The 259234-nt window shown below is 41.2% G+C and overlaps 18 protein-coding genes across 18 annotated transcripts; 8 read left to right on the top strand and 10 right to left on the bottom strand.

The window, feature by feature from the left end:
• The first annotated feature begins 5378 nt into the window (after positions 1–5378).
• Positions 5379–15326, top strand: LOC128715376 (uncharacterized). The gene has a single exon (XM_053810262.1). The coding sequence runs from the start codon at positions 5379–5381 to the stop codon at positions 15324–15326; it is 9948 nt and encodes a 3315-aa protein (XP_053666237.1).
• Positions 15327–21420: 6094 nt separating this feature from the next.
• Positions 21421–31545, bottom strand: LOC128714092 (uncharacterized). The gene has a single exon (XM_053808968.1). The coding sequence runs from the start codon at positions 31543–31545 to the stop codon at positions 21421–21423; it is 10125 nt and encodes a 3374-aa protein (XP_053664943.1).
• A 664-nt stretch (positions 31546–32209) lies between these two features.
• Positions 32210–42319, top strand: LOC128715282 (uncharacterized). The gene has a single exon (XM_053810164.1). It carries the CDS (start codon positions 32210–32212, stop codon positions 42317–42319), a length of 10110 nt encoding a protein of 3369 aa, XP_053666139.1.
• Positions 42320–43808: 1489 nt separating this feature from the next.
• On the bottom strand, positions 43809–46055 carry LOC128714300 (transmembrane 9 superfamily member 2). The gene is made up of 4 exons (XM_053809175.1): positions 45894–46055; positions 44621–45810; positions 44386–44545; positions 43809–44312 (listed from the first exon to the last, which is right to left on the bottom strand). The coding sequence occupies exons 1-4, from the start codon at positions 46053–46055 to the stop codon at positions 43809–43811; spliced, it is 2016 nt and encodes a 671-aa protein (XP_053665150.1).
• A 1341-nt stretch (positions 46056–47396) lies between these two features.
• LOC128712549 (60S ribosomal protein L37a) lies at positions 47397–47978 on the top strand. The gene is made up of 3 exons (XM_053807441.1): positions 47397–47474; positions 47652–47780; positions 47841–47978. Exons 1-3 carry the CDS (start codon positions 47397–47399, stop codon positions 47976–47978), a joined length of 345 nt encoding a protein of 114 aa, XP_053663416.1.
• A 9234-nt stretch (positions 47979–57212) lies between these two features.
• On the bottom strand, positions 57213–62164 carry LOC128715731 (importin subunit beta). The gene is made up of 4 exons (XM_053810643.1): positions 62122–62164; positions 60977–61218; positions 58541–60894; positions 57213–57285 (listed from the first exon to the last, which is right to left on the bottom strand). The coding sequence occupies exons 1-4, from the start codon at positions 62162–62164 to the stop codon at positions 57213–57215; spliced, it is 2712 nt and encodes a 903-aa protein (XP_053666618.1).
• Positions 62165–63403: 1239 nt separating this feature from the next.
• LOC128715734 (uncharacterized) lies at positions 63404–64543 on the bottom strand. Its single transcript, XM_053810646.1, has 3 exons — positions 64474–64543; positions 64047–64408; positions 63404–63988 (listed from the first exon to the last, which is right to left on the bottom strand). The coding sequence occupies exons 1-3, from the start codon at positions 64541–64543 to the stop codon at positions 63404–63406; spliced, it is 1017 nt and encodes a 338-aa protein (XP_053666621.1).
• A 391-nt stretch (positions 64544–64934) lies between these two features.
• LOC128715732 (integrator complex subunit 11) lies at positions 64935–66823 on the bottom strand. Its single transcript, XM_053810644.1, has 2 exons — positions 65289–66823; positions 64935–65220 (listed from the first exon to the last, which is right to left on the bottom strand). Exons 1-2 carry the CDS (start codon positions 66821–66823, stop codon positions 64935–64937), a joined length of 1821 nt encoding a protein of 606 aa, XP_053666619.1.
• Positions 66824–68488: 1665 nt separating this feature from the next.
• LOC128715733 (leucine-rich repeat-containing G-protein coupled receptor 4) lies at positions 68489–70758 on the bottom strand. Its single transcript, XM_053810645.1, has 6 exons — positions 70574–70758; positions 70290–70392; positions 69987–70220; positions 69664–69913; positions 69087–69593; positions 68489–69018 (listed from the first exon to the last, which is right to left on the bottom strand). The coding sequence occupies exons 1-6, from the start codon at positions 70756–70758 to the stop codon at positions 68489–68491; spliced, it is 1809 nt and encodes a 602-aa protein (XP_053666620.1).
• A 13609-nt stretch (positions 70759–84367) lies between these two features.
• LOC128713619 (protein naked cuticle homolog) lies at positions 84368–129453 on the top strand. The gene is made up of 6 exons (XM_053808481.1): positions 84368–84431; positions 120853–121271; positions 126674–126778; positions 126852–127978; positions 128073–128483; positions 128577–129453. The coding sequence occupies exons 1-6, from the start codon at positions 84368–84370 to the stop codon at positions 129451–129453; spliced, it is 3003 nt and encodes a 1000-aa protein (XP_053664456.1).
• Positions 129454–133245: 3792 nt separating this feature from the next.
• On the top strand, positions 133246–134448 carry LOC128712550 (acyl-coenzyme A diphosphatase NUDT19-like). The gene is made up of 3 exons (XM_053807442.1): positions 133246–133344; positions 133408–133965; positions 134035–134448. Exons 1-3 carry the CDS (start codon positions 133246–133248, stop codon positions 134446–134448), a joined length of 1071 nt encoding a protein of 356 aa, XP_053663417.1.
• A 171-nt stretch (positions 134449–134619) lies between these two features.
• On the bottom strand, positions 134620–135818 carry LOC128715059 (acyl-coenzyme A diphosphatase NUDT19-like). Its single transcript, XM_053809942.1, has 3 exons — positions 135720–135818; positions 135117–135665; positions 134620–135048 (listed from the first exon to the last, which is right to left on the bottom strand). Exons 1-3 carry the CDS (start codon positions 135816–135818, stop codon positions 134620–134622), a joined length of 1077 nt encoding a protein of 358 aa, XP_053665917.1.
• A 360-nt stretch (positions 135819–136178) lies between these two features.
• Positions 136179–137461, top strand: LOC128712551 (acyl-coenzyme A diphosphatase NUDT19-like). Its single transcript, XM_053807444.1, has 4 exons — positions 136179–136286; positions 136349–136891; positions 136967–137386; positions 137456–137461. Exons 1-4 carry the CDS (start codon positions 136179–136181, stop codon positions 137459–137461), a joined length of 1077 nt encoding a protein of 358 aa, XP_053663419.1.
• A 2219-nt stretch (positions 137462–139680) lies between these two features.
• LOC128713829 (protein ref(2)P) lies at positions 139681–144087 on the top strand. Its single transcript, XM_053808697.1, has 3 exons — positions 139681–139843; positions 140276–140837; positions 142368–144087. The coding sequence occupies exons 1-3, from the start codon at positions 139681–139683 to the stop codon at positions 144085–144087; spliced, it is 2445 nt and encodes an 814-aa protein (XP_053664672.1).
• A 4169-nt stretch (positions 144088–148256) lies between these two features.
• LOC128711145 (exportin-1) lies at positions 148257–151889 on the bottom strand. Its single transcript, XM_053806010.1, has 7 exons — positions 150347–151889; positions 149984–150273; positions 149798–149899; positions 149334–149711; positions 148915–149247; positions 148486–148851; positions 148257–148406 (listed from the first exon to the last, which is right to left on the bottom strand). Exons 1-7 carry the CDS (start codon positions 151887–151889, stop codon positions 148257–148259), a joined length of 3162 nt encoding a protein of 1053 aa, XP_053661985.1.
• A 10148-nt stretch (positions 151890–162037) lies between these two features.
• LOC128713960 (homeobox protein 5) lies at positions 162038–164275 on the bottom strand. Its single transcript, XM_053808834.1, has one exon. The coding sequence runs from the start codon at positions 164273–164275 to the stop codon at positions 162038–162040; it is 2238 nt and encodes a 745-aa protein (XP_053664809.1).
• A 2137-nt stretch (positions 164276–166412) lies between these two features.
• On the top strand, positions 166413–168329 carry LOC128713594 (vacuolar fusion protein MON1 homolog A). The gene is made up of 4 exons (XM_053808453.1): positions 166413–167104; positions 167180–167744; positions 167823–168104; positions 168189–168329. Exons 1-4 carry the CDS (start codon positions 166413–166415, stop codon positions 168327–168329), a joined length of 1680 nt encoding a protein of 559 aa, XP_053664428.1.
• Positions 168330–173797: 5468 nt separating this feature from the next.
• Positions 173798–199556, bottom strand: LOC128710737 (probable G-protein coupled receptor 158). Its single transcript, XM_053805593.1, has 10 exons — positions 198805–199556; positions 196471–196710; positions 196218–196392; positions 196067–196135; positions 188375–188803; positions 188001–188195; positions 180020–180204; positions 179734–179845; positions 177046–177066; positions 173798–173962 (listed from the first exon to the last, which is right to left on the bottom strand). Exons 1-10 carry the CDS (start codon positions 199539–199541, stop codon positions 173798–173800), a joined length of 2328 nt encoding a protein of 775 aa, XP_053661568.1. The 5' UTR covers positions 199542–199556.
• Between the last annotated feature and the right edge of the window lie 59678 nt (positions 199557–259234).

Raw genomic sequence — 259234 nt, forward strand, 5'->3', positions numbered from 1 at the left:
TTCATTGCGTTCGTACCTTCGAACCCCACCACTTCGCATCAACGTTTGGACCAAATGCACGGTTGCTACATACAGCAAACGCAAAACATCTCACCAACACATACACGCAACGCAATCATTTCTGTTGGCACTGTGTGCGTTTAATCCACACAAAACCTCCTCTGCCGTGGTGTGCGTGATATTTTTAATTGATCATACCAAAGTTCATAAATAAAGGAAAGAAGGTTTATATTTTCATTAGAATCTCAACGGATAGATGACATAGAAAAGATTCCTTTCGATAAATTTCGACGACAACCACACGCAATGAACACCAAAATGGATCACTTTAATCAGACGATTATGTCGGTATTCCCCCAAAAACCTCTTACCTTGTTGAAGTAGATTCGAAGAAACTCGATAGCACGAAGATAATGTTATATAAACCCGTTTTTCAGACACGGAAAGTCTTCCTTCACCAGTTTAATCAGCATATTGTCTCACGTTGGGGATTTTTTCCCTATCGCGACCCCTTTCTGTATGACGGTGGACGAATTTCCACACCTTCGTCCGGTAACAGCAAGACAGGCGGACCACCTCCTTCGTTTAGTCCGTAGTTCGATTTTCTTTTGCATGCACGACACGGGGAAATAATTTTTAACACTCAGCCACTCAGCCTGCCGTACGTATGTTGGCGCAAGTGGTTGGCGAATTATTGTTTTTGTTTTAATTTCCGCGATAAAAAATGTTCTCGATAACAAAGCGATAAAAAAGTCTCACAAACTTAACGAGGTTGCTTCAAGGATTGCAGCAGCAAATCGCGAATAGAAACGGCTTGCATAAAAAATACACACGGTTTTGTGGTAATTCACTTCACAACTTACACGCACACACAAAACCACAGCTATCGTACGCACGCAATTACAAAAATCGAATTTCCTCACAAATAAGCACTTGCGACCCCCCCAGCGGACAGATGCAGCCTCGAGAACGTAGTTCACAGCACCCTTTTCCGATGGTGGTCAGCAATGAAATAACGACGACGAAGCAGGAAAACCACGCACTACTTGGATCCTATGGAAAAATTTTATTTGCCCCTGCGTTGCGACCAGCCCTCTCTAGCTCTACCGCTGCCTTATCCGATAACGTTTGCGTTAGTGTCCTGGGTATGAATTTTCCAAACACCAAACTCACGCACACTGTCTCACAAACTCAATATTCACCGTGCTGTGCTCTTCAGTTCAGCCTTTCACATTCACTCTACTATAGCGCTTACAGCTCCCCTTTTTGCTTATCTTTCTCACTCACTCTGTATGCGTTGCCCTTTGTTTCTTTATTTTCGCTCTCTATTGTGCTGACGTTCACGCAGCTACCGTAGCCTTTCTTTCTCGCGACGTCCCGTTGCCAATGTCTGTGCACAGTATCAGGGTCAGTGAAAGAAAAATCAGACTTCACTTTTTGTCTTTTGGGGTCGATTTTGCCACTGATTTTCGCAAACTTTGAGCACCAATTTGAACTTGGGAATATTGCTTTAACCGTGTACAATATTTTTTTGTTTGTCCAAATTGTTAAATCGACGTTTATTCACCCTTCTTCACGATTGTTTCCACCTCATTAGCATCACCGTTTGCATTCATTTAGCTCCGCAATAACACTTTTGCCATTTGCCTGTACACACTGCTGCTGACTTAGCCCAGAGTTTTTAATCCAAAGGTTCGAGTTGAGCGATAGTGCTCGTCGGAGCATCGATTTCCAAGCAGATGAAAACTTACTGACTTGTTTCGTGGCCTTGGACAACGGCGAATGATTCTCTGACTGAACTGAAAAATGTATGTACTTTGCCTGAACGCTCGATTCGGCCCGTATGCGAACGGGACTAATTTGCCATAGAATCTGGGGAGCCCCTTGTCACACACACACTCACACTGCTGGGAGTTAACAGTGATACAGGCGACGTGTGTTGGTAGGTCTGGTATCCTTTTTTACACTTGCCCAACGATTCGAAACGAAGGAAAAGTTGGTCTGTGGACACGTTTCAAAATTCACACTTCCCTACACTGTAGACGGTTGAAACACCCGAATGAAAACTGTTCAAACACGGGATATTCTTTGCCAAAATATGAACACAGTGGGTTTCGAAAGTGGAGGAAGAAACGATGGCTCCCTTCGATGCAAGTAGTCTCGATCGAACAGCTCGAACGTCCAAGCGCACAGCATCCACAGTGAACAACGAAAACTGAATGGCTAATGGTACGCACGTTCCCGTGCTCCGAAACCATTTTTTCCTACCATTCGTGTGAAGACGAATGTGGCAATGCCATCCATCAGGTAAGTGCGAACGATGTAGCACGTCTACCCTGATGCTCTGTACGCTTTACTCTTATACAACCTAAGCCTAGGTTTTAATACGTACACAGCACTTGCCATACGTAAACCCCTAGCGCTACCGATTTGTAAACACAGTACATATTTATTAGTTACGAATACGAAGGTATAAAATAATTTAAAACTTCAAAAATAAATACCGTACATTTATACATGAATATGAGACACCTCATTGTAAGAGTTTTGCATAATTATTACATTGAGAACATTTTACGAGAACATTTTATGTTGGTTAAAATCATACATTGATTTGCACACATTTTTTCTACAAACTCTAAATTACGAATGTGGAATCTGTTTTATTAAATCGGTATTGAGCACTGTTTCGAGGATTGAAACATTTGTTTTAAATTATATTTGTACGCTAGTGGAATCTTCGTTACATTCTAGTTAAATTAGTTGAACCTTCTGGGACCACGTTTTATAAGTCAATTCCAATCTTGGAATATGCTGATGGCAAAGACTTCATTGGTTTACTGTTCTCCTACGCAGCGAATGCTTACCAAAGGATTGGGCAAGTGGAGGAAATTCTCAGGTTGGAGATTAACGAGGCAAAAACCAAGTTGATGGTAGCAACACTAGCGACCCTACTAACAAATCCTGACCTAACTTATTTAAAATTTCACCTATTTTGGGTCAAAAGTCAGCACCTACAACAACATTGATGTTGTGAAACGCACTAAGGTGCTGGCTGCCAACCAGGATGTCTACAGCCTGAGTAATCTTCTCTACTTAAACCCTGTAGCGACGAATGAAGCTGGTACTATATAGAACCTATATAGTTTCAGTACTCACACTCACATAGACTTTTGCGCAAAACTGACGAAAATCGCTTAGCCGCGTTCGAGGGAAAGATCCTCAGAAGAATATAAGACCCCGTTTGTGTGACAGGACAATGAAGGAACCGTTACAAAGACTAGCTGTATGAGCTGAAGGGCGTACTTAAAAACCTAAAGCGAATTAGACTCGCCAGGTTAAGGTGGGCTGACTAACGTCATGACAATGACACCGGACAACCCAGTCCATAAAGTTCTTTTAGGTTGTCCACATGGACAGAGGAAGGGTAGGTTCAAGTTGAGATGAAGTGAAATCATGGCGTTACTGCGTCGGCCAGAAACCCAGATGATAAGTCACCCATACGAAAGATAACTCATGGATCTGTCAATATATCTTCAAATAGTTAATAATCGGCAATGGAAAAAAATCTATTATTTTAAGTTCCTGTCGCACAATTAAAACTACATAACACGGAATGACACAGTGTCTTATCAAATAATGAAAGATAAGTACTGTAAACTATCAAATTACAATTCACAATGTTTGCTTCCAATAATGTTTTTGACCAAATTTATACCCCCGTTAACCCATAGTCCAATGGCACTTCGGGAGGGTGAAAGAGAAAGAACGATGCGGGACCACTTTTACTTCCCCTCATATTCGATGAAGGAGTGTTAGTGAAAACAATATTCGAGCACATACATTCGAGCACCCATGCGACACGAAAGGAAGACTAACAGGTTGGTCATTGTGCAGATTGCAAATTTACAAATTTGTTGTTTTATGCCATCCGATCCGAACTTTGCTCAATAATTACTACTTACAATTATTGCTACTTGAAAGATGCTTGTACAAGCATATAATACTTTGTTCATAAAATACCCACCGTTAAACGACAAATATCAAGCTTGGTGTTAGAGTAAATAAGCTGGAAATCGCAAGAAATTAACCCATTTCATAGATCTATTTCTACTTCGTATACGTTTAAAATACATTGTTTTTGCGACTGCGATCGTAGAACCGTGCGACCCAAGTCATTTACCAGGGAAGTAAACGTACGATTAGAGGAACTATATACCGACGAGAACCGTGGAAGCAGGAAACACCACATAATATTCTAAATTCGCTAGACCCTTGGAAGGATAGAAGGATAATGAGAAAAACATGAAGACGAAACCATTGGGCACATTAAAGTATGTACATGTATACTATTTATCACATACCCGAAGCCGGATAGTTTGCCCTGCGTACGGAGGGTTGGTCCGGATGGGATTTTGGACCGCTTCTGTCGTGTGAAGACCGGTGCCGCTACCAACACACCACCGGCCATGAAACGTAAAAAAAAAAAAACATTGAAATTGTGGGCTGCGATCGACGATGATGCAAAAAAGATAAGGAAACTGTGTGGCTCGCAGAAGTTGCCACCATAACCTTCAAAAGATGTGATAACGCCACTTTCTACCGAAAATGATCTCTGAAGGATACGAAAGTAAACTTTGTATCGTGGATCGCAAATCAGCTTATGACAAAATTTAGGCGAACCTCAAAAGAAGCATCTACTCCAATAATACTTGATCCAAATGCAGGGTCAACTTATCGATGTTTTTTTTTGCTAACTTTTTTCATATTTGACGAATGTTCGCCGTTGTTCAGAGAATATTGGTGAAACATTCTTTTTCTTGTTAAGCTCTAAATCCGTTGTCCGTCTTGATGAGCAACTTTAGATATATTGAAATCGAAATACTTAAGTCGCTAAAACAATTAGTAATCAATTACAGTATTTAAAATGTCTATTTTTTTGTTACCTCGAACAAAACGCTACGCTTTTGCTACGGGTAACAGCAAGCATTTTATTTAAACAAGACACCGAAAGAAGTCATATACAACATACTGTCTGTACTGTTTGCTGAATACCACACCAATTTTGCAATCATTTGACATAAAAAAATAATATAAATTCAACCTATGACGATGACCTTTATGGGTTTGTTTTGATTCAAACATAAATTATACACAGACAGGTATAGTTCACAACGTAGAAATGGGTTCAAGAGTTTACAACCAAACCAATGACGACCAGCTCGTTTGCACAACAGATAATCGCATCCAGGGAGTCCCCGAAAAATTGATAACACGGAATCATCCGCCAGTCTACATGGAATAACATCGCCAACGCAAGATTAGTTTCAAGTAAGCATCTGTGGAAGAAAGTTCGTTTGTAACAAGTGCAACAAGCCATGGGGAGCAACGGAAATCCCCAGCCGTATCAGCAACTGTTTAATGTGTCAATTAGTGATGAAATCGATTCGTTTCAAGCTAAAGTATACAACCAGCAAGTCCTTCTGGTAAGACAACAGCGATCGTTACATTGTTTCCGGCTGGAACCGAACACGAACGAATGGAAGCTGTTATGGTCTCGTGAAAAGTTTTTTGACGGAAAGCAGCGCGCGTTCTTTGTGGATGAATCAGGTTGGATGTTGGTGAAAAATCGTGATGGATTGCAGTTTTACCGCATGGCAGGCAACGATCTTACATTGCATCACTACTGTTCTGACGGAAGGTATCGCGATATGTACGGGTGGAATGATTCCAGCACAGTTTTTCTGATGGGTCACATTTATGCGGATGTTACTGCCATCGGAATACTAACGCGAAACAAACGTGGAGCTATAAAATTCGAGCAGATGGTGGAAAGTGTTGTGCTTAAAGGTGGAGCTCAACCATTGTGGCAGCTGTATGATTCGAGTCTACCGGATACATGGAAACTCAATGCAACATGGCTAGGTTTGGCAAGTACTCGCGGCACCCGTCAGGTCGCCATCGTTGAACGATCATCAAGCGCGATAATTGTGTATAAGCTGGACAAAAACTATCTTCCGCAAACTGTGGGCCGTGCCGAAAATGTGCCATTCACATCTGATAGTGACGAACGCATCTTGTTTGGAAATATTCTCAACAACAACGACTTCAGTGACATGTTACATCTTAACGCGAGTGGAATGTTTCTGTACATGCAAAAAAATGCAATCTACCAGCTAGTGACGCAAAGTACGCCAATGCTCACTAATGGCTGGGAAAAGAAACATTGGAACGGTGCCAGCCTGATCGATGCTGATGGTGATGGGAGGGATGAACTTTGGCTGTCTGGTCCGCAAGGTATCGTAAGCTTCAAAATATCAAAAGCAGGATTTGAATGTATCTCCTCCGGTTCTGAATACCATGAAGACGTACGTTATGCAAGAATGGTCCAAATAATTCCTAGCGCAGATAAAGCCAGAGCAATTGCCATCAGTGGAAGGCAAATTATTTCGTTTCCCCTTGCCATATCAAAAACTTCCACATGTGCAATTAAAGAAAACGATATAAATGTTCAACCTGCACCAACCAGTACGCATCCTCAATCCATTTTTGCGCTCAACACACAGAACGGACCACTAGCGCATGCCGCGCTTGGAGAGCAAATCGACACATCCTTGCTGTTCGAACCGATTAATCCAATGAACGGTAACCTAGCATTCGGCATACCTTTGCTCGTAGTTGGCAGATTGTTCACCCTGTCCACTGTTAAGTTTATCACCTATCAAGAATCTTCCAACATATCGGGTACGATGGGCATTGGCTGGTCGCTTCAAATAGATTGTGTGTTTATCGATCGGAGGGACAGTATTTTTCCGGAAGAGCATCGCTACTATTTGATCAAGGACGGGTCATCCTTTTTACTGAAGCATAACAAAACTGCGGATAATTCTGCAAACGATCAAATTGCAACTTTTACCATTGAATCTAACGACAGGATGACCGTCACATTTAACCGTGCCCTAAACCAATGGTTAATTGAAGATGGTAATGGAGAAAGCTTCATCTACGGAACATATGGCGAGAAGAGCTTCGTGAAAATGGATGCTGGAGCTGAAGATTGGCCTTTTGCGATCCAACGTAGTGATATGCGTACACAATATCCATCAGTGTGGTACCTGATAAGACACTTCGATCGTGCCGATCAGTGGCTGGAATATTCTTACGTAAAGGAACCCAAAGCGGAGGATTATCAGCTGGATTCGATTAAAACCAGCAACGGGGCTTCGTTGATACTCTCCTATTCTAATCTGTTCAATAAGATGCTTCTGACGGGCTTCACTATCCGCACCTTGAGCTACGTGCAATCGGCAACTCTGCATTACATAGAGCAGTATGACAATGCACTTTTAAAGCGTATATCCCAGCAAAACAACGACGTACTAGAATTTAGCTACGACGGACCGGGTGGTGCGATGAGTGAAATTATTTACCCCAATGGTTTGATTGCTAAGTTTGACTACACTTTGCTGGAAATTGGTCGTGATGTGCTAATGAACCACTTCGCCACATACTCTCATCCTCGTACAGCTTATGGCCCTGGGTATCTTTTGATTGCGGACATCACTAACCAAGCCCAGGTACGCTTACGCATAACCGATGCTCTCGGTTCGGACACCGTTGCGTTGGCAGGTTCATCTCTTCCTATGCTGGGCAAACTTCCAGTTGTCGACTACGAGATATTCACTGGGGAGTCTTTCTTCGCCGTACTGCTTCACCATGAAGAAGCGCAATCTGAGCTATGTTTATTTCAAACACGAGCGGACATATGGCAAGCCATTCCTACATATATAAAGCTGCCGAAGAACACATCTATTTACAGTGGCCACAACTTTCTTCTTGCTGTACAACAGCACCGCGTAACAGTTATCGATCAGCAAAATGGCAAATGGAAATCATTGAAACCGTTCGTCTTTGAGCAATCTGCACTAAAGCATTACTTTTCACACGGTTTCCTCGCCTACGATGATCGACAGCTTCAGATATTTGTACGCCGTGATGGCCAATGGGCATCGAGCGTGCTATCATTTCCTGCGGATTTGCTAGCAAACAGTACCGGCGTGTTTGATCGTTTTGACCATCCAGAGGAAGTAATGCGTAACTTGCAGCAAGGTATAAAGCTCGATGCACTGAGAATGTTCCATAACGTACTGGTTTTTCGTTCGCTACATCTCGACGGTTTTAAGCTTTACGCCAGACTGCATCTTTTACACATGAATTGGAAACATGAAATAAGCCGTCAGACGGTTGTTAACATACTCATTGAAGATCTTGCCACGTACACCTTTAACCCGCCCGAGGCAGATGGCAATGTGTTCGTGTTTGGTTATCGTTTGGAGAATGGCAAATTCCGACTCAAAGTGGTTAACCATCGGGGGAAAATCATTGACGAAGTGGAAAAGATTAAGGAGCAAATTGAACAGGACATCCGCGAGCATCCTAACGCACCGGAAGCGGAGAAACAACGCTATAGGCAAGAATCGCACACCAAAATCAACGATGAGCTGGAGGATTTGTATCGCAACATCACTGCGCAAATTCCGTTCGCCATCGATCCCTCGAAATTCGGTGTGATTGTGAACGATGCACACATCATTGCTGCCAGCCACAAGGTGTTGTTCGATGGTATCGATTGGACTACACAAAGAATTCCTCAGGAAGAGTTGACGCTAGACAGAATGACGATCAACTTAGGCCCATTGTACCAGTTAGTGAAGGCGCATCGTAATGCAACGTTTGATTTGATCGGTCCAAACAATGCTACCGTGTTCAACACTGATACCAACAATGCCACGGAGTTGCACATCAGATATCCTGCCTTTATGGCGGTGCAAACGAATGACTCTGCCGTGCAGTTGTTTAATTTCCACCGAAGCGAGTTAACGAGTCTTCCTGCGGGCGAACTGCTCGACACAAACAGCAATTCAATGGCCATCATCAGCACCACCAGTGACGGGAAGAATGTGTATGTACGGTCGATGGATTCGTTTGGAATCACGCGGAAAAATGTGGTCTGGCGTCACGAGTTTGTTGACAGCAGGAAGCGGAAACTAACCAACTACTACGAATTCAACGCACAAACTGCGAAACCTTACGAGGGCCAATTTCTGATGTGCGATGTAAAAATTATTCCCGCCAGCATGGAAGGACGTTATGGATGGTACAAGGTGCATTATAACTTTGCCAACAGTACGCTGAGCACGAAATCGGTTTACAATGCCGCTGGTGAGTTTGTCAAACTAGTCGATCCGGCGGACGGAAATGCCGCCAAAACGTTCGATCCCGACGGTGTGTTAACGGCACGCGATGGAAAAACAATTGTGGCCGATTTCCGCCCATTTCGTATGTCAGAGCAAATGGTGTCCTATTACGGGTTTGAGCCTTACGAGCAGAACTTAGTCGGGAATGGAGGGCGTTGGAACTGGACGGGCGGTGTGATACGCCAGGAAAATGGAAACCATTTTTTGCACCTCACCCAGATGAAGTTCGTCAGTGCCACGTTTGAACCGAAGACATCGTTCGATTCGTTGATCATTTCATGCTGGCTAAGGGGACCTATAGGTCAGCAAGACATCGGAAGCACACTTACAGTTCAGTACAATGGAAAAATAGTAAACGGATCGGCTGCATTTTCCACCAATGGCTGGACGTACGTTGAAGTTGTGGTTGAGAATTCCAATCGATTTGACGTGAAAATTTCACCCAAAACCAATTCCTTCTTAGACGTTGATCATTTGAGAGTTTTCCCAGCCCAGCTGGAACTGAATGTTCACATTTACGACACAACGTTAGCAAAGGAACGATCGACGCTGCACGCCTCTGGACTGTTATCACATCGACTTTACGACACCTTGGGCAATGAAATGGGCCGCATTAATGAACATGGTTCGATCGAGCATTTATCTATTTTCTCAAGAGGCAAAAATTCACGAATCGAAATGCTGCCTGCGGTGGGAGAAATCCTGGAACCAGCAGAGCAGAACACTTACTACGGTCACTTCCGACACGTTCCCGATACAGCTGTCCTACGATTTCGATATGCAGGAACTTCGCAACCTGGTGACATACGCATAGAAATGTGTGCTCTGCCATTTCGTATCGAGCTATTCGATGATCAGGCAACGTTGATAGAACGCTCTCAAAGGACCGTCATACCTCGCGAGGGCGATATGGTGATCTTTTGTAGCAACACACATTACACCATTTGGGTCGATGGTCAGATGAAGATGGAGAATTTTGCCAATCGGGCACGTTTTGAGCAATACGAACTCAGAGGCAAAAATACACACATTTGGGATGCAATGTTGCTTTACGATGTAAGTGTGAAGGTAATCTATTTGACTGATTTTGGCATGCCGAAGCAAATACTGGAGCTGAAGGAATCCAACTCCATTGCCTTGCAGGAAATCGTGTACGATGAGCTAAATCGACCCGCCATCAAAACTAAGTGGTCCGAAATGGATAGTACTACGTCAGCAACGTTGTTTGGCTATCGACACAATTTCATCGAGAACGAAGAACGGTTTTGGAAAACGGGCCAAATGGAGGGCACAATAATACGGCTGAACAAAGATTGCGAAGGGTTCCCGTACAGCCGAACAGTTTACGCAGATAATCCACTGGAAGAAAAAATTGTTCAATCCGTCCCTGGAAAACCCTTTGCTGTAAATAGTGCTTTTGCGAAACATTTCAACAGCAAACAGCAAATCGATTTTCTCGAAAACCTTTTTCCTTCCACGCACGGTTTTCACTACAAGAACGAACGCTATCCCGATCAATCGATCTACTTAACGGTGTACGATCGACGCAATCTGAAGGTGGCAGATTATGTGCGAACGTATAATGGCGATCATCACCTAACCACGTACAAGTATGATGCAAATGATCGATTAGTTCTGCAGCTACCTCCTGCGTACCACGAGCAGGCGAATACCTTTTCCAGTACAAGCCCCTTTTTTGTAGAAACGTACTCGTCCGAACAGAACGAATTGCAACGTTCCTGGGGCACATGGTACGAATACGATCGTCAAAGTGGATTGATGACGGTCAAAAAAACGCCTGATGCGGGAACCACCAAGTACCTGTACACACCGGAGGGCATGCTGCGATTCGTCGTGCAACAGAACAGTAGTAACGTCATGTACTACACCTACAGCTCCGTGGGAAAATTAAACCAAAGAGGAATTGTCGAACTAGACGTGAAAGATCTTACGACATATCTGTCGAACGATTCGCCATTGCCTGTTTCTTCCAATTTCTTTCTTCTCAATCACGGGCACAAGGACGTGGCTCCGCTACATCGGCACAGGGTGGAAAGTGTCAGAAAGATATCCGACAGCCATATACTCTCCGATTTGTTGTTCTTTGATCATCAAGGGCAGCTTACCACAAGCGCATTATATTCGACCGGTAATGTCTCGCTGACCATTAATTACAAGTACAGGAAAAATCTTTTACACGAGATTGAATATCCGGCTACAGTAAAGGGGAAACATTTTCGTCTACAATACGACTATGATCACCGTGGAAAATTGACCGGCATCTCGAACGCTGCCACTGGAGAAAAGTTCGTTACGATTGAAAATAATAGCATGGGCCAGCCCAGACGAATGCTCATTCAACCTAAATCTCCACATGCATATCAACGTACTTTTCAATACAATCAGCCAGGGTACTTGACGAAGATAGAAGACCCGTATCTGTCTGAAATGATTGACTACATCGGTTCAGGGTATAGTGGACGTCCGATCGGTGATGGTACAGTGCAGGCAACTCGTTTCAATGCAACGTGGCAGGCAAATAGTGCATCAACACACCTCAAACTGAAACCTTCACACCTAGGGAAAGGACGCAGGTCAAAGCTTTGCTACGACGCACTAGTATCTGCAGGATATCTAGATTCACAAGGAAGACCATTGAAAAGTTTCTACCCCTTGCTTGAGCTCCAGCTACCCATTGTGTGCCGATTAGGGACGTACGGTAATCAGATTGCTGCAATTTTAACTGATCGAGGATTCCCACAAATTTACGGCCACCGATACGATTACGGAAACCATCGGCAGCTGATTCGTGCCAAATACTTTCAAAGCAGTGCCGAAGAGAAGTTCAACCCATTACGAAAAGAAACATTTGCCGAAATTGAAGGTATAACTGTGGACAGTTCAGAAGACATTTGGGAGAAGCTCAGGGAATCTGGATACTTGCACAGTGACTGTAGTACTAGCAGTGAAATGGATTGCCATGGTTTACCAGGAAAGTCCCTCTTCCAGCCGGTTATTGCTAATCACCCGAACGCGATAACACTAAGCAGCTTACTGGTACGGGTCATCACACAGCGTAAGAACCTTACCAAGGCCCTATTTGATCAACTGTGTGCCGGGTGGTATAAGGACGATACTTCGGAAGCTATTACCAACATATGCAACTCAACCTGGACGATGCTTTCTGACGCAGGTTTCATTGGACCAAAGTCAAACTTTGGCATGGCTGCAGTGAGTCAAGAATTGCGTGAAATGTTAAGCGAATATGCGCCACATTTGCCAGCAATTATCGGTGTACTGTACGACAAGTTTGCCACCGCATTGGGCTACAGCTCGGCTGATGTTCAGTCATATGCGATCGATGCGAATGGAAATCATCGACATTTTTATACCGGGTTTCGGCGATACCGACTGCAATATGTGAAAAATACGAACAAAATAGCTTTCGTCTATCGGACCAACTTTACTGCTCAGTCGGGTCTCGAAGAAGTACGCTTTCCAGTAGAGCACAACGAGGATGGCAGTGTCACTCGTGCCTTGCACAAAGGAATCGAACGTATCGTGTACGATCCACTCTCTAATCGGGCAACGGAAATTACGCTAAACGATGGAAGGCAGCTAAAATTTGATTACAACGTTCGAGGGCATCGTCTGTACAAGCATGTGTACGACCGTAGTGGAAAGTTGATCAGAAAGAAGTACTACATCCGTGATCTTCACGGGAAACCACTGGTCGAATACGATGCGGTCTATAGAGGTAACGAAGCCGAAAGCGACACACCGTCCAACGTGCGATCAACGGTGTTCCTTTACGCCGGCGATCGATTGATAGGATTTATGCGGAATAATCAATTCTATAGCGTTGCACTTGATCACGAAGGATCGGTGAGGTTGGTTGTAAAAAATGGCGAAATTGTAGCCGGATACGACTATCTACCGTATGGAGAGTTGCTGCGATCGTACGGCGTGGATCCCGACGGTGGCCTCGACTATCGCTTTACAGGCAAGGAATGGGATGAAGAAACGAATCTATACGATTTCCACGCACGATTATATGATCCCGAACTTGGACGGTTTCTACAGATGGATCCAAAGGAGCAGTACGCTAGTCCATACCTGTACGCCGGCAACTCTCCCGTGTCTTTGGTTGATCCCGATGGTCAGTTCGCTTTCCTGGTTGTGGCCTTGGTAGCAGTGGGAGCATACGTTGGAGCGTCGGCAGCAAACAACTCTTGGAACCCTGCCAAATGGGAGCTGAAGAAGGCATTACTTGGTGGACTGATCGGTGGTGTGATCGGCGGCTTTGCACCTGTAGGTATCACTGGATCGGTTGCCTTTCTTTCCGGCTACATCGGAACTGCAGCGGCAATCGGTGTAGTAGCAACGACCTCCGTCGGCTTTGCCTACGTTAGTTTAGCATCCGCGAACAAAAGTTGGGACCCGAGCAAGTGGGACTGGACCCAACCGGGCACATGGAATGCTCTGTTCATCGGTGCACTTTCTGGAGCCACGCTTTTCAATGCTATCGGAGGTATCCATAAAGCGTTCATTGGATACACTGGCCTATCGCGCACTGCGTTCGTTATCGTGACCAGCGGAACGACTGGTGGATTTCTGCTTTACTCCGGTAGCAAAGCTAACGATGGAAGCTTCCGATTTTGGGAATGGGACTGGAGCAACCCTGCAACAGTGTGGGGTGCAATCGAGGGCGCCGCCTTCGGTTTATCACTATCGCCAAAGCTTAACTCAGTTACCCAGCAAGTGGCTGGTCGTATGGAAAAATTTAAAGAGATTGGAAAGGCTATGAAAGTGAACGACTTTAAAGCAGTCGGCACACTGCTGAAGGAGGAACTGAAGGCCTGGCAGCAGGTGTACAAGAATGCTATCAACAGCGACACGATACAAGACGCAATTGCGGCCGGGAAAGCAGCGGGACGACCAGGTGGCACCATTTTGTTGGATCATATTCCCCAGGGGCCAATGAAGTTGATCGATGAAATTTTAACTATAGAAAAGCTGTTTTTAAATTTACAGAAGAAAAAGGAAAAACGAGCCATTGCTTATAATAATTCTACACTTTCTTTACTCCGATTGGAAACGATGAAGAATCAGACAAGTTTGAGACAGCTAGAATATTTAAACGATTACCCACAAGATAAGCTTTTCGTAGTGTCAAGCACAAACAAAATCTCCCATTGGATAAACAGAATCATTGAACGCATTTTCAATAACATTACCGAAGACGGAACCAAGCAAGACGATGCTCAAAGCACGATCACTCCATTTACAGCTCGTGGAAAGATACCTCGAAAAAGCTTCCAAGTATCCAACTGTTTCCATACATTCTCTGAAGATAAGCTAAACGGAATCATATGCTACGAGAAGTTCGGACTTTCCTACGTGTTCCCTCATGACATTAACAATGTTATTAGTACGACCGAGGATAACTACTCTTTATGCCAACCGATAGAATATGAGGGACTGCCTTCAACCACCTGTGCAGGTAGTCAAAGTTCTTACGTTTTTATACCATACAGTCGATCTATAAACTATCTCGACCTTCTGAACGGATCTCTTACGTTGCTTCTCGTAGCCCCAGCTATTACGAAACAAGTCACTTCGTTTATCGGCAAAATATTATTTAAGAAGCCAATCCAGCGTCAGCAACTGGTTTCAAAACGAGAGCAGCAGAGTATAAGTAGAATGTTGAATGAGTTGCATCAAACAGTGAAAGAATACAGGCAATTTGCTGACGATCTAAATTGTTGCAATTGGTTGGAAAATGTGTTTCAAGATATCGAAGATGATGCTAAAATGTTTCTATCCGTCGCAAACCCGACGAGTAACATGTATTACCAGTTAATTGATCGTATCCAAGCTCTTAATGATGAAATAGAAGAAAGCACCCAAATTATGAGCTATCACGGCTCCACTAACAAGTCGAGTTTATGGAATATTGTAGATTTGAAAAATGAAGGATTTCAATTGCATTCATCAGAAACTTTACCTGAGCATTTCATTAGTTTGGCTTCCGCAAGTGTAAATACTGCAGATAAAAGAATCATTTAATCATGAGTTAAGGTTTTGGAACCACAGCTGTATTGTCGAGGTTATTCTCGGGTGGGTGCTGATACCGATCTAATTTCGTTTGCGAGCCCGATTACAGATCAGGCCGTCGTGTCAGCATCCATCGCACGCACACCAGTGTAACGCAGGGTTCGGCAAGACGTACAGGACATAACTTCTCGGGGGGGTATAAAAGTGTCGTCCTCGGCACTTTCGTTTTCGCCTTTGCAATCGATCCAGCATGTCCGCGTCATGATCGTATGATGAATGTGCATGTGTATGATGTTGTTTCGTCTTTCAAAGTTCAGCTCGTGGTTCTTTACGCCTTACATATTTTCTTAAAACGTTATAATCAATTTCTTAAGAATATTACAATTAGGTTAATTTTTTTTTAAATCTATCTAACCCTAGCTACACTGCCGCGCAATGGTAATGATTATGGTATTTTTAGTGCATAGTTCTTCTTTTCAGTTTTTCTTTATGGTACTTTCTACCACAAATATCTATGAAATTCACATCTTTATCTTCAAATATTTCAATTTCCTTGTATCGCTCTTGATGTTTTAAATTATTCCTTTTTCGTAGAAACATGATTTCTCCTTCTGAGAGGCCAATTGGTTCTTCTCGCTTTTCGTTCATCTTTGTAATTTTCTTAACTTTATAGTCGTGCATCTTGTTATGAACTTCTGCATACATTTTCTCCTTTAGTTTGATACGTTCGTCTAAATTCGATGGCATTGTTTGGTCGTTTCTAATCCCATGGAATAATTCATTTGGTGTAAGTTTTGTTTCAGAATGGATAGAATCATTATACGTAGCGATTGCTAGATTTATTTTTGTTGATTCTGATAAATCCCTTGTATTTTCCTTCTGAGATAGAATATTATGAATTTCCCTTATTGTTCTGTGGACAATTTCAACTGTGCCATTAGACGATGACTGCGCTACAGAGGTGTAGTGATATTTTATCAAATTGTCGTTCAAAAACGATTGAACGGCAATTGATTTGAAGCTACATTCCTGGTCCATTATTAGAAGTATAGGCTTGCCTACGGTAGCGATAAATGTGGATATACCATTCAAGATATGCACAGTATTGCGTGTTCTTATAGGTACTGCAAATGCTAATCTTGAGAATCTGTCACAAAAAGTGAGGTAATATTTATCCTTCATGATGAATATATCGGTATGAACAATTTCAAGTGGTCTTTTGGGTGTTTCTGTTAGTTTGAATTTTATCTTATACGGGTGTCTTTCATACTTCGATTTTTTACATAGAGCGCACAAGTTTATGTACTTGGCTACTTTTGACTTTATGTTCGGGAAAAAATATTTTCTCTGAAGATGTTTTGTACTCTCTGTTATACCTCTATGGTTGGCATCATGATACGTTTGAATAATTTGGTCTTGTTCTAATTCTTCGAGTACATCTATCAGCATTTGTTGAGTCCAACGGAATTTCAATGATTTGGCCCTTGAATAATATTGTTTGTATACTTCGTGCAATAACTTCAAAATCTTTGTATCACAATATACTCCATTTATACAATTAGATGCGGCATATTTTCGTATAATTTGAACTAAACTATCTTTTGAGAAAAATGGTTTTTTGATTATTATTCTGGAATATTTGGGAAATTGTTTTAAAGTTTCAAAACTGTTTTCGTTAGATTGTTCCAAAATAATTTGATTTCTGAATTCGTTAATTGGTCTTTCGGTACTTGGAATATAATCGTTATCGTCGGTGTCAGATGAATGTTGTGTCATTAAGCTCTCAGATAGATTTATATTTATTGCTGGCTCTATTCGCGAAAGTGAGTCAGCATTACTATTTGTAGTTCCTTTTTTGTACTTTATTTCGAATTCAAATTCTTCAAGCTCTAGCTTCCATCTTAATAATTTTCTATTCAAATCATTTTTCTGTCTTAGCCACAATAAAGGTTTATGGTCCGTACGTATTTCGAACTTATTACCATAAATGTACGGCCTGAAATGTTTTATAGCGTAAATTATAGCGAGTAGTTCTTTCTCTGTGGCAGAATATCTACACTCTGTTTCATTAAGAGTTCTAGAAGCATAAGCTATGGGGTGCTCTTTTAGATCTTCGAATCGTTGAGAAAGAACGGCTCCCAATGCAAAATCACTTGCATCTGTTTCGAGAATAAATTTTTTAGAAAAATCAGGATATTTGAGGAGAGGGTCCATAACTAGCAGTTGTTTACAGTCCTTAAAGCAATTTATGAATGTTTCATCGTGTATAATTTTTGAATCTTTTTTTAGACATTTTGTCAATGGCTTGGTTAATTTAGCAAAATCCTTAATAAATTTACGATAATATCCTAAGATTCCAAGAAATGCTTTAATTTGTGAAACTGTTTTTGGCAGAGGCCAAGAAAGAATTTTTTCAATTTTATTCGGGTTTGGCTTGATACCCTCTTGTGTTACAATATGCCCTAGAAACTCGCATTCTTTCTGGAGAAATTCGCATTTATCAATTTTAATTTGTAAATTTGCCTGTTTCAATTTGTAAAGAACCTTTTGTAAATTTTCAATGTGCTGTTGTAGTGAACTTCCGAACACGATGATATCATCCAAATAAACTAAGCAACATGTACCGATTAATTCGTTAAGGATGTTATTCATTGCTCTCTGAAACGTAGATGGAGCGTTCTTCAAGCCAAAAGGCATACGAATAAATTCGAAATGTCCTTTTTCGGTACTAAAAGCCGTTTTTGTCCTGTCCCTAGGTTCTACCTCTATTTGGTGAAAACCTGATTTAAGGTCCAATGTAGTGAAGTACATACTTCGACCAAGCTTATCTAATATTTCTTCTATATTAGGGTTCGGGTATTTATCGTCAATAGTCTTCTCATTCAGTTTGCGATAATCAACGACGATTCGCCATTGTTTTGTACCGTTTGAATTAGGCTTCTTCGGCACGATCCAAATTGGTGAAGTCCAAGGAGATATCGAGTGTTGGATAATGCCATCAGCAAGCATTTCATTGATTTGTTTTTGTATTTCGTCTTTGTGTGTATACGGGTATCTGTAAGTTTTGCTGTGGACTGGTATCTCATCTACTGTGTTAATACTATGTTTAACCGATGTAACACAAGAAAGTTTTTCGTTGTCCCTGGGAATGATTGATATGTTTTCGTAAAGCACTTTTAAGAGATATTCTTTTTCTTCCTGGTTTAAATGATCTGTTTTGATAATTTTATCAATTTCAATTTTAGAGTCAAAACAAGGCTCTTGTATCGTATTATTTACTTCGGCAATTTCATCAACTTTGTACGTTGCTACTGGTTTGGTCCAAAAGAAAACCATCTTTCTTCCGAAATTACTTGCAAGAGCGTTAATATGTCCATTTTTTGCAACGTAAAGACCAGATGGAATAACGATATCGTTAACGCGAACATCATTGTCTAAAAACACATTGCCATGATCGTGTGAAACGGGTACCTTGATTCGTGTTACAGAATTTGCTTCCACTGTATGCGTTTCTGGATCGAGTTTTCGTATACTCAAGTCTATGCTTGTATAGGGAAAAATTAGTTTATTTTTACCCATATCCAATACAGCTTGAAGTTCAGAAAGGCTTTCGTATCCTAGAATGCCGTCGAAATAATTGTGAAATTTGAACAGAAAAAATGTAACATTCAAATTCCAAAGTTGTGTAACGACCTTTTTATTCGTGTAGTGTTTACCGTTAGTATTTGCTATCGATATTGGTTTACAGTTTATTTCCATTGATTTGGGAAAAACATTAGGCGAGATGAAGTTTTTGTTCGATCCGCTATCGATTAAAATTTTTGCGCATCTTTTATCGATGTGTAACAATATGTATGGCATACCATTTACTGCGTTCAACTCTGCGGCAGGGGTGCAAAGACCTCTTGAAAATTTGATGGATTGTCATAGTGCTGTTCGTTGTCTTTGCTAGTATGCGAGTACACTTTCAAGCCTGTTCTTGTCGTATCATCGACTTCCATCGGTGCGTACTTTAACCTGTTACTGTTAAGTTTCTGAGTACTATTTGGATTTCTATTGGTGTTAGTAAATGAGTGCGTATTTCGATTTTTTGATGAGGGGTCAAACTCTCTCTGATATAAGCCTTTTGTATTGCCACGAGGTGATAGAATCTTGTTTGTATGTTCCAGGTTTTGGAATTTGCAAAGGAAGGAATATGCAGCTTCTAAATCTTCGGGCTTAGCAGCTTGTACATATCCAAAATATTCTTTGTTTAGTCCTTTTACAAATGCAGCTAAACATTCTTGATCTATAAAATCATTTATAGCTCGCCAATGGTTACAATATAATTCTTTTTTTCTTGCCAAACATTTCATGTTATGGGCGATTTCTTTTGTGCGCTTATAGTACAAATGGATTGACTCATCCATTTTCATGGACCATAACATCGTTTGGTACGTAGCCATGTCTTTTTTGTCACCAAACGTAGCTTGTAATACTTCAATAGCCTCAACAAATGACGTGGGATTTCCGTTCGTACACAAACTATCACGAGCTTTACCTTCCACTTTGTTAATAACTACTTGTTCGTACATAGCGTACACTGCGCTAGAGACAATTGGCTGATACATGTGCAATGTTTTCTGTGCTGTGGCAATCCATGATGCCAAATGAGTTTTATTTCCATCGAATGATGGTATACTTTTCAAAGGATCTGGGATCTTGAAAAGATCGTTTTGGTAACCACTCGATGGTCCGGGAGAAGCCAAAACGTTTTGTTGTTCAAGTTGTCGCAGTAATTCGCCATTTTGTAATTGGAGAGCATTCATACGCTGCTCCATGACAGAAAAATTTGCCATGAACGTTTGGAGATCGGCTGGTTCCATTTCTTTCACAAATGATAATGCTTTCACTTTTGGAAAGGGTCGAAATCTAGGCATAAGCTTTAAACACAATGCTTACCTCAGTGGGAGTAGGTACGGTACCTATTCTCTGGATTGAAATCCTCTAAGGTGCTTTAATTTACCTGGATATCACCGCAAATCGTCCACGGATCGGGAGATGGTTAACACCGGATGATACCACAAATAAAACGCAGGTCACTGCACTTATCACATGGGATATTAAAACACTCTTAGGAAAGGCCCGAACGGCTGCGCCAGTTAAGGTTTTGGAACCACAGCTGTATTGTCGAGGTTATTCTCGGGTGGGTGCTGATACCGATCTAATTTCGTTTGCGAGCCCGATTACAGATCAGGCCGTCGTGTCAGCATCCATCGCACGCACACCAGTGTAACGCAGGGTTCGGCAAGACGTACAGGACATAACTCATGTTTTATAATTATATATCTTAAAGTTTTAACACAATTTTTTAAACTATAGTCATATATAGAAAAGGACAATTACAACAAATTTTACATTTAACCCATTACATCCCGGGGGTACGAAATCTTAATACATATGGCATGAAATTTTGTAGTCCATTCTAGAAATGACCCAAATAAGGGTCAAGAACATTATTTTCATTAGGCCATCTTGAAAACTCGAGATATCAGTGGAACAAATATTCAACTTTTTTAATTTTTTTTTACTAATATTTAATTGTTAATTAAAGAAAAAACTTTATTTTCTTTAAATTTGGTTCAAAAATATAAAGCACAGCTTATCTACTATCGTTTTATACCAAATTTCATAAATTTTGAATAAGTTAAATAACATTTTTTTAATTTAAAATGATAATTTTTTCGACTATATTTTTCCCAACATTTTAGACATTTTACAACACGACATAAATGATCAAAATAATGTACGAAGTGTTCCTGGCACTAAAGGCACTCTTAAAATATCATCTGATACCATTAAAAACAAGTTGGGCCTTTTAGTTGAATAAATACAGCTTTTTTAAAAAAGAGTAATTTTGCGTATGGTATTTCATACGCTGGGATATAATGGGATAATACTCTTTCCTTTCCTTACTGGACCTAAATATGATTCATATGTAGTACTACAAAAAATAATTAAAGATTTAAGACAAGTTGTCAATGTTCATTAGAATGACATACAATTTGTTTATTCAATAATGTAAAGTTTAATAAAGGTTTGATAACGCTTGGTGAATTTCAGAAGTTTAATTTAATGCACCGTACATCATATCACTCAACTGATTCAAATTGCTTAAGGGGAGTTGCGCATAACGATCTAAACATTGGCCTATTTGTAGATTACCCATTTTAACGTCCAAGTTTTTATCATAGGGAAACGAATTTTCGTTTGCTTCGCGTAACTTAAATGTGCTTTGCAGCTTTTCTATTATGACATCCTCTTTAATTTCTGCCGCTAGAGTGTTGATTCTGTCCTCCAAATTGTTGAACGCGCCTTGTCCTTTTGTCAAATATGAATCCACATCGTCGATAAGATCTTCGATCATCCATTGAGCCCAATGCTGTGACCGCTTGGTGGGATGAATCTGAGATTTTAAACCATTCAACTTAGTTAGAAGTATTTTCCGTTCATTTTCCACACGTTCCTTATTCAAATGTTGTGTGCTGCGTTTAGGGCGTGAAAACAGATATTTTATGCCACGCCTAATTTCCCTGAACGCTGAAGGAGCAACCTGCAACAGTAATACCCATCCATCGACAAAATCAAACACCCTTGCAGAGTCCTTTGCTGTATAGACCAACGATGACCACTCGCCCTGGCACGACACCGAAGGGTGGCCATCATATGTCAGTGGCATGCAGTGGTTGTAATGATCCTGTTCCGCAATATTGGCATCATGAAATTTCGGAACTATTGTCAAAATGCTACTATGCCCGTAACAAGATATCATACCACCGGGATGCTGTTCACTTCCCATTTTATAACAATTTCGCAAGATGTGACCAGCGCGTGGCATCCGCTTCGGTGTAAATGTAACCATAGTGGTGATCGTATTTGTACTAGTGTGTTCTTCAGTCATTTTTCCACTAAACAACCATTCGAATGGCAGATTGACCAAAGTGTTAAATGTGTTTTGCAGTAATGATGCGGAGGAACGTTGCATATGTTGCATATGAAGGTACGAATCATTACCAATGCTTATTGCTTCCGATCGAATGCGAAAGCGCATGAATCGTGATAGTTTGGGTAGTTTCAACCGCTGTGGTAAAGGCTTTATCACAAATTCAGAAAATTGTTCAGCATTAAAAAGCACATTAACGGTTGCTTCCGCTGCCGTAAACTCAGGAATGGCGCTGTTAGGTACCTCTGACAGGCGTAACGACACAATCAATGCGTAGAATCCAACAGTTAAAAACCCCTTCTGCAGGCTCTGCATGCTACGGAAATTTACGGACATGAATTTTGTAGAGTGCATAATCATTCTGGACCAATCACGCCCCAGTGTTAGGTGGGCGCGGAAGGTAATTAGATTACCAACTAAAACATCGAACGTCCGTGTAACCTTTCCAGACCACTTGCTTATCTGGTTGGGCACATTACGAAGAAATAAAACACCCACCGTAGCTGTGGTAAACCCATCGACGATGCTCATGTACAATTGTGGATCTGAAAAGTCCCATTTCGTTACATCAAACTCGCCACCTTGCCCAAGCGCCGCAAACAGATACGTGAAACCGAGGCTCATCGTAAGTTTGACTACAAAAAAAAGTGCCTTCGCTGCGACCGAGGTGAGCGATACGAAGGAACTGATGAGCGAGGAAGGATTCATCAAAATCCAAGAGGACGTTGCAACTCCATTCATTAGCGCATTCCAGGTGCCAGGGCTGGAGTAATCGAACTTGGTAGGATCCCAGGTGCCACTGCTAGCCGCCATCATAAAGTATGCAAAAGTTATTCCCGTACCCACCATGATAGCGATTGAGGTGCTTAATGACAACCCCATACCAACGAAAAACGCCACCGAACTGGCCATGTTGAAGGGTATGGAAGCTCCTGTTACCGCTCCCGTTAAAAGCCCTATCCAGGTTGATGAAGATCTCCAATCCCACTTCAGAGGATTCCAGCAATTGTTTGCAGATGCAGCACCCAGGTAAGCACCTACCAAGGCTAAAATAAGTACGGCCAATGCAAAAGCAAATTCACCATCGGGATCTACCAGGGATACAGGAGAATTCCCGGCATACACGTACGGACTCGGATACTGCTCCTTCGGATCCATCTGATAGAACCTACCAATGTCGGGATCGTACAGTCGAGCGCGATAGTTGTACAGACCCGTCTCCGGTTCCCACTCCTGTCCCGTGTACAGATACGAGAGCTGCCCATCGAGATCGGTGCCGAAGCGTCGGAATATCTGTCCATAGGGAAGGTAATCGTAGGCCGCAACAACTTCGCCACCGGTCACCACCACCCGGACCGATCCTTCGTGATCCGTGATCACTCCGTACAGCTTATCATTGCGCAAGAACCCAATCAGCTGCTGGTCCTTGTAAATGTAACTGGTCACCCGAACGTCCGGTGGTTGATCCTTCGCCAGATACACCATATCCATGTCCATCAGCACCAATCCATTCGCATCACGTATGTAATACTTTTCACTCATAACCTTTCCATCTTTATCCAGCACCTGCTTGAAGGTCCGTTCGCCGCGCACATCGTACTGGTACAACAACTTCCGTTCGTCCATCATCTCTATTTTACTGACACGTTGCAACAGCTTGTCGTACTCCATGTGCTTAATACCTTTGTGCTCCGCCTTGATGACAGCGCCATCACCGTCGTGCTCCATGGGGAACTGCTCTTCAGTGCGCTGCACCCGATCAAACCGTTGTCGGTATACTTTGGTGATCTTGTTCGTTCCTGGGCGGTACTCCAAGCGATACCGAGCGAATCCCGTATAAAACTTCCGATGATTCCCGTTGGCATCAATTTCGTACGATTGCACGTCTGCAGCCGAACGTCCCAGGGCAGTCGCGAAATGATGATGGAGCACACCAACAATGTCTGGGATATGGTTCTTGTATTGTATCAAGGCATCTTGGAACTCAGCATGCAGTGCCTCTAGAGGGTGTTGATCGCCATCTCCTATGATCTTTTCGTTGGCTAATGACTGCTGGAGTTTTGTGCACACCTGCGTTATCATGTTCGATCCCTCAATCCACCGATTACATTTCTGTTCGAACTCGCTCTTATTGAGTCCTTTCCTTGCCGCTATCGCCTTCGATAGCATGGTCTTCAAATGCTGGCTGTAGCGATGCTGCCGAATGAAATCGCTGAAAATGGACTTGGTCCCTTCGCGTCCGTGACACAGATTGGGATTGGTACAGTCCATCGTGAGGTACGATTTCGTGCGCAATATATCCCAAATCTTGTTCGATGTCGCTTCATCAACTCCCTTTATCGCTTTCGAGAAGGAGCGATGTGTCAGCGGAGACAGTGCCAACTCCTCCAGCCCGTGGAAATATTTACCCTTAATCAACTGATCATGATCGTCATAGTCATACCGATGACCATATTGGTAGGGGAAGCTTTTGCTGCTCAGCACCGCTGATAAATGTCGCGTCGCGATTCGTTTTCCACACTCAAACGGTAAATCGTCATCCTGCTCACCATAGAACGTCCTGTTCACAAGGCTGTTTTCGTCGATGTATCCTGCACGCCGTAACACTTCAGTGCAGAATGCTGCTCGTTTGCGGTCCATGGTAGACGAGATGAAGTACTCCGGATAGATACCGTTGCGTAGCGGACTGGCCGACTTTTGCCAGTGAGCAGTAAACATTGTCTTCGATATGAGACCCTCATAGATGGGAGTGTAGGAATCCTGCCCGTACGAATCAGTTTCCAGATAGCTAACGCTTTCCGACAAATAATCATCCTCGAGCCTCACTAAAAAGCCTGGCTCGTTGTAGGTGAAGTTCCTCTGGAACATATGCTTCGCGTCTGTGCGTACCTTCATCGTCTCTACCATGCCATCCGCGTTGTACGTAAATTCGAAAATTGGATCCCGTTTTGTTAATTCGCGGATAGACTTTACCTCACCATTTCCGTTATAATCGTATATCAACGTAAAGGCCGATGTCGTTGAATTCATCGGATATTGTAAGGAATGCAATTGCTCATTCACATACTCGTAGTCGATCGAGTACGTACTGTTGATCGTTGGAACAACAAACACTTTTTTGACGACCTTCTCATTCTCATTGAAAATTAAACTTTCCATCATCTGATTGTTGCCAATCTTTCGGGTAGATTGTTGTGATCTATAGCGCACATCTGGATTGGTTTCTATTTCACCATAGAAAGATTCTATCCAATTCTCTGAAACAGGAGCTTCGTTCGTTTTGACCGACTCGTAACATTGCGCGCGTGTCAAATTCACTAACGCTTCTCGCAATACCTTGCCGTGCGACGAGTACGTAAAATGAACTACACGGTCCAAGTTCTCCCTTTCCGGCGAGTTGTAATGTATTGAAAAGCGCAAAATTCCCGACTCCGTGTAAACATATTCAAAGGTGCCACCGTCGGGGGTACGTTTGTGTATGATGTTCCCGTCATCGTAAGAGTATGACACCAACCACTGGTTTTTAAGTTGAATTTCTTCCATGGTGTTTCCCCCAGTCAAGAATGGTCTCGTCCTGGAGGTCGTCTTGGCAAGCGCATGATATTGCGGCGGAAGCATTTCAACCAAATGCCCGTAAGTATCGGAATATACGTAAGTTGTTAGCCGATTTTCGTAGTTACCCACCTGCCAGTACTTGGCCACTTTGTTTCCTCGATCATCTTCAACCGTGGCACGAATGGCACCACCAGGACGTTCCACAATCTTTTGTCGATAGCCTTGCGCTTCGGGAAATATGTTCCTCAGTAGCGCTATCTCCGAGCGCATTGCATATCGACGTTTGTACTTGCTCAATACATTGTAATCCTTGCCGGGTAGACCCTGGAACTGTTTGTTTTCCGTTGGATCGTTAGCGTATATCGTGCGAGAATAAGGAAAACCTTCACAGGATGGATTCGCGTTTGCAACCATACCGGTCATCACGTGACTTGTATCGTGAACTTGAGTGATGAAATTTTCATAGAATGCAAAGTAATCCTTATTCTGGCATGTCAGCTTGGTCCACTTGGTTTGCATGATCGGACGATCGATTTCATCGTACCTCAGCTCGCGAACTCGCACCGTACTGGGATCATCATATACGATCAACTGCACGGGCCGACCCATTCGATTGTAGTAGGTAACTTTTACGCGTGGATCGTACATCACCAGGAACTCGGAGATCACAAACGATCCCGTTGGAAGTAAACGAAATTCTTTCGGTTTCGCGGCACTCGGATTCGACGTTAAGTGAATTTCTCTTTGTAAATGGCCTTCCAACCACACCGAGATGCGCAGCTCGGTAATAAATATAAGTACTTCTCCTACCGTTGGTGGTCGATTGCAAGGAGACTCCCCAGAGCATATAATGACATACTCCTGTCCGTTCCAGCTAAAGTCAAGTTTAGCATCGTTAGACGCATAGTTATAAAGAAAACGCAACGCTAGTGAATCGAATGGTTGATCGAACGTTTTGGTTATTTCGCCTCGTCTTCCGGTATTGTCTGGATTGTGTTCTAGCTCACCATATTTGATTGACCATTGCGCACCGCTCGGTTTCCAATCTTTGTTGTCGAATGTTTCATAAACACCTCGATTAGGCTTCATTTCCACCAGACATTGTCGTGCATTAACGGACGTAACATACGCCGTTTTCGAATGCATCGCAAAATCAATCACCTGACCGGCCTCCGAGAGTAAGGCAACTCTCCTTCCATTGGGACTATAAAGACTTTGTTTCAGTTTACCATTGTTACGGAGTGTCGCTCGCACTTCCGCATTAACAGGAGTGTAAATGGTGGCGAGAAAATTCAGATCCAATGGCGAAAACCGTACATGATCAACGTCGATGCCGGACACGGAAGGTTCGATGCTAACGTCGAATTGAAGTTTCGTTGCGTTTGGGTTGTTCATGGTATCGACAGTCATTTCCACATAGCACCAGTTTGACGTTACATGCTGTACTGTAGCACCCCGCAATGTTTGTCGGCTGTTGTTTGCGAGATTAAGCAACGTAACCTGCACTATGTTCAGTTGATCGTCCACTTTGGGCACTGGATTAGCTCGCACCCAAAATGAAACAATCCACATATTGTTAGGCTGGACGGGTGTGAATGATGCTTTCAAAGCAGCGCCCATTGGAAGTCTAAGGTAGTGGTTGTCCCGTTCATTCTGTACGTTCTTCTCCTCAAATGTCCACTTTTTATCGACTCCGTAGCGATTCAGCTCGTACGGTTCAAATCCGTAGTATGACGCTACTTCATCCGCCAACCTCATCGCACCTAAATCCACCACTTTGAGCTGTTTACTTCTGTCCCATATCGTGCATTCGACGTCTTTGGCCTCCGACCTGTCACGTTTGCGTTTCTCCCGCACGGTAACGTCCGTTCCGTCAGATGCGTAGGTTTTTTTCGTTGTTATTCCGGTGCTTGAATTGGTAGCCTGTTCGTACCATCCGTACTGATGTGTGTTACCGCCGGGGGCAACCTTCACCCGATAAAACATGGCACCTTCGCTGGAAAGGTGTGCATCCTGTGCGTCGTAAATGTGGGTGGAGGTCCGCGTCTCGTTCTGATTGAGCCGTACATTCTGCCTGGTGAACAGGGTTGTCTTTTTCAGCAGGAACGAATCCACTGGCCGGAAGATCACAAACTTACTCGTCTCATTCACATGACGCACTGTCACCAACGCGATAGTGTTGCTAGCCCGGACCATCGTTTCGTTCGCTGGCAGCTGTACGGTTTCGTTCGTGTGAAAGACAAACATTCTCAATCGTTTGCCGGCCGGTTGGGACTGAATGTAACGCGGCGCGACAATCTGTATCTCCTGCGGATTGTTCGTCTGGGTGTTGTAAACCATCACGTTCCTTGGCATTTCGTACACCTTGAACGTGTCCTCGTGATTGTTCTTGGCGAGCTTGAACCCTTCGCCAAGCCACTGGTTAACCGTCTCCATGTGCATCGTTTCCGGACTGATGGATTGCTGTTGCCAAGTTTGCCCATCGAAGGATAGTTGCGTGTTCGCTGTCACGATTCCGTGCTGATTGGTAAGCACACCGAACTGCGATAGATCCATTGCAAACTGCACCTTACTAACAACAGTGCGATTTATGTTGTCCAACTCCTCGGCGATTTTATCGTCCACCTCTTTTTTGTATTGGGTTTTCTTCGTTTCGTTCTCTTTGCTATCGTCAATCTGTTTATATGACTTTTCTTTTTGATCCATGAGCGACTTGTACAATGGTCCCTTTAAACTTTTCATCTTCAAGAGCAGTTTGTTGTTCTTCTGCTCATAGATTAGTTTGAAGACATCACCATCTTTGGTAGGTAGGTCGTACTCGTACGTTGCAAAATTCGCTACAGGTATCTGCACAGAGTGACCCGCTATGCGTTTAGCTCCTTTATCAAAGTTCATGACCAAAAAATATACCTTCAAGTCCAGTTTTTTATCAACCAGCACCGGCACACGTATAACGATCGCATTCTGGTACATCGTGACGGCATCAGCCAGAAACCCTCTCCGCAGAGCGGAGCGAAACTCAGTATCCAACTCAAACATATCCAGTACCTTCGTGATGTCGGCAAAGACGTCCGTAGGCGTGGACGTGTACCCAGTTTGCCACTGATTCTTGATCCCCATCGTCCAAACATTAATATACGTATCGTACATTACGAAACCATTCGCAAACGTGTGTATCAAAAAGTTTGAGGGAACTGTTTTTTTCACCACCGTGCTGGTTAGCTTTCCATCCAGGCTAATGGTTAACACGCGAACGCTTTTCAGATCGTACATAACAACAAACTTTTTTCCCGCACTTATGACAGCGTCCAGCGGCAAGTCGGGATGGTATTCCTTTTCCGCCCATGCGTTGTTGGTAAACTGCAGTATCGTTACTTCCTTCCGGGAGCCGTAGATCAGCACTACCGCCAGCATATCTTCTAACGCGTGTATCGTGTGGCTTTTTATGCCGGGTTGGCCAAAGTGCAGCTTCCCTTTCATGACTTTTGTTCCTTCCGATCCGCCGAGCAGGTTCCGAATGCTGACCACCACACGATCGTCCTCGTACTCCTTGTCCAAAATGACGGTGTAGTCCGGTCCGTAGTACATTGTCGGGCTTAAGTCGACCGGTACCTCCTCTTCAAAGCGTGTGCGATCGATCTCCATATCGCTGTACTCCAATGACGACTCGAGTTGGTTCGGGTAAACGATCTTAGACATACGCTTATCTTTGTATTCAAACCGGAACAACGTTCGTTCCTCCTGCTTGATGTGCGTGAGCGAATTGCCCGTATACTCGAACGATACGTTCTGCTCGTAACACGTCGTATTTACTGTGAAGCTTGACAACTGATTCATTTTAGTATACTTCAAGCTTACGCTAGATCCACTGTCCAACTCAATGCGTGCCAAACGATCACCTTTTCCTTGCACGAAAGTGTCGTAGTAGTAATTAGCATAAGGGCCATATTCACTCTCCTCGTGCACCAAATACCAACGCGTTGGCAAATTTTGGGTATTTTTCGACTTACCACTGCACAGTGGCCAGCTTGAGCAGACGCTCTCCTCACGCTTTTTGTTCAATTTGTCCCATGTGCCGTAGACGAAGGTGCGATCTTCCATTGTCAGTTCCCAGCGTTCCACGTCCGGATAGTACTTCACCCTAGCCTGCTTGTATCCTTCGATAATGAAAGCCCAATGTTTAATAGAGTCCCATGCCGGTTGTCGTTTCAGGATGATTCGATTGTTGTTTTTCAGTATCGCATAGTCATGATCTTGCAGGAAGCCACTGTTCTTTCGTTCCACACTGATGTAATCCAGCGGGAGGGACCATCCATGTCCGAAAAAGCTTTCAAATGGTATGTTTTTGTACTGCAAGTACTTGCGCACGCTCACCCCGAATGCGTTGGGCAACTCGATTAACGGAATGCTCAGTTCCACTGTACCCGCGTGTGGGTTTAAAGGTTGCAACATGCTGTTTAGATCGAGCTGATCGTGCAGCCAAACGATGTACTTCTTCTGCGGGACCAGCAAAGGCACATTGGGTTTCGGTTGTGGACTACTCGGCTGGACAGACGGAATATCGAACGATTCTGGTGTAAACTGTTTCGTACGCACTTCGAGTAGATTCTCTCCAGTAAGCAGTAGCATATTATAGGCAACGTTATCTGCTGTCTTCGTCGCCAACACCGGATGCCCGTAACGCACTACACGATCCACGATCGCATCATCGAAAATGTTGACCAGATCGAACTGACCTTCTTCGGTAAAGACCGGACGATATACGCACAATCCCTTTGGACCAGAGGCAATCAGCTCGTCAAAAGTGTCACCATCGATGTCTATCGTCGCGAACGTGTCAATAGTGCGCTTGTTCCAGCCACGGAATTTGGAGAACGCTGTCGAATAGTAGACCTTCTGGAAGCGGCCGGTTTCTTCAATCATACGATACATGGTCAACCCTCGGGATGAAAAGTGCAGCAGATCATGTATACCCCCATTGTCAAACTTGGCGAACATGATCCGATCATACTCGTTGTCCGGCAGGAAATTATTCACAGTTGCCAGTTCCTTCAATTCATATTTCGGGTCAAAACGGAACAACTTCAGCTCTGAGATGGTTCGCAATGCTATCGATAACTGTGTGTTGTTGTCATATCTTTCCACCAACGATATCTTGCTAGTTGGAATCTTCCATGTTTCATCCAGATTGAGATGTTTTTTGAGCGAACGAACAGCTTTACTCGATTCACTCGGATTGATGGAACCAAACTCGACGGTTGAGCCCAAACGCGAAACAACACCAATGTACTTCTCAGATGGATATATCTTTCCGAAAGCGATCGTATTATTCTGCAAAGCGTAGCCATACTCGTCGTGATACTTTGGGGCCGCAAGCAACTGGTTCAGTTTAGATTTGTTCCAATTATACACAACGATCCCTTCAGTTTTGCGTACTACCAACAAATTTCCTTTATACACCGCCCAAGGATAAGTGACTTCGTCGGCTGACACAGAAAAGAAATCCTCATCCTTGTACACCTCCGACCAACTTCCGTTTGTCTGTTCGTAGATCACCAGCACACGATTGTTACGCACGAAGATAGTTCTCCCAGCATCAGGGGCTTGCTTCGCTTCCACAGTATTGCCGAGAGGAACCTTTGTCAAGGATTTTCCCGGCAGCTGCAAGGTATAGAATTTGGCTGAAGCATCCATGATGGATACTTTCAGTATCTCTGCGGTTTTAATTTGTAAATTTCACCAACTTGTTTCCTTTAGCCAATACTTATATTTGATTTCGACGAGGAAAACGATTGTCTTCAAGGTTTGTCACTGTCCAGCGACAGGTAACGTACAACGTCTACAACTTGTTCCCTCACAAACAACGCAAATTCAATCAAAACTGCACGATAGAACATTTGTTGTTCACTGAATTACAGCATTATGCTTTGAGCCTTTTATACTTAAAGATCGAGAAAACTATCATGGCCCATGTTGATTCAATTGGCTATTATTAGTTCATTCCATCATCTGTTTGTCTCTACTATTTAATCGCGATATCAACAGTCAACAGTTTTGCAACATGGATTCAATAGATGACAACATGGAACCATAATCTAATCATGAAACGTAATATTACTTTAGTATTGTGCAATTATTGTCTCGTAGAATAAATATTCTCAGGCTCAGTGCAAGTAAACATACATTTCAGAGTCCCATACAAGTCAACATGAGTGCGATCTGGAACACTATAAAAGTAGCGAAAACACGCGATTACAGTTCAGTGCTTCTTTGGCATGGTTTTTCTCTGTTCCTTCCACCCATAAACGCTGAAATTGAGTGCAATTCCACTAAAAACGCGAAATTTTATTCAGCGGCAATGGCAACATCTAATACACAACCAGAGCATTACGCGCTGCAATTACCCGCGACCCTAGTGACCAACGCTCATATGCATGATGTAATCGAAGTGAAAAAAGTGGCCAATACCACTCTGTTTGTGCGAGTAAACCGTGCTTTACTGATTTGTGAGCTATCCCGAGGCAGTTACGAGGAAGTGCGTCGCAGAGATAATTTCTTCGGTTTGACCAATAAGCATGTCAACTACCCTTGGGATGTATATGAGCCATCGTCGCTTATCATACGAAACCCCACGGGAGTTGAGGTGTATAAGTGGGATGATCGCAATCTAACGCTGCAGTACAGGATATCGAAATATCATGATCACTCGGGTTATGGTTTGCCCGAAAACACGTTTCTCTTCGGCAAGATCTTTCCCTCCGAAGAACACATTGGTATTGTATCGCGCCTCGACACAGACGTACAATTTCGTTCGATTGCCCTGAACGAGTCTAAGTCTACCATCAAAGCGTTAAAAAAATCACCCGTTTTGGACGACGAATGGGCGACACCTACCAGTGCATTATGTTTGGTAGAACATTTGGACAACAGCACACAGCAGACGATCGCTCTACGCACCAAATCAGAACTGAAATTGTTTCGTTTCGATAATCAGTATGAGTTGCAGCAACTAGCGGCTGTGCAGGAATTCCCTCCATTGGATAGTGAATATGATCGAATAATGTTTGCGAAGTTCGATCAAACACGGTTTAACGATCTGCTGCATTTCTCAACTGACGGTCTAAAGATATATCGTTACAATACGACTGCATCAGCGTACGAGAAGATATTCTACACAACGGCTTTTTCGAAATTACGTGGCTGGAATAGCCGTAGTGTGGAGGCTATTACATCAGTGGACATTGATGGTGACGGATACGATGTGCTGGTATGTAGCGGCCCCAAAGGATTGGACATTCTACGGCCTCATTCTACATCCGCCGGATTTGATTTCGATAATGTGTTCCACGAAACAGTGGCAAACCAAACGGTACGCTATTCGTACCTGAAGCTGGTTCAAAACCAAGAATATTCCAAAAATCTAGAAATGCTCCTACATACATCGAATGGTTTAACAAAGGTGAACACAGAACGGCTAGACATCGGTGAAGCAACTAAACCTATAGATGCATCGAAATCGATAACACCCAAGAAGGAAGAAGAACCAGTGATCATCCCGGAAATTGTTACCAACCATTACCATGCTGGATGGTTGCACGATCAACTTGATTTGAGCTCCGTACTGCAACCAATCAACCCTTATAATGGGGAGGTCGAGTTGATGCTGCCGATAGTCGACATTCCCGCACCATTTCAAATACCGATACGGAAAATTATCCAATATAAAAACATAGACTACAACAACGAGCTCGGACGCGGTTGGTCATTTCCTCTGGACTATATAGCACTGGATCGACAATCTAGCGCCTTCGTGCAAGATCACGTCTATTCGCTGCTTAAGGAAAACCAACGGATCATACTAGTGCATCAACCCAAACTCGAGCAGGACGTATCTTCGGAACACATGTCCTTCACCATTGACGGCTATCCCGACATTCAGATCGTTTTCCATGCCACGCGCAACTTCTGGAAGGTGACGATCGACAACCGGACGATGACGTACATCGCGCTGAGGCAGTTTCAAACGACGATCGCATGCCCAATGTGGCCGTTGTGTGGTAGTGAATCACGTCAAACCCAATCATACGCTACAAGGTGGTATCTGAGCGTGGAAGAAATTACCGGCACTGAAGTGAAAACGCTTTATTTCTATGACATAGTTAAGAACAAAACCGACATACGTCTCACATCCATTGAGCTGTTCAACGGTGCACTAGTAGAGTTAAGCTACACCGATGATCGCATCACACAACTCTCTGTGCTAGTGCAACAGTTTGCACAGCACTTAACCTTTCACTACAGCGACAACAAACAGTTGCTGCGGGCGATTAAACAAAGCAACTACAACGTCTTCGAGTTTGAATACGACCCGCAGATGCGACTGTCGACAATTATCTACCCAAACGGTGCCAAATGGACGCCGGTATACACACCAATTCCAATCAATGCCACATCGCTCAAGAAAACCATACCGATCGACTTCGATGGCTCCATATACTACGGGCCGGACTACGTCATTATTGTCGATGCAAATCTCACCGACGGGCGGCTTGTTCTGCACTTCCGCGATCCGCTCGGTGCGAGCGGTTCAGGCAAAACGGATAGCACCAAAACAATTTACGCTTTAAGCGACATCAAACGGTACGTCGTGCATGCGATAGAAAATTTGATCGCAGTGGTCATTATCTACGATTCGTCCAAAGATGTTGCTATTCTGCACTTCGCAAACGGTATGTGGCAGCACAAAAAATATTACGAACAGTTCCCGCTTGACGGTGTTGTTACCGCCGCCAACACGTTTATCCTGGTGTCCGATCTGAAATCATTACGATTGGTGACGACCACAAGCGATCATAAGTATAGTGAAGAAGTGCTGCGCGAGGAACTGCCAGCAAACTTTGCGGTAAAAGCGTTCCCCCACGGATATGCAACGTACGAGCAAGAGCTTCAAATATCGTTGCTTCAAGCAAATGGCAAATGGCTACACATTAAAGCAGACCCGGAGAAGGTGAACTTTTTCGACGAGATTGATAATTTTGTAACTTCCTTTGCCATTAGCAGCGAGCTGGGCCAGACCATCCGAAAGGGTCTTGTTGCGGACATGCTAGGGGACTACAAGCAAGCAATCATACTAAAAGCTCCCGTGCTGCGGAACGATGTGCTCGAGATTCATGTACGCTTTTTCATGCTCAATCTCAACGAAAAGCCGAAAATATTTGACTACTACACCGCGAAAGTTCCACACGCCGTTATGAGCGCTTTTAACTACACGGTGAGTACGGAGCAGAACGATAAATTCGTGCTAGGATACCGGTTGGAGAACAAGAAGTACCAGCTGATGGTGAAAAAATCCAGCGGTCCGCATGCAGTTGAGCTTAATAAGTATCTGAACGAGGCGAAAAAGAGAATGGCACAGCATTATCAAGGCAGCCGAGAGTACAACAATATTTGGAAAGAGGCCAAAAAAACAACCCGCGAAGAAAGTCTGCGCATATATCAAAAGGTGAAGGATGCGGTCGTTTTCGCGATCGATCTCTCGCAGTTTGGACTGCTCACCAACCGGGACGGTGTCGTTACCGGTAGTCATCAGATCACGTACGATGGATTGCACTGGAACCGAACGTACCTAGACGAGGATACGATACGCCTGCGTAAGGTGAACCAGAGTTTGACTGCTGATTATCGATTAGTAAAAGCGCATGCACAAGACACGTTCAAGATTGTTTCCGCGACAAATGGAGCGACGGTTTTCGACACGAATTCCACCAAATCGGAAGAGATCCAGCTGATCACGCCGTACTATGTCCAGACACAGCCGAAGAACAGTCCACTGAGGGTGTACTTTTTTGCTAGCAACGAAACGGTTACCTTCCCAGTGGAGGAAACGCTTAACCGTGCGAGTAATCAGATTGCACTCATCACCACTAGCCATGTGAAACAAACCGCACAAGCGTTGTTGTTCCGATGCGCCAAATATTTCCTCAACTCGAACATAACCGTGCTGGGAAGTCAAACGATAACATCCGCCGACGAAACGGTCCATACAACAGAGTACGTCTATGACGCACAGGACTTGCAGCTGTCCGTGGATGGAGTGATGTTTCGTAAAATTAAAATAGCTCCCGGTGCTGACCGTGCCCGTTACGGTTGGTACGAGCAGAGCGTTGATCTTGCGACGGGCAACACGGTTAGGAAAGCGTACACGGCTGATGGTCAAGAGGTGCTGGATAGAAAGTTGCGCGACCAGGAAGCAAAACGTCGTCAATCCGAAGAACAGAGCTCGCCCAGCCGGAGTGTTCTCGAGAGGATGATTATGGATGTGAACGAGCGTGTTACTGTTGTTGATTTGGCGCCGTACCGCTTGCTGGACGAGATGGTATCCTACTATGGCTTTGAGTCCTACGAGAAAAACCTCTTCGGTAAAGAGAAACAGTGGAGTTTTGATCAAAAGTGGCTCAAAACGGAACATCAAAACCGTTTTCTGTCGTTGAAAGGACGAGAGCATAACCTAACAGCGGAATTTGAGCCACTCGAGCCCCATATCATGTTTGTGGTGTCCTGCTGGTTACGATCTTCGAAACCTGGGAAGCTCGGTGACACGGTCGACGTGCTAAATGTGGACGTAACCTACGCGCCGGAAGGCAGGAAAGTGATGACTTCTAACAAGGCAGAGATAAAACAACGCATCGGAACATGGAACTACGTGGAAGCGATAGTCGACACGACACATTTTCCCACGGAAAAGAAACTTCGGTTTGTAATCGTGCTGGCCCCGACTACCACACATCCGTCCATCGATATCGATCATATCCGATTTTCACCCCTTGGCATGGCATTCGAGGCTAAAATTTACGAGTCTGGCAGAGGAGAAGTAAGCGCAGTACTTGGTACGTCCGGATTGATGAAGCAATACTTCTTCAATGGAAAAGGCATGAAAACGGTCACCTTTTCCGAGCACGGTATGGTGGAGCGGTTTGTAACAGATTCGAAAGTTTTGTACACTCGCCAGTCGAACCGTAGACCGTGTGTTATAGAGATGAAGCCGAAAAGATCCGGTTGGTTTGGGAAAAACGATTTCTTCGGTATTTCCCATCCGGGTAGTAGTGTTTTCAAAACATTCAACGGAACGTGGAGTACACTGGCACTGCGCTTCCTGTACACTCTTTCCCCGCACGATGCAGGTTTACGATTCGTTTGGCAGAATAAAGAGTTCCATCTGCCGTGTGCATCCGGTGCGTCTTGCCCACCGATGCCACAGCGTGGTGAAATTTTAATATTTTTCACACCCGTGCGGGTTTCCACCTGGGTCGATGGAGTCCTGACGCAAGAGACGCTTCTCGAGCAAGGCGCAGTTGAGGTGGCGCGGATTTTTGAACTACACCTTTCGAAAGCAACTCAAATTCGAGAATTTATTGAAATGTATGATCCAACTGTTAAAGTTACTTACCGCAGTCTGTCGGGCCAACCAACACAGATGCTCGTGTATGAGGACCACAATACGATGCGCGTACGGGAGATCCTTTACGATGAAATCGAACGGCCAATTCTGCAAACAAAATGGACAAAAGTGCGCAATGAAACCGATGCTCACATGTTTGGTTATTATGAAAATTTCATTCAAGAATTCCACAACACGACGCGCCAGCTGACTGGCCTGGTGGCAACGCTTAATCCAACCTGTGGAGGGTTCCCTTACACACACACCGTTTACGACAAAAATCCTACGGAAAACAAACTGAAGCAAGGATTGCCCGGCAAGGATTACACCATCAATGGGAAGTACATGCGAGGCTACACGAACGTACCGTACAATTTCTTTCTGAGCAGCCTTTTCCCGGAGCAGAAAGGCTTCCATCATAAAGCTGTACATTTCCCGGGTGGAGCCGTTCGGGTGACCATCGAAAATGAAGAAGGCACCAAAGTGGCAAAATATTCTAAGGTGGGTAATTACGAGCATAGGCTAAATACCTGGCGGTATGGGAAGAACAACCAACTGCAACAGGAACTACCACCCATGTATCACTACATGGCACAAACCTCAACAATGAATAGTCGTGATGCGTTCTTCGGTGCCAACTACACGGCTGAACAAACGGCATTACAGCAACAGTGGGAGGATCGTTACGATTACGATGATGCAAACAGACTGGTCCGGAAACGTACACCCGATGGAGGTATCTTTCAATACCTTTACGATAAGCAAGGCATCCTTCGATTCAGCCTGCACAAAGATCACAACGAAACGCTTGATCGCGTAATACACTTTACGTACGTTGCGGATGATAAAGTGACGCGTGAAGCGCTGGTGCAGCTCAACGAAACCGAATGTGTGGCGCTGACCAACAGTGGAATACCACCCAATTCTACCAACTTCATCGATTCGTTGTACGGAGAGCATGACAAAGATCCGAACATGCGCTATCGATCGAAATTTTCTTCCCGACGCATCGACAACGATCAAATGACCGAGTTTATGGTGTTTGATGAAAGCAAAAAACTGCTGAAAAAAGTGTTCGTCATCAACACGATCAACACATCGTACTCGATCGACTACCAGTATGAGAATGATAAGCTACGATCGATCAAGTATCCGATCGGCGCTGGAGATGAACCGTTCACGTTTATCTACGATCGCAACGGTTACGGGGAAGTTACTTCCATTCGCGAATCAACCATGGATGCACCGATGTTCGAATTTACGTACAACGCGGATGGCATGGTAGAGACGATGAAGGTACGCACAGACGCGAAGCATATGTTCCAGAGGAACTTCACCTACAACGAGCCAGGCTTTTTAGTGAGGCTCGAGGATGATTATTTGTCGGAAAGCGTTAGCTATCTGGAAACTGATTCGTACGGGCAGGATTCCTACACTCCCATCTATGAGGGTCTCATATCGAAGACAATGTTTACTGCTCACTGGCAAAAGTCGGCCAGTCCGCTACGCAACGGTATCTACCCGGAGTACTTCATCTCGTCTACCATGGACCGCAAACGAGCAGCATTCTGCACTGAAGTGTTACGGCGTGCAGGCTACATCGACGAAAACAGCCTTGTGAACAGGACGTTCTATGGTGAGCAGGATGACGATTTACCGTTTGAGTGTGGAAAACGAATCGTGACGCGACATTTATCAGCGGTGCTGAGTAGCAAAAGCATCCCCTACCAATATGGCCATCGATATGACTATGACGATCATGATCAGTTGATTAAGGGCAAATATTTCCACGGGCTGGAGGAGTTGGCACTGTCTCCGCTGACACACCGCTCATTCTCGAAAGCGATAAAGGGAGTTGATGAAGAGACATCGAAAAAGATTTGGGATATATTGCGCACGAAATCGTACCTCACGATGGACTGTACCAATCCCAATCTGTGTCACGGACGCGAAGGGTCCAAGTCCATTTTCAGCGATTTCATTCGGCAGCATCGCTACAGCCAGCATTTGAAGACCATGCTATCGAAGGCGATAGCGGCAAGGAAAGGACTCAATAAGAGCGAGTTCGAACAGAAATGTAATCGGTGGATTGAGGGATCGAACATGATAACGCAGGTGTGCACAAAACTCCAGCAGTCATTAGCCAACGAAAAGATCATAGGAGATGGCGATCAACACCCTCTAGAGGCACTGCATGCTGAGTTCCAAGATGCCTTGATACAATACAAGAACCATATCCCAGACATTGTTGGTGTGCTCCATCATCATTTCGCGACTGCCCTGGGACGTTCGGCCGCAGACGTGCAATCGTACGAAATTGATGCCAACGGGAATCATCGGAAGTTTTATACGGGATTCGCTCGGTATCGCTTGGAGTACCGCCCAGGAACGAACAAGATCACCAAAGTATACCGACAACGGTTTGATCGGGTGCAGCGCACTGAAGAGCAGTTCCCCATGGAGCACGACGGTGATGGCGCTGTCATCAAGGCGGAGCACAAAGGTATTAAGCACATGGAGTACGACAAGCTGTTGCAACGTGTCAGTAAAATAGAGATGATGGACGAACGGAAGTTGTTGTACCAGTACGATGTGCGCGGCGAACGGACCTTCAAGCAGGTGCTGGATAAAGATGGAAAGGTTATGAGTGAAAAGTATTACATACGTGATGCGAATGGATTGGTGCTGATGGACATGGATATGGTGTATCTGGCGAAGGATCAACCACCGGACGTTCGGGTGACCAGTTACATTTACAAGGACCAGCAGCTGATTGGGTTCTTGCGCAATGATAAGCTGTACGGAGTGATCACGGATCACGAAGGATCGGTCCGGGTGGTGGTGACCGGTGGCGAAGTTGTTGCGGCCTACGATTACCTTCCCTATGGACAGATATTCCGACGCTTCGGCACCGATCTCGATGGGCAGCTCTCGTATCTGTACACGGGACAGGAGTGGGAACCGGAGACGGGTCTGTACAACTATCGCGCTCGACTGTACGATCCCGACATTGGTAGGTTCTATCAGATGGATCCGAAGGAGCAGTATCCGAGTCCGTACGTGTATGCCGGGAATTCACCAGTTGCTCTCATCGATCCGGACGGTGAGCTTGCTTTTGCGATTAGTTGTATTGTAATGGCCATAATTGGTGCTTACATCGGTGCTGCATCGGCAGGCAAATCTTGGAATCCTTTGGAATGGAACTGGAAGTCCAAATCTCTCTGGCTAGGAATGATTGGAGGGGCTTTAACCGGACTTTCCATTCCGTACAACTTGACCGCATCGATAGCGTACTTCGTCGGCATGGGTCTATCACTGTCTGCCTCGATCGGTATCATGATCGGTTCAGGTATAACGTTCGGATACTTTGCTATGGCTGCAGCGAGCGGTTCCTGGGATCCACGAAACTTTGATTTATCTAGCCCCGGCACTTGGAACGCACTGTTGGGAGGTATTGCAACGTCAGCTTTCATCGTAACCAATCCAAACACGTTGATAAGCACCTTCCGTTCGATCAGCAGCACTCTAGGTAGAGCTCTCTTCGTCGTTTCGCATGTGGCAATGACTGTGACCTTCGCCTATTTGTTTGGTGCACTAAAGATGGGCGGCGAATTCGACGTACGAAAGTGGGATTTTACCAACCCAGCAATATACTTCGGCATGCTTGAGGGGTACATTTCGGCCTCCTTCGCAACAACGATCGTTCGCAACATTCCGCGTTTAATAAAGAAGTACGGCAAGAAGATAGAAACCGGGCTCGATCGGTTCGCCGAAACGGAGGTCTACTTTCGAGCGAAGCGGCTCATGCAAGGCGATTGGTCAACGAAGCTTGCCAACGCAAGGCACTTCATGGCGGCGAATGCGCAAGCGATTGGCAATCTGCAGCGCGGTGTAATACCAATCGCATTTTACACCTTCTTTGTGACGTTGCGTATGGCGGACAGTTACGAGAACAGTGCCATTCCGGGATTTTCGGTGTTTCTGCAAATTCTTCAAACCGCGGTTATGACGAAAGGATTTACCAATCGCGTAGTGAAGCCACTTATGCCGAATAGAGTTAACGCACCGCTAGCGCTACGCCTAGAGGCTGTACCCTTGCACGATAACTTCTCCACGAGATACAGCTCCTCAGGGGCTGACTCTTTGGGAAGCTTCTTCCAACGCTATCTTCACGTTCCTTTTGAATGGTTCTTCCTGCACACGGAAAACGCACACCGCCAGGAACATTCTTTCGCAGGCACAATAGACAACTACAAAAAACACTACCGGCACACGTCGAAACACAGCACGATCGAAAACTGTCATCCAATGGCAGATGAAAGCGGAAACGGAAAGATTTACGCTTCCTGCTATTCCCATCGCTCGGTCATAACTATTTATCCTAAGGATGATTCTATGCTGGACAAGTCCGACACCTATCGAAACTGTGTTCCGTTGACATTCAATAGCATCCCAGCCATTTCATGTGATGGTGAACGTTCAACACTGCTTGCTATTCAGCTGGAACCTGCTAAAATGTTCGACTACGTGGATGGTTGGCTGTTGCTAGCACGTGTGGCACCAGCCGCGGTTCGAGAAATGAAGCGAATCTTTCAAAACCTGTTTGCACTGGGAATTAATTCGAAGTGTAAAACAAAGGATCCACTGGAAAAGCGTGTCAGCGTAGGGGAATCAATGAAGAAAACAATACACGAATTGCAACTTCTGTACAACAAGTCTGTAACCAACGGTTGGAAAATGGATTGGTTCTGTGCCATGCTGAAGGACCTAGACGAAGATGTGCAAGAATACTTGCAGCACGGACACGGAAATGGCAATATGTTGTTGGAACGTTTGGCCGCGTTGCACAGTGATGCACAGGAAGAAATCGAGATGCACGAAGCAAGGATGACGGTGGGACAGGTTGCTCAATTTACTAAATTCCTCGGAGTTCATGCTGGATCTACCGTATCCTTCGAAGAATTTGTTCCTATAAACGATACTGCCAGCTACTGTTCTCGTTCGACAGACCTTTATCTACGATCGATTTAAACTAGCAGGGTCCAAAACGGTCACATGGCCATGATTGGAACACACGTGGCATTAACCTAATAACAAATTGTTCATACCAACATCGTTACTGTTTCTCGCTTATGGTATACCGCAAAATGAAAGAAGGTTGTAGGTTTTATTGATTTTTACGATATAGTATTCATTATAATTATTGTTTTTATTACTCATGCTCTTCATTTTAAGTTTACTTGTTCATCACATCGTCCGGTTTACGATCAGTTGAGGTGCGAAAGTTCCATCATCCACTCACACACACAAACACACGCACAAGCAGTGATTCTAGCGTACCACGTGTCCTTTCAACCCATATGCCCCCAACCATCACGTTTTTCTTCGTCCCCATTCTTTCCAACTGGCTTTTTGACTGGGTTATCTCTCCTTGCTTTCGTACGGTTGTAGTGAGAAAAAGGGTACAATAATGCTAATAAATAATTTACACCATCGACAAACAAAAGTGGGTTGGACAGCGAAATCATTCATGCGCGTGGCTCGTCTTGTTTGGTAAACGATAGCCAATCATTTTTGCTATTCACTTTACTGAATAATACTCATCACGCGTAGTGTTTTCTAACCTAGTATTTGGAAAAGAGGATCAAGTTGTACAGAAGAATTTGCGTGTGCTGTGTGTTGTGGGACAAAATTACTGCACTTACAGTACTCGGCGCACCGGTATTTGTTTTTCCTGATGGTTTGTCCACCGACCACCACATGTTTTTGTTCCACGGTATGCGAAAGTGTGTTTTTTTCTGTTCCTTTCGCTCACCAGAATTCTCACCGGAAATATATCACCGGTAAGCGTATTGAAGGGGGAGGGAGGAAGGTTGGGGTCGCTGGATGAGACACGACGCTAATCTAATGCAGCTGTGCCACGCTATCATTAGTTCCGTTGATTATTACTAAGCTAAGAACAGAAATCTGCCCACGATACGATTAAACAATAAATTGGAATTCTAATAAACAAAATACAGAGTGCGCTCTCACTTCCTGTTTCCCGCTTTCCGATACGAAACCGACACACAAGTATGTTTGCAAAAACATAATACCCTATCATCATCAACCGCGTGCTGTATCATTTTACACACTTTCCTGAAACTGTCAGGATGAATTTGCGCGAATACAACTTCTCGACGTCACAAACGGTAAAATAGGGCGGTTAGGTTATTTGTTGTTCATTAGTATGCAGTGTATTGTCGGTATTGCCTTTAGTTCCAATTGGACGTAGGCTGGCAACATGTTGATCGAAAATAGAACATTTTACGTGTTTGTTACAGGCCATGTGTTGTAACTACCTTCGCTACTACCTACACACGATCGAATCGGAGGGGAATAAATGGTTAAAATTAAATAAAGACACAACAAAGCACAGACCTAACAAACAAAGCCACAAGTGTATCGAATGATTAGGCAATGTTGTACCGGTAAAAGGAAAGAAAACAGCGCTCAAATTCCATACAGCAAGAGCGAACTTTTAATCCACCTTCACTACGCTGTAGATTTTGCGAATAAACCAGAAACAGGCAAAGAAACCTATCGAACCGGTTAGCAAAAAGAACAGAAAAACCATTATCAGCGTGTAACCAAAGTACAGGAAAGTCGAGGCAGCATCTTCGATCTGCAGCTTCGTGGCAAAATAGTGACAGCAGTACACGAACAGATACACCGCGGTAAAGCCAGACGTTAGAAACGATCGCCACCACCAGTGATAGTCTTCGGCGCACAGATGGAAATAGCACAGCAGAATCGTCGTCTCGGAGCAAGTGATCACGAGGATCAAAAACACGAGAAACAGAAAACCAAACATGTAGTACATCTGGCTTGACCACAACGAGTTAAGAATGAAGAATAGCTGTATAAAAATGCACCCGAACGGTAGCACGCCGCCCATAATAATGCCAGGAATAGGTTGCGTGTAGATGGATTGATCCGGTATCTGGCGTGGAATCTGGTTTGTTCGCACCGGATGCTCCAAAGACTAGAAAAGAAGGAAATAAACAAAATTAAACCATCAAAAGCATGACTAGTGATCACCATGACATTGTACTCACCCGCTTCCGGAAACCAAAATAAGCTCCAACGAAAGTAAGCGGAACGGAGACACCAAACCAAAGGGCCAGTAGCGCTATCAGGGTGGAAAACGGCACTGCACCCGAACTTCCTTTGCTCCAAAGTATTAAATTCATTACGAAAAACAATCCAAACACGACGCTAAACAAAAAACCGAAAACCAAATTATTAACTTCGTCTTTACAGAGTACAACGTGGAGGCTGATGCTAACTTACCCAGGGCACAACATAGACGTCAACAGAACGTTGCTCTTCCACTTGATACCACCGAAGCTCTTGTAGATACGGGCCGAAACATACCCGGCCGGTGTACCAAGCAGTACAAACAATACCATGGCACACGTCATCAAGGCGCCCCGATTAGCCGGCGATAGGAATCCGAGACACGCGAATGCTAGGGTAACGAGCGTCATGCAGAACACCTGTATACCCGAGCCCAGAAACACGGACAGCAGCATGCCTTTGCGCGGTGGTCGGAAAACATCGCCGTGCACCAGCTTCCAGCCGAATTCTTCCTGCGCATCCTCGCCGGAATCCATCTGGTTGTACCGCGCAATGTCCTTGTGAAGCGTGCGAAGCATAATCATTGCCACCATGCCCGAAAGGAACAGCACGATGACGAGTGAGTTCAAAATGCTGAACCACTGGATGTTGGTGTGCGGCATCGACTCGAGAATGTAATCCCAGCGGGAAGACCACTTGATCTTGTTGTTCTGTGTGAAGTGTACCGAATACGTGTACACGATATCCAGAGTCTGGCCATTCGGCAGCGCGCTGGATTGAATTTCGATCGGTTCCTTACTCTCACAGTTCAGCTCATTCGGGTCCTTATGGTTAATGGACGACGGTACCACCTTCACCGAGATGATGCGTCCACCGTTCTGTTTGAATGCCACTCCCCATTCCTCGGTAGCTCCGCTGTGGTACGTAATGGTCAAATCGACGTGATTGAACGGATAATAATAACCGGCCCGATTGTAATTGGGATTTGTAATGCAACCTTCCTCTCCATCTGGATGGCGACGTACCAGGCAGCCCATCGGGAAACCGGTGCTGCAGTACTGGCGCTCGTTTTCCAGCGGATAGCACCAAGTGACCGGCATGTTGTCCACTATCCAATGGTGTTGATAATTTAAACTCATACCCTTCTTCAACACCATCAACCGATGGTCACTATCCGGATCGCCACCCTTGTAATGTTTCACGCAAGCCTTCGCACACTTGACATCCTCCAGGAATTGAATTTTGTACGGTCCCGGACGGATGCGTTCGCCAAATACTACCTGCCCGAGGTTTTCTACCGGCGAGTTTGCTTCATCGATGGGACAGAAATCGAAGTGATGGTACTCGTACGGAATCACCGATTCCTCCGTGTTTAGTCGATTCACATAAAGCGTTACCTCGGACTGCAAAAGAAACATATGAGAACATTAGCAAACAGAAAAATGATCCCGTTTAATGATTCATGACTGTGTCATGACTAACATACCTTGCATGATTTTTGCATTTCAGATTTGCGACAATAGTTTACCGGAGCCAACCCGGGAAGGTAGAACGCTTCCACCAATCCCACTGTCAGTAGGCAAACAATTGGAAGTAAGCCGATGGTAAGATTGCCCATTCCGCTCTTGACAGAACTGTGTCTCGTCATAATGTTTTACGGTGTTACTTCGATATCGCTGCACCGGATGTAGCGCACACAACGAACCAAGCGCACACACACCCACACAAACACTTCCAGTTTTACACACCGCTTACTTGATTCTAGGAATGTCTTCCCTGGAGATGGATTGTTTTTTCGCTATTTTTCTTCTCTTCCCTAGAACGAATCACTTTCGTACCGGTTTCAAGAGACACTTACACCAACTCAATAAAAAGCGAACTGCTACACTGCAAACAATTGTTCTCACAATTGTCAACAGCCCGTTTAGAGTCCGGGGATACCGATAACCTGTTCCAGAAAACAAGTGAATAAATAGAAAATTACTCAAAATTTCATTCTTTGCAGTTTTTTTTCTTTACGATGACGACAACTTCGTCTCTACCGCTGTTTGCAGTAGTAGTAGTAGTAATAGAAGGTGCCAACTAGAAAAGCGCAGAAACTGAAACGTAGCACCCAACAAAGTGCTTTTGCGTCTACTTTTGGTGTACATTTTCAACAATTTACCTTTCGTTCGTCACACTTTTAGCTGCATTATGTTTTGTTTAATCGTTTTTCGTATTAGAACTTTGGAGAAAAACGTAAACGAAAAAGATAAACTTCTGCTGACCCGATGTATTGTTGGCCAAACTGTGCAAAGTGTGTGTAACGCAGGTTGGCCCATAGCACACTGTCTCTATCAGCTTCTGACACAACGCACCCATAAAAACATATCAGCGATATCTTTTCACAATATTTTTTTTTCAGCATTGTAGCAATAATTTAAACAATAGTAATGGTTTACTTATTCTTCGTCAAATCACCCAAATTATTCAATGGATTTAACATACATTATTGAAGTTGTCACCCTGCATTACATGGACCAGCCTTGCGGTTCTTGCATTGTTGATCGTCAAATATTTTGGAGCACGTTCGCAGAATTTGTGTTGCCGGTTGGAGATATTCAAATAAAATGAAACTTTTAAGCTTTTGTCTCAAGTTAATACACCGATAGCTGTAATGATGCAACCATATAGCAATTGTGCTGGATTTTCTCAAAAGTCGTGAACACATTAATGAATTTAAAAATTAAAGTTATTGGCACCGTCATCAGGAGCACGTACACACTTGATTTCCGTGGCAGACAGTACGCAGCCAAACTGTCAGTGACGAAATAGCAACTTCCGCTTGTTGACATTTTTCCTATCTCTTTCTTTTCGTCCCTATCCGATTGCGGAGAGTGCACACATTTTGTGCCTGGTTTTTTAAACAGCAAAAACTCGGATAACTTACATCTAAAATGGTTAGTTTATTGTACAAAGTGTTATTTATAGTTCGTTGCACCTGTGCACCATGAATTCATCCCTACACGCACAGCATTTTCGACGTGGTGGCAATGTGTTGACTAGGCGCGGTACTGGCTCATCGAGAGTTCCAAGCGGCGGGATTCTTCTGTAGTTTTGCTGAACGTTAGTGGTCATGTTTGCGTGTTTGGATTTGTCGAGAGATAGAGCTGCTGCAACCACCTAGTTAACATTCTAAGCTGCGTGATTTTGGTTTCATCTAACATTGATTACTCTAATATTGCTTTATTCGCTTTTTTTTTAGGCCAAGCGCACCAGGAAGGTTGGAATCGTCGGAAAGTACGGTACCCGATATGGTGCTTCGCTGCGTAAGATGGTGAAGAAGATGGAAATCACCCAGCACGCCAAGTACACTTGCACGTTCTGCGGCAAGGTAAGTCCATGAACTGCTTTTCCAATTATGAAGCACTTTAAACGGTCCATTCTTTTGTAGGATGCTATGAAGCGGTCGTGCGTAGGTATCTGGTCGTGCAAGCGATGCAACCGTGTCGTTGCAGGTGGTGCCTGGGTGTATTCAACCACAGCAGCTGCCTCGGTACGATCAGCTGTCCGTCGTCTGCGTGAATTGTAAAAGATGCTGCTTGGTACAGTAACAGAAAGCGAAATGATGCATTCGGGACTACGCTTGGGGGAGATTAAAGCAGTGAAACTCGGGATTCCAGCAAAGCGATGTGGTGTTTGCCAATATCGCTTTATTATTTCGGAAACCCACCATCATAGCTTTCTACAACTGGCAGGGCCTGTCATGTGAGTCAGATCGTCTTGTTAATAAAAAGGGAATGGTTCTATAAAGAACGAATGGAATCGAATCAGGAGCGGAAGGAAACAGTGAGTGTTGCAATCTGTGTTTTATTTGCTAGTATCCGAGGCAAAATAAAATCCGAATCGCCAAAGTCCTATATTTTATTGAGCGTAGTGCTGTGTAAGTGGACGATGAATCCTGTTGGTCTCAGTCTTATAAGGCGAAGTGGGCCCTTATTTCTTGTGCATTATCATCGTTTCATATCAGCTTGGGAATTATCAAGTTATCCAAGCAAATGGATTTTTTAATACCCGGGATGTAACAGAAGCTGATATCTTCGATAATGAGAATTTAGACCTTAAAGATGTACCTGATGTGAATCTTGGTTTCATCTTTGGCGAAGCAACAGAATTTTATCTTTTCCATGATGATTAATTAAATTTGTACGGTTTGATTTGTGTGAACAAAGTTCTTTCAAAAATTAATTTTCTTTGTTTTGTGCTAAAAATGGTTATGATATGGAAGTGTGCACATACGACAAAACATACGGTACTTACAGTGCCAGATGTCGTTTAAGTTTAAGATGCACAATACGTACTAAAAGCTTACCAAAACCAAAACTGTGATTATCATTTCATCTTTCGAACGCAAATCTTGCGCTTCCCCCGTAATACCATATTTTAAGTATCTTTTTTGTAATTGAAATATTTATTTCACTGCAGGCCACTAGCACAGATGCTTGCTGATATTTCAGTTTTCTCACGGCCAATATTTAGTTCGTTCGTAACAAAATGCTTTTATGGATAACAACCTTTAAACGGAAGTGGTTAAAAGGGGAGAACTGAAAATTAAATAATAATAAACTATAAAAATGCAGGAAGCATGAAAAAACATCTTACTGCATCCATTGCGTAGCGCATTACGCATATAATCTTCTTACAATTACATCTATCAAGCACAGCCTTTGGTATGTTGGTTTTTCGTTACCCTTATTTGTTTAGTTGTTTTTGTTTTATTTTCTTTCGGTTGAAATATTCAACTTATTAAAAATAATATTACCACTCGACAGTTCGATTCAATCTACCGCTTCCGAACACGGTTGATCAAATGATCCATAATAAGCTAGAATCGATGTTGGTATTTAAACACAGTATGACTACGATAAAAACAATTAATAAATAATTTCTGTTCGAATTTTGTGTGTGTGTGTGTTTTTTTTGCTTTTGGCAGTCATGTATTTTTTTTTTATTCAGTCATCATCACCATCAACATACGTTTCGCTTTCTCTCGATATTCACATTCTCGATTATCGCACATATACCTCATACAAATCCGCACAAATATATCTCACTTCCAAACTGTACAATCTGTCCCGGGTCTTGCAAAATACACGCAACGTATCCTTACGTATTTCTTACGCACATAAAATACATTAACGCACCCGCGCACGCACAACTCTTACGCATTATATTCACAGATTTGTCACGCATACGCATCGCTTCAGACTTTCAACCGACTTTAGCAATATCTTCTAACTACCCACCCCCACACTCATTCCCGCTCGCAGCACTCGCTCACAGCACAATGTTGTGTGTAATGATAGTAAAATAGTAATGATTAGTACACGTAGTTGCAGTAGTAGTGTCTTTGTGTGTGTTTACTGTTGTGTAGTAATAGTCCTAACACGTCCTAGTAGTAGTAGTAGTTCGAGCTTTTTCCGAGCTTCCGATCGTAACGATAAAATCGTCCTTTTTGAAAGTCGATGATCGTGTGGCTTAAAGATAATGATTGAAAGCTTTTCATACCTTGTAACCCCCCCGTGGTAATCGTAAGTTCGTCTTCGTTCTTCGTATCATTCCACTAGTCTTTGGTCGTACTAGGACATTGCATTAACCTAGTGTTTGTCCTTTAATGTATGTTTTGCAAGCCGCGTAGGATTGCGCTAGTGTGCTTTTAATGTTTGTTTTAATTCCCCTGTCGCTCACGCCCGGACGCTTTTTAGTCTCCATTTCTTTTATTTGGTCAGTCTCAAACTCGATCATACATATTATATGATACCCAGAATGCTGATCGCGCCGCACCTCCCACACGCATTAGAACTCCCTTCGCGGTACTTTGTGCCAGTGTTCTCCCAGTATCAGTTATCAGGAGCATTCACAAGTAGGGATGGTTATCAGCGCCTTTGGCTGCATTTGTTCTGTCCTAGTCAGTTCCAGTTGTTATGTTATGTTTTATGTATAGAAAATATTGTTGTTTTTATTCCGCAGTAAAGGAACTCCTCCTTGGAGTTCGCATTTACACTCGCGCTCATTTCGCACAATCATATCGCACAACGTCACTTACATACACATTTATCTCTCTATACACATATCACACACCCGTATTCGATCGCGATCATACATTAAACTAACTTCGTTACGGTAGATGAAACACATACAAAATATATTATATCTTAAGCACATTCATTCAATTCCACGACTAGTCTCATTCAAATCATTACAAGTTACAACAAAAAGTATCTGCATAATTTGGCCTGATGTTTTCCCATATTGACTACTACTCTGACTTAAATGTTGAGAAAAATATTTTGTCGACCAAAAAAAAAAACACTCAGACGAAATTGAAGAGTTTTTTGTTAGAGTTTCCATAACTACATTTATGTAATAGCATGCTCAAGAATGAAATATCATCATCAACTAATGACATGGTCAATTCAGTGATGGTTAATAGAATATCAGAAAAAAAAACTAAATTCATTTTTAGATGATTGAAGTATCGGTAAAACTTACAAATCCCCTTGTTGAATTAAATCGTGATAAAAGATTTCAATTTTACTAGTTATTTTGTCTTGCTATCAACCTGTGACTGAGAAAAAATAAGAAAGTGAATCGATGGGCATAGTAGTTTTGATACATCAATTTACTTAACGTCTCTACATACAGGCCTGGTTGTGTTATGTAATTTAACCCCTGACTTGAATAAACTTATTTTACAATGTACACACTTACACCTGAATCATACAAATGTTCGAAGACCCGATCATACACGCTACCGAAAACAGACCAAAAACATACTTCCGTATTCACGCATTATTTGTATTATCCTCGCGATCACATTGACCCATTCACGAAAATTTCGTTCATTACGCAAGTTTATAATATATTTGGTCACATATACATCATAGTCTCGCTCATCCCTTCTCTCAAGCATTCGGCTCACAATTCGATACAACAATATTAGCAAGAATGAAAAATTTACATCTTTTAGATACACCGTCATCGGGTATTACCTCAAACATGGCTTTAACTATTTTATCGAACTTTCGTTTCACTCTGTGTGTTTGTGGTACCGCGTAGTGTTTGAATTTGCTTTCTTTGTTTGTTTCGTTTTGTTTTGTAGTAATTTATTTTGGTTTCCTAATTTCATTACTTTCTCTCTTTCTTTTTCCCCGTATGTTTTGCCTGTGTCAATAACGGTCAGCAGAGTCCTTGTCCCTAGTTTAATTTTTTTCGTTTTTCTGTAATTTCTCACTTTTCTCAGTTTTCTCACCGTTTCTAGCACACCAATGGCGGTCAGTCAGTTGGAAGAATTCATGATTAAGTCCATATCGATGATAGAAATTCCTCACACCTACGTTTTTTTTGCTTTTTTTGCAGATTCTTTTATCTCCTTTTTGTCGATAATGACTAATCAAACTCCTACCCATACGTTTTCTACTCGATGCTTTACTATATAACTTTGTAAAATGTGTTTTTAGTAAAGTAATAGAAAATAAAACGAGATAAAGGAAATTTCCTTCCAAATTTGTATTTTCTACGTTTAAACTTCCCAATTTGCCCCGAATTGCATTATCTTATTAATAGTAAAGTCCGTCCCACACTATTATAGTCGTCTTTTTATCGTTGATTTGGGATGATATTTGTTATGTTTGCTGTATACGGGGGTTTTGTTTCGTTAAATTTGTTTACCTAGCACCCGTTACTATCTTCATTTCTTTGTTGTGTTTTGGAGTGTGATTTTTTCAGGGTATAGTAAAAATGTTTTGTTTATCTCTCTGTATGGTTGAGTGCAGTATTGCATTGTTGTGTATTGTTTCTCTTACAATAGTATAAATGTTGGTACGGTATCAATGTATGTAACACCTTTATCCTTCTTCAATTTTTTTGTAGTTAGTTTTATGTTACACACTCACTTCCCTGCCCTTAGACTTTCTGTTTGTGTCCGTATTTGGTACCTGAGTAAATTGTCGCAGTAAAGTGTAATGATTATACGCGTCTGTTATTCTTTGTGTGCTCTTTCTTTTTCTTACTTTACGTTTAACGTCGCCTAACACAGTGGGCTGACTATTGCTGTTTGTTTTTGTTTGTTCTTGTAACTCCACTTGATCATCACAATTCATCAAAAAAGAATTGATCAGCTCTGGTCTGCAAAAATCGACACCGGATAGAGCAGGACAGAGAGTTAAGTTTTGATTTTGCTTGGTTTGTTCCATTTTATACACAACATCACAGTAATAACGTTGCATTAGCATTTGTGCTAAAACACAAGTAAAATACTTTACATTTAAAAACAACCGCCTTCCACATTTCCGGATAAACGGTCAATCGTTGGTTCAAAACGTAGTGTTCACGGTTGCCAACGGCGTTACGGTTCAACAGTTTGGCTGAATTATCAACAATTAGTTGCGCACAATGGTAATTGAATATGCAGAAAAAAAACAAAATTTCCCAAAACATTGTCCCTGTGTAAAACTTACACTACCTTGTTCATCGACATGATAATGGGATCAGTGTTGGAGTAATGTGTTAGTCTGCATCATATTTGTGTACCGTCTGTTGCGTTTCGCATTCCTATTTTGTGTGCATTTAACGTATCGTTTTCGTACATGTAAACTAGTATATTCAGTCGTTTGTGTGTTCTGTATTTTGGTTACCTCCTGGCACGTATTCATTATGCTTTCCTGACAGTAGCGTTTCTCTCATCCTTTAGTTTTCATCTTGTTCTGATTAAAGAGATTTGATTCTCTTCCATATTCTGCCAACATCCACAAGCTCCGTGGGTGGCAATGAATTAAATTATTTTTCGTTCTTGCGTTATTATTGTATCGTTTCACATTATACATGACACTATCTACTAATGATATAGTTGTTTTGTTATTTCATACACGCAAACATTTTCTACCACTCAAACACACACTTGTTGTCACACATGGGCGTAGGCTGTCTCATTCATTCACACGCTTCGTCGCTCAGGCCCGTAAATGCCAATCAAGGAAATCGTTTTGTAAAGCTCATTTAAATTTATATGTTCAGTTGATCTTCATGAACACCCTTTCGATAGTAATCCACCACGTTTTGCTAATGCTTATCGTGATGTTAAATTTCTTTCATACTCTTATTGCTTTTCTATGAATTGGATGCCTAATAACGAACCCAAAACAAATCAAGTCTATCAACACTGTCCCAGTATTTGCAAAAAAAGGGATTCCATACATCCCCTGCCTATGCAATAGTCCATGCTAACGCATTATATAAAATAAAGTTCAATTCCCCGAAAACGATGAAATGTTACAACATTTCCTTGTACCTTTCTGCATAATTCTGAACATTGGGCGAGAAAAATTTGCATTAAATATCTCTATTTAAAATGCGTAGAAGTCATTGTTTGTTGTTTCTACGCTCAAATACTCGCCATTATATTAATCATTTTGCCTTGATACGATTATTTATTCCACTCCATGAACTAGAAAACATCGTTGAGAACTAACTACGTCAAATTGCATGGATTTTATTTTATTTCGTTTCGTTTCGAACATTTGCCAAGTAATTTTTTTACTTAAATTACATAGCGTGCTTTTGCAAGTTTTTATGGTTCTACGAAATAAATAAATCAGCCAATTATTTGTCAAGCACCTAATGGTGGTTCATGGTATAAACTTAATTATTTACCAATTGCAAAATCCTTCCGGTAAGCATTGCTCACCACTTGCAAATAATCTCGCTGGGCAGTATCTAAGAATTTATAGCAGGGTGAAATAATTCAAACAATTTAAGTTAATAAAACCCCATCACAATTTACAGTACCATAGAAGGAAACATTCACTAGCCAATTGCACATACACACCATCCACGCACACTCACATCGTCTACCCATTCACACATTTGATTGAGAAGATGATGGGTGTACTGTAGCTTTATTTATTAATCAGTATTGATTAAAGTTACCTCCTCAGGCATACATGGCTGCATACAAAAGTTTAACTTACGCACTCATACATACAATAATAACAGTCACACTCTCTCGCAAAACTCTCGATAGTAAAACATACTAAATATCACGTTCATTCGTTTTCACGATCTCAATGGTTTTTACGTTCCAATATATCGCACGATTATCGCTCTGAAATACACCCAATCCCGTGAACATTCCACTATTGGGATAGCTCTCTTACAATGAATCACCCCAGTTTGCCATTCAAATTTGTTGTTTAGTGTTATCGAAATGCACAGTGGTAAAAGTTTCTCTAACGCATTGTTTGTTTTAATTGAAAAGATTAATTAATAATTTTAATTCAATTTTTTGAATAAAGATAAACCAACACAAGGTAGAAAAAATATCCGAAATATTGATAGAGTATTGCGTGTTATTGTGAAAGTCGGTTACAGTTGCAAGTTTTCGATGCACGATGATGTCCATTAGAATAAACATCAAAATTTCCCAGTTGTTTTGGTAAAGTAATATAACAAATAATGGTTTAATGTGAATACTTCGAGGCTCGACGCAATTAAAATTTGGGGCTATATTGCGAACCCATAATTGAGGGTGCGATTACTAAAAAAAATTCACCAACTGTACATCTGGATTGATTCATAAGTAGATTTAGATTGCTGATCGCTTTGCTAAACACAACGACGCGACATTTTAGATTCCCGATATCAACCATCTTCACACCAACTTATATTTCTTCTACGACTCATCCATTCATTCATACTCAGAAACTCCCGAATCACATACTGTGTACTCATACGCAAGATCAGCAAATGGTACAAACTCATATACCTCACCATCATACCGTAGGAATCGATCATTCGGACCTCACGTTTGCTTCTATCTCAATCAAGACTCTCTTTCCCTCGCTTTTCACGTGTCACACACTCAATCTTATACGCACGCTCATCATACAAACTGTTCCGTACACAGCAGAAATCACACACCATCACTAAACTTGCATGACTTTACCTTTACCTTGCATGACTTTACCGTATTTTTTTTTGTTTTTTTTTCTCGTGTTTTTTCTTGAACTACATACTACGAGTGTAATGGTATCTGATAATTGGTTTTCTCTTTTCCTATAGTGTTGTTACTATGACACACATATAGCTTAGCATTCCGTTTGGAGTTCCAGTTTCCATATACCAACATTTCAACTAAAATGTAAATAATTTTAATAGTTATAAATGAATGATAAATTAATGAAACAAGAGCTTATTCAAAAAAGGGATTAGTCAAACATAGTATGACGTAAGTATGCAGTATCTGTTATCAAACACATCGAAACCCTAAAAATTAAATTGTTCTACGGATAGACTATATCCAATTATTCAACCTCACGGAAAAAGGAACCTTCACGGAGCTTTAGCTATAATAATGCCTGTATAGATGATGGTCAAAGAAAAAAAAAGAAAAAATAACTTATAGAAAACGAAACGGGTGCGTGCCACGGTGAAAGTTGCCTCCCTTTTTAGCTGATATATTCCTCTCGCTCCATTGTTCCTTTTACGATTCCGTCATATAATCCTATCTTTCACTATGGCACACACGTTGTCTTGTGTAACATTTCTTCGCTATACGCCTATACTTTATGTACTACCGTCTCAACCCAACATAGCAGGACCCTACATGATCTCAGATCTGTGTGTGTTGTTCTTGTTGTGTTGTGTGCTGCCGAAAACTTACTTGCCTTATTAAATTTGCAATTATTTTTTCCAACCGATTTTATCCGGTCCGAATTTACTGCAATCAAACTGTTTATGGAAAAAATAACCGTCACTCTTCTATTTATCATCTACATCTCTACATAGGTGCCGTACGAATAAGCTTTAGTTTGTCCTCAATATCCTAAGATCCATAAACTCATAGCGTCCGACAAGTGACAAAGGGTGGATGTGTATTACAGAATCTATGTTTTGTTGCTCGCTAAGCTCTAAAAGTGTTATTGCGTATTTGCTCGCAGCAGACAAGCTCTGCCGGCTGTTTTCCCCAAAACCCTGTCGCTGTTTCTTGTTCAAATCATTTTGCTAATAAAAATTGCCATGCTACTCCATTTGCTGGAAGATCTTAACAACACATCGAGCAAAGTGTGTTTAGCAGGTATTGTGGATTAAGACCGAAATTAGAATTGTGTCTCGGGATCAATATTTGAATGGTTTAATTGTGTTCAATAATAGTAAAATAACAACACATGTTCATTGACGTATTATAACAAATAAAGTTGTGTGGCATGTTTAGTTTGTAAGTGTGTGTTTATATAACTTTCTAATGTTAAATTATCTATTAGAATTCCTGCACTAAGAGGTATCTAAAATTTGTAATGTTTTTCTCCCATTATAGAATAAAGGACTTACTTGTTGTGTTCGAAAGCAGCCGGCGTACGCTATTGTGGATGAAATTGATGTTTAATCCGATGGAAACATGATGACGGGGGTATCAATAATAGTGAAGTTTGCTCCAATCACTTCAGAAGATACGCCTTGCCCTGGCCAGCAGAATGTGCACGCGTCTAGGCGAAATAATGCAGCTTTACTCCAACGGGAATCATGAAATTGAATTTCCAGTTCTCTTATCGCCATTAAAAAGGATGTGGAGGATGAATTCATGGCGTATCGCAATGTCCTTCATTCAGTTGTGTCCTCCTTCATAGCGCATCAGATCAGACGACGCACATCAATCAAGTTGAATAATAAACGATAATTAACATCCAACTTTGATTTTTTTATGTTCAGGAAGGAAATAAGAGTGCTGGTGACGGTAGTAAAAGTATTTACAGGATGCAAGCGAGTACATTTAAGTTGCTGGAACGGTGGTCGTAGGTGTAGTGCCGCTACTGTTGGCGTAGTTAATTGTGTTGCCATTAATGCTGAGTCCGAATCTGCAATGAGCGACGAGAATCAATTTACGGATTGGTTGGGGTTGCAACACGAGCAACGGCCGAGGCAATAAAGCAGGAAAATTACAGTACCCACACATACACCAGAGCGGCAACACACACATAAATGAATGCTCGATGCGTATGTAATGTATGAAAATGATTTGTTAATACGGATAAATTACAGCACCCAGCATGCCATTTGAACATGCTTTTGACATGTTCATGACATTTTGTAGCAATTTTCCCGGCTTATCAAACATCAAAAAACCGAAGAAAAATTTTATCGATGTGTATATAGCATAGCACCTCCCAAATTCTATTTTCCAACTCCCCACAATGAAAAGAACTTGTATGAAAACTATTACCCAAACAATAACAAAAAGATAAGTAATCAAGCCTGGTGCATGATAAGCGATAAGAAAAAAGGACGAAATTTAAAAATTAATTTCTATTCTTTCACACAAACGTTAGTACAAATAACAATCACGATAATAACCATTCAAAAACAACGAGCTGAAAATTTTCACAACTGGTTCACGACCACGTATGAAAACGATAGGTATTAGAAACAAACAAATACATAAATAAAACAACAGAAGCACATTGAAACAAAAAGCGATAACCTTATTTATGATGAAAGAATAAAAAAAAAAGCAATAAAATCCTTAATGAAGTGTATAAGTAAAGTATTGGAACATTCGCTGATTTTGGTCCTCACCTTGCTAATTATTTCTAATGTGATCCGTATGGACCGGATCGAAGAGACTTCCATGATCGATGAAGTGACTATGCCGTCAGTATTAAAACTCAATCGATCAATACACATTTATATCTTGTAAAAAAAATGTATACATAACATCCTGGCACGATAGAGACTACTTTCTTCGCACCTGAACGAAGCAAAAGGATGTACTTTTGGCATCCGCATCGAAATGGCATCACATATTATCTGGAACATCTGTATTACTATTTCCTGTGGAAAATAGTGTGTGAAGTGGAGGAAAACAATCGTATATCAGGGTGTGATTTACGAATTCATGGAACAATGGGAAACTTGATTCTTCTAGCTTATCTGCGGAATTTGACCGTATAGAAAAATGAAACTAACGAAAAATGTATGACAACTGTGCTGAGTGTGGTGCTATATAGAAATTGTTCAGAAAAAAATGTAATTTTCATGCTTTTCTTGCCTTCGACGATCGTGGATCGTGCGGCAGACATTGGCCAACGTCGAATCACTTACCAACTCGTGTTCACGGGTAGATTCTTCAACCGCTTGATCTCCTTTAGTGCCCATGTTGCAAGTGTTTTCGTCCGTGCTGTGCGTGAGTTTTTGCCATCATTCAACAGCTCCGTAATGCTTGAATCTTCCACAAACTGTAACATCATCGGTCCGAACGCTCCACACATATCACCGATGAGTCCTGCTGCGATCGCAATGTTACCATCCGATAGTTCCGAGTCCTTTGCGATCGAGATAATGTAGCTGATAATGAACGGAACATTGGGCAGAAGTGCGGTAACATCTTCCAGCGGTGTTTTATCGGATCCTTTGAGCCCCTGTACAATACCAGTATAAGCCTCCAGCACACTCTCGCGCAGTTCATTCAAATAGTCGATCATGTCGTAATCGTGCTGGTCGATTTGCACCTGTGTAGCGGCTCCTAACATCGGCAGCACAACATTCAGATACTTCTTAAAGTCCGGCCCGATACCTAGCGCCATGTCGCCGAAGACGGTTAATATTTGTGGTTTCACGCTCCGGTGCAGATTCGGATTACTAAGATTTTCGAGCAACAGCGTCATGATGTCGTCACAGTAGGGCAGAATCTTACTCTTCAAGCCACGGCAAATATCACCGGCGAGACCAACTGCCGTACAGCACACCTGATACTCTTGATGGCTTTTCAAACCCATGTACAGATACTCCTTGAATGCATCCATATACTTGATAAAGTCCTCGCCGAGCAGATCGACTAACGTAGAAACAGCCATCAACGCATCTTCCTGAACTCCACATACTTTGCCGGAGCTAGAACTGAACATCGTTAGTAAAGCCACCATGATGGCGTCCGAAATTTGCGGTGCGTCCTTGGCGTCTACCTTGCGCAAAACCGACTGGAGCGAAGCACACAGCAACGACTGCAGATCATTGAACTGATGCCGGTCGCTGTGCGAAGAAATGCGTGATTCCATCTGCAACACATGGTTTATGCGCTCCAGGATCACCATCGTAGTACGCTGCACCGATACGTAACAATCAAGAGGCGAATTTTTGACCATCTCCATCAATGCTTCGTAGGCAGATGAGCGAAGATTGCCTTGACCACCGTCTGGTCGATCGGTTGCTTCGAGCAAGCTGGTAATGATGAAGTCGAAGTACTTAGACAGACAGTAGGTCTGCGGTGGATCATCGTCGATGTTGACCGCCTCATAAGCCGCATCCGACAGACCAGTGAACGCCCAGCAGACATTTGTTGCCACACGAGGTTCGGCCTTGAGTCCATCCAGCAGAGCCTTCAGTAGTGGCTCAAGATACATCTCTTTGATCGCCACTTCCGGGATAACCTCACAGATGCGTCCGAATGTCCAGGCGCATGTGTCACGCACAATTACACTTTCGTCGTACATTAGCTCAATAAGCGTTGGCATCGCTTGTTCCAACATTGGTTTCAAACGGTCTGTCTCCAGGGCACTCAATATCGAACCGAACACCATCACGGCCGCATCCCGGAACCGCCAGTTGGTCGATTTTATATTTGCGTTCACGAATGGCAACACATGTGGAACAATCTCTTCGCCGCAGCACGTAGCGAGCAGCATCAGACACACGCCCGCCGATTTAGCCGGGTTCCAATCGTCCTCATCGTCGAACTCTTCTTGATGCGTCAGTTTCTCCATCAGTACCGGTACAAGATACTGTAGGGCACCTCGGGCGTAGTACTTCGAGACGCGATTCGGCAAACGACCAGTTTCAGCCGCCTCCTGCGCCTCTATCGCAAGATCGATTTCCTCGTCACTGACATTGGACCAAAACTCAATGCCCTGTAGTGCGATCTGTTCGTTATCTGACTTCATCGCCTCGAGCGTGATCGGGAAGAGGGCCTGTGCCATATACGCCTCCATGTGTTGGTAGTAAAGTGTCAGAATACGCACCAGACACTGGAGGGCAGCCACACATATCTGCGTATCGGTCGATTGCGTTGCCTCACACACCACCTCCATGATATAGTTGCGCTCAGCCGTCTCCTCGAAGTTTGCCTTGGTGAATTCAAGCGAGTTATGCAACGCATTTGTTGCCGCCAGCCGCACATGGTTGGATGGTTCCGACTTGCGCATACCGTGTATGATCGCGGTAAGGATCTGATTTGACTGGTTCTCCAAAATTTCCGAGTTGATGTCCTGACAAATGTATCCAATCGCTTCCAACGTTGATTCACGCAGCGCTTCTGTCGACTTTTCGTTCACGACATTGTCTACGAGCTTTTGCATGAGATCGGGCCACTGGTGTACTGGTAGATCGGCGACCGCAACGTACGCAACGCACTGCGCTGCTGACGATGGTCGGGATTCTTCTGTTCCGAGAGTTCCAAGGATCTGTCAATAGTTAATATGGTTTAGAAATATTCGCAGATTAGTAGAGGAAGTATATCATTCAAAAACTAAAGGATGATTTTACATTTTTTCTTATGTACTCCTTCACATCCTCCGGAAATGATCTCCATCGCTCCTGATACTGTTGCTTGTTCGCTTGGTCTTTGCTAGTCAGGTGATTCTTTAGTTGCAAACCGGCCGCCATACGAGCGACCGTTGAGTTGCCCGGATACACCAGCACATCAGAAAGTGCTCGCAGGAAGTCTGGTAAGTTTGTGGAAGCCGCCTGTTCCAGGAAGTTTTTCGCCGCGAGCAGTTCATCTCGATCTATAATGATGAAAGACAAGCGGAGGACGTCAATTGAGGATCACAAACAGATAAAAATAAAAAACTTTAATAAAATTTACAGTTTGACCCCAACTGATGCTTTTTTCGATTGCCTTAATTTCAATTTGTGTACCTTTGTGAGAACCTGTTCTTTGGAATCATTGCTTCAATGGTTTAATGCTATACACACATGATTTGCGAAATGTAGCTCACTTCAACAAGCCTACAATGGCTAGCGCAATTTTTTTTTCGTGCATAAAAAAGAAGAAAGGGAACGCCATTGCATTTCGTCACACATTCGCAGTCCATATTTTGCAGGTTATGTTGGCGCCTTCATACGCTCTCTGTATCGCTGTCATTCTTTCTCTTGTGCTCCCCTTCTTTTCCATTACTCTCTCACCCTTTCTATCCCCTGCTACTTCCTCGTACTGCCGCTAGGCGGTGCACAAAACGGCACAGACGCACATACACGCATGCACATAACGCAGAACACGCGAGAGCACACACAGCCATACCAACGAACACTCATCAGACCCAAAAGAAGGCTGTTCGGATCAGAGACAACCTCCTCGCAATCGCTCAACTCGTCGACCAACTCGCTGTAACAAGAAGGTCTGACAAAGAAGCGAAAAAGAAAAGTAAATTCAAGGTAACTGTGTTCCGAAGCGCGGTGCAAACGGAAATCATGCTAGCTTCCGTCGGAATCAAACAAGCAAGCCAACCGACCAATTCCGGGGACCCGCTTTCGGACACCTTTTTTCTAGAACCATCCTTCCAGCAAAGGCTGTGGATCACATAATTCCTCTACACATTTCCTCTCTTACGTACCCCGGGAGTTGCAAGTTCTTTTTTTTGCATCCCATCGACATATCCCTCCCGGTGGATTGGTTTGTTCGGACTTACCTGGTGAGACGGTTTTCTCAAGGATTTGCACTATATGCATCATTGGTGAATCGGGTGGATGTGGACGGTTTTCTGTAGTTTAGCCGACTAACAACCACTGTTCGTGCCCTCCGAATCAAATAAGGGTGATGTGATTTACTTAGGATGCTTTTTTTCGCTTTCAGCACGGGGGCGATTCACGCGCTCGACGCACAAACACACAAACGCAACCACACACGAAAGAACAAACGCAAATTGATGCACACACACACGCGCGGTTGGAATTCCGTCACACGTTCAACGCCTGGACCTGATTACCGATGATCCGTGGATAAATTAAAAGACAACAGAACGCACAAATGATTCCTGTCTTGATTTACACACAGGAGCACTTGGTTTTTTTCCGGATAAGCTACTCGATGCTTGCTTGTTTCGTCTTTTTTCCTACCTCACAATCGCTCTCTCACACACTGCAAGCCCAACTTTTCACAGAAAGCGCTAAAAATTGACAGACGCGTATGGCGTAGTCGATTCCCTTGTCCTAACATCTGTATTCCGGCGTATGACGTCACCGTTTCGTTTGCAGTCCAATAGTTATCTCTCGCTCTATTTCGTATCAAAATAGCATGGGTGCTGGACTGCGGATTTGAAAGAGTATCCTGATTTGTAGCTTTTCGCACAAAAAAAGGCATTCAAAGCAGTTCTGGCATGTGTTATTATAGTATTTTCTATATTTATGGGCTTATCGGCTAACATACATAAATTTAATTTAAAAAATCACAAATGTATGAAGGAAGGAAGGAATTAAATGTATGATTGGAAGCAACCCTGCCATATACAGTCTGTCAACAAAACAAAAGTCAGCAACCGTTAATTTGAAAGTGCAAGATTTAAATTTAACGGTGTATTGTATATTTTACAATTGGTTTGCTCTTATAAGTACCGCTTTCTATCGTATCTTCAACCTCAAAAGGTCCGTAAAATGTTTAGCATTCTTTTATTGCAGTAAAACTTAATATAAATTCATTGACTGCTGAAATGCCAAAGAAATACAGTTGATACCCGAGAAACGCGGATAATGCGTTCCAGATAAATCCGCGTATCTCGAGTTTCCTCTAAAACATCATTTATTAAGAGATCGAATACTTATTTCCATGTTACGAAGCACATTCAAAATTGATATTTATACGTTTATTTCAAGAATGTGTTTATTACAATAAATTGTGATGAAAATTAATTTGTATAATGATGAAACTTAGTGAAGTCGCGAACCGCGTAACTCGGGAATTTACTGTATACCTGTCTAGCGAATGCTTAGTAAATATTGTTTCATTTTACCTTCATCTAAATTATCTACAATTGTTATATTACCATTCCCTTCGTTCATATGGTCTAAAACCAATTGACCGCGGGTTAGTCGGCCGTTAAGCTCTACGTCACCGGTGTATCTTTTGCTTTCAACGATCAGATGAGGATGCACCAAAATCATCGATACCAGCAAATCGCAAGGCATCCAGAGGCGGTCCTTTTCGGGCAACTTTTCCAACGCTACCCTCTCCACTTGGTTAAGTATATTGAAAATGGTCTTGTTGCTGCTGCCCAGTACATCCATGCGCCATTCCAAGCTTGTTAGAAGGTTAGACCGGAGAGCAGTTTCCCATGGTACAACAACAATGGGACCATTGTAGGCGTTGAAGGTTATGCTGGCCGATTCGGGATCGTTGTAGAAGTTAAATTCAGCAGCACTCTCCGTGTTACCGACGCCGTGACGATTTCCTCCCATCATGTAGATGGCCTTCAGAAGCGTACGTACATCGGGGTATACTTTTAAAAGGAGCGCTAGATCGGTCACAGGGCCTAGATTTACAAAGATTATTTCGTTAGGATGCTGCAAAGAGTGAAATGTTTGAATAGGGAAATAGTTAATTACGTAAGGCAGTTTTTACCTGTACTATCAACCTGTACAGCTCGTGTAATGCATGTTTTCCCTCCTGCAATGGAATACGCGACGGTTCACGATCAAATACGACATCCGAAAACCCGTCAGCACCAAAGAACATATCATCAGAATTTATTGATGGTTCCGGTAGTAGTATTCGTTCATTTGACCCAATGTATACTGGCACATCCGTACGCTCGACTGCGTCTAGCACCCGGAGCACGTTAGTGGCCACATTTGTAACGTTGGTATTGCCTTTCGTACAGCAGATGGCAAGTATGTCCACTTCCTGCTTAGCTTCCAGAAGGTAGTACAACGCCCAAGCGTCATCTGCTCCAGCGTCTGTGCTTATCACCACTTTAGTTCGTTCTTTAAGAGATAAAGATGAATAAATTGATTCTGAAGCGACGTATGTAATGATTATCGTTTCTTACCAACACTGTTCACATGGCCAATTAGTGCGCAGAGTAGAGATAGCAACTTTATGAAATTCAAAATATCCATTCTTCACTCGCGGAAAACTAGATCGAAAGTTTCACTTGTGATGAAATCGTTATACAAAGGTCCTCCAAGCTGCTGTCAGTTCCGCTAATGAAACGCAACAACAAAACACAAACAATCTCGCATTCACAATTGCAAAAAGCGAAGAAATCCCCTTTCATGTGGAATGAATCAATTATTTGAATGAGGAGAGAGGGATGTTACACGCTCCAAACACGTGCGAGCATTATCAAGCGATAAAGATAATGTAATTCAACTTGATATCGCTGCGGTAAGAGTGTCGCTATAAAACACATTATAAACAAGCTCGTTTAAATTACCTAAACGTATTGTAGCTTAAATTATTTTCAAGATTTCGTTTTATTTTGACTTGCTCGATTGCCTGCTGAATAGCTTAAAGGCTTTGTAATAAGCCAAGAATATAACTACCCAAATCCTCATCCTGATTAACCCAGCTAACATTGCAAATCTTGTGCACACCGGCCACACTCGATTGGCCCACGATACCGCCGGGTTGCTCTTCTGTTTCGATTTTGATGTTAACGGACTCCACGTTAATGGAATTGTTGTCGTTCATGGTTACCGTCCAGCCGGAGAGACGTTCATTCAGCATGTTGTACAGCTTCTCGATCGTGCGCATCGGAGGTCCTGGATCATCCAGCTTAATCTTTGAGATAAACCTGGAGCGCAAATATACGGAAGTAACATTATTTATTGTACATACAAATATTATCGTCCATTGTCTAACCTTATCACATGTCGATCGATTCCGGCTTCATTGAAGATCTCGTCAATGCTCATTAGAGATATTTTGTTATCCTTCATCACGAGAATACCATGTATAATGCGACGCCGTTTCGGATCCGGCGGTTGGGCGTTATACTTTTTCACTTCGTCTTTCAGTATCGACAGCGATGTCTCGACCGGTATTTTGATCGGTGTGCTGATCGTACACGTCTCACCGTTTGCTGGCGTGTAACATTCTATTTTGAATTCTTCCCTTATTTTCTCCTTCAAAAACTCCATCTTGACTGCTTCGCCATGCACGAGCATTACGTTTCGTGGTTCACAAAACTGTATCAGCTGCATGATACCTTTTGCGTCCGCGTGTGCACTAAAGCTCATGTACTCGACGGACATCTTCACGTCCACAACCTGCCGGTTTTCAAACTCTACTTTTTTGGCACCTCCCAGAATCTTGTGCCCAACCGTACCCTGTACGCAATAGCCCGGCATTATGACCATGTTATTTTCATTTGGAGCCCATTTTTTAAAAATCTGAAGGGACAATCCCGCGTGCAACATGCCCGGCGTAGCGAACACCACCATTGCGCCCGGGTTGTCGATGTATCCTTTATCGAACGGTTTGATGTGCTTGAAATCGAACATGTTGCGTTGCACGAACGTTTTGCGAATTTTCTGATTCGTCCAGGTTATGAACATCTTGTAGTAGTTGTTGGCCTTCTCCGTTAGCCCGACTGCAAAGTAAACCGGGTATTTCAAATTCATACGCTCCCAATACGTTTCCAGCAGAATACAAAGCTCCTGGGCACGTCCTAACGCAAACACCGGAATCAACACCTTGCCACCTTTCGCCACACACTCGTGTACCTTTTTGAGAAAGTCTCGTTCTCGGCAACGCTTTGAATCCCGGATCGTTGTTGCATACGTACTTTCGGTGATGAGCAGGTCCGGTTTACATTTATCAATCCAAGCCGCACCGAGGTGCCGATCGGGTGTCATATTGTAATCGCCAGTGTACACCACCGATTGTGAACCGACGCGTATCCAAAACATGGCAGCACCGAGAACATGACCGGCATAGTATGCCTTTATCTCCAGCTCGCTGTCGACCATAACGCTTTGATGTAATGTCACTGCGATCACCTTTTTCATGCAGTCCTTGATCATTTGCGGCGTGAAGAAGTTACTCTCGCCTTTACGCTCCACGGCCACTTTACGCATATCTTCCAGTAGGATAGGTGCAATCGCTTTGGTCGGATGCGTCATGTAGATCGGCCCAGTGTACCCTACCATCTCCGTCATGTACGGCAAAGCACCGCAATGATCAAGATGGAAATGCGAGATGATCACGCAATCGATATGATTCGTTATCGGTCCTTCCGGAATGATGAAGCTGAAGTCCGGAAAGCGGCGCTCGTCATTGTAGCCCATGTGCATACCACAGTCAAGCATTATGTTTTTGCCAGCCATCGAAAGTAATATGCAGCTGCGACCGACATCCTGCCCGGCGCCAAGTGGTGTTATTTTTATGTCCGGCATTGTTGCTGGACGTACCGGTGATACGCAGAAAAGTTACGACTGTAACCTGTAATCTGTTCTATCACTCAATGTATATTTTGTACGATATTGTAAATGTGTAACAATTGCAAACAATCTTAGCAGAAACAGTATAGCTATTTACATTTGCCGTTTGTGAAACAAATAAAAAAAACCATGATATGCAGTGAGACGTCAAAACTTTTGGGTTTGACAGCATTGTATACACCCGCGTCCCAATTAACATTTTTACTTAGCAAGCACTCTAGCAGGTATCGAACACATACGACAAATACGGCAATGTTCGTTAAGGAGCGTCCAGACTGTAACCATAACATATGCTCGAATGGTCTTCGAGCAGAAATGAGGCGTTTCTGGCAACCAAATTGACAGCAAATTGCGTTTTATGATGATTTGGCAACACTGAACGGATCTCCGTTCCTTTTCTCCTTTTCTTTTCCATGTTTTCTACTAAACACCCTTTTTGTTTGCCTTTTCCGGCATTTATGCCTTTGGCAAAATTGTTTTCACACGAGTACTGAACAGATGATGCACGGAGTTGCATAAAAAAACATAAAACAAAACGAACCTGGTCTCAAGTTAAATTGACCGAGTTATTAGATTATTCGAAATTGTATATTTTCGATTTCAATGCTTGGGAAGAGATATTTATACAACAAAAAGCGTTTATTAATTTATTTTTAATTTTATAGTAATTGAATATTGTTTATTTAAAAAAACATCGTCAAAATTTTTGTAATTTGTGCACATTGTTAACAAGTTGAGGAAAACACTTAACAGATTTAAAAATTTAAAAAATTATCCTAATTTTCACTAGAATACTTCATTCAATTTGGGTCACGCATTACAAAGTTATTCAATTTTGAACTTTTCCGTAACGGCTCGGCTGGATTGACCAATTCAAAAAGTCTCGGAGAAAAAGTCTCCGAGATAATTGTCACCGTCTTATTGCACGGTAACTCAATACATTTAAGTTCAATTTGAAAAATTCAATAATGACTCAAACTGTCCAAGTAGAACAGAAACCCTGTACATGTTGCGAGCAATGGTCCATTTCACTGTTCTCCAGCGATTTCTACTTCAGCTATTCCGCAAGAGGGCGCGCAGGTCTTGATGACAAGAGCGGATCGTGCGCGCCATTTGAAACGAGTGGCAATTGTGAGCGTCAAATATGTCCAGTGTGAAGGGTTAATCTTTTTTTTACAATTTGTAGACCGCAAGGAGAGAGAAGAGGGAATTCTATTCGAAAGTTTTATCGCTTGAATGCTTGTTTTTTTTTACTATAAACCAAAAATCAAAATGCATGTTTTCGTTTTGAAACAACTACACAATAAAAGAGCTACTGCAGAATGAAGTTCTTTGCTTCAGGGAATAACATTCACCTTTTCTCGAAAATTTCTAAGCTCATGAAGACAGACTTATGTTGGACTAATTTGGTTCAGTATTCACTGGAATCATATGTGCCTTTATAGATATATGAGTCTAGTTTCGTAACAATAATTTCAAATTCGTCTTTTTATTACATATTTTTTCAGTTTCAGCTAATTTCAATAATTTCATTTTGAGTAATTTCAACAATCTCTCTTTTAAATACTATAAACTGGTTTTTAGTAACTGCCATAAGGTTAAAGAAATATCTTACTAGTTTTAATACATATTAACTCTTTCCTGATTTGGTCCTGCATCTAAAGTACACTCGACATAAGGTGGCGGTGGGCTTTCACCTGAAGTCGTCACATCCTTGCGTGCTCGAGGGCTACGCGTGAGCGTCCCATTTCCATTCGGTCGAATGCTTATCCATGTTGGTTGTAGATCGTCGCATATCCGAAAAGCGGCATCGGGTTCATTCGCAAGCATACTTTCTTGTTCGCGATTATTGGAATCTTGCCGATGTTCCCACAATTGCCCTGTGTCGGAAACAGCACGTGGCACCACATTGCTTATTGCCCGCGGTTCGTCACGTGTTTGAGTTGGTGGAATGTATCGGTTGTTGATGTTCGCCAACTGTGAATTGCTGCGCACATATCGAGGTTGTCGTTTCGAGAACAGGTTCACTAAAAACTGTCTCGTGTGCTCATGGTTTCGATAAATTTCGTCATTCGGTGGTGCAGAACCTCGAACAGCGCCGGGGACACGGTCACTTCGTGCAAACACAGGTGATTCATTTAGACGGGTGTCTAGAATGGAAAACGAAAGCAATTATTACAAAGCTTAACACAGCTCGATCATTATGATCAGACATTACGTTCGAACTGATTTCTTCCGCGAATTTCTCTTCTCAGCTCGCGCTGTAGGCGTCTTTGGTCTGGAGCAAGGTTTGCTTTCTTCTGTAACGATCGAATCCTGCAACTGCGAACTACCCAACAGATCGTGTACGTGAGGAACGACCCAAGCATAACCCCCACTAGTACGCCACCGATGAATACTCCTGTGCGGAAATACCCACTGCGGCGGGTATCTTTGCGAGAGAGCAGTAGTTTGTGTGCGTGGTACAATTCACTGTACTTGCGCTGACAGTCAACGAATTGTTCGCAAGATTCTTTCGATGGATCATTCTCTAGATCGGTGTAAGAGCATGTTTTGTTCATAAACGCTGGCCAAGCGTCTTCATTAGCCCTAGTCGGTTGTGATCTTTGCGTGCCCCAAACTTGATCAATCGCCACGTCGTGTCGGTTATGTTTTTGATCATTTAGTGCAGGATCTTCCATGATTCTTTCAAACCGATTACCCTGGTAATTGAGATCGGAGAGCACTGCAATAAAAATGGAACATGCTATGAAGTTCTGTTGAAATTTTAGCAAATCTGTGAAAAATAAACTTACAGCAACTATCTACCGCGATAGTAGGTACTCTCGCCTTTATCCATCTGACCGTATTTCGTACGTCTTCCTTTTTGCAATTCCATCGGTTATCGATTAAGTTGATAGAGGCTAGCTTACGCAAATGTGCGAAAGGCACTGTAGCCAAACTGTTCATTATGTTTTTGGAGAGATCTAACGACTTCAAATTCGGCAGATCGATGAACATAGTATCGAAAATGTGCGGTATGCGACAGTTGGAAAGATGGAGAAACTGAAAGCAAAAGTACAATATACTATTAGTGCCTGATGGGATTTAAACGAAAGGTAAATAATTATCAACTAACCATTATAGAGTAGCTTTTGAGGAAAGGTGTATCAGGCAGCATCATGAAGTTATTACCGGATAGGTTTACATCTATCAACTGTAAATTACGCTCAAACAGATGCTCATTGAGCTGTTCCAATCGGTTGTATGATAGATCCAGCGTTGTCAGACGGTGCTGGTTTGCAAAAGCATCCAGAGAAATCGTTTGGATGGAATTTTCCGACAGGAAGAGCTTTACCAGATTATCGTAGCGCTGTAACGAAATGACAGTTGACGTTAAACTGAGCTCCGGTTCGATAGAGCAAGCTACAGCTTTTCTTACCATGAAGTTATCATTTTCAATGGACGATATAATGTTGATGCTTAGATCGAGAATTTCAACATCGTACGGCACGTCGGTGTATGTGTTCACAAGCTTTTCATTGCTATCAAAGACAGATATTGAGATAGAGAGAAAAATAGAGAGAGAGAAACAGATTTTAATGTACAGTAGGGGTAGCAGTATACTCCTGTCGCTTCATCTGAGAACAATGATAAGGCGTCTGATTAACTGTGCTGAGCACTAGAAATAGGAGCAATGCTGACGCATATTTTGGTGACGCATACCTACAATCAGCCCTTTTTAAATCTTCGATCACATCACACGTACATATTTTAGGACAAAATTTACCGGCACTTCCACTGTTTTCACTAATACTACTAGCTAAAACGAAAGCTGATAGCCTCATTGTGACCAGCAGTATGAATACTGTAGTACATGAGGTATTCGAATTGTGACACATTCTTGCCATTAAGCACCTGAGCGAGTCACTAAGTAACAGGTGAAGAGAGCAATAAGGGAAAGTTTTAGCGAGAGAGAGAGAGGGAGACAGGACTAGTGCAATCCGGAAATGCGTTCCGGAAGTATCGTTTTTTTGTATGCGGAGCTACTTTTTTAATGGTAGTATTTGCAGTTCTGCGATCTCGATCGTCTCGTTACATCGTTTATGCCACTTGTCACATTTTTCTCACAATATCCGATGTGCGTACAAAGCAACGGCTCGCAGTTTTGTAAAACCATCCGTCTTCTGAAACGGAAGAGAAGAAACGCACTGAGCCTGACGTCGTTGATCGTAGTTCTGTCCTCATTGAAAATACTGTTATCGTGTGCGATGGTGGCACCGTTGATATTCTACCTGTTGATAAGATAAGGTCTAGGGCCGTGTAATGAGTAGCCTGTGTAAAGCCCAAAACCGTTGAAATGGTGTTGTATATGTTTAGCAACATATACACTCAGATAATGCGGTGTGATAACGAACACTGTCTAGCCGTTTCTAAACAGATTCTATACATCGGACATGCTTTTCCTATCCGCGTGGGCGATTCTCAGTAAGACTGCTGTAGGTAAACAAAAAAACACATTACCTTCGTACGCACAGGTGCACTTGGTACAAGAATCATGGTGTGAGTTTGTCATTGAAGCGGCTGATTCAAGTCTCATCGTGATCGGCGCACGTGTATGCACATCATCTTTTGTCGATAACAAATTGGTCATCGGCACAGTATGCATTTTACCCATGAGTCTGAACACGACACATTTGTTTAAACAGGAGATGTTTTACTGATAGGAAGGTACAGAGAACTTTTAAGATCGAACGTATACATGCTCGCCTTTATGTGTAACTCTAGTTGTTATGTTATAAGTATAACCTTTTATATATTATTGCAAACACTGGGCTATATATTTCTACCTAGGATTTATATACAGTAAGTACATTGTATTAGTGTTATCATCTAAAATCAAGTATGTACAGAAGGTTTAGTATTTAGTGATCATAAATTGGTAGGAAGTCATTAAGTAATTTTGAAATTAAACGATTTTAAGTACTCCTAGATCCTTTGAAATACTCTTAAAATCCGTATACAGTTTTGCCCAATTTTTGGTTTAAAGGTAAAACCTTCAATAACACTTCTTTGAGATACGTACAATACTGCTGGATGCCAATTGGCCTGTTTACATTTTGTGAATTCTTCTTCACTTAACACATCTGGCGCATTTTCTATTGTAGATGTGACCATATATACCATTTATATACCTAAAAACTCATCCACCCCTAAAACATGCATGATCCAAAGCTTATGGTTCTAGTCGAATTTTAAAAGAAAAGTTTCAACATTTAGGTCCCGATTTGTGGAAGGAGTACAATGCCTATCATATCATTAGGATGACACCAAACGACCAAAAAAATTTTGAATCGTTTGAATGGACAGATATAAGCGTGGTAGGTCCAAATTCGTTCGGAGTCATGGTCATGATATGTCTGCTGGAAAACCCGGAATGCATTGTCAATAAGCTTTAACATAAATGTTCCGTAATTAAACTAGATAAATTGAGTCTGCTCAATAGGTAAAAGATAGGTAATGTCCCATCAAGGTTCAACATGCAACATTTCTAAAACATTAATACAGAAATGAAACGTATAGTTAAATCAATTTTAAATTACGATCAGATTTTAAATCCGAATTCCGGATAATTAAAGGGTTTTCTATGTCAGTGGTATCTATTCATAAAACAAATAATTAAGAAAGGGCAATAAAGCATTTATTAAATTAAATCACATATTCGGATATCATTAAAATTAGACGAGCAAATATATACAATTGATTATATTTTTTATTAATAATAGTATATAGAATAAACACAGGGCGATCGATTCAACAATAACCAAAAATCAGAAAAATAAAGTTGGCTTCTTCAGCACATAAAACCTTAGCTATGAAGTAGGGGAATCGGGCACGGGCACTCTATTTTGCTGTACGTTGCAGCCTTACCGACTTGAAGCTCGACCAGCAGATTACCACCGACCTACACCGTGCCGCCGGTCGACCCGGCATCGTCCGCACGACCAGTGCAAACGTGTTTGGATGGCGGAAAACATCAAAGAGCAAGACCGCGAAATCCGAAGCTGCCGCACAGTCCCGCTTGCAACGGCCGCGGTCAGATGGTTCGATGCTCCGGAGGCCCTGACTTTGGTTTCGCGTGACACACGGTGTGGCCATGCATGTGCGTTCGGAACTAGAGGCGATGGGTTGCTAGTGAAGAGAGCGAGAAAAAAGAGTGGGATTGGTTTGTTGTACTACACCAACTGGTGCCTTTTTCTTGCAGAACTAAATGTGCCTCGATGCGTGTGTGTGCGTGTGTGTTTCATTTAATTGTCGAGGTATTCGAAGTGATATGTAATGGGACGATTTAAAATAAGTTAAGTTAATGAACATTTGAAAATACGGTCTGTTTTTTTTTAATGTGAATGAAGAAGAATTTAATGAAAACTGAAACGATTGTCAGTGGATGTTAAGTAGTATAACAGTGAGATTTATTTTTCCTGTGAGTGTTTACAGTGCTTACATGTATAATCTATTATTTATTAACATTATATGTTGTGTGCTAGTTTCAGTGCAACAATAAAAGGTGCATATTGAATATATTTGATACAAATACTAGTACAAGAACGTCCAAAAAAGGACGCATTCTGTGACGATAAGAAATATTCTATTGTACAGTCCTAATCTTCCGAATAGCCCGATCCTTTTCCGAGTTCATCTCAATAACTCAACGCTCGAAACCGCTTTCACGCCGACCGAAAACCGACGGAATCGCTCCATATGTGGCGGTAAACTTCAAAGACACCCGAGACTCATTTATTTCGTAAGGTACGCGTACGGTTAGACTTGGACACGACCAAAGGCAGTGAGTGAATGGAAGGCTCGGTACCCGGTACGGAAGGCTCCTTCCCTCATTGGTCCATGGCGTTGTTTGAATCGAAATGCATTGTTTTGCAAAAAAACAAAACGACATGTCTAAGGTATGGTTCCGATGTGGATCTATGAAACAGGGAAGTTAAAAGTTCGTTGTTTCATTTCTAGTATGTGTTCGATGGCGCATGAAAATGCTCCTTCCATGCGAATCCTTCGCAGCTTCGGTTAAAAGAAAAAAATCCGATGCCAAACTGGTGATATTTGATTCAGAATTCCCATCCCCCACACAATCCTTTCGTTCGGTCTGGTAAAATACGTTTCGGAAAACCCACCAGGTCCTCTGGGCGGGTCTGTTTTCCAACCGGTTCGGTTCGGCATGCCGGGTAGCTTGCGTTGCCTGCGGCTCAACCATTCCGTCAGAATCGAGCATAATTACAAAGAACAATATACCGGCCGAAACCATAATAATTCCTACCCCAGGCAGGCAGACTAACACACTCGTACACAACACTTCATGCACACAATATTGTGTCCTGCTGTTGTTGGCGCGCACTGGCCTTCCAAGTTCCGTGCCGGTCGGGCCCTTTAATTAAGATTTCGTCCGAAGTTTGCTATCTTCGCCACTTGGAGACCATTCCCAGTGGTCCACTTCGAGCTCGTTCGTTCCCGCAGAATGTGTCCACAATGGGTGATGTTTGCAGTGTATACCGTAAGGGTGTAAGTTTTCATTTTTCGTCTATGTTCAGACAGAAGTATCGTTCAGTAAAATGCAAATCTTTCTTTTGGAGTAGAAAGTAATCAAAGTTCTTTATTATTTGATGCATTCGTAGAAAGATAGTTCTTTATAATTTGGATACGGAATTGAATTAGACTTGCATGTTGATATCAACATTTATACCTTTCCAATGGACAAATGTGAAGTGCGATATAAATAATTTTAGAACTCTTATTAATTGGAAAAGAGTTTGTTTTAAGTTTTGTTCCTTACTACGTTTAAATGGTATCAGTTACCAAACCAACAATGGACACTCTGCAGACAAACAACCGACCTGAGCAATGTTGCAATTTACATAACAATCATAAAATATTCAAAACCAAAACTAAAAAGCCACAGGCGATTGCGACGAACCGTGCTCGTACCAGAGTATGTGCTCTGCATGGCCTATCGAAAATACATAAATTAATGTATCATTTTCGTGCGGCCAACGAGTTCCACACTACACTACAAACGTTACCTGCCCGAAGCGTTCGGAAAGAGTCGAACGCTGTTCGGAGGAAAGAATACAAAAAATGTAATAATAATCTACAGTTTAAGCAAAAGGTGTGTAAAAAATCGTGAATCTTCGAAAATGGCTGTGGCAACGAAAACAAAAGAACATAAGACTAATTTTCGGCGCAGTCCCCCTTTTTGGCGGTTCCGATAAAAGTAGATGCACACGCGGTGGTAGAGTGAGACGAAGGTGTTAAAATAATTCATACCTGTCAAGCAGCGGCCGCAGCGCTTCCTCTTTTTTTATTCTCCCGCCTGTGGCCGCCAGATCACGGATCCCGGATCCCGGAGGTGGCTGCGGACGTATAGCAAGGGCCACACTTTGTGAGCGATGCGAGGTAGAGAGGATGTACCGATGAATGTCCAGGATCAGAAGAAGGGAGGCAAGGGCAGACAATCGGACGCGGAATGCCGCGGAAATGTTAAATTTTACACCTCCGAAAGCCACCGTATGGCTTTACCCTCACCGAAAAAAAGAAGATAATGGCCACGAACGGTGCGCAGAAGAATTTGGAAAAAGGAAACATAAACTAGCGGCTTCGGTAAAGAAACATACGAGCGAAGCACCGCGGATCCGCGCTGAGAAACGTTACCACAGCAAAATCACACTTTCATGGCCATACGAAGCGGTTTGCGGTAACAAAAAGATCGAGCGACGAATGATGATAGCGGGAGACCGCTTTCGGGGAGTTAAGTCGCCGACAGCAGGGCAATACAGCAAGCAACGCACAGCGTACACTACCACGGTACTACTGGCTGGTACGAGGGTAACATGGCCCCGACCTGACAAGACCCATCGTGGCAAGGTGCGATTTTTATTATCGGTTGGTGTTATTAGCGTTCGTATTGATGAGTTTGGCGCTAGCAGCAAACCAAGCCATCCCTTATTGGAGATGCTTTGAAGCGTATGATCGAGCATGGGTGCTTTCCGTTTGGAGCCGTTCCATTTGAACGATCCGATGCTTTGGGTTTCTGTTGAGCCTGCGATCGATGGTTTATGCAGGAAGAAAGAGCATTTTTATGATATTCCATTCCATGAAGACTCTTGAGGACACTAACGAAGAACTCCATGGCGCATCAATGCCGCAAGAACTCCATTTCGCCGAACAAGTTAGATATATATATAAGCTTTGTGCAATCCGAACTAGACAATACTTTTTCAACACTATTGCCAACACTCTATTGTAGATTCTAGAGCTGCCTATGATCTCTTTCAACCAGTGTCCACCAATTGAAATTAAATCGTCTCGGGGTGGGTTGCACCAACTCTCATTAAGCCGCTAGTTTGAGAGAAAAACATATCCAAGTTAAAACATTATTGAATTACCATGACTGCATGAGTTTAAGTTAAATTATATTTTTATACATGCTTTATAATCTGCGTATTGCATTTTTTTTTTAACAGAGTCCTCTATTAGGGTTTAGAGTACAGTAGAACGTTGATTATCCGGGCAACTGCGGACCGGTCGAATGCCAGTTAATCGAATTCAGCTTTCCTTCAGCTTTGTTAGTGCCATAACTGCAGATGATGATGATAGGACCACGCTCAAAGCATTCATAAGTGTTTTAATATCAGAAACTATTCTTTATAAACAATATGGAACATTTTCCAGGGAGTTTAGCTTGATGAACTCTTCATAGAAAACTCTCAAGTTCATCTCGAGCCAACTGGTTAAACAGTTAAATTAGTCAAAACAGTTCTACTGGCTATCATTGTTTAGCGCACCGATAATCTGCGAACCGGTTAATCAGGCTTCGGAAAATCGAAGTTCTACTGTATTTGATTAAATGTCAAACTCTTCTTTATTGTGTACTTGCACTTTGAATTTCTCAAAAGTGATTGACACATTGCATCATTCACGAATTCTCGAATATTAGTGCATCTCAATTTTAGAAGACTAGAAGAACATTTCCCAATAAGCGAATGAAATCTTTCCAGCAAAATACCTCAAAATCAAGTAGTGCACATTACAGCAGCGCACGAGTGATTTCCTAAAGAGCAGAGAATAAACAGAACCAAAAAATTAATGAAGCACCTCGAGATCTGCTCCTTTTCCCACATCGTACTCGAAGTCTCGATCACCGTTTGCCAACCAACTGGTGGAGACTCTATAAAGCGTTCCACCGTTCCCAAACAGAGACCTCCACACTGTCCCGAGCCGTATAATGAAGCCGCCATTTAATTGATGCCGCCTCCAGGGCGGCTGCTGATCTTGTTCGACCGCGCGGTAATCCTTTTGCTATCGGGAACCCATTTGCTACTTCCCTCCGGTGCTGCTTCCCAGTTTTGGTGACCCCACCAGTGTTTCGGTACCTTCAGACACTGGGAAGTAAATGGACGTAAAGGTATCGTCTGGAGAACAAAAACAAAAACAAGACGCCTGACGTACCATTAGGTTTCGTAAGTTTATGGAAAGGTAAAAACGAAGGCAAAAGAAGCATCTAAGGCTCGGCAAGGAAACGGCTGAAGGAAGATAAAAAGTTGGCTGAAAAAGGGAGAAGATAAAACGTAAAATGAGCCAAGGCATCAGCGCCAACACGCGTACCCTCTGTTTGAGGGGTGTTGCTGTCAGAGATGGTGCTCCGTTTATGTGTCCTGTTCTCCACATCGATCCAGCCGGATGCAATGGGTTGAAAATTTGTACACGCCCTTGAACGGCTTGAATGTTAGGATGTTGGCGCTTTTTATAAGACCTCACTTACAGGAAACGCCGGTTTGCTTGTTGCTATCGTACTGTGGTCTAATATGGACAAAATTTAAATTTTAGCATACACGCTGCTCAAATATTCCTAGAAATTTATTATGCTTTTGCAGCTGAAGTAAAATGTAGTACTTTACTCATTTAAAGGTGTAGCGATGTTTTAAACCGTACTTTTTAAATTTATGCTCCACATTTTTTGAGCGTGATGCAGTCAAATTTGAATGCATAACAATTAAAAGTTGAACCTTACAACAGTTTTACGATCGTTAGTAGCTTCTGTCAAACCGTACCACACGCCATAGTTCTTTTATTTCGATTGTTCTAAAGGTTCTGCTGTGCGCTCTGCGCTTTGATCTTTTACCGCCTTGAACGATGGCGCTGGTCTCTCCCCTTCTTGACGATTTTACTTTCTTCTCACCTTCCCGCCACATACGAACCGAGCCGGCTATTTTACGATTCGCTCAACAGACGGCGGATGAGTCGCGCAACCACGAAAGGTAAGCTCAAAAGCTCGGGCAGCGTTCAAACAGAAGGAACACAGACGGGAAAGGATTCGAATGTACACCAGCTCGGTTGGTACCCAAAAGAAGAGATCGGTTGAAGTTGACGAGAAACATTCGTCCGGTGGGATCCATCTTGATGATCTTCTTAGATCGTGTGCCGCCGATTGCGTGCTTTAGATATGGTCGGTTGAAGAGGTGGAGCAATCTTAAAGTAGAGGTGTGTTGGAGGGTGGCGTCTTTGCTGTATTGGAGCTTTGCAATTGTGCGTTAATTAAAATGTTCGCTGCCCAATGCGACGCGATACCACAGCATGGCATTTACAGTTCCGTCAATCTGCTTAGTTGAGCCTAACTTCATTGTTCAAACATTCACAAACTGCTTAGAAAAAATCAAGCTTTAGAAATCCCATAAAGTACTAAGGTTTAAAAAAGAAAAACTTTAAACATGACGCAATAGAGGGAAAATTCACAAGGTTTCTTTCATACATGCGGAAAGTTTTCAATGATTGCAATACTTTGTCATGGCTTTAAGTAGAACAGTATGCTGCTGCTGACGAATAGTAACTTTGACATTTATTACGGATAGAGAGACGTTAACACTAGAATTTCTCGTCAGCTTCAGTTTTCCTGATTTATTTGTAATGTTTCATAAGTAGTACTAAAGCTTTGATGTCTTGCTGATGACTGGCAAAGTTTATTTTTGTTCGTACAGAACACAAGTCAATCATCACAATCAGTCCATATTACTCAACTGACATACTTTGCTGAATAGTTTATGTGCAAATATATGTTGAATGAACCTTACGGATTTATCCGTAATCAACAAAAGGAGAATGAACCATGTGAAACTTAACTCTGCACGTGTTAATTATGCTTAATTTACATGCTTATTGTACATCCTATCAGAGTTAATTTTGTATGCTTTCTAATGCCGCTTTGTTTATGCAAAAATTTATAAGCTATGGTAGTTTAGGTGGGAAGTATCCACACCTGATACTGTAACGCAATGTGATTTTGGCGTTATGTTAAGGTTTTTGTTAAACAACTTATCGTCGACAGTCGAACAAATTGAGTACGTTTCAAAGTGGTCACTACCGTGCTACTGTCGGTAAAAATACAGTTTAATCTGCAAAACGGATCTGCGCTGTCGGTTCCTCAGCAGTGTCGCAGATCCATGAATTTGGGGAGGAATAACAACGAAGGGGTTCATATTAAAATCCAATCTCTTGTTGGGATGTAGGACGATAGAGTTGATGCTTTTCGATTAACGTGCCGACCGTAGGATGCTATATTAATTACAACCATCAAACTAATGTGCCCACGTACGGGATTTCACTTACAGCTGAAACGCGACAGAGCAGGACCTTCAAAGGCCGCCGCAAATGACGACCCATGGCACAGAGAACACTAAAAGGCAAAAAAACCCGTTGTATCGATCATGCCATAAGCGTTAACCCTTGAATGGGGCGCGATGGTAGAAAATTGAAAATTTTATGGTACTAATTTGTTTTTGTTGTTATTATTAAGTGATAAATGAAGTCATTTATTTACTCTTGCTTTTTAAGTCATCTTTTGAACATCATACCGGGGTCGAACTAATCGATCTTAATATTTCAATTACATTTAAACAGTTTTACCAAGTTTACATGAATTCTTACGGGTTTGTTTATGTATGAATATCTTTATGCACATCATCATTCTCTTCCTTCCTCAATTCAACGCTACAAACCGTCCCACGCCAGATGCAGCGGTGCATGCCTGCACGAACCGTTCCGAGGCGGAACGTGCAGGGCAATTTTTGATCGATGGAACATTAAGGCATAATTTGAAATTTTGATTGTCGATCTTGGACTACCCCATCATTGCACCTCATCCTTACGCGTCGTGTACGAACACCATTGAGGGAAATGTTTTGCAGCTGAAAGGGGGTAAATTACGGAACCGTGTCAAATTGAAGATAACTTCACCATTCGGCTATTGTTTCGCACCGTCCGTCCAAGTGAAACAAGCATGGTAGAAGCGTTCGAAAACAATAAGCAGCATAAGAAATTCAGAAAATCAAACGATCCGATTCGACACCCTCAGTTGAACAAAGGACCAAAGTGTAGGTTTTTAATGTCGACTACGGAAAGATTTTGTGGCCAGTTCATCGATTGTTCTCATTATTTTCTGCAGTGATCACAGTGTTTCACAAATCACCAATCAGAAATTTGAATCGTTGTAATTAAAGTTCGAATAACGCTTTACATTGTCCGAAAGGCACCTTTGTAGGTAGACTTTAATTTCGAATGATACTTATTTTTTTCCGAACCAGCAAATGATGGCACTTATAATTTTGAGTCACGTTTTTAGCAGGATTTTATTTTCGAGATTGGGCCGAAATCACCACTTTTTTATCCGTAAGATACATGATCTGGTTGCACTGGTTGATCTGGTTGGTGCAGCAATACAATTCGTTTCGGTTGGAAGTTGCGTAAGGATATTAGCATGCGCAAGAAAAGAATGACAGGTGTGAGAATGCAACATTTTCTAATTACGACCTGCCGATATAGAAGGCTTGGCGTGAATTGTAACTAATGGTGCTAACAGGATGAAACGCGTTACAGTCCGGAAACTTTTCGAACGACGAAAGAAACAAAAGAAGAATGGTGTGAATTCGAAAGAATCATGAGTTAGTTAGTAAAATAAATGCATACTTTGCTAGTTTATTATAGCATGATAGTGGATTAATTTGAGAAAGTTCCATCACAACTCATGGAATGATTTGTTAAACCCCAAAGAATATCATGAAAACAGTTTTATGGTATTTTTAATTTCTATACAATTACTTACTTATCAGACAATACAACGACAGTGAGTCATTGAAGCGGCACCTGCATTGTCCTTCCACACTTATGGGGTCAAAAATCCATCTGAGCATCTTCCTCTCGAACGCGGCTAAGAGGGTTTCGTACGTTTCGGACAAAGTCCACGTTTCAGAGGCGTATGTAAGTACTGAAACTACAGTAGAACGTCGATTATCCGGGCCTGATTAACCGGCGGGCGGATAATCCATGAACTAAGGCAATGACAGCTTGTGGAATAGTTTTGACTTTCTTAACCGTGTAAACGGTTGGCCGGATAGGAACTGGAAAATTTTCTATAAAGAGTTGATCAAGTTGAATTCCTCACAAAATATTCCATATTGTTAAGAAACAAGAGCTTCAAATAATTTAAAAAAAAATAATGCTTTTAGCGTTTACCTGGCATCTGCATCTACTATTATTGCATGTACTAAGCTTAACGGGCCAGTTATCCTTGGAAATCAATTAACCGGCATGTAGTCGGTTCGCAGTTACCTGGATAATCGACGATCTACTGTATTGACGTTATTATCAAGAGATAATGGTAAAACAAAAAATACGATAATATATTAAAGTTGGAATGGGGTCATTTGGCCCCAAGTTCCTCTCTCGAAAACAATGAGTTCGATTATTCCGTTTGCGTGTATTTATAGCGCACAGTTCAGTACTTGAATCCATGTTCCGAAAATCTCTGAACGCTCTCTGACGTTTTCCGAGAACCCCACGGAGCAGTTCCGAAGTTGGCACAAAACGAATGATTGGCCATAATTGGGCCGAATAGCGGGCCGTATAGCAAGATTGTGCGGCCCATCGGGAGTTTGAATGGAACGACGAAAGGGCCTTGCGGATGCATGGCTCTTATCTCGCGACAGTGGTAATGGAAGCGTTCTCGCACAACGGCTGCGCTTGTACCACAGCTATTTTCGAATGTGAATAGAAACAAATATGCAACTATGCATAAATATGCAACTGCAATGGCCACGCTTATTATTTTTGTTTCTTGCTATGGTAGAAAATAGGAAAGTGATGCTATGTGTTGCTACTATCAGTACTGCTGCTACTAGTCTTAATTAAGATCTTTATACCTTTAACAACTGCGAATGTGTTCATTAGGGACTGGTCTTTGTATGGAATTTGACGTTCATGATAGCAGCTCTCATTCGGCATTCTTCCCGTCCGGCAATATCAAACAAGTTTGGTGATCACTGACAAGATGCGACTGCGGCAAAACTGTGACTAGTCCCTTACAGCGGAAAAAACAAAGTCCCTGAAGAACGCGAAGGTACAAGAAGCAGTACATTGTACGAAAGGGATAGGAGTATCTTACCAATAGCAGCTCAGCATGTGGAGTCAGCCGGCGTGAAACGCAGAGAAACAGTTAATTGCGGGGTAAAAAATGTTCCTTGGGACGACCGTCATGCAGACTCTCATTTCATCTCCTACTACCCATCGCTCCATCTCGCTCTTGTGTTGCTTCTTCTCACCGTAGCAACCGCCGGTTCATATACACACACATACCTGCCAGAGCAAAACATAAACGCAACGCCGAGAGCAGCCAGAAAAGCAGAGAGATACGAGCAGACGAATTGTGCCTTTTTCTCTTACTCCCTATTATTTGTATTGTTACTTTCAAAGCGTGCGGACGTACGATGTGTCGTGCTCGTTGCTAGTACCTGTGGAAAAAAGTTACTCGCACTTGCTATATTTACTAGTGATTCATTTTACGCGATTATGTATCGCGAAACCGGACCAAAACAAAACAAACGTTTTCAGTTCTGAATGGTTTGCTGGAAAGTTCAGGTGGTTATACGCAGCTGCTTACAGTGTGTTTATTGAATCCGGTTGTTGTGTTGTTATGCGTAGTTTTATGCTCTTTAGTACGTTTACCAATACGTTTAACCGTTCTTTTACCAAATCATAAAAAATGTGCGCATTAAAAGGGATTCAATTATGCTGCTATTTACGCGTTATGTTTCACGTACTGTTTTAAACTGTTTTCATTTCACCAGCATCCGGAGCAATAGTTTAAAATGTATGGAGCTAAAGGACGGCCATTGTATCTGCTGCAATGATTCGTGTGCAGTGCTTTATTTTTGCCCGATTTCCGATTTTACATTTCTGAATTCATGTTCTACCGCGAACCGTAAGCAAAACCAGCCAACGCGCTGGTGTACTGTTGTTTTTTAATGAATTTAGCAAGTACGGAATTATTACAGCTATTCGCAGCAGTAGTTCGTTTAGAAAAAAATCCGGAAAATGTTGTTGCAATTGTTAAACTCTTCAACCAAACATAAACAATTCAAGAGTAAAACCACAACACAAAAAGCAGCTTCTTTCCATCACAGCAGTAGAAGTAGCAGCAGTTGGTGTAGTGGAAAAGAGAAGCAGAAACACGCACACCATAATATGCGAGACAGTACCAACACTAAGGCACTTTTGGATAGAATCACCAACACAGTGACGCTTGTTTTGTGGCCACGTTATGTTACGCGGAAAGCGTACTAACATCGTTCAAATTCAATTCCCGCTCAATTTCAAATGGGCGAAATTGAACGTCCGTCTTGCTCAATGAGGAAATTTGTAGCAAGTGTTGTGAGCAGATGGATGAAGAACCGGAACATTCTTCTTCACAGCATAAAAAATTACCGTGTGTACTTAAGCATTTTTTAGTTACTGGGAACGGGGGCTCTAGTGCCAATAATTTAAAACATAAACTATGCTTATCTGCACATAAATTGGAACTTTAAAGAGATTACGAATAATTTGTATTTTTGGGTCATTTTTCCTTACAGTAAATGCATCTGCACCTACACTGCACCATCTGTCAACACAAAAAACGGTGTTACATCAAACCGTGATCGAAGTGATCGCGCTTTCCAGAATAGTTATCGAAGTGTGTTGGTTTGAAAGTCGAGGTGATGTAGTTTGGTCGAAAAGTCATTCGCGGCAATCGAAGTGTGCGTCGTAGTGGCAAATGGTGCGAAAAAGTGCAATCCAAGTAAACGCCCTAGTGTCACTGGCGCCCCGTAACGTGCGTGTGCGAGAAATGTGCTGTGCACCGTGTACAAGTTGGTGAAAAAATGGGAAAATAGTTTTTACCGTGCCTAGACGGGTGTGTTTGCGTGTGTGTCGGTGTGTTTCGTGAAAGGAGAAGGCGCAGCCGATGGTGTTGAAGCTAGTGAATGTTATGGGGGAGCAAGGAAAACCGTATAGAAACCCCCGCATTTAGTTGTAGTGTAAGCATTAGCGAGGTTTGTTAATGAAATTGCGGCAGCATACATAAATCATAACTAGAAAACGGCAAACTGCTTGATTCGAGTGATTTGTGGCACCTCAATCTCTGGCGCAATGGCAGGAAATATTGTTAAATGGTGGAAACATAAGATACTCGGCGGCTACAAACAATTTACAGGTAAGTGTCTTCTCAGTAACTGTCTTGTCTTGTAAAGGTTCTCAAGTTGCAACTGCTTCTAAATCCATCTTGTAAATCCGTTCATTCGGAATTCTTTCTATAAACCTAGAACCCCATAAACCAAGATTTTTACTTAATCTATTGCACTGCATGAGTTCGCTGCAGACGGCATAGAAATTGTGCCAGATGGTGCTTAATTTATTCCACTGCCACCATTATCAGGTTGCCAAATGTCAAGCTGCCGCTTTCATAGATCACCGCCCGATGGTGTCCCTACAAAGAAAACGCACTATGCCAAACATCCATTAACGCTGTGAGATGAGTCGGAGAACATCACCAAGAAAAGAAGCATAAGGAAACCCCAGGTCTTTTGCAACGTAAGCTGTTAGACGTCTCCTGTGCAATATATTGTTCATCACTAGAATCGGCCATTTCCCCGTTTTTGCCATCTCCGCCCAACCTCGGGTTGGGAAAAGTTTTTCGGGCCTAATCCTCCCAGCTTAGGACATGCCCTTTAACCCCATTCACTTCTGTCATCGCCATGAAATAGCTTAAACGATTCCAATGGGCCGTACCCGTAATGGTAGGAGCGATGACGTGTCGAAGCGTTAAGGCAAAGAATGTATCTCGTTAGAGAGAGTTTTAAGATATTATTTGGGTGTTGTCTTAACTATAATATGTTAACAATAAAGAGGGGAAATAAGAACATGTCAACTTCAAACTTTTATTATAAGTTTGAATTGGTGATGGTTCTTCTGCTCAAGTACCTTTATTTTGCGTAACGTCTGCAGAAAGTGCCATGAATTCACATCAGTGCTGCAGAAAATACAAAGAACTCGTGGAACTACGGCCCGAAAGAGCGAAAGACGTTTTGTACCTTTTGCGGTGTGTCAATTGGGATGCACAAGCACGCACGTACGCTTCTTTCCGGTCCACTCGGGTTTGGTTATTTGGAACAAAAAAAAAATACCCCCATTCATCAAAGATGGCGCGTGTGTATGTACGGTTGCGTAGCAGCAGTAGCGCGCCGGGCAGTGGTACCATCTGGCTTACTGCTCCACTGTGTAGCTCTGCGGCTAATTTTCACACCTCTCACACACTTGGCGTCGTATGGTTGGAGCCATTCTTACACCGCGGGCCATTTTCTCGCCGTTACGTGCCTGGCCCCTTGGATTTGGCAGATGGTTTTGACCTAGTTACTGTTGCGGATGGAAAGAAGGGGGTAATGTTAAAGGGCGATCCAGGATGTGCTCAGGAAGAGTTTGCTTTAGGCCCGTAGCGCAACAACTTTAGACAGCCATAGTTTTATACGTCAGTTGTCGCATTATGAAGCTGTTGTTTTAACATTTAAATCTATAGATATTCCATGCATTCCATGCATGTATTGCGTTGATATATGTTACTAGACACATTTTTTCAAGTACCTCTGTCGGGATGTGACAGTTCGAATCAAATAGAAAAGCAAAACTCAGAAAAGCTTAGTGGAAACGCGTCGTGGGATATCGTTTTCTTGCCCTTTCGCTGAACCTTGAAGTGTGCGGTAAGGTGGGCAAAGCCCGCTTTAGACAAGCCGTCATACAACAAGTAGATTGCCAGCGGAATCGCTTGTATGAGAAATAGCTAACAACGTGAGCAAGCGCTCACCGCCGTTGAGGTTGCTGAAGTTACCGAACCGTGCGTAACGAGTGCGTATGGCTGCGTGCGTATACGTGTGAGTCTGTGTGTGTGACGATCTTCAGCGTCATTATCATGCGTGTTCATCCACCCACCCGCTGGTCGGCCGTCTCTCACGCATTGCGGGTTTCTCTTTTTTCCCCGTTGTGGGTCCGATCATGCTCTTCGCGCTTAAACGATCGTATTTGTGGCTCTTGCTCTTCCACACGCGTACGACCCGTCATGACCACCACTTGCAGCTGTGCCACTCTCTTCTAGCAGCTTTTTCGCTCTCTTTCACACCTACCCGGTGTGTTCGAATACGCCGGTGCCGGGTTTTTCGATGCTTACATATGATCTGTCGGCTTTTCTTTCTTCTTGTGTGTGTTTTTGTTGTTATTGTTGTGCTGTTCAAATGTCGATTTCTCTTTCTTTCTCGATCGGTTGGGCCGTTTTTTGACGCGAGAGTGCGTGCATGCCTGTGGCTTCAGCATCCCTTCCCGCTCATCCCTTTGGCGTGATACCCCAAAAACAGCCAAACCTCGCTTATTTTCACCCTCCTGGTCGCGCTCTTCCCCCCGCACGATGAACATGCTTGTAGGGGTTTTTCGATTCCTTTTGACCGCTCCGCTTTTTCGTTCACATTGCGTCTCCTACCCTTTTCGTCGTCGCCCAATCCCGCGTCCTTCGTTCTCTCTTGCTCTCAACCGTTCACACACATGCTCCCGTTGCCCGTTGACCAACCGTGTTGTGTACCATTCGGTGGCATTCCTATTTCGGTCGCGTTTTCGGAATTGTTCCACCTCGGCCTGCCCCCTCGGGTTACCCTTGTGTGTGTGTCACACGCACAGCCTATGGAGCATCCCTTCTACCGCCACTTGTTGTCTTCCCCGGCACCAAAAAACTCCACAACTCCTAATAGATAGTGCGCAGCCGCGGGATCCCTTTTCGGTTTCTTTCTTCTTTTCATGCCGATGCCGTACGTGTATGCGCGCGCGTGTGTGTGTGTGTGGAATTGTTGTTTTTTTTCCATATTTTTTTAAATTTTTTTCTTTTCTTTCATATTGCTGTTATGCTTCGTATCGGTCGGGGTCGCGGCGGTGGTTCTTCTTTCTCTGCGCTTCGCTTTTCGCTGTTTCTTACCACCACCACCTCCCCTACCCGTACCATCGGTGTTTCGGTACGCTTTGTGGTGTTTTCTTCTTCTTTTCGTCATTTGTGTCGATTTTTTACACCTTCCTTTTCGTCATCCCTTATCCGGCCCATGCGTTTCACCATCACAGAGAAAAAGATGAAGAAGAAAACAATCACGTTGGCGTCGGGCATTTTGCCTACTAAAGAAGGAAATGTAGATGGAAAAGATGGTGAAATGAAAAGTGGATAAAAGCAGGGAAGAGAACGAAGAAGGGATGGAGAGTGGAGGGACACGGTAAAGATACGTGCGTTCTCGGGATTTTTGTGTTATTGTGAATTGGTTCTTACTTCATGGCTTTTTCCTGGCCGAGGATCGCTTTTATACTTTTGCGCCTGGCGGAGAGAATGAAATAGAAGGCTATTTCTCTCATGTTCTCCTATTCGTGCCCAACTAGTTCAATTCATTTTCAAGCTTTTCCTGAAAGGATGTTTCCTATAATGCTTGGCAGGTTGTGTGTTTCTACGTCATATTCATCGGTCATCGATAGCCTGCCGCAGATCGATGCGTCTATGTATGTGCTTTGATGCTTTGTAGTGTAAAATAGGACGGCATCCGACAAAAGCCGCTCATTTCCCCCCCGGTTCCCTATAGGCTTGCTCTCATACCGATACCGACCCTTTTACGGTGGTGAAGTTTCCTTACTTTTTTGTTTTGCTGCGGCTTTTACATTTACGCACTCGTACGCATTCTAACCCACAAACGATGTTTTTGGGCTGTGAAATGGAGAAAAGAAGCAAACTAAACGATCAGGACGTCTTTTGAAGCGATCTTCGCACACTTAGGAAAGATGGTTTGAAGCAAAAGGTTTTCTGCCATCAGCCACCAATTTGAGAAAAAAATCCATGGGCTGAATAGAATTATGATCGTTGAGATAGCAGGGCATGTGAGCAAGAAGGCTACAAAACTGAGGACCGCGTACGTGGCATTCCTCAACCTCCTGTTCGGAACCATCTGTTTTCCTAAACATTATGTTTAGGGCATATTTTCTATGATCGACCAGTTTTTGGTACGGTTTGTAAGGAGTACAAGCTTCAATTGTTCAAATTATGAGGATTTCAAGACATCTTTTTGCAAGCATTGCCATAATAGCCACAACATTTTACGTTGTATTTTACTGTGGGTTAATACCATTGTCACAAATAGTAATAAAAAAAAGTAATAGAGCGAAATAAAATAGCAATCTTTTAGATGCTATCGGCTCATTTGATCGGCTCACAAAATGCACGGATATTATATACAGTATCGGACGAAAAAACTGCCAAAAATTTGCCTTCCTAGACGGTGTGACATATTTATAGCGGATGTCGCCCTTTATCCACAACAAGCCCTGAAAATTCATTGATTGTCAAGAATAAACAATCAATATTTAAAGAAAGTCAACAGTTAAATGTTCCATAATAGAACACTTCGGTATCGAAATATCGTCGTTGCTGATTAAATTTTACGTTGTTTTATGGTTCATGAAGTATTGGCGTTCAATTCCAAGTCCAAGTATAATGCTTGCTGGGTATTACATTTATTCTACTACATTTATGAATTTATTCTTGCGGTTGCATTAGTTGCACTGCATGTGCTGTATTGTTAGCGGTGTCTTTGACGGTACTTTGACAACTAAATGAATCGCACAGAAATTGTTAAATTATGTTAATTAAATTATGAATTATGCTCTTTTCGTCACTATCGCAAACTCGATTTAAAATAGCATTAACCGTCCAAGCTCTCGGATATAATTAAGTGCCGAAAAGATCAAATAGCAAACACAGCCAGATAGACAAAATAAGACAAATGGCTTATATATATATTTGCATTGTCGTTCATTGTGGCACCACTGTAGAAGTTCTATGACGGTGGTTTCCTCTAGATGGCAAAGTTACAACAAAAAAAGCTGTATACTGCCGCGTTTCCATTCGCTTCGTAGTGTTGTTACGAGTGCATATAAGCTACACTTTTGCATCGGATGCAGTGTGCAGCAGGCAGAAAATTAGTGTAACTGTGGGGAAAATTAAGATAATGATAATGATGCCTGGTTACACCGATGGAAAAGTAACAACCGCACAACTCTTACACCGGCTCCACAGTACATACTGCTTCATACGAATATCACCACCAACCTCACCGGCATGGACGTATTGTGCACAGGCTTCCCCAAAAGGGAAGAGCGAAATCTTTATCGCCTTTTTCTACCCCGTGATGAAATGTGGAAGCGTTGCAAATTGTAGCCTTTTGTTGTGCTTTTGTGTAGTTGGTCCCGGTGTTACTGTTTCAGGTGCCTTTCGTTTTGCACATTCAGCACACGAACCGTGCGAACGCGCTGTGGCTTGACGTTGTTCGAGTCTCTGTATAAAAACGCAACACTTAGCACCGAATCCAGTAGAGAACTTGAGATGTTTTTTAACTGTCGAGCATTACCTTTTTTCTGTTCTAACGTAAGAAGAGCAAATTTTTGTAAAGATTCTAGACGGGAGGAAAACGCAATTTCCTTGTTCCTTCAAGTTAATGATTTCAAGAGCAACTTCGAGGTTCTTTTTAAGAGTAAAAAGAAAATTGTAAAAATGGCTACTTGTTGAAGAACAAAATTAAGATAATACAAAAAGAAGGTTTGCAGTGTTGTTGTAAAGGACCTGGCCTTGAACATCTTACGGACCTGGATATGAAGATCTCAAGGATACGTGTGCCATAGGCCCAAGTTGAATAACTCAAAGGGTTTAAGTTGGATCTTCTGTTGTCGGATCATACGTATGTTGGATGTTGTAGGGCAATGGGCAATTTATAAAATTCAGTTTTGATTCATAAGTACGTTCTCCTGGAAAAACGTTGCCCTGAAAAAAAATCGATATAGACTTCACAAATCTTTATTACGCTAGCGTCAGTTCAAACAGGCAACATTTTGCAACCGGTGGTCCCAAGCCCCAAATCATTATGTCATAACCCGAATATTTGGTCGCTTGTCGTATTCTTTCGAACAACAGTATTCAAACGGCATCATATTCGACAAACTCATTCAACGTGACGGACAGCAAACTCATGTCTGTTAAGTTTACAACTAAACCGTTTGATTGTTCTAAAGCAGTACTTATAACTAAACATGAACCAACTGAAACTAAGTCTCCTAGAATTATTGAAGTTATTATTGAAGTCTCATATTCGAGTTCAAAGCTTATCACATACATTAATGATTGAGTGGAGAAATAGTCCATGTTGGTAGTGGAAACCTCCACTTATCTAACACCACAGCACAACTTTACTGCTAACTCAACTCATGGCACGAACAGTTTTTGTTGCCTTCTACTAAAATCCATTTCTTAAGAACTGTTGTTTCTGATGCACGAATATGCAACATTGTACCTCACAATCATTATTAACATTGTAGCTAAAAAGTAAACTCCGAATCCGTTGCAAATTTGTACAAACGTACAGCTGCCAATGCTGTAGTGGCCCGGGTTCTTTTTCGTTCTCTGTTTGGTCAAAACGTTCAAATGTTGCCGAGCGAGTAGTGTTAAGGTAGGAGAAACGATTTGTTCGTATACAACACCCTACAATTAACCACGCAAAGAGCCGCACTGTTGGGGCGAAAGATTGTTTTTCAATAGGCTATCCTTTTACGTTCAGCCGATGGGCGGCGCGCATATACGGTTGCATTGGGTATGGCGCATGGTAAGCGCAAGGTGCATTCATATTTAGGTGCATTGAAAAAAGGCTTGCTTCAAATTGCCGTAGGAAATGATTAAAATTTTTCCGCACCGACTGGGGAATGATGAAAAAGTGTACATAAACACACACGCACACACAAGAGGGCAAAAAAGAGATAAAGCAATGGAGAGAGACGCCATTACCCCATCAAGCGAGGCCGGATGTGTCGAAAATGTTCCAAAAGGTAATCATCAGCTTGTGGTGTGACGGAAAGCATAAATGAAGAACCGCCAAGAAAATGCCAGCCCAGTTGATTGTGGATTGGTGTGCGGCAACGCTACCGGAACTGTAGTGGTCTGTTGTGATCTTTGCGAATATTGGTCTGACGGTAGAAAGGTGCATCCTCCATCCATCCTAGGACATCGACGTTGCACGGAATTGGCAATGGACCATGGGGCATATTTCAAACGACCGATGGTACATTTCCGCAAGCTCACATGGTTTTGCTTCTCGTCAAAATGTTGTAGTTTTTCAACCCATCTCCTCCATCTGCTGGTTTGGTATTTGATGCTGGTGGGGGATTTTGTTGTTGTTGATTGCCTTATTGTCGACCTTCCTTGTGATGCGACTGCACACGTTTTTGCCTACATCGTTTACAGCGTAATGCTTCACCACGGCCTACAGCCACTGGAAATTTATCCACCAATTCCTTTCTGCTGCCATTTGCCGCAAGCAGGCCCGGATTCAGTGTGGTGGCCGTTTCAGCCGATCTTTTTTTGTTGTTGTTCCGTGTTTGAGCGTTTATGTATGATTGTGGCGGCCGCGTATTTTTACGAGCGGTGCGGCTGAAGTCGTGGTTGTGTTATGCCGATGGTGGACTTAGTTGCAACAAAACCGCAGAGACCAGAGCAGGGCACGTTTGTTACCAAATTTTGCCGCTTTTCGTTGGTCTGGCAGACGTTAACGAGATAGCTGTGAAGCAGCAGAAGAAGACAAAATTGCACGGAGGGTGAATGATAAACAAGGAGTTGTGTTGTACGCTATTCTCCTTTGAGACGTTTTCTTCCAATGCATTTCACTACGTGCCGCATTTTTATTTGATGGCGAATTTTGCTTCTCTAGCAACAAACAAATGCAACAAATGCAACAAAACCTCACTAAGCGAACCTGTCCGTGTCTTGTTTCTGGGCTGCTTCAGCTTCTTACTGTTTCAAACGGTCAGTTATAGCAGGTATTTTGTTGCTTTCGCTCTTTGAAAATGTTATTATGTGCCTTTGCTCCAATTCGCTTGGATGATGGTTACTCGGTCCCGGTCGTATTGATATTATGGCTATGCGAGCGAAGAATAAAACATTATTCGTTCGCGTTGCTGTTAAATTGAATCCATCTGTCACTCAATATGGTGTGCCGCTGCTGTTACTATTAAGAATACTGTACGATTAACCGAAAATCCGACATGTTTGTAACAAACCACATTCTTGCATAAGATAATCCAGAATCGAAGACGTGGTCTGGCGATTGTCTGGTCAGAAAAGAAACGCAAACACATAATAATAGTCATATTAATGGTGCTCCGATACCAGTCTTTAAGCTTTTCCTGGCGCACTAACATTTTTTTTAAATTTGTTGTGTCGGTTCGCCAGCCGACCTTTCGTGGTTTCGTGACTTAGACGTGTAATCTATTCCTAGCGTCATTTGACATTTGAATTACTTGAGTTACTGAAAGCACTTACTCAGATTACTACTTAAGAGTTCCTGATTCATATGTTTCCGGACAGCATCTTAAATATTTTATCAATATTAATATCAATATATCAATATTTTTTTTTTTTTTTTTATTAATGTATACTAGTATCGTCATAACCATATAAAGTACTCTTTATGAGCAACATAATGATGTCGCCATATCTCGCCATATATCATACATATCTCGCGTAAAATATGTTGGAGTAAAGTTCTCAAGTACGTGGGTTCTCTTGCTTTTCTCAAGTACTAGTTAGCAGTAGGATTAAAGAAATGTTTCCCATCTACTTGAATTTCTTCAACAATTCTCAACCGCTTGATGATCAAGAGTGAAACAGTGCGCAAATTGTACTTTTCTTTAATGGTGTGGTTTTTTAATCGTATTAATCGTTTTACGAAGCATAAAAATACTGTTAGTCTAAGTTTTCGTTAAAGGTACTGTCAAATGTTGTGATAAGTACTTCTTTACATGATTTTTCTTTCAATGTGTACTTCACATGAGAGAGAATGTGAAATTCATCTCCAACGCTCGTTTGTCGTATTCGTTTCCCTCACGTATGATAATGCTGTTTGAAAATAAAATGCATCTGTGTCACCTGTAACGATGCTATAAAGCTGCCGCTTTTTCCACCTTTTCCTTGTGTGTTCGGAAATGGCTTTAATTATAGTGAGGTGCAAAACGCGCATCACTTCTTGCAGCGATATCCCCGATCGCGTGCCGTTTGTGTTCGTTGTGTTACTGCAGCTTCCCTTTGCGTGTTTGCAGTTTTCTGCACCAATCTACCAGCGACTGACATTGACGTCTGTGCAGCTTCATTGGCACTCTATTTTTCTTACTTCCAATTTTTCGACACGCAGCGCAGCGTACATGTACGCACGAATGGGATATTTATGCAGGAGCAACGGTTGCAATTTTGTGATTGTCAGTTAGCGTTGGAATCCATTAGATGCATTATCGAGTGCATTATATGACGGTATCATTAGAGTATCTCTGGACAGCACTGATTCTAGTCGTCGGAAATAATAATAACTGCGAACATACAGTTGCAAATATGTTCCATATTAGTTTTGGAAAGTTCGTTCGTTCGGTTTGCAGATTATTTTTTTAGAATATCGTATTTTGTGCCATTTCTTTATGTACTAAAGTTTCAATAATTTGGGAAGGATTTTTTTCAAAAATTCAAGGTTTTAATAATTTTATTGATGTATTCTTTTACTTTGGGCGGCCCGGTTGCATGATGGTAGCGGCGCTGGTCTTCACACGAACGGACCGGACCGAAATCCCATCGGGACTAATCCCCCGTACGCAGGACTGATTATCCTGCTACGAGTAAATAAAGTCACAGAAAGCCAGAAATGTTAGGCCTAGATCTCTTGAGATTGTTGTGCTGGTAAAAAAATTCTCTTGCTTTGCATTATTTAGCAGGTTTGTTTTTAATTTCTATTAAACAAAAGATTCTAGTACTCTCTTTTGCTTCATTCTACTTGGATGATACGATGTATACTAGTATCGTCATAATCATATAAAGTACTCTTTATGAGCAACATAATGATGATGTGCACATATCTCGCGTAAAATATGTTGGAGTAAAGTTCTCAAGTACGTGGGTTCTCTTGCTTTTCTCAAGTACTAGTTGGCAGTAGGATTAAAGAAATGTGTCCCATCTACTTGAATTTCTTCAACAATTCTCAACCACCGGGGGTTTCTCTATCTAATTGTTATTTGCAAAAGAGCTTATATCGTCATGGGCTTACTTGGCTGAACGCATTTGTCTCGCGTCGTTTTCATTTGTGAAAGTTATTCCAGCAAGTTTTATGAATGATATTGTTTTCTGTTCCTAGTTTTATAAACGACTGGCTCTTGTTTACTGTTTTATTTCCCAGGTTTATTGCATCGGAAAGCATTCATCGTTCAAAGTAATACAATTTTTATTATATGTTTAAAGTTTAAATATTTATTATGATGTAGTGAAATATTATTTCCACCAACAAAACATCAGAGTAGAACATAAATGGGTCTTGAAATACAACTCATGTAGTTGCACTGCGCCTTTGAAGTACATCACAGTGCATAGAATGGAAATATTGCTATCATCGTGGGAGTATGTTTACTTTGAGCTTCTTTGGTGTGTGTGATTACTGGCCGTAGTGCTCACAGTACGTTTATTTTGTGGCATAAAGCATAGAAAATGGTCTAGATTTTAAGAGACTTCGTATGAAGCTTAAGAACATAGAGCTTACGGAACTTAATCCTTATGTAAGGTCCATTCATAGTGCCAGTATTGTTGGAATAGTGTTATATCTATGTATCATGAATGATATAATGAAAAAACATTCTGAGGTGCAATGAAAATATAAAAAAATGCAATACTGCATTTTTGTGATAAAGCTGGCGAGTGAGTATTTCGTGCTGCTTCGTTTTGCAATGTAACAATCATTTTAAAATTTGCTGCACTAGTGAACTATAAAAACAGAAGGCTACAATAAAAATCTAGTATTAATCTGCAGAGCATTTTTTCAATATATTTGGCATGTATATCTTTGAAAAATAATTCATGTTAGTCGGAGACTGCTTCATGAATCGTCGTTGAATGTTATGGAAGCATGAAATGCAATTATGATGGCATTCCGGCCCGATACACGGTGGTTGAGCGCGGTATGTCGCTTTAGAACTGTCGTTAATTAAAAACTATTTCGTATCGGCAATTCTGAAGTTACGACACCATGCACGACACGGGAAGTAACGTGGATAATTATGCACGAGTTTTTATTTTTGTTCTTTGAAAATGCTTTACATTTACCATCATAACATGATAAATTCGTTATGCATAACATGGTTCGTTAATACATAGCAAAGGTAGTATGAAACAGTAAAGAATACTAAGACACATAAACATCAATCTAAGGTAATGGAAAAAAACGATCCGAAGATATTTTTCTGTTGTTGATCTAAATACACTCTATCAAAAAACGCATTCTTCCAGCCGATTGCAGCAAGACTTTTTTATTTTCGGACACATCTTTAGTAGCATTTATTGTATCCCATTTTATGATGCTGGTGTTTTTGTTTTTTTCCTTCAAAATTCCCAAATATGTGCGTCTACCTGCGCCACGGTCGACGGCGTTTGTTCTACGACTTACTGCACGTTTGTTTACTTTTTCGGCAGAGCAGCGTGAACCTCCGAGCAGGATTGGTGATGACTTATTCAAATGGAATTTTTGTTAAATATTGCACCACTTCTCACTACCTATATGGACTGTAGAGCTTGGTCTAGGATAGCGCATACCGCACGAACTCGCAAACAGTTGGGTTCCTGCCCCGTAGAATGATGGTTTATGCTTGGTGCTATTGGTTCGTCTTGCATTTGCTTGAATACCATCTTTCTGGGACTCAGCAGCTGTGGAAAACCTAACCTTTTATAGGCATCAAATAGTGCAGTGTTTTTTAATACTCGCGCTTCGAATTTTTTTTTATATACATTTTTGTTATCATACGTCACTGTTGGTTGATTTGAATAAAAGAAAATACAAAATTGTTATTCCTGTAAGCAATATAGTTAGCATTCGTATCATGCATGCATTGATACGATACAAATATAAATACAAACATAAATACACACTGTTGTGTATAAACAAAAAAGTAAAATCTGTAAATTTTATGAATCGATTTGAATTTGACCATAACTGACGCCAAACATTGCTAGATCAGCAACGCCTGCAGTCGTCAACGAGGTCGTTGTTACAATATTAATTAAAAGCAATTTCATACCGCATCTAATAGTTTTAGTTACTTCGCCCAGCCGTCGATGCTGGTTTGTGAACCACCACCAGCCGGTTGGTGGTCATTAAACTTACCACGAGAAACGAGCGGCAAAGCAAAGTGTCGGTACGGCAAATGTAGACGGCGCACGCGAGCTCTCTGCTTCGCTCGAGAGGTGCCTACACATCAAAGACCGTTGCGCCGACAGACAGACACAGATGGTTAGCAACGGGGTGGGAGGGGGCCAGTGGTAGCGGCGCCAAGTTTGCAATCGCAATTCCGCCGTGTTGGCGCGATAATGTGCGCAATTTATAGTTATTGTTGTTTCAGGCTGCGAAATAGTGCCATTAGACGGGGGTTTAATTGATCGATTTTGTGTTCCCCACCCTGAATGTGTTGGATGCTTTCCACTAGTTACCTCTGTGGGCTTACGGTGCGCACGGTTAAGCAGAGTTGTATTACCTGGTATAGACACACTTCATAAGCCGCACGAAATGCATTCCGGTGCATATTGAATAATTGCCTATTCGTTTAGAGAAGGCCAGAACGAGAGATTGTAAGCTCAAAATATGAAGTAGAAGAAATGCCCTTAGTGTTATATTTTACTCTACAGAGATGTTAGGCCTTTCGAAGCTTAAATGCTTGCTTAGTTTGATTAAATTATCATAAAAGAATGCGTTATACAAAATAGTAATTGAGCGAATAGTGCTCTTGCTATTAAGATAACTACTGTTCAAAGATTCAGGTAGCATTCGAGCAGTTCGATGTTATTTGATATTCGATAGTTTTACACTTTCAACAACAACAATTGTTATAAAATATTATAAAAGATCATAATATCTTTTTTAGTATCATAATGCTGTGCATTTTTCCTATTGTTCTGTTATTTTGAAATCCCGATAATATTATTATTTTTTCTTTTCGTTTCAGGTATGCTTCAAAAAGCTGAAAATTGTTTTCAATATTATTCTTCAAGATGTTTTAAATTACCTAAAAAAAAATCTCTACTATCTCGTGAGTATTTTCTATTTTTTTCAAATCTTTACTGGATTGCACTGACAGGTGCGAGAGTGACATTCAACCTTTTTTTTCACTTTTTTGTGGTTCAATGTCCGATTTGTGCGGACAGAGCTAACAGCCACGACAGACCGTTCATAAATATGGTGTAGGACGGTTTAAAGCGATTGGAAGGGGTGGTGAATTCACATTAACGACCACATTTACCATACGTAAAGAAAAAATTAACTCCCCTCCCTCTGCACTCGAAGGCACTCTAAGGCCCGGGTCCGAATTCATCAAAGCGGGAAGAATTCGAGATTAGTGCGTTTCCTTCGGACCGTTTCTGGCGGCACCTTGAACCGAAAGGGAATGCTCGCATGATTGTGGCGGCATTTCGTTGAGCCGCGATATATAAGTTAATGACGATTATTGTCGTTTAATGGACGCACAACTATAGTTGGGGCCGGACGTCTTCGTCTACACGACCCTCTGGGATTGGGCGCGGTGTCTGAGATGCTGGTGCTGAACAGACAGAAGAACTCGAAACCTCTCATCTCCAGCTTCATGCCCATTCTGTCGATAGGGGTGGCCATAGCGGGTCGAGAGCGGATGACTGTTTTATTATTATTATCTTGGATCGGGTTTTTTTTCCTTCTTCTTCATCCCACCATTCTGCGGCACACAGTTTTATACGTTTTGAAAGTTGCCAAGAACGAAGGTGAGACGAGATTCCATTTCTGGATATCAAAAACCTTGCACCGGCGTGTCAATCGATTCCCGTATGCTGACCCGTAAAGTGATCACGGGAAATTGTAGGGAATTTTAATTGATTACCGTTAATTAAAATCTCGTACACTCCATCCTTCCGTTCTAGGCATAGTTACAACCGCATGCAAAGTTAGTGGATTCAAGGGATGCATCCACGCGTCATACAACGTTTACGTTCCGTAGGTCTCGATTACTAGCGAGATGAACATCGAAGCATCGAATTATTCGGTTTGATTCTTGCCGCTCTAATCGAATCCCTTGTTGTGGGATCGTGGCTAAGAGTGGCCATTATCTGTAGCGTATCTGTGGGTCGTAAAAGTGGTGAAGCGTATCTTTTTTAGGGTTTTTTTGTCGGTCCTTGTGAGCCTACATTAACGTGAGGGCATCGTTCGGATCATTTACGTGGCATCGTGGGGTGCCTTTCGAATACATGCTTTAACATTCTGATTTGAAGTGTTTACTGAAAGTTACTTTGTATGGACAGTCAGTAAAGCTCTGTTCATACTACTCTAAGGATTCTATACAATGATGGAAAAAATAATAGAGAAAGATCAATTCCTGAGTTTATCATCAATTTTTTTAACCATATTAATCGAATAAAAAATCGACAATAAGTTGGTTAACTAGAAGTACTAGTGTTAATTTCTGCAATCAAATTATTACGCTAGACGCTATCTTCAAATAAGAATATAGACCCAATATATGAAATGTCTTTTCAACCTACCTACCTAACCTATCTAGTACCTTATTCACAACAGATAACTGCATTAGGCTTGATATAGGATTGGAATAGAATTAGAACAATATATCATGATATGGCAGACCTATCCTAGTAAGTCTTTGCGTCAAACAAAAGAGGTGTATTTTTGTAATCAATAGTCATAATTATTAGTATTAGTATATCAAAAATTAAATATGTATATCATAAGATTTTCGGAACAGCTCTTTTACCTACATATAGGTAACGATTACAACATCGTCTTGTATTAGAAAATTGTTTGACCTTGTAAAAGAGATAAATGCAGGACATCGTATTTTTGGCCTTTTTATGCCCTTTTGGATTTACTGCAAGACATAATTTCCTATTGTGGCACACACTAGCATGCAGCATTTCGCTGTATCTGCATCGGCATCATCACACCTTTAGCTGTAACCGCATTTTACATCAACAGACTCTGCGTCGTTCATGGTGAGACACAAATAAGAGAATTAGATGCCGCGGGTCTATGTGATAGTTATTCTTTCCCAAGAGGTGATCACCTCAATTTGATTTTTTTTTCTCCATTTTCCTACCGCAAAGCCGAACCGAATGCTGAGTCTTCCGCTTAAGGGAAACCAATGAAGCGTGCAGCCTGATCGTAGAGCGCCAACGGGATGAAACGATGAATTCCTCGGCATTGGTGTTTCACAGCAGTGCTTTTGTTTTGTATTCGCCTTTTGGTGGCTAAGTTCTTTGAAGGTTTAACCTTCCTGTTACTGCCGCACCGTTTCCATCATCGTTGCTTCTCTCATTTTTTTCTCATTCTTTCTCATTTCTATCGACCCGGTAAGATCTCATGCCGATCGTCGCTTGATCAATGCCATCATCTGCTCGGCAGCGGTACACAGCACTGTGTAGCGGCAATAGAGCATCATCCAACGCCATTGGCCATGCCGTCCCGATCCCCGCCTTTCGACCCTTTGCATCACTGGCACTTTTCCCTGAAGCGTGTTCCATGTTCCATCCATTGGAAGTTTTCAAAGATTTGTGTGTCGACGAGACGAGTGTACGATGGTTTAGGAGCGGAGCGAACGGAGCTCCATGTCGATTACACCTCCCTTCTTTTAGGAGAGCTTAAATAAACGTGCCTTTCTCGCTCACTGGCAACGGCATAAATATGTTTTTTCTCCCTTACGAGCTCTCGATCACATCGATCCTCGCGGCTTATTGCTGCGATCCGTGTGCGCGCTGTTGCGCTCGTAAAGCGAACTGTGCTCTTTAATGTCTTTTTGTGGCCGTGCCGCGTGAGGTCCGTGGTTTGGCGGTACGACTTTTAACTCGCTGCCAGCGCGGACCACACGAACACATTCACACACTTAATGAGAGAAAAACAGGGTATCTTTTGCATGTTTACTTGATCGTTCGCTTGCGTATTTTCAGAATCAATTATCCGTTCTCCAGCTAGCAAAACAAAGTTTTTAGTGTCCATGTATAAAATTCGTTTACCATTTCTTGGACCAATCGAATATTCATTCTATGTCAAGGTGTGTTATTTTAAAGTTGTGATGGAAATGCGCTCTATTTCTCAAGTAAAATGGTTGGCATTGAACAAGATACCGTTAAGCATTTCCTTCACTATTTGTTTTTCTATCACTAATGATAAAAATAAGTTAATTTTTGTTTCGCAGTTCGTTTGGTGCATCTGTTTTTCTGTTACAGCATTTTGCGTTTGCCATATCGATCTCTCTACCAATTCTCCACTCCATCGCGTCATCGCACTGTTTGAGCATTTTTGATGCGCTCACAGACGATCGCATTGAAAGCAAGCCGCGCTTGTACCTCTCGGTCAATTCGGTTTGGTTCTTTTATCTCTGGGCATTTGACCACCACTTCCACATCGCTGGTTCAGGCCAGTATTTTTTCTTCTTTCACCATCTACTGAAACGATATTTTATGTTTTTTTTTTAACTCACTATGTCGGTTCCTCTTTCTTCCATATGCGCGTGTTGTGGTCCCGTTCCGAAGCGCTTCGATCGACCAAAAGAGGCTTTTAATGTTTTCCGCCATTATGAGCCAACGCGAACCACCCTCTTCTTGCGTGCGTTCTTCCTGATTTAAACCCTCCGATTGGGGTTTGTTCGTGTTTCCCCAGCGTGATGTGGTGCGCAACAGTACCATCTTTTACCGGCAAGCCATGTGTACCGCTACACTTTGACTTGAATTTCTCGACCGTTTGCAATCGTCCGATCGATTTGCTTGTTGCTACTAGTACAGACACCACAGTAGGGGTTGCTTACTCCGTACGTATTTTTGCACCTCGAACACCAAAAAGAGTGGAAAAAGTGTAACTTAATTCACACTCATTTTGGATGCTGTGAATGAAGGATGATACTGAGATGATACGCGTGTTTGTATGATCTTCTTTCTCTACTTGAGTAATAAAAAAAGAGAAAAATTCGCCATGAGAAGATTTACCGGTTTAAACGTGTCTATTTCGAAGGCGATTTTGATGTTACAGAGAAATAAATTTCGAAGTTTGGTAACAAAAGCTTCTATCCACCAATATCCAGTCTGTTTTACTTTAAAGCACAAAAACACTATTTAATTTTTGTCTACTGTCTTTCCACATGATAAAATCTGGTTTCGTTGTTTGATCTTCGTCCGACTTCGGTACAAATCATTAGGCATAGATGGTATTCCTGACCAAGCGGAACGGTTAAGCGTTCGCGCTGTCAATTCCATCTTAGGAGTATATTTGAACATTGGTATGGTTTTCAAGCGTTCATTGGACTTTGGGTTAAACGATCGTTTTTTTTCACATGCCATTGTCCTGCGCTCCGTAGCAACCAGGTTAAAGCGAAGTGTAGAGAGTGTAATGTAAAAAAAAAACCCATTTTTGCTGATTTGTTCCGGTTAGAAATTAGTTTCGGATTCGGTTCTGGATTTTGTTTAATTACTGTTTTTGCGTGCCGACACGAAATGGCTGAAAATACGGTGAAAAATAACGATTTTCCTCCGAATATCATTATTCATGTCTGTCAGCTGCTGGTTAGCTATATTTTTTTTATTTAAAACATGTTCTAATATTCAAATATATTCTTATTATCCTCTACTAATTCTATAGTTCTATAACTCTACTCCTGGTTTGGTCTTAAAAGATATCGTCCAATTGAAATTCTTTCCCAAAATATGTTAGGTTCATTGATGGACTTTTTAAAAGAAACTTCTTTTCTATCTGTTCAAGATCTGAAAAATTCCATAACAATCTAATGTGAATATAGCTTAACATATGCACCGGAAAAAGAGCATAAATGTTCACGATGCACTTTTTCTCCAGCCAAATATCCGGTGGAAAAACGACATGGTGTTGATGATGGTATAGCTAATGTTTGGGTATTCTAATACCCGGAAGTTTCTGGTTTTTATCCAATCGACCAGACGGGTTACTTTACATAAAAACAAAAGTAAATAGGACCTGCAAAATCCGCAAAATGTGTACTCTCTTTCCGTTTTGGAATACCATGGAGAGAAGTCTTCAATGTATTTTGCTTTTCTATGACCCTTTTTCAAATGTCGTTTAGCGTCTTAAGCACTAATATATAAATATTCTTTTTTGTGGCTTCCATATCGCTACATCTAATCTCCATCTTAGTTCTCTATTATGCGAAGAAGAGCAACTGGGGAAGTAGAGCAATGTATTCGACATAAACTGTAGGATTTATGACCAATGTCTGTGTATCTTTTCGTTTCGATTGGAGGTCGTTCCGTTTTCTAATTTGTTCGATTGACGCTTTGTTTACTGTAATAACTAACCATGCTGTAGATGCGGAAGCCTCGCGACCAGATGAGATGCTGTTCAATGTTATATCTTCAAAATTGATAGTTCTACTTCCAGTATATTATAAAATGTTAATAACACTAATGTTTAATCATCTAATCCTAATTTATAAATTTGTTTTTTTTTAAGTGCATAAGAATACTAATGAGAAATTTTGAATAAATCAATTTTTTAAACTACTTCTTAAGTCAAGTGCACTGTTTGGTTGTATATCTAACTTCATGGAGCGAACTGCAACCGGATCGGTCTTATGCTAGTAACAAATCGTTTACAATCGCCATACCATCTTTCTTCATCAGGTTGTTAATTATATCAATTTCCCCCTATAATACCCACGGAACATCGAGCACAACATCTCAATTAGCCACACCTTAGCTAGCGCAGTGTTTCGTTGCACAAATTGTTTCTTGTATCAGCCATCTTCGTACACGCACTCCGGACACATCGAATCGTTGGATGAAAAGCATCCGGTAGGATGTCAGACATCGGATATACTATTGCACAGCGAGTGGTGGGAAATGCACTAGTGCACAGGCACATTACAGTGGATCGCTGATACCGGATGCCTGAGTTGGGCCATCTACCTATACATTGGTTTTGATGTTGTTTATGATCGTTCGGGCGAGTATACGCAACCCGAGGCTATGTTCCAGCGTGAATGTGCCTGTGACTGCAACTTCATCCACTTGGTACTAGTAATCATCTCCTGGCGGAATGGGGTGAACCAGGGGCCGTAATTGTTGCTACCACCATCATCAGTTTTCTTGTCAGCAGCAACACCGGTATGTCTTGGAGGCCTATCATTAGACTATGCGTGTCGGGTGGCCCCCACGTATTCCTTAATTGTTAGAGATATTAGCTATCGACGAAACAGTTGCGCGATCTGAAAGCAACGATTGCAACATTCTTTCAACAGCCATCAAAGACCGGTGAGCGCTTGTAACAACCTTATGTGAAGATATGAAAGATAAGGGAACGGTCGCCGAGGTGCCGGTATCATTAGCCGCAATAGTCTAGAGTCTGAACTATAATTAAATTATTTGCATACGTCTCTCTGATGCCATCAGTACCCTGGCGAAAACATCCTCCCAACATATAGAATAAACAAGGCCATAACTAACACTCGGTGCTATGAAGGGACACATAATCTTATTAAAAGCGAGTTATTGGCATAGATTTTCAATGCTTAGTTACATGTATGGGTAGCGCAGTATTATAGTGCAGATTTTTCCCTATTCCAGGTATGCACTATGCACTGTTATTTGGCAAGCAGTGTCAACTTAGGTTGCCCTTAGTATGCGTACCGGAGTTTGTTTAACATGTGGTAAATTGGATTGTTGTATATGTTAGGTTATTTTAGATAAGTTTTAGATTTTAGATAAGGTTTACACAAAGGCTTTTCAATCATTTCTAATGAATTTTAAAAATAATCTGTTATGAAAATTAGCTAGGTATGATAAATAAGGTCGAAATAGGTCAAAACATGATGGATGACTCCGTTGCTCCGTTGCGATGACTCCTGATACTTGATTAAACTTGTGGTTCCAAATGCAGCTGCCAAATGTAAGATCACAGCTTTTTGTTGCTCCGCAGTCTGAAGGAACAATTATGAAGGAAGCGTGTGCCTGTGGTGCCGAAATCCCTCACTGAAATTTCAGGATCGAAGAACTTCCTATTGCATACCCTGCAAGCTATTTCATGTACAATAGCTAATTTTCTTTGAAAACTCCGTTAAGGTACCCGATGAAAGCATCAGATGCCCTCGATCGGTCTGGGAGGTCAGTCGAGGTAGAGACCTTTCTGAGATGCTTGGGTGTATGCGGCATTCTTTGTATATAGGCCCTTTTCACTATAATCCGTATTGATTTGTATTCAACACTTTGTGTAGGTAATAATTTGCTTCTGTACAGATGCTGCACCATAAACTCTGTAACGCTTAAGGAATCCTTGTGTAAATCCTGTCTGGAAATTCTTGTGTCGCACTCTAGGCATCGTCATAAAAACTATTAGGCATATACGTTTGTAATGATGAATGGATTCATTTATTTGTTTCATTTTGGTGTTTTTTCGTGTTTCATATTTCATTCTGATGATTCTTATAGTTTCATATTAGAATTGCATATGAACATGAATGAGAATATAATCAGGAGCATCGAAAGTAAGCAACACATTTAAAAGTCTCCGCTTGCTTATTTATAATTGAAACGCACTTACTTTACACTTTACAAAAGTTAATGCAATATTATTTTTCGCCAGATGTTGTGTGGTTGTATTTATCTGTAAAGTTCCTAGTTACCTATGTTCCACAACTCGTCGTATTTGCGTTATTTTCAAATGCACGTCATGCCTAAAACAACTTCATTTGTAGTATTTTCTATGCTGCTGCTGTTACACATCCTACAGTGCAAGACCTTTCAGATGTACGTGATTTATATGCAAAGGTGTCACATGGTGCGAGGTATGTATCGACCATTGCAGCTTTCTTCAAATATCCTATAGCTTCTACGATACCTGATTAGCTTTACGACCATTGACCAATGGATATACGGACGTGCTCGTAGTTTCTGTTTGCTGCCTGGTGGTCGTCATTGATTGTCGTCTTCGTCAATGATTCGTTTTCTCCATCCTGGGCATTCAAAGTCATCATCGCAATGGTGCGCGATAGACCTTCCTTTGCGGTCTTTCCTATTCCCGTTATTGCTTTTCTCCTTCGAATTGCAAGAACGTAGTCACCGAGCACCACCATGGAGAGGCACAGAAAGCGCTGGTATTTCGTACAAGGGTTGGTTTCTCTGTCCATCCGTGTGTCCACCTTGCTCTGGAAAGTTCCACCGATAGCGCTTCCGACGGGGTTTCTTCCATTATTGCTAGATGAAACTCTTCACTTGTTCGTGGACCTGTTCGATCAACGATGTTTCTGTATTTCGTTGGAGATTTGTGTTTCATTTTTTTTTCTTTGTTTCTGGTTCGCTTTCGCTCCGTATGAATTCGTCTTTGACGGTTTTCCGCCCCGTAGCTGTGCATTTTTTTGACGGCATAGTGATGGAAATGTAATTACGAGTTCCAAACGGTAAATAAACTCTAACCCAACCGCTGGAAGAGAAAACAGACCATCCTGTTCGCTCCGTGTCGGTAATTGTAGGGCCGGTCTTTGCAGAGCTGTGTAGATCTTCTTGGCTGATGGGGATTGCAGCGCGGCTCGGAGGCATTGCTGTTGATTGAGTTTCTTTTAATCCTGGTCATGGCTTCGATTGTTACTCTATGGTTTTCATACCGTCAATGGTCTCTCCGGACATTCGATGACGATGGCGGAACACTTGATGGCTTTGGTGAAGCGATGACAACCAATCTCATACCATCACCTTCGTTTTTCGTGAGGAATGGGAAGTGTCACGTACTATCGTATGCTTCACCCAGCCAAGCAAGTAGTATTGATTGTCAGCATGAAGGAGCCCATCGCCCAGATATCTTCCTTGTCGGATTGTACCGAGAAATCGATCGCTTCCAACAATATATAGTAGGAAAATTTTGCCCAAAATCCCTCTCCTTGCTTTCTCAGCGGATTGAAGATCCGCCTATTGAGCGCCAGGTGGTCTTGAAGTATGCGGCTCCTATGAAAAGCAGCTTAAAGCCGCTGAACACATAGTGTGTATATGGTGAGAGGTGAACGAAGGTATGTACTGAACCCAGCTATACCGAATGGGAAAAGCACACAAACATGCGATTCATCATGCCCATTATCAGCACTATTACAACACTTCGTTGTACATGTCATTTGGGAAGATTCTTCTGGTCGTTCCTATCGTCGTTCGTGTAGTCGTTTATAAAATGTCAGTACTTTTTGTGATTAACAGCATTATTATATAAACTTCCCTGTTGTTGCTTACTACTTACAACTCACCCAACTTAAGGACAATTATGTTCGGTATAATTTAACCTTTGACTATATCATAATATGTAATGTTTGCTATTCTGAACAATCAAATCACAGATATATTGATCATCTTTTGTAAAGCAGATAGGATGTCGAAGGAAATATCGAAAATCGAACAATTATTTTTCTCCACCTGCAGGAACTCGTATTTCCTATGTTATGTTGCCACGTTTGCCGTTTGCAGCTCACCATGGTCGTCTTTTTAGGTCAACGGTTTGTTATGATAATTTTGGGCTGCTGGAACTTGGTGTATGAGCCTATGATTTAGTCCTTTCAACTGCTTGTACGTATTTCCTTTTCTTACGACTCGTTAAAAGTGTTGGTATCCCGCAGGAGCAAACGCATTAGTATTCACATTGGTCTTGCTCGACGTGAACGTTTTTGAAGAGTACTTTAACAACTTTAGCTGTCCTTTAGTTCCCCGGGGGTCGTGTGCTGTTAAGGGAGAGTATTTTTTGTCGTTTGTCCCTATCTCTCTTTTTTGCAGATAAAATATTTTACATGAAGTTGGCATGATGAAGGCAGAACGTTTCCCTAGACACGGCCGTCTTTTCTTTACAGGATCTCTGTTTTTGTATCGAAATTTCGTATGCAAACTACATTCATGTAGTTGGCTCGTTTTACATAATTCCTTTCGACGGTTCGTTGGATGCTTCGTTCTTTCTTAAGATTTTATGTCGGTTTTCAGTGAAAAAGCTTATGATGGTTTACATTTTTGCAAATTATAGATAACATAGTTAGCTAACATTGTTAACCGTTAAACTGTTTTTCTTAGGGTACAGTTTTTCTATCCTCATATAACATATGGCCCGTAATTATATAATGGATTTTTGTAATTTTCTTAACATTTAAAATATGTTCAAAAATGATTTTTTTTGATTTGCATGTATGTTGTACGAGTAATGAGACGAATTGAAAATATCGACGGTTGGTAGGCTAAAGAACATAAAATTGTACAATTTATTTATTCATCCATTATTCCTTTGCAAGGTTGTCCAATTTACCAATCTATTGCCTGGAGGCTGCTTTTCAATATGTTTTCGATCAGAACACATCACGCTACTGTTTAACGGCAGTGGAAATTTATTTGCAAAGTATCGACTGTAAAAATAGATTTCAAATCTATCGGAACAAAATGCAACGATCAATAAAATCCGTGAAAACGACCAAGCTATCGGAAACTTGTTTTTCTCTGTATTGTCCTATATCTACGAATGGTGCGAATAACGATGATTGAATTTATTCATTTTTTTGCACGAATGAAAGCATTGCTCAATCGTATGAACAAGAAAAAATCCCATTTCGTTATCAAGAGCAGGATAACGTGGCATTTTTCAATTTGCTCTTTTTTCCTCTGTAGGGCGGAAAAGTAGAAAATCCGGATGTATTTTCCATTTTCCATTATACGACATACGTTTCCTAACCTTAGGGGACATACAGCAGATATCAATGATATATTTTCAATTAAAATTTCCGTCTGACTTATGGTTTCTACAGTCAAAGCTTTTATAACAATCACACCTGATGAATGTGTAAGGCAGACATTAGGGATCACTTTCAACGAAGCGGAAGAGACAAATGCCATCCTATGTAAATTTTAATTAGAGGATGAATGTTTCTATGATATGTGTCAAAGAAATACGATTACTTTATCATGAAATATTTGATTGATTAGAATCGCGTTGAAACATTATTATAATTACTGTAAGTAATTGCATATTTTCGATACAGTATCTTGGTGACTAGGTAATGCGTGCCATTTCTGGCCTACTAGACTTATTATATCACGTAACCGAATAGTCAATCCTTGCCATAGGGGAACAGTCCGGATGGGAATTTGCCGCGGTCTTGTAATTTGGGACCGGCACCGCTACCAAATACAATAAATTCTTAAGGCGTGTACACCAGCAACTTGCATTTCACGAGCAATTGTAACAATATTTCCATAGTACATTTCCATACATCGTACTAATGAAGTGATTTACTTTGACACATTTATCAAATAGAATACTCTATCCTTCATGTTACGCTACACGTTTCATTAATCAAACTCCAGTTACTGTTTCGATTTCCGTTCCAACATCCGGTGACAAAATGGCGACACATGTCCGAAGAAGCCGTATCGAAAATTTTAGGTCTACCGCTCAGAATCATTAAAGTACGATCATACCTTGTCATTAAAGCACGAAGGCACTAAGAAAGGGAAAGAAACTCTCCTTCGAAATGGGAAAGAAAAAGAATGATTGATGATTGATTATCATTGCTGCTAATCGCTGTCTGGAGGATGGATCTCCGATAGCCGTAGCCGGGTAGACGAAATGTGAAATGTGAAAAGAAAAATTTGGAAACCATCCCACCATGTGTGCCCTCTTTGCGCACCTTGTCACTTCTGGTTTGGTGGTTGTTATTTTTGCTTTTTTTTTATTGTTCTTGACACACTATTAAGAAATGTTCATTTTTTCAGTTCCGGTAGGCAGCTTTAATATTATTTAATGGTTAATTGTTTTTTAATTGTCGGAGTTTGATTTAGGTTCGCCTAAATTAAAATAAGGTTTCAAGCAATGACAAATCAACTCAGCACAGCGTTTGATTCATTATTTAAAAAAAGATTTATAGTCTGAACTGATTAACATAGCTCAACTCTAGTTTAAATGAGCAATACAAGTACGTGATCTTCTTTATATTTCGGCATGCAATATGCCTTCATTTATATAACTGTGTTATGCGCTGTTTATGATTTTAAAACCAGGAGAGATTCAAAACATTTGAAAATGGTAGCTGTTGATCAAATTGAAGTAATAAAGGAACTAAGCTGAATAGAAAGTAAATTAAATACTTGCAAACCATTTTTTTGTGTTTTACCTCATTTGTTTGCAAAATTGGTTCTGTGTCGTACATTTGTTTGTTTGCTCGCGTTCTTCAGATGAAAAGGTTGGCAGATGATGCATGATGTTGCCAAGGAGAGCGATAGAATAAGTATGCTTAACATTTCGTTCAGCTCTGGTTTGTTTTGTGTTTGTTCGGTTTTTAATATATATAGATTTTTTTCCTTTTTTCGTCATGCACTTCTTCTACTCCCTCGCATAAGATTAACTGAACCAGAGTTTAACTATTCAAGAAGCAGGATGCATTTCAATTCCCCCTAGCATAGGACATCCGCTATTATCATTGTTAGGAATCGAAAGACCACCACGACGTAGGCTCATCGGAACAACTTTGCCCTACACGGAGGTTTTTTTTAGTGGAACCTTGGCAAAACGCGTGAAGATTCCATTTCATTGTTCACCGCAAGAATATGAAATGGAGTACCGGTTTTACCTTGAGGACGTCACTTCGGCTCACCATCCATTGAAGCGAGTTGAAGTGTATGGGGTTTGGAAGAGTGAAACGATTCTCAGATGAGAACTCTTCTCGGTTGAAGGGTCTGGAAATTAAGCACAATCCAATCAGAATCTTGCTTTAGACAGTTAGGGGAATACTTTTTTATGATTTTGGTTCTGATTTGTTGAATTCTTCCGATGATGATATCTGAAACAAGCATCGTGTATGGTTGCTACAAGGATTGATCCTTGAGAAATCATGCAGTAATCAAATGTCTCATTTTCTTTGCTGAAAACAGCATCGTAAAAATTCATTAACTAGTCAAAGATAAAGGAAAATATATTTGTCTGTGAGCAATAGCCATATCACACACCAGCCACACCAGTTAAAAGGAAAAATTTTATAATAAACCAGGATTTATAAGTGTTGATACTGCCGTAGGTGCAACTGTTTAATGTGTGCGTGGTATGTTTGGTAGCATCATTCAACCGAAAACGAAATCGTTGTTCGCGAAACTCAAAAGCGCCAAATGGTTTTACATTTATGACTCGGTGTTTCACTGCTGCTGCTGTTGCTTGCCATCGGCAATGGGCCGTCTTTTTATGGGACTTTTATTAATTCGGCAACCAAGTTTTGAGCAGAGCAATCAAAACCGTAAGATTGGGTGGTCGAACTCGTTGTGATGGTATCCCCGCAACTTCATCTTTAAAGCCACAGTTCCTCTTATGAAAAGCCCACGGCGTCGCCCAAATGATGCTTTTGCGACGACTCGCAAGCGGAATCTTAATCCCAGTGTCGCCTTTTGTGTTTCCCGTAAGCGCTTCGCTCAGCCCGGCAGCTTGCTGCAAAGCAGTGGTTTATTTAAGAAAAAAAAGAGTAGGGCATCAAGCGAAAAGAATACGCATAAATAAACCTCCGATGGCGCAAATCCGTTGAAACAGCAAACCGCTAAAGGAATTCCGTTGGCGGAGGTGTACCCCACGACAGATTGGAGTCAGTGTATGGTATGTGCGCGATGATCTTTTCCATTATGCCGTGTTTTGTGATGGTCCTGGACATGGTAGCCATTTTTTTTATTGCCACTAATAAGAGAGACGCTTTTAAAAGTCACCGGCATGGTGAGAGCGAGTTTGTTGGATGGTGATATTTTTTATGTTCACAAAAAGATGTGAAACCTTTACAACATTCCGCGTCTTTTCTAAAGATTAAATCGGTCTCCATGCATTATGTTGAACAAGTTTTTTAAAAACAAATATTTCACAATTGTTTTTAAATCTGATTATAAATATACGGTTATTGTGCTCTAGTTATAGTGAATAATATTTGATTTTATACAGCTTCGGAACCTTATTTAATGCTTCGGAATCGATGTTCAATGGGGATATGTGCTTGTTAAATGATGTTTGTGTAATCAATAGATTGGTGGTATATTATATTCTTTAGATTCTACTTACTATATGTGTTCTGTGCATCCTTAGGTGAGCATCCATTGTAACTCTTGTGTGTGCGTTTTACGTTCCATTTTCTAAAGATTGAATTGGTTCTTGCCGTAGCTTTTAAACTCGATCTCACCAACATCAAACGAACCTTTGTCGGTAATCAAAGATTTCCCAGTCACGCCATTGAAGAAGCCAGAGAATGACGCGGTTATTTTTGAAGTACGTTGTAAAGAGAGCATGACGGGGGAATTGGGGGACAAAGAGCGAGAGTGTTTGGTGCGCGTCAGAGGTTCCAGCGGCGTCTTGCAGACGCAGTCCAGGAATTACCGTGCATGAAAAGCAGGCCGTTTTAAATGGGCAGGTGTTGTGTGCAATTCTGCTGCATCAAACCAGTTCCGCCGGACATTCACCCACTGTAGACCTACCCTGCACGGCTTAGCACGGCGACACGTAGCGCCCGACCAAAAGCCTGAGTCGCGTTTGCCGGCATGATATTAATTAATGATTTATGAACTCACCATCACAAACACCATCGCGAAGCTGAATACACGCTGCGATGCCACTTGAAAGTGCAATACCGAGCAACCGCGTAACAACCATCACTACCACCACCGACGTGTGGCCTTCTGCAAGTTGTCAACGCTTGTACCGCGGCCGTTCGTCGTTCGTGTTGATGATTCTGATTGTGCAGTCACTTCAAGGATCATCTATCAAGTCGGCGGGAAGCATCGCTTGTCTTTTGTTATTACTCGCTGTAGCCTTGCGGCGCCGCTGTTTGTCTCATGGGCCCCATAACGACTACAGGATCGACCGGTTGGAGTTGGTCTAGATGGGACCCTTCAAGGGTGAAATTTTTATTATGATTTCTTTGCTTATTTTTAAACCCGTTCATTGTGTTTCATAGACCCATCTATAATGTTTCACACTGTTCATAATGTTTATTTGGTATTTTCAGGATGCGGATGTCTTTCGTTTTTCATGTTTAATCAATCCAATTGCATAAAAATTACATTACTAGTTATAAGTTATGGTCAAGGCCGGAATATTTATTTTCCGAAAGCGATTATTGGTTTTCGTAACTATGTATCAGCTATAGCAAATTAAAGAAGGTTTTTTGAAAATAACAATTACCCAGTGTCTGTGGAATATTCATATTCAGTGCATATCGAGATTGTCATTTCTGATCGAGGACTACGGCTATTAGATGTAGGGTCGCAATATTTGATGTCACGTGATATTAACACATTATATTCTACTTTTTGCAAGAATACAGTTACTAAGCATTTTTTATTCTTTTGTTTACCTGCTGTTAGATACAATTATGTGAGAAGAAGGAATAAATAAAAAAAATGATAATAGAGAGTTAAAAGTGCAGTAAACATATTTTTTATAGAAATGTGATTAAATCTGTTATTCCATGTTGTGAATTCTGTTATTCCATGTCTTATTATACTTTACGAATGTAGAAAATTATTTAATTTTTTTTAGCTTGTTTATTCCCAGCTCATTTAATACAACTGTGTAAAGAAAAGACGACGGTTGTATAATTTGCTGTTGAATTGCAGATACCCAATCTGTATCTCAAATTTGCATATGAGAGCATATAATTTATTTATATGTTGCAAGCAAACGTCACTCATCGCCATAGGAACACTCAAGTGTCGTGAATATTTTGTTCGTCTTAAATGGTCAAAGACCATTTATAAAATGTGGTTTAAATCTTTTGCTATTCCTGAGTTGGTTTGATGCTGTTAAGTGTGTTGGTTTGATGGTCACCTTGTGTCTAGACGTCACGAAAAGATGATATTTATTTCGTAGCGATTACGAGACTGGCTGCGACTGCTGTATGACTATTTATTGATAGGAGTGAAAGTTATTAGAGTTACATAAGTTTTCTTCAATATTTTCGATGCAACATACCTTTTCACACAGTATCTCATGTAGCGATTTGCATATTTCTGTTTATTTTAAAAACTAAAACTAAAACTAAAGTAAATTACCTTGTGCTTGTATTCTATTCATAAAATGTCACAATAATATGTTTCATAGTAAGAACACATAATGAAGAAACTTATAAATGAACTGGCAAACCTTTAGTATTCTATCATCGGGTACTTTATTTTCTGAATGAAATGTCTTTAAAGAACCTTACCATAAATGAAGGAATGTTAGTATATCTATGTAGAGAGTTCATCTTCTTAGTTATTTCCTGATTTCCAACATAACGCCTTTTGTTCACATGTCTTTAAAATATGCACTTATATGTGTCCTGGCCAAAGAAGGGTTATCCGTCAATAAAAGTAGCGCAAGAAGAATAGCCGTTAATGGAGGCGCTTGTACTCTTGGAAATGATGACCATGTCTGTCTGTACGTGTGTTTCATAAATCATCGTTGGTAGGCAAAAAATAAGCGGATAGCCCACAAACCGTCAGTGAAAACCTTCCATTGTGTGACCAGAAGACCGCAAACCAAAGTAAGATTGTTCTTTCACTCATAAAAAAAACACATTTAAACGTCTCATTAGCTCTGCTTTTGCGGGCTTTTGTTTGCTGTGTTATTTATTTCTTTCATCATGAGTGTAAGAGATCACCTGTTCAACTTATGAGCCGGCTAGAAGCGTTATTCTGCGTAGAAGAACTCAACAATAACAATAGTCAACGAAAATTTGTTTTTTTAATCAATGCTCCATAGCAAGAGCTTTCATGTAATGGCACATTATGGTCAAGTATAAATAACTTCATACGAGTTTTAATCCCTTCCTCGTTACAATACCTTTTTCCTATGTTCTTAGCATCACAACATCATCAAAAGCATTTTACATAACTCCCTTCCCTACGCATGAAGTCTCTCATATTCAACTTATTTGTAGACGATAAAAAATAACCGTTATTAGTCATTGGTCATTGGTGATTACCACCTGATTACCACGATATTTCTAAAAGTTATTTTGTGCATTTCATCATAAAATTATGCTAGCAAAGCATTGAACCACAAAGTTATTAAATGTTTTTTTTTTTTCTCAAATCGTTGACACCATTTTAATACTAAATCGTTTTATTTACGATGCACGGTTAATGTGGTTGGCATCATCCGTCTTTCCAACTTTCAACTTTGGCGTCCGATTTCATCGTAATGTGACAGTAATTAGTATAACCAGGCGCCGACAAGATGAAGGGCGAGAGTTTTTAATCGCAAAAATGAACGTTGTAAAAAGGGAGGCTCGTAAAATGCACCCGAAAGCAATCTACTCCGGTGTCCTTTGGAACGAGTGGACACCGCAGAGTGTGTGGTAGAATCAATTTAAACCCAATCTCGCTCCGTGCCATTATCATTCATCGTTCTGGTACCATTAACACATCCATCCGAACGCTGAGGTGGATGTTAAGTGCACTTGTATTGTCGTATATGCGTCTCATATTTCATGTATAGTTTAAATTAAATACTTTCTTTTTTCTTTGTACCATGCACATGGTTTCCGGTGCATGTATATGTGTGAACTTCGGGTTTGAGCCTTATTTATTTTTTTTATTTACCACCATTGATGGTGAAACATCGATGTGAAATTTTCCATTACCCTTGTTATGGCCCACCATATTTTTTATTTGTTGATGTGTGCCTTAAATACTGACACCTCTTTACGGTTTATGATGAACATCAATCGTGGTTAATGGTCATAAGCAAATTAATCTGGACAAATTGATTTTAACACTTTTGAGTTTAATTATTTGTTTTTTGTCGTTACCAAAACTAATTTTATATTTAATCATTTGATAGTATTAACACGTTGTAAATAATCAGTTATTAGATTAACAACCCTAGTCAAATAGATTTAATACACATTGGGAAACTTCCAAGAAGCTGTGGTGTGGAAGGGAAATTTCCAAGAAGGTGTTAAAGGTAAATTGTTGTTAAGTTAAGAGCTAAATGTTGTTCTTAATTATCAACTATCTATATTCCTGAATAACCCCCATCTCTGAATTGCAACATTTATTTTTGTTGCGTATTGCGTGATATTTCTATTCCTGTTTATTACAGGTCCGTCTCACTTTCTTTCCTAAGGGATTTACTAACATTTTATTTTTATAGCCTACTCACGACTAAACCACTACCGGCTCTATTGTTTGTTGGGAATGACATTTTCGTGGCGATAACGATGCCCGGTAATGTCGGGATAGGGATATAATGCCTTCCCGTCGTCTGGACGATCCAGTCCTATGCTACAAAGCTGCTAAGTACTCGCTAGTAAAGGAGTATGCTGTACGAGTGAACCAAAACGATGATTGGACGTTACGGTGAAATTCCATCACGATCAGCCAATAAAGCAAGGCGAAAACAGGCGCAGAAATACTGTTCCACTCTGTTGGTGTACACCCCATCGAATGTGTAAAACCAAACTCCCATGCCGCAAACTATCCTTATGAGGTCACAATCATCCGACTGGCTTGAAACTGTACCGCGACGTGATTTGATTGAATCTGGTGAACGCGGAGTGACACAAACTGACAACACCCCAGCACCATCATCATCATCATCATCACCATCGTGATGGCCATCGTGAGAGTCGTGAGGATAGCATTTCTCGTCGACCAGCCTCATACAGACACACTTCCGCTTAACGTTTGATGTCGGCTGCGGTCATTTGTACAAACGAAATTGCAAAACTAAGTATGGCGCTCTTTGCGCCTTCATTACGATTCTCACAGTCTAATTGTACGGAGGTAATGCTTGGTACGATAATCACACTATCAAGTTCAATAAAACTTTTCAACTTAATATTTGTAAAGCGATGGAACGTAGCAGTTGCATTTGTAAAATAATTCATTTTTATAACCATTTACCCTCTTCAGTGACCAAAACATGGTTTATATTACAAATGGCGATCTTATTTTTGTAACATTTTATATCATTATATTATTTGAAGGTCTTGGTATTGGCGAATCCCGCAATTGTGTGAATTGTGTGAATCCCGCAAAAGGCATTTCAATTAAGAAGCAAAAATATATAAGTTTATTAATCTTTTTATGCATTTCAATTTCACATATATATTCTTAAATATTCCCGTCCAGTTACGGATAACTGAAGTTATAGAAATCTCGAAATGGCAGGCCTAGACGTAAGAATTATTACATTCATTGAAGAAACCAAGCAGTAAAAATTGTGTAGTTGGAATTAAAACTCTCTACAATTAAGCAGCCAGATACGCAATCCCGCAGTGAGACTTTACCTAATCACTATCTAAACTCATACCAGACGGGATTGTTTCGTCTCGCATTTCAAATCAATTGACATAGAATGTGGATGAATGCAACCATCTTGAAATTGTTAAAATACATTCCAACTTCGAGTGTGTCCGTTTACACTCATGTGTTCCCAAACATACAAGACTTGCCTTGTATGACTTTTTCCTGGCATAGGTGCTTACCATCGCAGAAAATATGTTATGTATTATTTATTGAAAATCAAAAATATTCACCAAAACTCAAACAAAACTAGGAAAGAAAACTTGAAACACATAAGAAAATATCTTGTTCTGGATTTGGTTGTATGTCGGCTTATATGTCTTCTCTCACAAACCTTTCGCTCGATCATCTGTAAACAATCCTTTTCAGGCAACGATCCACTTAAAATCTCTGTAGCATATTCGAGCTAAAAATCACTTGAAATTTAGCCAGTACCAACAGCGCGCAGTGGTTTCGTAATGGTTTTGCTTTCACTTCTTGCTGTCCCACATTCCAACAGTCTACCCCAGCATTGTGCATCTGGCAACTGGGATCGTGTGGTGTCTCATTCAGTAGTCGATCTCTATCCTATCCGCGTGTCACATCTCGTGAAGACGTCACGCCACATGAAGGGGCCCGAGGAATGTATGTTTTTTTTTACCGAGAGCCTCCACTTAAGCGAGAGGAATAGCAAAACACCAGAAGCACGACAACACCATTAGTGGATGTACGGCTAGGTTTGGAAGCTGAAATATGTTGTAAAATGTTGTTACTTCGTTCTTGCTTCAGTTGTATCGAAAGCAATCGAATCAAATCAAATGCTTCAGATTTTGTGAAACCTGGATGTGTGATCTAATGCGATGCAGTAAATTATTTAATTTCTCTCTCAACATTACTTGTGATTTATCGTACCAGTTGAATAAATAAGTTAGGGGTTTGTTAACAAATTCTTCAAAAAATCTAACCGTAGAACTGTTCAGCTCTAAATTATATTTAACCACATCATGGTCTTCAACTACAAAAATGTTTACAATATTTATTATCACATATGTTAGTGACAATGGTACCAATATTCTGTTGCAGTATTTCACGCATAATATGTTATGCTTCTTTCGACAATTTATAGTCGATTGTGTTCTTCGCGTTGGTGCATTTTCAAGAATATCCACATATTTTCTGCCTTGTCGGCATTATTTAAAAGGTTTAGTTTCGTACGTTGTTAATTTAGTTAGTCTTCTCGGTAGGATGCCCTACGAAGGTGGGGGATCTGCCCGTGGGGTGGAGACGAACCACAAAAATTCGTTCGCAAACGACATTTATCGAACCGTGAATGACACGAACGACTGAAACGACAATGCGCTGCATACACGGCGCAGTCTGGTGCTGACAAGCTATTAGTTTTTTCTCGCCGTTCCAGTTGCGTTGCAAGTTGATGGGGGTCTTTGTGGGAGCAAGCTGTCGGATTTTATTTTGGTAATCCATAACTCAACAACTTACTTGACCAAAAATACAATTTCGGTTGTTGAGAAATTATTTTTTGTTACGATTTTTCACTTACAATTATTTTGTAACGTAAAATGATATTTATTATTTAACAACGAGACATTTAGGGAAACACTGTACGTTGACACACAAGAGCCTTGTGGCAACTATGTTATACATTTATATTTTTTTTGTTAAATTTGATATTGAAATTTGTAAGCTAGTGATGCAGTTTCTATTTTCACCTAGAAAGCTGACAATAATCTGAACAAAATCTGTACAAACTACTTGAATATTATTTTGCAAGCTATCAACCTAATCATATCATAATGAAAGATACTGTCAGCAGGAAGTGGTTTTAAAGCCCTGACAGTTTAGGGTCAAAAACCTAACGTCGACCGTAAAATCGTTGGCCAAGAAACAGTTTTCGTTCTGTTTGTACGACTGTCTATCTACAGCACTTATATTTCGGGAGTGCCTCATCGGTACGAAAATCAGGTTTAATCCATGGAGATGAGAAAAAGTGTTGATAAAGGTTTGCAAGAATTACCTCCCATTTTGTGTGTATGTTGTGCTGTCGGAACTGCATACCAAATGGGGAATTTTGCTAGAAATACTTCAACCTTACCGTACCGCATAAAATGTGAAAATCACTTCTAATCCATATCGTTAGACATGCCAATCACGTACTTGGTATTATCCGCACAACTACACATACATGGTGAACTGCGCGATCCAGCAGCCATCCGGCTACAGACACAGAAATCCTGTTCCGCTAGTTTAGTATAACTCTTTTTCTATCCGTTTTCCACCTCTACCGTTTTTAGAGCACTACCGTATGTCGGATACCCTTTTACCTTTGCTGCTATTCGCATCCATCCAGTTCGCAGTGATTTTCAGCAAGCGATTTAAATATCAATTTAATCGATGTTTTTAATTTTTCACTTTCTGCTACCCATGGGCACATTTATCTTTTTGTGCCAATTTATTAGTCCAATTTATAATCTGACGTCTGATTGGGCTGTGGTGGGCATAACCCTAGCGATAGCAGAAGCAGGCATTATTGCCGAATTTGTGCTGCTCAGGAAATATGTTCTGTAATGGAAGCGCATAACAGTGATTTTGAGATCGATATTTTCACACCGCTGTTGTGGGGTTATACATCGAATGTTTGATAGGCAGAGGGTATATTTTTTTGCAATCGAAATTAATTGAATATTTCAATTAAACATATCGGGCACTCTGAATCATCCGCATGAACGAGTGGTTACGTGGCATGGAATGTTTGATGAGAAAAATGACGAAGTATGTTGAGAAGGAAAAAGAGAAAAGCATAAATGAATTGTGCATTTAGGTTTCCGTTTACGGGTTTGCATAATAGTGATCGATTGATTATCGGGATAAAAGCAATAAGCAAATGACGCAGCTGCGGGAGAGACTATATGCAGCAATTCATAACACGGCTAACGTATGCTAAACTTACTTACTTTCTTTTCTTATGAATAGTAATGTCGCAATTTAATCCTTTATTTTGCAATGTTACGAATTCTCCAAAAGATTACAAGCTACTCGTGTATATTGCCTTTTTTATTAATGTATTTCTCTATTTCTCTATTCTATCAATTCTATTTCTATTATTATTTCTATCGAACTATTTCGTAATACTCAGACCTGCATGCTTCAGAGAGACAGCTGCAGTCATACTTCATATCACTCAAATACTGTATGCAATTTTATGCATTTTGCGCGAGTCAATATGTAATGGCAACAAAATCAAATGGATGTATATTTTCCATCCTTCTCAATAACAATCGAATGAAACGCATTCATTGCTTCTACGGTATTCATGTTTTTTTTTCAAATATATGTTTAAATGAAATGAATTGTGTGTCCACATGTTCAAAGAACTTTTCCATTTCAATATGCGCCTCCCACTTAATGGTTTAAAGTTTGCGGCACCCGTTGCCCATCAAAGACAACAAATAATCTTCAAAGAAAATACTGTAGCGGATGGCCCTACTCCGGCATCTGACGACAGCTGTCGCTATAACGTTACAGCAACACCGTGCACACGAGCGTGCCTCCGGGAAATCAGTATCGGAACAACCTTTCTAAACCAGTGCCAAGTTGCTGAGTTTTTGGTGTTTTGAAACAACACGGAACAGGAGCACCCATTAACGCGTTTAGCAGACGACAACTCTTTCGCTAGGAATGATGGCGAAATACATCGTCCATCACCTTAAGATGATGATCTTCTACTACGTCTCAGTTTTCTTTTGGTTTCATTCGGAACAAGCGAAATGAGCATTCCCCACGTTTGTATATGTCTTGTGTGTGGCATCTTTTTGAAGAAGATCAAAGGAAAGTGCTTTAAGTGTGAAGACATTCCAATCACCCGGCGTCTTCCTGTCCCTGGTTTCTTCCCTAGGGAGGAAAACATGAAAGGTGTACAAAAATAGGAAACAAATAACCAAATCAGTGCACTTCAAAGTGTGTGGTTTTGAACTCGTCCAACGAATACCCAGAAACAGAAGTGGAGATGACTAAGGCTAGGGTTATATCTTGAAACAGATCCCATTAGCGTATGGGTGGACCGTACACTCTCGCAGTTAGAAAAGCTGCTTGAATGTTTTTTATTATTTTCCTTTCTTTTGTCCATGATCATATTACAATCTATTACTTCTAATCGTTGCATGATCGTTGCTAATTTCATTATCGTTTTATTTTTCTGTCTTTGCAGTACTACAAGAATGCGCCACAGACTCAGAGGAACTAATTTATCCTGGGCGAGCTCCGTCAGCTTGCAGTGCACCACCGGATCTACTGCTAACTAGTGATCGTGAGCAAATGCTTAAAGTGAAGTCCTCCTCGAGCACTGGTGCTGCCACTGGTCAGACTAAAACGTCCGCACATCATCATCATCATCATGGACACCATCAACAATCACCCTCTGCAAATGGACATAATCATTCGAACGCATCCCAGCAACAACAGCCACAGCATCATCACAAATCACAAAAAGATGCCTTCCGGAAGAACGCATCTGGGAAAATGGGTGGTGGTGGTGTAGCGGCCGGTGCCTCAGGTGGAGGAACTACGAATACATTAAATACCACTGCCGCAACCATTCGGAGTGATCCAGATCGAGTTCGATTGGAGGTAAGTTATGGTTCAATTTGTATTTATAGAATTATTCTTTAAACAGACCTTCTTTACATGCTATTTGGATCGAACTAAGAATCGCTAATAACGGTCATGAAATGCCCTTCAGCAGATGAAGATAAACATGGCTTTGTCACCTTCCCATTACGGTCATAGTCAGTTTAATCCAGAAATTGACCGGTTTCCCAATAATGAAGCGTCAGGAAGAAATATTTCACACTTGTCTGAACGATTCCATAAACGATTATTCTTTAAGACTTTGTGTGCAGCAAAGTGTTTTGTGTTGCAGTTCTGAATATTAATTCGATCAATGTCAGCTACATTGTCGAGATTTAGTGTTGTAATTGATAATATCATTGCTGTATCTATGTCACATCGCACTGAGGAAAGTCTTTTGATAACATGAAAGGATTGACACGCTCACGAACGAAGTTGTTAATTATCACGGCTCTCGGTTCTGTAGAGTTTGAAGACTTCCACCAAAATGTTAACGCCGATATAGGTTCCTGTTGGTGATAAACCAATTAAAAGTGTGCGATAAAAATATAGACCACACTGAACTCAAACAAATAAAGAGTATCGCGTGGCACACCGTCACCTCATCGATTAGGCGATACCATAGGAAAGGGGAGCCACTTTTTGATGTATGCCGATTTATTGTACAATATTTTGCGATTCGCGATTACATTCATTCATCACGACAAGTGATAGGAAACTAAAGCTATGAACGCTGTAAGAAGACAAGACAGGATTAGTTTTCAAATTGATAAGTTTCACGAACGACCCGCTTCGTGTGTAACCCATTGAAAGCAAAGGTCCTTTTTATTTTTAGTAAAGATTTGCAGATTTATTAATGACCACTGGTTCATTGTTGTTTGCTTAGTTACACGGGGGATTGTTTTACTGTTTGAAGTTTTTGGTGCAGGGCATGTAACTGGTAGAATGAATTGCTATCAATAAAAAGCTAAAGCTGGCGCCGCTTTGTTATCTTGGTGCTTTGAAATCTTTCTATAGCAAGATAAGATGCGTGGAAAAGGGTTAACAGTGTTTTTTTTTATTTATACAAATAGTATTGAAATACTTGCAATTACGCCACATTTATTACTTTATAAATTGACTAATGTTATTGAAATTTATGATATTTCTAAATGTTAAGCTTTCGAAGCGTATTGTTTGAACACATTAAATTCCTTTATCAATAGTGAATAATATAATGATTCCTGTTCGTATCAATGCTAGCTACTTATCAATTTATCAACCACGATACATGCTTCCACGTAAACATAACTCGAAACCTGTAGAGTGCTCCCATCCGCTGTATGCCTTGTGAATGTTGGTCCCGCCAGAGCATGCCAGCAAGCTATTCATCTGTCGTACAACTGCCGCTTATGCGTTCATCATCACGACCATGAACAAAACGGTGAAGGTGCGGTGGAAGCCCGCGGTCGCATTTGACAACGGCGGTGCTTCAGAAGCATATGACAACGGCCGCTGTTATCAGGACCGCTGTGTCTGTGAAAGTTGCCGCCCCAACACTCGGGGCTCTTAATGCTAACTGATAATACGGTGGTTAGCATTGTGCGAGACGCGCGGTACCGCGCGCAGAAACGATGTGGATGTTGGGAATGCAGCGAACGATCCGGTTTTGGTTGAAATGCTTGAAGTTGCCGATCAAAAACGTAAACGAGCAGAGACGTTCGAAGGGTGTACAATACACGATGAACGGGGAAGCATGTTAGAAGCGCGTTTCGAAGAGAAGAGGTACAAAAGGAAGCCGCCGACGATGACGACGATTCAATATCTCTCGAGTTTCTCCCTTTCGGTCGGTTTGAGGAAAGAATTTGAAGCGAAGAAGAGGAATGGCTAATCGGTCCGAACTCGTTGAGGTTTTGATTTATTTGTTTTCATTTCACGGTCGCTTGTGAAAAGGTACACTACATTGCAGCGCCCGCTTCAAATTAAAAAAATAGGAAAAAAAACTATAGTTTGTGGGATTTTTATTGCCAAATTATACTTTTCATTGATCGCACAATCGTTACAGCTAGGTTTTTAAACATAAAAACTAGTTCTCTTAATTAATGACTTACTGAAATAAATTATTAGCAAATTACCCGTCCGAGCTGGTCCCAAATTTTGATCCATATCATTCCTGCTTATAACCGAGCTGCTGATACGTGAAATCATGAGTCTACAAATCAAAATCATGATGAAAAAGAAGCAACCCTTTAGCGTTAGGTGCCAAAATCTCCTTTGTTTTCAGTCCCCTCAAACGTCTTGAAAACAGCTTGAAGTTCGTTTAAAATGCGAGTAAGGCAGGAGCAAACGACGACACGGTTTGTTCATTGATAAATACAAACAAATGGAATATTGAACGATCGCGGAACAGACCGACCCTCCCCGAGTGCATGATGCCGCCGTCGAGGAATGTTTAGCTTTCTTAACGTGCATGTGAATAATCCAATACGTCAACGAGAGCGGTCCGATAGGGGCGGCACACTTTGAGATTTTATTATTATTATTACTATCATTATTTTCTCGCTTGATTCACTCCCTCGTTCAATCGTGACCAGGGCCAAGCGAACAGTACTTCCCATAAATGAATAAGCTGGAATGATTTGTTTTGATTGATAAATTTGCAAATGTTTTCCAAAAGGCTGCAGGGCGAAAACATGCCTGTCCACCATTTATGAAGAATGATTTGGAGAAGAAGAAGAAGAAGAAGAATGTGTTACTATTTGAAGTTAAAAAAGCTAAAAACAATTGTTATATGTTATGCTTTATTTTTTTAAAGATTACTTTTTCAAGGTATAACTAACTGGTTAAATAGGAAATGTAATATAAAAATGTGTAAAATGGATTTGATTTTCTTTTGCTAACAGTTCATCATAAATGAAAGTTTGTACATTCTGGCGCTTATATCGTTCCATTTTTAAAACTTAAGAAGTTTATTTAAGGTACAAAGTTACAAATAACTCTCGGTCAACGAAATGGATCCATACAAAAACTACCAGATAATATTTTTCAAAAAAAGTTCAACATTCCTTACATCTAAAGGAGGAGATCCAAAACTACCTCCTGAAGTAGGCTCGAAAGTGTACGATGGTGATGACATTTGGCCATCTCCCGTCAAACGGTCACTATTATTGATCAGCATCGTCACATTATGTTTCGAACAAGAAAAAAGAGCACGCATAATAATGAGGGACAAATACGCTTCTACACAGCTTAGCATACGTCGGCTGTTGAAACGATTATGAAAAACTCCATAACGTGTCACACACCTTGACAAGTCGTAGGGGAGATATCGCACACACCCATAATCTACCACTTATTTTCCTCGTACCCGCTTGTAGATAGAAAAATTTATATACGCAAATAGGATATTGGAGGCATGCCGATGAGTTCATTGCGATACGACATACAAAACTTTCAGAAATTGCATAATGGTGAATGTAATTGCAATTGTCGCATGCAATGCAATGGGATACCATACAATAGAAACATCGGTTGCATCTGAAGATCAAGATCAATTACAATTATTACAAGATTACAAGATCAATTACAATTGATTACATTACAAGATCAATTACAATTTATACAATTCTTCTACAACAACCTCAAGAGGCCAAGACCAAATTCCCCCACACTTACAATGATATTATAGTACAATTTACATATCGCTCTGTCTGTATCTTGGGGTTCTTGTGACGATCGCGAAGCACTTCATTTTAAATTCTAACATTAAGACAATCTTAATCTTAATCATTAAGTTGTGGTAATTATGATTTAATTCGTTGAAAAATATCATTCTGATTCATATCACCATCATGAGAAGTATTCGCAAAAAAGGTTATTTCTTTTCTCATTTAATCTCAACTTCCAATGAACAGGTACAGATACAGTGTCGTAATCATGTAATGTAGTGTTAGGTTACCTCTTTTTTTGTTGCTGTCCATAGTGTGCTACTATAGCGTAGCGATAAAAGATTATACGGAGATTGATTACTACACGCTATCACAATCCACAGTTCAACCTGGATTTATTTTGCGTTACCGGGGTGTTGCTCTATTTGCCTACTCAAACTAACCTTGCCAACCGAATCAACAAAAAGTGTATAAAAATTTGCGAAATTCCTTTTGTTATGATTTGATTTGAAAAAATAGATTTTCTGTTACTACTTCCTTTTTTACTACTTACTAATTACTTACTTTAAGTTAGCTGTAAGTTTATATGTTGATAGGCAGTGTACTAGGCAGATAGTACTTAATAAACTAAATTAATAAAAAAAATTTTATGTAAAACGTAAAAGTAAAATGTAAGTAAAAGGTTAAACAACGTTAATTTTTATTTTAGTAACCGACCATATCTAGTTCAAGACTTGTGGGAGGTAGTAGATACTAGTAATAGTCCCAAGTCGAAAAAAAACTGTTATTTGAAGCGTTCAATTTTATATGACAGCTCCAATATCTATTTCAACATGAATTGGTTTCCAAATAAAAATATTTAATCAACTAAAGCACCAATTTTAAAGGAATACTACATAGATGTATGGCACACGTGCACTACAGTGCCGCGGTGGTTAGGTTGTAAATGTATCGAGCGATCGTTATTTTGTTTATTATCAATAGTGTGTATCTTGGCATTCGACGATAATTAACAGGACGATACATTGCAAGTGAATACCAGCAAATAACCAAACAGCCACGACTCTATCTCTATGATCGCCGCCAACAATAACCCATCTTTCTAATGGGCACATATACATTCCTAGTTTGTTATTCGCCTATCTACACGGTTCCATGTAATACGGGCATGTCAAACACAGACTAAAGGTGCTCTTATCTTATCAGAGATCCCGACAGTATCTGTAGCGCAAAAGATGATGAAAAAGAATACCATGCGGTCTTTACTGACGCCGATCGACCAGTGCCATTACGTCGCGCAATTTTTCCTAACAAATCAAATGCAAATAAAAAGGATAAAAAGGAACACATAAAAATAACTTCCGAACGACCTTGCCCTACTACTGATCTGCAAATAAATATAGAAATGAGAATGGCATCTTTCCGCGTTCGTCCCGGATCAATGTAAATCTAGCCAGAACTGCCGGTATAGCAGTCCATCCGATGGATGGGGCAATTCATACAAGAGGGCTGTGTGTGGTCTGGTAAGGGTTACGAACTTGTCAATCAACGTGGCGCCTTGTTTACTAAAATGGTCCCGCAATCTTTATGAATGTAGACTGCGTTGATGTTTGTATCAGTAGGGCACATGGGAAGTCCATCAAGGGAAGAGTAGTAGCATTTGGGTGTGAATCTATCAACAATGATGATAAACATAATTACTTTTTGGAAAAGCATAAACAATACAATTTCTCTATGTTTTCTTTTGTCACACAGGAGTTTACATGCGATGTGTCGCTGGAAGATGGTAAGAAGCCACAACCACTACAATTTTCCTTCACTCTCTACGATCTGGATGGTCATGGCAAAATAACCAAAGATGTAAGTGTATGAAAGAAACATTTTGTCCGTTTCAGAATGCTTTAATTGAATTATTTTTCCTTTGCTTTTACAGGACATTGCGGGAATAGTGTCGACAATATATGAATCTATAGGCAAATCGGTAGTAGTTCCTCACTATGGTAGCAAAACAATTAATGTTCGTCTGACCGTGTCTCCGGACGGCAAAACGGCCACCACAAAACCAGCGTCGGCTGTTGTGAAGAAAGCCATAGTCACGCCCCGAAGGCGATACCGCTCGCGGAAGCTTATCTCCGATGATGATGGCAGCGACACGTCGGAAAATTGTCCCAGGCTGCTTCGCAATCGAACGGCAGCCGCCACCGCAACTGCCGTAAACCATGGTGAGATGACAAATGTAAACCAGACCGTTCTGTCGAACCAACAGCAGCAGCAACATCATCATCATCACCATCACGCGAACGGAAATTCTGGAAAGTTGAAAGAATCGAATCTGACAAAGGCAACCAACCTAGCGGGCGATTGCCAAGTGAATCGCTCAGTAGGGCTAAGCAATAGCGCTGAAAATACACCCGCTGTCGGTCAGCTTCTCGTGGAAGCATACCATAACAATTTTACTGCGGTGACATCCGTAGCAGCAGGTATAGGATCGGGGAAAACCATCCTCAACAATGCTTCAAATGCAAACAAGAGCAAAACAAATGAGAATATTTATGAAAGTATTAGCAATCTAAAGTGCTGTAATATTCAGCAGCAGCAACAATCCCATGCATCCCATAATACAAGCATTCAGACAACAGTTTCCTCGGTTCCAGTATCAACCGCATTGAATCAATCGACTGCATCGACGGCGGCACTCATTTGTCGTGATTGTATTGATGGTCCAGCAACAACGCTGCTTTCAACGTTGCCTACATTGGATGCGGTCGTAATTCCAACGCCGCCCGCAATAGTGGCTGGACGTGCCAAGCGGAAGCTTGTTCGAAAGACGCGGTCATCTCGTAAAACTGCCGTCGCGGCGAAGATGATGGCGGAAGACTTTCAGAGGCGCCCGAGGGCTCGTAGTTTATCAGTGGGGAATGAAAATTGCTACGAAAATGTAATAGGCCGTATGGCGGCCGCTCAAGAAGAGTGCTGGAAGAGCTCATTGTGCCGGAGGGAACTGATCGAGATCATACGCGAAAGTATGGTGAAGAATAGTCTCTGTTTTCAACCAAATCGGTTAGTAAGGCACCTTCAATCGACTTCCAGTGTATTCGTTTCCTGTGTCCCAAAAGTAAACGTTCTATTTTTATTCCCTTTCTTTCTCGCACAGGAAAGCGATAGAAAGTTCACCGAAACATCGCCACCGTTCGCACACGATTGCTTCCCGCGTTGGGGATCAGGTGTTCTTCAACTATCACCATCCGACGGCAGCTGCACTAATGGCGGCAAATAATGGCGCTACTGTTGCAGCTGAACTCGGTGGAGCACAAGCCGCCACCACCAGCACAACGACGACGGCACTATTTGCGATTGCTGGGCACGAGACAAACCTTTGCGGGTATGATTCGTACCTCCATAAAACAATCTGCGCTGCGGCAAATGGTGGAGGGGCAAGTGCGGCAAGCATGCAGTTAGCAGCAGCGCATACGACCGCGGCTATTAACGGAGGTGTTCCTGCACTTGCCACCAGCACACCAAACCGATTGTTACAGCATCATTTCCACCATTCAAAATTAAAGAGGTTTGTATTGTTCTTTGATTGCTGACATTGTTGATATTTCGTGAAATCATATGTGTTTTCAATACATACTCGTCTATCTGAATTTTCTAGCAGGAAGGAACATCATCGTTTAGCAACAGCTGTCGGTGCAGTTCGATCTACACCACACCCTACGCCCGTCAAGCTTAGCACGGCCCTACTCAACCAGCAGTACCCGAATCTCTCGGCCGAGCAGAAGCTAACGCGATCGATCAATCAGGTTGAACAGTGGCTCGATCATCGTAGTCCCAAGATCCTTCCAAAGGTCAAACTTACGGACGAGGCACAACCCCAACGCACGGTCATCGGTCGACCGTTGAGGCGTTCCAAGAGCAAGGAAGAACTGATGCCGAGCAACCTTTTGTTGCTTGAAAATCTGAAAATCAGTGAAGACATTGCGGAAATAGCGGTCGTAACGCCAAAAAAGGTGTTTAACAAAGAATCGCTGATTGCTTCCGCGACTAAGAAGAATATTAAAACACACCATCAACATAGCTCATCAAGACAACCGACCTCACCGGGTGTTGAAATGGGCGCTGAGAAATCTGCTCCAAGTGCGACGTCAACTAAACAATCCATCCCTAATGGAGACGCTCAACTGGTCCAGCTCCAGTACGGTTCTGTACCGGTCAATGCTGAGCCGAGTGAATGTGAAAATCTTATCCGTATGTCCGATGACGGTGAAGACGAGTCCCAACCGCACCCAGCCACGGCCACAGCAAAACACCATTTTCGTCATCAGCATCAGCAATCACGCTCACAGCCACAATCTCCACAGCACCATCAGCATCACCATCAGCAACATTCGCAGGAACCACGGTACTATGGCAGCGGTGGTGCACATTCCGTCTCATCTGCATCGGCCGCCTCGACAACGGCCGTCCACCGATACGTGCATGAGCACATCCACCATCACTATCACCATTTCGAAAATGATCCTGATGAATCTTGATGCTGGTGGTTCGGACGTTTACGGCTGGAACCTGCTCCTTTGGCTTCGGGCCATGCGGCGATGGCGAAAATCGATAATCACTGGTTATCACTTGAAGAACCTCCACCACCTCCGTGATCGATGCTTACCGCTACCATCATACCCGCACCGTCTGCTGGTTGCTGGTCCCGTTCTTCAGCGGGTTGGTTCTGTTGCTTCTAGCTTCGCTTTTAACCACCGAGCTTCGTCTCCCTTTCCCGTTTCTCTCTTTTTTGTACTTACGAATCTCTCGTTGTTTAAGTTTTTTTCGAGTCATGATACTGTCGAAACCATACGAAAAAGCTTATCTACATGCACAATATGGAACAGATTTAGACTGGCAGTTTCCCATGCGTGAGTGGGACTCTCCGTGATTTACATAATATTACAAATCCTATCCAAACTGCGAACATTAACACCTTCTGTCAGCTAATGTGTAAAAAATTAAATTATCCGAGGTTCACGGTGTATCACCTACTGGTTGACTATGTTTGGCAAATTATATTTATAATAAGCAATGAAGTATGATGACCTTACTTCTTGACTCTAGAAGACTCAGACTCATGGCTGAAGTATTCCCTGAAGGAAATAAGCCCTCCAGAAAGTATCTTGCAAACACAGACCAAAGACCTTTCTGCCCTCGATTTCACGCAGGCAATAGCAGAGAAAGGGAACCATGATGAATATTGGCTTGTGAGTTCTTAGTACTGTGAAGACTCTATGTGGCAAGCTTTTGCTGATGTCAGCATACTTTTTTATTTTATCATCATTCTTAAACATACCAGACAACAGTTTAATCATGAATATAAGCTTCCTGGCCGTAGCCTTTGCATCTGCATGTGGCCGTCTTAAGATTGCAGTTAAACCAACAGCAATTACTTCAGCCTGAACCAAGGAATAATTGGATATCATTTTAACAGCTATGAGGCAATCAGGGTCAACTGGATAGTCTTCGGTTTCCATGCATTCTTCACCTATTAATAATTATCAGTTTTTTTAGGAGACTGCGGTAATCGACTGCAGGAGACTGCATAAATCGCGCAAGAGCTTAGTGTAAAAAAGGCAAGAGAATATGTACAGATTGTTGCACAGTAAAATAATATAGGACTTACAATGTACGATATTGCTTATTGGTTACTTGAGGAGGCACTGATAAACGGGATAAGGTAAATCATTCGGTAAAATTCGCGTGTGGCGAGAATTAGTATTAAATTACTAATTATTAGCTAGTGTTAGTTACTATTTATTTTGTTAGTTGGAACCAAATCATCGAAACCTAGGTAGAGACAGCTGTTGGAGAAATTAATGTAAAAGAAGTAAAAAAAAAATCTTACAGTGCATAACAATCATTCGACCTTTTATAACAAAATTGAGGCAAAACGATCTAATACCAACATCCATTACATGCTTTGCATGCTTTACAGATGCTCTCATTCTTGATTTGTTTATAATTGCACACTACCTTGTTAACATTGCGTATTACTTATCATTCTGTCAACTTTCAATCACTGTTGTATGATACGCCAATCCAACGGTCTTACCATTTTTTCATTAAACAAACGTGTAAATAAATAACTCACTAAATGGAACCCAATCCAGGATCGGTGGCCGAAACGATTGAAGGTTAACACGCGACGGAAAAAAGAACACGAAACTTAGAAGACTGATTTCATGTTATTAAATTGTAATTATGATTTTTTCTTTTTTTCGTACCTCGGTATGTTTGTTCCGCATTTTACTTCCTTCTGTTTTTAAATGTTTAAAAGAGGTTTATGAGGATTAGTGATATAAAAAAAGGAATGTGTTTTTGGAAAACATTTAAATGTGCAAAGAAAGAGCTCTGTATATAAGCATACGGAGAGAAGAGAAGATATGCTGTACGCTTTTACTACACAAACTATAAACTATACATGGCCATTTTGTAAAACTATTTCGACGGTTGGTTTCCAACGAAATGAAAAATTAATTGTTTTTTTTTTTTGTTTTCGGTTCTAATCAAAATTATTACAGTATGACATAAGATTAAGAGGAACAAAATTTCATTCTAGCGTTAAACACAAAATTATAAACGGTTTCGGTTATATTTCAGGTGTACAGTAGGTAAAGGAAAAATATATTACACGCAAGTGAAGTGTACAATTGCGACAAGGTACAGTTTAAGCCTTTTAACGTTATTACAAATTCTAAATTGATTCTATAGTATAGTTATGTTTTAGAGGTTTGGTATTATCACTTACAATACTTTTCAAGAAAACCCAATAGGAAAGCAAAATCATATAAAGCCACATTTTCCATGTTGTGCAACAAATTAGATGCAGATCAGTTGCACGTATAATTTGTCTTCAGCTAACTGTTTTTAAACGAGAAAAAACACTCCGGTCCTCTAACGCAACATTTAGTTTCCTTTTTTTAATTAGCAGCAGTAAATGGAATAAATAATGTTTTGCAAGTGTCGGCTTGGCTTGTAAGCGCTTTTCGTGCGTTTTTTGAAAAATGTATAATACCGCTGCTTATATCGAGCTTCTTTTTCGTTGGAAGCGCTTTTGGTTGGAAAACAACAAACACAAACACACGGAGTAAATGTTTAATCGAAGTATTACTACTAATGCGAGCGGATATAGCATACAAATACGAACTACCACCAGCTATTACTATTACTCTCTTTGCCTAACCTGTCTCGGTTCTACAAATCTTCAAGCAAGCTTTTGTTTTCTATAACACAATATCCGAGTCAGAACGAGTGAGAATGTATATGCGCTTGTACGATTATTAGGTTATAAGATTTATTTATTATGATAATTCTCACCAGGAATGGCAGACACGGCTTGCTGCCCTTTCGTTTATATCTCGAAACTCGAAAGCTAATTTTCATAAAAAATCACATTTATACTGGTTAATAAAAGTATGAAACAGGAGTGACAGAATTCTGTTCCAATGTATCATTCATAACCCATAGAAACGATCATATGCAAGATAATATAACGTGAATACAGTTAAATAATTTTCTGCAATTGGAAGTTATGTACAACATATCACACATTTAGCATGGTACAAAAGGGTAAGTTTGCTATTAAAAAAAAAACACTTTTAATTTGTATATTTATCGGCCAGCTATCAACTGAACCCACTACCCACCAAGAAATATTGAAGTTGATCTTGATCTTGCATTTTTGAGGTTTTACACTCAAGAAAATGCTATTGATCGCTCCCGGTCGCAACCGGTTTTCTAGTTCTAGAAGCTAGATATAGCTCTTGCTGATATCTCTCAGTATAAAGAACAATGGAGATGTAGACCAGGCTGGATCCAAAGATTACAGCCTCCTAAGCGTTAAGATTAAACTTTGAACTTTGTTTGAAGTAAAAAGAAAAGCAGATGATGTACCCTAATTGTACCTTGTAAAAGATATCCTGGTCTTGTAGAAAGAATAAATTGTAGAATTATAATGAAATAATGTACTCTCGTTCTGTAATTTGGCTCTATATGCGACGAAACGATAAAATTATTTACATATAGATCCATGTGATTGATGTGATTCTAATGATTCTAATTATTGTGAATAATTAGAAAGATTTACTTTCAATTATGGTAACCTTCAGCAATGATCACGTGGGAAGGGTAAATAGTTTCCTACTCGTAAACAACTTTCTTCTGTCAGCTGATCCATGACGTTACGTCTGTTTGTATTCATCCATTTATAGAAAAAAAAGTGTAAACAAACGTCATGTAACGATTCCTTTTCACAATCTGCTGTGACCGGCGTCCGACATAGTAAAATGATCCGTAAGTTTGCGAAATATTGGCGCGATTCAGCCTCTCTGCTCGTGTTAGCAAGAGATCGTACGACCGTGCACCAGGAGAAGTATAATTACAAGGTAATTTTTTGTTAATACAATCAATGTTCTGCAAATGAACTAACCTGCTTGCCGACTTTCCAGGTACTCGTCTTCAAACGTACTGCTAAAACAGCCTTCATGCCAAACAGTGTAGTTTTCCCTGGAGGTGGATTCGACAAACAGGATGCCTCACTAGGATGGGAATCGTTTTTTCGCGATAGAAAAGTACCGACCAGCTCCTTGAAAGCCCTTACGGAGGTGGACGGATCGAGACCATATATATTTCAGAGAGAAAGTAAGGATTTGCTCGATCGTAACATATCGCTGCGACTTTGTGCATTACGAGAAGCCTTCGAAGAGCTCGGTGTACTACTTGTGAAGTATGAGCAGAACCAAAACCAGGAACCTCATTACAGCAAATGTCTGCAGTCGTTTGACGTGGAATCGTGGCAGCAAAAGATACACGACGGAAAAGCATCGTTCGAGGAGCTGCACACCGCGCTCGGTACGGTGCCAGATGTGTTCAACCTATACGAATGGTCGTGCTGGTTAACACCGGCCATGTTTCGTACGCGGCGATTTGAAACGGCATTTTATTTAGCAGTTTTGGATGAAATTCCAAACATACACCCGGAACGACACGAAGTGCAGGAATTTTATGTATGAATTAGGAAGTTTTTCACAACCATCCTACACATCACATATTAAACTGCGTATCGTTTGTTTCAGTGGGATACACCGGCCTCTTTGCTGCAAGCACATCATGAGGAAAAAATTTGGCTAGCACCTCCGCAAACTTATGAACTAACGAGGCTTAGCTACGTATATGATATAGACCAGTTGGCACGTTTCGCGGCCAAACGTAACCTGAAGGGCTCAACTTTGCTCTGCCCAGTGCAATACAATGCTGCAGATGGAGTAGTATTCGTGTTACCAGGGGATGATTTGTACCCCTCCAGCTACGACTATATCTCGGACAATCCTGACCTCGACAAGTATGGTGAGTTGTCAAAGGAAGTGATGCGCAAACAGGCGAAAAGACTACACCGTGCAGAGCACAAGGATTTGCACCATCAAGCTTACTTTCAGAATATTATCTTAGATGATCACTTGCACATACAGGGACGAAATGATTTTTGTTAAATATTTATAAACATGTGACACATATATCTAAAGCGAGATTCATCTAAAGGAGTATTTGACGGGTAAACTTATTTGCTAAGACAGGGAAAAAAAGGTTTGTAGGGAATACCATAATGAAAAACACATTCTAACCTTTCCCATATTGTTTATTGCCATTTACAGTATCCTATATCACAGTTTTGAAAGTCCTCCTCTATTGTGTCCGAGCACGTGCAGATGATGATCCACCGTGGGGCCGTTGTGTAAGTACGTTTGGCTGTGTAATCCACGATGTTCCACGCGATGCAGATTTCGTGCCGTGTCGGCTAGTTCTTTCAGCGTTCGTTCTTCATATTTGTTCATATCCTTATTTTCGGTGATGAAGTCAAAATTTTCCGGATAGAGATCATCTCCGGGGAGTACACCGATAAACCCATCGGAAGCATGGTAGGTAACGGGACAGAATGCGGTCGATCCCAAGCGATTTCTCGCTTTGGCAAACCGTACAAGCACATCGATATCGTAGACGTGGCTCAAACGATGCAGTTCGTAAGCCTGAGGTGGCGCTAGCCACAGTATTTCTTCCGAATAGTCGGAAAGTAAATTTTTTGGTGATTTCCACTGAAATGAAGAATATGGAATGTAGAATGTAGAACGGTCGAACAAACCATTCGATGAAGAATGCGTACCATATATTCTTCTACTTCGTTCGTCTCGGGATAAACGGGCGGAATTTCGTTCAGTGCCGCGAGGAAGAAAGCCGTTTCGAAACGCTTGCGTCTAAAGTTTGTTGGTGTTATCCAAGTGGACCACTCATACAGACCCCACAGGTCAGGCGTTTCCTGTAATTGCTCATACAACTCACGTAGCTTTTTCCTACCATCATGGACATCCGTCTGCCAACTACGCACATCAAATCCGCCCCGTGCCTTACTGAACCCATCAAGGTTTTCCTTACTTGCCACCAACAATACACCCAGCTCTTCGAAACACTCTCTTAAGGCGCACAGTCGGACAGAAATATTCCGGTCCAGCAAATCGTCATCCGTTGTGCAGAAGATGTAGGGTCGTGGACCGGATATTGCACCCACTGCTTTCAGAGCATCTGTCGAAATGTTCTGTTCGGCGAACACGTTCAGCCAATCTGCGGTATCGTCTTGTGGATCGAAAGATCCACCCGGAAAAACGATGTGGTTAGGAAGAAAGCTCGTGTTCTCCGTCCGCTTAAATACAAGCACCTGCAAATGAAAATTAATTAATTAAGGTCCACGTTGAGGGAGTGAAGGGTTTACCTTGTAATTATATCCATGCTCGTCTGGCTCATTATTACGATTGCGAGCAGCAACGATTACGGATGCTGAGTCACGCCAATACTTTGCGTATCTACGCATCGTGCTATGATTGGTACAACTTTTTTAGTGTGAAGTTGGATAATGCTTTTAGCAGTGACCTTTTGTCACTCATAATCTATATTTCAACTACCAAGATAAAGTGCGTTTACCTAGCACAATTGCTGCTTTGAATTTGGTTTGACACATGATGCGTAAACAATGTTAAGCCTCGATTCCACTTCGCTTGTTTACGATAGAATGTAACTTTACCACAGTTGAAAGCGTGCTTTAGCAACAACTCTTGCTGGTTGAATATCGTATAGAGGATTAGATTTGTGCAACGCGTTTAACAACTATAAAACATATTGTTTGCGCCTAGAGAACTTGTTATCACACTCACCAAGTGGAAAACGATTTAAAATGCGCAAATTTTCGCAATTCTGGCGCGAATCGGCAAGCTTAATAGTTCTTGCGCGAGCTGGATCAAAGTCCAGCGCGGGACCAATTGGGAACAATTGCAATTACAAGGTAAACATTGGCCATCTTCTAACCATTCTACTCGAACTTCTTTCTGAACAATTTCGTTTTAGGTCCTTGTGTTCAAACGTCCTGCACGAACTTCTTTTATGCCCAATGCGGTCGTTTTTCCCGGTGGAGCTTTCGATAAACAAGACTCGGCGCTTGCGTGGAACAGCTTGCTGCCAGCAAAAATAATGCAACCGTTAATTAAAGTATCTGGACCCAGGTCGTTTATATTTGAAACGGACAGTGAACAACTTGACCGTAACATATCGCTGCGTTTGTGTGCCATACGAGAAACATTTGAAGAGCTAGGCATCTTGTTGGCAAAGCGCATAGAGGAGGATCGTCGGGCAGGTTACGGAGCGGTAGTCAAGTGTAAATCGGCTGACATTGCATCCTGGCAGAAACATGTACATGATGGAGTGAAGCAGTTTCGAGAACTATGTAACCGGATGAAGGTCGTTCCGGATGTGCTCAATCTGTATGAATGGTCAACCTGGATAACACCAACTATTCTTCACAAGAAGCGTTTCGAGACGGCATTTTTTCTGATCGCTTTGGACGCACTGCCAGATGTTCTACCAGAATCCAGCGAAGTTCAAGAATATTTTGTAAGAATTCAAAGCAACTCATTAATATATGAAATGGAACGTACTAACTGAGGGTGTTTTCGTTAATTTTTTTAGTGGGATACTCCGAGGAACCTTCTCGAAGCTCACAACACTCATCGTATTTGGCTTACACCTCCCCAAGCGTACGAACTGAAACGGTTAAGCTATCTGGATGACATCGACCAAGTGGTTGCGTTTGCAAGGGCGAACCGTTTCGCAAAGGGCACTACACCTCTCTGCCCCGTTGCGTTCACTGCATCGGATGGCGTAGTTTTGGCTTTGCCGGGAGATAGTCTATATCCCGCTAACTATGACTACGTGACAGAACACAGCAATGCTAACCACTACGCGAACAAGTCAATGGAAGAACTACGACGCAATGCCATTTTGTTGCATCGATTAGAACTTGTGGGAAAATTACATGCAGATGGATTTTTCCAAAGTCAGCCGGCTTTAGATGAACATTTACATCTTACGGGAGCCAACCGACAGTTGGTAAAACATTGACACAAAAACACAAATTTACCTTTTTCCATTCTTAGTTTTTTTATATACAATTCGTAGACCTGAATTATGTTTTAATATGCGCTTGTGTTCATACTACAGGATAGACATGAAAAAGTTATAGCTCAACTACGATAGCATTGGTTAATCCCAAAACTGAATTTGATGAAAATAAAGCGTGCCAGTCCGGTAACTCAAATGCTAATAAAGAAGTTGAATACAGACTGCTGTTATTCGCAAACCTTCTGCTTGGACGCGTGTGCCTCCATAAACACGCACGTAAACATGATTCGCGTTGGGGTCAATTCAATTGCAGTCAATTGCGGAAGAAGTGTGTTTCGCTGCATACGTATAATGTTAAATAGTGAAGAACAACATGAAGATTCCTTTTATATTTTAGAAATGTTCGATGCTAACAGTGATAAGGATGTACAGACATTGGCCTGACTGTTAGAGCATTCTACCATTGATACCATCCTTATGCTTAATTCAAAGCACGGCATTTCACCATTGACCCTCTGTATACAGATCGGTGAAGTGAGCCATCCTGATTTTGGGCGCTGCTTGCTGAGAAGTGGACTGTGAGACTGTGAGGTGGTTGATAGCAAGGGCCTACAGTGCTGGTACATACGCGCACATACGTCGAAACATATTTCAAACTTTCTAAAGCGCGTTATCGAGGCAACCTGGTGGTATATTGACAGCGATGCCGCTTTTCACACCAAAGGGTCGGTCCAAAATCCCATCCGCACATGGACATGGAGCATTAATGATCATCCGGCCACATGGTAAATTAGGTCTAGTAAGCCATAACTGCCTGTTAATGGCCTAGGAGTAGTAGTAGGTCGTTACGCCAAGAAGAAAAGCCGCATTGCCGAGTTTAAAAGATTCGAAGATTCATTTGTTATAAGATGCTGAAACATAACTCCCCCTAGAGTAAAAAAAAAATATTTCTCGCAGTGAAACTATATGATGAAGAGCGATTATTTGAAAGTTTCGCCAGTACTTAATCGTCTAAGTTGTGAATGGGGGTGCTATATGATTGGCTAATAATGGATACAAGCGTTTTTCAGGTGATTAGGTAACGAAACCGCATTGGAGCATTACTGATGAATGAAAGGATCGATGTCATAAGTACGAATTGTAGCTACACAACGGAGAAGTATGCCTCCAGCACGAACGCGAACATTAACGGTCAATTGCTACACGAATTACACAACCATTTCTTCATTCATGAAAATAAAGTGTTTCTTAAGCATCAAACGATGTAGAATCCTGAGCCCAAGTTCGATTTTTATAGAGTTAACGAAGAGAATCGAACTGTTTGGTGTGAGCTATTGACGACAGATCTGGACGATTCGGTTACGCACACTGCTGGATCGGTTCAATTATATTGGAGAGTTAGATGATTCCTTCATTATATACTTTCATAGCGTCTTTTCCTGGTTGATTGATAGCGGAAAAGCAGGGAAAGTATTTTTGAGAGGATGAATATCTGGCATGCGACCACTAACGATATACATCTGCAAGCTGTATGTTTGTAAATGCTAAAAACGAACCAACCTTGTCTGTCAATTTGTGTTGATATTTTTAACTAAACCCTTTTTAATAGACTTCCTGTTAGAATCGCAATCAAACAACAGTAACGTTCATGTTAAAGGAATTTAAAACGACGCGTAACGTTTCCAAATGCGTTATTTTGCAAGAAAATAGTGGAATGGAATATTTTTTCATCATAACGTGACATGAACTGTTGAAAATAATAATTTTGACGTAGTGAAGTTAGCCCATAGTTAGCAGCTATTTAGAAGCAACAAACAACAACAGAATATCAAATTCGGTCCGTGACTAGAGGAATCTAGAAGCAGGCGTTTGTGCTCTCTCATCGTGTCTGAAAAATCTTTTTTTTGCTTCGCTTGGGTGATGCAATTTTTGGTGATACATCGAGTGTAGTTACCTATAAAATCTGTCGTTCCGTGTGGGAAACAGTCCAGTCTACCAGTGCAAGCGCGTAGCTTTTCATCCATTGCGAACTCTTAAGTGAAGTGAATTTTGGTGTAATCCTGTTTGAAGCTATAAAGAACTGGCAAAGCAATCCGGTTTGCAATATATTGACAAGTGTGCAATATTTCGTTGTGAAAGTGTTAACCTTGTGGCTCGTTGATTTGCATATCAGCTCAGTGATCAAACAGTATAAACTCTTCATCTAAAAAGGAGACACAGAAACTCCCAGACCTTGTCCTAAAACTAAATAATTGCGTTCCACGAAAAAAAGCGGTCGAACGATGAGTGATTTAGTTTCGTTGAAGATAACCATCGAGAACGATGCCAACTATCTGTTGTTTGGCAGCCGGATTTGTCGCGATATAAAAGAATTGGCAGCATTTTGCCGAAACCGTTACCAAGATTTGCAAAAAAATGTAGACGACTTCTTGTACTACTGGATTGGTAAGCATAATGATTACTTTTTGTGGCAAATAGCAAAGAATTGAACAACTCAACAGACGCATTCGTTTGTGGCGCCTAGAAACATGTTTGATCACAATGTTGTCTCGAATGACACTTGTGCGTGGGGAATCTTTTATTTTTTGCGACGCAATATGGCTTCGATTTACAGGAAAAGTTTCCTCAACTATAGCAAAATGGTTGCCGCGTTTGTTCGGAAAATGCACAAAACTACCACACATGTATACTACGGCTGCACACCTACAAAGCTCATGCTATGTGCATGCTTAACGATCCTAGTGGAAACCTGGAAATTTGTTATGTTGCATTTAGCCGGAAAGAGAAAGAGAGAGAGTGTGTGTGTGTGTGCGTTGACCTTGAGTTGCATTTGTGTGTGAGATATTTATTGTATTTTTACATCATTTTCCACTCTAGATGACGATGGAGATGCAATTCGCATTACTACGGACGAGGACTATCAAAGTTTTTTGCTAGCGATGGCCAATGTCAAGGCACGGCTTTACGTCGCCGCCAAGAACGCGGCGGTGGCAGAGACGAGCCTTATTAAGGAAGAATTCACCGTGCAGGCTGAGCTCGACGATGCGCCGATGCTAAACGATGCAACTGGTGATGCTGTTTCATCTCGTCCGGTGCATCAGCACGCGATATGCGATGTATGTGATGGACAAATCGTGGGCCACCGCTATAAGTGCCTAACATGCCATGACTATGACCTATGCATGGGCTGTGAGGCTAAGTTCCGTCACAAGGACCACCTAATGTTGCGTATCCCGAAGCCCGTTATGGTAAATCGGTCGCAGTCCACGGTATCCCGGATGCTGGACAAATTGCGTGTATATTCCGCTCGTATCGCTAGCAGCGTGGAACGGGATCTAGGCCCGGAGGGAGAGGCGAATGCCGCGACTGGCAATGAGTCCGCGGAAATCAATGGGACGAAACGCGCAAATGCACGCAGTGTACATCGTAGCAAGCACAGGTTAGTATTGGTGGTTATTTGGCGTTAGTATTTTACTCCTGAGGAGATTGCGTATATCAATTTCATCCACTCATTTCCTTTGATTTCACATACGCGTCACCAATTTCTTCATCTTTTTTTTTATCGGCACAACATCCTCAAGAGGTCTGAGTGAGGCCAGCCATTTCTATCTTTCTGTAACTTTGCATTCGTGTAGTTGGATACCTAGTCCTGTAGAGCGAAGATCGGTGCCGCTACCGAAAACACCGGCAATTTCTTATATTGAGGTTAAAACTAATCGATAAACAAGGCTTTTGAACAAATTTAATCACTGTTACGTGAAATATTCTGTTTCGTTACACTCTTTCTTTGTGTGATGTGTAAAGCTTTAGACAGCTTCGATTCATTAGTGTTAGCATGATTCATTCGACTAGGCGACTCATTCTCAAAGTCGTTCGAGTCTCAGAATATCAGAACTTTCGTTGTGAGCTTCTTAAAAAACAAAAATGCAAATGGCAAGGCTTCCGTCCTTATAGAACGATGTTATGATGTTAAGTTATAAGATATTTCAAGACATCATGTATAATTATGATAAATTACACCATCATGGTTATTATTTTTAAAGATCTGTGGAAATAGTTTCCGAGAAGCACGACAAAGCCGTTATTCATTTCATACATGCGACTGCTTAAAAGGGTATTTAATAACGCTATAACTGTCACCCGGTTTTCTACAAAACGAAATTCTTCGTCGCTCACCGCGAAGTGTTCCTAGCTGTTGATCAACCTTATTTCAAAATATATCTTTCGAAGATTATACTAGTCTTACGCGTTTGTTTACTTTGTTTACACTGCAGAGCGATCGTGGCCGGAAAATTATTAGGATTGGATGCTACCAATAGTTCAAGTTCTGCGGTACTTCAAAGTGACCATGTCATTGCAACCCGCAAAAATCATCTTCGTAAATCCGTCAGACGTGCATGTAGACGATGCTATTCCTTGCGAAGAAATGCAATGGACCGATTAATGGCACGTGCTAATACAAAAAAAGTGAATACATACTGTGCAAATTGCCCGGATCAGCCACAAATGTGTGAAACATGCTTCAACATCGTACACCATCATAAATATTCTTCCTTATAAACCAATAAAATATTTTCTCGATCAATCTTTTTTTTGTTTGCTTCTTAAAACAAGTAGTTTTCCAAGTAACAGAATGTAATCCCAAGTTTCGAAAGTCATGCCATTGGCAAGAATCGTTTTTGGCCGATTTTTGCATTAGGACTTTGACTTTAGTATTAGTGTGTATCGTATACGACCGAGCCATTGCGCGGTTTTGCTGTCATCCGCGACGTAGGTGACGTGGCCTGATGCTGTCATCCGCAATATGGATGACGAACAAGTCAACGTATAATAATTTCATTTCATTTGCATACCAATTTTTATGTTTATTTAATGCTTCATATTTATTCGCGTATTAATCCTTTAGTTTATTGACAAACAATTTTATAATATTTTTTTGTCTTTTTTTCCTTTTTACACCAATCAATAGCGACGAACGCCGTACAACCGAGACGTCGAAGTCTTCCCGTGGTGGTAAATTGTGCGGCAATGATCGTAAGCATAATTCTGCAGCCGAGACATCCGGCGAGCGTTGTTCGCAAGACACCAAGGAGAAACCCTCGGTTCCCACGGCATCGGACTACATGCAAAATTGCCGCGACATGATGTACATGTATCTGAATTCGGTCGAAGCGTTGGATACTGCAGGGAAGTCCGCTCCTTGGACAACCAGCGATCATGTAGCTGTAGCAAATGTTGCCGCTGCAACGGCTGCAGCTGCCGCAGCCAGAGCTACTGCGCTAGCTAACAAGGTTATGAAAGTGAATGTAGCCAATAAAAATGGCAAATCTATCCCATCGCAGGAAAAGATCCAGCCGTCTCAGAGAGTGGGTCAAATGACAGCACCAACACAACAGAAACCCGCAACGAATACTGAGGAGCAACCGTCTGGTGGGCCACCAGCTCCGTCAGTAATACCGCTACCATTTTTGCCGTTCGTCAATCTGACCTGGCCAACACAAGAGAAGTTGCTTGTTGCTAGCGAGAACGTATCAAAGCTGTTGGATCCGCTTGGTTTAAGCTTTGAGATACGTCACAAGTCTTCGGGATCTCCGTCAACATCTCCCGGATGCGCTAAAGCTCGTGGTAGTGAAGACGGTGGTGCTGTTCCGTCAACTTCAGCATTCGTTGCGGACACAACTTCGCCTATACCGACAACGTCGACGATGGAACCTAATGTGCAGCAGGAACGGAATAAACCTACTGAAACCCAAGTATCACCAGAGGTTGTTGAATCAACCTCAAATGCAATCACTCAAATGCAATCCACAAGTCCGGAAGCTCCCGTTTGTGAAGTGGCGAAGGAAAACTTGGCAGAAACTGAAATGGTAAGCTCGGGTGCAAAGGAACAGATAACGAAAGCAGAAAAGACCATCTCTACGACGCTCGAAACGGACTCTGCTTTTGAGAAAAAATCGGAAACAGGCGACAGAAATGAAGTGGATGATGAAGACGATTCGCAAAACACTTCATCCGCATCGTTGCTGACTGACGACGATCAGGATTTGCTGGAGGTAGCAGTGGATGAACAAAAAACTTCTGAGCCGCCAGTAACGAAGGAGAAGAGCTGGACATTGATCGATCTACCCCAGGAACACGACGACGAAGACAAAGTAGCTAATGCACCTCTGGATGCAATTGCGAAGCTGATCGGACGCGATTTGTCCTCCCATGACAAAGAGCTATCCCAACCGCTGGTAGCTTCCAAGGAGAAGAAAAAGGATAAGACAGGAGATCAGCCAAAAAAAAGAGCAACCTTTATCAGCCCAGTTGTTGAACGTCATTCTAGTAATGAAATGCTTCGTAAATTGAAAAGCGGAGAATTCTGTGACATACCACAGCCGGAGCCATTATTCGCGAGCGAGGAAATGAAATATGTGTCCTCATCTTCTCCAAATTCCGGACCTTCTTCTTCATCTTCGTCTGGCAGTGCTTCCGGCAGTCGGTCGGGCAAGAGCTCTCGCAAATCGAATTCGGCTCAGCAGAAGGATACCACTATCTACAGTCATCGTCCGCACGTCAACCATGCCATTCACACGATGATGACAATGGGTTTTAGCAACCACAACGGTTGGCTGACTCAGCTGCTTGAATCGCTCAATGGAGACATCCCAAAGGCACTCGATCTGCTGCTGCAGCATCGCCATTAAGTGGACGGCCGTGTGCGTGAATGAATGGTTTTCTTATACACAACTTTCGAATACTTAACAGCGAAGATAAACTATAAATGTTAGCCCAGAAGGGTTGGTGTTGGTGAGGGAATTTTACTTTACTGAATTAATTATCTACCAGTCAATGTTAGAAGCAGCTGTTAAAAATTATCCAGGGAACCATAGGTTTCGGAATGATCGTATTCATTGTCAATTGGTTGCTTCCCTGTGGAAATTGTGCGGGATAAAGATCGTTGTTGCTGTTGTTATTGGCTTGCCTCCATTGCCCATATTCCCAGTATTTGCCGTTGTTTGACGGATTGTGTATCCGACGGTAATGGAGGATAGAAAGTATTATATGTTGGGCCCGAGCACTTCTTGACCAGATGCAGGATATGTATGGCGCGAAGCATTAGAGAAAAGGCATATTTACACTTTATAAACAACCACACCAACATACGTGTTTACATGTGTGTGAACTTATATATGTACGCAGATGTATTTGCTCTCACCACCTTCCCTTACGTACGATAGGTGGTGAGAAGAAAAATGCTTACAACAAAAAATAAAATGTTCTTCGGCCGACAGCTGACAGACTAACCAAAAATCAGCGTTTAGTTACTCGCAATAGTTGTTCAGTGTATTTATTCTCCTGCAGGATTCATCTTAACCGACATCACGGTCGAGCGTCGTCATCAATCATTGCGTTATCCTGCCCATTCTGGTGGAAGCAACTTCGATCTACTATGTCTTCTGCTACTCGTTTCGTTCTCTTCGAATGACATGGTTTACCTACCAGGACATGGTTAGTATAGTTCGTTTTACGATAGTGAGTTCAGCATATATACAGCGTTGATCTCCTTTGCCTATCCACGGAGTTAAAAATCTTTCTGAGCATCTTCCTTTCGAACGCGGTTAAGAGTGTTTCGTCGATTGCGACCGTCCATGACCCAGAGGCGCTGTACCATTACCAGCCATGTTCGTTGCGACAGATATCTTTTGGAGATAAGTTTCTTCACACTGTAGAAAGACCAATTGGCGGTCAACACTCTAGCGCGTATCTCAAGAATAATGCTGTTGTCCGTATTGACCTTTACCCCAATATAAACGAAATTTCGGACGACTTCAATGCTGCAAAGTACAACTTTTGTAGTCGAAAAATAATAGAAAAAGAACCATTTCAAAATTACCGTTCGAATCGTGTTTCGTCGTATTTTGTTGTTGTTTTATTTTGCTGCTTTGTTGCTCTATTTTTGTTCTTTGTTTTTGTTTCATTTTCTTATGTTTTTTCACTACTACCTGCCGCTTTCTCTCTTTCACACACACACAAACATACACGCGCGCGCAAGCACACATACACACCCACACTCTCATGTTCGTTCATGCCTTGTTTTGTGTTCTGTTTCTAGGCTGCATTCCCTACCAACTCCACTATATGCACAACGGAACTGCATCATCTCTCTTTCTCGCTACTGCTGGCTTGTTTTTGCATTCTGTTGTCGTTTCGATCTTAATTTCACCCCAAATGGGTTTGTATCAATCAGTTTGTGTGTTCTTGTCCTTTTACTTGCCTATCCTTTGTTGTAGGATGCTTGCTTGTGTTATGTTCAGCGTGCACCAACTGACCGACCGCCCTACTTCTTTCGCTATTGGAGAAAAGGTTAAGGCAAACAAAACACATTTACGCGCAACTTCGCTTAATAGTTACTAAAACGAAACAAACAAACAAAAATCTATCCATCTCTCTAGTGAGACACAACATGCACACACACACACACTCGCACACATACTATCTCATCGCTTTTAGGCGTCACGTACACGCAACGAAACTTTGTATTTTTTGCCTTTATCCGTATGTACTTACGTACAAACGCGGTGGTACTACACACTAAACATCTTACAGTCTACCACGAAAGGGAGATGTTTTCTTCTACTACTAATGTACCGTCTGTGGCTGTGTCTTCTTCACCACCCCCTTCCTTTTCTTGTACCTTCCTTAACAACAACCGAGTCACATCGATTTGCACTTAGACATTGTGAAAAAGCGCAACGAAATTGTTCCACCTTTGTTACTGCGATCGAAAAGTTTACGAGAAAAAGGATATTCGTTTGCGATGCTTCCAGTGTTTATATGTTTTTAAATTTTTGTTGATGAACGATCAGAAACCTACCCCGTTGCGTTCAACTGGAATTCAAAACTGTTAAGCTTTGTTCATTTACAATTAGCAACCGGATCATGTAACCTAATTCTGAAATGCAATCAAGACCCCGTCGTCGTGTGTTTCGCACTGCATCTTTTCACGTAAGCTGTTTGCCGCGCGCGGTTGATGGAAAAGATAAACAAAACAGACAATTTACATACAGATACGTCGTATTCAAACAGGGGTGCTTTGTATAGCTGCTCGGACACGCATATTACTACGCTTTCTTCTATTCCCAATCGATCCCTGGTCGAGATCTTTTTAGGTATGTAAAAACCTATGTCCAAAAATATGCACTAAAATTAGCATTTCAGCAAGTTGTCAAAAACATTTAAGAATTAGAGTGCGTTTAAACGAAATACATAATTTACGGTTCTCAGCTGAGGGTATATTGCGGTGTCTTACGACGCTTCCAATATGCTCACGCGTTTAAGGATGGGAAAGCCATAGTTGCTAAAACGCTGTAGTAGTTGCAAGAAACGTGACACATAAACACATGATTTTCGATATAGAACCCATAAAAGGAGGATCACAAAGCGTAGATTAATGATCATTTCTATCGTTTTTATTTACATAGGATCGCACCATTTGGGTTGATAACAGATGTGGGTTCAGTACATGCTCATGTGGGGTGTTAACGTGACATTCAATTGGTTATCCACAGCATATCGAATTGCAACGATTGCTTCCACAAAGTACTCTTTTGTCAAATCGTGCCCCAAATTGTTTAGTTGTTTTCACATACTTTTCATAGCAAATGGAGTTGGAGTGCCGCTATACCAAAGGGAATTCATATCAAAACAAAAGAAAATCAGCCTGATGGCTAGTCCCTTATTGACCTCACGATGTATTGTTCACGCCTAGGGCACTCACTTGGGATTAGAACAAAGAAAAAGCACAAAAGTACCGATTAATTGATAATGAATGCAGCGAGAGAAATAAAAAAAACTTAAACTAATTATTAGAAATATGATTTTACAAAGCAAACGCAACGAATGCGGCGACTGTTACAAAAAGAGTATGAAAAAAAGAATTTAAAAAAACACAAGAAACTCATTCAATTCAATGTTTACCCTCGCTTTCTAGTATCTCCATGAGTTTATAGAATTATTATTCACTCCGAAGAACTCAATATTGGTTGCTACCCAGCCGTATAGAGTTGCTAGGTAGAAAGTAACAGTAGTAGTAGTAGTCACTGGAAAACATCACTGCTCACAGCGTCAAAATGTGCTTTGATACAAATGCGCCAACAGAAAATGCATTTTCTACATATGCGTGTGTACAACGCTATCTATTATTACTCATGCATCCATTGCGCTCGCACATACGCAACTTGTTCTGTAAATTCCCACACGAACTACGTACAAGCACAAATGCGCCTGTTGTCAAATATGAACCGTGCGGTGGATGGTTGCTGGTGTGTACAATAGACACAAATCCCAATTTACTTCCAAAAAAAGCACAGAAAAAATAACAAAAAAAAAACCTTAAATATTACGCGCACGCACACATGCTATCTCTCTCTGTCTTTCCATCCCTCCCTCCCTCTCTTCCTCCCACTCTCTCTATCTCGTTTTTTTTGTTTTGCTCTGTTCCATCGCAGTAGTTGTATGATGACGTCGTGTTGATAGGTCCGTAGAGATTATGGTTTTCTCATTAACGAGACACCTACTTAGTCACTGCTATCTTGCTTCGCTGATGATAATAATCACACACCCATACACACACAAACACGCTTTCTCTCACTTTTCGCATATGTACGTGTTTCGAATTTCCTCTAGAGGAAAGGTTAAACCAACGGCGGCTTTTCGCTTAATGCAATACAGTATTGCTGTTCACATGATTCCGTTTAAGATATAATGAAGTAGCGCAGACGATCTCTGCTGATGAACTAAGGATGGGGGTATATAATAAAAGTTGGTGGTAAACGGTACCTCCCCCCCGATCCAAACGTTCCCAAACAACCACCTACTCATCCTGCATATCCTCCGGCATTTCGTGTGGATTCATCATGCCTGGAACCGTCATCAGCATACGTCGCTTTTCTTCCTGTATCTTTTTTAGCTCGTTCTCCCGTTCTTCCAGGTACAAGTCCGAATCGTCTTCCCCGGTCACCTCCTACAAACACAAGGCATAACAATGAGAACAAATAGTATTGATCCTCTTTCAAAGGATAATTTAACAACCCTAAACTTACTTTAATTTGAATTAGGAAATCCCGTAAATGCTCCTTAAATGCGTGCACATCCTGATCGAGATTGAACAGGCCAGTGACGAAAATCTTTATCTGATTACCAGTCAAGTGGCTAAAGGCGGACTTGAGCAACATTGCCACATACTCCTGAATATTCAGTACGTTGTCGTCCGAAGGGCCCAACTTCACCGTGATACGTCCCGCCTCCACCAGTGAGAACATGTACGCCAAAATTGTTGCATGATTCTGCAAACTTGCCGTATGTGACGTGTCAGTTACGACTGAGAAGATCTGCATCAGTATGTCGGTGTAATACGTCTGATAGAAGCTTTGCGCTGCCTGGGGGTGCTGTTCGAGATTTTGAAGCATCTGTAAAATACAAAACAACTATTAACAGAGGGTTTCTTTCGCAGTTTACCAACAAACCCATACCTGCATCAGTATGTTCAACCCGGTATCGGCCACATTTCGCATAGTGTGCTTGAACGCCCATACGATTGAATCGAACACAAGCTTAAACTGTTCGGGCGGAATGCTGAGGAACGCTTTGAAGCAGTACATGTTAACCGCTTGGAGCAGTTCGTAGAAATTCGTACGATGCTGGGGGTAGTCTTCGAAATTTTTGTTGATCATATCAAGCGTGCAATCAAACAGAGCGTCAAAGATTTTTGGTATCTCCGGCGTGATGACAGCCTGTAGCCGATTTACAATCGATGCCATTGTGCTTAGAACTAGCGGTTCACGTGCATTTGGAACCTTAGTACGCTGCGAAACAAGATAAAACAGTAACATAATGAATGATCGATATATACTTTCGAAGCAGGACGCTAGGCAACTTGTCCAAATCTTACCTGATAGTCAAACAGTACTGCCTCCAGCAGGGGTGGAATGAAGTTTTCCATTACCATTTTCGCATCGTTCGACTTCCATACCCACTCGGAGATGAGCGTGAGAGTTTCCTTCTTAACGACATGCATCGCCTTGATCAGTGGCTGATTGTTTATCGACAGTCCGTTCAGCGATATTGCCTGTGTAATGTTCTCTGACATAATCTTGTACACGTTCAACATGTCGAGATAGATGCGCCCAAGCTGTGACACGTACGAATGGCCCAGAGCTTTACATGCGCGCACGTTCGTTTTAAGTATGCTGCCTAGCTGTTTCACAGCGCCCATATCTTTTAGGATGTCAACGTTCTTGGTCGCTTGCGAGATGATATCATCCCAAACCTGCAAATTACACAAGCATCAGTATGTTAGTAGAGAGAAAGTGCTAGCTAAAGAATTCGATTGAACTAAATTCAATTGCACATCACCTGATTCGGCAGCATCATATACTTTTCGATCAGAATATCCTGCTGCACCTGGTCGGCCTGAGCAGAGATCATGTAACCGACCGCTTCATAAAACGTATGAACCTGTGAGAAACGACAAAGTTTACATTAATGATAAATCTAGATTTTCTAGCGTCACTGTGCTAATTAGCGGCAGTATCAACAAACCTGCTGTGGTTGAAGATCGCAGATGATGCTGCTCATCGTGGCCAGTATTTCTTCGATAAAGGTACAGGATTCATTTGGTTGTAGCTGCACAAAGTGCCTGCGGCATTTGAGCGCTATCTTGATAAAAGTATCACAGGCCATATCCTGTACACCATCGTGCGTTTCGTGCATGAACTCAAACAGTTTGTTCACGACTGTCTTGAGGAACTTCCAGTGAGCCCGCAAAAAGCGTGGATACTGTCCAACTACGTACATGATGTTAGACGCAATGATGGCCTTGTTATCTTTACCTGCAATGCGAAAAAATTATGATTTATAAATCAGTCTTCCTAGAAAGATTATTAACCTTCCCTCGATACAAACCTTTCTTGTGCTCACAAAGTCCTAGCAGCTCCTTGATGACCGTGACGAGGAAACGCTTCTCATCATCCTCGAAGAATGCTCCCGAGATGGAACCTATCGCCCAGCAGAGAGTATTTAGGTTCTTCCACGAGAACTCGCTACCATTCACCTGGTTGTTCAGCTTGTCCGTCATGATGCGCTCCGTATCTGCATAGTCGAGATGCGTCAGGTAGACCAGTGTTTCGCGCATATTCTTGTACAGATTAATACTATTTGTGTCCTTCATGAACTCTCGCACGACTTCACCATTCTCGTTCTCCACTACCAACACTTCCTCCGGTTTGGCCATGCGCGAAATCATAATGTAGCGCACCTTCGACAGGATCTTATGGTAAAAAGTACGCCGCTGGCTGGAGGTGTGTGCCTCCTTGTACAATTCACCGGTCAAACTGTTCCAATACTCTAGGCATATTTTGAAAATTTCCACATCTTCAACCTCGGAGATCATCACCAGATAGTCTAGCGCCTTCAGGACCACTTCCATCGTGTCGCGCTTCTCGACCAGCGTCGCGTGTACTCGTAGGAATGTGCACAGGAACATGGCCAGGTTCTGCACGAAGCACTGCTCATCGTCCGACCCGTTCATGTAGATCTGGTTCATGTTCGTGTTTGGTGGAATCATCGTATCAAATTGTTCCATGGTCTGCTTGAATAAGGCAATGAACACGTGATCGTAGCTCGCCAGTTGTAGGCCCGCGATCTCCGACAGGCACATGATCGTAATGTTGCGGAACATCGGTATCGTCAGGAAGCGACACACCAGCATATCGATGAGCTTCGTCTCAAAGATATACCCGAGCGGAATCCAGTTGAGAAACTTTAGCAGCGTCTGCAGCGTCGCAGAGATGAGGGGTGCATTCAGTGAGTTTTCCAGCACGAACTGGCACAGAGTAAAGACTTGCGCAAACTCGGAGCACATCGTATCCTTCAGATGCTTTGCCTTCGTTTGCGTAATCTGGCCGGAACAGAAATCGAAAACCTCTTCGCTTAACAACTTCAAGATGATCATATTGTTCTGGCACAACGTTTCGTTCGTTTTCGAAGCACCAACGATGTCACTGATGAACGTTTCCCAATTGTTTGGCCACTCGCGCTTCAGTATCTGCACCAGGATGATGTTCAACTTGTTCAGGTACACCTTGTTCGCTTCCATCATTGCGGGGTCCTGTGACGTTTTGATGATTAGCCCCACCACGTACTTCTTGATGCCTTCGCACTGGTTACGGGGCAGAATTTTCCAGCGCGTCTTGATCACTTCTTCCAGAATCTGCAGCGCGTAAAACTTCGTTTGCTGATTCTGTGAGAACTCCAATATGCTGTCGACACGTGTCCACGCATCCGGGTGTTCCTTCAATGTCGTCAAAACGGTTTGAGCAAGCCGCAACTGCTCGCCGGTGCTGTTGTACAGACATGATACGATGTTGTCCAGCAGGTCAATATCTAATTTTTTCGAAAAGTCCAATAGCTGGTTCGCCTCCTCGATGCGTATCATCGGAAGAGCCATCGTTACCGCTTTACCGTCGATTTCTTGCTGATTTTGCCGCGTTGATTCAATAATCTATTCCTAGCCAGCGACACCTACTGAATTTACTGGTTCCGTCGTTACAATTTCCTCCACTACTCAATGGTCCGCTCTTCAAACACTCCGTACACGCACAGCCACAAACATCAAACTCGCTTTCACTTCTATGTCCAAAAATTTGTTGCACACTTACAACACCACTTGGTGGCTTTATCAAATAAAAGGTTTGGGTGGGTACTTGATGGCTTTACGTTCTGTCTTTAAAACAGCCCAGTCCCGTGGAAAGGAAGTTGCAGCGGTTCTCTTTACGATATGCACTTAATATACTCGCTTTCACCCTATTTTCTTACACACTTGCTGTTTGCTGATCCCTCACACAAACCTGTCGTCGTTCGACAAGCAGAATTCCATTAGAGTTGTAGCAGCGTGCAGAAATAGAAAAGAAAAAGGTGAAATAAAATAGTAATCGATTAGTAGTGGTCAGGATTAGTTAAATTATCAATGTCTCATTCATATAACCGCTCTTTCGCTGTTTCGTAAAAAGGGAAAGAACGCTCTCTAACACAAATACACACATTCCGTTCTACCTCTGCCTTCTCATCAACACGATGCTCACTTTCGCACTCACACATTCTCACACCAGTCGCGATTGTTGATTTGCTTGCTGTCGTCCTTGGTTACGCATTCATCCTTCCGCATTCAACAACCCCCGGCAGGAGATGATCAATCTATGGTTCCGATGACGGACGAGATGGTGGCGGCGGTGGTAGTAGTAGGTTGGTTGAAAGGATGCACGGTATTGGGGAATCTCTATCTGATAGAGATAGAGCAAGATTATTATTCGTCACTCACAAGCATAGATTCGAGGACAACAACCCTTCGAAGCATAATCACATGCAACGAAAACAAAAAAGCTTCCAAAGCGACAAACGTTTTCTAAAGTGATCTCGGGTCTTGGACTTTTTAACATAGCTGCAGTTAACACTTTCAGATTTCATATTAAAATAGAATTCAATAACATTTTAACACGCTTTCTTGATCGGTCGGAAATTCGTTTAAAAATGATAGATTTCATAAATGATTAATTGCATACTGTTTCTAAAAAGTTACTGCAACTGCTTTTTCTGCGTTTGTTTTACGCGCCATGTGTTATCCTTGCGCTGGGTTAGATTGGACGTTAATTTTTTTATGATTACCAACCGAATAAACAATAGAATGTGCTTTTATTGTCAGTCTTGTTCTCTCGTTTGAAGATCGCCGGATACTCTCCAACCGGAGTAATGTACTACTCAATATCGATGTACTTTGTACCCGTAAATCGTAGCAATGGTGGATTGTCTATAACATACACACATACATTCACGTGCTCAGTTGGAAAGAACGATCCTGACGACGACTGCTGAGATTCGCGGTTTCTTTGAAAATCTTCCTTCCTCGTTCGCGCCGACTTTCAGCAAACATTCGCACAATCTCGCTCAAACATACCATATACGATTAACTACACAGCATCTTGCATTCTTTCTCACACGCGCGCACTTATACATATGCATCTACGGGTGCTGCAGATGTGCGCACACTCAACTCACTCGTTCACGCAGTTGCCGAGATGCAACAGCCTCCAAAAGGGAAAAAATCAAAGGATATTGGGACACCTTAAGTATGGGTTTTGAAGGGCACGAAAAATTTTGATTAATAACAAACGCACACCTTTCTGGCAAAGGAACAGAGGCAAGACCTTCACTTGTTTCGGAAGGTGCAACCACACTTTGTTTGTCAGGTTAATAGGGATATGATGGTGATTCCCCTCCCACTCCCGGTTTTTGATGACACTCGCTCTCGTGACGGTCCGGTAAGTTAGTATCTTCAGTGTATCTAGCGGTGTCGGTTTGGAGTTTTCCCTTTCGCTCAGTTGGCCTGTTGTTCCCTCGGTTAACTCAATAACGCAACAACATTCAACAATCCTAAAACGAAAACAAAAATTATGTTAATCATTTTGGTTTTGGTAGGAGTTTTAACAGCAAAGGATGTAAATAAAACACAGAACAGAGGTGATGCTGCTGCGCGTCATACGTGAGGGGTTTCCAGGATCCGCAACAATAAATACTGGCAGTTTGTCTTTGTGTGTGCCACTGAGAGTTTAAGGATAATTAAGAGCTGGAGCTGAAGAACACGCACCAAGGATTACAAATTGATGACCAACACGAATTTCTAGCAAAAACAACTATTCAGCTAATATGTTAGTAACTAAATGTGCCATCCTATCATTGCATGCTCAGAGTCTCTTGGGAGAAATAGACTGGTTTGTCGATGTTCGTTTACTTTTTAGTAATACTGATGACCAAGAACATGATTGTTCAGTAAATGTATACAATATATCACAGCTATTAATAAAAAAATAGCAATAAAGCATTGTCCGTTCTGCAAGAAATGAATAAAACAGCAAACTTTTTTCAAATGCGTGTGTTTTATACAACTGTTGTTTAAATGATTTAGTTAATACAATACTTTCATCCCATCGTAGTATCAAACATTTAATAATTTACGACGATGGGAGTACTCGAGTGGGGTTTGCAACGCACTGAGAAAAGGAAGCATATATATATTATGTCATGGAACAAAAACGGCCTAAGCTAGTGTTGTAAACACAGGACAATACATATTAATCAGAAACCTCCGTCTGTTTAATAGAATGCTTATGACTGGTTGCACTGTTTACATAGATAGGAAGACAAGCACCAAATCGGTATAGCTTTCATCGCAAATCTTACCGTTTTCACTTCCCAACAGTGCATAGTTTTCCACTGCTATGCTTTGAGGTCAAGCATAGTGAGGTTGTTGATTCATGCGCAAGAACTATTTAAATTCTTCTTCTCGTACCTGTTCCCCATTGTCATGACTACGCTATTTTAGAGCAATAATTCCGTCTAAACTAACGTCATCCTTAAAACCGTAATCTAATTTGTTTTTTTTTTGTTTTTAATAAAATCCCCTTTTCTTTGTCCATCCCAAAGTGTTTCGCGTGTTTGCAATCGAACCAAAGTGTAACTCTTTAATACGGGGGTGTAAACTAAGGTTAAAACGAGCGCAAAGCATTACACGCTGGACATCTCTAGCGGATGATGCAGCGCGCTATGCCTTGCTATTCTTTTTTCTGCGGCGTCATTAGCAACCACCGTGAAACTGGTACATCGACGGTTTCGGTTTGCTCAAATTCTCACACCGACATGGCGCTTTTAAAAGCGTAACTTTATTCTTCATTTTTAAAACAAGAAAATGCAACACGATATAGCTACGCAAATGTTGTATAGTGTTGATGAAAAAATAATGTGTTTTATGGCAATTATAACAAGTATTGAAGATCAATGATGATTAAGTAATCCATCGTTAGAGGAACTCATCCGAAATGCTCTGATGGTTAGTAATATTAGCAAACACACTTTGTATACATATTTCTGGAAACTAATTAACATTGATGATGCCATATTCCACACGACATAAACCAGCAAAAGAACTATCTAAACAAACTTTTGTAAAGACCAAAGAATCATTGAATTAGGTGACGTTTGAAAAAGACTCTACCCGATCGGGTCCCGCTCCGAATGTACAGGGTGGTTTACGAGATTACTTGGCGAAGGTAGAGCTTTTTCCTGAATCGATTCAAATAGAACTAGTAAGGGACCACATACACCCTGAATCATTCGCACCATTTGGAACTAGCTCAAATAGAAGCTGACTCTGTTCCCGCAAAGCTGACTGACACTTTTGCGACGCTTGTGTAATGCCTTGTGCCGAAGGTGTTCCGAAGATGTAATGCCACCAAGAAGAAACCAGATTTAGACTTAGGCCTGGCCTGGTCGTTCTTCCGTTATTAAAAAAAAAAACATGGAAAAGCCAAACCATATCAACAACAATACTTTGCGTAGACTCCTTACAATTCATCTTGATGAAAGGTTTGTAGTTGTTACTGGTTACTGGGAAACAACACTAATCAAAACCTACATTTCCCGCTTCAAGGATGCATAAAATACCGTGATAGGGAAGAATGTACACCAAATAAATTGGGAAAAAACCCAAACGAGGCTAAATCAGAAGCAGTTAAAACAACGCTTGCAAGAAACGGAAGATGTTGGGCAAGTTGAAAAAGACACAACCCGTTCGTCGCGTATAAATCTTCGGATCACCGACCAAACATGGTTCATCGTCACGGAAGATGCATGGACCTCCAGCATACAAAACAACTGCACAAATGGGATGGCGGCAAATAAAAAATACAACGGTGTGATGTCAAGAAAGAAGCTCTGAGTGGAGGAACATTCGGAGGAGTATTTGTGAACGAATGCGTGCTCTAAGAGGGCATGAATGCGTCACAAACACTTGGATGTACAAGAGCAGCAGCATAAGCGCTAAAATTGCGCGCCTCAGCATTGCCAGACCCTGGTTCGAAACATACCATAGCATATAGCAATACACACGCGCACACACGTTTATGTACACTTTGGGCCATACAAGGTTTTCGCGTAGCACAGACAACGACGCTCGAGAACTCGGGCATTGCAAAATTTGGCGCTAGTTTGCTACGATCAGTGGGAAATCAATGGGAATTCGAATGTTAACAAAAACCGTGAAAGCACTAATATATTTTAATGTTCTATCAGGCCGTCAACTCCAATCAAGTGAACTCGGCAAAATAGACATGACATTTAATGAAGATTCCATACTAGAGGTTCTAACTTTAGAAATCTAACGACAATGTTTGTTTTAGACGATATCAATTTTAACGCAACTACAATATCATCTTACAACATTCGCTGCCATTTATTCTTTGCCGAAGAAAAGCAAACTGCGGAGGGCTGCTCTCCAACCAACGGCGATTCTGATCTTCATTGAAACATACATACATACACAAACATATTCTCATTTCCCTTTTTACATACATACATCACCAACAGCTGCAACATATAGCGGCGCTTTCAACAGCCAACTATAATCATTCTCTTGTCTGTTCCTTCTCCACTGAGATATTGCTTTCTTGCTCTAGCGGTAAACTTTTCCATTTCCGCGTGAGATACCTCTTCACTCGGATGGTTGGCTCTTCTCCGACGGATCATAGAAAAAACTATTTTACACACAGGAAAAAAACTCACACATATACACAAATCATAAACACTTCTGATGGATTACTCTATTAGTCCTGACAAAACAACTTCGGGAACTCCGGTGGCTAGTTGTGATATGTTATCACATCACATCACATCACATCACACTAAAAAAGATTTACTAAGAATCGTGTTTAATGATTCAGGTAACCGAGACAGCAATTTCAGACTGAAAAACATAGCTCCAACCAGAAAATTCTCTGTACCTCAGGTTGTAAAATATACTAGAGATCGTTGATGATTGTTGACAACTGTCTATATTAATGCTCATTAATGCATTAACGAAACATAGATTACTATATAATGTTCTTACACCATAATTCCTTTCATTTCTATTCAATGTTGGATTCCATGAAGTATTTAAACACGATGCATACACGCACACACACTAGTTCAAGACATTCCCCGAATTGGTAGCAGCTATTTGTCGCGTTACTTCACACCGAGATCCAAGTAAAAGAGCCAGAATATGTTAGCTAGAGATCGCAAAACACAAAAACAATAACCAGAACCAATCTGCAAGAGAAAAACAACCGCGCACCCGTCGGGTTTCACCTTCCATTCCTAAGCCCATTTCTGCACCCATGCCACTAACGGTTTCGGCAGTGTCGATTTCGCCGTCCATTGCGATAAACCTAACCTACAATATTCACAACCGTTCCCCAACGTATTGACCAGAGACGAGTGAAAGAGATGGAAAATCGCATTTTGTTTCACTGACAGTTCCGCCAAATTTCTGCCATTTACACAATTCTGTACCATCTTTCCACATAACACACGCACACACACATGTACACTTACACATATTGAAACTAAGCAAGCAGTATTTTTTCCGCATGGAAGAATCGTTGGATATCTCCTAAAAACGATTGTAAGCCAGGGGCCAACGTACATAAAAGTTGTGTTGTATTGCAAAACTTCGAAAAATTGAAGCTCACTACAGACAAACTTCCACGGAGGACGCAATTGCGACGCACGCGAAAAACGTGTATTCTCCAACACTACTGACGCTGTGCAGGCTTTTGGGATACTCGTACTAGAGCGCGTGGGGTGATGTGCATGGAAATTTCCATCACACTATTCCTGCTTCTTCCTCCACACCCATACACACACACGCACGAACAATGGACATTTTCGGATGAAAGTTCCGCCGGGGCTTGTTAAACTCAGTGCGATGGACATTTTCTACCATTATCCAGGACGACTCTTCCCTCGTATTCACACATACACATACGCACACACACATACAAATGAACACGCTCCACGCACACCTAATCGGGGCTAATCCGCAACACTACGATTCAACATTTTTCTGCCATGGAGAACGTTTCACGCACCATCTTCGTGCTGGTTGACTCGGTATCGGGCAGAAGTGGAATAAAAAAAAGGGCCACATTTTCTGTAGCAGGGTCACATTTTCTCCACCTCATCCTCCCTTACTTCACCATCCATTGTGTGCGGTAATCCCTCAGACACACTGCCTTACCTTTTGCCGAAGGTGGATACCCCCCCCACACAATAGTCTAGGCAATCTTTTATTGATGCACAACAGCAAAAACTCCCGAAATACATTGCAGAGAATGGCGATATTTTAAATAAAGATTTCTTACGTTTTCCAATTCCGTGACAAAGTCAACAAGAACGCATTCACTCACACATCGCAGCACCCAGTTCGCAGTCACACACGCAGCGCACTTTCTTCTAACTCTGTCAATGAGACTGGTGAAACAATAAATCGCTAGGCTGGTGCACGCATGGCATTTTGACAGCATGGGATGAGTTTGATAATCGCCGAGCCGACTGTGTTCAGGAAATGGTGTGCATTTTTTACTTGTATGTAATCTTCACTATGTACATTCCCATACTTGGTCAAATAAGCGTTTTAAATGTTAAAATGATATAGGAACTGAGTTTTGAACTATTTAACATAACTTTCCTCATGGAAACATATGAAATCTATTTATAACATTTCTGTTTCGATTCAAAAAATGTACAGCCTGCCGTTTTTCATTCAGTCAATGCGTATTGTCAAACTGAAACGTCAGAGCATGAAATTTAAAAAAATCCGTTAGCAAATTTCTGCACGTATTTTCTTACAGAAAATGAAGAGTAGAGAAATGTTATGTAAATTATCAAAGATTCTGCAAAGAAACTTCGCCCATTATCACTAGTGTTGACTCTTTTGAGAAGAGTCATTAATATGAATCGTTAATGAGGAGGTTTCAAAATCAGGAATCGATTCTTAAAAGATGTATGCATCAGTTAGCAGATAAGTTCATTGAAGGTCATGTATCTTGAATGATTCCGATGGATAGAGGAAAGTTGCATGATTCATAAATCTTGGAGCATTCTTGAATCTTTGGAAAAGAGATTCAGATTCATTAATCTAAATCAGATATCCGCAATACTAACCATGACACAATTTGGGGAAATGTTGCAATTTGTAGACAGCTACTTATTTGGTTTTACAACAATTTCACGGTTTTCACCTTCTGCAGATGTGCTTTAAACCGATAAGGGTCTCCCTCAACCTCATGTCTTGTTGGAGTACCTACACATTCTAATTGTTTAGAGTCCCGTTGGAAACCACACAACAGAAAAAGCCAGTTGGTGCTTACATGGAGAACAGGCATTGGCTATCCTCCCATTTAGAGCATGCCTCCATAAGCATACCATGCCTTAGAGCAAGGGGTCTGAAAAACCTGCTCCTAACTTTTTAAGCTACGGGCCGCATTGGTTGAAGTTACCGTAGCTGGGGGCCATTCGCACAGATTCCGGTGGCTTGATGGTAGCGGCGCCGGTCTTCACACGAACGGATCGGACCAATCCCCCGTACGCAGGACTATCCAGCTACGGGTAAATAATGTCACAGAAAACTAGAAATGGTAAAGGAAAAATGGAAAATTACACAGAGCCCGGAGATTTTCGAGGCCCATAGTTTGGAGACCGCTGCCTTATAGAAGCTTATGTGAGTACCGGTACTACAAGTGCCATATACTCCCAGCTTCGATTGTGGAGAGCAGGGATTCTACAAGCAAGTACATTTGTAATAAACTATACATTTTTATTCGATTTTTAATGGGTTGTGCCCAGATCGGACATATACACCAGGACAGTACTTACGCAGTACAACAAACGCTTCTTTTTGGCATTTATTTGTAATATTTGGCCATGTGGGCGCAGTACAGATTGTTTTTATGATCCTAAACACACAAGTGGATTCATTACAGCTGTTCGGGCCTTTTCATTTCCTATATTGAGATAATATTAAGCTATAAAAATGCACTCACACGTACACACACTACGTTTATAGCGATATTTCTCTTAAACAATTTGTGTCTCAGTTCAAATATAAAATGAACAAACTTAACGATTCACTGGGGTTTGATTTGTTACGCTTATTTATAGCCTTTTTGTATATCTGCAACACCACTTTCTGCTAATAATTGGTTTAGTTTACACAACATTTGCTATAGTTTAATTTCATACCAGCTCAACTTACAATAAAAGAAACGTTTTGTCATCGCGGTTTAATTTAACAAAATGATTTTTGCTGTTACTGTATCTTCACTCCTTGCCGCGTTTGTTGAGCCAATATTTTTAAAAGTTAAGTTTCTTGTCTCATTTTGTAATATAATAGTTTCCCTATCATCATCGCAAGCGTTATTATATGATTCCTGTACAGTTCTGTGTGATCATGTATGTTTGTTACATATATTGTGATTTTATTTAAAGTGTACTGTTTTATTACACTGTCTTTATCGCAACCCTGTGATTTCAACGGCATAGTTGTAACATGCATATACTAAAAGGTAAATCTTTCTACGTCCTATGTGTCTTCTACCTGTCCTGACTCATTGGAGATTTAATAAACTTTCCACGGTTGGTTTTGTGTACAATTTCATCCTGTTACCATTAGCTTGGCCTGTTCGCTTTGGTTTGTTGGGTAATTTTTGCCTCTTTTGGTAAACTTATAGCATAATTTTAGCAATTTAATACGAACATAATGTGTCTTCTGTGCTGTTTGTTTGTTTTTTTTTTGTTCGCCGCTCGTAACATCACAACTGAAATCTTTGTACAAATTTCCATAAACGCATACAATCCTTTTTCATATCACGCTGACCACGAATTCTGACCTTGCTTTCAGTTTTTAATTTTTGTTCCTTTTATAATAAAGCTTTTCGTTGGAGATATCCTTGTTCTGAAGGTTGTGTGTGTTGGCGACATTTAATAACATACAGGCAAACCGGCATTGTTTCGAAGGTTAAACATTTTTGATAAATGTTAAACCTATTATCGATGTACAATTAATGTCTCTTCTCTATCCGCATTGTGCATGCAATCATTTTCCCGTCCGTTTTATTACAACATATCAACATGAATAGTCATCGTCAAAGTTATGACTCCTTACTACATGTCGTGAATGCAATTTTTTGTGCAACGAGTTCACTCCTTTAACGGATTTTTTTCAATTCTTTGTGCGGTGTATAAATAGCACGATATAAAAAAAACTATTACTATACTGTCTCAAGTAAACACTAAATCAGTTATTCAATATCTTTCATAATATAGAAAGTTGGATGCTATACATGCTCGTTAATCTAAAGTTAAAATAAGGATGATAAAAGAATAAAACACTCAAACATATAAATCATAAATATTTAACCACAAACTAAGCTCACTTTAACTAAGTGAACACTAGCAGTATAGAAAGTATTCAAACCCTAAAAGTAGGAACGATAAAAGTAAAGTAAAGATACACATTTATGCATTTCAAAGTGGTACGCTAGGATAGTTTATGTTTGAACTGATAGGAACAAAGTTAATGGATAGGAAAATGTAGAATAAAAAAAATGGTTTTACATTCCATCTCAAACGCACAACGTTCTGCAAATTCCCCTTTCCTGCAACCCATTGTGCATTGGGCAAGCGATAACAATAAACCAAATAAACTCACCTTGGAGGTGTTTGGGATTAATCGCTTACAGAATTGCTTTGTCTTGCCAGTGGTGTTACCGTGGAGTTGTGGCGTGTCTTGCGCGATCCTTCACTGTCGAGCTCGGATGAAGGTGTAGTAGAGTTGCTTAATGCAACTGTTTTGTTAAAATCGATTGTTGCATAACCGAGAGATGCCTTTTTCGGACTTTCCGGTGGTAGTAGACCCAAGCTGGTCGGTGGAACATTCCCACCACATGAGTTTGCCGGCATTACACCACAAAGACCGGTGCTGCAGCTTACACTAACGCCGGAAACGGTTGAGCTACGATGATCCGTGCCCGTGCCGATCGATCCTATTGCCATGCCACTGGTGGAATTGCACATGCCACCAGAGACAACGCTGTTCAAGTTTATCGCAGTACTGTTATTGTTGTTGTTGTTATTATTATTGTTGAAGCTGTTAGTATTGTTTGTGGTACTACTAGGGATCGTATTGCCATTGGTCACTCCTCCAGGAACTGTACCAGTTGGTGAGAGGATACCGGTCCCGTTGGTACTCGAACCGGCTGCTGCACTAATGCTATGCGATGAGTTTGATTGATCGAGATCGAGTACGATGTAATTCACCTTGCGCTGACTCGCTGCCGTTGCCGTCGGTGTGCACGGTTCCGAGTGGTCCAATGGTAGATCGACATTGCTGAAAATATCCGGCTTTGAGCAACGGCCACGCAGTGAAACTGCTTTTAGTTCGGCTAATTCAAGGTTTTCGTAGAATCGGTTGGGATCCATCGAGAATTGACTTCCCGGACAGCCTCCGACACTGTTGAGACGCTGGAACTGAGCAAACATGTTACCGGTAACAATGTTTTGCGGTATCAAAGGCATCCCTGCAGCACCGACAGCCGTCATGGAGGTCGGAGTGCGCACGTTTTGATACTGACACTCGTCGAACGAACCGGTGCTATTATGGCCACCATTGGTGCTATTGTTATTGGCGATGTTTGAAATCGAAATGAGACTAGAATTACTTTTGCTACCGAAGGTGGCCGGCTTTTTTGCCTTACCACACCCGGTGGTAAGACCAGTACCACCGGAGCCAATATCCGAACCTATATTTACATTCATGTACAATCGTGCAGGATCAATGGCGTCCGGTGTGGAAGGCTGCTGTTGATCGTATTCTACACTGCCGCAGATGAGCGTGTCGGTGGGGCCGGATGATCCTACGCCCGGGGTGATGTCTGATGTGATAGAGGAGGTAAGCAGCATCGACGCGCCTGGGGCAGGCTCAAGTGGAGGTACATCCATCGAGGTTCGAACCAAACCACCGACGAGCGGTGTCACGATCGGAGCCACAACCGGATGATGAACGTGGTGCTGATGCAATAACAGCTGATGATGCTGATGGTGAAGGGAGGCCAACGTCGAGTCTTTCATGGGGAACTCTTGATAGACGTTACTAACGCCCTGATGTACGTTACCACTTGTGTGCGATGCTGGCAGCGGATTTAGCGTAGTTACTTCCAGTATGTTTGTCATACTGTTCGGCGAACCTGGTGATGTTATGTCGGGACTGATCGGTCCGCTGCTGACAGAACTTAACCGTAGCCCTTGCTGAAATCGGGTCGTAATAGTATGCGGTTGGCCGGTTCCCGACGCATTCGACCGATTGGGCGTTGGTTCGAGATAATTGCCCTCCATGGGCAGTGTATCCGTGCTGCGGCTTTGGTTTGAGTTAGAATGTATCGTCCCATTCGGGCTGAGCGATTGACTCGTTGCCATCCCGGTTCGATTCATCATGAACGTACACTGCATCTGCTGACCTTGTCCTCCACCACTGCCGCTGCTTCGTGTAGCAGTGTTATTTTGCGAAACACTTCGAGCCGCAACTGACGGCCCATTCGAAGCTACAGGTATAGGATAGGGATCGTTCGGGTTTGTATTTTCGTCGCTGTAAATGCGCCCTTGAATGTAGGCCTGCACAGTGTAGAAGAGGGCTTCGGCTCGTCGACATCGGAAGGCATAAATGCCTTCACCAGTAGTACACCGGCGCCCGGCTTCGAAGCTAAACTGATCAACATTGTAACCATAGCGACGAAGGCATTTCAACGGCCACTTTGTTGGTTCCTTACCCTTCCGGTAGAGCGTTAGCTCTACGCGGGTCACTTCCAACTTGCCGCTCCACAGCTCTGTCCCATCATTGTCGATGTTAATGACGTGAAAGATGTTCGAGTGTACGTCCTTGATGTCCTTCTTCGAATTGATGCAACCCATGTCCTAGTCTCCGGGTTTTGACTATCGCGAATGAGGCTCGCTGTTTGGAGCTCCTTCAGTGTTTAAGCCTACAGGAGAACCATCGATACGTACAATGCTATATTTTTGCACTAAGCACACATGCACGCAGTCAGACGACAAAAAGACACCTGCAACGGCGAGAAAAGAGATTAGCTATTTGTGCTATAATTCGACAATTAAGATTGTCACGCAAAAGACCCACCCCTCCTGCAACCGTAGACGCGATGACAGTGGGAAGAGACTAGAAAAAAGTTGCTGTACACTAGTAGCCACTGCCATTAGCGCGTTTCGGAAGTATGCTGCATAGCTGCGATCTTGTTAGCTGATTCCGTACTGTAGAAAGGGCGATCGGTCGAAATTCGCAGTTCTTCTTTCATTACTACCGTCTGCCCCCCTGTTTAGGTAAAACTTTTCCGCTCAGTAGTGGGAAGGGCAGCTTTATCAAACTTTGGAGGCAAATATACGCCAGCACATATGCACACACAATTTTTTCAACGGGTAAACCGCACACGACACCATTGCAGTTTCTCCGATAGTTAGAAGCAGCTTAGCATTCAAAAAGGAAAAAAAAAGTTCTCTGGCGAAATTTGCACGAAAACAAAGGTTTGAGGAAACGTATTTCTGCTATTGTTGTTTCGTAGCAAAGTCAGTAGAAGATGATATGCACAAAGGCTTGCCTTGCGGGCATCTCGTATGACATTGATCACTTCGAAAATAGAGACCATTTTATGTTAAATATTTAAAAATGAAATGAAGATTAATTGAAATCGTGTGTTTTACAAAGAATAATGTGATAATGTTTTCTAGGGACAATCATGTAGAATACGATTCTTACGGAAACATTTAAAATTGGGCACAATTGGAAACAATTTAAAATTAAATTTAAATTTTAAAATTTAAATGTTAAACTCAATTTAAATTAATCAAATCATTAACCAAATGATTTTGATTTATAATCAAAGTGTGTAAATGAATAACTGTCGTTCTGACTATGTGTCCAAAATAAATAAACAATTGAATAAAGTTTGCATCCAATAGGCCTACATGCTGGCAGCACTGCGGAATTTCCACCAAAAGATAAATATGCGCATTGGGTACCAGCGAAAGAAAAGAAACATACCCACGGAGCAATTCTGAAGTTGGCACGAAGCGAAACATTTGCCGTTTCTGGGCCGGATAGTCGGTCGGATAGCAGGATTGTCTGACCCATCGAGGAAGTGTGAAAAGAAGGAGGAAAGGGCGTGTTCCTGGCTCTCATTCTCTCGCGACTGCGGTGATGGCAGCGGGCTCACACAACGGTTGCACTTTCACCACAGCTGTTTTTGGATGTGAATAGTTACACGCTGTACAACATGTTTTATACTACTTGATGCTCATTTTTAGTGCATCAATTGAGGTTTTATTTCATTTGTCGTAATCGTAATACACAAATAAAATTGATTACCCATAGACACACATACTTTTCACTGCTCTTTTTACTGCTCTTCTAAGTGACTGCTTGGATGCCATAAGGGATGCTCCTTGCCTTGAGAGAAAATAAAAAAGAGGTGCTTAATTTAGACGTCCTGGTAATAGCAACTTTTAGCAACACTTTCCTATTTAAGCACTTTGAATATAGCAACACACTATACAAACCTTGCAACTGTTAACATTTGAACAGACATTATAAATAAACGTTGCTTAATTGATTATATTTGTTTTCTTTCCATTTTAAACAGACATCCTAGGTTAATCTAGAATAATTCACACACGCACTTCTCCTCGAATCCGCCTTTTACAACTGCGAAATCTCAGAAGAGCGAGAAAGTACAAGAAGCAGTACAATGTACGAACGGGATGGGCATACTATCTTACCAATAGTCGCCCAGTATGTAAAGTCAGCCGGCGTGAAACTGTAAAAATTGTTCCTTGGGGAGTAAAGCTGTCAAATAATCGGATTGTTTTTCCGCCGTGTTTTGTTTTTTCTCGCGAACATTCGGACGATAATACGGCTTTCGTGATTGAAAGGGAAAGCAAAAATTACAAGTGCAAGGCGGAAAATCCATTTTTCATTTGTGATTCAATTCAGATTGTGTGGAATACACCGTGTAGGTAGATAATCGAAGCAGAGGTAAACATGACCGACCCTCGACCAGACGGGGTGGATCAGTGCGAACCGGGAGCATGCGAGGAAAGTTCACTGATAACGACTGATTCATTCGAAGAATTTTCCCATGAGATAAACAGTCTTCCGGCGGTTCAGGAAAATGTAAACCAGCAGCATTTGGGAGGCAACGCTGACGAATCGACCATTTCCGACGATAAGGTATGCGAGGATGATCGTGAAAGTTTGTCGAATGATGGCAATATAACGAGGGTGCAGGATGGTGTAAACACAGACCATCCGGTTGATGGTGCGATGAGTAAATCGAGTTCGTTTAGCAGTGCAAAAAGCAGAGAATTCGATGCTTCTACCACAAGTCTGGCTGAAACAACGGAACCAAGTAGCGGTGGAAATGTAATGCTAGGGACAGAGCAGGAAACGGGTGACTATCTACATGATACCGAGTTCCTGAATCGCAAGCGGCATGTTTTCATTTTAAGCACGGCTGGGAAACCAATCTACTCGATGCATGGCAATGAGGACAAATTGGCCACCTTGTTTGGGGTGATGCAGGCGCTAGTAAGCTTTATCCAAAGTGGCAACGACACGATCAAGTCGATTCATGCCGCCGGAGTGAAGTTTGTGTTTTTGGTCAAGTCACCTCTTATATTGGTTGCGGTTTCGAGAACATCGCATAGTGTGCAACAGATACAGTTACAACTGACGTAAGGTTACACGAAAGCGGTCACAATGTAAAGAATTACTTAATTTATAACTGTACTTTTTTTTCTACCTTCCAGTGACGTGTACAACCAAATTCTTTCCACGCTTACGCTTAGTCAAATGATCAAAACGTTCGAAAGGCGAAAAAACTTTGATCTTCGTCGCTTGCTAGCGGGCAGTGAACGGTTGATCGATCATCTGTTGGTTAGTGACAAGTGCGATCGGAAGCTGGTATCGAACAATCCGTTTAGCTTTATGACACACTCGGTGCGCATCTTGCCATTGCAACCGTCCGTGCGAGAAACGGTCGTTTCCGCCATACAGAGCAACTGTGGCAAGATTAAGAACCTGGTGTTTGCAGTATTAATTGCCAACAACAAGTTGATTGCGCTCGTGCGCATGAAGAAGTATTTCATCCATCCGGCCGATTTACGACTCATTTTTAATCTGATCGAATGTTCCGAGAGCTTCAAGTCGGCAGAAAGTTGGACACCACTGTGTTTGCCAAAGTTTGATTCGAGCGGGTTTCTGCATGCGCATGTATCATACCTTGCCGAAGACTGCCAAGCCTGTTTATTGCTACTATCGATCGAGCGGGATGTTTTCTATACACTGTCCGAAGCCAAACGAAAGATCACTGAGGTGAGTAGGGAATTTCTCTTATCGTTTTGTGCTTTGTTGTTAATAATATTCTGTTGGTGCATATTTCTCTCCATTCAGAAATTACGTCGAAGTAACTGTCTCGAAGCAATCAACGATGCGATCAATAACAAAGGAATTAAGTTGTTGAACATTGGCATTCCGGAGATACGCCACTTTCTGTACAAAAGCAAATCTAACGCCCAGCTGCTCTGCTCGGAACTTACGGTACCGTATTCCAGCGGCGAACAATTTAAGCGTCTGGAGGGGATGTACTTTCAGCTGCATCATCGCATACATAATTCCGGTCGGCCAGTAAAGCTGATCTACCAGATGAAGGAAAAGGAAGTGCTGCTTGCATGGGTAAGTATTTCCAACTTTGTCCAGCGTGATAGTTGTATTTTGAATACACAAGTTAAAGCGTTTTCTCTCTTGTATGGTTACCAGGTGACGCAAGCGTACGAATTGTTTGTAACGTTTGAACCGACGGTTGAGAAGAACGAAGTGATCAGTCTTGTAAATAAGCTGCTCAAGTGGATCAAGAAGGAGGAAAACAGTCTGTTTATCCTATCTGCCCCAACGTTCTAGGAGTCACTGTCTCTGTCGCCGCTGCTGCAGTTCTTTTCGTTCTCACAAGCAAGCTGGCCGGCAGAGATGGCGTCCTGCACGCAGGAGTAAAATGTTCCCTTCGTTATTTATATGCCTTGCTCTTATACCATTGTGTACGATTTCAAAGTGACTGTGGATGATGCTTGGTGTGCAATATTTTCTCTCCAGCGAGGAGAAGAAGAAAGTGCGCAACTGTAGGTGATATATTAAAGTATAATGTGAAAAGTGTAGAAAGAAAGGGAAAACATGCATAGTACGGGAAGGGTAGAATTCGAAATCATTAACAGAGCAATTAAATTGAAAACTATTTTGTATATATTTATTCATAAACTAAGCTAACATATGTATAACATCTTGGCAGCCGGCTTCGGTGCTGGACCGACGATGAGTGTTGGTACGTTAATAATCAATTTATGTTTATTGTGCCTACGATTGGTGACGTTGTTTAATTGTTCAACAAGTTAAGCTAAACTAAATCAGTCGGAGTAAAATAATTCCACCATCCCCCACAGAAGTCTGTCAATGACCGGAGAGGACTAATACCAAAATGCAAAAAAGACGAATCCAACTTAGAATAACGAAACGCAAGCGAAACGTAACGAAATACTCTGCAAGAGAAACCAAACGTTAGTATTTTCGACTGTTCTTTGTAAGGTCATAGAAGTGAAATATAAAAGACAAAACAATATGAAATAAAATGGATACTAATTATCGGACGATACGTGAATACCAGAGCTCCTGTCAAAGTTTGCTTGGAAAAAATAGAGGTTTTGAGTGATTGAATAGACCTCAATCTTTAGGAATCGAGGAACGATCAATGAAATTGGGACAAGGAATTCATCTTTACCCACCAAAGGATCCATACGATCACGGATCCAAAATAATGTATTATTCGCAGCGACTGATCGAACGGTTGATGGTAAAGGCGGCCGTCTACGACTTCGTCGTACAATGCGACCCCGAAAAAATGCGACCCCTGTGTGTTTGAAAAAAGGTCCTCAGGGAACTCGAAAGTACTTGGATTTATAAATAACCACTGATTGTTGGATCTTCATCTGCAACGATTAAGCAGCGTATTCCAGCGATATTGCTGTGTATAAAAGAGCCTGCATTAGCTACGATATTGCTGCGTAAATGTAGCGCTAATTCAGCGCTGTTGTAGCTCTAATGCAGCGTTAATGCAGCGTTTTTGTTTTTACGTTAATAGAGTGTTTTGCAGTGCTAATGAAGCGTATTGCATAGCTGAAAAAGTGTATTGCAACGCTATTGTAGCGCTAAAGCAGGTTAGCACTGCTGCTCTAATGCAACGTATTACAGCGTTAAACCAGTGTATTACAGCGCCATCTTAGGGCCTTGTTTTGCGTCTCCAATGACTTTGATTCGATTAGCTCTGATTACATGTTTCGCCTCTGATTACACGCCCTTATTTAATTTGACTATTGATCGCATGTACTGAGTCAAAAGACATCCTAGTCCCGATACGATCTATTTCCGAATTATGAGAAATGCTGTGTGCCAGGGTCCCTATGATCTTGAGCCAGTGTTATGCGTACAACCTGTTCAGCGTACAATATGGTGTTCTTCAACAGCGCAGAAGTTGGAACGAAGACAAAGCAGAGCCATAAGTCATATATGTCTACCATACAAACCAAGTGTCACAGCGCAGCGCCCGTGGAAAATCTTCTCAGAAGATCCACGATCACTGCGGTAGAATCCACGAGACGCGTACAGGGTTTCGTCAGTCTCTATGAAAGTTTCCACCTTGGGAAAAAACAAAAAAAAACAGAACTCTGTTTCGGATAATACACACCAAGCAAATAAATCAAATCTTCGTTGGAAATTAACTGTTTTTGCTTTCATACATTGATCATTTCTTATGGTCGGGAATTTGTCGCTTTATTTCGCTTTTGTTGTATGTTTTTTTTCTGTTTTGTCTTGATTTACTAGCACTATGTTTTCTTTTTTCGCAATACACATTTTGTTTTTATTATCAGTTTTGTCATGTTCTATTTTCTTCTACACACCTGCCCATACGGGTCTAGTGGCTCTTTTACGAGGTTCTTTCGTTTGCTGTAAATCGCTTTAAATATTGATGTTCATTACATTGCTGCCCTGCCCTATAATGGGGTGGGCTTGTTGTGTACGTGTGGGGATTTTTGTTTCGGGAAATGATTTGGGGGTTTTGTAGCGTTTCGGTAAAGACGGTGTACGACGCGTCTCAGAAATGCATTAAGGTGGGAGTACTGGTCGAAAGTAAACTGTAGATGATTAGCAGTCACTCGTATCATGCTTTCTTGGTGAAGTAATATGTTTAAAAAAGGGTAAACGTTATAATAATGCTCAAATTTTTTCCTTTCTACACTATTCTTATTCATCCAATATTTGTAAATTATTTATTTTGTCCTATAAGATACTCTAAATGGGAAACAAATGTTTAATATGTTCAAGCTGTTAAAAATCTATTGTAGAACTGAGCTGAAATATTAAAAGTTTGTCCATTTGAAATTTTATAACAAAACAGTGATCTGCACATGGTTGTAAAGTTAAAAAGAAATTCCACTAACCTGTAAACCTTCAACCAGCGATAATTGAGTATCTTTAAAACTGCAATGCAATACTATCGGAGGTGATACTGTAACCTGTCGCATATAAGTACACGTGGTAAACGGGAATTGTTTTTCGTTTTTGAGTGTTGACGTTATCTACTTATAAGGGGTAATTCCTCCTATTTGCCTTCGGTAAGAACTAGTAGATACAGTAAATTGTTAGGTGGATAGTTTCATTTCGTCATATTTGTGCTTCTTCAACATTGTAAGACGTCTTTTAGCATTCCATACACTATGCTGTTGTGTGGCATTTAGCTATATCTGTTTGTTACTTTGTTGAATCATTTTGTCTAATCGTCACCGCTTGCACTGCTGCCAACACATGCAAATGCTACGGCTTCGTTCAATTTACTAGCAAAAACTTGTCTGCAGTCCGTTTCCTCTTTTTAGACACAATGTTAAACATTTCATAATACTTCTTATAATGACAGTTATAGTAGCGTTAGGATTCCACTTAACGATAGTAAGATATATTCCGTGTGAGTAAACGAACTAATCGTATCTGTCCCGTTACGTATATAGTACCGCTATATACCTTTCCGTCTCTAATCGACTGTTGATCGATGGCCGCGCCCGGAACGTGTGTGTCGCCCATTTCAAACCGACCAGTCATGGCAGGACGAATTCGCTTCGGGCTTCCCATCACAACCGACCGCAAGGCGCATCAAAAGGTCATCTTTCGGAGTTGGCGTTTGGTTACACATTTCTTCGCATTGCCCCAAAACCAATCTCCCACCTGTTACGGGAGTAGAGACGGTTCGGGCGAAGAAATTCGAATCGTGAAACAAAAATCAAAATTGGCAAATGTTTTGGTAAATAAAAAACGCAACAAACGTTAGTCATTTTTTCTCTTCCTTTTCTAGAGAACGAAGCAATGATTATTTTTTACATCTGATCTGACAATATGCCCTAAATTGGTATGTAATGTAATGATCTTGCGTTCGTTTGTTGTTGGCCACTCGTCGGGGCGCTTGCTTCACCTTCGCTGACATCTTGCTTCACCTCGAACACTAGGAATTGGGCTGTCGTTAGTATTTAGCAAATTACTAGTGTAAATTTTTACTATACTGGCAGCCTTAAATGCTTTGGCGCATTTTACGTTGGATTTCTTCGCGCGCATTGTTTTGGTTCAGAGCGAGGCCCTTACCGACATTCAAAAGTGGCAATGTTGCGCGAAACGTGTTCGTGTAGTTGTAAGTTGTTGTTTTGGATTATCTATTTGATTAAGCTCATGATAAGGGATGCTGTAATACGGTATATTTGTTTTTTTTTTGATAATGATCATTAATATTTGCTTAACTTCTATTATGTTACAAATACGTCAACGGTTTTTTTGGGACTTGGCAGACGCGGGCCGGGCCACCTTGCACATGCATCCATCTAAGACATATTCAATAGAATGGCATTGTCTTGGTTTGTATTTTCTTTGCTCTACGTAATTCTACTTATGTACTTTGGTTTTTTTACTTCGTCTCCTCCTTTCACTTACACTCTAATTCATTCGCTTTGCGGTATCCATTGACCCCCTTTTTATGAGTAATGTTTCTTTATGTGTCATCTCAACCATCTAACATGACCCTGGGACCATCTCCTCCAACACGATTGATAGCCGAATGTAGGCAACAACCAACAACCTCAGCTTTGAACAATGCGGATCGCGTACATTTTCGCCGATATTTAAATTAGCCTTTCCTGCCTGGCGCATCTGTAACTCGTGTCCCATGGCCACGGTATCAGATGATCCATTAAAATTGTTTAGTGTGTAGTTTGTATATATGTTTCGGGCCTGCTTTTTTATATATACATACTTTGCTGTACGGTTTCGTTTTTTTGGTGTGGAAGGAGGGGGAATGGTGGGTTTTAAAGGGTTTTTTAAAACTATTGCTAGCTGTGTTGGGGAAAATAGTCCAACTCAATTGTAACGAGCTGATAATAATTGTGTGATAATCTCCATGGGTTTCCTTTTATTATTTGCTCTGTTCACACATGCTTGTACTTGTTCCCAGTTGATATTGTGCGCACAAAGCTGGTACGCATTTGCGTACCAGTAGTTTGAAGGTAATTATTGGGAAAACGAATGGAAATTATATCATTTTGTGCTTCGTAATTCGTTTCACTGTAGATTTTAAAAATCTGATTTTTGGATACACAGCTTTCGACGAAATGCATAATAGGAAAATAATGTTCTTCGTAATGGTTGGAGTGGACTAGGCTTAGTGCGGTTTGCACCACCAATTATGCAACCTATGCAAGAGCATCCAAATACGATTAACTTAAGGAATAACATAAAATAAGCACCTTTATAATGTCAAAAACAAGAGCCCGAATATTCTGAATCCGTTTTCGGGTTTGTCGATTGTTTAATGTGTTTTTTTCTTTTGACGCTCTCAGCAACGCTAAAAGTAACATTGTGTAATATCGAGTTTGATAAAAGGAAACCATTCCAGTTGCTGTTTGCTACAATCAGCATCGTACTTTGGCACGTCCTGTCTAACCGGCCAGCTACCAAGTCAGCAAAGAGCACCGCAATGAGTACGGGAACATATGCGCGCGGAAACTGCCTACGATTTTGAATTTGAAGCTGAGATTCACTATCCGCTCGTTAAAGGATACACCCGCAAACGACAACTGGCACTGCATCCGACCATTTTCCGATATTTGCGACAGAGTGCAGCAAGCAATAGTGAAAGCCGTTGGGTTATAATGGCGAGAAGAAGCAGATAAGCGGGTGTGCTTTACCGTTCGTTGGGTCGGTTATAGCCGGTCGATTATTCAAAAATTGTACTCCTTGTAGCGCGAACGGCCGCCCGACTGTTGCGGTTGCGCCCCAGTCGACGATGGCTATTTGGAGATGGAAATGCCGGAAATCTCGCCAGTTCCGGTACCGGTGTCGGTCGGGCCCTCGACACTGCACACGCTATCCTCGGGCGTACGGGACGGTTCGGCCTCGGTCACCTCCACCTCGCTCACCGCTGGACGATTGTTGCGGTGCTTAGCGCTCAGTGCCTGTGGAATATTGGAGTTTTGTGGAGAACCGGTATCGTAGGGTGGATGGGTTTTGAAAGGTGAGAAGAAAGAAAAACCAGACAGTTGTGAAGCTCGAGCCTTTTGCAAAATTAGCTTTTTGAAATTGTCTTTCGACCTAGCGGATCGTAAACGGAAGCACCTGAAACGTTGCCATTATAACATGAAGTTATTTTGCTCCGTTCATTACTGTTGGAACGTTTTTAATTGTTGTTAAGCGTGCTAAAGCATGTGTTTAAATTTTCAAACGTACTCCTACCAATTATTAAAAGCAAGAAAATAGCTAATCTATGAATCAATGAAGCGATTAGTGTTTACAAATATGAATTTTGTAATTTGAAAATTAGTCAGGAAAACCTGGTGACCAGGGGATTTTTTAAAGAAGTTCACTACCGTAATTCATTCTAAATGATGAACATACACCAATGTATGACATCGTCATGAAATAGAATATGATTTTTCTTCAGAATATTGCGTAAAGGGCTACAATAGCCTGAAACCAATAATGAATGTATTGAGTATAAATGTAAGGTAATTTACAATAATTTTTCATTGTAGCGTACGCTATAACTCACACAAGCTGTAAATTGTTTATTACGCCCCGGTATTACGTTTCGAAGTTAATGAAATTGTAAAGAAATAGATAAAAATAGTATTGCCATGGTTCATGTTAAATGCAAATCAATGTTTTTCAATATTTACAATTTTTGTTGAACCATTATTGAGTTAATATAAAAAAAACAAACGGGTTTTTGGCGGTTACGTAATAAGGACGCTTGGGAAAAATGAGTTATTCCTAACAATATTTTTTCTTTAGCAGCACAACAACCTCAAGAGGTCGTTCCTGACATTTCTGGCTTCCTGTGATTTTATTTACCCTAAGCTGGATAACCAGTCCTGCGTAAGGAAGGTTGGTCCGGATGGGATTTTCGACCAGTCCGGTCATGTGAAGAGCGACACCACTACTAACACACCACCCCATAAAACCCATAACTACCTCATAACTTTTATTTCACTCAAACAAACAACAAAAAAACGGTTTCAATGAAACAAATGTTGATGCTTTCCATCTCTTGAGGCGGAAAATTAATTGGTATGAAATTATTGATTGTAACGAGCTTGGAAAGATAGATAGCCCTTTGTCAAGATCTTCTCGTCTCTTGACTGATGGCTTGATGGTGAAAACCTTCTAACTCACTGACAATGGACGAAGAAAACAAAGTAAAACAAAAGAAAAAAAAATAATCGCATGAATTACTCAATCAATTTCTTGCACCCTTTTTGTCTTTCAATAAAAAACCCCGCCTCATTTACAGCAGTGGCGTTGTATCACCTACATTATCCTTGTTCCGTCTCCGACTAGCTGTTCGTTCGTGTTACAGCAGTAACAGCAAAAAAAAAACTATATAAATAATTGAGGTCAACAATGGAATGCCTATAAATTTTTGTACAACGCATAGCAAACACGCTGGCTGGTTGGAGCAACCATCCATCGATCTTGAGCTCAATCGGAGACCCAGGATGATAAAGTGATGTTTTCAACTTCAACCAAACCTAACCTCGCTTCCGTGCGGAACGTGCTCGAGCATCGATGAAAAATAGCACTTTTCCGAAGCTCTGCAAAGGTTAATGACGTTCGGGTGGCAAAGTACGGGTGGCCCCACCCCCGGATAGTGTGCTCGAGTGTTGGTTTCGTTTGACAGTTACGCACTACTAATTGTCAATTGCGAGCACGATCGAGTCGTTTCAAGTATCGAGGGGTTTTTTTTTTGGGGGGGTCCACTAGCCTAGTAAGGGGGACAGAATTCCATTCTTACAGTGGATGTCCATGTGACGCTGCCTCCGGGAGTAGTACTTGAATGCGATTTCTTCCCCTCAATCGGGTTTTCCCGATTGTTCAGGTGGAAAAATGAGTCAAACAGCAAGACACGTACAAACTGGTAACCTGAAACCTGCCTCGAGTGGGTGACGATTTACAGCATAAGGCTGTCAATATTAATTCCGCCGGTGCACAGGGTTCGGGTGGTTGCGAATGAATGGAATGTGAAATATTTCCCATTCGCTGGTACCGGCATACCCCAGTATAGATATCCGAATGTCAAAGTCAGGTATTGAATGGAAGTAAATTAAAGTGAAAGAAGAACCAGTAAACGAATGCTCAAGATGGCTTACTCAAGGGTGTCCCGGCGTTATACTATGCTTGTCAACAATGATTTGAGAGATTGAGAGTGATGTTTGGTAGCTCTGATGGGTCAAAGCGCTGCTTCATCGAGTGTAGATGATACAAAACATGGTAAAATAAATTCATCATATTACTTCACTACAGTACCTTGGTAGGTACCTTGTCGGGACAAGGCACGATCGGCAATTTCCATCAGTTGAACGATGTTTTTTTTTAAGGTAATCACTTTGACCCACGCTATATTCCCCCTTTTCTCCCTCCGACAAACTTTTTGGCTTAACGAAAATGGAAGAAAAACATACGATCGCAGCTTACAGTTCACATCTACATCAATTTTAGGGGGCGGATTTACGGTGTTACAGATACTGTACGGAAAATAGTGCAAATAGAGCATGCCGCTTTACGCACACCAAAACACAGGATCGGTTGGATAACCCATCCGAGAGCATGGAATTGAAATGTAAAAAAATGAAAGTAGCACACAAAATTCACATGAATTTTCTAATCTATATGCAAAGCAAGATTAGATTCCGCCTTTCCGTGGGTATACATTGGGTTAGTCATTTGACCTCCAAGCAATACCGTATTTGTGCCGTTTGTTATGTGTCTGCAGGAGAGTTGCCAACTGTGTGAACAAGTAGGAAATGAGGAGAACCTTCCTGCGTAGACTTAAACGTCTGCCATCAAGAGTCAAGATGAAAAGATGAATCCCACCAGGAATTGCTATTGTTTTAGACCATGTTTGAATTTTCCCCGACTTTCTCGAATTTTCACCCAACTCAAAAACGATTCACCTAGAACATGGATGATCTTTGAGCCACGAGCAAGGAAAAACTTAAAACGAAACGTATATTTGATGTATTAAAATGGAATTAAAAATTACCTTTTCTCGGCTTCCTTTTTTCTGAAGTTGGGGTGAGGGATTGTTTTGAGATTTAGTTCATGATTTAGATTCATCCGTGTGATGGTTTTTTTTGGTTTTTGGTTGTACGCACAATTAGCAGTGTGGCGTTAGGATGTTTACCGTTAATCCATTTATTTTCCGCATTTGAAATGGATACGAGGTATGATTATAATCAGGTTTATTGTTGGGGAAGAGAGAAGAGGGGGTTTGCGTAAGGATGGAGGAGGAGGGGGGGGGGGGGGGGGTTAATGTGGAAGCAACATAGGAATAAAGGCATGACCAGGGATAGGATTAGTTAGGTGTTAAAGAGCAGGAAAAGTATGATAAAAAAAGTTAAGGGTTTTGATACAGGTTGTTGAACAAATGGTAGGGAGAAACACAGTTTATGATTCATGTTACGTCGAGTATTTAAGGGATTCATTTTTGATGGAACAAATTTACACAACACAACGGGAACGTTTAAGAAGAGAAAGTAGATGAAAAAAGAGAGTGAGAAAGAGAGAAAAAGAGATACAAAAAACAACCGGTTATATGAGCTTAATGTTTTTTAGTTCGGTTAGTTGAAAATACAGGAGAATACAGTTTACAAACGCTACTTAATTATGGTAAGAAATGTCAGAATGAATCGAAAATTACTGAAAACATCTGTTTTGGTGCAAAGTATTGTCAGAGGCTTAATCAGTAATTCTTTCGATCAATTCATCTACACGACAGAAACTATCCAAATACTGCTCAACACAACGCCAAAGAGAGCAAAGAAACTGTAACTAATTTGAAAAACAACCATCTCTTCGCGTTAGGGCAAACTGAACCATACTTATGAAGATTGGAATGCAACGAAAACCAAAACCTATTATTGTCAAATCTACCATCCAAACGAATGGATGAACGAACAAATGGAAACAGAGAGCAGTACAATGGAGGATCCGGTGCAGCGTGTGAACCAACTGAAATTGAGTATCATCAATGATGATCCTCATCCAACTACGGGCGGATGGTTCTGAGATACATTGACAACATTGTGGAAGTAAACGGATTTGGGCGCTTGTTGGGTTTAACATTGGGCACATTGGAACGTGATATTTACATCTGCATGAAAGAGCTGTAAAATGGCAAACTGAGAGCGAGGGAAAGCGAATCAATCACCAACTACACCGATGGGATGGATTTGAAATGGATTAACGAAAAAAAGGCTTATACTGAGCTCGTTGCTCAATATTGAGAATTAAACACAACAGAATACAGTGTCGAACGAAACAGGGGGTTGGAAATGGTTTTTTTTTTGTATTTGCGGGGGGAAAACAATGTAACATTCGCATGAAAATATGAAAACCTTATTTGCTTTGTGTTTTGTGCTTTTGTTTTATCCAAATAAGCCAGAAACTGGAAAACGAAGTGTTGTGTCTAGTTTTGTTGTGAATTTTGCATTTGCATTAAGATTTTTTGCACCTCATATGCGTCGGGCAGTTAAAATTGGTTAGTACACACGTAAATAAACTGAAACGAACTGATTTTTGTCTTCAAAATTTATATAAATATGATTTAATAGCATACCAACTCAAGAGTTTCTAGAGATGGTTTATAATAAATGTCTAATGTTTAATAGAATGTAAAGTTTAATAGATGTACTGTGATACCTCGAGATACGAATTGATGAGTGAGCGATATTTTGCTTCGATATTCGAATATAATCTGAGATGCGGGCAATCGAACGCTACAAAGACACTCTGGCCTAGCGTAATATTGAAATATCGCTTTTGTTCGTTAGATATGTTTTGTGATTTCTTGCTATTACTGCCAACTCAGATTATAGAGCTTGGTTTTTGTGTTGGTTTTCTTCATTTTGCGTTTAGGAGAAGGCATACAAGAATCTCTCCATACGAGAGTTGCAAAAGGCCCCACTTAAAATCGTGATGTGTCTAAGAATTATTGATCAGCCTGGGTGTTACGAGAACCCCCGCATAGAAGTTGCTGTGGACTAAGTTTTTGTAGGTGAAGGGATCTTTGAAAGATTATAATCGCGAGTATCAGTAGTAGTAGCGTTTGTTACAAACAAAATTTAAAGTTTAACTATTTTATCACGTAAAATATGTATTTATTATTACGTTGTTACGTATATTTTTCATAAACATATTTTTTTTTTATCTTCAAAAACATTTAGCATAAAGAACTGAGATGATGTTTGGAGTGTCGGAAAGGATTATTGAAATTGCAAATGATTTCAAGCTTGTTTGCTTTGAGATTAAAAACAAGGTTACGAAACGAATTAAACTCGTATCACGAAGTAGCACTGTAATTAATGGCAATCAATGAACGATTCATAAAGCTGTACTAACGACCAGGCGCCTCCACTGCTTTGCCTCCAACGATTCGGAAGCATATGTCAGAACTTGACTAGCTCTAGCTCGTGTTAATTGCATTATTTTAAATGAAAATGAAACAAACAAAACAAAAGCTATTGCTCATATCAAATCGATAAAATACAAATAATAAACATACCCCGTGTCAGTGGTAACTGTTCTGCTCTAATAAAAAGCGTTTCCAAAATTCGTTACTTCCTACAAAGCAAACCCCAAGTGGTGAGGGAGATAAAGGACACAACAAAAAATCTTTTCCCTAGTTCCCCTTCAACTAGTTCGTAGCTGTGATTATACAGCTACGGCTTACCTGGAGTGAGAACCTCCGATGGGCCACCTTTCTTCCTCCCCTTCGCTTGCTTATGTGAGGATTGTCTTGACGAAGGGTTTTATTTTTTAAATATTCTAGTTGTGTGTACAGTCTGTGTATGAGACCAGACGGAGAAAGAGAAAGAGAGAGGGAGAGAGAAAGAGAGAGAGTTGAAGAAAGAACATAGAAAGGGAAAAAGTAAAGCTACCGTTAGAAGATGGAAAGAAATTTAAAGTGCGATTCGTCGATCGCTCGATGGTGCTCTTACGCCCACACCGGTTCTTACCTTTTCAGCTCGGCTCTGATATCCTCGGGACTCATCTCCGATATTGTGACGTCGCCAACCTCCGGGTCACCCATGCAGATGCCGGCGTACGTGCCGAGTGCCCCGCCATGGTGTGTACTCTCATGTGCACCCTTGAAAGCATCCACAGGTAAGCGGAATGATACGTCATGGGCAAGGGAACGAACCTGCAAGCTATGACGATGCAACAACACACACGGAACATCCAAAAAAACACACACACGCACACACATAGACGTACGCAACAGGAGGAATGGTAACATCCTCCTGGCGTACGGTAATAATGAAACCGAGAGCCGGACTAGAACATAACCAGAACCAAGAAAGCTACTCGGAAACAAACAAAGGAACACAACGAACAACACCAAATACCCAACAGGATATAGAACCAGGTAAAGAGTATATGTGATTCAGAGAGATAGGAAAGAGAGAAAGAGATAGAGAAGGAAGGAAGGATGCCTAATCCAAAGGAAAACACGATAGGAAATACAGCGATGCAATGTGTACGTTGCTACACGAACCGGAAACAGATGACAACAGAGTATAAACAGAGCAATGGTTAGACAGAGAATCGACAAACAAATGCGATAAATGGGTTCGCCAATTCTCTACCAGGGAGCCACATACACACATACAAGCAGAAGAGTGCACGTGCAATTTGCAACCAGACTGTTTAGATTTGGCTATTGAGTTTCTAGCCCAAAAAACGATTGGTTCGCTAATAGTTATGGTTTCCCATTTCAATGTCTACATTGCCTTTCGGGGGTTCGAATCAACTTAATTTAGCTCGCCAACTATGGTGGTATTAGTACGAAATGGTAGGAACACACACATCGAAAGTACACGAAACAGCAAACATACAATGACTTATGCGAACGCCATAAAATGGATTCCTCTACGTTGTTCTAATATCGGAGACGTTTTGTAAGGTTTCAGCATACACACGTGGTTGCATTATTGACAGGTCGATAGATATTGATTAAAATATATGAAGAGGCAAATATGTAAAAAGGGGCTAGATAGAAAAAGACAGAGGAGAGGCTAAAGACCATTCTCGTACAAATTGATAGGATTTAGAAATGGATGTGTTGTTAGTGTAAGTGTTTGTTTGTGTCAATGTGTTAAATAATCGTCAATAAACGGGGTGAGATTGGTAGGACGAGATACTTTTGGCATTACTGTCGGCGATCCGCTTAGAATGACTGTCGGCGGTTACATGAAGCGAGATTTTATTATACGAATGATTTGAATTCTAACCATATGTACGAACGATGCAATAATACATTTGCTTTAGTGACGTTTTTTAATCACAACTCAGGAGCTCGCAAAAAGGTTTCGGATTGAGATTCCAGCTTCTCAAGCTTCATAAAAACGGAACCAAAAAAAAACATAGTTTGGTTCGAATATGCTGGATGGTTGTATATTTCCCTTAATAAGAGCTCTGATTCAAGATCAAGATGATTAATAAAAGTTGATTCATCACCAAATGTCTAAAAGATCTTATGGAAGTATCTTTAAATCAAACCTAAGTAACGGACCATTAAAAAAAGGTTTTCATATTTTGCGAGATTATTACCATGTTGCAGAATATGTTTTATTTAACCTTAGTTGTTGCTGTAAACAGCATGAAGACTTTTTTATGATTCGCACTATGCAACAGTCGTGTGGCAAATGGCTTTCATCCGAATTATCACCCGTGTGTAAACACTTTCTTCATCTTGATGTATTTCTCACTACTTGACACCTTCCAACAGTCTTCCGCTCGCACTGTTGGCGTAACTAGCGTGCTGCAGCCGTGTGACATGGGAAGTAATAAAATTTTCTTACCCAGGCACGTCACACCTTAGATGTACACTTTGAAACTCTTTCATTATCCAAAAGAGATCCACAACCGATGAGGGTGAAAAGTGCTTGGGAGGCGAGAAAGGTTGAAGGTTTAACGAGATCCCTCAATATGCGTCAAAATTGGCGCCAGGTAACACTTGGCGAAACAAATTTAGCACAGATGCACACCCACCCGAACAGACGGGAAGAAGTTACAGTGCCTGCATATTGTTCATGTTTTACATATTTTTTCACATTTTTTCACCCCGTGCAACAAGCTTTCGTGTCCGTGCAATGGGTGTTACGTGACAAACTTCTCGGTAGCGCCCATTTAGAGAAGCAGCAGCATCAGTGCAAAGTTTATTGTCATGAAAATTTGATTAGGATTCGTAGGAAAACTTTTTTTTCTCCCCATTCCACCATCCAAAAAACTGGCTCATGGGTTTTCCGATTCTACCGTTTGAGTTCAGTTACTTCCTTTTCTGAAATGAAATCTTGCACGGAATCCGGTGCTGTTTGCTGCCCCTCGAACAGTGTTCCACCGTTAGCCTGCAGCTGTCCGTTTTGCTGTGGCGCACGGTACATTCTCATCCCTTTAGCGGGTCGGTAAAAGCGCAACGATGAGAGATGTCCTTTCGATTGAATTTTCCTCTCATGATTTATGTAATTTAATAAGCCCGGAGATACTTTGGCAAGGGTTTTCCTGTTTAACTTCAGTTACACTCACACATACACACACTAACACACATATATGAGACGCATTCGGACGATCGCGGACCGGAAACAAACCGGTACCAAAACGATGCTCGCTCGAACTGGCGGAAAATCGCACAGCAAACGAGGTTGTGCGTGTGTTCGTGGGTGAAATGTGTTTTCGGAAGTTTTCGACGACATGGATGGTGTTCTGGGACTCCGAATTCGGGTTTCCAGTTGCGACAAAACTTTCAAAGTCTGCTCGAACAAGATCGGAGCTGGAATTGTAAATGGCAAAATCCGGAAGGACGCCGGGAAGAAGGGAATGTGTAACGTGTTAAATTACACATTTATCCTGGATTATCGTCCCCTAGAGGCGATGGGTCGCGGGCGATGAAGCAAGCGGATAATAAAGATCCAATTTTGCTCGTACGATCTCGTGTTCCCGGGAAGGAAAGCGAACGAGCCCGTGCAGTGCATCAGGCATGCTTCAAACTAAGCGTGCTTCCGTTGGCAGTGTGCACCGAGGCGTAAGACAGTAACACTCCCAGATTGGAGTGGTTGGCTTGTAGAATGTAATTTCGTAATTTGGAGACTTTGAAAGATCCGGACCATGCTGTCACTTCGTTCCTTGTTGGTCCATCCCTGCTGAGAACTGTAATGTTACTTCGTAGATGGCCAAGCAGTGTATTTGTTGTTGGAGCGACATAAGCAAAACTTCCGTTTCCGGTTGAGGTGGGACTGTACGGGGTATGGTTATGTTGCTTCAAAGAAGAAGTTCGGTCTCGTGAGAGTTCGTCCAAGAAATGGGGTTGTAAATGTTATCGTTGTAAATTTTTTTACATCCTCTCACACCTTTATGGGATAAAACAAATGCAAGTGTGCAGCAGTTGGAACCGTTTTAATTTTCCTACTGATTCCAAACAATTTCATCAGCAGCATGTCAAGCTACCTAGGGAGGTTTTGGGCAGATAGTACGAAGCATTAGGTAAAAATCGATTGGCTTTTTTTACACGGAAACAGACAAAGTTTGTTGAACGCTCTACCAAGTGGATACACCCGAGACTTTGTTTTTTGTTTTGTGACCTTGAGAGTTATGTTCCTGTGCTGCAGTTTGTAACTGTTTTCGCATCAAAATGCGGAGGAATTTTAAGTTTGAACCATCTTGAATGACAGAATAAACAACACAATTTATTGTTGAAGTAGGCTAATATGTCGATTTTGCTTCAGTTAGACATAGTTCCAAATAACACCAAGACACCTAGCAAATGTAAGGTTATTTTTGCTTGTGGAAAATTGTTGAGGTCTGGTATTGGGCTTTGTGATTATAAAAAATAGTTATATTTTTACATGTTACCTCCGCATGTAATAAAAAAAACTGCTTGATTAATATTCAGCTTGAAGTTATCCAACAACTAGTTATTCGGAGCCAAAATGGCTTCACGATCCTTCCCTGTTGCAGGAATCCTCTAAACCACTTACGGTCGAGTGCCGGCATCAGCCAAACCATTATCACGTCCCTTTTGGTAGACGCATCAACGTCATTACTTCAAGTCAATTTGGATATACCACGCCTCCTCTGTACATGAAGTTGACCTACAGTTTTACCGTTTGGGTCGTTCGGTGTCATTCGGAGTCTAATTTTGGCGAGTCTCATTCGCTGCACTATTGTAGCGGCTTCTCCATTATTCTTTCTCAAATCTTCCACCAGCACGTGGCTAAGAATCGTACCTAAGAAAGAATAAGAGATTTCATCAGATTTCAAATTCCCCAAGGTCTTAGAGGCAAATTTGACTACTGGATCTTTATAGTTTGGATATATAGTTTGTAGACGTAGTTTGTATAGTCCCACCTGCGCGACAGACGTTTTGAGTAGATAGGATAACTCAGACTGGTGAAAGTTAGCAATCAGCACCTTGTCGCGTATCTCAACATCAACGCTGTCGGTCTGATCTTTCATCCAAGATAGAACCACACCATTTTGCGGTTAGCTAGACAAAAGATTACAACAGTACGGTGTTTTATCGCATACCGTATTTGGCGTGTATAACAACCCTCTTTTCGTTTAAAAATGGAATAAGTCCAATTCAAAGGGTTGTTATATGCGTGTAGTACTTTTTCCTTCTTCGAGGACATCAGGGTGTTCGCGGTCCGGTCGTGTATTGGTAAAGCCGCCAGTCTTCACACGATAGGACCGATACAAAATCACATTGCCGCCAAATCCTTTCGCCCGTAACTAGGATCCGGTTTCGTGGTAAAATAAGTCGATATGGTCTGGCCGTTTCAACGAAAGAAATTAAGGGTAATACTTAATAGTAACGATATTAGACAACACACAGCTATTGTTCTAAAGATACCCATGTAGTAAGAAAGATATAATATAAGGAACTTGTATGAATTATCTCTTTAGTAGATTCAAATTGCATTGCCTTTTGCAGGCTCACTTCTTTACGAAGTTGAAAGTTGATATGGCATTAAACTATCATTTCTAATTAAACACCTGTTGGGCCTTTATGCAGCCGGACAGAAATGATTCCATATTTGTTGATTGCGAATGCATTTCGATCAACTATAAATTATGTCGTACTTAGTCGTGGAGTTTGTAGATGGTATAGGAAGAACATCAAACAGTTGATTCAAATTAATAACCCACGGTTATGTAGATCGCGGCTATAGTACAATCTTCTGATGAGTTCCAATGTTATTTAGTTTCCTATATACTCCAAAATTTCTCCGTTATTAATATATTTATAACTTTAGGGATAAATAGATAGATCCGAGCAGTAATGCTACAGTTAAAAGACTACCGAAGATGCATATGATACGCTTAATATGAAAGAAAAATAGTGAATCATACTAACTCATCACATGTTGTTCAAACAGAGGTTAGCTGTTATCAGAAATCAAACTGAATATTTTGCCCGTTAAAGCGATGTGAACGGTAAGATGTAAGATGGTGATGTTAATTAAAACCAAACACCTTTAACCTGAATCTGAATCCAAGTCGCGGATCAACTCTTGATCTTACCGATGGCACGAGACAGACTAGCGTGTGTGTTTACATATACCAGCTGCAGTGTGTCATCCGGTCGTTAGAACGAAGACCGCGCGGGTTGCGTTTAGATTGTTTCAGTCGAATAAACACGCAATCAATTTTGCTCAATTGCGCTATGCTGTGCGGGAAGCTGCTCGCGGACACACTTTGGAAGGGGCTGTTTGTCAACATTAGCGCTGCTCGCATCGATGGCGGTACTTTGCTGGAGTATGTTTAGTAATTGGCAAACAAAATGTAGCAGTAGGAGATGGCAGAAACAAAAAAAGTGAAATAAATGCACACAACCAGCTTTACGATTGTTCACGTTTGCCCGCGTGCCATCGTTCCATGGCGTAATGAGACGGTGAAGCACAGCTTTAAGATTCGATTGAAGCCATAACGGTGGTAAGAGCCGGGTGCTGCTGTTGTTCGCAGGTTACATCGGCACGATCCATTTTCTGGGCGTAAGTTTATTTTCCACCCGACCCACGCTATCTTGATAACGATGAATCAAAAACAACATCCTGCCTTTGACATCGTTTCAGTAAACAACCGACCGGTGATGCCGCCTGTCGTTGGCGCCATCTTTCTTCGGCTCAAAAAACGGATGGTGTCTGTACCATTGGGCGTGGGGTGTAAAGTACGGGAAGATTTTGTAAATAAGTGGTTCAATTTGTTTTTCATTCAAACCACCCGGGTGTCCTACCGCGTCCCGTTTGGTTGACAGGCCCCCATCGGTCGGTCCAAAGAATGGTTGACAGATGGCAAAAGGAAGCGTGTGATGATGACGAGATAAGAAAGCAGTCCGCTGGCTTAATCTCTCTCCCCTCCCATTTACAGATGGTGCCCCGTAGGAACCAGTTCACCGGTGGAGTAGAGCACACCAACAAAAAAAAAAAACAAATAAGGTTCGGTTTTGAAATACGGCAGGTTTTTGTCTGTGAAGTAAGTGGCACATTTTGTAAGAAAATCAGGTGGTAAAACGGTGGTAAAGTGGGCACTTTATGTGAAAGAAGTTTATAAAAAGTGTCAGCAAAACGGGAGTAAAAATTGCTAAATCATTGCGCGTGTAATGAAAGCGAAAAAGATCACCCGAGAACCATATAAAGCACAGTTGCGAAAGAAATGTTAAGGAAAGAAACGTACAGTACAGCAAAAGGTACAGCAGAATTAACGGCCGGCATCTTATCTTTTCTAAAGCTGAAAAGCATTATGCCCCTAGGGGGACTTAGGTCTGGGGCTGTTATTATGATTCTCTCTTACTTTCAGAATGAAAGTATATTTCGATGGCATAATGCTTTGCTCGGTGGGAAGTAAGACTGGAGGTAAAGTTCGTTTCATTATGGCAACGATTTTACTGGGCTAATATCGAAATAATTAGGTATCCTTGGTGGTGCGTGAAGCACGCTGATTTTGTCGAAAGGAAAGATGAGTCCTATATTATTCCTGCAGCAAACAAACTGAGAAAATGAGGGACTGCAACCACTTTTGGTAACAGAAGATGAACGTATGTATGATGGTTTTGGGATAAAACAGGACCGCATTAAGGAAAGTGGATTGAAGGTTATTATCACTGTTTTGCAACAGTCACCAAAACCACGAGTTACAAAACCCTTAATGATATAAGACGTTGGACGTATAGAGAAAAGAAAGAAAAGCTGTTTGTAATAACATTGTGACAGTGTGTAACTAAGGTTGTGTAACGTTTGCATAGTATCTTGAGCATGTGTGACACATTTACAGAAACAATGCTACAGGCGCACATAGGCCGCACATTGATGCACGAATGGGGCGACACGGAAATAATGCACGGTAAGGTGGTACGCAAAAGGTAGGACGAACATATTGAACAACACATTGGCTAACGTATAATACACGGAGCGTGCTAGCGCAGATTTGTTCCCTTGACTAGTTAATTATGCGGTGTATTTTTTTTGCTGATAGCATAAGTCAGGTAGCATAAGATAGATATGATAAGTGGATATGAGGGGATATGTGGATGTTGTTTTTTTACATTCTTTATACGAATTGAAAATAATGATCTTGAATTAGAAGGCCGGTATCTAACGGTGCACCATGGTGGGTAGCCATTTTTGTGGGGGTCATTTTTCGAGTCTTTCGATTTTGGAGGATATTAGAGTAGTTCCGAATTTGAACGTGTGTTCCAATTTGAAAATGTACGTTACAAAATGTTTACATGATTTTGTAATTATTTTTAACAAGATTTCTGTTTCGGTAACGTACAGAAAGAGAACCATTTTGTCTGGTTTGTTTCGGTAGTAAATGGAAAAATTTCCTTCCAAGTGGATTGCGGACTGGAACGGAAGTAGTGGAAAGGGAGTGTGTAGGATTGGATGCACGAATCGTGCGAAATTTGGATAAGGGACAAGGAGTTGGCCCGCTGACATTTACCTGTTTGTGTTGGTACCATAGCTTAGGGAGAAATATCAAGCCCAACGTCACGGTGTTGGTCAGTTGCGAGCGCACGAACAGGGCTAAGAACAGTGTAGACGGATTGAATTCCTCCAAATACCAGAAGCGCAGTATGTAGAATGTGGACGAGACGAGAAACTCGATCAATATGGATGCTACTAAGAATTGTCGCTCCTGCCATTGTGATTAGATAAGAAACAATGGAAATATTAGTACCACACCTACCACTTTTGTACTAGGATAAGAGCAAGGAAGATGACTTTTGCTTTATTAAACAATAATAATGATAATCTTACAGATACATTGTGTTCATGCATTTTTTTGTTTCTCCTGGCATGGAGACAATAACTTACCCGAAATTGTGTATTGGCATTACGGCTAGCGATGGCCAACTGTAGCCCGAAGCCCAGTATCAACAGTTCGCCGGCCTCGGTGACGTAATCCCAGCGAAGTGGGCGGCACATGTTGGATGCAACCTGCTCCGCGTCCATCGACTGCGGTTGGTCCATCTGCCAAACCAGCTCACTGTACTGAAGAAAGTCGAGACTGGTCGCGGTAAAGGCGGCCAGATAGCATAGCACCGCGACGATCATGGCGCACAAGTAGCGCAACAGATCGAGATCTCTCACAACCCATCGATGAGCTTTTCTGGTGCGGAACTCCACCAGGTGACGGTACAGTTTGAGCACGATCGCACCGTAGCAAATGATGAAGCCCAGCTCACGGCACCACGGTTCTAGCAAGCACCGCAATGTCGATGCCTGCAGAAAGTGTAGAGCAACCTGTGCAGAGGATAGATAGAGGAGAGCAGAACAATAATGTAATTTTTTTAATATTATACTGACTAAGACAAAAAATAATGCACCGGATGTAGTTGCAGAGGATTCATGCGTATCAATATTGTATGCTCGTTCTGATATTAGGAATGGAGAATGTATTGTCCGGTTATGCTTTACAGCTAATTAGAGTAGAAATAAAATCGAGCGATAGCGCTAACAGATTTGCGTGAAGTTTTGTCAAATGTTATTCAATATGGCGAAAAAAACTTGTTTAAAGTTTATAGAAATGTGGGGCCTATCGAAGAGGTGGTTTTTATTGCTTAAAACTGACAAATTTAATTTGAGAGACGAAGATCGAACCGAAGCTACATCAAAGATTAAGGATGTAGACCAAGAGGCATGAAGATCATAGCTCAATGAAAATTTCTCAGAAACGCAAGATTCTTTCATAAAACCTATAAAACTGTTAGCCATTTTTTTAGCCATTTTCCATCGTATAAAAGCAACGAAAATGTAAAAAATGGCATTTTGGAGACGTGTGCTTTGAATCAAAACATTTCCTCTTTGGTATGAATATTTCGACCATGCCTCATTGTTCATCGTTCATGGTCATCAACCGTAAGCCGGATATTCATGGTGATAAGTTCATGCTGTGTGGGACCAGAAGAGTGAGGTGTATTATGAACTGTTAAAACTTAACGTAAAATATGGGTTGAAGCTTGGACCATTACTTTCGATCGATACAGCATGGACTGGGTACAGAATCACTTTGCAAATTACGGTTGGAGAGAGGTAAGAAAAAAAAAACCAAAGTCATGCCAGCTAAAAAATATAAAAATTAAGAAAAAAATACAGGCGACAGACAACTCTTTGAACTATGACTGTATAATAAATTGTGCATAATTATCAACAAATATTCAATTTTCCTATTATTCTTCATTATCTTCATAAGACGGCCTACAACGGGGAATGGTCCAAATGGGCTCTTCCAACTCTTACTCTGAATGTCCTTTAAAAACATTAATTTACATTGTGATGAATTTAAATATACGAGCTGTACCGCGGCAAGATCGTTATCTAAGGAATAAACATTCTTTCAGTCTGATTATTTTACTTTATATACATGTCATTTACAACCGGGCAGTTATCTCTTTGATTACCACTTTAGCTCATTCATAAAAAGGCAGCATTGTTAATAAATTTTATATTGCTATGATACAGAAAAACGAAATGCGTTTCCTTTGCCTTAAAAACAGCGGCACCATCTATCGTCATACGGTCTTAGCCAGTCTTAGACTGACAGCGTTTTGTTATAACGACAAGCCTGCACGTAAGATGTGCCAAACTCCAGTAGCACGCTGGTAGCAATGATGGCAAACGGAAATGCATAACTATGTCAGCTGGAAAAATACTACTGACATGGTTAGGCCGTCACTACGTATCGCACCATAAATCATTTTGGATGGGAAGCAATAAAATGAAATGTAGTTAGTGCGAAGGTTGCAATAGTGGGGCTAACTGGTTGGAACCGGCGGAACGGATGATTTGTGTGTTCCTCGTCGTTGAAGGCGTGAAGATTTTTTGCTGGCAAAAATCTTGTTAGCGGGTGGTCCTGCACAATTCTACCTACGTTCATCACTGTCAGTGTATCGGTTATGCCGTCGAGTGACATCATTATCGCTTTTCGTTAGTGCACTTAATGTGCTTTTTTCCTCCCACGCTATGTACTACATTTTGCTGAACGTCTATCTCCCAGGTGGTGAATCAGTGCAATTTGAGTGGTACTGCACTGGTTTTGCATGAAAAATCAATCGTAAATTGATTCCGCTCATGGCCACAAACGAATACGGTAGCCTCAAGGTGATGTGGTTGTGTTGTGGAACTTATTTGTTGGGAAAGATTTCCTGAGGTGACATAAAGCATTTTGTGTACGGCATATGAATCCGAAAAGATGTGTTGACATTTTTAATAAGTAAACATTTACATAACGCATATCAACCTCCACAAATGCAGCAACATCGATGTCACAATATTTACGTAATAGGATACACTTATGTAGTCTGATGTATAATATAGGTTTTTCAAAAATATTGCAATGCAAATTTGCACAACATAACAATAAACTGGTTCGTTTTGATCATTCGAGTGAAATGAGCCTTGACACGTTTTGTGTAAGCTGCGTGCGAAGTGTCATAAAGTTGGTTCTCGATACCGATTCCATCAGCATGCTAAATTGATTGCATTAAACTTAGATCGACTATTAGTGAAAAATGTAGAACAGTCTTGGGATAGATTATTGATTGTTTGAAAGAAAAGTAACGAAAACATATTCACATTCCTATGCTAGCAAGCATATTTTCCACTCCATTTTTTTGCAATACTTTTAACGGCAATCGCTGCGAACGAGCAGAGCGTTGTGAAAAAAATGTATAAAGTCAACGTTTCTCCTTTGTGCGTGTGCCGTTTGTCAGATAAAAGTAAATCTACGGCGAGGGGACCAGTAGATAGTCGACTAAAATTTATTGACATTCCGTTCAAATTATGTTTTCGTAGCTATATCTTCTATTTTTGGCTCCGAATGTTTGCCCTTCGGTTCCATATACTGCCATATACTGATTGTGAAGCTCCGTGTTGTGTGTATATCTTGCACTACCTTTTTTATGGTAGCGTTTTGAGTCAGTCGACTGTTTGGAGAAATTCTATCGACTGAGAAAAAAGATAACTTCTTAAAAATGTTGATTGAACCACCATGGCCAACTGATAGTTTGACGATGTGGCATTCATCGTGGTCAGCATTTACTTCTCCATTGGTTTTCCATCCGAAGCGAGAAGATAGGCAACGTGTGATAGCTGACAGTAACTGATGCACGGAAGCGCCTAGTCATGCCACTTTGGTCGAACTTGGTAGAGCGCAATGGGGTAATGGCAGGCGGTGAAAAGAAAAAGCCTCAATTTGCGGATGGATTTCATTCGAGATGGATGTATTTCGATAGCCGATTTATGATGAACTGAGCTTCGATTATCGGTGAAACGTAAAAGGAAATATGTTTAATGGAAAAAAGCAGATGAGGTATATGGTGGAATCACCCTGGGGAGAGAGATATGGTTTACTGCTGGATTTTTGTATTTTTAGCGAGCTTGCTGGTATCAGTGTCTGGCAGACAAACACTAGTGCAATATTATATATCGTTTTTTTTGGTAAAATTAGGCTGTATAATTCAGACACAATCAAATACTTCGAAGAGTTGTCAAAAAGTTGAATGTATTAATTGTTAAAATTATTGGAACATCGATTATTGAAGTAAAAATTATCAAAATGTTTTTCATTCAATTGTTGGTAGATGCAAAACTCCATTTAACATGTTCAAACATCGTTAATGCTCGATGAGGTGTACGTTTTATTGAATTAGGATTATAATAACACACACATGCGATATATTAAAGGTAAACGAAATATGGTTTGTCAATGAAACAACACACCATAACGCGTGGGGACGGTTTAGGATGAAGGTAGAAATAGGTACACGATGCTACATGATGAAATGTCGATTTATCTCGCATATAACTGCCACGAGTCCTGAGCGGAAAACGACTATTGCAGTAATTCCAGTATATTTAGACTCTTAATCAATGGGCATGTCAATCGTTACCGTTTTCCAGCTCGTTGATTAGCTGCGGTTTATCGAATCGATATGTTAATCATCATGTCATAAATTAATTTTCATCACACCTTTGCCCTCCACCTGCCTTCGTTGCCTCTCTCAGCCAGGGTGTTATTTTCAAATGCAACATACCGAAAGAAAACGCAAAGGAAGGTTGGTTTAAAACTAGTTGTGCACGGTATCAATTGAAAGCGTCATTGTTAGTGCGAGTTCAATAAACTGTGATCATTCAATTAAGGGTGGTTATTGGAGCTACATAATGGTTACTAGTGTATCGATGCAGAGAGCCCGCGTTTGTTTACGGCAGCCGCGTCAGGCAGGATGGAATGGACTTAGTTATATCTTCCTGATGGTGTGTATGTGTTTGTTTATCATAGCTCTATGTATGCATCTGCTTGTTGCAAGTGCTTTGTAGTTGGTTTTATGTTATTGACTGGTTGTTGCACCAACTAGGCAAACCGTATCCCCACCATGCCACAAGAGCAGTGAGGTGTAATAATTGGTGTTTGAAATTGTGTACGTAATGTACGGAAATTTCTAAACGAAAAATGGTAACCATAGCGGTGGATATTTGTGGTTGAATGCTTGAATGTATGTTCCTAGTCACTTTTCATGGGCTTCGAAAGAAAACTATTTGTTATGCGATAATGCATCAATTTTTTATTTTAAATAAAAATTGACCATACAAGAACTATCAGAGAACGCTAATATGTTATGTTAACTATTTAATAAGTACGGAGCGTGACAGCAAAAATGCAAAAATTTGTACCGAGAAAGTATATTTTTAACGCTTTTATATAATCATATTATCCATTATTTCGGATTTATATACACACGGCTACTTCAAATAAGTTTACTTGATGTGTCATTTTTATCATTCGCAACAACATTCGCTAGAAGACATTGGAAGCGAAAATACGACCCTTCCACCGGCTCCAAATTAGTCTGACTTATGCTTGGTATTAAGGACCTCAAAGTCTTCACTCTAGACTGCGATATTTTGCCGGCTAGGCTAGACCCATATGACATATGCTCATATGTTGCGAATAACCCATCCGATGAAGCTTCAAACTGCTAGAGGTATACAAATCGTTCAACCTAAGATTTATGATTTCCATCAGTCATCTTTCGCTTTAATTTGTTGTGTGAAATGGCTCGCGAATATTTACACGATGCGATTATTTGATGACAAACCTTATGTCAAACTACGGTAACAAGCTGTTGGAAAAAGGTTGCGCAATCTTTTTGCATTCAAACGATTCGATTCTTTCATGTGCAATCTTCCAACATTGAATCCGTTTCAAATACAATCAACCAATAATTCATCGTAGTATCTGTTGATTTTACATATAATATCGATAGATTTTAAGCAAACGTTTCATGTTTTCCATCAACCCATGGATAATAAAAGTAGCTAGAATAAGATTCGTGAACTCCCGTAGAGCGAACTAACATATTCACAAAAAGATTGCAATTGGTAGTTTATAATCTTTTGAATTTAGACAGAAATAGTATAGTCTAATAGTACCTGATGGAATCATGCTAAAGGGCAATGGATTGAATCTTAGAAATGTTGAGTTTCTCCAGAAATCCATAGCAGCACATGGCCAAGCAAAATACTTACAAATTTTAGCATATATTGCAAACTTGATATTTTGTAGCAGATCTGATAGCTAAACATAAACAAAACAGTTTTTTACCAAACAAAATTATTATTTAAACAGGTGGAAATATTTCTAATATCCAAGGTTTATCATTTTCGCATTTTTCTACCTGTACATCTATACTGAAAAAAAAAACTGGGAATTAAAAAAAATACTTCGTTTAATGACGAATTTAGTGAAACAAGATAAAAAGAACGTATGGATAATAGTCAATTTAATATTGGGAATAATTTAAATTTTTAATTGGGAATACATTTTAACAGGAATTAAAACCTGTGTTGCGACCTGCCTAAACTTGTAGTTACAAACTCGTTTGCTATAACATCGCTTCTATAAATATTTATTTAAAAACAGTGAAAATTCTCACCTACCAGAGAGCAGTTAAACTAGAGCAGGATTTATATCCGAAGAGGACATTTTGGAATGCTAATTAATTTTTCCTTCATTTGCACACCTGCAGTTACCACCTGCAACACCATACGGTAATATGTCATATCATGATCACGACAAAGTGTACCCAGCGTCACGGCCGAACAAAAGCGTCCTGTATTATAAATTTCATCATTAGTAATTCACCCATAACGCTCCAAGGCGTCGCATGGTGTCGCGCTGACTGTTAATAATTATATTATGTTCATTGCCAATGGTAATACCTTATGGTAAACTAGTACGCCGACATCACACACTCGTAGTGCTTTTGTTCGAAAACACGGCAGAATGCTGTTCCCTAACCCTCACATATCCCGTAATAGTCGTTTATCAAAGAAGACAACAAATGAGAATAGACAAAATAAATAAAAAACACATCGTGCTGGGTGGAAAAGAAAACCCTAGTGGAGGAGCTTCGATGGCCGAGGATATTTTGCAACTTTAATGATGAGTGGAAACTTTTGATTAAAATTGTTGTCGAACAATAACGGGTGCTGGGAGGTTGCGTTACCCGGTCACGTGACCACGATAGAGAGCGAGTGTGATGTGCGGCTCGTTTCTGGATTGTTTCTGGTGTTTAAAAGCAGGAAGTTCACATCTGCTGCCCTGCTCACACAAACTGATAAGGAATATAATAACCTTTTTTTTAAAAAAGAGTAAAATTCGGTGCAGTGTCACGTTTGTTTTCGGTCGGTTAAACTTTTCCCGTTCCGCCCTTACAATCGTTGGGTCCTGCTCTATTTATAAACCCAAGCAATGGAGCGTAACGAGTTCGGTTCGGTTGGGCTTTCCGGTAGAAACGAAACAAAAACTGATGACCGAGTTTTTTTTATATTATAAGCTACATAGGATCTTTTGCCGGGTTTCTTACGTTTCAGATCACAGAAGTGAGTACGAGGGTGACTAAATTTTTGATGATGGTTCACTTTACCGTGGTCTATATAATCCTTTTGCAGTCTTCTTAAATCTTCCGCCTAATAGATTGGGCTAACTGGAGTGGTAGGATTGGCACGGAAGGGCAAGGGTATGTTGTGAAAGTGAGGGATCTTAAATTAATTCTTTTCGACGTATACAGAAACGGTGCATGGGTGAATAATATTGATGACAGTTTCATTTTCGTATCATTTTTTTACATTCAATTTGTTGCTGTCCGGTTAACACGTTGGGTGAATTATTAAGCACGCCGGTGTCCCTTTTTGCCCTCCTGGCTTGAACACAGATGGCGCGTATCGTTTAGTTTCCGGTTAAATTGTTAATTTGCTAATTAATTTTGTCGATGAGAAATGATCCTGCTTGGTTTCGATAGGTAGTTGATTAATTGTTTGGTATTTGATTTTACGAAAATTGGATAAAACTATAAATGTTTTGTTATACATTTCGATGGAGTATATTAATATGTTTATACTCTTATTATTAATATGTTTATTAATATGTTAAGTCTTGTTTACTTATTTTGCAAAAATGCTACAACAGATGATTTGTTTGAATGAATGATTTAAAAAACAGCTTACCGCTAAATATAGAAGTAAAATGCCGAATAAAATTGTTTCTAAAATGGTCCACATCCCGGTGGCAATAGTCTGCATTAGAGAAAAACAATACCAATGAAAAAACAGTTATTAAATTTATCTTATCGCTTTTCTCGTCCCGAACAACGCTTACCTTGCACTTCCGCTGACGGAACACAATTAACGCTAACACTAAACAACAAAGCATACAAGCTCCTAAGATAGCACCGATCGTCGCCTTCATGAGTGTTTCGGTGCTAAAGTCTTCGTCCGGGCTGCTGCAGCTACCGGCCGAATCACACTCGCATGCACTTGGGCACGGAATGCAGCTGTAATAGTTGATGGAGAGTGAGTTAAACCATGAAATGAATTTTCCTCGTTCGGTGGTCGGTTCACGTTTGCCTTACCTAAAGTTTGTAATGTTACCATCGCTCTTCTCAGACGAAAAACCCTGTATCGATTCGTTGGGAATGTAGTAGCCAGGTCGGCAGACGCACGTATATTTGCCCCGAGGTTTGGATGCGTCCAGCTCCGACAGCAGGCAGAATGTGGACTCACGATCGCAAACATGGCGGCGGCCAAAAATCGATTCCAACGCATCGTTGCACTGATCCACGTCCGCTGCGATAAACGCCGAAGCAACGATTCTGTAACGAAGAAAATGTGAAGAGGAAAAGGTGGATTGCAATTAAACGTCAACGTTTGAGTATGTAGAAGAAAAATGTTCTGAAAAGTTAAATACAACTACGGCTTCTCATTTTCTTGGTTTAAAGTCCTTCGGGTAATGCCCGTCATATAATGGGCTTAACAAACTTATTCTCCAACGTGACTACCCTCCGGATCCCCAGACTGGGAGATTCAGAAGAGATTCGATTTGTACCAGTGTATTATATCGAACGACAGTTTGGCAAGATTTGAGTGAGTAGCATTAATATAACCTAAAACGAAACTCGTTTTTGTTTTTTTAAACAAAAGAAAAATTAACAAAGAAAGTTAACCGGTAGAACATCAGTTAGCCTTAAACATTTCTACCAGTAATGGTGGTTTGAGGTTTACGTAGAAACACATACATGATTATCGTGATGGGGAGCTTTTCAAATTAGCTGCTGCTAAAGAAATAAGAACCACAAAGATCATTGTGATACCTCACAAAGGATATTTTGCTTGGTGAAACTGACCAAAAAGCAATTTATAAAGCGACCACAAAAGCAATGAAAAGGAGAGGAAGTAAGCAAGAAAGGGCCCAAAACTGAACATTCTTGTTTACACATCACGCTAGATGCCGTATTACAAGTTTATAGTTGGGATATTTTTTTTAAGGAAAAACAATGTTCATCTTTTCTGTCTGAGACAGTTTCATAATTAACATTTTCCAATCTATGGGAAACATAAAGTAATTTTCTACCAACGAGTAAGAGATCACTGGCTCGAAAAATATGTTGTTTGGCGCAACAAAAAGTTTAGTATTTGGCACAATTTATAGAACCGTTGAAATCTTTGCACGAAATTGAGAAATCCAAAAATAGTGTTTTTTCTGAAGGTAGAACTTGCAAGAAGCGTACGTCTTATATATCACCCTGTACTGTGTTGCTAATGGATACACTGGCCTTTGTTCTGGTAAATTTTTCCCATAAGAACGATCTGAAGGCAGTGATGAAATAATGTTAATTAACTCCCCGGGGTTGTTTGCGAGGAAAAGCCCGGTATGAAAACAAAAAACTAAATAAGGCCAAACAGAAAACTTGGACTAGCCTGAGCCATTACAAATGCTTCCAGGATATCTTTACAGCGGCGTTGTGATGGTGCGTTTAATTTATTCTCGCTATCCTTTCCGGGAATGAATCTAGTTTTGGGAAGTAGAAAGTACCCGTATTCGCAGAAGCAGACATTTTGGACACTTTTTTGGATCTGGGCTTTTTTACGATTATGTTGGATTCGTGGTGGTAGTAGAAGTGTACGGGGTGAAACATTTTGGCACTCATTTGTTGCGAATTTTACTAACGAAGGCACGCCGCGTTAATCCAAATAGTTGAAAAGTAAAAGAGATATAGATTTCCATTAGCTTGCAGTACGCTTGTTTGGTAATTGAATTAAATAAGATTGTTAGCGTTTGTTCCGTTATTGTCTTTCTGTGCTCTGGCTGTTGTTGTATTTCGGTTATGGTTGGATAATTTTTCGGAACTCGGAACTAGCGCTTCACGTAAACGGGGACGCAAGAAACTAATTATGGTTTCCACGTGTTTTCGCGACTATTTGCTGCTGTTTTATAAAAAGTTGCCTAAAGCAAATCACGTCTGCAAAAGTAAAAGAAAAGTAAGCCTCCAAAAATCAATCAAATCGAGATTACTTGTCAGATTTGTCTTTTTTATGTTCAAACGACATTCCTTGTCGGTAATTGATGAATTCTTTTCCAAGAATACGTCAAACGAAGGGAGATAGGCGGATAAAAAGATTTACTGAGCAAAGATCATTTTTTTGAACCATGACTTTTGACTGAGAAGCTAGAACCAACGAACCTTCTACCCAGCGATTTGCTCGGAGGCTAAATTGTATCAGTCTGAAATTATCAGTATATCCTTCCAGCTAACGTGAGTGCATTCATAACTGGCCCTCCCGATGGGCAGGAAGTATACAGTTTTTTCGTGGTGCCTTGCTTCCAAATCTTCCTAGAAGGATGTCTATGGTTTGAAAACAATAAGTTAACATCGAAGGGACATTATATATTTGACAGCAGTACTCACTTGTATCCCTGTGATTCAACGGTAACACTGTACGGCCAAAGCCACCGTCCATAGAGCGGTCCGCAATCGCGGAACGGAGTGCCCCAGAACTGAGCACCATTGCTTTGATTCCAGGCAATACCCAGCTCACGCCAGTAAGTCGACAGGAAGTTCTTGCTCTCTGATAGATTGACGTGTGCGCTGTCGATCTGATCGCGGAACTGTACCACGGCCAGAGGAAGTCGTGGTGATGCGATGCCAACGGCCAGCAGCAATCCATCGTCCTGTTTCAATACACCGTTAGCCAGCTCGTTGGCCTTCTCGCGCGCGATAACAAACTTACGATCATCCCGGGCCGTGCCATCTATCTTGCGGCCAGCGAGGAAGTCGGCGAATGACTTCGCTGCTCCAATCGTAATGTCCGAGACATCGTAGAAAGGATCGGGTGGGATCTCGTCCAGCGCCCGCTGTTCGCACGGTGGAAGTGTAGGACTGACGGTGGAGGTGAACGAAAGTGTTGGTGGAAGCGGTTGCTGATCAGCTTGAGGTTCCTGTAGGCCTGCTGAGAGTTGTTCCAGTCCATGGCTTGAGTTAATTAGAAGCAAGATCAAAGCAACGAGCACCCAGTGCAGGATTTGCCGATGACCAAAATGTCGGGGCGGCGAACATACAGCTGGCGTTACGGTAGGTAAAATGAGTCGAGCGAGTTGCCGATCATGAGCAGCCGGGTGATGGTGGCGATTATGACGATGACCCATCACCGATATTTGTTGAACTGGATATGGCGATCTATAGCTGTGCTGAGCATCTGAAAATATAGATAAACGTAATAAAATAATTAATAACGTTTAATTTATTCTACCTCCCATTCTTAAGAAATCGTTCCATAAGTCACTAGAGATCCTCGTTGTCAAAGTTCCCATACGCTGCTAGTTATTGTAGCCAATATGGAAGTGGTGTTCTTATCAAATGGTACGAGGCAACGTGGCTTGATTATTAAATAATTTATATTTTGTTTTTTTACTTTAGACAACAAGCAGAGATCATTATTACAAGCAGAGACAACGAGCAGAGAGATACAAGCGCATCAAGTATAAAATAACTTCGATTCGTAATGAATTACAACATTTTTATACACACATTTCAATAAAAAAATATATACTTTTTTATAATTCCAATACGATGGGTTCTGCTGGCAATTGATGTGGTGTGATAATGGATGCAACGCCTAATCAACGGTATCGCCATAGCGGCTATCAACGACATTTGATCATCGCATCACGAAGGTTTATTGACTGTGCGTACATTTTAATCTTCCAACACAATTCCAAACGACGGTGGAGAAATCATGTCCACATCTACTTCTCTCTTACGAGCAACGAAAACTCCTAAACCAACCGTTCATAGCTACTGGGGACGAATAACTCTCTTCATTCAAATAATGATCGAGCGCTTAGGACCGGTGTGAGCGTTTTATTGTTCGCACGTACTTTCGTGTTCCAAGCGAATACAGGAAGCCGTAAGATGTGAAACAATGGCTCTTGGTAGTTACATTTCCCAGAGTGCAGCAACTGTTAAGCGTATGACCAATTGCGCTAGCGACACGTTTTTCCGAAAGCCAATTTCGACAGGTACGTTTTAGCATGACGGTCCAACGTTAATCTGCTCTTCGCGATGCTGGAAAGTGATAAAGTTCGGCATTGTCAAGTGTGAGACGATTTGATTTAATACCCCGAAGCGATGGAGCACGATTTAGCAGGGGCTGGAGATAATAGCACCGCTAAGCGATTCGGAAAATTCAGTGGCTTCGAAGTCGAAACTTAATGACTTATAATGTGCAATGAACGATGAACGGATTCGGTGGAAGGTTGGAGTGACGGTGGGGAACTCATGAAAGATTTATGCTCAAATCGAAACCACCAGTTTGACCCATTGGTTGTGCAAAGCTTCGTACCGGTAAATGGTGGTGAAACTAGATAGAAATGCGAAGCGAAGGTAAAGCTTGTTCCGTTTATCAGAAAGTTTCTCGCACTTAAGCATTAAGAAGCGAGTTAGTCAAAGTGGTGATTGCCTGAGCCTCGAAACAACGTTCCAGCCCTCGAATGAATCATTAATTATTCGGAGGCGAAGCGCTAGCGATCGATTAACTAAACGATTTGGCGTTGTAAAGCGAAACCTTTTGTATGTAATTATGATGAGCGATATGATAGACCCTCCAATAAGTAATATATCGGATACGCTAAAACCAAGTTTGCCTTAATAGATGACCCATTTCTTAAAGATTTATAGATGTAGAACTGGCAACAGGTTGGGTTAACAGGTATTCATTAATATTCGAAAATAGTTGCATGTGTAACGGGGATCGAATGACAGTTATTGATAACTTTATTGTAGGTATTTGTGCCTGCTGTGAGGTAGATTAATTTGTTAGTAGATTAACAAGGACCTTTCTGGCATATCAAAGCAAGATGGCGCATATAACAGGTTTAAAATTATATTTAGTGGTAACACACCATTGCACCCCATCGAGAACTATCGTTCTTCAAATTCCACCGTAGAGCTGTAATTTCTCCGCAACTAGGGTAGAAATTGTTTCGCCCATTTCAATCCCATCTGGGATCTGGGTCCTGCTGTTTGAGGGAGCATCCTATCCGGCCCTTTAGCATGATGAATCTCTTCTGGCTTTAACGAACCGTTAGAAGTAAATACATCCTAATCATGCACCATGTTGACAGGCTTGTCATTTGTCATCCCTTATTGGAGCGGGTGCAAGACCTTCGCCATTGGGTACCCGATCTTTTAAGAAAGGACTCTCTGAAGAGAACCGGACAAAACTTTACCGGATGACCGATTTTCTCGTGCTCTTCATCGGTGGGCCTTTTACCCCTGTGTTGGAATCCTTCTTCTGCCGCAGTCCATGACCAGCAAACTAACCTCCGGTGGATAAAGTTTGTTTGCTTATGAAGGACAAGCCCTATCTCTTTCTTTTGTAGAGATTCTCTCATTTTGGGTTTTACGTTCTCACCACAAAGGAAGATACTTTCACTTTCAATATGCATGGTGTTCGCATTCTTCACTGGAACCATGGGAAAAGCGAATGTATGTTCTAAGGGTAGTGGTCGGCTTGACGATGGTAGGTTTCATGTAAGCCAATTTTGAACCCCTTTCAAACGGTACGCAAAAAAAAAACAACAAAGCAGTCCGGATTGGCACACTCCGTATTGTTCTCGGATGACACGATTACACAGCATAAGGCGTTGTTTGTGCCCGTAAGGGGGATGTTTTGTGGAGTTGAGCTAAAAACGGGTCACTTTAGAAAAGGTCATCTTCGAAAAATTTCTCTGTTCTGAATTTTTTTGCCCTCTCTTGTTGTGTAGCGAAACGATGTTATCTGTGTCATTCTTAGGGAGGAGTGAATCAAGGATGGGGTTAGTTGGATAAAAAGCATTATTTTAAGCATAAAGCATTAGTATCGAGTTAGTAGGTGAAATTGAAATGAGATGAATCATGTCTGACACCAATATGCATATAAGGGAATAAGGGCGTGTGCGCATTGTGCGACATGGAAAGTCTTTGGCAACGAGGTAAAAACCGGAACAACATTGAACTGGTTCATGTGTAAGATTATTTTAATGGGCAAATGTAATATTTTCCGATTAGTAATATTTTTCATAAACTAATGACAAACTGTATAAATACTAGGCGTATGAAAGAGTTCGTGCAGTTTTAGTATAGACATCGTTACTATTTTTTTCTATTATTGTGCAATCTGGCCATACTGTCATTTTGAAGCGTCATCAATAGGGTTTCTTTTCAACTAGCTGTCATTCTGTTGGAGTGTAAAAAAGTATAGTTTCTAAGAGCCCCTAGGATGAGTTTTCCAATCTAGGGAAATTGGGGAAATAGTTTCCGATGATAGGTATTATGAACGTATGCAGCAGTTTCATGGTAATCGTGTTGATCAAATTATCAATTGTTTTTATTTACCGAAATTATTTTAATACCCTGTCTTATCTCTTCAACCACTATGTCCGCCGGGAAAAATATATTTGACGAGAATCTTCAGCCGTTGTTTCTCGCTTGGTTTTTCGATAAAGTGGACATTTTAATGCATCCGTTATTTGTTAGAGTTACGTGGCATTGTCTTTAGTATCTCAGTATATATGTTTCCAGTAAGTTAGAGGTATTAGCAATCTAAACATTGAAGAAGTTTCAGTAACGGCATGAAAAAAACTCAGTGAAATAAAAAAAAAATGCGGAAACTTAAAAAAGAGAACGTAATATTGAATAATAGTAAGTAGTAGTGTACAAAACAATTGCTTTACTTAAAACGATCCCAAATGGAAATGAATTCTGACAACTCAAGCCAAATAATGATACAGCCTGTACCAGATAAGCATAGCCAAACGGTGCTCATTAAGTAAAACCAGCAGCGTACCAAAAAGACGAACGAACGATTGCTGGGCGTTTTACGCGGTGCTCCTTTTTGTCGGCGGCCCGGAGGTGATATGATGCCTTCTCCATGCTGGAATGGAAATAATTTACAGTCACTTCCTGCGGGCTACAAATTGTTTTCACACGTTTCGCACCACTAACTCTGATGAGGCAATGATTTTTTTTTATATTTCGTTCTTGTCGTGTTCGTGTTTTCGTTTTTTATCGTCGTGCGGTACAATCATGGTGTTTTACATGCGGCCAGAGCTGATGTATGGGTTCTGTATTTGTTCACCTTCTATGCAGTGTACGGAAGGTAGATAGGGTTGGAAAACAACTTAAGATGTGCAACTCATTCGCCTGCAGGGTGGTGATGATGTGCGTCAGGTTTGAAGAGGGACGCATTGTGTATGTATGGCAACCAAGAAAGAAACCATGAGACGCTTCCCGAGGTTGCCTTCCATTTTTGTTTTATGTTGCATCCACTGCCAACACAACCCGCCCAGTATGTAAGATGTGGTGCTCCTTTCAAGCACCTGTGAATTGTGTTGAGCTCGTGCACTTACAGCAACCGCGGATCCATTCCAGCGTTGCTCCTTATGTTCTCTGGTAGGATTGTCGTTACCAAGGCTTCTGTGTGGCGGAATGCTGCAGTTTGCCGTCTGCCCAGGGCAACCGACAACAAGCAACTCGCCCTAATTAAAAGCAAAAGTTTTGAAGTGGCTCTTTCAAAACATCTCAAGTATTTGAATGTTTTAATTGCTTTTATAATACGATTTCAACGGCACTGGCCGGCACTGTGCACCGGCGCGAAGTAAGGCGTACCCGTCAGCGGGATGGTTTTAAATGGCGAGCCAATGTTCTTGATGGATTTGCTGCAGCATTCATCATGGAGGCGCCTGATTCTTTTTTCGGAGCGGTAAAACATAACTAGGTTGAGATATTTATTTAGCTTCCCTTTTGTGCTGAAGAGATCAAGTTAAGGCCAAACTATGATGCAATGCAACAAAACATTGACAGAAGATCGATGGCACATCCGTAGAAGGAGCTGGTGGGTGGGTGCTTTAGCGGGTTTTAGCGTGATTTTAAACGATATGAAAGTTAAATGAGAGCCTTCATTAAAGTTAATGTTCTGTTTGTTGTTGTGAGAACCTGACCGTCTGAGGGATTATCTTGATCCCTTAGCATAAAAAGGAAGCTAAATATATATCTCAACCTAGTTATGTTTTGCCGTTACACAAGACTGTTGGGCGTCTCCATGAAGAAATGCAATAGAGAATCTTTCCGTGCTCAATAACCGTTTTTTAAATCAAATCTTGCACAAAAAGATTTTTTTTCAACTTGATAAACATGTTAATTGTATAAAAGTAAATAACATTCATTAACTAATAATAAATTGAAATATTTAATTTTGTATCACAACGGGTATAGAATATTTTCAATTTCAGAAAAAAGGTTATTTTTTAATTTAATTTATGTTATTTTTCAAGATAATTAATATAGCAAACCATTTCAAAAAACAAAACAAACATTATGATTTTACTGACACTTGCTCTTTTTCGCCATCTCGCTTAATACTGCAATAAATAGGAGATGCCATGAAACAGTGTAAACTTAATTTTCTCTCGCTCAGCGCAACTAGGCATACAAAGTATCACAGACACTACATTCCCTTTGCACAAAGCAAAACTAATTTACCCGATAGCCCACTGTACAAATGTGGCCACTGCTGCTGAAGCTACTTGTTTGAGGGGGATGAACTATAAAACGTTTTGTGTTAATTATTCCACTATCGTAATCATCTGCTTGCATGCTCATCATAAAAGGGAGCAGCCACTCAACATGCAAGAGGCGAACCAACCATACCTTCCACGCTACCTTCTCCCGTTTGAGCGGTACTAGGAAGTGCTCAAAATTTTATCACTTTAATTAGTGGAGCTTTGGCTTTTGTACACATCCTTCTCGGATGGGTTTTGCACGACGAGCTAGATTCAGCTTCGTTCCAGATCGATAAAGTTTGGTACTAAAAAATGATACACCAAGCCGGAAGGGAGATCGTATTGGTTGGATTTCTGGAGACACTTTACCGGAATGGCCATGGTCAAACGGTGACAGATGTTATGGGATGGTACAAACCAGTGTAGCAAGCAGTTCTCCGTTTACGGATAGTTATGACCTGCCCTTATCGTTGCCATTTATTCACCTCCATGATGTTCTCGTTGATTTTTCCAGTCCGTTCACATTGACCATGGTGGTGCGGTTTTCTTTTTCGGTTTAGAGAGGCTTTTAGTAAAAAGTTGGATTATCATACCCTGCCATGATCGGGGCATTTAGGGGAACAAAAGCAGTCCGGTCGACATAATCTGCCCAATACGAATGAAAACTGTCCCAGGGAATGGAAGGTATCCCACTAAACCGTTTTCCATTTGTTTGTACAGTGTGGTGAATGGTGGAAAGTTCTATTGTATCTTTCCCGCGATGCATTCCATTTGCGATAGTTTCTCTTTTTGGTCCCGTCAAATCGTGTAGATAAAAATTTATCGTACCTTTCTTTGTGATGGATTGATGGAGGTTTTTACTTACGTTCTAGCTACTATTGTATGTTTCATTCTACAGCGCGCAGCAGAAGGATGACAAACAGTACAAAGGGAGTGTAACTAATCGAACAGAAAAATTCTTCTTCAATGCATGAACATTGATTGGGTGGGTATGGCTCGTCCCCGATGCAATCCTTGACGGATGAATTGAAAAAAAAAACTGTAATCCAACTGGAATGACAATTCTCGCAATTTATCTCATCAATCGACCGCTGATAGAACGATTCGTTCCTGCTGAGATACGGACTTGGTCGCAACTGTGAAGCTACGATAAGATTAGCATGGGATAGAAGTTATGTTTAATTCCTTTTCGCTCATTCACCATTCTGCCATTTTCATTGGGTGTTTTTTTGTTATCAAAACAAGAGTTTTATCATTTTTTTACGATCAGTGCAGTTATGCCTTTTTTTTTTATTATGCTGAGCCGATTACAATCAGCTTTGCTTGGGTGGACAAATTTTGCTGTATCACATGCCAGCATCTGCTGTAGCATCAGTATCGTTGATAGGTTTCATTTTACCGTATGAATAGTATACGTGGAAATTAGAAATTTGCTATGGAATAATTGTAATAATCGTCCATCTATTCAAAATGGTTCAAAGTATGCATCAAAGAATTAACATAATAATATAAATGACGGGTAAAAATGAAGGTAAAATAAATATTTGTTCATGTTCTTAATTCTATAAAAAAAAAATTTAAATAAATAAATCAAGAGCTAGCTTCTTACTACTACTACTTGAGCTACTCGGAACCAAAATATTGCTCAAACATGATGAGATCAATCCACAAATAACTAGTTTTATGTACTTCGCCGTAAGAAACTTGTAGGGCTCTGACCAAAATAGTGTGTAAGATCTCAACAAAATCGGATACCACCGTCAATAACATCGTAAAACAAGACAGATCAATGGCGTAAAAACAAGAACCACCAGCAATACTTATTCCAAACCAATCGTTTTAGAGAATTGCTTCGTCGCTTAACATTCGTCGAATTCGCATAACATAATGCTAAAAAGAGGGCAAACCATCAGAAAGCGGATTTTTCTGCTAAATAAGGCATGAAATATTATTTCCGCCAGAAGGTCGAACGCGTGCTCATAACAGAAGGTGCCGGTTTTCGAGCAGGCACCAGCACAGGGATAATATTATCAAACCGGAAACTTATTCAAAACTGATAAAACGTCAGAAAATATAATCGTTTTGGGGGATAGGATGCGAATAATGTTGTGGCTCAAGTTATAAAGTCTGCCTGCAGCCTAATGTTTTTAATGCAGCCATACAGCAACGCACATGGGGTTGTCTTACTGAAAAAAACAGAACCTTGGCATTAGTGGAGGGGTATGAAAACATTAAAGAAAATACATTAGATTGAATAAACTGTAAGAAACTTGAATGTAAAGAGAAAGAAACATTCACGCTGTTGATATGGCACGTGCATAAGAACATATTTTAATTTGCGAAACTTTTGCTGACTTTTGCGTGAGATTCAAGAAGCGAAATGCAAAATCTTTGAAAGCGCAAAATGTTTACAAATACAGACAAAACAAGCAATCTTACGTGAGGGATGAACGAAACCGCCCGAAGCACTTGGCAAAGTTTACGCAAATATACTAAACGCAAAACGATTCATTCATTTCCAGACCGTTTCACTGCTGATCTCAATCAATTTCCATCCGAAACCAGCTTTCCTCGGGGGGATTCTTAACGGACGAATAATAGATTGAAACAGAGGAGCAACATTTCTCAACATCGCACAATGCTTTTTAACGAAGCGATGGTACAATTCACACGTTTAAGGCTTTGTTCACGAATGGAATGATTTTTCTTCCGTATCTAAAGTAACCCCACGGATGTGTGTTGAGAATGATGGAGGTGGAAAATTTTATGCAAGCACATGAAAATTCATTTTTGCTTCCTCTCGAAACTGCCCAACGCGGCTTTGGGTAAAGGTTTGCTTTACTTGCTTTCGTTTGAAAACATAAAGGATTGAGGTGAGAGGGCGTATGTACTTGCGAAAGGTTGAAGGTGATGAAAAATCTTGAACAAATAAAATCAATCAACACAGTGTCTGGGTCTGGGTGGGAGAGTGTATTTTTCCCCCTTGTCGCTGATGTAGGAATGGACAAATATCTGTGATGCCGTTGAGGGAGATTTGCCGCAGAGTTATTGCTAGTATATTTCATCGTTGGCACATCCCATCACCATCAGCAATTCAGCAATTCGTCATAAAAGTTGCACGGTTTGCGTCATAGACAAATGCGCACGTCATGACATTCTCGAGATTGGTGTATGTTGTAGAAGAACAAAATAAGTATATTATCGTAGCAGCTTGATCATGGCGGGAGTGATGAATAAATTGAAAATTTTACGTGATAGTCAAATCTCTTGAGATACGCTATATGCGAGGTTTTACATGCAACATACACACAAGTTTGTGTGCTGTGCAATGTATTCTGAATACTTTTTTTCAATTAAATAATAGTACTTATTTATCTACTTACAGTATGTATGTATGTTTTAATAGAAAAATGTTATTAACGATCCGGACGACTTGTTTTTTTTTTATTTCAATTCCAGTAATGTTCGTTAATTCGTTAATTCGTATAATTAAGTTATCTAGCATAGATTACATAACAATAAACCACATAAGTAAGTCATCCCAGTAAGATCGTCATAACACTTGTCTTAAACAATTCCTTATTTGGTTAACCGTCATATTCAAATCAATTAATGACTTACGTCATTATACATCGCCGTCATTTGAATTGTAGGGTCATTAGCGTTATGTGTTGTGGATCTAAAATCAGGCCATAAAAATTGTCCTGTTCTCAACTGTCTACCTGTTGCTAGGATGTTAATTTACGCCAAGAATATACGGGGCGTCAATACTTCCTAAAATAGTTCTATGGAGGAAAATGCACTGTGCCGTCATTCTTCTAAGTTCGACCGATTCTAGTCGAAAAAGCAAACATCTAGTCCAGTAGTTAGGACAAGAGACATTACGGGCCAAGGTAAAAGATAAAGTAATATTTTGATACATTTCTGCTGAATAGCTTCACCTTTCGTTCTTTATGCTTTACCGAGTTTTTTTGGATCATATTATATACATGAAGTAAACATTTGGGAACATATTCGATTGTAATGTATTTAAAAATAACATTTTTTAACATAAAGCATATTTTCCGTCCTCTTGTGCGTGTGGTTGGAATTATAAATATATATAAAAATTGACTAATTTCAGCTATTTTTGATAAGAGATCCATGCCACCTAGAGGAAAGTCCGGCAATGTTTTTTTTTGTAGTCATTTTATAAATTAGTTAATTTATAACATTCACTGTGAAGCTTTGAAGAATGTGAAGCGTGTGTAACACTGCAGTGAGCAAGGTTTACATGTTAAAACATCTACTCAAAATGGTCGATTTTTCTTATATTATAAGTTTTTCCCTCTGAATAAGATGATAGTAAAGTTTTTACCGCCGATGGCACACATTGCTATCAGCAGACAGCCTAAAGATCCAAAGATGAATATCGATGGGACTTTCCTCATGAATTGGAATCTCTTGCGAGAATAATATATGAAATCTATATTAAATCTTTATTATCTATGTTAAGTGTATTATCAACATTAAAGAATATCTATATTAAGCAATTGGACAAATAGTGAAGACATTTATGGACTAAATGGACATTTACACTTAGATACGAAGAGAAAACTGTTTAGCTTAGACTTATCTCAAACAGAGGATCTTATCGAAATGTTTCGATTTCAACATAAAGGAGTGGCCGTTGCTAGTTGACTTTTTTAGTGATGTTCTACATCCTCCAGGGTACTAGACCTGAAATATTCGGCTTTCATTTGTCCGTAGTTATATAAGTCCAGTCTGTAGTCGTAGTCTGTGTATGTACGCAGGCGTGCGTATGCGTATGCATGGGGGAGTTTAGTTTGGATGGGGTTTTGTACCGGTTCTGCCGTGTGGAACCGGCGTCGCTACCAAATACTTATTTTTTTTTCGTCACAACGACTTCTTGAGGTTGTTGTAGTCTAAGGCCTGCCATTTCTGGCTTAATTTAATTTTATTTACCCGTAGGAGGTTAGTCCTGTGTACGGAGGATTAAACCATATGAGATTTTGGACCGGTCTTGTTGTGTGAAGACCGGCGTCGCTACCAAATACACGGTTCACTATAGTGGCTGTATAAGATGAAAGTTAAAATAATACAAATTTTCCCCGACGCTACTGCTCATTCCCATCCCTTTCGCTTGTTCACATCCTCACTGTTTTCTCACTGTAATGATTGTGACCTGTATGCCGGTTTACATTCATCATGAAAGTGATATGACTATGGCTTAGTAATTACAACTTTTAATCTCCACACGCCTGTCTGCGCACCTTCCGTTCCGACGATAACACTCGCTATACCGGTACATTACAAATGCTGGTAACCTTTGCATACACATTTGCGAGTAGCAACAGGGGGGTAGCTTCTTTACTTACATCTTAAAAACACATGAACAAACAGAATATCACACACCAACATGTGCGCCGGGTTTGCACCGGATGTGCCATCGTGCCATTGCCGTACCTTTGTGCAAATATTTGATAAATTGTTCTTTGGTGGAAGGTGACAGTGGCGCGGGTGCGATCGTTTGTTTACGGGCACTCAAAAGCTTGGGGGTTTTTGTTTGGTGCAATATCAACGGTCAACGTTTTCATTTACATTAAAAGCTTGATTACTTTTGGCCCGCTTCACTCCTTCGTTTGCAGGTTTGCCGAAGCGAAAAAGGCGTGATGAATCAGTATAAGATGCGTTTTAATCTTAGCATTTTACTAGTGGTTTAAACCGTCACTTGGCCGTGGTGTGTGTGTCGTTGTTATTCTTCTTTGCAGCCACATAAAACAACTACTAGGACGTATCAGGCGAACAGCCCGTTGCAGCAGGATATTACAACGTTGATCTTGTTACGTTTAATGAAATCGAAACGAAACCAACCGCAGGGCAAATGGTAATGGTGCCGAGTCGCACAACGTAATTTATAGGATCTATGCAAATTAACCGTCGCAAAGAAGCATAATGCGATTGAGTCCGATGGATTGCTTCGGTCGATGGGTTTTTGGCGTTGCCGCGAACGTGACAAACGGGACCGAAAAAGCATCTTATGAAATTGAGTTTTTGATTTCGAGCGTTTTTCTTTGCTGTTGTTGTTGGTGTAGATAAGAATAGAAAATGGTGCAAAAAGCTATTCGGTAAATTTCCGAAAAAATAGGGCAAAAGAAAAAGAAGGAAATAAATTATTTTAAGTTTGATGTTTGGCGTGAGGAAATTAGGGGATTTGCGAAAAAAGTAAATAGAACGAAAGTGATGACGATGATGGAAAACGGTTACAGTTCGTTTGTATTACCGAAAATATCTTTCTGTGTGGTTTATTAGATATTCATTCGATCACTCAACTGCGAGTATTTGGACCACTTTCTGACTGAATTTTCTGTACGGTGCGTATGAAACATAAATCGAACAGTGCTCGCAGTGCCACGTCCGCAAGCATGTAAACTAATTCGTGGAATATGCCGAACATAACAACGTTTCCGTTACGATTTTCCTACATGCAAACCGTGTTTTCTGTTGTTTTTTTGGTTTGCTTCATTTCATCACATCCGTGCGGATGGTTCCATTTACATAGTTTTTATTATTCAAACTCGAAACCCATCACGTGGGCAAAAAGGAATGCAAACGGATGGCTGCGAGAGTTTTTGCTCGAGTATGTGTGCGAAGCCGCCAAATCCAGTGCCAGTTCTTCCTCAGTGCGGGTAATCCGGACGTATTGGAAACTCAACGGAAACATGGAACCGGGCGAACACTAGCTTGCCGAAGACGTTGGATTCTGTGAGAGCTGTTTCTTCGCCCAAAAACCGTCTTGCGGTGGATAAATCCGCGATCGTCGACACTGAGAATCGAATGGTGACTTCATTCATATTCATAAGCTTACTTCCGTATGCAGCTGATCCGCGGACAGTGGACAACGTGCGGAGGAACCAACGAGCAACTAACAGTAAAATGGATGTGAAACGATAGGCATGCCTTCATTATCATTTCCATAAAACCCCTTTTCAATGGATTGTCTTGCATGTTTTTTTTTGTTTTTGCTATCAATGCTTCCTTTTCCGTCGTGAATCACATGTCCATATCCCGTTGTCAGTAGTGTTTGTGACATCCACACTTGTCAGCAGACTCCATTTTTGGTGTTTAATATAGAATATCATTTTAAAACAAATCATTGAAAAATGTTTTTGTTTACTTCATTCTTTTTTTTGGGTAAAACGACTTGTTTTATTGTTTAGAAATATAGTTATTTAATGAAATGAAAGGAAAGGCGAATAGCATAATGTTCTCTTTTTCATCCGGTAGTTCTCGATCAACTTGTTTAATATATACGGCTTCATTTCATTAGACAGTTTAAAATTAAAGCATTCTTTACCATAAATGGTTATAACTTTGGCTCTGGTCATGAATTTTGAATGTAATTTTAGGTCCATGGAAATGAACCTCCTGTGCTGTTTCCGGGCAAAGCTGCACGATAAATATTTAAATTCTATTTACGATTTGCGTCAACAACACGCGAAAAAAGCTTTTCTTTCTCCTTTACAGCTAGCATATTCGCCAATATTCTACAAATAAAATAATGTCAACTAATCGTTCCGTTTCCCATCATCGCTAGTAATATGAACAGCAAATAAAGTTGACGACACACGATAATACGCATCAACAGTGTTTTACATTCAGTTGCATAGTTTAGTCGCGGAAATGGGTATCTGTTTCACAACACATGAATACATAGAGCTATCAACTTGACCTTTTGCAATATTCCCATACCGGGGGCATGAAACAACTGCCCAGGCCCAAAGTTAGTTTCCCGGGATGATCGTTTTCAGCTTTTAAAACAACAAACCATCGCTTTCCATTGCGCAGCAATGAAGGAGGTAAAGTGGCACCCGACCCACATACATGAAACAACAGCGTTGAAGAGCAGTTCTTAGTGCCCAAAGCAATGCAAAAATGGAGTAGGCACGAAGCAAGCTGTTGGAGAAGATGTGGGATGTTTTGTGGATGGGAAAGCAAAATCGTAACGAAAACTGATCCGCTTCATTATCACTGCGTACTGTTTGCGATGCGGGCTAAACTGAATCGTATTTTATACCCAAACGGTGTAAAAACGCTCGCCTTTCTAGTGCTTTTCCCCTTAGCTGACGGGGATGATTTGCATTTTCGTGTGGTTATGTTGATTTAGATGAAGTTCCGTTCAAACCACGTTCACAAGTACGGTAGTAACTTTTTAGATAAATCATAACACGCTTCCATAAGGGCCTCAGGTTTTTTTAGTGAGCTTGGCTCTTGAGCGTAGACTATGCCATGGGTTTTGTGCATGCAACGAATGGTCCATGGAAGATGTTGATACTTCCTACGTACACTATTTCATTGCAGCATCCACAAACAGAGAGATGACCTGAATTTTTCTGCCCATTGTTTACTAGCTTTTGGCTGATGAGAAAAAGGCGCACTCACATACCCATCAGCACTCATACACTTTAGCTGGAAAGATAGGGGCACCAACAATATATCAACCACTTCCGCGCATTTACGATCGCACGTTACCATCATCGTGCATTAATGGCACAATGGATTGGAGCTCGAAAACAAAAAGGAAAAAAATGGTAATGGCCGGCTTATGATTGTGTGCAGGTAATAAATGCGTTGTTGCGATTTGTTTACGCAAAATACTTCCAAACAAATCCTAATTTGAAATAAAAGCCAAATGCGCAGAAAAAAGGGAAAACCATCCGTAAACCTTTCGTTATGATTCATTAAAAGCAATTTCCAATCTTGGCCGACGGACGACGGCGACCGTAACGTACCGTACCGGATGCCAGTGGTGTTGGTGCATCAGCCTGAAGTGATGCCAAAATAAACATACATTAAAGAAGCTCAACCAAGGTTGGAGTGGGTGGTGGGTGCCGAAATGGAATGGGCAATGAAATTCACACGCTTCTCCTTAGCAAGGATTGATGGGGCTGAACGACGAAATGATTATTTTTACGATTGCAATTGCTTGGATATTAACTCGCAAACATTTGGCCGAATTTCTTACCAGAGAATCGCAAAAGTGTTCAAAATTAACTCTTGAATGGACACGCTTTTAATAGCGAAGAAATTTGAACGCACGTTCCTAATTAGATTAGTAATTACAGCGAGAATTTATATAAAACCAAGATAATATAATAGCAATGAAGAACGTTTTGTGTAACACATGTGTTTATCACTACTTTTTTTGTTATTCACTACACAAGCATGGCCGGGCCAGGTTTGAAGAATAAGACACGCGCAAAATGATGTAATAGCAAAGTAAATGCATCTGTACTTGCTCCCTATTTTAATTCATTTTTCCAAGCGCATTCAAAAAGTTTGTGTCGTTAATTTTGTATGCTTTTTTTACTTTGCATATTTTAAAAGGATCAAAAAGACCAGCGTAACGAAGCTACATGCACGAGTTTGGCATTGGATCCCGGTTTGGTAAATAAATAAAACCGTTCAACCTCAATAAGCGGTACAATCCAAACACTCATCATTTGGTAAGGAATTCTGGTGGAGAATCAATAGTCAAACCCGTAAACCCGTAGGTAGAAGGGACGAAACGCCGCAATGGAGTAAAAAAAGGTGGGAAAAGAAAAACACTTACCCTCTTCACGCTCGATCCGACGCTAAGGTCGAGCCACTTGTTGAACCGACCGCAAGCCGTCCACTGTCCAGTGGTATCGGCATCGTTACCGGAATTTGATTTATTTTCGTACGATGTATCTGTATGTTTTCGAAAAGTTTGCGCGAAGCCGAACAGATCTGCGTCGCTGTGCAGTGGATGCTGTTCTCGATGTGTCGGTCGATGCGAGTGTGTGTATTTTTACTACCCTCCACCCAAAACGTATTTTATGAACCTTGCGAGCACATCAACGATGCAGACAAGAAGATTTTGAAGTCACCTCCGATTTGCTCAACCGTACCGTCGGTTGACCGTTTGATGAAGCCTGGATCCAGTCGCTGTTGGGGTAAAGCCGTTTCGGTAGGAAAACTGTTCCTAGAGGGTTTTGCACTTCCAATGAATAGATGTTAAAATGCGTTGGGATGGATTGAACACACTTGCCACGCAACCCATATATTTTTTCGTTTTCGTTGTTTGGAGATATTGTTGATAGAAAATGGCTATCACGTGTTGAAAATAGAGCATATGGGCACGATCTATGGCAAATCGATGGTATTGCGGTTGCGCTCAACAGCTACGTTCGATAAACATTCCACACAGTGCAGTTTTATGCTCTGGAAGAGAAAAGACGAGGAATGATGGAACATAATTTTGCAAAAAATATTATTATTATATTAAATATAATAAGATATCGAAATCGATAACTTTTAATAATCTTTGTTAAAACCAACGGTGCTATGACGTAATCAAATGAGAGGAACTAAAAGGAATCGGAATAAAAGTATGGAGTGAAATATTTTGCATTCAATACCTACGAGTTCTAGCATGAACTCTTAAATAATAGAGTTTTTATGTTCGTCTCGGATAACGCACGCATCTTACGTTTGATTTCGAGCTGCTCCTCGTTAGCGATAATCATAACAATAAAGCGAATCATGTACGTACCCTCCTTCGACAGCACCAAATTGGCCTGATCCGATTCTCGGCGCAATCTTAATGTGCATCTTCACTCAAAACATTTGCTCCAAACGGTACGATAACTGGTTTGTGCTTGTGTTCGGCGGCGAATCGCAGCACGGCTCCTGAATAGCAAAATAGTGAAGAGAAGTCGAGGACATTGACATGGTTTGCTTGCACGATGCACGATGCCTTTTGGCGTTGGCCTCAATTCGAGCGTGTACACATAAACTGTGGCACACAATATCGCACCAAATAAGGGAACGGGAATGATGGTTGGTGCGGTAGATGGTGATGATTCTGCAACACTGAACGTGAGCTAGTCTTGACACTGTGAATGAGGGAACGAGTGGGAAAAAAGTACGCATGACTCCGTGCGAGAGTACAGTAGTGAGCTCCCAAACATGATCCTAGAGTAGTGACGATGTATATGTATGTGGGGCACGTGCGACCCTATATCCTTTCCGATCGGAGTCGATTTTGTTAATACGCGAGCATCATCGCTTTCGAGCTGTGGCTTACGAGGATACGAGTAGCATGATTGTGCCTTTCGGTCAGAGTGGCTCTAATCCCACGTCTGCAATGGTTTTTTCTTTCTTCTGAACAGGCCTGAGAGCAATCAGTGGAAAAATGTGACCAAAACACCAGTGGTGTTTAGCCCGTGCGGAAGAAGAAATCAGAAAAGAGGTTAAATGATAGTGACGTGAATCTTGATAACTGCCAATCTCAAGATGTAGCCTGTTGCCATCGATCCGGGCGTATGGTAAAACAAAAGGAATGGCAGTCGAGTATGGGTTGGTGTTTGTGGTCATACGTTTGAGCCGAAGCAGGTCCTTCAGATCGGAGCAGATGCGAGATTGTGCTTGAATGGAGACAATTATTTGAAAGTTGGATGATGTTTCGGTGACCTGCACATATGATGTATTATTTTCTTCAGATTTAAAATCTGTTTATCTTTAAAAGTAAGTAAGTGTTTTCAAATACTTTTATTTCAGTTAATACTCAATATTGATGTATAGATTCCGAATTCTAATAAAACATTTTGTCAAAGTCAATTCGACTTTCGGTCTTACAATATTACTGGTTCCCAGAATCCCGGGATCAAAGTCGTAAAAAGATAAAAGAATCCACTTAACCGATAGGACAAATCACCATCTCGAATTTAGAAACGAAAATGTCCCCCATGTCATAATGATGTTTCCAGCATCGAAAATGTATAGAAATCTCCAGAGACCAATTGAAGTATACTATATGCTTACACTTTTTCCCAAAAATCACAACAAACTGTTGCCATACGTTTGTCGAAAGCTCCGATTTCTAAAGTACCCGGCTGGGTTGGTCATAAGGCATACAAGCTAAAAGTTCCAAGGAGTCCATTGCCCTGCACGAGTTGGGTTTCAACAGGACAGTACGGACAACAGCACCATGTAGCAAAATTTTGGATCGTTTATTAGTAATGAGAGTGGAGTGGCATGTCCCTTGACAACCCTTTTCGATAAGAAGGCTATAAACTGTCAATGATGGTGTTGCCCTTGCATCGCTTGCTCCTGTTGTCCGCAGATTTTATACCTAAGAGATAGATGGTAGGTCGGAAAAAGCATATAGATACACTTTCGTCGAATGTTGTGTAGGTCAAACGGGCTATCGGGATTAATTAGGAATTCGTGTAATGTTGGGTTCAATGATGATCAAATCATTGACCATTTAAACCGTTGTTCCGCCCGTTCAATTAATTATCATTCGTCTACATATGGTGATGAATATGCCATGTAAGAGGATTGAAGGCGAGAATTGAAGGCAGATGCTACAAGTAAATAGACATTTTCAGAGCTTCTGTTCGCATGGAACATGGTAAAGAAACTCTTGAATACTAACCGCAATTTCGTCTACTTTTCCGCATTCTTAAAAGGTGAAAAGCACATAAATTTGGCAAACACTGATTTATTAATACTTTGTATAAGTCCTTCGGTCCCTCATTAAAATTCACAAAAAAGTGCAAAACTGTCAATACGATTTGTGTTAAATGACATGAATGAGGGTATTCGATACGGTTGGTCGCTGGAGTACAGAACCCAGCTCCGGAATGGAGCAACATTCTGGGCCAAGTGTCAGTTGCTCATGAAAATTTATTGCCAGGATTAGCAAATCGGCGAACCAACAAAGTGGGTGCCACGCGTTGGAAATAACATAATCCCTAGACGCATACATACACGTTTGCTTTGGTTTAGGGCACAGCATTCCATTGATTTTTTATATCGAGCTGCTTTGAACTATTTTTGCCTGCCGCAAATGCTTGCTGTCTCCGGCAGAGCGTTGCAAATTACTTTCCCATCAATGTTGAAAATAAAACAGCGCGTTCTCTCTCTCTGCTGTACGGTTGTTTGTCTTGCTTGCTCTAAGAATCGGTGTATTGCATTTGGTTCCTGTCATAGTATGCGCGCAAAGGAAATGTCCTTCCATGGTTCGAGAACCCGGCAATAAAGTGGTTTAGGATCGATACAACAACAGAACAAATCGATGCTATAAATAGGATCAACTCTTTAGCCGTGATTCCCGGGCAGAATTGGTCTTATACTGGCAGAACTCCTGGATTTCCACGAGGTGGAGGTACTTGATGGAAATGCAAAGCCGTGGATAGAGTAGCTCTAAACCTTCCATGTAGGTTTATGCAGCGGACAACGCTTTGTTAAATTTGATCTGGCCGAGACATCTGTTGCTTCGCAGCAACTACGAGCAACAGTTTTGTTGGAATTGAAATTTCGTCACCGTTCGCTTGCGTAGCATATCGCGTAGAAAAAGTATATTAAGATACCATGGAATCCACCCCCACCCCGTGCTTAAGAGATGGAGCGAAGGAATAAAAATACTGAATGTCGTGAATTGTAATCGAATGTCAGCAGTATAGAGCTCGAACCCCCTTAAGGAGAGTAAATAGTGAGGGCAATGTATGTGAGTGAACGTTGTTTGTTCGGTTAGGCGCTTAGGAAAATTCCCGCTGTGTATACAGGCATATCCATCGCCTGTGCATCGTCAAGAATTCGCGAAAATCCAAATCATCTCCCCTATAAACGCACACCTGCGTTCCGCTTTTCTTACGGTTCAATTGCAACACCGCAGATCGATAAACCAGTGAAACATGTAGAATAGGATACAAACAATCATTCATCTCTCTTTATCCCGCTGAATATATGATTGTATGTTGCTTGATTGTATGTATTATGCGCATACATACAACCATTGCTATACCTCCCGATTCCCGCACGCAACAATCAGAGAAAATCCTGACCCGGAGGAAAAGTATGCGGCAGCCGAGGCAGCTCCGTCACGCCCAGTTCAATTTTGCAGTGGGCGAAATGTCACTCGGAACTGAAAATGTGGCAAATGTGTTTCCCGCTTCGGGGATGAAAAATAAAGCTCTTGGCTGGTGAGTAGGAGTGTGGCACGATAAAAATAAATGGAAATAAAATTACACGATAAACTATGCAGCTAAATAGGAGCCGGATGGCAACGAAAAGGGTTCTCAGGGGTTTGTGTTTTCGTAACGAATTCACTGTTTAACGTTAAGAAGAGCTTGTTCGGCCCTTCAGGTTTCATGTTGTTTTCCAAATGGAGACGCCTGGTGTTTTACTCGGATGTCGTTCTGTTTCGTCCGTTTGTCGTCTTCGGCAAGTGGCAGACGTTGAAATTGAGCCTAGCGAGGAACAAAACAAAAAACAAAATAGTGATTGTGCTGCTTTCTACCTTGCTGCCAGCGGGCACATTTCCGTAAAGTAGTAAAGTTGTCGCAATAAATTGAAGTGTTATCTGAAGGTGGAAATCGTGGGGTTTCTGGCCGGTTTTCGACCCGTTAGACCACTTGTGCATTCTCATTATCACGTCTGTGTTTCGTGCATGCCACGAATTGGCCCGTGGGTTTCGTGGGCAATTTTTACCCTTGCTGTCCATTTCAGCTTTCGAGTTCGCAAGGAATAAGTTAAGCTAACTCGTTCGCGGGCAAGAATAATTACACCCCGGCACGGTATCTAATTATGGACAATGAATATTGGCAAATTAATGACCACGAAAAACGCAGAAAGAGAAGAATATGCTATGTAGGTCAAATGGAAGAACTTAAAAAAAGGATCCGTGGAATTGCTGAGGGAATTTCGTGCATTTATGCTGATTATAACAAAATGTACAAATAGTTATTGGCAAACGGTTCCATAAGAGGAAAAAGTAATATCCCGAGAAGTGTATTGATGTAGTAAATTGAAGTTTTTATACCTTTCTAGCAATATATTAATGTACCATAAAACTTACGTCATTTCTAAATTGGTGCTGCACAAAACAAACAAAACGTCGAATTGCACAAAAAGGAAAGCATCCAAAAAGCCATTCCAAAGTTGTAACGAGTGTAGGACCTTAACTTGAAAACAGTTTCTCAAAGCTTCCGTGCAGGATCTTCAAAAGCGGACTAGCTTTCAGCGAACTGGAATCCGATTGGGTCCGTTCAAGTGCAAGTAAGTAACTTTTCCGCTTAACGCACCCACTGCGAAAGAACTTTACCATCGATACTGTCGCCGGTTAATTGGCAAACATTCGCAAAAACGTACAAATTGGATGGTAAGGCAGGAAGAACGAATGGCCATTAAATAAAGTCATAACCATTTTGTGCCTTTCTTGGTGAGCGCTTGAAAGGTTTGACGAAAAAGGCAAGAATACCGATGCGTTGCGTCCACACCCACATCCTTGGTGATTCTCGATCACTCGCCTCAAATGCTGCGCATAATTTGGTGCCACACACACAGGGTGTTGCAAAACATCTGTCGCTGGAAATTTATGACATTATTGCGTCCGTGAAGTGACTGGTTAAAAGTTTCGGTGCGTGCGTGCGTTCGTGTTGTGGCTGATTTGCTCCGGCATATACATTCCTGCCGAGGCGTGTTTTGTTCCACGTTCATACCACAAATGAGCACTAATGAGCGGGAAAAGTGTGATGGTGCGATCGTGTTCTCTTAAATGGCACAATAGTTTGCCTTCTCCGTCTCTGGAGGCAATCAGCTCGATGTAATGGTTGTTTTAAAAGCCTATTCAATTGGTGGAAAACACCAAGGGAACCCATAAATCACATGCTTCTGTTCGAAACATTTATAGCGGTAGGATAATTGCACAACTGGAATGAAAATGGAAAATGGATATGGTAGCACATCCTTCCGATTGCCACATAATTCTCGCAGATAGCCGATCGTTAGGAAAATTCTGTTAACTAGGGAATATTCGACCGAAAGGTATTCAAGGTTGCAGCACTGAAGCTATTGTCGTTAATGTCATTGCATGAGATGAGGATGAACGACCTTCAAAAGGGTTGAGCTTACAAACGCGTGTCTGATGGGAAAAGGTGATTTTTTATGACAAAAGTTCAATCAGTGTTAATATCCAACGATCCATTTAAATTTAATTGTGTATGCTTTCGCCGAAGCATAATATGAATATTTTCATGATTGTTTCGTACCGGAACTTTGGAGTGGCAGAGTTTTTACCGTTGTGACAGAGAGCTCTTGCCGTTTGAAGTTGGCACGCTTCGGTTGGAATTAAAGCGAAAAGCTTTTTTTAATCAAATTTTTAAAGTCTTGTTCGCCGTGTTGGATTGGATGTTCGTTAGGATGTATGTCTAACAGTGCTTGGCATTCTCTCTCAATAATTACTCTTACAAGGCAGAATCTCGTACAATAATTACTACATTAGGATGGAGCAATAATTTTATATATTTCCGCTTTCTTGAACTGTGAACAGGCACTTGCTCTGTTATTTCATTACTTATGAAATATCAAGCGTCATCCATTCAATTAAGTCCATCCACGGCCGACTTATGTCTTCCGTTTTTAAAACTAACGCCTAAATTTCTTTTGTACCATTTGATGTGTTTTTTTATTTTCTTATTTCTCGGTCACCAAGATTAAAATGAAAGCATTCTTTTCAAAAGGCTGTTAATTTTGTCCAGCCTGTCGTGGAATATGGCGTGTTCAATCCAGCATCCAGCGAAAGCTCTACGGACCGAAACATGAACGAGTGTCCTCAAACAAGGGCATGGAAACAGAGTGACATGCAGTTCGCAAAACAACGACGGAGTCACAGACTGAAACGATTTTACGTATGAGGTGAAAGTGGATCGCGTTTCTACGAGCAGCACTTGAATACTGAACAAAGGACAGAGAGCTGGGCGTGCCAGTTCGAAAGATTGGCTAAGACTCCCTCGATAGTACATTACTTGTGTGGTAGTACCATCTGTCGATAGGGCATTTGGGACGGCAGTAGTTGTTCAATGCAGCAAAACAAAAGCGAACGTGTGTTCTTTAATTTTTGTGTGTAAAGGAATTTGTTAAAAGACGCAACGTCGTCGTTTGAAAGACGTTTGCTGAAAGACGCAAACCCCGTGTTAAACAGCCTGAATTTTACTAGTGTATAATGGTTCAATGAGTTATACAATAATACACCAGGACATAAATACATACAGGAAATAAAAAGGTATGCTTTAATGAACAGAATGGACGGTTGATGTAAGTAGTTCTTTCTTTGACTGAATTATTAGAGTTATTGAATCTAAGATGGTAACATCTTAGTAGTGCTTTATCATAAAGAAATCATAAAAAGTCACTTTAGATTTCATTGTAATTAGTAGTACAGCATGGCATGTACCAAAGAGATGACGTTTTAATCAGTTGATGAGCATTCAATTATCTTTTGAAATTTAGTGTTGTCTGTTATCTGATGGGTTTGTTACGCAAATGTGTCGTTAATCACACCGAGAGCAAAATGAAATAAATTGAATAGCGTTGAATACTTCGGTTATTGACCTATGATTATCAGATATCCGCTGCTCATAGACAAACAACATTGATTATATTTGCCATAGGACTTGGCAGACGGTTACTGTTTGCTGTTGAAATGTACAACATTATATAGCCCAAGTGGCAAACAACTGACGAATAAAAATTCCTGAAGACTATTCTGTAAACGTGACGGTACCATGTCATTTGGCGGTTGCCTGTGGAATATCGATTTCTGGAGCCGTGGAGCACGCTTTCTTTCCTGGGTACGAATGTGCGTAGCACTTTTTTCGTCTGTGTTAACCAAGGCAACGCACTCCAATCAGCATCTAGAAAATGGGTGCTGGTCTCCAAACGCGTGGTGTAAGAAATGGGCTTGCCACAGTTGTGCACTAGTCGTTTCGCCGCGTCCGCACTAGGTCCATAAGTGGATTATTGTTCATTAATCCGATCTCCGATGGCCTGTGTGCAGTCCGTCCCATCTGACGGTGGCTGGCGCAAAGGGCTGGCCCGAGTGCTATCGATTATTTTTGTACTTCTAATCGAATCGTATATACGATGGTTAGGTGGTTGGATCGACCGGATGCTAGATCACGTTGGACAATTATGCGATACGCCGCTGGTGCGTAGGTTTGTACGGAAGGCGATGATGAACAATTCTGAGCAGTTGGCATTGAAAGAAATCTTGCAGCTTTCAAGCTTATAATGCTTTCAATGCCAGTTAGATTGGGATTGGGATTGGATTAGCTTGACATATGTTGACATTCGATTACTGCCGGATTGCTTTGAGTTTGTGCAATGCAAAAACAACCCGTTGTTTTTTCAGCCGGCAAGGCTTTGTAAATGTTTGCCCATCAGCATTAGTTGAGGGCATTAAGTAAATCCGACAAGGATGGTATACTATCGACTGATTGAAATCAACGATTTGTACTGGGGTTTAATGTAATATCTCTCATAAGTTAATTGATTTGTATAAAAGGTGTATTATAATGTGAGATACATCGTAGACCATTACACATCGCCTCGTATAGACATAGCGCATGAAAAACATTTTGAATTGACCTGCTCTGCGTCGTTTCTCGTTGAGTGCGGTACTGACCGTACAGCACGGTGTGTGATAAGAAAAGCTAAATAAATAAAATCACGCTGTGTACGACACAACACGTGTTCAATTGACTGCCCAGCAGCACAAGTGGATGTTGGCTTACTCAATCACGAGCCCATTAGATTCGATGTTAATTTTTGATAAGTTTGGATGTATCTATCCAACCGTGGCATTACACATTGCACAACACTTTTCATCCATTGCCGAAGGACCCGAGAGGACCAGAACGTTCGGTGCCAATCGAATTCTGCTCCTATGCCTTGTAGATTTACCAGCACACCATCCATTGTGTTGCGGATGGGAAGGGAAGAAAATGAAGCAACATAGATGAGCGAGCTCGCGTACCAGGGGCCAATCGTTTGCAGTGGAAGCCGAGTCGATGCCATTAAAGAATGTGGCTTCCTCCCTGTTCGGCTTAATGGATGGTAAAAGCATTTTTTATCGTTGGCCGATGGTAGTCACTTTTGTCCTCCCGGGGGTGCTTTAGTGAACGGTTAAGATGGCAGGGAGCGTAGATGTATGGTTTGCTTCTCTTGAAGATAGGAAAAAATTGTTAAGGTTTCTCTTTAAGGACATCTACAGGCGGCGTATGCTGTGTTGATGTGAGCGAAGAAATATGATAGGACACTTTGGATGGGTCCCGAAAAATCGAACACATGGATAAAGGTCGATGAATGAAGCGTAAACAGGCGGCCTTAGCGACAGCTTCTTCGGTGGCCGTTGACGACAATGCGTGCGTTGATTGCTACAGATTCAGTCCGGCGAGTCTAGTTTTCTAGTTTTCCTTTCTCTTGATTCTATTACGGTTCATCAACAATGCTGCAAATGTTGACGATGTGTCATAAATGATGAGCCGAAGCATCGAAGCGCCTGGGTAGCTTTAGACTGTGTGTGTAAATGTGTGTTGAAATTATGTTTGTTTGGTAGAAGCATGATTGAAAATGATGTCTAACACGAGATAAATGAGCTCTTTAGGAAATTTATAAGTAATAATAAAGTTGATAAGTTTTTGTGTGATGATGTCATAAAAAACATTAATCTCCACATATTTGGTATGAAAACTATTAAAACAACTATTAAGTGAAAATAGAAAAAAGGTTTACAATTTAAAAATTAAATAAAAATTAGTAACTTACCTACAGAATTCATCCATAAGCTCAGCATGAACAACAACTTTCATTGTTTGAATTAATCCATTTTTGGTTCTACCATAGCATATGACATCGCTTTTTCCCACTCCGAATCGTGCACGACACCATATATTTACACAAACCTGTTTAAGATAGAATAATCCGGAAATATTTTTGCAATCCATTTCCTATTATGTACGTAGTTGTATTCCCCAACAATCCGTGTCAGTTGAAGATTGGCCCATCACTCACTCACGCACTTACTTGGTGTTTTCGGAGATTTTTTTCACAGGCGTTATTAATCCCTGTTTTTTGACAGGCTCGTTTCTTTTCTATTCATTCCAGGTAGGTGAAATTAACACCCTTCATGCCATATTTCGTAAGACACGATCGAAACTTGCCTTCCGGCGTTGACGCTAAACTTTGCACTAGATTGATTTTGATTTAACCATTCGAGAAGACTAAAAATTTTCACACATACACCCACTCACACATACATAAATTGGCCATCACGTTGCACCACAGGCACACAGCCTGCTCCTAGAACGGAACACGCTCGTGGTACGCACGTACACAATCCTTTATTGAACGTCGTTTCATTTTGCTATCAACCCGCTATCGCAAGCGTCTTCGCCTGTTTTGACGCTTTGGTCGGAAGTGGGTCTGCGATTGCCTGTAGGCACTTAGTAAAACGGTTTTTGCTTTTCTTTGCCAAGTCGGCCTACCAGCTACGAGCTGGCAGTGCTGTAGCAGATAGGCCCTGCTCGGTCGGTTGCTAAGAGGAACGGACGGATGGAATGGCACTCAATTGCGGTATAATTTCGCTGGGCTTAACGAGCAACAAGAAGGCGTTTGGGGAAGAGACATGAACATGTGCATGATAAGGACAGTTTACACAAAGTTACTTTTCGCTAAGTTTTGCAATAAAAGCAAATGTTGGTCCCATGTTTTATGCTAGGAATAGCGCAACCATATTAGGAGTTATAGGTATAGCTTTTGGGTTTGCATAAACTCCCTAAATATTTTTATTTTCTAACCATTAAGTTATTTTATAACCATTTTAGACTTAACTGCCGTTAATAATTGAAATTCAATAATATGAAGTACGAAAAATTGACTTAAAATTGTTTGTTAAAAGTATTCAGTATCTTCTCTTCAGTTCTTCAGTTGTATAAAAATATTGGGAAAGTTCTACTTTCAATTCACTGGAATATGATAATTAATTTAAAAACAACCATGTTATTGATTTCACCCATGTGGTTGGTTAGACTGTCAGTAAAATCAGAATTTTTGTAGTAATTCTATCACTAGTAAAATAAATTTAACAAAAGCAATTGTTTAGAGTTTGAAAGCTACAGAAGTTTTTTTGCATGGCTTGCAAAAATAGGGAATCAAGTAAGTTATGGGAACAAAACGGCTGCATGTATGGAAAACTTAGGTTTATTCATGGGGATGGAAAGGATCGAATGTTCAGCAAAGAAGAAATCCGACTAGAAAAAATCGAGCAAAACGAAGCAGAAAGGATTGTCCATTCCGTGGGGCGGATGGGGCGAACTATAAAATGCACACAAGCTCAAAACCAAACACAATATCGCCAATAAACACTCCCGTTCAATTTCAAACACATAAGCGTAAAGCTCGCACACATTCACACACGCACACAGCAACCTGTATAGACCTCGTGTATACGGTTGCATGGATCCGTCAACCAACGCTCACCACACTGATTCACACAGTGGAAAATCGAACTCGCGGACGGTTTCCGTATTTTTTTCCACTTATGCTGTTTTTCGTGTTGGCCGATGCTTCTTTGTGCACCACTGCTGCCCTGTTGGCTGCCGCTGATCACTCGTGTCCACTTGAATTCGGTCTTTTGCAGCCCACACCTGTGCCGGGCGGGTAGTGGTGGTGAGCCGACCGGGGACAAATAACGGAACGCGAGCAATAGAGTTGGGGAGTGTTGAGTGGGATTTTTCTCGTCTCACGCACAGCAAATTTCCAGCGCACCGGACCCGGGTCTTGCTTCGAAGGAAAGCGCACCTCAACTGAGTCGGGTCGGCGAGATGGCGAAGGAAAATTTTCGCCTCGCTCCACGACCTTCGGGATTTTGTATCGTGTGAAGATACGACACCACTACCACATGGAAGACAGCGTTTTGGAGTGGTGTGTGTTTGGTAAAACCCGTAGACGAAACGCGTTTTTCACGGTCCCGTGTTGCTGAGATCGTGTTGGTTGTGCGTGTTACAGATCGGCAGCTGGCATTTGTCAGACACAGGTTTTCCCCTTATTCCAATTAAAAGAAAAAGATAGTCGGTACGGTTTGATACTGAAGAATGATTTTGATATCGTTTTTTGATTACGGACAATCAATATATTGGATTGGGTCTCTCTATACATCGTATAGTTTGCTTATCGAAGCGTCGATATTATTCTTATTTATGATAGAAAAGTAATTAATTTTGAATAAACTTTAAATTAACCGTCCGATGTCCGATGAAACCCCCAGTTCCAAACCATTATTACCCATGGTGTAAACAAGCCAACAAACTGCTCACGTTTTACACGTTGTATAGCTCCAGTACGCTCCAGTGTATCCAAGATTTCTCTCTCACTATGCGCGCGCATCGAACCTTCATCGATAACAGGAAAAAGGAACACTCGTTTATTTGAATCAGCTTGAACCGATCTATGCCAGTAGTTGTGTGTGCAACGGTGTGCACCATGAACTGTGTTAGTGTGGCAGTCTTTGCCACTCAACGGAAACTGCCGAACGGTCGAAGTCGGTCTCGCCACAAAAAGATCGATGGAGACAGCAACTAACACCACTGCTTATCTAGTAGCGGATTCAAAGGAGACTGCCTACACCCATACCCATACCCATACATGGACATACAAATGCTTTGGAATCGTCATGGTGAACGTTTTCAAAAGGCGTAAAGGATCAGATACCGGGTAGCAGCAGCAGCTTCAGCCAACTTAACGTCGGAACCGGAACAGCAAAACAGGAATTGATTTGTTTTTGAGCGTGTATTACGCGACCGTCTTGCCTGGATGGTGGAATGGGTGTGTAGAAGGAACAGTGAATTGAGCAGAAGTATAGAAGTGGAATATGATAACGAAGTCATGACGAAGCGTGAAACTAGAGGGATAAAGATTTATTTTCCGTGGTTCGCAGAATCCTTTCGTTGCAGGGTGAAATGAAAAGTTCATAGCTCCATCATTGACAGCTGATGTACTTTTGCGATATCTATTTTAATAATAATTTTAAGAATATCAAAAACTGTTTCGTATTTTGAGGCTATTCGGTGTCTGATTTTCGTTTGTTTTGCTTGAAGTGATAATGTGCAATTATTGAAAAATTCACGATTATATAGTTTTTGTTTTATTTTCGATGGCTTTGCAACGTGCAAATATCGGTTTATGAGTTATTTTTAGTTTACTTTAAATTATAATGTCTTCGCAGTTATTCAAAACTTTGCCATTTGCTTAAACTAATGGTATCAATAGTGAAACATATAAGAAAAAAAGAAAGACGTGGAATATTACAGTTTGCAATTAAAATCAACATAAAAAAATCATATCTGATACAATGAATTTTCTGTTAATTGAAATAATCAATAGGTAAAAATAAATTACGATAGAACGCAAGTTAGATATATCAAATAAAAGTAATCAAATAAAAGTTTATGTACAAAGTAGTATTTTGTAAAGCAATGTGAATATGGGAATGTTTAACATTGATGTTTTTTTTTTTTATATTTTTGAGATTTTGAGCGGACAAATTAAATCGTGAAAGACCATAGTTCCGTGTACACAGAACAGCGCCATCTAGCGGAACAGTTATGCGTTTTATTGAATGCAATCTTGAATACAACCGGTTCAAATGAGAGTGCTTCTTGCTCATTTGTATTTTTAACTTTATTCAAGCTCTTGATATTGCCAATGCATTTTTAAGAATAAGTATAAGACAATACTCATTAACTTTTAACAACTTAACTTATTAACAACTATCCGTTTAGATGCATTCTCCTTGCGCTTTCCATAGAGTGTAGAAGTACTCGAGGCAGAGCGATTTGCCCTGCATTCGTACCCCAAAGTATGTCTGAAGGGCAGCGTGTACAGACGCTAAGTTTTCCGTCCCGACGTTCTAGTACCCCAGAAATATGAACTATTATCCATTCATATCCATTCATATTCATATTCATCCAATTTTCCGCCATCCTACCAAGTTCTCTAGCTCTTGTACATATTCTTGCACTTAAAATAATACATGGTTGCCCTCTGCGCGACGGAATTGGAGTTGGATAGGACTTTCAAGAAGTTTGGTATCCTACCCGTCTGCAGAGCACTAGCTAACATCGAAACGCTCGAGATTTTAAACAAGTAATGTGCCACGAACAATCTTCTCAATTCCTTTCAGACGGTCTCAATACAATAACATATTTACCATAACAAACGTGGCCGTGAAAAATGATTGCAATGAACTTCTTAACGCTTAGTAGCGTTGGACATCAAACTACTGTATGTCCTTTCCAGAGTCTTTCACTTAAATTGATTGTTTTATATTATTGTCGTAGTCATGAGGACAACTGAACTAGCTATTTTGTAAATTCCGTCAGACCTGAGTTCCGGATCATCTTGATGTGAACGTTTCATTAAAATCAACATTTTCCCAGTACTACGCATGCTGACGTTACCTTACTCGATGAACAGTCGGTTTACGATCGTAACATAACAGCAGCAGTTAAACTTTACATCTTCGCTTATCTGTAAGCATCCGTAGCTGCATCATAGATGCACAGTGTGGTTCCAATAGATAAGCATCTTCCTTTCACCCAGTAAGACCATTAAATCAATTTGTTCAACAAATAACTTTCAACACGGAGCGCACGCTGTGGGAAGCAAATGTCATATTTAGCTACCGAGGTATTGTACCTAGACAAAAAAATAACAATATTTCCTATGCGCGTGTACAGCGAAACCGAGCCAGCTGTCGAAGGTTTCTATTATCGCAGCGAGAATGTTTCCGAGCTCAGGCACGCGCTTTTATAGACGAACAAGGCACGGTTGAACATTAGTTTGCTGTCATCGTATTACAGGTATATTTTGCTGTTGTTTTTGCTTTCATTTGCTAGAATCCGGAGCACTGCGCTCCACTTGTATGCTAATGCGTTCGATTCGCTTCTGTCATGTTTTCCCATGTAGCGACAAAGCTTCATTTGTTTTACATTAACCCTATTACGGACTATTGCTCCCACTCCATGCTTAACCTTGCGGTATTGCATCCCATGGAGATTTCATTCATTTATTCATTCTTTACGTTTGCAGTTGGTTTGGTTTGTTTATGGACCAAACTTTAATTTGAATTGAAAAGAAATACGGATATAGCATACTTATAGTTTTAACTGTTCTTAAATCGTTATCCAGTAAAAATTTGTAATTTTATTTTGTTCGTTTATAAGATCTTAAAGTGCAATGTAATGACTAAAGAATTCGCATCAGGAAGGCAATAATTATCTGATTAATTCGGCCAAATTATTGTAATGTAAATTTTTATGCACATGGTATATAATATTCATACTGCAAAATTTTTATTAGAATTAATAAACTGTAAATGAACAAGAAAATCCAATGCTAAATGAACACATTTTACATTCGTCAGACATGCATGCACGGATTGGAACGATGCAGATGTAATGATTATCGCACGATTCGATCTACACGGAATAAATATTCACGCACGCTCTTTGCTCCACCCCTAGCTGTATATGTATATAAGGCATATAGGATGCTTCTTTTTTGTATGCTGCTATTAAAATCACCCTACTTGCCGTTCATACCCCAAGGCTTTTGCTCGCTTGATTGTTTCAACTTTTGCTAGAAAGGGAAATATGAAGAAGGAAGAAAACACAATCGACGATCATGTTAACACCTGTTTTGCCATCACATTTCGTTTCCTGTGCTGAAGTGTGTCACTGTTGGAAAGGGTTTCACACAGGCACAGAGATTTGCTTCATGTCATTGAAACACTCTTTCTACCATCCGCCCACTTCCGGAAATTGCCTTTATATTTGGCGGAGAGTATATTTTCCCATGGTGTTATAATCCGGTGTTGTTGATCTGTTAAGTTTACCCGTTTGAACTCGTTAGAATGGACTATTATCAGTTAGTCTATCACGTGGATGAGCAGAAAGCTGAGATCTATAAAAATAATCACATCAAATTGACTCGGAAGGTCTGGTGATGATGCGATTGCAGCATCGTACTTTCACCCAACATGGCCGGTAGCAAATTTAAACCGGACCTTTTCTACGAACGCCGGAGTGAATATCTTAATAAAGGTGAATAAAAATAATGCTAACTGGCAGGTCGGGGCAAAATAAATTGATTGGTGAAAAAATTTAACACTAACAAACGGTGTCAAATCAAATTCATATCAAATTATAAAAACAATTATTGGTTGTTATGGTAGGGTATCAATATTATATATTTGATTCTATTCACTTCATTAATATTGAAAATAAATTCTAAATGTCAATATCATCTATTCTATTTTGCATAACCAATTGGCATTTATTCAGCAACAGCATTTTTTTTATTTAAAAAGCCCTTTCTTTTTGTTCTACAATATGTCTTACAAGGTTTTTTTCTTTTAACGTAGTAAAATTGGTGACTTGCTAACTAACTTGTTCCTATAAAAGCACAGCACCCAATTGATTGCAGCAATAATTGTTAAGAGAATCCGATAACTTTTCGCCACAAAGGATCAAAAAGCAGAGTGCGAGTAACTCTCATTAAAATACCTTCCATCGTCTGTGCCATCCGTGGATCGGTGGCGTCTTATACCTATGCAGTGGTTCTGAAAGGTTAAGGATCGATATCATGCAGTTGGAATTTTGAATGCGAATTTACTTAATTTGAAAAGCAAATAGTTTGCGATAAGGGTTTAAGCACGGGAGTGTGAAGCAAGCACACGATGCTGGAAGAAACACTGCCACAGCTTTAAATGCATTCCAACCAGAAGTTTAGCGAAACTGGAAATGTTTGCATCTCGCACTACTTCACGTGCATACAATGTTATCGGATATGCGAAGGTGACTTGAGGTTTGCAAAAGATGAAATACCAAGCGTAGAAAAAAACCAACGCAGCACATAGCTTACGTTCCGGCAGTCAAGAGAGCGTTATGCTTTACGACACCAATAGTGCCACCGGAGGGCTCAGGCAGGTGTTGCTGGTGAATGATGATTTCACTCCCGCTGTTTGGCGATAATGTCCGTGAAAATGGGTTCCCGCTGGGACAGCGAGAAGCAACGTAAACGAAAAATGTAGAGGATACTGCAAGGGAATCAGCTTTGCCGTGTGTCAAAATATGTATGGTAGCGCGCAATTTATTCTCATTTGGATAGCTGTGTGAATTTGCGATCGTTTGTAATTGGTGTATGTGTTGATTGTTGACACGGGATACCCGTCTATTTTAGTCACTTGATATCAGTTATTCTAACATTATCGAACATTTAGTTGGTGAGTGAGAAACGTATTTAGTTTTAAAATTCGATCTGATCATAACGGTGTTCGCGGGACGAAGTTATGTTACTAATACTCAGTTGAAAGATATCATTTGGATATTGCTACCTTCAACGATAGGCCATAATGCTCGATAGTGGTGAAATATATGTGGTGTGGTGTGAAGTTAGGCACGCATCAACACGATAATCTCATCGTTCTCGTGTACGGTAGCCCTTACCACTACTGTTCTGGAAGCAGGACAGCTCGCGAGTTCATGTAAGTTGTTATTACTGTAAGTGATTTGCACTTTTTTCATCGACAGTTCCGAAACCGGGCTGCCGTTTGGTGCGCCTCCAGTGCGTACGGGTCGGGACGCGCATCAGTCACGGATGAGGGAAACAAGGCGGAGGGCATAATTATGTTTTCTATTGTAAATTCTATTTTCAATCCATCCCGCCACACGTTAACGAAAACCAACAATCATTTAGGACTTATCCAGCGAGAAGCTTTTTACGTGTGGGGAGATTATTCTTAAGATGTTCTTTGAAGCTTGATCATCCGTTTCAAACGAAAGACGAACGGTGGTGGATGAAGGCCAAAATGAACCGTAAAATGTTACAACCGGTGCTGCTAGTGAGGTGTACAAAGGTGGATAGTTTGTATAGTAGTCATTCCGTCTGGAAGGAGGAGCAGAACAACGGTACTACTAAAGTCCATTCATATAATAAATTTAGAGCTCACCCACAAAATACTCTTTGCGGTTTTGGGAATTGATATTACACGTGTGTAGATTGAATGCACGACATTTGGAATAGTTGTTTCGTGCTGACGGTGATGGTAGTTGGACTTATTGGACTGGACAGCAGAATCTATAGTTTGCGAATAGCAGATTTTCGTTAATAATAATAATAATAATAAATCTATCACTATTTCTCTGTGGTTGGGAATGGTTGCAATCTAATAGGTGTGCAATGACCAATGATATACAGGTTTTACTTCCGGATGCTTACAAGGCACTCTGAACTTTACACTGTTTGGAATGATGTAATGGAAGATGACTTGAGCTAATCAGATGTGGATGTACGAACATCTCTTCAATCTATCGCTATTATAGATTTATATCCATTACCGCAACCGATTACTTACATTTTCTTTCAAATGTGTTACTTTCATTTTCATAGCTAATCCTTAATGCCTTCCAATTGATTGTTTGTATGTGCCCAAATTATGCCAGTAAAAAGGTGCGTAATTCGGCAACAAATTATCCGGCGTGATATTGCAACTCTGTTCCGTGATTTTTTTGTCTTTCGTGTGTTGTTTTCGTAGCAGTATCCTTTAGGATGAGGAATACATTCCAGAAGCAATAGGGAAACGGTTACCTGAACAAATTATTGTGCCCTTGCCGTATCGGAGTAAAGCCGGCAAGTTTGTGCGGCTAAAGTGCTTTGGTTGTTGTGCATTTTTTCATACCTTTACCTGTGGATCAAACGGCTTGTTGCTATTGGAGGCTTCTTTTCGTATCTTTCTCAGGCGTGTTTGCATTTATCGCTCAAGCTTCAACTTTTTATCAGTTTCAATTCATTTCACTCGAAATAACTCATCCCACCACGGGCAGTCCTTCCAATTCTCTCGCTCGTTTCGGAATATAATACGTTCCAGTACTTCGCCCACCGAGTGTCACTGGCAAACGGTTTTCATCGCATTAAATGCGAGAGTGATAAAAAAAAAACAAATTCTGCATCCGGAATGATTGAATTCATTCCCGCAAGAAGAACGATGAAAATCTCCAACTGGCGAAATGAGTATTTCCGGAGGGTTAATTTCTCAACCTGTCGCCTTCAACATGGACAGAATGGGCTAGAGAGGGAATTCATGGAGCAAACGTGGTTACAGTTACCATTTACTACAAATCATTTTGCTAGAACCGAAGAATAATAACATTCGTCAAGTGAGTCGGAGAAGTGCTGACAGTGTGCTGTTGTTGGCAGAAGTCGTCTTTTCGTGAATTGAATTAACGGTTTAACCTTGGGTTGACAAATATATATACATGCGAAAGAGTAGGGATTTTTCACCCACGAACATCACTCAAGCGGTAGACGTTTTCTTTATTATATGGAAGAATTTATTCGCGAACGATCTACGGGTAGGGTTTAGATGGGTGACATCGATTCATTAAATTGTAGGAATTTAGTACGCATAAAACTAATACTAAACATTATTCATGCGGGTTTAGTATCATAAACCCAGTAATGAACCATAATTTTTGACCGTCTTACAAAGCCGCTGTCAACAGCCGCTTTTTTGGTTAAAAAAGTATAATTTTTTACAGGCTATCTGTATTTAATTACCTAGGTAGGTTTTTAAAATATGGTATCTTAGATGGGAATTGTATGATACTATATTATTACACTACTCAGAAAACTTTTTTATATTTGTTGATCCAATTTTAAGTTTACCGAGCAAAATATATATTTAAAAAAATATTGTTGTCTGACGTATGAGTTGGTGTAATAAACTATGTTTAGTACCATGTAAAATGCACTACTAAAAAGGGTATCTTAAAACGTATTCAAACAAGCAATGTGCCTTGGCCTTACATCACGAATAAAAAAAATAACTCATTCATGTCCCATATTTATAACTTAACATAGTATAATAATAGACCGACCGGGATAAGGTGACCTTTCACTGTTTGGAGAAGGCAGTAAAAAGAAAAACAAACGAATGTGAATTGTATCTTAGATTAAGCTACCTTGTTGAATAAAAAAATAGTATAATAATAAGATTAATAATAATAATATTTACTACCCATGGACTACACAGATCGCATAAAGATCAATAAAACCGTACATGAACCAATGACATTTATTTCCATCTAACATGAATATCGCTTTCATCGATAGCAATCTAAGTTTGCTGTCGTTTTTGTCTTCAGTTTGCTTCTCGTTTTTCCGCCATCATACAGCCATCACTCAATGCAGATAAACATCATACATCGTGGCGGATTTCAACTTCCCCGCACGTCTTTCAACTGCACGGATTGATAAATATATCGTCCGAGTTCGGAAATGCCATTCGGAAGCATGGAAGGTTGCACAATTTGTCCCGCACATTGCAAAGGCTGCGTAATTCTGCTTGAGAACTTCGGTATCCGGTTTCGGTTTAGTTAGAAGGTTTGCCGGTTGTCACAGCTTAAGACAACGGTTACCGGTTTCAGGATAAGAACGCTCCTAACGGTTGAGATATGAATGAGGTAAGAGTTAATGTATGACTTTATGCAGATCGATGGATAACGGGTGAGCTTGGCAATGCAATAACAATCAAACTCGTGATGGACGGTTTACCTGCGCAGCAACGGCTTAGCGTAACTCATAATGAATGTTTATTGTGATGGAAAAATCATGTGTGATGATGTGACATTAAATCAAAGTTTAATTTAATTTTGTTTTCGATAATTTCTATAATTTTACAATCGAAATAATTTAAACTTGGGGTTGATATGTTCTACTTTTTCTAATCAGCCCGTTTCTCTCGCTCCGAAAAACTGTGTGAATTGCTCAAACAGCTGGTCTTCAACAGTTCCACCTCTCTGTTTTCATTCAACTTCGTATGTTGAATAACTTCACAGAGTGAGATTTTTACTGGTTCAAGAGAGGGATTTGCAGCCGCAAAGCATGAAATGAGCATAGCCGGTGAACTAACCGGTGGAGAGTGACGAACGCATGCGAGAACATCAACATGTTGGAAAACTCTCTCTTAGCCTCACAGGTTGCATCTTGCAGAAATCTCCTCCAGATGGTTCCCAAACGTACGATCGTTCGGAGCATTTATAATCGCCGTAGCTTTCCGCTGCGTCTTCTTTCGGCGAGGGAATACGTAACGACGATATATTTAAGCTAGTAAGTGATTGTTGAAGTGTTATTTTGTTTATTTGTGAGAGCGATGTTTCTGTCTATTTTGTTATATTTGTGTGCAAATCATCAACCATCAATGTGTTAATGCACCTGAGCTGTGGAAATTAATATTGTGCAAAAGTGTATGGAAAACAACGGAGAATTGTGCCAAAGTAAGGCACTAGTTCTTTGCTCAAGGTAATACAAAAGTGTAACATCAAACATAATGAAAAATGCACCATAATCGGATGAGGAAGTGTGTTGCTGAATGCATCGGAAGAAAAAAAGTGCGGCCCTGGGTGTGGTTTACGAACGTGCACGTAATTGCGGAATTGTGAGATTTATGGATAAAAATTGAGTGAAGTGATGTCGGGCGTGGATGGTAAAAAGGAAAATATTAAATGAAGTTTTATTATCTGCATGGTGTATCCATCCTCATCCGTCCGACCCTCGCTGGTGGTCAGTTTGGCGAATGTATTAGGGAAATAAAAAGTGTATCGCGAAACGTAGCCGGTGAAGCCAAAAGGAGGCGAAAGCAAAGAATGCGTACGTCTGGGAAACGTGATGTTCGAAATGGTCTGGATTGTGTACGAGCGGATTTGATGTGCATGTTTTTACGTGAAAAATGAGTTTGTTGTTGGTGATATGCGTCCGCTACTAGTGATACGGTTGTTAAGCCATGAAATTCCTTCAAATCCCATCACACATCACGATACATCTGGCAAACGCTTTTGTTTCGTCGAAAACTGATCCGCGATACAGGATTTTAACGTTTGCTGCAAGCGTTGTGGTTGAATTGTAGTGTAGCAAATTTTTATAAATCACGACCTTTTGCAGAGAAGGAAGAAGAAGGGTACGATCGTGTGTAGTTTAACTGGGCAAACATATTAAGAGTGAAATTAATACCAAGCCAGAATACACTGCTGAGAGATATTTCATGGAATTACCACAGAGCGATACAGAACCAGCAGATGGGCTTCGTGCCATTTTCCATCATTTCATGAAATAATAATTTTGCTGCCGATTACGGATGACTCCATTCGTGTGCAGGCAACATAGTGCGGGAGAGCAAAAAAACCGTCACGTTGGAGGAGAAAGACAAGAAGCACACATCACGATGCAAAACCCATCATGCACCGAATGCAGTCGGCATGCACTCGTGGAGCGCGATGGTGATTTATGGATTTTCTCTAAAACCGCTTCACCCGTGCCTAGTTTAGCGCAATCAACAAAATACAGAAAAAACCGGCCCCTGCACACACTCGCTCGCTGCAGGGCAATGACAATTGGCGGTTCGGATGGCTCAGTTGCCGGATGCTCATATTGTCGGAGGCCGGCCTATACAACATCGTGCCAAATGGGCATCGTGCAAAGGGGAGCGAAGGAAAAGAAAAAAAGGCAGGATCTTACAAGCGAGATATAGACCCTGGCAAAAGGGTCAACCTGGGGCCGTTGAGTGTTGACCACACGACCACACTCAGATCAGGCTGTTTTCGTTCGACGTGTTTGGTACACTGGTGTTGTGTTTTAACTCGGGTTGGCTTTTCTTATCTTTATCCCAACGGCAACATACATACAAAGACGGCCTGAGCCGGTGTATGATTGAATGGTGTGGGTAAGGAGGGTTCTCTTCATGGCACCGTGCTTAATTTATGATGGGAAAATAATAAATGAAATTACTTTCCACTCGCGTACCCGAAATTCCTTCCCCCGTGTGATCGTTTGATTTTACAGTGCAAGGCTTATTTGAACCTTTCGAACGCCCACATAGCCACGGTAACCGCACTGTTATACTTAAAAGCTCTTTGCTGCTGCAACGGTAGAAGGGAACACTGTAAAGGCGCTCAAGGCAAACAAAATTTTCTCACCGAAGATCATCCCGCGAAAGTGAACGCTAAGGCATAAATCATAAGTGAAGCCGCATCGTAGCACATGTGCGTCGGTGGCGGCTAGCGACTGTGTCTTGATACGTGGAGAATATGGCTGTAGCAGATGATTGGAGTGTGAAGGAATTCGCATGGAGGAAGCATGTCGGGTGCAAATTACACGTATACATGCACCCCAACTGAGAGCGATGGTGATAATGGGATGATCGGTATGGAACGAGCATTATGTACCATGTATTACACAAGTCGTATCGGATCCTACCAAAGCAAAATTGCATGAAATCTGAATAAGTTCAGGGTACATGCTCTTGGAGTAGGATAATGAGGATGTGGTACAATGGAAGAATCCTTTACGAATTAATAAAATGTAATCAACTATAGGTAGACGTAACATTACCTGTCATTTGGAGGTGTTAAGAAATGACTATGTCTTATAACGCTAAAAATCGTCAGTTTAGACAAATTGGTTGGTTTGTACCAGAAAAGTTTCTCATTTTCCTCCTAACGAATATCTATTTTACAGAGCTTTTCTGTAACGGCCAAATTTTCAGCTCAGTGTTGAAGTCGATACATTGAAGATGCTTTTATGTGATATTGATGGTTTAGAAGTTGCTCAGAACAATTCCTTTAGAGATATAATCGTTAATGATCTTCTGACGTTAAATTGAAGACGTTAGATGTTCTGATGACATCGTAAAGCTACTAACTAATAACAAGGAGGACCCATCCATGCAAGAACTTTTAGAGTTAATAATGGAAAAAGTTTCTGAACGGTGTTAAAAAAGGTGTCAAAGTCATTCATCCATAAAGGACTAAGATAGTATATTTTAAAAAAATTGTCATTCGATTCATTTTTCACCTTTGTTTTATTTTTGAATGAGCAATATTTCCGTGTGGATTGGATTGATTGAATTTTTATTTTTCATAAAAGTTGTATGGAAAAGATTCTTCCGTATAATGAGGTGTTGGTATGACGAGTGAATCACGGAAAAGGATTAAACTCGTTATAAAATGAATGCAACTGTAGCATGATCATTTTAGCAAATAAAAGCGAATACAATTTTATTTTGTTTGACTTAGTAGCACAATTTAATACAAACAACAGCTCCAACCCAACTAGCCATAAATAACGTAATCGAATGTAGAAGATCTTTACCGTTGGTTCAACCCTCTTTGCACGCTAATCATTCAATCCGATTAGTGTAATGGATTTTCCCTTTCAATCGAGCCTATAAATCTTATCTTTAACCACCGATGCATGCCGCACAGCAGCAACTTTCTTCCAACCCTGTTTGCACAACATAAAGCTAGCGTGCGAACGATCGATACAAGCCAATGCGATCTAATCATCCTTCGGACGACTAATTGCAAAGGCTTGGCCTGCAAATCCACATCCACTCTTTTCCTCTACGCGATTGCCGTTCTATTAATTCATTAGGCTGCAATAATTACATTGTGTTTAATTCAAGTATTACGCAAGGAAGTGGGAGGGAAACTAGTGTATTTTGTACCCGCACGTGGATTGCTCTCTCAGCTTATATCGGACGTGTGTCGAAGAGCACGGGAAAGATTATTTGCAACGTGACCCTTTTTTCCATTCCTACCTGAGTTATTGAGAAGATTCATACAGCATACCGCTTAACTTCTGTCTGTCCGTCCTGCAGAATTCTCAGTCAGAAGCGTATTCAATGTACCATAGATGTGCGCAATGTTGCGACGTGATCCCCTTTAGACTTCCGCACGTAAGAAACTCTCGATCGACTTACGCCAAACAGCAGCATTGCCTACTGTTGCCGCACGATCGATGCGAACGCACCGCAGCACATTAATCATAATGCAATTGAGTTGCAATGCGTGTCCGAGAAGGGCCGGAGACATAAATCCCTTACGGAGGAACGAGCACCGTTAATGGCATGGACGGCTTTAAGTTGTTTGATTTCGTGATGGCCGATGAATGCTCTGGCTGGGTAGGTGCGTTGAGTGTTGTGGAAGCAAAATCAGCCCCACAATCAATTAGCAAACGCCATCCATAAATCGACCGTTAGGAGGATTTGGAGCTATAAAGTGTTGAAAAATGATCATAATTTAATGTGAATGGTAATTGAGTGATGATAAAAACTGGTCACATGCACCAATCGCTTTACGCGTATATTACGCTTAAGCGCGCGGTATCTCTATCTACCGCCATAACGTCAGTGTAATGGTGTGGGAACTTGGTCTGCAAATTGATCAACGATCAATCATTGGTGCTTTTCTATCACGGAGCAAATCTGTCAATCGATAGCTCATTCACAGGCTCCGTAACGGTTACACTTAGACGGTGGACTACTTAGCTGAGGCAAATACGGGTTCGACGCTTACGCTGACAAGGGGTTCTTCCGTTTCAAAACGAATCGGGAAAAAAGGATTATACCGTGTGGGAATTCTACGCACCGCGTGTTTGGTTCGCATTTTCCAAACAGCCATAATTGGCACCCCTGGTTGACATGAGTATGGGCCGGGCGCATTTCGAAGAAAATGGATCCATCTGTAAAGGAATTTCTTCATCTGGTGCTCAATGGACGATTTGTACATAAACAGCACTTCAAACTGGTGCGATACGAGGATGCTTGATATCGATTGTACGATGGCGATCGTTTGATTAGGTTTTCCATAGATTCCTGCTTCATCTGTGCGCCACCCGTCGTGTGATGGAAACTAATTGGTTGTGCCGGTTTGTTTTAAACGCCCGGGAACGCCGAACGGTTTGTTTGATTTGCTGCCTTAAATGAAAACTTGACCGTAGCTCATCACTGTGTGATGCCGTCAATAAATTGTTGTTGCTAATAGAAGAATAATTTTCTCTGTTCGAAAGGGGAGGCAATGGATTAAAGTTTCTCAATTGGTCCGCCACCCTTGGGGGTATTTGATGAAGCAATTTTAAATTTCCAAATCATCCCACAGATAAACTCTGGTTCCAAATAGTCTATGGCAGCAATAACAATGAGAATATGAATATTCTCTATACATAATGTTATCTTACATCGAGTGTACATATATATTATTTCAGATTTTTCATTTCACAACAATATTCTACTGTAAAAGTTATATAAAAAAATGTTTCTAGTGTACAGTAACATAAGCAGTGCAATAGATAACAATTGAATCATAAACCGTCTGCCTTCGACTTCGCCTTGATACACATTCATTTTCTTCTTCTACAAATCGTCTGCGAGGTTTCCTTATACTTTGTCCATAGTGGTGTGCAATAGTGGCAAACTTTCTCATCGCTATGAAACTGTTTTGGAGCAAGTGTATAAAAGAGGTCTGAAGGCAGCGTCTTTTTCAAAGAATATCGTCGAACAAAATTGTACCATATTCCGTCACGGTTTATTGTCGCGCGATCGCGCGTTAGGTCAGTTGGGACGGTCTGAGGTCGAGTCTATCATCGGATCTGTCATAAGGCTTAATAAGATCTGACAGTAAACACATGGGCGCATAAGGGACCGTCGAGTTTCAAACGCCAGAGGTATCAAGCGCAAAGCAAAGGCACCTGGCCATGAATGAAGTCAAACGGGATCGGCAGAGCCTGTCAGTCGTCGAATTAGTTATGACTGGGAAGGCATTCTTTCCCGGCGTTCGGCGCACTCTTTCTTTCCCCGGTTGGTTGAATGGTAATTGCGTGAGTAGGAGACCTCATCAGTAAGCGGATTTATGTTCATATCAAATGAACGAGAATCATGGGCTGATCGTCAAACGAAACGTACGATCAGCCGGACGACATCGATGAGCGAATCAATCGGCCATGATATTGGTCGTTATTTCGTTGAACGATGTTTTTCGTCTTGGCAGCAAACGCTAAAGTAAGTTTTGCTTTCGACTAAACAACATATAGCTAGGGGACTTATGTTTCACGTTTTTCTTGACAGTTGTTGACTTGAGCTTCAAGTGAAATTAAACACATGTACAATCGTTTTTTTACCAGTTTACGGTAAACTAAAGTGTTTTGAAATGAGCTGCTTATCAAGTTCGTTTTATATTATTGTGCTACTGCACAATTCCAGCTCCAGCTGTGGATATTGGACAAATATTCCAAACGATAAACACAGTTCTTGCGACAAATTCTCAGAATTCCACATTTCGAAAAATGGTTTCAAGTTACCCAGTCTTACGATTCGAACTAATCAATCAGTCCCAGTACGTGACATGTGGTTTTGGGCATGTGGTTCATGCCCGCATGGTAGCACGCTCCAGTAAATCTTAAACCATGGGCTGATATTGGATAGTTTCGGCAACTTCGAAGAACTTGCTCTCCTACGATTGTATCATTTTCGGGAGGCCGGTTTTCTGTTCCGTGCGCGAGGTGTCGCTCCAGCAAATGTATCTTGATGAATGGGTCCGGGTGACGTCGTATCACAGACAATACATCAAAACAGTTGACAGTCTTTTGTACGTGTGGCATAGGGTATTGGAGAACGCTGGGTTTAGGGATGTCTTCAGGTTGAATTGTGGGCTTTGGGATATCTTGAAAGCAGACAAGTTTTCTACAAGATAAAATAGGTTGCATCCGTAGGTGAGTCTGATTTAAAAATAGATCACGTGGTTGTGGTTTAATATAAGGCTTGTGTCGTTTTTATCTACTTCTAATTGCAAGTTGTTAAAAGTGCAAGTTTTTGGTTGACTCGTCCTTGTGGCAGGCTACTATTGTTTGTTCTCGTGAACTCTTGAGAATTGTCACAATGACGTGGCTAAAATGCTGCCATAATTTAATTCATTTCGCCGAGCATAAAGTTTAAATTTCATACTTCATCCTATCATGTGTAAGAGGTTTTTCATTAAAAATAATAATGCACCTTGAAATAGTTTAACCTACTTGAAATAATATTAAGAATGCTTCAATATGGGTCTCGTGTGGGATATGCTTAGCGAGCGACATTTAAATAGTTGTGAATAAAACCTCACAGGAGAATAAGATTCACCAAGTCAATTACTGCTAATACCCGCCTCCAAAAATGGGTGTATTGCGTATGGCCCATGACCACGAACAGTAAAACATGCAGCTACGGCCATTGAAGTGTAGCTTTCCGGTACGTTTCATTTAACAAATGATGTTATTAGTGTGAAAAATGTGCTATTGCACCTTTCCCCTGCGTTCACTCTCGAAACGACATATGATGCAGAATCTTCTGGTTGGGGTATGCTTCTTCTTCATATATATTCAATCTATTCCTTATTTTTTGTTACCCCGTGTCCGATAGCGAAAACAGTGCGAGAAGGTTCTTGTTCGAGGTGGCGTTCGTTAAGTGATGAAAAATAGTTGCACGCGAGTATTAAGTAATTGCATCCCGGTTTAGCAGAAAGCGTGCACACGCAATGACATTGGTCGATCGATCGCAGGAAGCTGAATAAAGTACGCTAATGAGGGTAAGTGATGCAAATTATATACTTTAAATGCGTAACATTGTAAATAGTTCATATATTTTCCACGGTTCAGTTCAAAGCGTTGAAGAAAGGTATTTGATAGAATTGCGTTAGATTACATTGTAAATATATCGATTATACCAATCTACCTTTGAGCGGTGTTCAACATGTTTCTGAGAAAGCTATAATTTACCACATATATCCGTTTGATCTTAACTATCAATTGCTGTGGAAAGCTGGCAAAAATAAGATAGTTTTACAGCAAGAGTCTGTTGGCTACAAAACATTCCCTTAATACTGTTCGGTCACGCTCACAACACTCACCAAAAGCCGAAGATCCCCCGAAACAATAATCGAATTTGATCTTGGCCTTGAGTAGTTGATCGGAGACGCCGCCTTCCGATCAAGGAACGCACCTTCGCACCACAACGTGTCGTCAGGGCAGAATGTGAACGGTCTGCAAACCCATAATCTTCACGCTAAGACATACTTTCATGGACAAGTATTGGGTCGAGAGCAATATTGGTAATATTTTCACCGTCACAGGTACATGTTTCAGCAATCATTTTTCGCTGCAACACTTTGAAGAGGTGTGCTTCGCATGTTTGAATACTTTTTGAGCTTGAACTTACCGGAAGGAAGAAAGTAAATAGGGATCTCAAGAGCGCGGCTTAGTACGTTCAGTGAAGTCGTTTGGACCCCTGGTTGGAATTTCGCTTGACGGTCCAAGATCTCGACGTAATGCCCAAAGGGATTTCCTTTCGATGGAACTTTGATCAAAAGATGGAGCTAGAAATTGAAAGAAGCGAAGAATGCAATTATCGGTAGAGAAAGGGGATTGGAAGCGAGAGTGAAGCGAGAGATTTTAACCGATCATTCTTGTATAGTGATCCCTGGTGGAGCCATTTGCCAATCATTTGGTTGGGGCCGTTTCTTTGCAATCGTGATCCCAACAAATCCCAACTGCTTGTTATGGTTTCGTAGGATAAAATCCGTCCCTTAAGGGCAACATGGCAACTCGATGCGCGATGTTTCTATTTACGTGAACGTGAAACCCCTGACCGTTGAAGGCGCGTAAAATAGCATTCGTAATTTTGCATTGGAATTTTGCGCGAAGTGGTAGATAAAACGGCACAAAAAAAGCATCGAAAGCGAGAATGTTTCAAATTGATTCGATACTACGATAATGGAGCATACCGGTACCACGCTTTTAGAATGGAAAAGCATCTGACCTCTGGAACGATAGCGAAGTGCAAGGAGCGGTTGATTGTTAAAAGATAGCTATAGTATGATTATTACCTTTCAGAACTCAGATTCTTAGTGGAACAATCAAGCCCTTAAGGGGCAGGTTTTTGTGTTGTACTGGTTGCTTGGAATGTGTGTGTGTGTGTGCTTTTTATCTTGTGCATATTTCTCTTCGTCCAATCGTCGGTCATTCGGGCGTGCAAGTCGTTTGTTAACCTTAAATTATATTCCAATAAATATTTAGCGCCTTTGTTTTATGTCTGACTTTAGCCTGCGAGACGATTGACGCGATGGGTCAAATGGACAATCGCGTTGGAATGGTGCGTGTCGTAAAGTACACTAACAGAACGGTTGGCCCATGTTGCGTATGACTTTAATTGCATGGTGTGAAAGTGGCTGCAGTTTTTGCTGGCGTTAAGTATGGGTGTAATTCGATATAATTTCGTGTGTTGCAGTTATTTGGTCACCGATGGTACCGACCGGTTCAAGGCAAAAATGGAACAATCTTTCATGTTGTGGTAATGGCGACATTTATGACATTTTTTGTGCGCTATTGTTGAGTGTCATAAGATAGCTGCAACGATGGAAGAACGTGGAGATAATTGTAACACCTTTAAAAAGTTAAAAAAATAACTATAAAAAAGTAAGTCGATTCGTAAATAGGACAGAAAAAGAAATCAAATCATTCGTCTGGATTCGTTTTACTATTTCGCTTATTTTTGATTCCAAAACTATAAGCAACACGAAAGACTTCCTAAATGGCCGTATGTTGAAACGTTTCCCCTTTTTCAAACAGCTGGTAGCTGATTGTTCAATAGAACAGGGAGGCATTGTTATTGTTCTTCACTTCCTTCTTATGGATATAAGCTAAGGCAATCGATTGCAGTTGTAATGGGTCTGAGTGAGCATGCATCGAATTTCATGTGAGGTATGTAATTATCTTAGAGTGTGCGTTTTTGAGTTCATCCCAAATTAGTTGTACCGACGCAGCTAGGCTTTTGTTGAGCCTGAATTGAAGCTACTACCTATAGAATCTCACTTACAAAGAGTATTCATTGAGGTGATCTATTCATGAGTTACCACGCCTGAGGCTTAAAACAGGTTCAGGCAGCTTCTTTTCCACGATATCAACTATTTGCTCCACATCGAAAGTATTTTTTCTCGACAAATCGATTAAATCTCTGAAGATTAGGTAAAATAATCGCAACATCGTATAAACGACCATTCTCTTAAATTTCGGTTAAAATTGCGTTTCTATCTTTCAACCGGAAATAATCGGCATTGGCAATGGGTAATTGATTTGAATGCCCCAAACGGGTTCAAATGAAGAGCATCTTCCACTCGTAAAGCGTGTTGATTATAAGCTAAGAACCGGTAGCAAGATGAAGAGATCTCTTGCAAGAGATGAGCACACGCCAGATCATGACGATGATGATGCAAACCGATGATAGGTACCAGCAGGGCTCGCTTTATGTCTCTGATCAAAGTTCTTCTGGCGTTTCTCCACCATCTCCGTGAGAAGTAGCTGAGAGTGAAATACAAACGATAGATCGAAATTCTAGCCATTTTAATGTGAAATCGAAAACCGAACTTGAGTACCGGGGTACGCTTAAAGCCAACGGAAACGTTTCACGCGGAAATGGATCGCAATGCAATGGGCAGGTAAGAAAGAAAAACAAGAAAACAACATCCTACGATACGATTGCTCCCGTTGCGCGGCAGATGGATAGAAGTTTTCAATTTCATTGACCACCGCCAGGTAGCTCGTGGTCAGCATGCAACGTGGAACCGGTTGAGCAGCTAATCATCACTCAGCTCGAATGGCACCGTGTCCAACCACATCTCGCCAGGTCGACGACAAACAGACGTATTGCTGGAGGATCGAGTGGCTTTCATGACGTTTGTGTTTTTCAGTTAGTAGGAGCACACATACCCGAAGAGAGGAGCGTACATCGGGAAGGTGTATTTTCCTGGCCAAAGCTACCGGATGGGAAAAGTATGCCGTCTGCTAAGGTTGCCGTTTGCATTTCCTTCCCATCAGCGTCCAATTCGGAGCGCAACGATACGAGCGAAGGAAGTCCCACATGGAAACGTCGCGAGCCAAGTGTCATCCACGTACCTTGCGGTGGGAAAAATTTTGTGCAAGGAAATATTCCGAAACGAACCCGTCACCGTACAACTAGGCGGTCGTCGCACAAGTCGTCCATTGATAAGGAGTGAAAAGGAAACTGTCAAGACGATAGGCGAGTTTTTACTTTTATCGAATTCGTGCGAGTGTGTGTTGCGTGTCGACTAAGCTGTTTAGATGATATGTCACACGAACAGCAAGACAGGAACGACCTCGATGTCATGGGCATCAGAAACAGGTGGAAGACACACGTGCATACACAGCTTCGCGGTTATCGAGCTCACCGTCAGTATGATAAGCTGTCATGAAGTATGGCGAGCAGCTAATGATACTCATGGATAAACTTGCAACATAACAAATCCACTAGCTGGATTATGATTAAGGCGGTCTGTTGGATAGAATTGGTTTCAAAAGACGCATCGCATTGCTAATCGACAAACATCATTGGATAGAGATTATTGCAAATGAATTCGCATGCACGCCAAGAATTAGTAAGATGGTTTGCTGAATGTTTTGAAGTTAATTAGCTAAATTGCATGAAATGGCAGGGAGTTTAACGATTGTCAATTTATAATGCATAAAAACCAAATTAACGTTATAACTATAGATAACTTATCAGTCAGAACAAAATGCATGAAACATTCGGACAAAGATTGAAAAATTGGTTTATTTTGTTGTTTTAGATGTAAATAATGTTCAAGTTTGTGGATTAAAAAATCTGTTTAATTTTTGCTGTTTAAGATCACGTTGCAATTTTTGCTTAACGTCAATATACTCAAGGAACCTTTTCGTACGAATGGTATGACCGATACATAAACACCATGTGACATAAACGCTACCCAGAGTCAGAGTTAATCAAGTGCTACAATTTAAGCAGCTTTAGAAAGGATATCTCTTAACATTGCGCTTGGTGCTCTGTAACTGTGGCGCATGATTTGAAATTTTTGTTTTGCCAATCTCTCCAAACGATCCTGCAGGTCGTGCGAAATATGACCGTTAGCAATGTGAATGTCACTGGCCTTGATCGGTCATTAAATGGAGTAGAAGTTGCGAAGCAGGGAAAGGAGATTATGGTGGTGGAGGTACAGAGAGCCTGAAAGCAGATTCGTAGGTGCACCATTGCACCATGAGTCTGGTTCGTTAACGCTTGCCATTTTGCCACAACGTCACTTCACTTTCGATGCACAAACAAAAGACTTCAATCACGTCCCGAGCGAGGAACCTTATTTTTATTTTGGTTATGTCTCGCATGACAGATCGAATCCGAAATGGATACGCGTGACGTTGGGAGGGGGTGATGAAAAGGCTCGAAAATGAGTTAAGATTGAACAATGGCTGTATTTTGCGGCGGCCGGATGCTTGTGTACGTGGATGTAGTGGCCCCAAAAATCAGCACCCGACACCAAGACGAATTGAAGAGCCGTTTGATCGGAAATTGGTTCGTTCGTCAATGGATTAGTTTTCTTTGCCTGCAAGAGCGTGGTAACGTAATGTACGAAGGGACCAAAACGACCCATTTGAGATTACAGTTTGTTTTTACGCCCCGTAAAAATGGTAGCTCCGCACATACGGGTGGTTCGTTCGTTGCCGACGAACACACCATAAACGGGTTGACCTATTTCATCCCACCGGTAAGCGTGCGAAGCGGTTGGATTTGTTAATCACCTGGTATGTAACCTTCTAACCTGGAACAATTGTGTGATGGTCTTTTCAGTTTTGCCGTTTGAACGTGTGCTGCTGCTTTCGCGAATGAATCAGCACCAATTGTTTCATCGGACCGATGCAGAAGCTAACACTTTCATCCAACTCATCCATCCATCATGCATCATGCGTCGTTTTGGTGGTCGGTTCTGGTAATCGGAAGGCAGCTTGGCAAAGAACGGAATCAATTAACCATAATTTTCTGTTTATTTTCCTCCGTCTCTTGCTTCATGGGGCGGACAGTGGACGGCACTTTTGGTTCTTTCACTTCGATCGAAACTGACAACGGTTTGCGAAGTGGACCATATCCGCGTCTCCCGCAGAGTTTTGTATGGCTGTCCGCTTGATATGTTTGTGCTGCTTGCTTTGATATAGTGCTTTTGTTTTTAGCTTATTTTTCTCGTGTTCTTGCGGCAACACTTTAAGAACGAAGCTTTCAGCGAGGGCACGCGGTTATGTCTATTCTGTTTTATTGTTTTTACCGGTGGCTGAGCTCCTGTAGCACCGTTGGTGTTTTCCGGGCTGCGGCAGCGCAGTTTATGACAATAATCTAAATTTATAATTATGTTATTCTGCTAATTATCGACTTTTAAGCAGCTTTTTAAGGTAGGAGGAGTATGTTTGGCGGTGAACGGAACACAACAGTGGCAATAAAGCGCGCTCAGTTCAGTGAGCTCTACCAGCACAGACTCGGTTGAATTCTTTCCGGATTCTAAGATAATTGATGTTTTCCTTGCATCTCGGGAGTTGCTAAATAGTCGCTCATTAAAAGGTCATGTGCTATTTTTCGGGAATGCTAGCGTAAAAATAGTGAGGAATAAAAATTTGGCAGCGAAAAATAAAGTTGATGCGATGTACGCGTAATGACACATGGAAATATGGGCCTATCCCGTAATATGATAATATGGGGTTATTATATATGTTACGGTTATAATATGGGCAAAAATCCTAAAATTATTTTGCCAATATACAAAGTTTTTTTTCCGCAATACGTTAATTTTCATGAAATCATAATTTAGCTAAGATTATGATAATGTTCTCATTTAGTTTACATTCTTAATAAAAGCTCAGTAATGATATGTTAAGTGTTCATATAATATTTTCCCCATATTTTTTTCCAAATAAACCCTTAAAAAAACCAAAATTGTAATATGTTTAAAGCGTTATCCGTAAATTTCGAAGGGAAGTTGATCAATCCATAAATCTACTTACTTCAATTTCTAGAAAACTTGTTGGAATGCGTTGTTTCCAATGTCATTCGCTATAGCTTATAGTATAAACTCTGCATTGATTGATGAATTTGCACTTAATGATGCGTGTTACAAAAGAGCAGCATTAATTTGTTTCTAGTGAAAGATAAGGCAATTTTCATTATCGCAAGTCACATTCTGTCAGGTGTTGTCAATGATTAATGACACATTAATCGTAATGTTTACTTCAACAAATCTAATTACACCTTCGGGATAATAAACATCGACCAGACAAAAACGATGGGAAACTTCAACAGCTTTAGTAGAGCGTGTTTGAAAGAAAACTCTACCATAAACTGCAAGGGAAAGGTGTAGCGGGTGGCAGTGCACAAACTCGATAATAACAGTGCCCACCGATCATGACACAGAAAAGTTCCAGCAAAACAGGCAAGCATAGGCCACCGTCCGCTTGCATAGCGTGGCTGATTGGAAGATCGCCAGAAGGATGCTGGTGTGGTGTGTTATTTTTTTTGTTTTCACTCGTTTTGCAGCAAGTGGCAGTACTATTCCTTAACCAGCGAGGTTTTGGAGGGAGGTTGATCAATGTGAAGGGAGATTGTTCACATTGCGCAGAAATTGACACGATTAACGTAGCTACGGACCATGAAAGAGCCGCACGGAAAGGGATTCGCTGAAACTGTCCAAAGATAACCATACATGCTGCAAATGGTCATTCGAGTGCTGGAACGGGTAGTGTGTAGGGAAAAGAACGTTTGGTAGATATTAAAGCGTGTAGCCATTCGTGTGTTCAAAGTCAATCAGCATGATTAAATGTTTAAGCTTTGACGGTAAGCCATTTTACACCTACTTTGCCTTTCTATTGCTATTAAACCGAGTGAGCATGCTTGAAATAAGTCTGGCATTGAGTAGAACGTGTTGCTAGTAAGGTATAAAACTCATTGAATCGTGTTGAGCTAAGTGTGAAAACTTCATCAGGATTAGGAAGCCCTTCAAAAAGCATCGGTTTGATTTGAAACAGATGGCACTATGACAATAGGTACTAGAACAAGTGGTTACTATTAAACCAATCATAAATTGTAGCAATCCCAAAAGCTACACATCATTAAGGAAAAAAGTTAACGTTTTTTTATTTTGTTCCAGGAAACGATTTTACCGAAAAGTAAACAAATTGTTACCGTAATTTCCTTGCCGGTTATAGAGATTCGCTGGTACGAACCTTAAAGAGGTCATTAAGTTCTTGATGGTACCGTCTACTGGGAAACAGAAGAAGTGATCATGAGTGGATGTGGAAGAGACTACCTTGCTTGAAATGGTTTCTCGATCACCGGCATAGAGGATTATTTCTTTCAACGTAGCACCAACCCGAACGCCTTTCGAGGTTTCTCTAAAAGAGGAAAATAATTGATGTACAATAATTCCATCATGAGCCATAGTGGGCGAACATCTATAGACCGACGGCAATAAGTGACTGATTTTGAAGTGAATTGCAGGCAAGAGGTGTAGCTGTACCTTAGGTTATCTTCGGATCTCTTGCCAGACCATCTTCGGACGTCCATAACGATCGTTGAACCGGAATTGACCGAGAAAAAGAGAGATAGAGAGAGGGCCTCAGAACAGATCAATGTGAAGATCCCTTTTAACGCCTCGGCCCGGTGGTCGTGCAGGTACGCTTTGATGGTTTTATTAATCGATAAAGACGACAATCGAATCAGTGAAACGAGGCTTCTGAAGGTGGTATCCATGAAGATGTAGCTTTAGAGACGGTCATCAGTATAGCCTTTTAAAGACATACCCTCGATGGAAGGACACCAAGTCGGACGAATTGAGACTAAAGTCACTGTATGAAGTTAGGAAATTTCTCTAACTATTGGCCACTAGGGGTGTAAGAGGGGTGTTCCTACGGCCAATATGTTGGGTTAAAATTGTCAACTCTCTTCTTAATCTCCTTCACTCACGACAAAAGTATGACGAGGGCAAAGAGAAATAAAACTGTTTGGAGTGAAAAGAAAAGTTATTATGGAAATTAAATACACATTTTACTGCAACGCACATCGGCATCGATTCCTCCTGGTGGGTTTTGATGGCAAATTAAAGGTATTCATAAGATTTTAATTTATACCTCAACACTGGTCTCCAGTCAACCCTCATCGCCAATCTGCTCGGACGGTTCTTCCTATCTTGCTGGGAAGGTATGCGTTCACGGTAGTTTCTGATCATTCACCTCATCGTGGCCGGCTCGTGATCAAGTACGATAGGAGTTTAAGGCCTACCCTACACAAGCGGTTAGCAATCGGAACCGAATTGATCGCGCTGTTTTATCGAGCGGTCCAAACACAAAACATTGCATTTGATGGGCGCTGACCACCCAGGTTGACCCGATGCAGTCGACTGTTTGTGGGTAAATTGACTCTTTTTATGCCCCCGCTTAACGCTGCGTGCGGTTTGGATTTTCTCCAAGGGTTTGTGTTGAAGAATCATTGGATTAAAATAGCCGGTTCGGTGCTAGTGGGTTAAAACTGGTTAGCAATCGGGAGAAGTAATTGCATAAGGGTGTTATTTGATCGTTAGTTTGTGTCGGTGTTGTGTTGTTGTGTCCGTTTCCTGAGCTATCTTAAATATAGAGATTTGCTTTGTATGGCCAGTGTCATCAAGATTATTTTCAATCGAAGTAAATTTAACGAAGAGCAAGACATCATCAACCACTACATTATTTATTTGAAACAAATCTAAAAATAAAAAAAATAGTCACCACAACCAAATATTCTCGAAGATGGTTCAAATCATGGGAGGGAAAACGGTTATTTGTACATTTTAAAACGGTAACTTCGGGCTTAAAAGTCGTTCGTTTTGGGGTAAATCTTGCTCCATATCCAAATCACGGTTAAAATCACTGTTTATTTATAGTTTTTTTTTATTAATTTTTTTGATCATGATGGCTATTGGCGTGTTGTCAACGCCGCTTGCGTTGTGCTTTGTACAATTTTTACAAGGCAATTGTTCTATGTAATTTGCATTATCACGGGCATAAACGGGTTGATATTTATGATGTGCAATATATTCTTAGATTAGATTAGGATAAAATGATTAAATTACTCTATGTTGCGCAAGTGACGCACACATTTGTTTCGCATTATTGTTTAAATTGTTGGTCTGTTTTAATAGTTTGTAATAAAAGTCACTGGATGTTAATAAAAGTAATGCGTTAAAATTTTCGTTTGTAATATATTTTACCGTTAAATTTTCAGAGTTTTTTTAAGTTGTAACGAAGCTTGCAAGATCTAATTTTTGAGGACCTATACGATAAATTAGTTATCTGTATAAGAAGTTTCGTCATCTTGGTAAGTTTCATAAAACTATAGCTTCACTTTAAAGCACTACTTAGGCTATTTAAATCGCCGCATATGATTATTTTATATCATCAGCAACACCAAATCAGTTAAAGTATTTCTTTTTAGGCCATCAACTTGAGGATTATACTTCCATACTGACCCATTTCGTATATATTTCATCTATTAGCATCCAATTAGTCCGCCACCATACCGGAAAATTTGTACTCCAAGCTGTGGTTAACATATCATCCGGTAATTTATTTGTCACAACCCTGCGCGTTGAATTTATGTTAAGCAGACGCTCAAATACAACCTTATACCGGTTGATCTGGATCCGGACGATCCATCTAGAGAAGATCAGATTCTAAGAGTGTTTAAATTAATGAATCACGATGTGTGATTGCAGTTCGCTTTGAATAGTCGCTAGCAGTGAACCCCTTTATAGTCGGCTATCAGTTTTCCCGCTGGGTACCTGAGTGCCCTCTTATCTGGCAATAATTTCGCTACAAATTTCTATCTCGTGTGAGCGGCTAATGGCTGGTGCGGTTTACTACGAGGGAGGAATCCCATTCGAAAACCGTCTCTGAACGCCCGTTCTATCTATGGTATGACCTAGGTTCCACCATCTTGGGTTCCCATTTCGGATCGACCGCACCGGGGATCACACAGTTGGTTGGTGCGGGAAATCAATAAAATGTTTTTATTCGTGTAGAACATTGCCAAATGAGCGTCTCGGCAAGATTCGTCCCAACGTCCCCGACAGCGTACCCGCAGATACCCTTTCGGCTATTTTCCAACACTTCGAGCTACAATCATAGCTCATGCAGCCACCATACAGAGAGACATGTACAGCTTTTGCGCTGGTGGCACACTTTTCCATCGTCGCGCCAGAGTCTGTTGGGAGCCGTTAGAATTCCATCATGGAACACCGGGCCGAAAGACACGACATCGGGTGTGAGCCAGGCAATCCTACGTTCAACCTGTGAGTCGGCACGGGATTCAGGAAGCCATGGAGTAGAATGGTGCGCTAATGACGGGTAATGAATATTATTAAACGTCTGGGAGATGCGGAGTAGTCCGGACGCTAGGGCTTTCTTGCGTTTGTGCATTTACTGCCTGTGAGAGGAAGCTTTTCTTTGACCGAAAGGAGATTGGTAATAGAACCGGGATCCGGCTGGCTTACGTTGGGTGGTTCGATTTGTATTCCATGTGCGTTTACTTGCAATTGTACGACGAGTGCAGAATATGTCAGCAATTCAGATTGCGTGCAGAACTGTATCAACACTCTTGTTTCGCGCTGCTTTTCCGCATTTTAGCAATGTTATCCTTTCGCATGGGAATGGCAATATTCTGCACGACACGGCATGAATTGCGTTTTCGGTCTGGGTTTTTATTTACATCGATTTATTTAATACAATGATAATGCCAAAGGCCGTTCTGTTGCAATTATAATGATTATTTAAGACAATAAATATTGGTCGAGTGCAACAGGGATAAGGTACGGCTGAGCGTATTTGATGATTTTCGGAAGGAAATGTGAATTGAATTGCGAACAATGTGAATTATATATAATTAAATCATTAAATATAAGTAACGCAGCCTGGATATTCTTGTACCATAGATGATTGAATCACCGACATTCTAATGTGAGAAGTCTGGTTAGTTTATTTTATTTTTAATTATGTAATTAACGGTTTTAGAGGCGATCCCGTGGTATGATGTTGTCGGCGCAGAGCTTCACACAAACGGACCGGGTGAAAATCCCATCCGGACCAATCTCCTGTAGCAAGGACTGACTATCCGCTTGTCTGGTAAAATAAGTCGATACGGCTAGACCATTCTAACGAAGAAAAAAAAAAGGGTTTACAAGATTGAAGAAAATCGCCTGAACTGTGGAGACCTGGAATAAAAAAAATAGGACTGCGATAACAGAAGTATTCCACTTTTAAAATTTAATAATTTAATTTGGTCGTTTAAGGCCAATCTGATATTATAAAGCTCCAAAGCAACTCTGGGATTGTAAATTATATTCCGTATACTTCTTCAGTTTAAGTAACCATAAGACGCTACTAAGTTCGTTGAGTGGAATTGTGTTCTCTTTTCATCGACATTAAACATCTCGATACCCAATTCGTCACCGTTATCGGTATTCTCATTGTATGGTTCTTGTACACAGATAATTCGAAAAAAGAAAAGACACAATCAACAACGAGTAGAGCAAGTCGATAACTTCAGCGTGGCCGCCGCCGGCATGAGTGCAAAGTAAACGGTTTGATAAATGTGTCAGTACACATCCTCCGGTGGTGGCGTCATCCCGTTCACGCTATTTAATTGCGCGATCACTGTTGACAGTAATTATGTGCCCGATCGCCACTGATCCCGAACGGGGCTGAACATCTGAACCGTACGTTATGCTTAATTATGACTTTTCATCGCACGCTGGAGGGGTTTATGTCGTCGGCATGTTGTTTTGTTTGGTTATTGATTTTTGTTGCCAGAGTGTTACTGGATGTTGTACGTGTTATACGGCATGCTACTGAAGTAAAAGTTCTGTAACGAATTTCTAGTGCCTTGAGAACGTGTTTTATTCAAATTGGTTCCAGTAGTTTGAGCGGAAATGCTTTCAAAGCTTCAAGCATGAGTTTCATTTTGGACATTTGAGGTGATAATCTAATTATCGTTGATTTGAAAATTCCGTTTTGCTTTCGTGTGTGTGCGTGTGACGCAATTAGAAGCGTTTGAAAATGCCTGCCCAAGAAATTCGTTGCTCTTGCGTGGTAAAATTTTTGGTCCACCGATCAGAAGAGATGCCCGCGTGAACAGCGTGGACCCAGGAAGGCGTTACCAGATTCTCGCTGAGTGTTGTAGGGTCAGACCCGTTGTCAAGGTGTGATGCAAGAACTCCGTCAATTAAAATCCTCCCCTTGACTTGCACACTGGATGGTTGTACGGCCGAGACCAGCGGTGAAGCCAAACTAGCCCCCTCAATAGAACTTTTCAACGGGCACCTAACCGGTTTCGGCGGGTTTCGGTGCGCCTCGCCAAACGCAACAACGATTAATCGATTTGGTGTCGGATCGCTATAACCAGCTATAATTTACACCGTGAGCGGCACGTCGACCATTTCTCCAAGTCCGGTGTGAGTGAGTTTGTTCATCGTCTGGCTAAACCTGGGGCCTGGCCTGCTGGGGCGTTGGTTGTTCCTATTTTCTCGACCTCCGAGTGTGCGACCACCACTGGAACGTTGCGTGTGCCGCGTGCCTGGCGGGATAAAACGAGAGTTGTCGCTACTCTAGGAAGCGATAGATCCAGTAATACTCATGACGCGCTTCCTGTCTATTCCAGACAGGGGGAAGTGATACGGGTAGGTCAGCCCAAGGTAGAACTCTAGTACTTATGTACCGTCGTGTTATCAGTAAACCGCTTAAGCAACGGGATGCTATTACGTGGAATGCTGCTGTCCGATTTTGTTTCGCCATTTGTTGCATGCTCGTTGCAGCGTTGTCGAAATGTCGAGTTGTTCTCCCCAAGGACGAGAACAGTTCCAGTGCTGTAATGCGTTAAGGTCAACTTTTTTTTTGTTTTGGAACGATCGTAAGCGCACAAGCTGTAACAAACGGTGCAGAGAGGTCTTGGTAGATAAGTTGGCAAAGTGTTTGCGGATTAAAGAATTTCCGTTCTTGTGTTGCGTTTTGGTGATCATCGCAATGCTATAGAAATGGAAGTACATTAAAGATATAAAAAAGCCGGGAAACCGGCAAGCAGTTCTATCCAAACCCACCTTCTGCTTGTTGTTTCATAGCGAAGAGCAAAATGTGACATCAATTGACACTTTCAGTGGCGATGGAAATCAATTGCCTGACGCAGTATTTGTACAGAAGGTGTTGTGCATCATGGCGTCAAGCTTCGTTACGTTGTTTCGTTCGAGGAAAGCAAACAAAAACTACAGAAAAACAAAACGAATAAAACCCTTTCGTGATAACACATCCTTAAATCTCAGACACCACTCTGGCAGCTGCTATAGGTAGGATAATGCCCGCTACACACGAAAGACATAACAGGAGACAAATAAAAAAGTGGAACACGAATGTGGTACAAAAACGATTACTTATCGAAGGTGTCAATCTACGGTAGAATCGTTTCTTGTGCGAAACGGATGCATTTGCTACAAGAAGCGATGACTTTCTTTTTCTTCGATTGACCAGTTTTTCATGTGTGGTACGCCAGCTAAACCTACGTACTTTCAATCGTCAGTAAACGCTCCTGACATCGTGGACGTTTATTGTGAGTAATGTTAGCGTTAGCGATGTTTATATGCTGGATCTTTCTCTTTTATATATTGTGCAATAGAAAACGGTTTTTATATGGGTTATTTTATGCGATCCGAGGATAATGAATGTCGGTCCAATAAAGACGTTCTAATGGACTATCATATGTTGTGGCACACGCTCATGAAGATGTGTGGTCAATTAGAATGTGCAGTTAGTTCATTTCGTCAGTTTGTGCGAGGTTTGCTTTCGTAATGATAACGTCGAGATATTAGATAGCTTCCATAGAATAAACTTCCTGACAACAGCATTTTCTTGGATTGTAAACGTATAGCATTGTTAAAATACTTATTTTTTTCGTTTTACGTTTTAAAAAATATTTTAAACAGAGAAAGCTTCGTTCGTGATCAACCATAATCAACTGTTTACATGCATCAAAGACGATATTTTTATTAGTTCTATTCGAATCTTATTGAAAGAAGCAGAAGGATTAAACCCTGATATTAGATTCGGTCGGTATCTGTCCGAATTTCACACTTAATTTCGGCATTAAAACTGCTCATAAAAGTGCCATTCAATCCGCAACCATATAAATACTACCAAATCCAACACGACCAAAACACCGACACCATACGTCAGGCGCACAACGTTCCGATGGCGACTGCGGGATCGTAGCTTTTACGAGGCACACATGCTTTTATCTAATGCTCTACCGGTTTCGGCAAGATAATTTATGGTGTGAAGAATGAGCGATAAAATAAATAAAAAAAGACCTATTGACAGTGAATCTGGCCCAATAAAGTCTGGAAGATTTCGCACATCAACGAAACACCGGCAAGCTGTCGGTGGATGTACCTTGCGTTAGGTTTTATTGGGATTGCAAATTTTATTCATGTGCGTATGTGTGTGTGTTGGATGTGTGACTCGCGTTTTGTGTGTGGCTCGTGGATAAACTGCTCCATCTCTTTAACGGCGTCTTCGTACGGATAGGGTTGTGCGTGATGGAAATGATTCTCGATTAGATAGCGGCAGTCATTGCTTTGCGGTCGTTCCTTACCGGTCAAGCGAGCATTGAAGCGGCACCCATATTATCTATTGAAAATGCGTAGGAACAAAATCGTATGCGGAGGTCATAAAAAAAGTCACAAATATTTACGTAGAGTTGACAGGTAAAATATGGCTCCGTTTATGATATTGAAGTAATTTTATCGCTTTTTTATTGGGAAGCATTTCGTTCGGTGCCGGTTAAAGATCGATTACGAAAGGTTGTATACGGTATGGGATAGAAATAAGCTGTGACCGTCGCTAACCGTCAGTTGGCGTTGATGATGGTTTTCTTCTTTGGTCGCTATGTAGAGCGGAATGTGGGTATCGTCTTCACCGTGAATTCCAGCGTCAATCCGTAGCGTACTGTGGCAGAGTCGGAAGCATTGATCGAAATCTCCAGAGGGGTATATCGATTAGTTGGTGATGCGCGATCTAGTATGATAATCGATTATGTAAATCGGCAGCGATAAATTATTACCTCAATTTCATTGCTACGCGCTACGTGGGGTAGAATTCGAAATCGATTCTAAAGGAATAGTTTCTTGCCAAAGTTAGGACCGATGCGTCGGAATGACGTTAATTATGATTTACAAATCGAAATCAGTGCATTTTTGTCATAGTTTATGGTATATTAACAGTAAAGGATACAACCCAACAACATTTGTATGAATGTTGTTGCTAAGCAATTATTCTATCTACAGAAATATTTAGGATTATGGTATTTTATTGTATATTATAACTTCTTCTTAACAAAATAGTCCATCTGAACCACGAGAATAAATTATTAATATCATCATCATTCGATGGTCTTAGCAGATACGTTCCAATTTCTCAATGGGAGGAAAGAAAAGCGTCAGCAAATTATGGCAAAATGTTTATGGCTGATGGAAGTTGGAGTTGTAAGTTGATCTGAGCACAAAAGATTGAGATCTTGCGACAGAATTTAACTGATCTAATGCAATATCCGGCGTAAAGGAATACGAAAGCATACGATATTATTGTAGTGTAATTTGTGAATTAACAGAGTTTATATGCAGGGAACATTGGTAGATTTC

The sequence above is a fragment of the Anopheles marshallii genome, chromosome 3, assembly GCF_943734725.1.
Source record: "Anopheles marshallii chromosome 3, idAnoMarsDA_429_01, whole genome shotgun sequence".
Lineage (NCBI taxonomy): Eukaryota > Metazoa > Arthropoda > Insecta > Diptera > Culicidae > Anopheles > Anopheles marshallii.

Bases quoted from the DNA above. Each gene is read 5' to 3' on its own strand.
- LOC128715376 (XM_053810262.1), top strand. From the start codon at position 5,379: ATGGGGAGCAACGGAAATCCCCAGCCGTATCAGCAACTGTTTAATGTG.
- LOC128714092 (XM_053808968.1), bottom strand. From the start codon at position 31,545: ATGGATGCTTCAGCCAAATTCTATACCTTGCAGCTGCCGGGAAAATCC.
- LOC128715282 (XM_053810164.1), top strand. From the start codon at position 32,210: ATGGCAACATCTAATACACAACCAGAGCATTACGCGCTGCAATTACCC.
- LOC128714300 (XM_053809175.1), bottom strand. From the start codon at position 46,055: ATGACGAGACACAGTTCTGTCAAGAGCGGAATGGGCAATCTTACCATC. The intron at 44,546-44,620 runs GTAAGTTAGCAT...TTTTTTGTTTAG, and splicing joins ACGTCTATGTTGTGCCCTGG to CGTCGTGTTTGGATTGTTTT. The intron at 44,313-44,385 runs GTGAGTACAATG...CTTCTTTTCTAG, and splicing joins ATTTTGGTTTCCGGAAGCGG to TCTTTGGAGCATCCGGTGCG.
- LOC128712549 (XM_053807441.1), top strand. From the start codon at position 47,397: ATGAATTCATCCCTACACGCACAGCATTTTCGACGTGGTGGCAATGTG. The intron at 47,475-47,651 runs GTTCCAAGCGGC...CTTTTTTTTTAG, and splicing joins GCGGTACTGGCTCATCGAGA to GCCAAGCGCACCAGGAAGGT. The intron at 47,781-47,840 runs GTAAGTCCATGA...ATTCTTTTGTAG, and splicing joins CTTGCACGTTCTGCGGCAAG to GATGCTATGAAGCGGTCGTG.
- LOC128715731 (XM_053810643.1), bottom strand. From the start codon at position 62,164: ATGATGCATATAGTGCAAATCCTTGAGAAAACCGTCTCACCAG. The intron at 61,219-62,121 runs GTAAGTCCGAAC...TCATCATTATAG, and splicing joins TGAGAAAACCGTCTCACCAG to ATCGAGATGAACTGCTCGCG. The intron at 60,895-60,976 runs GTAAAATCATCC...AACTATTGACAG, and splicing joins AGGAGTACATAAGAAAAAAT to ATCCTTGGAACTCTCGGAAC.
- LOC128715734 (XM_053810646.1), bottom strand. From the start codon at position 64,543: ATGGATATTTTGAATTTCATAAAGTTGCTATCTCTACTCTGCGCACTA. The intron at 64,409-64,473 runs GTAAGAAACGAT...TATCTCTTAAAG, and splicing joins TGGCCATGTGAACAGTGTTG to AACGAACTAAAGTGGTGATA. The intron at 63,989-64,046 runs GTAAAAACTGCC...CACTCTTTGCAG, and splicing joins TGTACAGGTTGATAGTACAG to CATCCTAACGAAATAATCTT.
- LOC128715732 (XM_053810644.1), bottom strand. From the start codon at position 66,823: ATGCCGGACATAAAAATAACACCACTTGGCGCCGGGCAGGATGTCGGT. The intron at 65,221-65,288 runs GTTAGACAATGG...TTTGCGCTCCAG, and splicing joins ATCGATCGACATGTGATAAG to GTTTATCTCAAAGATTAAGC.
- LOC128715733 (XM_053810645.1), bottom strand. From the start codon at position 70,758: ATGGCAAGAATGTGTCACAATTCGAATACCTCATGTACTACAGTATTC. The intron at 70,393-70,573 runs GTATGCGTCACC...TGTCTTTGATAG, and splicing joins TTAAAAAGGGCTGATTGTAG to CAATGAAAAGCTTGTGAACA. The intron at 69,914-69,986 runs GTTAGTTGATAA...TTTTGCTTTCAG, and splicing joins TCAAAAGCTACTCTATAATG to TTTCTCCATCTTTCCAACTG.
- LOC128713619 (XM_053808481.1), top strand. From the start codon at position 84,368: ATGGCAGGAAATATTGTTAAATGGTGGAAACATAAGATACTCGGCGGC. The intron at 121,272-126,673 runs GTAAGTTATGGT...TTTGTCACACAG, and splicing joins CAGATCGAGTTCGATTGGAG to GAGTTTACATGCGATGTGTC. The intron at 127,979-128,072 runs GTTAGTAAGGCA...TTTCTCGCACAG, and splicing joins CTCTGTTTTCAACCAAATCG to GAAAGCGATAGAAAGTTCAC.
- LOC128712550 (XM_053807442.1), top strand. From the start codon at position 133,246: ATGATCCGTAAGTTTGCGAAATATTGGCGCGATTCAGCCTCTCTGCTC. The intron at 133,345-133,407 runs GTAATTTTTTGT...CCGACTTTCCAG, and splicing joins AGGAGAAGTATAATTACAAG to GTACTCGTCTTCAAACGTAC. The intron at 133,966-134,034 runs GTATGAATTAGG...CGTTTGTTTCAG, and splicing joins ACGAAGTGCAGGAATTTTAT to TGGGATACACCGGCCTCTTT.
- LOC128715059 (XM_053809942.1), bottom strand. From the start codon at position 135,818: ATGCGTAGATACGCAAAGTATTGGCGTGACTCAGCATCCGTAATCGTT. The intron at 135,666-135,719 runs GTAAACCCTTCA...TTTCATTTGCAG, and splicing joins AGCATGGATATAATTACAAG to GTGCTTGTATTTAAGCGGAC. The intron at 135,049-135,116 runs GTACGCATTCTT...TCTTCATTTCAG, and splicing joins ACGAAGTAGAAGAATATATG to TGGAAATCACCAAAAAATTT.
- LOC128712551 (XM_053807444.1), top strand. From the start codon at position 136,179: ATGCGCAAATTTTCGCAATTCTGGCGCGAATCGGCAAGCTTAATAGTT. The intron at 136,287-136,348 runs GTAAACATTGGC...ATTTCGTTTTAG, and splicing joins GGAACAATTGCAATTACAAG to GTCCTTGTGTTCAAACGTCC. The intron at 136,892-136,966 runs GTAAGAATTCAA...TAATTTTTTTAG, and splicing joins GCGAAGTTCAAGAATATTTT to TGGGATACTCCGAGGAACCT.
- LOC128713829 (XM_053808697.1), top strand. From the start codon at position 139,681: ATGAGTGATTTAGTTTCGTTGAAGATAACCATCGAGAACGATGCCAAC. The intron at 139,844-140,275 runs GTAAGCATAATG...TTTCCACTCTAG, and splicing joins CTTCTTGTACTACTGGATTG to ATGACGATGGAGATGCAATT. The intron at 140,838-142,367 runs GTTAGTATTGGT...ACCAATCAATAG, and splicing joins GTACATCGTAGCAAGCACAG to CGACGAACGCCGTACAACCG.
- LOC128711145 (XM_053806010.1), bottom strand. From the start codon at position 151,889: ATGGCTCTTCCGATGATACGCATCGAGGAGGCGAACCAGCTATTGGAC. The intron at 149,712-149,797 runs GTGATGTGCAAT...TGTAATTTGCAG, and splicing joins ATATGATGCTGCCGAATCAG to GTTTGGGATGATATCATCTC. The intron at 148,407-148,485 runs GTAAGTTTAGGG...TTGTGTTTGTAG, and splicing joins ATTTCCTAATTCAAATTAAA to GAGGTGACCGGGGAAGACGA.
- LOC128713960 (XM_053808834.1), bottom strand. From the start codon at position 164,275: ATGGGTTGCATCAATTCGAAGAAGGACATCAAGGACGTACACTCGAAC.
- LOC128713594 (XM_053808453.1), top strand. From the start codon at position 166,413: ATGACCGACCCTCGACCAGACGGGGTGGATCAGTGCGAACCGGGAGCA. The intron at 167,105-167,179 runs GTAAGGTTACAC...TCTACCTTCCAG, and splicing joins CAGATACAGTTACAACTGAC to TGACGTGTACAACCAAATTC. The intron at 167,745-167,822 runs GTGAGTAGGGAA...CTCTCCATTCAG, and splicing joins CCAAACGAAAGATCACTGAG to AAATTACGTCGAAGTAACTG.
- LOC128710737 (XM_053805593.1), bottom strand. From the start codon at position 199,541: ATGGGTCATCGTCATAATCGCCACCATCACCCGGCTGCTCATGATCGG. The intron at 196,136-196,217 runs GTAAGCGTTGTT...TCTCTAATGCAG, and splicing joins TCCGTCAGCGGAAGTGCAAG to ACTATTGCCACCGGGATGTG. The intron at 188,804-196,066 runs GTAAGCTGTTTT...TCCTCTGCACAG, and splicing joins TTTTACTTCTATATTTAGCG to GTTGCTCTACACTTTCTGCA.